At 43.9% G+C, this 288,358-nt stretch overlaps 5 protein-coding genes across 9 annotated transcripts; 2 read left to right on the top strand and 3 right to left on the bottom strand.

Moving 5' to 3' along the window:
- Window positions 1–7,506: 7,506 nt before the first annotated feature.
- Window positions 7,507–39,358, bottom strand: LOC122929718. The gene is made up of 5 exons (XM_044283381.1): window positions 39,188–39,358; window positions 26,024–26,156; window positions 15,342–15,530; window positions 11,143–11,310; window positions 7,507–8,169 (listed from the first exon to the last, which is right to left on the bottom strand). The coding sequence occupies exons 1-5, from the start codon at window positions 39,332–39,334 to the stop codon at window positions 7,712–7,714; spliced, it is 1,095 nt and encodes a 364-aa protein (XP_044139316.1). The 5' UTR covers window positions 39,335–39,358; the 3' UTR covers window positions 7,507–7,711.
- Window positions 39,359–52,974: 13,616 nt separating this feature from the next.
- ACSBG1 (acyl-CoA synthetase bubblegum family member 1) lies at window positions 52,975–157,247 on the top strand. Of its 3 annotated transcripts, none has more exons than XM_044283378.1 (14): window positions 52,975–53,086; window positions 72,185–72,256; window positions 79,716–79,936; window positions 81,914–82,002; window positions 95,511–95,631; window positions 101,835–101,915; window positions 107,194–107,343; window positions 123,293–123,469; window positions 131,315–131,496; window positions 133,532–133,765; window positions 146,281–146,498; window positions 156,206–156,345; window positions 156,421–156,667; window positions 156,841–157,247. In XM_044283378.1, the coding sequence occupies exons 2-14, from the start codon at window positions 72,202–72,204 to the stop codon at window positions 156,927–156,929; spliced, it is 2,004 nt and encodes a 667-aa protein (XP_044139313.1). In that variant the 5' UTR covers window positions 52,975–53,086; window positions 72,185–72,201; the 3' UTR covers window positions 156,930–157,247. The 3 variants fall into 3 exon arrangements, with proteins under 3 accessions (XP_044139313.1, XP_044139314.1, XP_044139315.1); XM_044283379.1 differs by lacking the exon at window positions 52,975–53,086 and adding an exon at window positions 53,956–54,020; XM_044283380.1 differs by lacking the exon at window positions 52,975–53,086 and having other exon boundaries at window positions 79,716–79,823; window positions 156,841–157,246.
- A 650-nt stretch (window positions 157,248–157,897) lies between these two features.
- IDH3A (isocitrate dehydrogenase (NAD(+)) 3 catalytic subunit alpha) lies at window positions 157,898–183,021 on the bottom strand. 2 transcript variants are annotated; one of them, XM_044283376.1, is made up of 11 exons: window positions 182,928–183,021; window positions 180,890–180,952; window positions 179,092–179,175; window positions 175,166–175,280; window positions 174,891–175,078; window positions 172,440–172,573; window positions 171,083–171,185; window positions 170,911–170,975; window positions 160,914–160,998; window positions 159,832–159,984; window positions 157,898–159,283 (listed from the first exon to the last, which is right to left on the bottom strand). In XM_044283376.1, exons 1-11 carry the CDS (start codon window positions 182,958–182,960, stop codon window positions 159,200–159,202), a joined length of 1,107 nt encoding a protein of 368 aa, XP_044139311.1. In that variant the 5' UTR covers window positions 182,961–183,021; the 3' UTR covers window positions 157,898–159,199. The 2 variants fall into 2 exon arrangements, with proteins under 2 accessions (XP_044139311.1, XP_044139312.1); XM_044283377.1 differs by lacking the exons at window positions 179,092–179,175; window positions 180,890–180,952; window positions 182,928–183,021 and adding an exon at window positions 178,877–178,922.
- Window positions 183,022–199,455: 16,434 nt separating this feature from the next.
- On the top strand, window positions 199,456–237,148 carry CIB2 (calcium and integrin binding family member 2). Of its 2 annotated transcripts, XM_044283374.1 has the most exons (6): window positions 199,456–199,770; window positions 215,074–215,108; window positions 221,887–221,998; window positions 227,446–227,593; window positions 231,363–231,558; window positions 235,975–237,148. In XM_044283374.1, the coding sequence occupies exons 1-6, from the start codon at window positions 199,720–199,722 to the stop codon at window positions 235,994–235,996; spliced, it is 564 nt and encodes a 187-aa protein (XP_044139309.1). In that variant the 5' UTR covers window positions 199,456–199,719; the 3' UTR covers window positions 235,997–237,148. The 2 variants fall into 2 exon arrangements, with proteins under 2 accessions (XP_044139309.1, XP_044139310.1); XM_044283375.1 differs by lacking the exons at window positions 199,456–199,770; window positions 215,074–215,108 and adding an exon at window positions 219,414–219,477.
- A 2,432-nt stretch (window positions 237,149–239,580) lies between these two features.
- On the bottom strand, window positions 239,581–272,735 carry SH2D7 (SH2 domain containing 7). The gene is made up of 6 exons (XM_044283373.1): window positions 272,614–272,735; window positions 256,611–256,700; window positions 248,783–248,948; window positions 247,710–247,838; window positions 245,208–245,903; window positions 239,581–240,794 (listed from the first exon to the last, which is right to left on the bottom strand). The coding sequence occupies exons 1-6, from the start codon at window positions 272,724–272,726 to the stop codon at window positions 240,750–240,752; spliced, it is 1,239 nt and encodes a 412-aa protein (XP_044139308.1). The 5' UTR covers window positions 272,727–272,735; the 3' UTR covers window positions 239,581–240,749.
- Between the last annotated feature and the right edge of the window lie 15,623 nt (window positions 272,736–288,358).

Raw genomic sequence — 288,358 nt, 5'->3', positions numbered from 1 at the left:
TTTTGAAAATTTCTGAAAAATTTCAAGATTTACTTCTAAACTTCTAAGCCTTGTAACATCCCCCAAAAATTAAATATCATTCCCAAAATGATGCAAACATGAAGTAGACATATGGGGAATGTAAAGTAATAACTATTTTGGAGGTATTACTATGTATTATAGAAGTAGAGAAATTGAAACTTGGAAATTTTCAATTTTTTAAAAATTTTGGGTAAATTTGGTATTTTTTTATAAATAAAAATGATTTTTTTTTACTTCATTTTACCAGTGTCATGAAGTACAATATGTGACGAAAAAACTATCTCAGAATGGCCTGGATAAGTCAAAGGGTTTTAAAGTTATCAGCACTTAAAGTGACACTGGTCAGATTTGCAAAACATTCTGTTTAATCGTTATTTTCAATTAATTGAGTGCTCAAAATATGTTTTGTCTCACTCTCATTTCTTCTTGTTGCATGTTGAAGCTCTACTTGGAACCTTGTTAAGATCCAACCATGTAAAATGTGATTTTTTGCCATTTTTCAAGTGGTCTTAAACTTTTGATCAGGACTGTATGTGTTTGCAGACATGAACTTTTGAAAGTTTCTGTAGATTACGGTATATCCATTCATAGCAAATTATTAAATAACCCTTGTGTGAAGAATTGGACTTTTATGTTTACAATAGATTTCTATTAGCAGAGCAATGTAAAAAAAATATCCATAATTTTATATAAAACCAGAATACATTTAAGAAGACCGTTCCACACACTATATTTAACATTTTGGATAGAATGAACATATTTTCACATTTACTTATAAAATCAAACATACTGTATTTTCAATGTATTTCTTTATATAAAGCACTTGTAAAATGCATTTAACAAAGTAAAGTAACAATATTAATTATCCACTAAATCCTTTTCTATAAATATAGAGGAGCATCTGGACATTGCCACCTTTTAGGCCTCGATCACATTTCCATGTTCGTTTGATAACTGTGAAAAATTCAGTCTGTGTTTCATCCGTGAAGATAGTCCACAGGAGAAAAATAAAAAAATGGAGACAGCACATCCAAACCAAGTGGAATTTATTCCAGATGCTACGTTTCGGCTGGAGAACCTTTGTCAAGCATGCTTGACAAAGGCTCTCCAGCCGAAATGTAGTATCTGGAATAAATTCCACTTGATTTGGATGTGCTGTCTCCATTTTTTTATTTTTCTCCTGTGGACTATACTTGCCCGTATGCGGCTGCCACACGGCAGGTGCCCGTGCTTAGCGGACCGCAATTAGCGGTCCATGGCATGGGCTTCACACAGTCGTGTGAACAAACCCTTACGCTACATGCACACAACCATATGTGTTTTGCGGTCTGCAAATTACGGATGAAATTCCGTATGGCATCCGTTTTTTGCGGATCAATTGTAATAATGCCTATCCGCAAACTAGAAAAAATAGGACATGCACAATTTTTTTTGCGGGGCAACTGAACGGACATACGGATGCGTATAGCACACTGTGTGATGTCCGCATTTTTTGCAGACCCATTGAAAACAGATCGGACACGGAAACAAACAACGTTCGTGTGCATGTAGCCTTAGGCCTCATGCACACAAACGTATTTTGTTTCCGTGTCTCTTCCGTTTTTTTTGCGGATGGGATGTGGACCCATTCATTTCAATGGGTCCGCCAAAAATGCGGACAGCACACCATCTGCTATCCGCATCCAAATGTCCGTTCCATAGCCCCGCAAAAAAAATAACATGTCCGATTTTCGTCCGTTTTAGGCATTGTTACAATGGATCCGCAAAAAACAAAACAGATGGCATACGGATGTCATCTGTTTTTTTTTGCAGATCCGCAATTTGCGGGCCACAAAACACATACGTCGTGTGAATGTAATCTATTTTAAATCCTTGAAAACCCCTTTAGGAGTCGTAGGTCATGATAGTAATATAAACACTGGGGGGGGGGAGAGATTTATCAAACTGATGTAAATGAAAATTGGCCTAGGGCTCATGCATACGACCGTATGTATTTTGTGGTCTGCAAAACACGGATCCGCAAAAAATATGGATGACGTCCGTGTGCATTCTGTATTTTGTGGAATGGAACAGCTGGTTCCTAATAGAACAGGGCTATCCTTGTCCGTAATGCGGACAAGAATAGGACATGCTCTATCTTTTTTGCGGGGCTGCGGAACATAAGTAGAGATGCGGACAGTACACTGTGTGCTGTCTGCATCTTTTGTGGCCCTATTAAAATGAATGGGTCCGCACCTGTTGCGCAAAATTGCGGATCAGATACGGAAAGCAACATACGTCTGAATGAACACTTAGTGTGACACATTAGAGGGATTATACAGGAAATTTAGGGCTCATGCAGACACACGTATTTTCTTTCCATGTCCGTTCCATTTTTTTGCAGACCGTATGCGGAACCATTCATTTCAATGGGTCTGCAAAAAAAAACGGAAGATACTCTGTGTGAATTCTGTTTACGTATTTCCATTCTGCAAAAGGATAGAACATGTCCTATTATTGTCCATGTTACGGACAAGGATAGTAATGTTCTATTAGGGGCCAGCTGTTCTGTTCTGCAAAATACGGAATGCAAAATGCGGATCCATTTTTTGCGGACCACAAAAAACATACGGTTGTGTGCATGAACCCTTGCACGTTTTGCACGCCCGTGATAAAAACCTGAATGTGGTACCCAGACCCAAACTTCTTCACTGAAGTTCAGGTTTGGGTTAGGTGTTGTGTAGATGTAATTATTTTCCCTTATAACATGGTTATAAGGGAAAATAATAGCATTCTTTAATACAGAATGCTTAGTAGAAGGTCAATTGAGGGTTAACTCACCTGATCCACTTGATCGCGTAGTTGCCAATCTCTTCTTACTTCTTTAATCATGAGCTGTTATGATCTCAGTGACGTCACCACAGGTCCTTTGACAGGTCCTGAAGAAAGAACAGGAGACCGGCAGCTACGCGATCAAGAGGAGGAGGTGAGTTAATTTATTTTTAATTTTTTAACCCTCAATTGACCTTCTACTAAGCATTCTGTATTAAAGAATGCTATTATAAGGGAAAATAATACAGTGAATAGACTGTCATCTTAGCAACCATGCGTGAAAATCGCACCGCATCCGCACTTGCTTGCGGATGCTTGCGATTTTCACTCAGCCCCATTCGCTTCTATGGGGCCTGAGTTGCATGATAAACGCACTTTATAGAGCATGCATTCTCAAACTACAGCCCTCCAGATGTTGTAAAACTTCAACTCCCACAATGCCCTGCTGTAGGCTGATACCTGTAGGCTGTTCGGGCATGCTGGGAGTTGTAGTTTTGCAACAGCTGGAGGGCCGCAGTTTGAGGATGCCTGATATAGAGCATGCTGCGATTTTCATGCAACGCATAAGTGATGCGTGAAAATCACTGCTCATGTGCACAGCCCCATAGAAGTGAATGGGTCCAGATTCAGTGCGGGTGCAATGCATTCACCTCACGCATTGCACCCGTGCAGAACTCAGCCTTAGGCCTCATGCACACGACCGTTGTGTGCATCCGTGTCCGTTGTTCCGTTTTCCGTGATTTTCTGCGGACCCATTGACTTTCAATGGGTCCGTTGAAAACTCGGAAAATGCACCGTTTGTCATCCGCGTCCGTGATCTGTGTTTCCTGTCCGTCAAAAAAATACGACCTGTCCTATTTTTTTGACGGACAACGGTTCGCGGAACTATTCAAGTCAATGGGTCCGTGAAAAAACACGGAGGCACACAAGATTGTCATCCGCGTCCATGATCCGTGTTAGTTTTTTTCCTATCATTTTCAAGGCAAACTTGACTTTTTTTTTCACTTTTCTGATCTGGTGATCCTCCAAAAATCAAGGAAGACACACGGAATAAAAAACGGACACGGATCACGGAACAACGGAACCCCGTTTTGCGGACCGTGAAAAAAATACTGTCGTGTGCATGAGGCCTTAGGCCCCTTTCACACTAGCGAGTATTCCGCGCGGGTGCGATGTGTGAGTTGAACGCATTGCACCCGCACTGAATCCTGACCCATTCATTTCTATGGGGCTGTTCACATGAGCGGTGATTTTCACGCATCACTTATGCGTTGCGTGAAAATCGCAGCATGCTCCTCTTTGTGCGTTGCGGTGCGATAATCCACGCAACGCAGGCCCCATAGAAGTGAATGGGGTTGCGTGAAAATCGCAAACATCCGCAAGCAAGTGCGGATGCGGTGCGATTTTCACGCATGGGTTCTAGGTGACAGTTTATTCACTGTATTATTTTCCCTTATAACATGGTTATACTGGAAAATAATAGCATTCTGACTACAGAATGCATAGTATAATAGTGCTGGAAGGGTTAAAAAAATAAAAAAGTTAACTCACCTTATCCTCTTGTTCGTGTAGTTCGTTCCCTGTCTGTTCTTTGCTAGCTGTGGGCTTGGGCTAAAGGACCTTTGATGACGTCAGATCACATGCTCCATCACCATGTTATATTCACTATTAGCACTATTATACTATGCATTCTGTAGTCAGAATGCTATTATTTTCCCTTATAACCATGTTATAAGGGAAAATAATACAATCTTCAGAACATCAATCCCAAACCCGAACTTCTGTGAAGAAGTTTGGGTTTGGGTACCAAACATGTGCGATTTTTCTCACGCGAGTGCAAAACGCATGACAATGTTTTGCACTCGCGCGGGAAAATTGCGCATTTTCCCGCAACGCACCCGGCTCTTATCCGGGCAAAAAACATGACGCCCGTGTGAAAGTTCACACTTCAGTTATTCGGTCAGTTATTTCCATTAGTTATTGTGATCTAAAACCAGTAGTAAAGCCTACACAGAGATAAGGTATACGAAAAAGTCTGCACCTGTTCTGTTTAGAGCCGCACCTGGTTTTGGCTCACAATCACTGATGGAAATCACTGAACAAATAACTTAGGTGTGAGCTCGGCCTTAGTTGTCCATAGCAACCAATCATATTTCACCTTTCATTTTCCAGAGGAGTTCTGAAAAATGAAAGGTGGAATCTCATTGGTTTCTATGGGCAACTAAGCCAGTTTTCATTTACACCAGTTTTAGTAAGTCTACCTAACTGCTTTAAAGATCTTCACATTGGAGTCCATTCAGACAACCATAAGGGCTCCATGCCCGTATTGTGGTCCGCATACAGTGGATCCACAATATATGGGCACCGTGTGCACACTGTGCCTTGGAGCGAAGGCACAGATCAAAAGCGCTTCTGAAGGTATTCAGGTCTATGCCTCAGAACTGCAAAAGTTAGGACATGTCCTATCTTTTGCGGTATATTGTGGACCCATTCAAGTCAATGGGTCCGCACCCGCAAACAGAGTACATACAGCTGGTGCCCGTGCATTGTGGTCTGCAGCACGGGAACAGAGCACTTACATTCGTCTGAATGGATCCTTAGGCCTCATGCACACGGACGTTTTTTTTCACGGTCCGCAAAACGGGGTTCCGTTGGTCCGTGATCCGTGACCGTTTTTCCGTCCGTGGGTCTTCCTTGATTTTTGGAGGATCCACGGACATGAAAAAAAAGTCATTTTGGTGTCCGCCTGGCCGTGCGGAGCCAAACGGATCCGTCCTGAATTACAATGCAAGTCAATGGGGACGGATCCGTTTGATGTTGACACAATATGGTGCCATTTCAAACGGATCCGTCCCCATTGACTTTCAATGTAAAGTCTGGAGTTCTGTTATACCATCGGATTGGAGTTTTCTCCAATCCGATGGTATATTTTAACTTGTAGCGTCCCCGTCACCATGGGAACGCCTCTATGTTAGAATATACTGTCGGATATGAGCTACATCGTGAAACTCATTTCCGACAGTATATTCTAACACAGAGGCGTTCCCATGGTGATGGAGACGCTTCAGGTTAGAATATACAAAAAAACTGTGTACATGACTGCCCCCTGCTGCCTGGCAGGTGCTGCCAGGCAGCAGGGGGCAGACCCCCCCCCCCCTGTTTTTAACTCATTGGTGGCCAGTGGGCCCCCCCTCCCCTGTTGTTAACTCGTTGGTGGCCAGTGTGCGCACCCCCCTCCCTCCCTCCCTCTATTGTTTTAATACATTGGGGCCAGTGTGCGCGCGCCCCCCAACCCCCCCTCTATTATTTTAATACATTGGGGCCAGTGTGCGCGCGCCCCCCCAACCCCCCCTCCCTCCCCCCATTGTAATCATCATCGGTGGCAGCGGAGTAGAAGATTTTCATACTTACCTGGCTGCTGGCTGCTGCGATGTCTGCGTCCGGCCGGGAGCTCCTCCTACTGGTAAGTGACAGCAATGCGCCGCACAGACCTGTCACTTACCAGTAGGAGGAGCTCCCGGCCGGACGCAGACATCGCAGCAGCAAGAAGCAGGTAAGTATGAAAATCTTCTACTCCGCTGCCACCGATGATGATTACAATAGAGGGAGGGAGGGGGGGGGGGGGGGTGCGCACACTGGCCCCAATGTATTAAAACAATAGAGGGAGGGAGGGAGGGGGGTGCGCACACTGGCCACCAACGAGTTAACAACAGGGGAGGGGGGGGGGGGCCGCACAATGATATTCAAACTGGGGAGGGGGGGGGGGGGGGTCTGCCCCCTGCTGCCTGGCAGCCCTGATCTCTTACAGGGGGATATGATGGGGTTAATTGTACTATCATATCCCCCTGTAAGAGATCGGGTGCTGCCAGGCAGCAGGGGGCAGTCTTGTACAAAGTTTGCAGTGTATTCTAACTAGAAGCGTCCCCATCACCATGGGAACGCTTCTGTGTTAGAATATACTGTCGGAAATGAGTTTTCACGAAGTGAAAACTTAGATCAGAAAAAGCTTTTATGCAGACGGATCTTCGGATCCGTCTGTATGAAACTAAAACCTACGGCCACGGATCACGGACACGGATGCCAATCTTGTGTGCATCCGTGTTCTTTCACGGACCCATTGACTTGAATGGGCCCGTGAACCGTTGGCCGTGAAAAAAATAGGACAGGTCATATTTTTTTCACGGCCAGGAAACACGGCTCACGGATGCGGCTGCCAAACGGTGCATTTTCCGATTTTTCCACGGACCCATTGAAAGTCAATGGGTCCGTGAAAAAAACCGGAAAACGGCACAACGGCCACGGATGCACACAACGGTCGTGTGCATGAGGCCTTAGTCTTAGGCCTCATGCACACGACAGTGTTTTTTCACTGTCAGTGATTTGGCTTCAGTGGTCCGTGTCCGATTTTGATTCAGTTGTGTTCCCTTGTGTCTTCCTTTTTTTTGACAGGGGGAAAAAAAGGAAGGTTAATGAAAAATTTAATTTTATTGCACCAAGGTCTTGTAGAAAAAAACGGACACGGACGACATACCAGTTGTACATCTGTTTTTTTTTTACGGACCCATTGCCTTGAATTGGTCCGTCCTCCGTTTTCCACTGACAAGAATAGGACAGGTTATTTTTTTGACGGACTGGAATCACGGATCACGGACGCGGAGAAAAAACGGAGGACTATCAGTTTTTTTTCACAGCTCCATAGAAATGAATGGGACCTCCTCTAAACTGTGAAAAATGACGGAACGGACGCGGATGCACACAACGGTCGTGTGCATGAGGCCTAAGGTTTATTTGTAAGCAATTCGGACGTTTCCACATTATTATATACTTAAAACCAGTATCTTCCATGATACCTTGGTTGTTTGCCATGGATAGTGGGTGACTATTTTAGAATATTAGGTCTCCATCCATCCCGAAACTTTAAGAGCTTTACGATATGGAATTCATTCATGCCCAAGCAGCTCTTCATCATGTCTGGCTTAAGGTCGTACACCAGCTGGCCATCCACCTGCGCTGTTTCAAAGGCTTCCACGTACTGATTCATGTTCAGTAATTTCAGGCATTGACAAACCTGGCTGACATTCAGATTATAGAGATCCTTTGGGACATCGTTGACGGATGAGAATTCGCTTGCAGAAGAAATTTCCGTTTTTGCGGCATCTTGAGACTGATTCCCAACAACCGGCTGTGACTGCATTTGGGGAACCACATATTTTCCTTTGTTCTCCAGAGGTGTTTTGCTGTTGTTGTCCACTTCACTGATGTCAATGTATATCGGTTCTATGGTGCTGTAGCTGGGCTTTTGTGGAGAAATATCTTTCTTATCTAGCATATATATTTCTGTGCATGAGGAAAGGAGATGACAATGTAAAATGCACATACATTATACATATTGGGGCACATTTACTAAGCTCACTTTCTTCTCCGTCATTTTCTGCCCTTTTTTCCCATCATATTTAGGGTTTTATTTATTATTTGGCGCACAGCTGTTCTTAAATCAGCCGTATTTTAAGCCTGATAGTACTTAGCAATTGAGGTGCAAGACCATTATACCTAAATGTATTATTGTGGCGCATGCCGCTAAGTGTCTCTGTGGTCCAGGTTGTTTTTGGCACATCCATTACCCATATAAAGGCAGCCTCTGTGTGGGACAAATATTTTTTCCCTTCTTTCCTGCAGGGACCGTAGGAGACCCGTGCCCGTATTGTGGCCCGCAAACAGCGGGTCCGCAATATATGGACCCCGGCCGTGTGCGCACTGTATCAGGGATGCAGACCCATTCACTTAAATGGGTCCGCATTCCGGGAGATATGGTGCGGAACGAAGGCACAGATCGAAAGCCCACGGAAGCACTACGGAGTGCTTCCATGGGTTTTCTGTCCGTGCCTCCGCCCCACACAAAAGTGCATGCACTAGTTTTTTGCGGTTCAGATCAGGGACACCATTCAATTGAATGGTTCTGCGACCGCAGATGGCGGGTACGCGGTTGGTGCCTGTGCATTGCATACCACAAAAGTTTATTAGACAAAAAGCTGTTCGGAAAAGGTCAAAGATGACATTGTAGAACACATCTATGCCAAAAAATCACAATTGCGCCACAAAATCATACACATGTTGGCAAAAAATACGCCACCCCCAGAGTGTCGTAGTTTTAAGCCACTTTGTATGCCAAAAAAGGACGGACAAATGTTAAATGTGTCCTCAAGAAAATGGCGCAACAAAACAGGTGTAACAATGTTAATAAATTGTGCAGACACAAAAAAACAAGGGTATCAAGAAGAGAATACGACTAAAAAGTGGTGCAGACACTTTAGTAAATGTGCCTCATTGTGAAATCCGCTTCAAAAATGCATTTACCAACGACATAGTTACAGAGGTTGAAAAACAACAATTATCTTTAAACATCAAGCCATGTAAGGCCCCTTTCGGATGAGCGAGTGTCACGCTCCAGACTCGCAGTGCGAGTATGCAGCAGCTCCTGTCCTGACCTCCCAGCACTGCCGGGGTCCCATAGCATTATATTGATTTATGATGCTATGTAACCCTTAGGCCTCTTTCACACGGGCGTCGCATGTGAGGGCCGGGTAGGATGCGGGTGCGTCGTGGGAAAATTTGTGATTTTTCAGAGTGAGTGCAAAGCATTTTAATGCGTTCTGCACGCGCGTGAGAAAAATCGGCATGTTTGGTACCAAGACCCGAACCTGAACTTCTTCACAGAAGTTCGGGTTTGGGTTAGGTGTTGTGTAGATTTTATTATTTTCTCTTTATAACATGGTTATAAGGAAAAATAATAGCATTCTTAATACAGAATGCTTAGTAAAATAGGGATGGAGGGGTTAAACATTTTTTACATTATTAAACTTACCTCATTCACTTGTTTGCACTGCCCTCATCTTCATTCTTCTTCTTTGGTGACATCACTGCGCTCATCACATGGTCCATCACCATGGTGATGGATCATGTGATTGACCATGTGATGAGCGCAGTGACGTCATCAAAGGTCCTTTTCCTCCCAGGTCGTCAAAGAAGAAGAAAGAAGACGAGCCGGGCTGCGCGAACAAGTGGATGAGGTGAGTTTAATTATTTATTTAACTTATTTAATTTATTTAATTATTTTTTAACCCCCTCCCTCCCTATTTTACTAAGTATTCTGTATTAAGAATGCTATTATTTTCCCTTATAACCATGTTATAAGGGAAAATAATAAAGATTGGGTCCCCATCCCGATCGTCACCTAGCAACCATGCGTGAAAATTTCACAGCATTTTCACGCAGCCCTATTCACTTCTATGGGGCCTGCGTTGCGTGAAAAGCGCACAATATAGAGCATGCTGCAATTTTCACGCAATGCACAAGTGATGCGTGAAAATCACCGCTCATGTACACAGCCCCATAGAAATTAATGGGTCCGGATTCAGTGCGGGTGCAATGCATTCACCTCACGCATTGCACCCGATCGGAAAACTCACCTGTGTCAAAGGGGCCTTACAGTTCTGGAATGTACTGGATAACACTGACATAATGCTGTCAGTGTTATCCAATACATTCCAGAATAATACAATTTGCAGACCGAACGTACACGGTAGTGTGCATGAGGTCGAACTGTGAAATTTCTATATAATTGGATCGATTTATCATTCAATATAAATTGCTGTGTGTAAATGAACAATTGGTCACAGTGAACTTTGTCTCTTCTGCTAGAAAACAGATCTGATGCCATTAAAATTTGACTGCCTTTCACTATTGTGATCCTAAGGCCTCTTTCACACGGGCATGTGCGCCCCGTGGTCATGCTGTGGTGTGCAAAATGCGTGCCGCAATGCATGAGCACAGTCCGTGGGGCAGCCGCAGTGGATCACGGACCCATTCACTTGAATGGGTCTGCTATCTGGCCGTTCCGCAAAAAGATAGGACATGTCCTATCTTTTTGCAGAACAGAAGTACGGGACGAAGCCCCACGGAAGCACTCCGTAGTGCTTTCGTAGGGTTCCGTTCCGTGCTTCCGTTCCGCACCATTCCGCAACTCCGGATTTGCGGACCCATTGAAGTGAATGGGCCCGCATTCGTGATGCGGAATGCCCACGGAACGGCACCCGTGTATTGCGGATCTGTGCCCACAGTTGGCTCCCTCCCTGCCATATTAAATTTGATGGCATAAAAGGGCTTAAAGTGATAAATGTTGGTGCAAAACAGGGCTTGCACAAACATTTGTGACCTATTCTGGAGCAGTAACAACACATTGCTGGCTCAGGAGCTGCACTGTGCCCTCCCACCCCCCAATGAAATTCACCCAGTTCCCCAAATACCACCTACCCTCAAAAGTAACATTTGCAGTGGCTTGGCTTTTCACTTGTTTAGTCAACATGTCACACATATTTTTCCAATGTTTATCGTCTCCATTCCGTAATCCCACAGCCACCACCAATTTCAGCTCAGTCATGTACATCGGAATCATTATCTGCTCTTTAGTAAATATTTTACCTTTAAAAATATAAAAAGAAACAATATATTATTGTATGGCCTTCAAGAGAACTATTATTACAACAGGTTTTACCACTTTGTCCAGGATTCGTAAAATCTACACAAAGATCCATAAGGTTGGCAGACATTCTGATAACAGGACCAAGGTTGTTCTAAATAGGCTGCATTTTTATTAAAGGGGTTATCCGGTAAATTACATGTATATTGATGGACTATCCTCAGGATTAGTGTTGAGCGAACTTCTGTTTTCAAGTTCGGCGTACAATGTTCGGGTTATCTAAGAACTCCGTTATGGATTCCGCTACCACGGACCATAACTTAGAACTTATGGTCCGTGGTAACGGAATCCATTAAGGAATTCTTAGATAACCCGAACCTTGTACGTCGAACTTGAAAGCACAAGTTCGCTCAACACTAATCCTGAGGATAGGTCTTCACTATCACATCGGCAGGGGTCCTGGGTGTCAGTCACCCGCCAATCTGATATTGAAGACCTATCCTGAGGTCCGGTGCTCAGTGAGCGCTATGGCCTCTTCCTAGGCTATGTGATGTCACCATAATCCCTGTAATGTGTTTGTCACTGTCACACTAAGGCCAATTTTACACGGGCGAGATTTCCGCGCCAGTGCAATGTGTGAGGTGAATGCATTGCACCTGCATTAAATCCGGACCCATTCACTTCAATGGGGCTGTGCACATGAGCGGCGATTTTCACTCATCACTTGTGCGTTGTGTGAAAATCGCAGCATGTTCTATATTCTGCGTTTTGACGCAGCGCAGGCCCCATAGAAATGAATGGGGCTGCGTGAAAATCACGAGCATCCGCAAGAAAGGGCGGATGCGGTGCAATTTTCACGCATGGTTGCTAAGAGATGATAGGGATGAGCAACCCCGGACCCCATTAAAGTGTATTCACTGTATTATTTTCCCTGATAACATGATTATAAGGGAAATTAATATAATTCTTAATACAGAATGCTTACTAAAATGTCGATTGAGTGGTTAAAAAAATATATAATTAACTCGCCTTATCGACTTGATCGCGCAGCCGGCATCGTCTTATTTCTTCTTCTTTCAGAACCTGCAAAAGGACCTTTGATGACGTAATGGTGCTCACCACGTGGTGACGTCAGCGCAGGTCCTGCTGAATGAAGATAGAAGAATCTTCATCAAAAGTCCTTTTGCAAGTCCTGAAAGAAGAAGAAAGAAGACTATGCCGGCTGCGCGATCAAGTGGAAAAGGTGAGTTAATTATTATTATTTTTTAACCCCTCAATCTACATTTTAGTAAGCATTATGTACCATGTTATAAGGAAAAATAATAAAATATACAGAACACCTAACCCAAACTTCAGTGAAGAAGTCCGGGTTCGGGTCTGGGTACCACATACAGTTTTTTATCATGCGCGTGCAAAATGCATCGCACCTGCGAGATAAAAACTGAACAACGCAATCGCAGTAAAAACTGACTGCAATTGTGTGCGCACTCGCGCGGGTTTCCCGCAATGCATCTGGAGCAAATCCGGGACGCCCGTCTGAAAGAGGCCTAAGGGCTCATTCAGACGGCTGTATGTTGCTTTCCGTATTTGATCCGCAATTTAGCGGATTAGATGCGGATCCATTCACTTCTATGGAGCCTAAAAGATGTAGACAGCTCTCTGTATGCTGTCTGCATCTTTTCTTTTATTCTACTGCACTGGGAAAAAAATAACACATGTCCTATACTTCTCAGTGAAAATTGGGACGTGGCCCCATTGAAGTCTATGGGTCCGCAAAAATGCGTAATGCAATCCATTTTTATGCCGACATGCTAAACTGACTGCAAAAAAACGGATCCTAATTTTTGCGGAAAGCAAAAAACATACGGCCGTATGAATGAGTCCTAATAATGGGTTAACAGCCCTCTTTTGTGTCCTCCCAGCTCGTCACTTTGTCTTACCACTGACCCTTGTACTTGTAGATGACTGTATGAAATGCTGACTGCCATCTGCTGGTGAAGTGTAAGCATTACCTGCTGCAGTCCAATCAGGAAGGGTTTCATCTCCACACTACTGCAGGCTGGACCAGTAATATCCTGCTGTGCCCATCTTTGTATAGTTTGCGTGTGAGAGAGAGAGAATGAGTATTGTATGCCAGGCGACACTGGTCTCTAGGAAAAATACACATCTTTCACTTGGCCTAGGCTCAGCTAGAAGCGAATGGGGCTGAGCAGCGACGCCAAGCACTGCGGCGGTATGCGGCAGGGAGAAGGCAGCAGCACTCACAGGACCCTTCTTAAAAAATTGCTGGTACCCTTCTGTTAAAGAAAGAAAAACCCACAATGGTCACTGAAATAACTTGAAACTGACAAAAGTAATACATTTTTTTTTTTTTAAATGGTGAAAATCAACTAATGAAATCAGACATTGCTTTTGAATTGTGGTTCAACAAAATTTTTAAAAAACAAACTCGTGAAACTGGCCTTGACAAAAATGGTGGCCCTAGAAGAGATTAAAAATAATTTCACCATAGGGACATGTTAAACTATGTGTCCTGTAATCAGCACCACTGGTGTCTTCAAACTTGTCTGTCAGTCTGCCTAGTTAGAGGGCGAAAAGAAGTCACTGGGGCACATTTACTAAAGTGTCTGTGCCACTTTTTGTCATATTCTCTCATTGATACCCTTGTTTTTTTTGTGTCTGCACAATTTCACCAGTTTTTTTTTGTGTGTTTTGTGACGCTTGCGCTATTTTCTGAGTCGCAGGTCATGAATCTTCCAATAGGATAATGACCCAAAACACACAGCTAAAGACATCCAAGAGTGGCTAAGAGAAAAACATTGGACTACTCTGAAGTGGTCTTCTATTAGCCCTGATCTATATCCTATTGAATATCTGTAGAAGGAGCTGAAACATGCCGTCTGGAGAAGGCACCATTCAATCCTGAGACAGCTAGAGCTGTGTGTTCACGAGGAGTGGGCCAAAATACCTGGGGACAGGTGCAGCAGTCTCAGTGAGAGTTAGGGCTCATGCACACGAACGTATTTTCTTTCCTTGTCCATTCCTTTTTTTTTGCGGACCGTATGCGGAACCATTAATTTCAATGGGTCCGAAAAAAAAATCCTGAAGTTTCTCCATCTGCATTCCATTTCCGTATGTCCTTATTACCGTTACGCAAAAAAATTGAACTATTATTGTCCACATTACGAACAAGAATAGGACTGTTCTATTAGGGGCCAGTTGTTCCGTTCTGCAAAATACAGAATGCACGCGGATGTCATCCGTATTTTTTGCAGATCCGTTTTTTGCAGCCCACAAAATACATATGGTCGTGTGCATGAGCCCTTACAGAAATCACTTGATTGCAGTGATTGCCTAAAAAGGCTGTGCAACAAAATATTAAGTTAAGGGTTTGTTGTATAAATTATTCTGTTGAACCAGAATTCAAAAGCAATGTCTGATTTTCATTAGTTGATTTTTCAGTACATTTTTATTATTTTGTCATTTTCGAGTTATTTCAGTGACCGTTGTGGGTTTTTCTTTCTTTAACGGAAGGGTACCAACAATATAGACTATGTAAGTGTGGCAGTTTTCATGACTGTGGTTTCCCAAGTGTTTAATACTGATGACTAGGGATGAGCGACCCGACTTCGGTTCCTTTACAGTACAAATAAATTTATAAAGTTATTAGTCCCGAGAGACTTTGCAAAGTAATAACTTCGGCTCATCGGAGCCAATACATTCTAATACTGTACGGAGAGTATGGAGCTCGCTTGTACAGTATTGAAACAAAGTTTTATGCATGAAGCATCCGAAGTGGATTCGCTCATCCCTATTGATGACCTATCCTGAGTATAGGTCATCATTAATAAACTTTCAGACAACCCCTTTAATGCATGAACATATGCACTTTGTCAACACTGAACATTCATTCCATGTAAATTTACATCAATAAGTGAATGTTTAAAAGCTCTCCAAATGCAAATCACCTACATTGATTCTACCTAATATCTCATTGTAGCCCCATTAAATGATACTTGTTGACTTTAGTTACCATTGTCAATGGGATGTCCCACCACGAAGTTTTCCTCATATGTGTCTAGCAGGGTCAGCTCACTAAAGTGTTCATCTTGTGACTTCTGATCTCCTTTTTGCTTATAGGATAAAGCAGAAATAGAGCGGACAGTAATGGGGAGGCTGTATCTAGACAGTATGTATTCCAAAGTCAAAGGTAACCTTAACGCTGTAGAGCAAAATAAAGCACATGAATAAATAATAAATAAATGTATATACTGGAAATGAATTCTATTTGTGGTTGAAATAAGGAACATATTATGTCTATTTTCACTCATCACGAGACATTTTTTTCCTTTTATAGTCCCTTTTTCTACAAATCTGCCAACACTATGATGAGGTACTATGATAGGCCATGAAGGCTATACAGCCATGAGTGATTCCTCGTGGCTTTCACATCACAAACCCACTGCTCTAGACCTTAAAGAGCATTTGTCACCATCAACTCTATCAAACCAGACATACTGGGGCACATTTACTAAGGGACTTGCAACTATTTTAGGTGTAAAATAGTCACAAGTCTCCTTTTTGAACTGTTGATGTGACAATATTTAGTCGCACAGCCAGTTTTATTTAATGTTCGCCAGTTGGACGGGACGGAGGCAGAGTGTGGGCATGTCGGGAACCATGACGGGGCCGGGACTCCAGACCTGGCAAATTTATTAACAATTATGCCTGGACACAAATGTTAACAAAAAAAACTACGCCAACCAGTGGCTGCTAGCATAGTTTTTAAGCCAGGCATAATCCCTTCTGTTACCGAGACAGTTATTATACACTGTGGCCAACAGAGAGTTACCGGGGCCCACCAAAGGAATGGGCAATGGTAAAAATTTTGCTGTACCTGGCACAAGTAGCAGCAGAAGAAAGGGGTTGGTAGCAGCCGCAGCAACAGGCCAGAGCTGCCACTGTCATCCAGTGGTCATGTTTTGACCAATAATGCAGCTGTGCTGGAATGGTTAACTCTCTCTTCAACATCATCTCAAGTGACAACAGATACATACACATACAGCCTGGAATTGGTTGGTTCCTCTGACACCACGCTTAATTGGCATGGCACAGAAACTGCCTCTATGCCCTCTCCTGTCCTGAACCTGCCTCTTGCTTTTTCAGCTTTTTTTTTAGCCAAGTAATGGTAGCCTCTGGCTTTGCTACGCTTTTCAGTGACAATGAGCTTTGTGAGGACAGTCAGCAGTTACAGGCCAGTCCAGACTTGGAGGAGAGGTCCGATGATGGGTGGGAGCACATGTTGCAAGAGGTCAAGGACGTGCAAAAGAGACAGGTGAGGGTGAGACAAGTGACGACCAAGCACTTTTAGATGATGATGTAGCCGATCGCACGTGGGAGCTGGGTGAAGAGTGGACATCATCATCAGGGGCGATGATGGCAGCCTGCCCGTGGGACAGCAGGGTGGAAGCGTGCCCATGAGCCAGCAAGGTGGAAGGGTGCCTGGGAGAAAGCATGGTGGTAGCAGTGGGAGATCTGTAGACAAACATAGGAGGGGTACACCGTCTGCTACTCAAGAGGCTACCTGTGAGGAACACACTAGCAGTGCACGGGTTCATAAAAGCAACGGCAGTCAGGCATCATGCAGTGGTGGGGGGAAAATGGCATACTCAGCACTGTGGGAATTTTTCACCAAGTCCCTGGGGGGTGTTAGCGTGGTGGTATGCAGGATGTGTGGGCAGAAGGCTAAATGTTGGCAAGACAGCCTGATACAGCCTAATGCAGCAACTGCTGCATCTCCCACTGGCCTGCACCCCCCTCAAGCAGTCAGGGCTTGTCGTCCGAAGAAGGAAGCTGTAGTTCCCTCCCAAGGACTTCAATGTCATCTATTGCTCCTGATGCTCCTCCTCATCACTTGTTTCGCCAGCAATTGATCACCCAAGCGACTGCAAAAAGACAACGGTACGCGGACACTCATCCAACAGTGCAGAAGCTGAACGTGCACCTGGCCAAGTTCCTGGTACTACAGTCCCTCTGTTTGCGTGAAGTTGATTCTGCACATTTCAGAGAACTGATGGCTTGTGCCCACTCAAGGTGGAGAGTCCCAAGCCGACATTACTTTTCCAAAAAAGATGTACCAGCCCTGCACCTGTACATGTGGGCCAGCGTTTGAGCCTTTCTGTTTCTGACGTATAGAGTTGTAACTGTGGTCAAGGAAAATATATGTCACGATACTAGTGGAATACTGCTGGAATCCAATGGCATGGACAAGGCCTGTACACAGGAAACACTGGAGTCTTGAATAGGAGGTTGCAGGACTGAAGGATGCAGCAGAGCCAGACAGGCGAAGCCGTTACCGGTAGCAACGGTACAGGACTGAAAGATGCAGCGGAGCCGTTACCGGTAGCAACGGTGCAGGACTGAAGAATGCAGCAGAGCCAAGGTCAGACGAGCAATGGGTCAGGGCAGGTGGCACAGGAGCGTAGTCAAACAATCCGGGTTGGCAACAAGAGGTAGCAGGGTCTTTAACAAAGTAGCAGGGTAAACCGCAAGTAGGAGGAACAAACCAGAGAGCTAGTTCCAAGCAAGGGGACTGCACGAGCAGAAGCTAAACACAATACTTAAGCAATTAGTAACAGGCTTGAGAGGTTTAAATGTGAAACAGGAAGTAAGATGGCACCCAGCTGAGACACAATCCACCATCTTAACTGAGGGAGAACTTGAGGGCAAGACAACCTGAACTAAACAGACGTAGCAGGATGATTCCAGACATTACTCCCACCTCAACAGCGGCCTCTGGACGGGACCTGACTTGGTCTCCCAGGATGTCTTTGATGGAACTGTTAGAACGGGGAGCATTAATATTTTCCACCAGTTCCCAAGAATTCTCTTCAGACCCATAACCCTGCCACTTAATGAGGTATTGTAGATGGTTCCGGAAAATTCTAGAGTCCAGGATTTTCTCTATAACAAATTGTTCTTGCCCATCTATCTCCACAGCATCGGCAGGAGGACGGATACGTTCCGGAAAAGGATTGGGTATGGCAGGCTTAAGTAGGGACACATGAAAAAACAGGATGAATCTTCATAGATCGTGGAAGCTTGAACCGAACAGCTACTGGACTAATTATCTCGATGATCTTATAAGGCCCAATAAATTTTTGGTGAAGGAACCTTAAGTTTCAAATTCCTAGTGGAAAGTCATACTTTATCGCCTATTTTAAACATTGGTGCTGGTCTACGAAATTTATCTGCCGCCTTCTTGTAATTTACTTGAGCCCTCTCTAATGCTCCTTTTTAGTAGCTCTAAATTTTGCTGTAATGCAGAGATGCTTTCCGCGACTGCTGGAATAGGTGAAACAGTGGGGAATTTGGGAAGAATATTTGGATGATACCCTAAATTTGTAAAGAAAGGAGTTTGCTTGGTGGAAGCATTTTGGGAGTTATTGTAAGAGAACTCAGCCACAGGAAGCAAATCGACCCAATCATCTTGTAAATGGCAGATATAGCATCGAAGATACTGTTCCAGAGTCTGATTTGTGCGTTCATTTTATCCATTAGATTGTGGGTGAAAGGTGGTTGATAGATTAATATCAATCTCAAGTGCTGTGCAAAAACTACGCCAAAATTTTGATGTAAACTGCACCCCACGTTCCGAGATTACTTCATCAGGGACTCCATGAAAACGAAACACATTCTGAACTACAAGGTCAGCAGTATCTTTAGCAGAGGGTAGGGCGGTACATGGAATGAAATGTGCAGCCTTGGTAAGCTGGTCAACTACTACCAAAATTGTGTTTTTTCCTTTAGAGGTAGGTAGATCTACGATAAAGTCCATTGAAATAGAACCCAAGGGACAATAGGGGACCAACAAAGGCTGTAATAAACCAATGGGTGAAGAACATGGAGTCTTACATCTAGCACAAACATCACATGACATGACATATTTCTTTACATCCTGTTGATAACTGGGCCACCAAAAGAAACGGGATAAAAATTCCTGTGTCTTCTGCACTCCTTTGTGACCCGCAATCTTAGAATCGTGGACTAATTTTAGAATTTTCAGTCTTATTGTTTCGGGTATATATAGCTGCTGCCCATAGGTCCACACCTTGTTCTTAAGCACCAAATGCACATCATCAGGTGGTCGAGACATCTCTTTAAGCAAGTCCTTTTTCTGAATTACTACTAAAAAAAATTGACTTAGGAACAATGGTTTTGGGTGGAATCGTAGAAGTGGAATCATTGGAAAAGATTCTGGATAGGGCATCTGCCTTGCCGTTACGGGAACCAGGCCTGTATGAGATTATAAAGTTGAATTGATTGAGAAAAAGACTCCAACGAGCTTGGCGAGGGGATAGACATTTGGCAGATCTAACGAATTCCAAATTACGATGATCAGTCAAAACTATTATTTGCTGTGAGGTTCCTTGAAGATGATGTCTCCATTCCTTAAAAGCTGCAATGATAGCTAACAGTTCTTTATTCCCCACATCATAATTCGACAGCCCACCTCTTGAACTCCATTGCATACTCTGTGACAGGGCTTCTGCACTGGCGCAATGCTAGTAATGCTGCTTCAGCTGTAGAACCTCGATTGGGATCATCAAACATTTGACTCATGGCATCTATAAAGTCCTCTAAGTGATTTAGCCGGGCATCTTGAGTCTCAATCAATGGACTAGCCCAGGCAATGGCTTTATGTGTCAGCAGCATAATAATACATAATACTTTAGATCTATCAGTAGGAAACTGAGTTGAATTTGCATCAAAATATAGCCTACATTGATTAAGGAACCCACGGAACTTGTCACGGTCTCCGCCAAATCTGAATGGTGGTAACTTAGGGGTCATTGCAGGCACTATAGCGGGTGGTAAAGAAACTTGATTCTCCAAGTGGACTATCCGGTCGGATAATACAATGGCAGGGACAAGGCTTGTACACAGGAAACACTGGAGTCTTGAATAGGAGGTTGCAGGACTGAAGGATGTAGCAGAGCCAAGCAAGCGGAGCCGTAACCGGTAGCAACGGTGCAGGACTGAAGGATGCAGCAGAGCCAGACAGGCGAAGCCGTTACCGGTAGCAATGGTGCAGGACTGAAGGATGCAGCAGAGCCGAAGTCAGACGAGCAATGGGTCAGGGCAGGTGGCACAGGAGTGTAGTCAAACAATCCGGGTCGGCAACAAGAGGTAGCAGGGTAAACCGCAAGTAGGAGGAACAAACCAGAGAGCTAGTTTCAGGCAAGAGGACTGCACGAGCAGAAGCTAAACACAATGCTCAAGCAATTAGTAACAGGCTTGAGAGGTTTAAATGTGAAACAGGAAGTAAGATGGCACCCAGCTGAGACACAATCCACCATCTTAACTGAGGGAGAACTTGAGGGCAAGACGATCTGAACTAAACAGACGTAGCAGGATGATTCCTGGCAATATACAGTCCTGATCAAAAGTTTAAGACCAATTGAAAAATGGCAAAAACTCTTATTTAGCATGGCTGGATCTTAACAAGGTTCCAAGTAGAGGTTCAACATGCAACAAGAAGAAATGGGGGTGAGACTAAACATTTTTTGAGCATTCAATTTAATAAAAACAACGAAAAAACTGAAACAGGCTGTTTTTCAGCTGATCAAAAGTTTAGGACCACACCTCCAAAAAAAAACTAAACCCCCCCCAAAACAGAAATCCAACTTCCAAACATGAACTCAGTAATGAGTAGCTCCGCCGTTATTGTTTATCACTTAAAAAATTTGTTTCAGCATGCTTGATGCAAGCGTTTCCACGAGGTGAGTGGGAACATTTCTCCAAGTGGTGAAGACGGCCGCACGAAGGCCATCTACTGTCTGGAACTGTTGTCCATTTTTGTAAACTTCCCTTGCCAATCATCCCCAAAGGTTCTCAATTGGATTTAGATCAGGGGAACACGCAGGATGGGCCAAAAGAGTGATGTTATTCTCCTGGAAGAAGTCCCTTGTCCTGCGGGCATTGTGTACTGTAGCGTTGTCCTGTTGAAAAACCCAGTCGTTATGACACAGACGAGGGCCCTCAGTCATGAGGAATGCTCTCTGCAACATCTGGACATAGCCAGCGGCCGTTTGACGCCCCTGCACTTCCTGAAGCTCCATTATTCCACTGAAGGAAAAAGCACCCCAGACTATTATGGCGCCCCCTCCACTGTGGCGCGTAGAAAACATCTCAGGTGGAATCTGCTTGTTATGCCAGTAACTGTCACGGCTGAGGATGGGGAAAACCCTCAGCCGTGCGATGCCAGAAGATGTAAACCACTGCTCGGCCAGGATGAGAGAATTAGGGAGCAGGTCACCTCCTAACGCTTCCCTAATCCGACCCTAACTCCTAGCTGCATGAGCCGACCTTGAAGGTAGGAGGGCCCATGCTCAGGAACCTCGGATCCCTACTCACCCTCCGCCGGTCCCTGAACTAGGAGTGAAGGGTAAGACGACCTGTTCCTTCTGGACACAGAGGAACAGGAGTCTCACTGGCCAAGCTGCAGGGAAAAGGGGAACACAAACAGTCCTATGGATATGGCAGGTGAACTGCACTAGTTCCAGCCACTTGCCACAGCCTTGCTGACTGGATCCCTGTGCTGGCAAGCTGAAGTCCACACAATACAAAATGAACTCACACACACACATCCACACACAGGAACCCAGATCCATAGCTGCACCAAATAACAAAGCAAAACATCACATAAACATAAAACAGAGTGCATAAATACACACACACAACTCAGGTTTAACCGCATGCACTTGACAGTAAGCAACCTAGCACCAGCTCCGGCTGCTATACTGCCAAGTACAATCACATGTTGCCAGCGGCAACCACAAGTGAGGCAACAAACTAGCGGCCCGCACCTGTGGCTGAACAACAATACCCAAACCGCAGGCAACAGCATGCGGACACAGGAGTCACGACCATGACCATGGCCGTGACAGTAACGTTGGAAACCATCAGGACCATCAAGGTTACATTTTTTCTCATCAGAGAATAAAACTTTGTTCCACCTTTGAATGTCCCATGTTTGGTGCTCTCTTGCAAAGTCCAAACGAGCAGTTCTGTGGCGTTCAAGGAGACGAGGTCTTTGAAGATGTTTTTTGTTTTTGAAGCCCCTCAGTCTCAGATGCCGTCTGATGGTTATGAGGCTGCAGTCAGCACCAGTAAGGGCCTTAATTTGGGTCGAGGATTGTCCAGTGTCTTGACGGGCAGCCAATTGGATCCTCCGGCTCAGTGCTGATGAATTTTTTTTTGGGTCTTTCACTTGACTTTTTTGTTTCATAACCCTCAGGATCATTTAAGAATTTAAGAAATTCCAAATGACTGTCTTACTGCGTCCCACCTCAGCAGTGATGGCGCACTATGAGAGACTCTGCTTATGCAATTCAACAACCCGACCACGTTCAAAAAGGGAGAGTTTTTTGCCTTTGCCATCACAACGTGTGACTACCTGACAGAAAATGACAATGAATCCACATCTTTGCACAGATTTGGCCTTTTAAAGGCATGTGGTCCTAAACTTTTGATCAGCTGAAAAACAGCCCGTTTCAGTTTATTCATTGTTTTCATTAAATTGAATTTTCAAAAAATGTTTTGTCTCACTCCCATTTCTTCTTGTTGCCTGTTGAAGCTCTACTTGGAACCTTGTTAAGATCCAGCCATGCTAAATATGATTTTTTGCCATTTTTCAAGTCGTCTTAAACTTTTAATCAGGACTATATGTCGTTCACAGCCAACTGGGTAAATTTGGTTCTGGCACAAGCACACCAGCAACTTGGCCAGGTGATGGCAATGCCGCCACCGTGTAGTAATTGTGGGATTTCTGCGCCAATGTCATCCTCTTCCTCCTTAGCTTCCACCTTGTCCTCAGCCTCCACTGTAGGCACAGTTCAGAGTGGTCCACCAGCATACCACCGATGCAAAGCTAGGCATTGCCAAGCGGTTCTGCACCTGGTTATCCTGGATGAACTGAGTCACACTGGGGAGGAACTGCTCTGCGTCATTAACCAAGAAATCTGTCTGTCTCCTCGCCAACTAGAGATAGGAACCATAGTTACTATTAACGGAAAGAACATTTTGTCTGTGTTAGGTCAGAGAGGGCTGACCCCTGCACCCTGCATGGCACATTGCATGATTGGCGAGGGGACAGAAGAGGTGGTGCCTACATCTCATAGCCACCTAAGCACTTATGAGGATGAACTGGCAGAGCAGAAGGACATAAACACCCAGGGATTTTATACACAACTAGGTAGTTTATCTGCCCAAACAACAGAAGAGGAGCAGGAGGAGCATGAAAAGCTGGAGGGCGACGGCGAAGATGACCCCTAAAGACCGTGGCAGTAAGCAGTGGAGATGGGGGTAGGAAGGTCCTCTGAGTCCCTTGCACAAATGACCAGATGCATGCTTGCTTATATAGTGACAGACGCATTTTTAGGATTCTGCAGAGGGATGACTACTTGCTATCCACATTATTAGACCCTTGCTACCAGTCAAAAATGGGTGCATTTTTTAGACCTTCTGAGAGGGATGCAAAAATGTATTACTATAGAGACATGCTGTGAGCTGGTTGGTTGCTGCCTACGTGTGCCATCATCCATCCTCAGGAAGGTCTTACTGTGGAGACCCTTTGCGCTCATGCTCCACTTCCATGACTGAGCAGTAGCAGTACCAGCTCCATAAGCAACAACTTGAGGAGTCCGGAGTCTCTGACAAGTAGTTTTCTTCAGCCGCCTTCTTAAGAAACCACCAAGCAGCAGCAGCAGTTGGACATGCAGCAGAACCTTAGTCAGCAGGTGGTGGCATACTTGGACTGCACCCTGTCACCCATGATCCAAGATCTCCTGGACTACTGGGCATGCAAACTTCTAGTGTGGCTGCAACTGGCCAAGTTTGCCATGGACATGCTTTCCTGACCAGCCAGTAGTGTAGCATCAGAGCAGGTGTTCAGTGTGGCCGGGGGCATAGTTACCCCTAACCGCCTTTCCTGCCAAATTGTTGAGAGACTAACCTTCATAAAGATGAATCAGGCCTGGATCAACCAGAATTTCGACCAGGACACCGGTGTCTGATGCAACAGAATAGATCATTCTGCCACTAATGATGATACAGTAGTGTGCTGGCACACTGAAATATTGTGCAAAATGGGATGTTACTTCTGGCCACGTGCTGCTGCCACCATTGTGATGCTGCCACCCGCCTGCTGCCTCTACTGCCATTTCTACAAAGGGGCTTCTTGGCCTACTGATATATACATGTTACATTTGCATACCACTAGCTACTACTGTGATCTGCCACCATATTGTGCTGTATGCCACTGCTGCTGCCCCCTCCCCACTGTGTCATGGAGCCACTATTCTCACTGTTGCTGCCACTGCTGCTGCCCCCTCCCCACTGTGTCATGGGGCCACTATTCTCACTGTTGCTGCCACTGCTGCTGTCCCTTCCCCACTGTGTCATGGGGCCCACTATTCTCACTGTTACTGCTGCTGCTGCCCCCCTCCTCACTCTGTCATAAGGCACCATTTTCACTGTTACTGCCACTGCTGTGACCCCCCATCTCCACTCTGTCATGGTGCCACTATTGTCCATGTTTGGCCATGCTTAATCACTATTCATTTTTCCGTTCTTCTGGTCCATCAGAAGAACAGGAAAAAAAAAAAGGATCCTATATTTTGAGCATCGGTAAGACCTCTTTCACACGTTCAGTATTTGTTCTGTACTTGTAAAGCAAAAGCTGGAATGGGTCCAAAACAGAAGAGATGCAAATATGTCCATTATATTTTATCTCTGTTTTGGACCCACTCCTGGTTTTAGCTTACAAATACTGATGAAATACTGATGCAAAATACTGATCAAATATTGACTGTGTGATAGAGGCCTTACAGATGCTTAAAATACAGGATCCATTTTAATTTTAATTTTTTTGGGGGGTGGGGGTGGTTTTTGTTCTGACAGATCAGAAGAGCTGAAAATAAACAGTGATGTGAACACAGCCTTACTGCTGCCACCCTCCCCACTCTGTCATGGGGCAACTACTTGACTCTTGGTGCACTACACAGTTACAGATGTAGCAGGGTTAGCACTCAAACTCTTAACTCAAATTTCTTAAATCATCGTGTTATCTTGAAACAAAAACCATTGAAAAGCAATTGAAGGTGTTTGCTTAGTTCAGATCTCATCTCAGAAAGCATGAGTGTTAACTCTACTACACCCGTACTTCACTCATCTCTAAGTGTAATAATGGGAATCGTGGACTTTTCCTAAATTTTTTCCTGTATAGCACAGCCTCATTTGCGTTTTGTGACTACACTGCATATTTATTTTAGATCTGTGATATTTATTTTATGATTTTATATAGCGCTACTATATTCCTCAGCGCTTTACAGACTTTAGCAGCACGCTGTCCCCAGGGGAACTCACAATCTAAGGTCCCTATCAGTATGTCTTTGGCGTGTGGAAGAGAACCCCGAGGAAACCCACACAAACAAACACAGGGAGAACATACAAACTCCATGATGATGTTGTCCTTGGTCGGACTTGAATCCAGGACCCCAGCACTGAAAGGTACCAGTGTTGTGATTCTTGGCTGCACAATGGTCACGTCTCCACTATATCATGGCAGCCACACGTGGCCGTACCATAACAATCCATTTGTCGCAGAAATGCACCCTCCATTATTTACCGTTAGAAGGAAATATTGTAACTTACCTTTCACAGGACCACTGTCTTGTGCCACAAGGAATTTCAGCCTGGCCATTTTAGTCGGCAATGAGAAAAGTTTCCCACTCTTGGTTTCAGCAGCTACTCTTTGCTGCATGCAATAAGAGTAGACTCTGATAACCTGCAAAAATGAAAAATTCACTTTGTTAAGTATTATAAAGCTAAGTATTAGTGAATTCAGCATTCGGCATGTTTAAACCAAGCTGGGTGTACCCAGGGGGTATGAACTGTGGCCACTTTAGATAAAAGTCATCTGAACTTACCAACTTCTGAAGGATCAGTAAACTATCCAATGTGTATAGAGTTCTCCCGACTCTCCCCTGGCAGCAGACGCTGGGTGAAAGAAGGATTAGGCATGTTCATTTCAACATGGCGATGCTTTGTTCCAGAGATAAGCCACCGCCACGGGTGTCTAGCAGTGGCTAATTTCCCTCCTTCATAGTGGAGTATGAAGGAATATATCTCCTGGATGACTGGGCCGTATAGTGTCATGGCTATCATGGCACATTTCTGATGTTTAACCCTTTCATGCTGCAAACATTTTCACAAATTTGCTATAGTTAAATGATAGTAAACTGAATTATATGTTTTGAAAGTATTCACTTTACACATTGTAAAAACCTCAGCCAGCACTTTATACTGATGGGTGCCTTTATGAAATTTTGCATAAAGGCATACAAATGGTCCAAAGTGTGCGCAGTTTATACATGGCAGTTATTTTTTATTTATTTTTTGAAGAAGAAGAAGATGGAGAACCGCACTCTACTTTGTGTTCTGGTGCCGATCAAGGGCTGCGGGCAGCCAATATACACAAAGTAAAATGGAGGCACACAATTTCCGGTATTTGCAATTTCAAAGGGAAATTTATTTATTCAAATCATGTAGTAGTTTCATCCGTTTGCCCAATATATATCTTAATATGAACCGTATTCTTAAACCGGACGTTTCGGTCGCGCAGGACCTTCATCTGCGGTTTTATCTGTTCCTACTACATGATTTGAATGAATAAATTCCCCTTTGAAATTGCAAATACTGAGAATTGTGTGCCTCCATTATACATGGCAGTTATGCCTACATGCTAATATCTTCACAAATTTAATATAGCATAAACCGTAAAGGAGTTTACTAGGCTCCACATACACCACGCAACAAAAAAAAAAACTTTCATCTGCTACTGGGCAAAAACCATTTGTCTTATACTAAATCAAGTGTGCGGATTACAAAGCCGAAGTCAGAATTGTAACAGGTCACAACATTTTGCTATGCATAAGTATGCCTAAATGAATTAAGCACTTGGAAAGCATTGAATAATCTAGTTGTTCAATCACTTTTATTAGAGAAGTAATCACAAATAGGTAGGACACCATGTCCAGAAACATTGCAGCATATATGACAGAATAAAAATGCAATCAAGCTACACAATGAGAATCATAAGACATGTGCGGAATAACATCCCACAATTTTAGAAATAATTAACTCACTTTTCATATACAAAAAATAAATAAAAAAAGGACAAGACAACAACAACACGAGACACACAAGGGTGAGTACACAAACATGGAGGGTATCCTATCGTGAGACCCCAAAATAATCATTCCAGAGCGTCTGATGAGGTATTTGCCTGAACTAACCATTCATGGAACCCTTGGGACCCTTTAAATAGGAGCCATGGCATCCAAATTTTTAGGTACTTCTGGTCCCAACCTTTATCCTCTGCTGTCAGCTCCTCCATCCTATGTATATTTTCAAACGTCTCCAACCATTCTCCAACCTGTGGGGCATCTCGATATTTCCAGTGCCTCGGCACCACCAAACGGGCCGCTTGAACAAAAAATCTCAGGAGGCCCGGCTTAGCTAAACGAATAGGGCCTGGAACCATTGAGAGCAAAGCACTCTCTAGTGTCCAACGGGTCGTGGAACCTGACATCTTATTATATAGCTCATTCAGTGCAGTCCAAACAGGGACAATTTTGGGGCAATGCCACCAAATATGAGACATCGTACCAACTGCCCCCTCACATCTCCAACACATATTCAAGCAAGTCGGGTAACACCTCCAACACATATTTGAGCAAGTCGGGTAAAAGGAGTGTAGGACATCAGGAGTCCTATACCATCTGGAGAGGATCTTAAAATTTTTCTCCTGCAGCCCGCAACATATGGAGGACTTGTGAGGCAGCGTGAATGCCTTATCTCATTGTTCTGCAGAGAATTCCCTGCCTAGTTCTTTCTCCCATGCCCGTACATAAGGCAAGAAGGAGGGAGGTCCACCCCCCTCCTGGAGCAGCCCGTAGACCAGAGACACCAGATGAGAAGGCGGAGATTTTTGAGTACACAGCACCTCAAAGGATGTTAGATCTCGAGATAAAGAAGCGATCGGACCCAGAGAAGAAATGAAATTTTTGACCCCATTATAATGTATCCAGGCCCCCCTTTCCGTACGTCCCGGGAAAGAATCCGAAGGACAAACATATGTCTTCGTTAATAGTTGAGCATTAAATAATTTTGAACAGAACGAGTTTTACTCTAAAAATTACCTGATCTACATAAAAGTTTGCGTAGTAAACAGTGTATGAAAATGTAATATAATAACAAAATTTCAAAAAGTCTTGTTTTTTCAGTTTAAAAGTCTTACTTGAGCAAGGTCCAGTACTGTTAAAAGTGCTTCAGGCATCTGCTTTTGCGTTTGTGAACGGTCATATTTTCCCGTTGCAAAAACCAGCAGTAGTCCCCCTTCATGTTGGGATTCCAGCAGCCTTGATACCTGTTCTCTATTGTAGAAATATCTTTATGGAACCGCTCTCCATGTTGTCATTTACATGTCCCAAATTGGGTGGGAAAAAGTAAAGATGGGAATGTAAGAAATGTACTGTCAATGACATTCGGCAGCCAAGTTGTTAATATGCTGTAAGCATGTTGTCTACTAATTCAGCATAGTTTGCAGCTCGTATGTTCCCAAGGAAGTTCTGCACTACTAGCACAAATGCATCCCAAGCTACAAGACGCACTCGCTTTGTCAGATTCTTGCGCTAATCCTAAGTAGTGTATTTGCCACATATGTAGAAGAAATTGTCTGGATCGTTAACACATTTGCATTTATCCATCTTAAGTTTCAAAACTGATAGCACTATAACAGATCACTTTATCTAAATCTGTCCTTGCCTTATATACTTACTGTAGACATCAGCCTGAGTGCATCCGGACTGGTCTGGACATGTCCATTGGAATATCTCCAATATAATGCATTAATATTATAACTGAATAGGCTTTGCATGTACTTAACCCTTTAAGGACATCCGCCGTATATGTACGGCCAAAGTCCGGTCCCCAAACATGGCGCCCGCTGGCACGTGCGGCAGGCGCCATAGCTGCCGGGTTTCCGCTATTTTAAATAGCAGAGACCAGCGGCACATGTATGCGATCAGCCATACATTTTCCCTTTCAGATGCCGTGGTCAAATGTGACCACGGCATCTGGGCAGTCCGGAAGCGGAAGTCGCGCACTTCTGCTCCGGTAACAACGTTGCCCGGCTGAGATCAGGGAACCTGTTACATTGATCTAATAGGCTGAAGCCTAAAGCAGGCTTCGGTGCCTATTAGATGACTATACCAATACAGGCTACTAGGTGGCAGCATTGCATTGGTATAATGCAAATAAAGTGTTCAATGGTGTCTATATAGACATCAATGAACACAATAGGCAATCTAATGATTGCCAATTATTGTCACCCAAGGTGACTTAAAAAAAGTAAAAAAAAAAGGTAAAAAACATTTTTGGGCAAATATAAATAAAAAATAAAACTAAACTAAAAGGTCAAATCACCCCACTTGCCTTGAAATAAAAAAAAATAATACTTAAACAATAAAAAAATAAACATCATGGGCATCGCCGCATGTGAAAATGCCCATACTATTAAAATATAACAATATTAATGGAATATGGAAAATGGCATAACGGGGGAAAAAAATGGCCAATTTGCCATTTTTTGTCACTTCAACTACCCAATAATTTTTTTATAAAAAGTGATCAAAAAGTCGCACACACTTCAAATTGGTATCACTGAAAGGAACAGATCGTCCTGCAAAAAATGAGCCCTCACACAGCCCCATACACATAATTACCAAAAAATTCCCTCAAAGGTTTTAATTTTTTTTCAGTATTAAAACACAAGAAAAATTATACAAATAAAGATAACAGGTCACTTTTACCGCATAGTGTACAGTGTAAAAAAATAAATATAAAAACTTTTATCAGAATTGCGTTTTTTCCCAATTCTACCCCATTTGGATTTTTTTTCAGGCTTCCTACTACATGGTATGCAACTGTAAATGGTGCCATTAGAAAGTACAACTTGTCCCGCAAAACATAAGCCCCCATAAGGCTATGTGAATGGAAAAATAAAAAAGTTAGGACTATGGGAATGCGGGGAGTGAAAAATCGAAAACGCAAAAATTGAAAATCCCAGGGTCCTTAAGGGGTTAAAATCTAGACGTGTCAGGCAAATTCTGCATTCATATTTGGAATCAGCGCGCTCATTTTAGTATAAATCACATGTTTTTTTCTCAGTAGCAAAATCATTGTTGCGTGGTGTTATTAATAACTTATCCTCATGCTAGGTAATTAATATTAGATCATTGGTGGCCTGACCCGACACCCCCACGATCAGCTGTTCCCTACTGCCTCCAGTGCTGGAATTGGCATTGTGAACCAAGCCCAACTCCATTGAAAGTGTGGTGGCCATGCCAGGATACTGCGGCTCAGCGCCAATTGAACCCTGGCTATGACACCTAGAATTGTGGGCGTGTTATCATTCTAGCCTCAGCAAAGTGTTAATGCCTTTGATACCATGCACCATACATGTACAGCGGACTTTGTCTCTTTAATGATGTTAGTTGGTGACTTCAGATGACTTTTATCTAGTGTGGCCTCCGTTCACACCCCGCGGGCACACCCAGCTTGGTTTAAACATGCTGAATGCTGTTGTTTCAGACATCAGAAATCCAGGGCTAAAGTCTGTGATCGGTGATAATGCTGATTGCAGACATTTAACCCCTCAGAGGCCATGGTCAGATGACAATGGCATGTGAGAGGTAAAAAACCTGGCAGCACTGCACTCCTGGGACCGGAACACCTTAGCCTTACTGAAGGTGTTTCTTAGTAGTAATAGGCCTGAGTCTCTACAGGGCTACTTGGCCTATTACAGGTATATTCCAATGCATGTCTGCAGGTGAAAGCACTACATTCATTAATGTATTAAATAACATAAGGCCTCCTGCACATGAACATGTGCTTCCCGTAGCCGTATTACGGACCGCATTTGCGGATCTGCAATACACGGGCACCGTTCCGTGTGCATTTCGCATCACGGATGCGGACCCATTCACTTCAATGGGTCCGCAAATCCGGAGATGCGAAATGATGCGGAACGGAAGCACGGAACGGAACCCTACGAAAGCACTACGGAGCACTTCCGTTCTCTGCAAAAAGATAGAACATGTCCAATCTTTTTACGGAACGGCCAGATCGCGGACCCATTAAAGTGAATGGGTCCGCGATCCGCTACGGCTGCCCCACGGATGATGTTCGTGCATTGCGGGCCGCAGCACGGCCTTAGGCCTCATGCACACGGCAGTTGGGCGGCCATGGCCGTATTGCGGTCCGCAAACGGCGAGTCGGCAATCCACGGCCGCCAACCACTTGAATGGGTCCGCACTTCCGGAACATGCGGAACGGAGTCACGGAACGGAACACCGGAAGCACTACAGAGTGCTTCCGTGGTGTTTCTTTTTGTGGTTCCGCAGCGCAAACAAATATGACATGTCATATTTTTTTGCCGTGCGAACATACCACGGACCCATTCAAGTTGAATGTGTCCGGCCCGCTGCATGGATGTTGCCCGTGCATTGGAGACCGCAATTGCGGTCCCCAATGCACGGAACGGCCGCACATCCGAGCCGCCGTTTTGGCCGCTTGGATGCGGACCCATTCACTTAAATGGGGCTGCAAAAGATGCGGACAGCACTCCGTGTGCTGTACGCATCCGTTGCTCCGTTCAGTGGCCCCGCAAAATAAAATAGAACATGTCCTATTCTTGTCCGTTTTGTGGACAAGAATAGGCATTTCTACAATGGGCCACCCGTTCCGTTCCGCAAATTGCGGAGGGCACACGAGCGGCTTCCGTTTTTTGCAAAAAACGGCACGGTCGTGTGCATGAGGCCTAATAGAGGCAAAGACAATATGATTATAGCAAGATCATCTCCCCTAGTGGGGCTAAAAAAATAAATAAATAAAAAATGTTTTTAAAAAAATATAAAAATTCTAAGCATCTCCTTTTCCCCCAAATTAAAATAAACAATAAAAAATAAACATCATAGGCATCACTGCATCCCAAAATGCCTGTACTATTAAAATGGGACGACAAATGGCTAATAGGGACAAATAATCTAAAATCAAAAGGGCTGATTTGCTGTTTTTTCATCGCTTTACCTCTACCACAAAAATATTTTATAAAAAGTAATCAAAAATTCATACACATCCCATAGGAAATGTCATAAAAACCAAACCCACAAACCCATAAAACTGTGGCAGAATTTAGTTGTTGTTTTTTATTTCACTCATTTGGAATCTTTTCAAGCTTCCAATTACATTGTATGCAACCAATGGTGCCATTAGAGAGTACAACTTGTTCTGCAAAACACAATCCTTCATACATGTCTGTGAACGGAAGGGGGAATTTATCACTATCACGTGTTTGTTAGTTTTAAGATTGGAGTTGCTATGCTTCTTTGCACCTAGTTTATGACCGTAGCGCATGTTCACATCATATGTCATGCCGACTCATCTCTTTCACAAAATGTGCTTCTTATGGACTCAATCCCGGTGTCCTATCGGCGTGCCCGACGTCTCGCTTCACACATCTAATCCCTGTATTTCCCATGTACTGTATATGGAGATGATTGATTTGGTCACAACCTTACTTTGCTCTCTATCTCCACTGGTGTTAGGCCCCTTTCACACGGGCAAGATTTCCGCGCTGTTGCAATGCGTGAGGTGAACGCATTGCACCGCACCGAATCCGGACCCACTCATTTCTATGGGGCTGTGCCCCATAGAAGTGAGTAGGGCTGCGTGAAAATCGTAAGCATCCACAAGCAAGTGCGGATGCGGTGCGATTTTCACGCACGGTTGCTAGGAGACGATCAGGATGGAGACCCGATCATTATTATATTATATTATATGCTTATAAGGGAAAATAATAGCATTCTTAATACAGAATGCATAGTACAATAGGGCTGGAGGGGTTAAAAAAAACCCCAAAAAATTATTTAACTCACCTTAATCCACTTGTTCGCGCAGCCTGGCTTCTCTTCTGTCTTCTTCTTTGCTGTGCACAGGAAAAGGTCCTGTGGTGACATCACTGCGCTCATCACATGGTCTGTCACATGATCCATCACATGGTAAAAAATGTGATGAGCGCAGTGACGTCATTAAAGGTCCTATTCCTCAAAGATGAAGACAGAAGAGAAGCCGGGCTGCGCGAACAAGTGGATGAGGTGAGTTAAATTTTATTTTATTTTTTTAACCCCTCCAGCCCTATTGTACTATGCATTCTGTATTAAGAATGCTATTATTTTCCCTTATAACCATGTTATAGGGGGAAAATAATAAAATCTACACAACACCTAACCCAAACGTTCGGGTTTGGGTACCAAACATGCCGATTTTTGTCACGTGCGTGCAAAATGCATTACAATGTTTTGCACTAGCGTGAAAAAATTGCACATTTTCCCGCGACGCACCCGAAAGAGGCCTAAGGGGTACTGTCATGCGTCCTTGCTCTCTTTTTGTTTGGTGGGGCAGGGATGTACATTGGTGCTCTAATTTCCATATATTATTATTTTCATTTTCTATTATTTGTTTTTGGGTAATAATCTATATACTTCTATATAGATTACTATCCTGTGTAGATCTTTTGGTCTGTCTTATGACACACATTGAATTTGCTTCTCACCAGGTTGGCTATGGGTTTAGGTATCAGAGACTTTCTGACCATATATGCTAAGCAGGAACCGGCTTAGCTACTATCTCAATAGGAGATCTCTTTGAAACATAGAGTATTTTATTTGAATTATTTGCCTAATTTGTAGTGTTTTACTTCCAGGTCACCGGTATCAACTCACTTCTGGGTCGCTGGTATTTATACCACCAGGAGCATGCCAGTTTACTTATACCCAATGAAGGCGACCCCTGCTGCCAAAAGGTGTCATATTTTTATTCACTGCACTTTTATTATATTTAATACATTTTTAAAGTTTCATCCAGTTCAGTGCCCCGTGAATCCTTTTCTCTAGCATCCTGATTACAATCTGGTCTTATGATTTCCTTAGTAAGTGTTATGATGTCACTATTGTGTCTTATGACATCATTTGGAAGTATTTTGATGTCACTATCATATTGTTTATCATAAGCCTTATGACGTCACAATTATGTTTTATGATGTCACAATCATGGGTGCTGTCATATTCAAGTCTCATGATGTCATCATCATGTCACATTAATGCTTTCTAATCAATTCATAGTCACATGACTTATGATGTCACTATAGTGAATTATAATGTGATAGTCATTTATTATGATATTCATCTTTTAATATCATAATCAAGATTTCTGATGTTGTGAGGGAAGGCATAAGGGCACCCATTATCTAGATGTGTTCATTATAACAAAATCTTACAATCATTTTGTAGTTATGTCCTAATCATGTCTTAGTATTTCATAATCAAGTATTATGATGTCACTAAGTTTTATTATGTCATAGTACTTTTTTTGATGGCATGGTCATTTATTATGTCATAGATATAATGTTGCAGTCATTTATTATATGACATTACAATTATGTCTCATGATGCCATATTCATGTCTTATGATATCTATTAGGTCAAGTCTAATGATGTCATATTCAAGCTGTCTGGTTCCATGATCAATGTCAATCCTTATGATGTCACAGTCTTGCCTTTTGATTTCATAATCATTTCTTGGTATATTCCAATCAAGTCTTATGATGTTACTGTCAGGTGTAATCATGTTATCATAATAATATATTACGGTGTCAAAATCTGTCTTACACAAATGTCTTACAATGTCAGTCATGTCTTGAATAAAGAGTCCTGCAGTAATTCCTGGCAGAAGGACAGCTTTGCTATGTGAGCTACTCAAACATACTTGTTTACAACACAGTTACTTTCTCAAACTGTCTCACGGTGTTCATTCTTTCTGTCTTCATTTAAAGGGGCTGTGCAGCATTTAAACATGGCCGCTTTCTTCCAAAAACAGCATCACACCTATCCATTTTGCATCTGTTATTACAACTCGGCTCCATTGATGTTAATTTGGAAGAGTCATTCACCGATCCATTGCAAAAAAACAAGCACTACTATATTTTGGCGCTCCAAAACCCAGTCACGGCAAACTTGAGTGTCAAACTTCTTTTATTCCAGTCATTTAGTCTCATCTACCTCAACCCATTCCCCTTTCTCTCCGCCCCCCCCCCCCTTCTCTGCATACCAGCGGTCACATGTCCCAATCCAAGACATGTGACCTCATTATGCGATCATATGACCTAGGTCCTTAAAGGGAACCTGTCATCTGGATTTTGTGTATAGAGCTGAGGACATGGGCTGCTAGATGGCCGCTAGCACATCCGCAATACCCAGTCCCCATAGCTCTGTGTGCTTTTATTGTGTAAAAAAAAACTGATTTGATACATATGCAAATTACCCTGAGATGAGTCAGAGCTTGAAAATATGACTCTTCTCTGTTCACACAAGTAAGATATTACACTTTTATGTTAATTTGCATAACAGACGGGAAGTACAAAATTAAAAGTGTAATTGATATGTTTAGGGTAACACATTGAACATTTAGAAACGCTCAGTGAGGGTAGCATAGTAGAGGTGACAGGTTCCCTTTAACCCAGACCGAAGGTCCTTTTAAATGCCCCAAAAATTTATATATTGTTAATAAAACATATAGCTACAAGATTTGAATACAATTACACATTAAAACATTTTTAATTGAGCAAATGCATTTTAAACTGTATGCTTTGAATCATTGTCCATGAAAAAACTAGGGGTGTTTCCTGAATACCAACCCCACCCCCTCATGCGGTTTTCTGGCGTTTTTTTTACACTATATATACCCCCTTATGTACCTTAAGTTTGTATCCAGTTATCCAACCTGAGGAAGGGGATCTTAATTCCCCGAAACGCGTTGTTTTTAAAAAATAACCTTTTTATTGGAATAAAAGAAGGTTGAGACTCAAGTTTGCCGTGACTAGGTTTTGGAGCGCCGAAAAGCAGAATCTCTCTTTCCCTTCATGCAACGACCAGTGTAGAGGGACCGGACATCCTTCTACATTGGATCCTCATCCTGCGCCTGCACACCCAAAAGGCAATCAAGCCTTGTTTGATATGACTTCAGTAAAGTTGTGCCTACTATAGCACAACCCTAAAAGGTGAGCCTCTAATCACAAAGCATTTCTGTCCTGTCCATAAACTAGGACATACTACCGTATTGTGCGCTATTTTCTTGAGCCCTAGGCATGTCCACTCCGCATTGAATCTACTATATTTTGTGTCACTCCTATTACCCCCCCTATTGTAGCTCTTGTGAGCGGGGCTGTCATACCTATCTTTTGAATTGTCGATTGCTGTGTAATGTGTACATTTGTTCACATACCGTATGTACCCTATGATTTGTAAAGTGCTGTGGAATATGTTGGCACAATATAAGTAATGATTTTTATTAATGATAATAATGCTGAGAGATGTAATGTGAGGACCAGTGGCGGATTATAATTGGGGCATTTGGGTCTGTGGCCCCGGGCCCGGCATCACGGGGGGGCCCAACGCCGACCCAAACGCCCACAAACAGGAGAACATAGTTCCCTGCCCTGCCGCCGTCCGCCGATCACCGCCAGAGGCTTCAGGCCTAGTAGGCCTGAAGCCTATGCGGTAGTAAAATCCCGACACAGGAGGGCGTGATGACATCATCGCGCCATGCCTGTGCCCGGACGCAGCACACTGACGTGTGTGCAGCGTGCCTGGCGCCTGCACCATTTACGAGTGAGCGCCGACTGGGACACAGGTAAGTATTAGCTTTTATTTTTTTATTTTTTGTGTGCCAACTTTGGGGCACATTACTGAAGGGACAGTGGGGTGCAAACTACTAGTGTGGGGGACAATTAATACTGTGGGGGCAAATTAGTCTGGTGGAAATTACTATATGGGGGCAGTGTGGTGGAAATTACTATATGGGGGCAGTGTGGTGGAAATTACTATATGGGGCAGTGTGGTGGAAATTACTATATGGGGCAGTGTGGGGGAAATTACTATGTGGGGCAGTGTGGGGGAAATTACTATGTGGGGCAGTGTGGGGGAAATTACTGTATGGGGCAGTGTGGTAGAAATTACTATATGGGGCAGTGTGGTGGAAATTACTATATGGGGCAGTGTGGGGGAAATTACTGTATGGGGCAGTGTGGTAGAAATTACTGTATGGGGCAGTGTGGGGGAAATTACTATATGGGAGCAGTGTGGTGGAAATTACAGTATGGGGATAGTGTGGGGGAAATAACGATATGGGGCAGTGTGGGGGTGTTTCTATTAGGGGACATTATTTTTGGGGACACTATACAGCCATTATTACCTGGAGCACAATATAAGATGTTATTATTACACGGGGTACTCTAGGGGACATTATAATTGCTGTAGACGCTTTAGGGACCTTTGGGGTAATTTATCAAACTGATGTAAAGTAGAACTGGGTTAGTTACCCATTGCAACAGATTTCACCTTTCATTTCTGATAGCTCCTTTGGAAAATGAAAGGTGGAATCTGATTGGTTGCTATGTTGTACTTTACACCAGTTTGATAAATGACCCCAATTATGAGAACTCTAACATGTCTGTGTAACAAAATCTGTAGAGACGAGATGCGGCTGAAAGAATTAGTCATGGCGGTCTGGGTCAAACGGAGGAGAAGAGGAAAGAGAAGGTTTATATAACAGGGGATGTCACTGGATGTAACAGGTATGTGGTGCTGTATTCCCCTATATGTAGAGCTGGCCCACTACTGTGACCTACGTCTCATCTTCTCATTCAAGTCTTTTTTTATCACAATCATATGTATTTTTTAAATTTGACAACAATTTTTTTTTATTTGTCACCTGCAGTCCTATGTAACAGCCTAGATAACAGTGATAACTTTCTGTGTACAGATAATGTAGTAGATGTTCCATGCAGTCCTATGTAACACCCCACATAACACAATAGTTCACTGTGTTATGTGGGGTGTTACATAGGACTGCAGGTAACATCTATGACATCTGTAGTCAGAGAATTATGAGATGGTAGGGGTCAGACTCTTGGCACCCCTAATCAGCTGTTTGAGGAGACCGCGATGTCTCAGTGAGCGCCGCAGCCTATTTGCTCCTTACCAAGCTCAGCTCTGTCCATTTGATAGCCCTGCGCTTAGTATTACAGCTCAGACCCAATCACTCAGATGGGACAAAGCTGCACCTAGACCATGTGAACGATGTCATATGGCCTAGGAAGAGACTTTGGCGCTTACGAAGAACCGTAGCCTCTTCATACAGAAAATAAATAAGAATAAAATGGAGGGGGGGGGGGGAGTGAATTGGGAAGACAGCCCGGGCCTATCATGCACTTAATCCGCCCCTAGTGAGGACCTTCTGATTGTCTACTAGTCATAGCTGATGACCGGTTAAACATGTTTTTGGGCATGTTGCCTACGAGGCAAAAGACATGCAAGTAAAATGTGCATTTAAAATAACATTAATATACTGTACATTTCTTAAAAATATAAGCCAAAATTGCTGTCAATTGTCAAAGTAACATATACAATAAAGGGGATTACTACATGTAATATAAGGGCAAGTCTAATAATACTACTACTATAGCAATTGCAATAATTCTATAGTTTTCTTTTTAGCACACAAAACTTTACAATTAGGGGAAGCAGAAAACAAAAATGTTCAAATCATTATACACAAATACGGTATGAACAAAAACATCTACTGATAATGAAACAGAAGGTGAAAGAACCCTGCCTGGTTCAGCTAAAGTTGTCTCACCATGCTGGAGCTGACACTGTCTATCTCCTGCTTCCCAAGGAAGCCCTCTGTGATCTTGATTATGTTGGGAAAAGCATTACGGAAGGTTGACACATATCCTTGAAGACTAAATTCAGTCGTAGTCCACTTAACATCAGCGGGGTCCATTTTTCCAGGTTGCTGTAATGTATGCACAGGTCATGCTCTGTGAAAAAAATGCGAGCAGGAAGTCTTAAAAAAAAAAATATATAAAACCTGCAAATAGGCGGAGTTCTCTTTGTTTTAACCCCTTTCTGTCTTGAGACTGAAACAGCACATAACATTGTTTTATCTTTAGAAAATCGGAATTCAGAAATGATTTTATAAAATCTTTAGCTATTAACTCTTTCAGGGAACCTGCTATAGAGATAGACAAGTGCAGAACAAATCTGGTTCCTATTGGTTCCTGTTTATATTATGTCTAGGTCCATGAAACAGAAATGACTCTCTTAGATTAGAGATCCATCTATATAAAGTCACTTCAAATGTAGAATTATTCCAATTCACCGGTTCTGATCTATTTTACTGCTGAAAGAGTGCGGCTGCATTTGTGTTGGTTTGTTTATGAGTTGTAATTACAGTAGATTCGCTCCTAACAAGCTTTATTCACTTTGACAAAAGGTGCTAAGGCTAAGTTCAAATAAAATTTGAGCTCTTCTTTAACCCTAACCAAATGTTTGCTTATACAGTTCCTCTCAGTGTATTGCTGGGATGGCACGGGCAGCAGGAGCGGGCACCGCAAACTACACACAGAGCATCGACTCAAGGAGCATATTATCCTTCCTCGCCGCCCGCCTGGCTGAAGAATGGTCATCTGCCCTGCTGACAGCAAGTGCAGTGGCACTAGTGAGTGCAGCCCCCGGCCCAGACTGAAGGACTGCTCCTGACCAGGGAGGGAGGGGGGCTTATAGACACACTGTCCTCTATGAGCCTCCCACCCCCGAGTCCTCTATGAGCCCCCCAACCCCTAATGTCCCCCTCATTCCCCCATAATCCCCAGTGGGGGAAGAATAGGAGGAAAGCACACTGTCCTGAGCATTTTGGGGGGCATTAGGGGTGGGAGGGGCTTGTAGAGGACTCGGGGTGGGGAGGCTCATAGAGGACAGTGTACCGGGCATTTGGGGGGCATTAGGGGTTGGATAACCCCTCTAACTCCTTGCTGCTGATGCTGAGTGTGCACACTCAGCATCAGCAGCAAGGAGTTAAAGGGGTTTGAGCAGTGGCATACTGCAACCATTTCGGGTAAGAGAAGTGATGACAAAATGGCGCTGGTAGCAAAGGGGTTCAATATGTGGGGGATGGCCTACGTCTGGCTTTAGCACAGTGGACACAGGCAGGAGGAGCGATGTGTATGCGGGCTTCTGCCCTGCACTCGTTCAGCTGTGCTCGCATACATATCGCGCCCTGTGTCCACTGTCCTGTGCCCAATCTGCTAAAGCCTGACACAGCCCATCTATGCCTGGCTTTACCAAAGCAGACAGTCAGGAGTAGTTATGTGATCATATTTATTGTATGTATGTGTGTTTCTGTCCCTGTGTCTGTGTTTGTGTCACCATCACCATGCCCACAGTGTTCCTATGTCTTGACGCAGCTGCATCAGGACGTTCTGTGCGGGCAAGAGAAAGAAGAAGGAAGAGGAGGCAGAGATGCCAGCATGGAGTCCGTGGGAGAGGCACAGGGAGGCACACTAAGGACACAGGTAACACTACCACATGGTCTACACTAGTGTTATCTGTGGTTTTACATAGGACTGCAGGTAACTACCACATTATCAGCACTAGTGCTATCTGTGGTTTTACATAGGACTGCAGGTAACACTACTACATTTTCGGTAATCAGAGAGCCATCACTGTGTTATTTGTGGTGTTACAAAGGACTACAGGTGACATCTACTACATTATCTGTATTCAGAGAGTTATCACTGTGTTATTTGTAATGTTACATAGGACTGCAGATAAAACTTTTATGGAATATCCACAGGAACCCCATAGATTCAGATACCACAGGGCTTTGTTTCTACGGCATTCCCTTTGCCGCAAAACTGACCTGTGCCCTTCATTCTCTGGGTCAGTATGAATACTTACGAACGTAATTTGATGTATTATTTTGGCCAAATAAGGCCAATTTGTTATATGTATTATTTATGATCACATGCATTGTTCGTTCACTGTATATTCACTGTATTATGTTCAATTGATGTTAATCTATTTTTGATTGATGCCCTTATTTAAAGTGTGTCTGTAACACATGTGCACTGTGCTTGATAAAGACAGCAACAAGCTGTTGAAACGTCGCCTGATTTTGGGTCCAATAAACCTTCCACTTTTGAATTGATCTGGAGTGCTGCTGGCTATTTTTCATTTCTACTACATTGGACCAAGGTGCTGGTCCACACTGGCCGGACGTGCACCCCCTGCTTATACAGTGTGCTGCTTCCTCACTTTCTTCAAATTACTTACGAACGTATGTATACATTTCTTTATTGGCAAATGGGGGTGTGGCAGGGGAGGAGCCAGGACAGGAGGTGGGATGGGCCAGGGGTAGGTGGTGGGCCCAATTCAGATTCTTGCTATGTGGCCCAATCATTTCTATGTACGCCCCTGCATATGACGTAATAGTACATCATAGTGGGAGTTGACTTCCCGTAATTTGATGTACTATTACATCATGCTGATCAGGCAAGCACCGCTCCGGTGCCCCCCCGATCAATGCGGGGGCCCAACAGTCACTGATAGCCAGGCCCCTGCTGTATCCACCAGCATCTCTGTAAAAGCTGATGCCTGCAGATTAACACTTTCTAGCGCTGACTGCAGCATAGAAGGTGTTTGTGGTGGATGAGGATCTCCATCGGGTCCCCGCGCTGTGGTGACGGGGACCCAATGGGTGCCTGAGAAATTCAGCCCCAGGCATATTATGTATTGTCGCATTCGTAATGACCAGCTCTATAAATATATCACATAATCTACCCCGTCAGATAAACACCATAAAAAAAAACTGCCAAAAAAAGCAATTTTTTTGTCACTTTACATCACAAAAAGTGGAGCAACAAGCGATCAAAAAGGCGTATGCCTCCCAAAATAGTACCAATCAAACCGTCACTTCATCTAGCAAAAAATTAGAATAATCGGCCAAAAAATTTAAAACTATGGCTCTCAGAATATGGAGACACTAAAACATAATTTTTTTCATTTCAAAAATGCTTTTATTGTGTGAAAATAAAAAAAGAAATAAAAAAGTAGACATATTAGGTAGCGCCACATCTGTAACGACCAGCTGTAAAAAAATATCACATGACTTAACCCCTCAAGTAAACACCGTAAACAAAATAAAGACTGTGCCAAAAAAGCTATTTTTTGTCACCTTACAGCACAAAAGGTATAATACCAAGCGATCAAAACGTCATATGCCCCCCAAAACAGTGCCAATCAAATCGTCACCTCATCCTGCAAAAAATGATCCCCTACATAAAACAATCACTCAAAAAAAAAATATATATATGGCTCCCAGAATATGGAGACAATAAAAAAATGAATTATCTTTCAAAACTGCTTTATTATGTAAAACTGAAACAAATAAAGTAGACATATTTGTTATCATCGCGTCCCTAACAACCTACATGATCTAACCTATCAGATGAACATTGTAAAAAAAACAAAAAATAAAAACTGTGCCAGAACAGCAATTTTTTTGTTACCTTGCCTCACAAAAAGCGTAATATAGATCGATCAAAAATCATATGTACCCCAAAATATCAATAAAACTCTCACCTTATCCCGTAGTTTCCAAAATGGAGTCACTTTTTGGCAGTTTCTACTGTAGGGGTGCATCAGTGAGGCTTCAAATGGGACATGGTGTCTAAAAATCAGTCCAGCAAAATCTGCCTTCCAAAAAATATGCAGCGTTCCTTTTCTTATGTGCCTTGCCGTGTGCCCATACAGCAGTTTACGACCACATATAGGGTGTTTCTGTAAACCGCAGAATCAGGGTAATAAATATTGAGTTTTGTTTGGCTGTGGAATTTTCCTTTAATTCATGTGGACTACCTAAAGGGTTAACTTTGTAAAATCAGTTTTGAATAACTTGAGGGGTGTTGTTTCAAAAATGGGGTCATTTATTGTTGGTTTCTACTATGTAATCCCTACAAAGTGACTTCAGAACTGAACTGGTCCTTAAAAAGTGGGTTTTGGAAATTCTTAAAAATTTTAAGAATTGCTTCTAAAACTCTAAGCCTTCTAATGTCCAAAAAAATTTAATTACATTTTCAAAATGATGTTAACATAAAGCAGACATATGGAGAATGTTAAGTTATAAATATTGTAGGGATTTCCCAAATGGTAGCCTTCAGATAAATACACAGTAGCTTTTTAGTGGTGGAAATCAAAGTAATAAATGTCTTTTATTGTTGGCACACCACAATTCAACAGGCGGTAGTGGTCAGCTTACTTTAGCTGACACTTAAAGAAAAACAATTCGGTCTTGAATCTGAACAATCACATAGAAAGTTTTAGGGCACAATACCGTACTCGCCGCGGAGTGGATTGGAACCTTGCTTTGTCCTTTGTCTCTCTGCAGAGACCCTCTGGTTTTCACTCGGCTCCAAAAACACACAGCTACACAGAGCTCCATCAGCCAGGTAATCAACATCCCTGACCCTGCTGGCTGACTTTTTGTAAGCCCGTCAAAACCCGGCCTGGACCATGGGGAACAGCCGTTTTTGAGTTTTTCGCGGAACATACAAACATACATACATACACACATATATACATACATATATATGTCCTTTTTTATATATTTATAGATATAAAGAAGGACGTATGTATGTATGTATGTGTGTGTGTGTGTGTGTTCAGTAATCACTCTTAAAAGCAACCATCGATTTCAACAAAACTTGGTATACACAACCCTTGCTACCTTGAAAAAAATATTGTGGGGGTCACAGCTCTCTAGCATGTACCGTTCCTGAGATATTCCCAAAAAATGCTAATACATCACATGACATACATTAGCCAATAGAAGCCTGCAGGTCTTTCTCTTCATATCCCAACTGCCATACACATGGTCACATGTCCCTTATCAGCCAATAGAAGCTTGCAGGTCCTTAGTCTCCACATACACACAGTATAACCTAGCCATTTTTCTTCACTGCTGCAGGTCAGCTTTAAAGGGGCATGGCGCTATGGATGACACTGTTAGGCCCCTTTCACACGGGCGAGTTTTCCGTGCGGGTGCGATCCGTGCGGCGAACGTATGGCACCCGCACTAAATCCTGACCCGTTCATTTCTATGGGGCTGTGCACATGAGCGATGTTTTTAACGCATCACTTGTGCGTTCAGTTGAAATCGCAGCATGCTCTATATTTTCCGATTTTGACGTGACGCAGGCCCCATAGAAGTGAATGGGGTGTGTGAAAATCGGATGGCATCCGCAAGCAAGTACGGATGCCGTGCGATTTGCACGCATGGTTGCTAGGAGACCATCGGGATGGAGACCCGATCATTATTATTTTCCCTTATAACATGGTTATAAGGGAAAATAATAGCATTCTGAATACAGAATGCATAGTAAACCAGCGCTAGAGGGGTTACAAAAAATAAAAAATAATTTAACTCACCTTAGTCCACTTGCTCGCGAAGCTGGCATCTCCTTGTGTCTCCGCTGCTGATGAACAGGACCTGGGGTGAGCTACTCCATTAAATAGAGCTTAAGGACCTTCGATGACGTCACTCCGGTCATCACATGGTCTTTTACCATGGTGAATCACCATGGTAAAAGATCATGTGACGTACCATGTGATGACCGGAGTGACGTCATCGAAGGTCCTTAACCTGTATTTAATGGAGCAGCTCATCCCAGGTCCTGTTCATCAGCAGCGGAGACACAAGGAGATGCCGGGCTTCGCGATCGAGTGGACTAAGGTGAGTTAAATTTTTTTTTATTTTTTTTTAACCCCTCTAGCGCTGGTTTACTATGCGTTCTGTATTCAGAATGCTATTATTTTCCCTTATAACCATGTTATAAGGGAAAATAATACAATCTTCAGAACATCAATCCCAAGCCCGAACTTCTATGAAGAAGTTCGGGTTTGGGTACCAAACATGCGCGATTTTTCTCACGCGAGTGCAACGCATGACAATGTTTTGCACTTGCGCAGAAAAAATCGCGCATTTTCCCGCAACGCACCCGGCTCTTATCCGGGCAAAAAAACTCACGCCCGTGTGAAAGAGGCCTTAAGGGAGCGGAGTGCTGTGGAGGTCACAGTTCAGAGACAGGTAGGGTGGCCATTCAGGGCATCCTAAAAATAAGGACTTAAAAACCCCAGGTCCCGCTAAGCCACGCCCCCTCCCACTCCGCAGCCGACGGGGATTGAAAAAATGAAGGTAAAAATCAACTTCTGTCAGCTGCAGTGGATCAAGGGAGGGGGACTTTCTCCCTGCAGCTCATGCTCAGATAGCACAGTGCTGCTGTCTCAGAGTGAGCTGTTCAAACTAACATCCCTGTGTCCGTCCAGACCCTGCGCCGGACGGAGGACAGGGAGTCTGAAAGCCAGACTGTCCGGCCTAAAACCGGACCTCTGGCCACCATAGGGGCAGGCTGCTGTGGAGGTCACAGTTAAGGGGACCGTCTGGTATGGAGCTCAGTATTAAGGGGCAGATTGCTGTAGAGGCCACTGTTAAGGGAAATCACTGTAAGGGTCCATTCACACATCTGTGTGTGTTTTGCGGATTTACGGGTCCGCAAAACACGGACACCGGCAATGTGAGTTCCACATTTTGCAGACCGCACATCGCCGGCACTTAATAGAAAATGCCTATTCTTGTCCGCAATTGCAGACAAGAATAGGACATGTTCTATTTTTTTCGGGATCGGAATTGCAGACCAGGAAGTGCGGGTCCGCATTTCCGGATCTGGGCAGCACATCGTGTGGCCCCATAGAAATGAATGCGCCCACAATTCCATTCTGCAAAATGCGGAACGGAATTGCGGACGTGTGAATGGAGCCTTAAGGAGATGGGGTACTGTGGAGGTCACTAATGAAGGGGCAACTGCTGTGGAGGTCACTGTTAAAGGGGAAGGCTGCTGTGAAGGTCACTGTTAAGGGGGCAGGATGCTGTCGAGGTCACTGTTAAAAGGGCGTGATGCTGTCGAGGTCACTGATAAGGGGACGGGCATTGTGGAGGTCTCTGTTAAGGGGGACACGGAACTGTGGAGGTAACAGTTAAGGGGACAATCCGCTATGGAGGTCAGTGTAACGAGGCGGGGTGCTGTAGAGGTCACTGTTAAGGGGGCGGGCAGGCACTGTGGAGGTCTCTGGTAAGGGGCCAGGGAACTGTGGAGGTCACAGTTAAGGGGACGGTCCGCTATGGAGGTCAGTGTTAAGGGGCGGGGTGCTGTAGAGGTCACTGTTAAGGGGGATACTGTCGATATCTTTTAATGACATACACAAACATTAAATAGATGAAATATACCTGTGCGAAGCCGGGTTCTTCTGTTAGGATATGAGATAACATACTGTATGTAGCAATGTACTTGAAATATGGGAAGAGGAGGGAGACTTCGACACCAGACTCTGCCACAACCATACTTTCAAAGAAGATCCTGTACAAATGTAAAATTCTGTAATTGTTCTTCCACAGTGGAGGGTCCAAATAAAGTGACCAACTGTTAACTTGGTCTATGGATAATGCTATATAATAAGAGGGTAAATTTGGAATATTTAAGCCTCCAGAACAAAAGGGCGATTACCTCTGGGTTTGTGCCCCAAATGAAATTAAGCAAACATTAACTAACTGGTTTGGCATTGGGCTAAACTCTAAGGGCATTATGCTGGCACTCCCCTGGTATTCAACTTTTAACCCCTGTACAGGTATCTGGACTTCACTGCAGGGGGGTAACCAGACCGCTACCTCCTGAGATAGTTCCAGTATAGGTGACAGCTGACCCACTGAGGTCAGGGACTCTGGTGTGTTACCACCAAGAGCTTAGAATAACATGAACAAAAGATGTACCAAAACCGCAGGTATAGTTTGAACAGTCACTTAGGCTAATTCTGGTTTTGAAGTTCAGGCAGAACACTGGAAGTGTAGATGAATGCAGACACAGGATAGACTGGCAGGCAGGATAGTAGTGCAGTGTTTGGCAGGAATACAGACTAAGCAGACAGACTGGGTAAACTAAACACAAACAAAACTAAGCTTGACTAGAAAGCACAGGAATACACAGGCAGGATGGGGCAGGCTAGGAGTAGACCAGGAACACAAACAGGATATAACACAGTATAAATGCAGATAAATTCCACCTTCAGCACTATACTTCATAACACCTTTGCTAGTCACCAGGGAACCTAAAGCTCAGGCAGCCTCCAGCAGGAGAGAGTGAATTAAATACCTAAGGATCAGTGTCGGACTGGGGTACCTAGGGTCCACCAGTGTAACTGATTCTAGGGGCCCACCTTAGGGCTCCTGCACACAAACTTATTTTTTTTCCATGTCCGTACCGTTCCCTTCACTTCAAAATGACTCTGTGTGCATGCTGTGTTTGTATGTCTGCATGGCCATTCTGGAAAATGATAGAACATGTCCTATTATCGTCCACATTACAGACAAGGATAGGACTGTTCTATTAGAGGCCGGCTGTTCTGTTCTGCATAATGTGGGATGCACACACCCGGTATCCATGTTTTGCAATTTACGGACAGTGATAACAGAAATATTAAAGATGAAGTATGGTAGCAGAAATTCACAGCAAAATGCACATACATGTGGCAGAATTTACACATACAGTCATGTGAAAAAATTAGGGCACCCTTTGAAAGCATGTGGTTTTTTGTAACATTTTTAATAAAAGGTTATTTCATCTCCGTTTCAACAATACAGAGAGATTAAAGTAATCCAACTAAACAAAGAAAACTGAAGAAAAGTCTTTTCAAGATCTTCTGTAAATGTCATTCTACAAAAATGCCTATTCTAACTGAGGAAAAAGATAGGACACCCTCACATGTATTCCCTCTTAAATTGGCTCAGATCTCACACAGGTATATCACACCAGGTGCACATAATTAGTAGATCGTTACTCTGCATGTTGAATGAGGCTTGCCCTATTTAAACCTCAGACATTTAGTTTGGTGTGCTCCTGACTGTTGAAGTGAGAGTGAGCACCATGGTGAGAGCAAAAGAGCTGTCAGAGGACTTCAGAAAAAAGATTGTAGCAGCCTATGAGTCTGGGAAGGGATTTAAAAAGATCTCAAAAGATTTTGAAATCAGCCATTCCACTGTCCGGAAGATAGTCTACAAGTGGAGGGCTTTCAAAACAACTGCCAACATGCCCAGGACTGGTCGCCCCAGCAAGTTCACCCCAAGAGCAGACCGCAAGATGCTAAAAGAGGTCTCCAAAAACCCTAAAGTGTCATCTCGAGAACTACAGCAGGCTCTGGCTACTGTTGATGTAGAAGTACATGCCTCTACAATCAGAAAGAGACTGTACAAGTTTAACTTGCATGGGAGGTGTGCAAGGAGGAAACCTTTGCTTTCCAAGAGAAACATCGAGGCCAGACTGACATTTGCCAGAGATAAAGTTGACAAAGACCAGGACTTCTGGAATAATGTTCTTTGGACAGATGAGTCCAAAATTGAATTATTTGGACACAACAGCAGAGGACATGTTTGGCGTAAACCAAACACAGCATTCCAAGAAAAGAACCTCATACCAACTGTGAAGCATGGAGGTGGAAGTGTCATGGTTTGGGGCTGCTTTGCTGCAGCAGGACCTGGTCAGCTCACCATCATAGAATCCACGATGAATTCTACTGTGTATCAGAAGGTGCTTGAAGAACATGTGAGACCATCAGTTAGAAAATTAAAGCTGAAGCGGAACTGGACCATGCAACATGACAATGACCCAAAACATACTAGTAAATCAACCAAAGATTGGCTGAAAAAGAAGAAATGGAGAGTCCTGGAATGGCCAAGTCAAAGTCCAGATTTGAATCCCATTGAGATGCTGTGGGGTGACTTGAAAAGGGCTGTACGTGCAAGAAACCCCTCAAACATCTCACAGCTGAAAAAGTTCTGCATTGAGGAGTGGGGTAAAATTTCCTCAGACCGATGTCGAAGACTGGTAGATGGCTACAAGAACCGTCTCACTGCAGTTATTTCAGCCAAAGGAGGTAACACTCGCTATTAGGGGCAAGGGTGTCCTATCTTTTTCCTCAGTTAGAATAGGCATTTTTGTAGAATGACATTTACAGAAGATCTTGAAAAGACTTTTCTTCAGTTTTCTTTGTTTAGTTGGATTACTTTAATCTCTCTGTATTGTTGAAACGGAGATGAAATAACCTTTTATTAAAAATGTTACAAAAAACCACATGCTTTCAAAGGGTGTCCTAATTTTTTCACATGACTGTATATGGATATCCTGCACTTAGGTCAGTCAGACACAAGACACATGCGCAGCGTCCCACTAGCTTATGTGGGAACTGCAAAAGCTTTTTGTCGTATTCTGTAATATCATGCTGCATTGTATTACCATGTGAAATCCCTTGTTACCAGGCTGTCAGGTGCATTACATACATCCACCACTAGATGGGGGTAGCACCACAGTATAAATAGTGTAGTTCAGGCCTAGTTAGGGGGTTGTTCAGAGTTGGAAGTGTGAAGGAGATGGAGTGAGGAGCTAAGGGGGAAGGAGAGGTCCCCTCTACCCTCAGCTCTCTCTGGAGCTCCACGTCCCAAAGAAGCCATCGTACACCTCAGTATCAAAGCCAGGAAGACAGGCAGAGGAAAGTCTACATTCTACCATTCACTCTTCAGGAGTAACAAGTGAACTTCTGGTCAAGTTTATTATTGGATAAAGACAAAGGAAAGACAAAGCCATTATTCTGGGCTCTAGGTGCCTTTGTATCTAGGTGAAGGACTTATTAGCTTCTGGCAGCCTCACCGTTATTCTAAGGACAGATACAACAGAAAACTTATCATTTGTGTAGAAGATCAAGACTGGAACTACCTCAACTGGGACTGAAGTAAGGCAAAGAGCTGTTTCTCAGTGAGTACATAACTACCCTAGCCTGACACATTACCACCAGCACAGCCTGTTACTGGGATTCATCACATCCTACTTGCATGTATACCAGAGACTGTTTTATTGCTGGATGTAAACTGTTATCCGGAACCTGGTTATAATAAAGTTTACCGTTGGATTTAAACCTGCCTCATTCTTCTAACTCCACACCACTACTACTCTCAACATTTTGCACCACCAAGGTGCTCGCGTCACGAGAATACCTAAGTCAGGGGCCCAGCCACACAAGCACTCAGAACCCATTCACCATCAAGGGAGCCTCAATCACCACCTGGCCTGTGTCCCCTGTAATAGAGTGTGCCCTGGAGAATTCAGTGATGTTCTCTCCTTTACTGCACTGCTGGCCCCGGGAGGCGACTGCTAAACCGTAAGTAACTGATGAACTGTATGTACATTCCGGCCCACCGTGCACCTCACGTGTTCTACCCCTGCGGACTGGCACGCTGCAAGTAAAAATTGGCGTCACAAACAGGATCAATATCCTCTGTGCCTTATAGAACAGGATCAATATCCTCTGTGCCTTAGGTGAATGAGCCCCAATTGTTTGACTGTTTGTACTGGGCTAAAGAACTGTTTAAACTGCTTAAAACTGCAAGGATACACTGTGCCAATCTACTGCTTTGAAATCGCACTTTTTCTACTGTGTGTAATCGCACAGTCGGAGGAGATTACCGGCAACTCAGAAAGCTCATTTGTTTTTCACCTGTCGTGTCATAGCTGTTGGACCTTTTCACATTCCCTATTCTTAAAGGTTTACTTTGGGTGTAAAAATAAAATAAAATCTGGCACAAAATATGTGTCAAACTAAAATTGAAATGCTTCCCTGTTAAGGGACCTGTGTCCACTCTTCTAGTTATCCTCTAACCACAGGATCAGGGATAACTAAGTGATCCGTGGGGGTCTGAACGCTGGAGCCCCCACGGATCCCTCTTCTTTATTTAGTGGCAGGTTGAGCATATCCCCTGCCTCTCAATCCATTCTCTATGGGGTCGCTGGAGATGGCAGAGTACAGCGCTGGCTATTTCCAGTGGTATCAAAGAGAATAACTGGAGCAGCAGGGCGTATGTGTGGCCTGCCACACTATCAAAAAGGGGGAACAGGACCCGTTCCTAGAATCAGTGGGGGTCTGAAACAAATGCGGTCACCGGGAGCAGGCAGTTCCGAGAACAGCCCGATGAAGGCCCCCGGCTCCTGTTCTCGGAACCGCCTGCTCCCGGTGACCGCATTTGTTTCAGACCGGCTCGCGGCGCAGGCACAGATAAGGGCTTACCTGTGCCTCGCCGGACTTGTGAGTTAAGATGGCAGCCCGCATGTGTTCGCGGGCGAACACGGCGAAATGGCCATCACTGCTAATCATAGAAACTAGAGCCTTCATCACTAAAATGAAATGGTAACAACAGACAGCCTTACCAGTGCCGTTTTCTAATTAAGAAAGACCTGCTATATAAATAATTGCAGACTTTATAAAATCAGTCAGACCATATTTAATTAAGACTTGGTCTAAGAAGCGACAGGAATGCATCTGGCGCTCTCATCCTACGCACCCTATCCAGTGGATCCAATAGACTGCTAGTGCAGCATCAGACAGTTGTCTCCCTTTAACAAGACCTACTTGATCCCAGTGTATGAGACCTGGTCGATGTCTTTGATTCTAATTTTGCTATAAATTCTGGGCTTGCTATTTAGTAGTCAGGCAGATCTGAAATGACTCTGGCAATGCAAACCTGCAGCCTCAACTTTACATAGTATATGAGTCTTTCATTTCTCCATAAATGATTACAATTGATTACAATCTGACTGTTGTTCAAAAGTCACGAAGCTAAACTGAGAGGTTTATATAGCCTAACAGTGATGGCTAGTTCGCATGCGAACATATGCAGGCTGCCATCTTTTTTCACAAGTCCGGCGAGGCACAGGTAAGTCCTTTCCTGTGCCTGCGCCGCAAGCCGGTCTGAAAACAAATGCGGTCACCGGGAGCAGGCAGTTCTGAGAACCACCCGATGAAGGCCCCCGGCGGCTGTTCTCGGAACTGCCTGCTCCCGCTGACCGCACTTGTTTTCAGACCGGCTCGTGCACAGGCACAGGTAAGGGCTTACCTGTGCCTCGCTGGACTTGTGAAAAAACATGGCAGCCCGCATATGTTTGCGGGCGAACAATGCGAACTGGCCATCACTATAGCCTAACGCTTTACACAGTAGAGGTTAAAGTTTACTTGTCCTCAGTAACTCTTCAGCTAAATGACAAGGTCTACCAAGTACAAAATTCTCATTATTTACCGGTATCTGACGAAAACAGCAGAAAATTATACAATATTTATCATTCTCCCGTAAAAGAATCCTGATAAATAGTTTCCTTTTTTAATAATGGCAACAATTAATGCTTTAGGACTATTGGCTGCTGTTCAGGGAAGGTCTTTGGGAAAAGCCTCAACTTCTCACAAAGATCTGCTTGTTCACTGCTCTAAATCTCATCCTAATTCCACTGTCTCCTTTATCCTTCCACACAATGACTTATAGAGAGGCAGTGATTTCCACAACTTGGAAAATATCACTGATTGGCCAATGTGCCGAGAAAGGTCGGATTTGCATGTAAAAGAGCTTAATTCTCATTGAAATTCCTCCCAAGTCCAAAACAAGAACTTTGAAGGCATCAAACCGTATGCTTGAAGAGTTTAACCAACTTCCCATGGGAGGAACACACTTAGTCTAGTCCGGTATCTTATGGAATAAAAAAGGAGAATCAATGTGCGGACAGTTTTCCTGCTGAGGATCGCCTTGCAAATTTGAAAGTAATTTTTTGTCTCACAGGTAAATATTGCACTTTGTGTCACAATCTCCATTGCTATATGAGAAGGAGACATTGTAGATGTCATGTATAGAACTTGATGGGGAAGCATTATTTCTCAGCTCATGCTTGTGTAGGTATCTCAAGTGTGGAAACTCATGCATATCATTTATATATGCCTAACAGCTGAACTCTTAGCATTATTCTCAGTATTGGCAACCAGTAAGATGTTGTACGGTATATAACAGGAACATGGATTGCATCTTGTAGGTCATCCAGAGTCAGTACTGGTAATTTTGTATATATGTATGGTGCAGCGTTGTGGTGCACAGTATGTTAGCACGCTACTAGAACTCTTCATAATTCACAATTAAGCCTCATTCACACGTCCGTGTCTGTGCTCAAATCCGTGAGCAGGTGATGCATCCGTGAGGCTGTTCGTGAAGGATCCGTGTTGGGTTTTTGCTGTCCGTGTTACACCCGTGTTTCACTGACACTGAACAGCTGAAAAATAATTTTCAAAGAACCTCTTCTTAATGATCCGTGAAACATGGTTTTCACGGACCCATAGACTATAATGGGCGTGATGGATCAAAATAGAGCATGCATCCGTGCTAAAAAAAAACAAAAAAAAAATAAACAGACCCACGGACCGTGCTAAAACACTGATGTCTGAATACACACTTTAAAATGAATGGGAACGTGCTGTCCGTGGAGAACACGTACAGTGCACGTCCGTTAAACACTGACGTGTGAATGAGGCTTAACTTTTCTCCTTTCTCTGGGCCTCTCGGCGCACTGAGAGTTATTGCCAAAACACACAGTTGTATGGTAAATGACCTGAACATTTCATCAGTCACCAAAGTTGAATGATCCTTGATCCTGAAAATTTTCTAATATCAGTTGCGACAAAAGAAAATTGATATCATTTGGAAGAATTTGCTGCAGGAAAATAATGTAAGTGGTTCTTTGAGGAGTTTACCAAAAAGGTAAAGGATATAATAGCAAAAAAAATGTGTTACGGTGGCCATAACCATCAGAAAGAAGTTGGTTCATGGTTTTACTGAACTGGTCATACTCGTTCAGTAAAACCAGGTGATGGATGAAAGATCTTCGAAGTGGCATAGGGAAAGATAAATGCACCGTATTGAAGGAGGAATATAGGTTTTTTAAAATATTTTTTTTAATATCTGATTCAAATTTCATAAAAACAGAGGCGACGAGTCATCTGAAGTGTAAGTCACATGGGGAAAAGATGGTGAAGTACAGATGCAGTATGCCATGTAACGGTATAGTAATATAGCACCTGTTACACAGTATATGGGTAATGTAAGGGAATATAGCACCTGCTGTGTATAGTATGTGTATAATGTAAGGGCAGAATAATGTAGCATTTGCCATATAGTAGGTGTATAATGTAATGGGATATAATGTAACACCTGCTATATAGTATGTCTATAATATAATGGAAAGCAATGTATCACCTGCTATATAGTATGTCTATAATGTAATGGGATATAATGTAACACATGCCATAAGTCATATATATATAATGTAATGGGAGGGCAATGTAACACCTGCTATATGATGGTAATTTATCACCTTCCGTATAGTATTTGCTTAATATCACAGGATAGGAGTATAGCAATTGTCATATAGAATGTGTATAATGTAGTGGGAATGTAGCACCTGCCATTTCGTGCTCATTAATGATATACCCGGGGTTGTTAGAGATATATAAAGGAATGGTCTGGTGGACTGTGGTCTGAATCCGGACCATGGTTGCCAGCTGTCTGCACCCCTGCGTGCCCCACTTTCAATTCTGTGTCCTCAGGATGCAGATACAGTTGAATGCAATGATGAAGCAGGGGACTGACCGCTACCTGCTTCACCGTTCCCCTCCGTCAGTGGTTCAGCGCAAGCAGAAGTGATGCAGTGACATCATTGCGCCTGCCACCCTGAGCCACAGACAGCACAGAGGAGAGTACACTGCCCTCACTGCATCCAGGGCCGGACTGGCCCACCGGGATACCGGAAATTTCCCGGTAGGCCGCCGGCCCTGGGGCCGCTTTAAGATGTGTCTGCACCTTTTCGGCGGCCGGCAGGCCGAATCTGAAAGCTCTGTAGTGGTGGCCGGTGGGTGGAGCTGAGCAGGCCGGCAGCCGGCCTCCGTGGGAGCGGCACTGCTCCCTCCGACCACCTGGTGTCACTGTGAGCAGCAGCCCGTGATCCTCCTGGCTGGCTGTCCTGTGTGTGGCTGCCCCTCTCTGACTTCCTGCAAGTGGCCTCACCTCCAGATTCAATATGCCGGGCCCAGGCCGCAGACCGGAAGCAGAGCCCGACCCCTGTGTCTGCCGCCCGCCGTCATGACCGATGCAAACAGCCCTGAGAGGACTTGAGGAGCCGCAAATACTGGGGGTAAGAAGGGGCCAGGCTGTGCCTACATGTGACTGTGCAGGCTGTCAGGGTTATGTAGTGTATATTATTTACATACAGTCCTATAAATTTTAAGACTGTATGTACACTAATATACACTACATAACCCTGACAGCCTGCACAGTCACATGTGGGTACATCCCTGGCATCCAATATACCCGTATTTTTCGCCGTATAAGACGTATAAGATAAAAGTGGGGGGAAAATAGCAGTGCGTCTTATACGGCGAATGCAGCTTATTTAGCGATTTGCGCATGACGTATGACTCACGCTGCCAGCGCCTGTCCTCCCGGCCTGCCTCCTCCCTCCTCTCGGCGAGGGCTTGTAGTTGTAAGTACTCCGCTCATTATGCGATTATGCACATAACTATTTACTATTAGACATACGATTATACAGTGAGCGGGGCCCGTGTAGTAGAATAGGCACTGCACGGGCCCCGCTGTCATTATAAAGCCAGATGCCGGCCCCCAGCCCTGTATTGAGGGTCATTCACTGCAGGGACACTTATGGAGGGGATCTGTGGATGACACATAGCATAAGATGCTATATATATGTCATCCACAGATCCCCCCCATAACTGTCATACACAGAGACCCCAATAAGAGCCACCCACAGATCCCCCATAAGTGTCACCCACAGATCCCCCATAAGTGTCACCCACAGATCCCCCATAAGTGTCACCCACAGATCCCCCATAACAGTGCGTCACCCACAGATCCCCCATAACAGTGCGTCACCCACAGATCCCCCATAACAGTGCGTCACTCACTTATCCCCCATAACAGTGCGTCACCCACAGATCCCCCATAACAGTGCGTCACCCACAGATCCCCCCATAACAGTGTCCGTCACCCACAGATCCCCAGTAATAGTGCCATCCACAGACCACAATTAGTTCAAAACCCACCAAAAGCACACCTTTTGGTTCAAAATATTTTTTTTCTTATTTTCCTCCTCAAAAACCTAGGTGCGTCTTATAGGCCGGTGCGTCTTATACGGCGAAAAATATGGTATATCACAGAGAGCTATACTGTGCAGTATAGCTTATAATGCACAGTATAGCTCTCTGTGATATGTATTGGATGCCAGGGCTGTGCCCACATGTGACTGTGCAGGCTGCCAGGGTTATGTAGTGTATACTATTAGTTTACATACAGTCTCCAGTTTACAGTAATATCCAGGAGTGGCATCGGCTGGGCAAATCAGCTTCTAGGATCTGGGCTCCATGGACATTCTGTACCCTCACATGCTTCTTTATGCATCACAGCAAGGAGATTGGGGCAGTTGACAGCAGGGCTCTGGCTGGAGGTAGCACTTTGTGAAAGGTTGTCACACAGGTTGTCAGGGGCTGGGAGTGGAGAACATCTTGGTGTGTAACCTGGTGTCACTGTGCTGTACAAAGGACCTGCTGGGCATGGTGCCTCCACAGAGGGCAGGGAATCAGATTGACTGAGGAGGGCTTGTACTTTGGAGAAGAATATGTGGCTTCATGTGACAGAGCAGAGGAATCGCACAGAAGAGTGTGTGGATGAGGATACGTCGTGTCTCCAGGAGCTCTGCCCCTGACATCTCCAAGTGACAGACCCTGCTGGACCCCCCAGGCACCCTGCACACATTATAAATGCACAGTATAGCTTTCCCTGGTATGTATTGGATGTCAGGGCCATGCCCACATGTGGCGAGTGGCGGTGCATTATACACAGCAGCACGGTGTCCGGTACTCACAAAGACGTGGTAGACAAATGCCCAGCCCCGGGGTCTCTCCAGCACGTTGCACAGGTAGTTATGCAGCCTCCGGTACTTCACGTTCCTCCGGCAGCTCTGGCTGCTGTTGTACGACAGCGGCTTCCCCAATAAGCTCATGCGAGCTCCCTGCTTCCCCCGGCGGCTCTCCTGCAAGCCCCCTCCCGGTCCCACACCGCTGCCCCTGCCAGTGTCACCGGTGCCCAGGAGAAGCAGCCTATCCCCTCTACTGGAGTTCAACAGCACCCTGTTGCCCCGACTCCACATCTTTCGTGCCGTAGTAACGGTCCCTGCCCCTGCCTTTACCTCCAGAGCTGCTTTTTATCCAGAGCCCAGAGCCTCCCACATCACCTCCACTATGGTTGCGGGACATGGCATCACCGGCGTGGGCACAGAGGGCTCTGGGTGCATGCACAGAGCAGACCTGGGGACAGGGTGGCAGCGCTTCCTGGCTTCAGACTGTCAGATCTGATCACAAGTTGGCACCAGCCATACATACAGGAAGGCTCTGTGTGCAGGGTGCCAGGGGTGTCCAGCAGTGTCTGTCACTTGGAGATGTCAGGGGCAGAGCTCCTGGAGACACGACGTATCCTCATCCACACACTCTTCTGTGCGATTCCTCTGCTCTGTCACATGAAGGCTTTGAAGCCACATATTCTTCTCCAAAGTACAAGCCCTCCTCAGTCAATCTGATTCCCTGCCCTCTGTGGAGGCACCATGCCCAGCAGATCCTTTGTACAGCACAGTGACACCAGGTTACACACCAAGATGTTCTCCACTCCCAGCCCCTGACAACCTGTGTGACAACTTTTCACAAAGTGCTACCTCCAGCCAGAGCCCTGCTGTCAACTGCCCCAATCTCCTTGCTGTGATGTATAAAGAAGCATGTGAGGGTTACAGAGTGCCCATGGAGCCCACATCCTAGAAGCGGATCTGCCCAGCCGATGCCACTCCTGGAGAGTCCCTTGCTGCTCTCTGTACAGGAGGGGACAGTGATCACACAGCTCTCTGCATCCAGCAGGCTGCTCAGCCTCCACACAGGCAGCTCCCAGCAGTCTACTGTGCCTTCCTACATAGAAGCCTGGAGGTCACTTCCAGGCAGCTGAAACTCCATGCATGATGGACAGAGTGGCTGTGAGAAGCTTGAAGCCCACCACCTCCAGGCAGCTGCACTTCAACAACTTTTCCAGGAGAACCCAGCAACTCTGTGACAGCAGGAAGGGGGTGCCAGTCACTCACTTGTCCCTGTGCAGCCTGCAGCTCCAGTCCTTCTCCTGGTGCTGCTGCTGACATACATTCAAGGGGGACAGAAGGGGAAGGGGGTGAGGAAGAGGAGGACAGAGGGGGAAGGCCAGGTACTTACAGGAGAACTATATCTGAGTATAAATTAAAGGGGTTGTTCGGGTTCAGAGCTGAACCCGGACATCCCTCCATTTTCACCCAGGCAGGCCTTCTGACTTGAGCATCGGAGCAGTTCATGCTCCGATGCTCTCCTTTGCCCTGCGCTAAATCGCTCAGGGCAAAGGCATTTTTTGAAGATCTGGTGACGTGCCGGGGCTCTCCATGGGGCTGCCAGGAACCCCAGTGACGTCAACGGCACTGATGGCTGGGATTTAGCGCTGCCCTAGCCAGTAAAACGGTAATATGAACAATGGGGTTCTACAAAAGAGCTATCGTGGGGCAAAGTTCATATTCCTGTTTACACACGTGTTTTAAAATGAATGCTTTCCCCTTTTATAAACAAGTAAACGCAACGCCGTGGGGCTGGTGTGCAGCTTTTTCCAGGGCTGGTTTTTATCCCCAGTCCTGACTGCATCACGCCTAATTGTGCTGAACCACTGATGATGAATGGCGAAGCAGGGAATTGATGGTGAGTATTTCAACTGTAAGGAGTATGACCATCACTTCATTGGGGGCACTTTTGTTGAGGGACACTTAAAAGGGGTTGTCTCACTTTAGCGGCATTTATTATGTAGGGGAAGTTAATACAAGCCACTTACTAATGTATTGTGTAGTATTGTGATTGTCCATATTGATTCCTTCGCTGGCATCAGTGGTGGTCGTGCTTGCACACCATAGGAAAAAGAGTCTTCCTCTCTGGTGACCGGGACCATGGGAGCGCACATAGGCTAGTGCTTTTACCTATATTGTGCAAGCACGACCACCACTGATGGATTGCAGGGTGGTCTGTAACCATGGAAACGAGCAGTGTATAATGTGATAGAAAAATGAATCAAGCCAGCAAAGGAGGCAATATGGACAATCACAATATATTAGTAAGTGCCTTGTAGTAACTTTCTCTACATGATAAATGCAACTTACTGAAGTGAGACAACCCCTTTAAGGGGGCATCACTGTATGGGTGCCACTTAAGGATATTATTATTTTTTTCCGAGGGTGCACGTAGGGTGGCCTTATTCTGTGTCGGAGCACTTAAGGGATCATCCTGCTGTGACTTGAGTCCCCTGGTCTGTGAGATAACAGAAAACAATCACCCATATACTCTAATGCACGTACCATATAGTAAGTAAATAATTTACATGTAGCACATGCCTTAGGCCACTTTCACATATTCAGTATTTGGTCAGTATTTTTCATCAGTGTTTGTAAACCAAAATCAGGAGTGGAGCCTACAGAGAAAATGTATAGTGGGTAGATAGTCACCTTATCTGTGTTCTGGACCCACTCCTGGTTTGGACTTACAAATAAAAATACTGACTAAATACTGATCATATGAAAGTGACCAAATACTGTAGTGCACACACATTTCTGTGTCAGACCAGGATTTTCTTGACATTTACTGCTCCTGGAAGAAGACATCACATCCAGATGTTTTCGTGGACTTTCTCAGTGACCATGGCAGTCCTACAAAAGGGGATTGGAAATGGGGTTACGTGACTCATTGCGGCTGATCTTTATGTTGCCGGCCATTTCTTCTGGAAGATAACTATAGTTGGGACACTTCCCTCCGCTGAATCTTACTGAGAACATGTACCAACTAATGAACATGGTGAATGCTATACCGCTACATACTGTACACTCTACTTATGCCGGGTTCACACAGGGCATTTATATAGCACAAAGGACAAATGCTGGATAGAGTATTGCACTAGGCGGGTGTTACATTGTGATTAGGATTTCTGAATTACAATTCCAGCTGTGATGCTGCACTGTTTGTATTGCAACATGTAGCATCTTTTATTCCTTGTGATTTTTTTTCACCTAGTGACCTTAAAGGGGTTGTCTCCCTTCAGCAAATGGCATTTATTATGTATAGGAAGTTAATACAAGCCACTTACTAATGTATTGTGATTGTCCATTTTGCTTGCCTTTCTGGCTGGATTCATTTTTCCATCACATAATACACAGCTTGTTTCTATGGTTACAGACCACCCTGCAATCCATCACTGGTGGTCGTGCTTGCACACCATAGGAAAATGCACGGGCCTGTGTGAGCTCCCACTGTCACAGCCATCAGAAAAGGGCTGATGCTTTTTCCTATGATGGATTGCAGGGTGGTCGTAACCATGGAAACAGGCTGTGTATAATGTGATGGAAAAATGAATCCAGCCAGAAAGGCAAGCAATATGGACAATCACAATACATTAGTAAGTGTCTTGTATTAACTTTCTCTACATGATAAATGCAACTTACTGAAGTGAGACAACCCCTTTAAGGGGGCATCACTGTATGGGTGCCACTTAAGGATATTATTATTTTTTTCCGAGGGTGCACGTAGGGTGGCCTTATTCTGTGTCGGAGCACTTAAGGGATCATCCTGCTGTGACTTGAGTCCCCTGGTCTGTGAGATAACAGAAAACAATCACCCATATACTCTAATGCACGTACCATATAGTAAGTAAATAATTTACATGTAGCACATGCCTTAGGCCACTTTCACATATTCAGTATTTGGTCAGTATTTTTCATCAGTGTTTGTAAACCAAAATCAGGAGTGGAGCCTACAGAGAAAATGTATAGTGGGTAGATAGTCACCTTATCTGTGTTCTGGACCCACTCCTGGTTTGGACTTACAAATAAAAATACTGACTAAATACTGATCATATGAAAGTGACCAAATACTGTAGTGCACACACATTTCTGTGTCAGACCAGGATTTTCTTGACATTTACTGCTCCTGGAAGAAGACATCACATCCAGATGTTTTCGTGGACTTTCTCAGTGACCATGGCAGTCCTACAAAAGGGGATTGGAAATGGGGTTACGTGACTCATTGCGGCTGATCTTTATGTTGCCGGCCATTTCTTCTGGAAGATAACTATAGTTGGGACACTTCCCTCCGCTGAATCTTACTGAGAACATGTACCAACTAATGAACATGGTGAATGCTATACCGCTACATACTGTACACTCTACTTATGCCGGGTTCACACAGGGCATTTATATAGCACAAAGGACAAATGCTGGATAGAGTATTGCACTAGGCGGGTGTTACATTGTGATTAGGATTTCTGAATTACAATTCCAGCTGTGATGCTGCACTGTTTGTATTGCAACATGTAGCATCTTTTATTCCTTGTGATTTTTTTTCACCTAGTGACCTTAAAGGGGTTGTCTCCCTTCAGCAAATGGCATTTATTATGTATAGGAAGTTAATACAAGCCACTTACTAATGTATTGTGATTGTCCATTTTGCTTGCCTTTCTGGCTGGATTCATTTTTCCATCACATAATACACAGCTTGTTTCTATGGTTACAGACCACCCTGCAATCCATCACTGGTGGTCGTGCTTGCACACCATAGGAAAATGCACGGGCCTGTGTGAGCTCCCACTGTCACAGCCATCAGAAAAGGGCTGATGCTTTTTCCTATGATGGATTGCAGGGTGGTCGTAACCATGGAAACAGGCTGTGTATAATGTGATGGAAAAATGAATCCAGCCAGAAAGGCAAGCAATATGGACAATCACAATACATTAGTAAGTGTCTTGTATTAACTTTCTCTACAGGATAAATGCCATTTACTGAAGTGAGACAACCCCTTTAATGACGAAGGTCGGAAACACAAGGCACAACTCAAAGTATGTTTCTTGCATGTGGGATCACTTTAATGTTCTGCTTCTTAAAAAAAAAAACACAAACAAACCACTAGTAAAGCAATAGCCACATGTATTTTACAGGGGTATTCCTATCTGACGAAGCAATGGCATATTGCTAGGGTGCAGCATCACAACCTGCAGTACTTTTTATGCGCTGCACATGCCCATTATGCGCTGCACATGCCCAGTGCACCCATTTTTTCTTTCCAAGTAAACATGTGGCTCGGCTGCAGTTCTTTGGAGGGCAGCACTGTAAAAGAGCCGTAGCACCCTGTGCATGTTTCATTGTGACCACTGTGAGGGTCCTAATACCCATCTGCTTGGCTTGGACCCTCTAGTACTATAAAAACAGATTGTTTTGAGTATCTGTGTATAATTGTAGATAGCTGAGATGTGATTCCAGTTTAGAGTAGATAGTCCAGAAAGGCCGGACGCTGGAGGTAGGCCCTGCATGGAGGGTTTTGGGCTCCGGGGCCGAGGAGTGGCTAGGAAGGGTTAAGGTAGTGAGGTGGGCGGGGTGGCGCGGGGAGGGCAGAAGTTTCAAGAGGGGGCGGAGTAAGCGGACCGGCGCCATTTTGGGAGAAGAGGAGCAGGAGAGTGGACATCTCCCTCCCACCCGCCCTGTTTTTTAGGTGTCTGTGGGGGATGATGATGGTGGTGAGTGATGTCGCGGCAGTCGTGGCAGGGGAAGGTCATAGAAGCTGGTGGTCTTGGACGGTGTGGAAAATGGGAGGGCCCCCAGGAGGGGGGGTTGGACTCTCATAGTTGGGGCATTTTTGGTTCGTTCAGAGAGGCGTCCATCAGTTGGTGTCTCTGAGCTGGAGTTTTGCGGCTGGAGGCAAGATGGAAGTGCCGGGTTGGCGTGTTTTCTACATATATGTGAAATTTGGGGCTTCTATGACCTCCCTCGTCAGGGATAGAAAAATAGGCCAGCACTACTCACTATTATTATAGCGGATCCAGTACGTGGTGGTGCCTGTAGCATTAAATCCTGGTCCTGGGATTTCCGTAATAGACAATGTTGAATAAGCCACGGCACTCCAGAGGGATTCCAATCAATTTCTTTATTACACCTTGTGTAGCAACGTTTCAACCTGATGGTCTTTGTCAAGCTCCCATTACACAAATGACACAGTGAACATTAAATACAGTCCCCTGGCTCCGCATTGGTTACTGCTGAGCCCTACCCATTAACCCCCTCATTACTTCTTACAGACATTTACATATTGCCCACTCCATAATCCCTAATAACATACTTTCATCCTTTGCTCCCTTGCTTTACCATGCTGCAGGAGACGCCGTCCCATCCTCTTCACTACGGGTGCATATCGATGTTCTCACATTACAACACGAGGCATCCGCGTCTCTGTGTATAATCTGCGCATGCGCGAAAATTCTTCCGCCCTTCTCTGCGCATTTCCATCAGATCATGCCCCACTTCCTGGTCATGTGATCTCGTCGCTCCGATGACGCGCTATCACATGATCATACTCCGTTCCATTCAAACTCTAATCTAAATGCCATCAAATGCTAAGGCCCCATGATACCATATATTTTTGACACAGTTATGTAAGATTATTAATGAGGCCCCTAATTACACGCTGCGGGTTGTCTGGTATCCACCACACTCTAATCGACATTCAGTCAGGCCATTAATTATGCCATTCTAATTCTTTACTTATCTTATGGAGGCTGCCACTATCTGGGCCACTAATACATTTATTTAATTTCTATTGTATTGCCCTGTCTTCAGAGTGAATATCATGGTATTTCAGAGGCTGTACATATAGGTTTGCCACCATTCATCCAGTGACTGGTGTATAGGGTAAGCGTTCATGGGGTGATTAACGCCTCCCTCGTCAGGGGGTATGGAAAAAGTTATTGTTATATTTATATTATATTTATATATGTTATGTATGTATTTATTTATTTATTAATAAACGGCTGCTGTGGCCGATTTAATCCAACTCAGATTGTGTGTAGTCATTTAAGGGGCAAGAGATGGTTGGGGGGTAAGGGGGAGTTTATATGTGGGGAAAGTAGGCCCCGGGGAATGCACAAGAACCTATTCATGTATGGTGCTGAAATGAAACTGGCAGCAGGCCTGCGGTCTACATGTGGCTACTGTCCTTCCATTACGTTCTCGATGCACATTTATGAAGACTGATGGACCCGTCTACCATGCAATGAACTGCACAGCATTCTATACAAGTGTTCCTTTATTATTGATATCTGCAGCAAATTTGCAGCATTCCAGCACTGAAATTCGCAGCAAAATCTGCATGATTTGATGATGATTTTGCTGCTGATTTCAGCCACAGATGCTGTAGATTTCTGGCCAGAAAATCAGCAGTGGACTTGCCATGTGGGGCTGTACTGTACCCTAAGGGTCAAAATGTTTTTGACTATATTCCTTGCTGGGAACAAATAAGGAACACTTATTACGGTGTTTGGAGGCTTTTGGGGACCAGCTCCCTGTGCATCCATTTAAAGGGCATCTGTCAGCATATTTGTGCCTATGAAACTGGCTGGCCTGTTACATGTGCTCCTGGCAGCTGAAGGCATCTGTGTTGGTCCTATGTCTCATTGCTGAGAAAAATGTTTTAATATATGCAAATGAGTCTCTAGGAGCAACAGAGGCGTTACCATTACACCTAGAGCAGTGGTGGCGAACATATGCAAGGGTGCCAGAGGCGGCACTCAAAGCCTTCTCTGTGTGCACCCGCACCCTGGAAGATGTCTACGGTGTACCAATATGCCTTAGACTTCTCCTGCCATTCATCAGTGCAGGCTATTATAGCTAAATGATAAAGTACATGGAAGATATACTATATTGGACTGTAGTATTCAGATTAAATGGCCATGTTGGCACTTTGCAAAAAGTAAGTGGGTTTTGGGTTGCAGTTTGGGCACTCAGTCTGTAAAAGGTTCGCCATCACTGATCTAGAGACTCCCCATTGGCCGCTTTCACATGAGCATATTGAAATCCGTCAGTATTCTGGCTCTAGAATACACATGAATTACTGATGATATACCATCAGTATTGCTTCAGGATTTCATCAGGATTCCTTCCTCCCTGCATTTTTGATGCACTCCCATAGACTGTAATGGGCATATTTGAAAACAAATAGGGATAAAAATTCAGACATGCTGCGGATTTCAAATACTGACGGAAATGATACGCCCATGTGAATAGCTCCATTCATTAACATTAGCAGTAGATTCCTGTACATAAAATCTGGGCCATATATTGCAAATGTAAGGGCCTTTCTCTGTAAATGCTCCCCCTGCACTTAGATTGACAGGACCAGGTGTGATGATGTTTTCACTTCCTGGCTCTTTCAGTCAAAGTGGAGAGGGCGCGGCAGTTTCAGAAAGAGAGCAGAGTCTCTAGGTGTAACGTCCCCTTTGCTCCTAGAGATTCATTTACATATACTGTAACAAAGCATCATATTTCTCAGCCATGCGGGCACATATGAACATGGGACCAACACAGATGCCTTCAGCTGCCAAATGCACATGTAGCAGGTCAGCCAGTGTCATAGGTACAAATCTGCTGACAGATGCCCTTTAATCTTCCAAAGACTGTTGCTGCCCTACTGCCAGGATTCCAGGAAATCATCTGGAAGGCTGGTGAAATAACAGATGTTGTAACAGCAGCTGCTGTGCGCCTCTGTTCCCCTGGTGATCTGCGGCCGGTACTTCCCATTTCACCGCTGCAGTCCCGGTGTCACGGCTTGGATGTAGTTTGCCATGACACTTCCGCCGCGCATGCTGGTTGCCTATGGCAATGTGTTGTATTGCTTGCATGGGCGTTTCCCCTCTAAGGCTGTTGCCCTTCGTTTCTGGTGTGCACAGGGTTAAGGTGTGAGCAAGGTGGAGCTGGGTGTGGTCTCAGGTTTTGTCACGGAATGTGTACAGGTAACAAGGCAAAACAACATGCATAAATGACTCGCTGGATCCAACAGCTAAGGAACAAAAGGGAGACCCCTGTAGAAGACCTGGCACTTTCCCTGGCTGCTTAGCCTATGCATAGATCCGAATGGTGGAGGTATGCATATCCACGTACCTTGACTATATAACCCCTGAGCACCCTATAATAGTGAGGGGACACGACCACCGGCTCCCTACACCAGACACGGAGGGAGTCAGGGTCACCAGGGATCCAGCAAACAGAAAATAACAGATAACAGTTCAACACTTAACTTTGTAGAGGAGAGGAGAACCAGATGGGCATGCACACATACTCCAGGAAGAAATATAAGCCGCCCAGAAAAGCCTTCTGGGGAAGAATTTAAAGGGAAGCAATTGGTCCAACACATGACAGCTGAGAGAGGCTAAGGAGAGGAGGAGCTGAATACCACAACACAGAAACTCAAAGAGGAGGTTCTGAAAGGCCTCTGTCAGAGCTTCTCAGCTGTCTGGTTGTGACAGGTTTCTTCGTATACTGTTGCTGTGGGACTGAGATCATTGTTATGTCTGCCTGGTATGAGAAGGAGCTTGCTCCTCTCTTGGATGCTTCTGAGGGCCATGCATGCAATACAACACGTTGCCATAGGCAACCAGCATGCATGGCGGAAGTGTCATGGCAAACTACATCCAAGCCGTGAAACCTGGGCTCTGTCTGTGTGGGTGCTGTTGTTCTGGATCCGCTCGACAGTTTTCTCTCAGCCCTGGCTACAGCACGCTTGCTGTGTGTTCCTGCTGCACTTCCTTAACGGCCGGCGCACATCACTTCCTGGGCTTTGTGGCTTAGGTCATGTGCATATATAAGTGGCTTAGCCCACTTGGTAGATGCCTCAGTGTCAAGGTCCTTGCGCTCTGCTAAGACACCTGATAAACACCCTGCCTGCTAGCCTTGACTCTCCTGTTGCCGATCTGGATTGCCTGACCTGTACCTGTGCTGCCTGCCCTGACCTTTTGCCTGTCTGACTATGCCTCTGCCACATCCTTCAGTCCTGCACTGTTGCTCCTGGTAATGACTCCGCCTGCCTGACTACGCCTGTATTCTGGTACCTTTCCCTGGTACCTCCTGGTCCGCCTGACCCAGCTGCCTCATGTGCCTATCCTCCTCAAGGGTAGGGTTTAGCATGAATATTCGAATCGCAAATTTTAATCGCGAATATCGCCAGTTTAAGGAATTTGCTAATATTTAGAATATAGTGCTATATAATCGTATTCGCGAATAGTGTTGAATATTCTAATCGTGAATTTATCGGGAAATTATTGTGAATATATTACCTTGCCGATTTTCGCAATCAAGTAAACAATGACTGGAGATCACGAACTCTCGAATTTGCGAATTTATGGCGAATATTCGGCCCAAAATTTGCGAAATATCATGAATTTGAATATTGCCTATGCCGCTCAAGAGGTAGCGACCTGGTGTTCCCCTCGGGAAAGTCTATCCCCACCACCAGCGTTACTGTGAAGAATCGAAGGGTTCACTTAGACAACGCCTTTAGAGGAGGTAGGACACATGACACAGTGGGTTCACACCAGCTGATTCGTAACAGATGTGAATATGCTGTTGCTGTATCCTTAACCCCTTAAGGACCTGCGCCGTACATGTACGGTGAAGATGTCCGTGACTTAAGGACCAGCACCGTACATGTACGGTGCTGTGATCTGGCGGTTGCAGGAGATGCGCCCGCCCGATCGGCGGCAGTGGTCCAGCAGTCACTGATAGCTGGACCCCTGTTACATGCGCCGACGGTGTGAAAGCACCGATGCCAGTGCATTAACCCTTGATGTGCCATGGTCAGCGCTGAACACGGCACATGCGATGTGTGGAGTGAGGGAGAGAGCAGCCATCGGGTCCCTGCGCTGCTGTGACAGGGACCCGATGGCAGGCAAGGCAGCCCTTCCGGGAGAGCCTGTGAGATCCAGCCCCCTGGATCTCACAGGAAGCAGGCTGTAAGTGTATTACTCTGGTAATACACTTACAGCCAATACATCACAATACAGAAGTATTGTGATGCATTGTAAAGGGGATCAGACCCCCAAAAGTAGAAGTCCCAGAGTGGCACAAAAAATAGTGTAAAAAAAGTTTTAAAAAATAAAGTTTTACAAAAAAATTTAAAGTTTCAAGTTAAAAAGAAAGAAATAGGGAAAAACAAAAAGTAGACATATTAGGTATCGCTGCGTCCGTATAAGCTGGCTCTATAAAAATATCCCATGACCTAACCCCTTAAATGAACACCATCAAAATATAAAATAAAAGCTGTGCTAAAAAAAAACTTTTTTTGTCACCTTACATCACTAAAAGTGCAACACCCAGCGATCAAAAAGGCATATGCCCCCCAAAATAGTACCAAGTTAACCGTCACCTCATCCTGCAAAAAATGATACCATGCCTAAGACAATCGCCCCCCAAAAAAAAAACTATGGCTCTCAGACTATGGCGACACTAAAACATGATTTTTTTTTTTTTTTGTTTCAAAAACTATATTATTGTGTAAAACCTAAATAAATAAAAAAAGTATATATAGACATATTAGGTATTTCCACGTCCGTAACGACCGGCTGTATAAAAATATCACATGACCTAACCCCTCAGGTGAACACCGTAAAAAAAAAAAAAAATGGTGTCAAAAGCCATTTTATGTCACTTTACATCACAAAAAGTGTAATGACACCCACCCCAATATACTACCAATCAAACCGTCATCTTGACCCACAAAAAAATGATACCAGACCTAAGAAAATCGCCCAAAGAATAAATAAATAAATATGGCTCTCAGAATATGGACACACTAACACATTATTTTTCTTTGTTTCAAAAATGCTTCTATTGTATAAAACTTAAATTAAAAAAAGTATACATATTAGGTATTTCCGCATCCGGAACAACCTGCTGTATAAAAATATCACATGAACTAACCCATCAGGTGTACACTGTAAAAAAAGAAAAATTCAAAATTGTGTCAAAAAAGCCATCAGCCGTTGTCACGGATGGTGTACAGAAAACTAGAAGACACAAAATGAAGATCCGACTGACTGGATCCAAAACTAAGGAACCAAAGTGAAAGCCCTGCAACAGACCTGGCTCTCTCCCTAACTGCTCAGCCTATGCAAAAATCTCAATGGTAGATGATCGCATATCCTCGTTCCTCGACTGTATAACACCTGAACACCCTATAATAGTGAGGGGACACGACCACCGGCTCCCTACACTTGATACGGAGGGAGTCAGGGTCACCTGGGATCAAGCAAACAGGAAAACACAAATGAAAGAACAAAACTTATCTGTAGAAGACTTAGTAGTAGCATCCAGCATGCACACACTCCAGGAAGTAGTATAAACCACAAAGTGATGCAGTATGGGAAGGGATTTAAAGGGATGAAATCAGTGCAACTACATGACAGCTGAGAGAGGCTAACGAGATGACAAAACCAAAGCAAAACAAAAGAACCTCAAGCAGCAGGTTCTGAAGAGCTGTCTGTCAGAGCTTCTCAGATGTCTGGTGGTGACAGCCGTCACCTTACATCACAAAAAGTGTAATACCAAGTGATCAAAAAGTCATATGCACCCTAAAATAGTACCAATCAAACCGTCATCTAATACCGAAAAAAAATTAGCCTCTACATAAGACAGTTGCCCAAAAAATAAAAAAAATATGGCTTTCAGAATATATTGACACTAAAAAATCTTTTTTTTTTTTAAATGCTTTATTATGTAAAACTCATATTTGGTATTGTCGCATCCGTTACAACCTGCTCTATAAAAGTACCACATGATCTAACCTGTCAGATGAACATTGTAAATAACCAAAAAAAAAAACTGTGCCAAAACATCTATTTTTTTGTTACCTTGCCTCACAAAAAGTGTAATATAGAGCAACCAAAAATCATATGTACCCTAAAATAGTACCAAAAACTGACACCTTATCCCGTAGTTTCCAAAATGGGGTCACATTTTTGAAGTTTCTACTCTAGGGGTGCATCAGGGGGGCTTCAAATGGGACATGGTGTCAAAAAAGAAGTTCAACAAAATCTGCCTTCCAAAAACCATATGGCGTCCCTTTCCTTCTGCACCCTGCCGCGTGCCCGTACAGCAGTTTACGATCACAAATGAGGTGTTTCTGTAAGCTACAGAATCAGGGCAATAAATATTGAGTTTTTTTTGGCTGTTAACCCTTTCTTTGTTACTGGAAACAATGGATTAAAATTGAAAATCTGCCAAAAAAGTGAAATTTAATCTCCATTTTCCATTAATTCTCGTGGAACACCTAAAGGGTAAACAAAGTTTGTAAAATCAGTTTTGAATACCTTGAGGGGTGTCGTTTCTAAAATGGAGTCATTTTGGGATGGTTTTTATTATGTAAGCCTCGCAAAGTGACTTTAGACCTGAACTGGTTTTCTGAACAATTTCAAGATTTGCTTCTAAACTTCTAAGCCTTCTAATGTCCCCAAAAAATAAAGTGGCATTCACAACATGATCCAAACATGAAGTAGACATATGGGGAATGTAAAGTAATAACTATATTTGGAGGTATTACTATGTATTATAAAAGTAGAGAAATTGCAATTTTTTAAAAAAAATGTGGTTCATTTGGTAATTTTTCATTAAAAAAAAGAAATGTTTTTACTGAATTTTACCACTGTCATGAAGTACAATAGGTGAAGACAAAACATTCTCAGAATGGCCTAGGATAAGTAAAAGCGTTTTAAAGTTATCCCCACATAAAGTGACACATGTCAGATTTGCAAAAAATGGCCTGATCCTTAGGGTGAAATATGGCAGGGTCCTTAAGGGGTTAACTTGCTTTGCTAGGCAAACCGAGTCACTAGGTATTAAAAAAAAACTGCCCATGCACTTTTACCTTTTTTTCTAAAATTTCTACCATCCTTTATTTCTAAGATATAATCTGCAGGAATAGTATTTAGGAAGATATAACTCTAGAAGTGAAGTGTGGTATGACTTCTATTAAAATCTTACTCACTTTCTAGTCGCACATAGAGAGAAGCACCCTTTATTGCTTATTCATGGTGGAGAAAGAGTTAATGCCAAGACCTTTGGTAAGACATAAACAAGGCGCCAGCTGACATTCAGTTTTGTACATCTTGTTGGGAACTGATAAGGTTCTTTCCCACAGAAGAAGGCATCAGAAGGAGGGGGTGCGGGAAGACCACATACAGTGAAATAGTCTTTTAATTTGAATTCTTGGGCTTTGAAACATATTATGTCCTATATACTTACATTTTTGTATGATGCATAACACACGTAAAGATATATATATATATATATATATATATATATATATATATACACAATAACCAATGAGATTATGAAATCATCAATATAATCAGTATATTTCATTACTTCCTTCAAATGGCTGACTGCTGTATAATGTGGGGGTATACGGAGGGTATAAAACTGCTATTTTGACCAGTGCCCAATGAATCTCAATCTAGGGAAAAGGTGCCAGGGACCTTCTGGTTGCAGGTACTCCCCAGATATCTATGAGTACTGCCTAGACAGAGCAGAATTGACACTGACAGATGCTGAGTATTTGGTAATTTTACTTGATCTTATATTCAGTTGTACCTTACTTAATAGCATTTCTAGATTATTGGAATCTCATCATGTTTACTTGTACAGTATAGTGATCATTGTCTCCTTAAATGAATGTTGCTAATGACTTATATACACCTCTGCAGGTTAATTTCTGATTGACTGAATTTCTATAACTAGTGTGCTGGCGTGTGTCTAATGGCAGGAATGAGCTGGTGATGTATAGGACTATTACATTATAAATATTTGCTTTTATGTTTATGATATTTGCTTTTGTGTTTGATAACCTGAAGCATTGGAAAGGAATGTGTCCTTCAACTGTTGGGCAAGTGGTAATTGTAACTGTTTCATGTTGTAATCTGCAGATTGGATCTCAAAGTCCATGGATTCTCCAGTTGCTGAACCATTTCTGGAAGTTCCTAGCACTTATCTGAAAGGTGAACAATTAAAGAAAGTAGTAGTGGGAATAGAAAGGTTTAGGGTACGGCCACACGTAGCAAGTTTTCTTCGCAGCAAGTTTAAATTTCAAACATTTCACCCACTTTGCCACTACTGTAAATGCTGCAGATTTTCACAAGAAATTCTACTGTGATAATGTGCAGCAATTACATCATGAACAGCCATACACTAAAACGGATCTATTTCAGCAAACACTTGCAGTCTCTATAATATAGCAATGCTGGAGCATCTTCATTATATCTATGTTGCCTATTCCCCTGTTATTCCTTCGAGAAATGTATGAATACATTGACATCTGTGTTCTGTGTGTTGCCATTCCACATGCCAAAGCCAGGAGGTCTGCACAGTCTACCACTGTCAGTACTGATTGGACAATGTCACATTGTGTAGGCTCACACCATCAACTGGTGACACCCAGTTTTCAAATTATTCATACATTTCTAGGATGTATGTACACGACTGTTGGCTTTTTTGTGGTATGAAAATTGCGGATCCGCATTTTGCGAAACGTAAAAGCTATCCCCTAATAGAACAGTACTATCCTTGTCCGTAACGCGGACAAGAATAATACATGCTTTATCATTTTGCTGATGGCACAGAACAATGTTTCCTTATGGTTTTATTCTCACTTCAAACAAAACTACTGCAGCACAGAATTTGCAGCAATATGGAGGTTTTGATGGATGCTATATTTCAAAAATGTACAACACAGATTGGTAGTATACATAAAGCTTTGTAATGCATTTAAAATGATTATTTCACCTCCTTAAAGCCTATTAAGTGCAGTACTACATGAATACTGAATCCCAATTGCTAAGTTGTATGTCCATATGCAGTTCCCAGGTTTGAGGTGAACCCAATGCAACTCGTTGGCTCCCCCGGACATCGTTGAGGTGTCACCACGTGTTGCTGCTGTCCGAGAGGGACGGTAAGGCGTGGTGAACCCCAAAAGGAAAAAAAGTCAGGAGAGTCAGGGTCTGCAGTAAACCAGTGTGCTTCTTTATTGGAGGAACTCCAGTGCAAAACAATACAGGGGAGGTATAGGGCTGACTTCTCCAGTCTCCTCTCAGGCAGAAGGGTTTGATGCTGAAGAAAGGTCTGAACTAGCTGTCCCTCTCTCTGTCTCAGAAAGCTGGTACCATGGCTGGAGGCCCATGGCCTCTTGCTCAGTAGTCCAGCTGGCTCCTTAGTCACAGGGCTGATGATCCATGGTCTGTAATTCAACATCCCCATCTCAGCGTGTTCTTCTAGTCACCCATGCATGAGTCTTTTCTTCTATGCACTGATCCCTAACTGCAGAACACTAGGGACTCTGACTGCTCTCCTTCTATACAGTCGCTAAGGCTACTTTCACACTTGCGTTCGGAGCGAATCCGTCTGGTGTCTGCACAGATGGATCCGCACCTATAATGCAAACGCTTAGATCCGTTCAGAACGGATCCGTTTGCATTAGGCCTCATGCACACGACAGTATTTTTTCACGGTCCGCAAAAACGGGGTCCGTAGGTCCGTGATCCGTGACCGTTTTTTCATCCGTGGGTCTTCCTTGATTTTTGGAGGATCCACGGACATGAAAAAAAAGTCGTTTTGGTGTCCGCCTGGCCGTGCGGAGCCAAACGGATCCGTCCTGAATTACAATGCAAGTCAATGGGGACGGATCCATTTGACGTTGACACAATATGGTGCCATTTCAAACGGATCCATCCCCATTGACTTTCAATGTAAAGTCTGGAGTCCCTTTTATACCATCGGATCAGAGTTTTCTCCAATTTGATGGTATATTTTAACTTGAAGCGTCCCCATCACCATGGGAACTCCTCTATGTTAGAATATACTGTCGGATATGAGTTAGAGCGTGAAAACTCATTTCCGACAGAATATTCTAACACAGAGGCGTTCCCATGGTGATGGGGACGCTTCTAGTTAGAATATACTACAAACTGTGTACATGACTGCCCCCTGCTGCCTGGCAGCACCTGATCTCTTACAGGGGGCCGTGATCAGCATATCCCCCTGTGATCAGCATATCCCCCTGTAAGAGATCAGGGCTGCCAGGCAGCAGGGGGCAGACCCCCCCCCTCCCCAGTTTGAATATCATTGGTGGCCAGTGCGGCCCCCCCCTCCCTCCCTCTATTGTAATAAATCGTTGGTGGCACAGTGTGCGCCCCCCATCGCCCCCCCTTCCTCCCTCTATTGTAATAAATCGTTGGTGGCACAGTGTGCGCCCCCCATCGGCCCCCCCTTTCTCCCTCTATTGTAATAAATCGTTGGTGGCACAGTGTGGGGGGCGCACACTGTGCCACCAATGATTTATTACAATAGAGGGAGGAAGGGGGGGCGATGGGGGGGCGCACACTGTGCCACCAACGATTTATTACAATAGAGGGAGGAAGGGGGGGCGGGGGGGGCGCACTGGCCACCAATGATATTCAAACTGGGGAGGGGGGGGAGTCTGCCCCCTGCTGCCTGGCAGCCCTGAGCTCTTACAGGGGGAAATGATAGTACAATTAACCCCTTCAGGTGCCGCACCTGAAGGGGTTAATTGTAGGATCACGGTCCCCTGTAAGAGATCGGGTGCTGCCAGGCAGCAGGGGGCAGTCATGTACACAGTTTGTAGTGTATTCTAACTAGAAGCGTCCCCATCACCATGGGAACGCCTCTGTGTTAGAATATACTGTCGGATCTGAGTTTTCACGAAGTGAAAACTTAGATCTGAAAAAGCTTTTATGCAGACGGATCTTTGGATCCGTCTGTATGAAAGTAACCTACGGCCACGGATCACGGACAGGGATGCCAATCTTGTGTGCATCCGTGTTCTTTCACGGACCCTTTGACTTGAATGGGTCTGTGAACCGTTGTCTGTCAAAAAAATAGGACAGGTCCTATTTTTTTGACGGACAGGATACACGGATCACAGTCTCGGCTGCAAAACGGTGCGTTTTCCGATTTTTCCACGGACCCATTGAAAGTCAATGGCTCCACGAAAAAAAAAAACGGTAAGCGGCACAACGGCCACGGATGCACACAACGGTCGTGTGCATGAGGCCTTACCATGAACAAAAAAAATAAAATAATTTTTTTTTATTTTTTTTTATTTTTTTTTATGTTCATGAGAGTGCAAACGGATCCGTTTTGACTTTACATTGAAAGTCAATGGGGGACGGATCCGTTTGAAAATTGAGCCATACTGTGTCAACTTCAAACGGATCCGTCCCCATTGACTTACATTGTAAGTCTGGACGGATCCGTTTGCCTCCGCACGGCCAGGCGGACACCCGAACGCTGCAAGCAGTGTTCGGGTGTCCGCCTGCTGAGCGGAGCGGAGGACAAACGCTGCCAGACTGATGCATTCTGAGCGGATCCGCATCCACTCAGAATGCATTAGGGCTGGACGGATCCGTTCGGGGCCGCTTGTGAGAGCCTTCAAACGGAACTCACAAGCGGAGCCCCGAACGCAAGTGTGAAAGTAGCCTAACTGAACTAGAACCTTGTATTGGGTAGGGTGGAATGGGGAAACACAACCCAAACAAATACAATGTTACAATTCTGGGCTCTCATAGGACTTGGATTAGACCTTCACTAATAATGGCAATGACACAGCAGTTTTTCCAGACAAAATCAAGTCTTCAGACATAATAACATAACTAAACCAGACATTCAAAAGGTCAGTCTGTCTGGTTTTGGTGGTAAACAAGTCTGGCCTTTTCCCTTCAAAACATAATTTTACACAGTTGCCATACGGTTTAAAGAAAAGTATCAGCTTCTCATTATTAGCTAGAAAGTCCCAAAGTCTCTTAAAATTCATTAATCCAAATGAACAGGATATATATCACAACAAATATATAAAATGCATTTAAACAATATTAAATAGTATAGGTCAGTGTATGTTAACCGTTTAAAGTAAAATGAGGAGTTCATGGCTTTGCATAGGGTAAATAGGCAAATGTCCAGACTTCAAAGTACCCCTTGTTTCAGGGCACCATACATATTAACACTAATTTTCCTGCCGTACACTAAAAAAATGTTGCTAGAATACATTGAGAGGACTCAGGAGTCCTCTCCATTATGTGTGCACGATCAGAAGTTCTCTCAATGGATTCCAGCACCAGTTTGCAGTGGGGGAACTGGGATGAGAATGAACCTATAATTTAACGATTGGGGTTCTGCAGGATCAACATTATTCATATAGTACTGCACTAATAGGGCTTGGGGTGCTGACAGATTCTTTTTAAATCCCATACCTTTCACAAACCGACCAAAAATATAGGATATTGCTACATTTTAATTTTATTATGCACCCCATATTTACAAAAAAATAAATAATTAAAAGCATGAGAAGAATTAATGGAATTTTCAAGTTGTATGTAAATAAAGTCAATGGGGTCTTCCAGGAGTAGAATATTGATGATCTATTCTTAGGATAGGTCATCAATGTCTGACCTATCCTGAGGGCAAGCTATCAATATTCTACTCCGGAAAACCAATTTAATTCACTATATAAAAAAAGATATGTGAGAATTTTGATACTTCAGTTTTTAGAATCTCTATTCTTGTTTATTTCCAGAGGTTAAGGCCCTGTTATGATTTCTTAACCCCTTCCTAACATCCATCATACTATTATGGTGCAGCGGGAAGTGACTTCCCAAAAACCGGCATAACAGTATGGTGCACTGATTGGGCAAGCACAGAAGCTGTGTGTACAGGAGCCCAGATTTTACTGGCAGCCGGGCCCCTGCTTTATCCACTGGCATCTTTGAAAGCTGATGCCGGTAGATTAAACCCTTATATGCCACGATCAATGCTGACTGTGGCATATAGGAGGTTCGCAGAGGGAGAGAGCTTCCTATATCTCTCCATTGGCTCTCATTCGCCCCCTTCCCCCCCAATCTGCAACGACACAGGGCCCATGGTTGCCATGGCCTTAGAGCCTGCCAGCTATGGAGACTTATGAAGGTCGCATAGGTGAACTGTCAGTGTAATACAATGCAATGCAATACATTGAAACAAGTCCTAAAAGTTGAAGTTTCATAGTGGGACAAAAATAAAAAGGAGCAGTGTTTTATAGAAATAAAAAATCTAAGTTTCAAGTAAAAAAAAGTGCCCCTTTTCCCTCAAGTGAATTTCAATAAAAAAATAAAAATTTATAAATAAATAAAAATAGACATATTAGGTATCATCGCATCCGAAATGACCAGCTTCATAGAAATATTACATGATCTACCCCATCAGTTGAACACTGTAAAAAAAATTTAATAAAAACAATTCCAAAACAGCCCTTTGTTGGACACCTTGCCTCACAAAAAGCATAATATCGAGGGATCAAAAAGTACTATGTACCGCGAAATAGTACCAATGAAAACGTCAGCTGAAAAAACAAGTCCCCACATAAGACAATCGCCAGAAAAATAAATATGGCTTTCGAAAAATGGCAACACAAAAACATGATTTTTTTCCAAAGTGCTTTCACTTTGTAGAACTAAAAAAATAGACATATTAGGTATTGCTGTGTCCACACATCCATAATAGTACCATGAACCTAAAAAAACAAGCCCTCACAGAAGACCATTGCCAGAAAAATTAAAATAATATGGCTTTCACACAATGGCAATGCAAAAACATGACTTTTTTAAAATGCTTTGTGTAGAAGTGGTAAAAAGTAAAAAAAAAACTGTATAAGGCCTCCTGCACACGACCGTAGGTGTCCCGTTGCCGTATTGCGGACCGAATTTGCGGATCCGCAATACACGGGCAACTTCAATGGGTTCGCATATCCGAAGATGTGGAATGGTCGGAACGGAAGCATGGAACAGAACCCTACGGAAGCACTACGGAGTGCTTCCGTGGGGTTTCACCACATACTTCCGTTCCGCAAAAAGATAGGACATGTTCTATCTTTTTGCGGAACGGGCGGATTGCGGACCCATTAAAGTGATCCGCTGCGGCTGCCCCACGGTTGGTGTTCGTGTTTTGCGGGCTGCAGCACGGCCACAGGGCACACATGTTCATGCGCAGGAGGCCTAAAACTGATATCTCTGTAATCATACCGACCAGCAGAATAAACATGTCATTTTTCCTGGATGGTCTATGCTGCAATAGCAATACCCAGAAAACAGTGGCAGAATTGTCTTATGTACCCCAAAATAGAACCAATGATAGTGGTAACTCATCCCCAAAAAAATAAGCCCTTACACACCTCCGTTGAGAGAAAAATAAACATATGATTGGCAGAAAATGGCTGTACCCTAGATGCTGTTCAAAAGCATGGCCCCCATAAATTAACCCATCAAAATCTGTGCTGCAAAAAAACCCAAACGTTGTTCTTTCTCTTCAGATTCGTGTTATGTACCCAAACAGCAGTTTACGTCCAAATGTATGGCTTTTCAGAATGTGGTACATCCTGTCTAACAATTTGAAGGGTGTGTCTTACATGGCACCAGCAGGGCACACACAGCATGTTGGCTGCTGAAATGGCCAATTGTGTAAATATCTGTGTAAACATTGCAATTTTCACTTTTCACCATCTGCTATGAATTACATTTAGCAAAAAAAAACAAAAAAACGTGGGGTCAAAATGCCCACTATACCACTTGGTAAATTCTGTGAGTTTGAGGCTTCTAAAATGATACAATTTCTTAGTCTTAGGCCCCCTTCACACGGGCGTCGCTGGTGTGGGCCAGATGCGTTCAGGGTGCAATTCGGGAAACCCGTGCAAGTAGTCACGCAATTGCAGTCAGTTTTGTCTGCGATTACGTTCCAATGTTCAGTTTTTTCCGCACGAGTGCAATGCATTTTGCACGCGCGTAAGAAAAAACGGAATGTGGTACCCAGACCCGAACCCGGACTTCTTCACTGAAGTTCGGGTTTGGGTTAGGTGTTCTGTAGATTTTATTATTTTCCATTATAGCATGGTTATAATCGAAAATAATAGAATTCTTTAATACAGAATGCTAAGTATAATGTCAATTGAGGGTTAAAAAAATAATAAAAACATTGCCTCATCCACTTGATCGCACAGCCGGGATCGTCTTCTTTCTTCTTCTTTCAGGACCTGCAAAAGGACCTTTGACGTAATCGCGCAGGTCCTGCTGAATGAAGATAGAAGGATCTGGTGAGCGCGATTACGTCATCAAAGGTCCGAATCGAAGGTGCTCCAATTGGCTTGAAAATGTGTACGACACTCTGAGGTCTCCTACGACTCATATCATTCTCTCTTGTTTCTGACTTTGAAAAAAAAAAGTATCAATTTAAGTTGTATAAGTTCATTATGTAAAATTTTTGCTCCCACTTTATATGTACATGTGCATATTTAGTGTTTCTTCAGTGAATAATGTATTTTTTATTTTTAACTAGGAACATTCTAACAGTGCATTTACCATACTATTGTTCTCTTATGTATTGTTAATTTTTTTTGTTTCAATATAACATTTCATTTTGCAGAAGAGAAATTATGGACCACATTTTCTGATGGGTCAGTTCGCTTGCGGATTGACTCTTCCTGTCCTCAGACTCCTGTGACTGTACATGAAATGTTTTTGGAATGCATGGGTAAATATGGCTCTCTAAAAGCACTTTCAAGTAAGATGGATGGTAAATGGGAACATATTACATTCAAGGAGTATTATCATCTATGTCGTCAATCTGCCAAGGCCTTCCTGAAGGTGAGATGGTTATTATACATACATACACTACTGGAAAACAAACATAGAACATTTGGAAAATCTAATGCGATGGAGCTGAGATTGGCAAAGTATAAATTGACAGTGGTGCTTGGACAATGATCACACAACCAAGGTGGTGCACCCTTTATTTTGGGTTCTGCAGCAGGGTATACATTTAGGCAGGGTCACATTAATACTGGGTGTTATCTCCCCTTGCGGTTGCCACTCTGGCATGGTAACATTGATAGAGATGCTGAATATCCTCCTGTGGTGTGTCAGTCTAAACTCTTTAAACTTTGGTTGTTGACTGCTTGAGCATGTGAGATACATCGCCCCATCCAGTCCCAGATGTTCTTCATGTGGGAGAAATCTGGCAACTGAGCTGGCTAGGGGAACTGCTGAATACCCTGTTATGTAGAATATGTTGTATGGTGCGGGCAGTGTGGTGGGCATGTTATCTTGTTGGACTATCAGGTCACCTGAATCAAAAAAGCAGGAGGTCTGGTTCCATGATGTCTTGGACATACTAAAGGTTAGTCAAAGTTCACGCCATGAATGCCAGATGGGAATGACCATAGTACCTAATGGCACCCAATACCATGACACTTGGTGTCCTACGGACCCCGTTTTTGCGGACCGTGTAAAAAAACGTTCGTGTGCAGGAGGCCTAAGAACGGCCAACACACAGAAGGCACTTAAATTTTGATTCATGTCACCAAGGCAGCAATTGACAATTGTATTCAGGCAGAAGTCAGAGCAGGGTGCGTGCTTTCTTAACGGTTTTTAGGCAGGGGGTTAAGGCAAGTATCAGAGAGCAGTGGTCAGAAACAAGCCAAACTGTGCAGAGGTCCAGAGGGTGTAGATAACACCGGATCCTCCATTTACAATAGGTGATATCAAAGCTTATCTATACAGAGGATATCAGGCCATTGTAATTCTTCCAAATAATGTGATGGATACCGAAACGTTCCTGTATAGAACAGGAAGTCATCAGGATTTTAATTTTTTTTCTTCAAAAAATATAGATAGTGACATGGAAAACTAAAACAAAAACCATCAATACTTCTAAAAATATAGGCTTAACCTAAACGGTTTTAGTCTGGCCAAAACCCATTATTTATGCTGGAAAGTGGCCAGATCATCGCCGGACCTCATTGCGGTCAATGAGGATCTGGCAAACAGCCTGCCAGATCTCCTAACAGAGATGTGAACGAGGCCTAATACATTTAAGATTAGACAGAAATATAGCTACATGCCAGGGGCGCTATGGTTTCTTTCATCACCCCACACCATAATCTTACCAGTTACAGTCTTTATTAAATGGCATTTACCGTAGATATTCCCAAACTTTAGTTGCAGGCTCCTAGGTATAGTCCATCTGTGTTCACGATGTCAATAAACTGAACTCATGAACTGAACATGCACACTGTCTGTATTCATGTGATCCTGTCCTAAAATGTCTTCTGCCTTGGTAGAGAGATGTTCTCTCTGGCTTATTACCGGTGATGTTAGAAGTGGCTGAGCATGTGGTATCTACAATGACAGAAGTAAAGCAAATACTAAAGGAAATGAGTTTCCATTAGCATTACACATAGGCTACATGCACACGACCGTATGTGTTTTGCGGTCCGCAAATTGCAGAGCCGCAAAAAAAACGGATGACGTTTTGTATGGCATCCTTTTTTTTTTTTTTTTGCGGATCCGTTTTTTTTGCGGATCCATTGTAATAATGCCTATCCTTGTCCGCAAACTAGAAAAAAATAGGACATGCACAATTTATTTTTTTTGCAGGGCAACTAAATGAATGGGTCCACATCCTATCCGCAAAAAAACTGAATGGACACGGAGACAAACAACATTCGTGTGCATGAGGCCATGTATAACCTACAATAGCCTTTGGCGTTTAGAGCCCGTTATGTATTAACCCATTGTATACAGTATTCTGTCTTCTTAGAATTTTTATATTTTTTTTTTCAGCTGGGATTACAACGATTTTATAGTGTCGGTATTCTTGGCTTTAATTCGCCAGAATGGTTTCTTTCAGCTGTGGGAACAGTGTTTGCTGGGTAAGTACAATTCTTGACTTCAAGTATGTATTAGGAGAGTAGGAGAGAAGGCACAGCACAGCAGGCACCTCTGGGCAGAAACTTGCAGTTTGTTGGGGGCACCAAGCAGATGATTGAAAGTAGTATCAGGTATAGAGTTGGAGTAGGCATGTATTGGTTCAAGCAGCATGCACCGTACTGTATTTAGGGTTGAGAAATGTTGCAAAAGCAAGTAGTCAAAAAAGGTCTAAGTAGCAAACTCTGTAGAGACAAGTTATTGCTCCAAGAAGCAAACAGGTACAATCAGTCATGGCCTTTGTGATATTTTTTTTTAATTGTGCTTATGAGAGCAGCTGAACAGCATTCTATTCATTTCTGGTCTGGTCTGCAATGTTTGCCTCCTGGCCACCTGCAGACATCTTCATGTGCGGCTGGGCTGGACAGTGCAGGAACTTGTAGACCTATCTATGGCAGCTACTTGGGAGCAGGACAACTTGGAGGCGGGCAGCAGCATTAGAGCATATAGCCACTGCATTCCATCATGACACTTTAAAAATATTTCATCTGAGTATGGTTTTATTATTCAGCAGCCTGATGGTTCCCCTGCGGTGCAGTCAGGATCCCTGTATAGCACTTAAAAGGTGAATACCAGGGCACTACCAGGATAACACCGTTAGTAGGCAAAACCACATAAGCTGTACAAGTAAGGCTACTTTCACACTTGCGGCAGAGTGATCCGGCAAGCAGTTCCGCCGCCGCAACTGCCAGCTGGATCCGGCAAAACGTATGCCAACTGATGGCATTAGTAAGATTGATCGGGATCCTAATCAGTCTTAAAAATGCATTGGAATGCCGGATTTGTCTTTCCGGTGTCATCTATTTATTTATTTTAACCTTCTTTTTTTTCGGTCTGTGCATGCGCAGACAGGAAGGACGGATCTGGCATTCCGGTATTTTGAGTGCCATTCCAGCACTAATACATTCCTATGGAAAAAAATGCCAGATCAGGCATTCAGGCAAGTCTTCAGTTTTTTTCGCCGGAGATAAAACCGTAGCATGCTACGGTTTTCTCTTTTGCCTGATCAGTCAAATTATTGAACTGAAGACATCCTGATGCATCCTGAACAGATTACTCTCCATTCAGAATGCATGGGGATATGCCTGATCAGTTCTTTTCCAGTATAGAGCCCCTGTGATGGAACTCTATGCCAGAAAAGAAAAACGCTAGTGTGAAAGTACCCTTACTGTTCCAATTGTACCTGTGTTTTTGGTGCATTTTCTGTGCCTAGAGCCTCTGATGCTTGCACCAGTGTCCTTGACCTCAGCATGTCAGCCCCAGAATAACGCCCTTCGGATTTAGCCCAAAATCAAACCAGTTACAGTTAGTTGGCACAGTGAGTCCACACTTGCTGATCGGTGACAATACTAAGGATGTGCTGCCTGACAACCCCACTAAAAATACTATGCAATGTATGTCAACTAGACATGACTCAGATGATCAGATTACTTCTGCTTGTAATATCATTATTATTAATATTATTATTATTATTTTCTTACAGTTGCTACAATGAAAATGTGTTCTGCTTGATGTCATTGGAATAGCAGTAGCCGTTTATCCCCACCCATGACCTGACAGTTTACTTCTAATTATGTATTTCTGGCTATGTGCTACAGATTTTAGACAGTCAAGGAACAATTTAGAACATGTTTTTTACAGACTTTCAGCACCAAATGAGTGTGAGGGCACAATCATTGGCAGTACATTCAGGCCAACTGTGACCATTACAACTCTTTCAGAAAACTGTTGACTGAAATCTATAGTGTTTGGCCAGCTTATAGATGCTGTTTTTGTATTATTTTCAATGGACGTCAAAGGTAAAAGAATGTCTATACAGAGACTAAGAAGAATACCACAGCACTCAGAGCTTTGAATTGCAGTATTACTTTTAATTATTCCGATTTGTTATATTAACTAGTGATGACCGGCAGAGGCAATATTCGAATTTGCGAAATTTCGCAAATATTTGGTAGAATATTCGTCATATATTATAGAATTCGCGAATCCGAGATTATTTTCTTGATCGTGAAAAATCAGCAATGTAATATTCGTGTAATGCGCTCGAAATAAAGGCGTGGGTCACTATAGCTACATTTTTCAAGCTGCTAGAAGTTTCTTGAGACTGGAGAAAATGGTTGGCACGGCAGAACAATACAATAGCTTTATATGCAGATAGACTGCTCCAATATATTCACAAAATGATGCGAATATTTTGGCGCAATACGTGCAACTTCACATTTTAACAGGTCTGACTACTTATTAGTGATTGCACGAAGTATTGTTGTGAACTTGTGACATCACAGCACTATGTATGTAGCATGTATGTATGGACAGCAGACTATCACTATCTAACCTACACTGACTATCTCCCACTAACTATCTGTAATATATATATATATATATATATATATATACTAGGAAAAATGAGCGGCACTCCAGAAGTAAAAGTGGTGAACCCTTTATTCACACCAGTGGTGCAACGTTTCGGCTCAGATCGCGAGCCTTTCTCTGCTTGAAGAAGGCTCGCGATCTGAGCCGAAACGTTGCACCACTGGTGTGAATAAAGGGTTCACCACTTTTACTTCTGGAGTGCCGCTCATTTTTTCTAGAATATTCATCAGGGAAGTCAGTCCACTCCCTTTGGGACGTGCACCCGTTTTCTCCTTTGGGAGCCAGTGCCGCCATTTTTCTTCGTTTAGATATATATATATATATATATATATATATATGCTAACTAACTATCTAATGTAATGACACAGGAAAGCAGAGAGCACAGCAATGACACTGCTGTCTCTCTCAGATCTTCAAAATACTGCATACAAGGGCTCTTGGGGAGGTTCTTATATAGTAAGGGGCAGGCAACTTTCCTATTGGTTGCTAGGGATGTTGAAACTTAAGAGTTTATTTGAACTGTTTTAAGAATAAGCCCCTACCAAACAAACAAGACAAACGACAATTAACAGTGTGGGATCCACATTAGTGAATCACCGTTGTACGAATCCGCTGGTAATATTGCAGTACCGCGGGACCGAACAAAAAAGCAGCACCATATGCAGTCTTTTGGTGGGGTACCGCAGACTAATAAAGATGCCAGAGGCAAATAAAAGGGTGGATCTTACCGGTGGTGCCAGTTGGGACCTTATAGTCCAAAATCCTGGAGGATGAGGGGCTTCTCGGGTCTGAAAAACACGTCCTCTTTTTGATTTCACCTGGTGCCAGGGGCTGCAGGGAGAAACTATCCCTGTTTTTGCCCTACTTGGCCTGTAAATCCCTAGGTGCCTCCTAACACGGGGTCCTTTCCCCGCAAGGGGTGGCCTCGTCCGGAACCTAACCCTAATAAGTGAACCCTAATTGGCCCTATAGGGACAGCGTAAATTGGCCCCAAGGGTGATGATGGCTAGTAGGGTAGAAAGATATCTAAATTCTGATAGATTTATTCTGCGTCCCTACGCGTTTCATCTAATAGAGAATAAATCAGAACTACAAAAAAATGTGCCTCCACTTCATAGAGATAGAATGAAGACCCCCCGACTCATCAGGGGACAGGGGTCATGGGTGGAGGATTAGGTCTATACCCTTGTCCTATTGTGATAAATAATGGGAAAGGGTCAGCCAAAAAAGAATTGCGCAGACCTGACTAGACCAGTGTGGTCCCAAATCAGTCCGGATACCTGTGGTGTAATAGCAAAACAAAATCCATTCAGATATTGAACCCACCAGAAACAGATGTATTTATAGCATAAAAACAGGAAGGTGTACTTACTATTAAGGTCATGGAAACCGTGTGGCTGGTGCCATGAGAAGCGGGAGTGTGGTCTGACGCCCGCATGTGATGTCAGCGTCTGTCTGCGCTGATAAATGCGCCAGTACGTTTAAATGGAAGAGGGGTATGTGGTGCGCCTGCGCGAGGAGTGCGGCCGTCGTCATGTGACTAAGGCATATGTCAGCTGACGTCGCGGTCCGCCTCCTAGCCAGCGCATGCGCACATATGCGATGTGCTTGGTGTGCAGCTCAGATGCCGCGACTGCTGTGACGTAATGGTTGGCGTCACCATCAGGGAGGTCCTACCAGTCCGGACGCGGCGTCGGCTGTATAATGAGGTGGGAGGAGTGTCCATATGGTACGATCGGCTCCTACTACTGCACCTATAAATATTGGTAGTGATAATACAGGTCACTAGCAACATGGGACCTAATAAAGCGAGAACATTAAATAACAGGCGTACCCACTGGGACCCAGACAAGGTCCAGTGGCCACTTGGAGCCTAAAGACAGTTGGGACAAAATGACCGGCACCTTGACAGGTGTCGTCATCAGAAGGATATAATCAACTGAGATATAATGATCATATTTAAGACGAATGAGCATACACACACTCTATGTAGAGTGATATGCTAATACTGGTAGCACTGTTGAGTGCTTGATGCGTGGTCAGTGCATTTGAAGAGCCGTTAGACATATGTGATTCCAATGATGCAATGAGGGAACCCCTGCTATTTAGCAGATAATGGCGTACACATATTTGTATGTGTAGGAGACTGGGGATGGTTACAAGAAGCACCCAAATTGTAGCTGGTCATTCAATCCATTGGGGTTGGTGGTATTCAACTTGAATATCCACCAACACTCCCTTTGGAGAATCTTCTTGTCCCAGTCTCCTCCACGTGGTGGCTTTCTAATTGCTTCCAACCCTACAAACGTGACACCTGACGACCTTCCATCGTGCACGGATTGAATGTGTCTAGCTATTGGGGTGTCCCTATTGTTGCGTATGTCACCCAGGTGCTCACCTATGCGTACCCGCAGTTCCCTACGGGAAGAGACTGGTGAATGAACTCAATATCAACACCATAAATCTTAGATTTACATCAGAGATTGTACACAATCATTTACCGTTCTTAGACATTTGCATCTCAAGAGATACTCAAGGGAACCTACAGACCACCATCTTCCGTAATGAGACATCCACTAATTCACTCCTTAGGTGGGACAGCTGCCATCCCGTCCCACTAAAACGTGGTATTCCAGTGGGCCAATACCTCAGATTGAGACGCAATTGCTCGGAACCACGCGAATTTACCAAACAGGCACACGAGCTAAGAGAGCGCTTCCGAGCACGGGGGTACCCGGACAACACACTTAGAAAGGCCTATCAAAGGGCACGACAGGAGCCACGGACCACACTTCTACATCCCACTGGGGGCCCCAAAATGGATCCACAACAACAACAAAAAGTTACGGATCATTGGAACATTTGACTCTGCGGCTAGACAGGTTAAAGAGATCTTGGCACGCAATTGGGACACCCTCCTGATGGATCCGGACCTGAAGGATGTTGTGAGTCCTTATCCATCAGTAACCTTCAGGAGAGGAACCAATTTAAGGGATCAATTTGTGCACAGCCACTATAACCCCCCTAAAAAGAAGACGTGGCTGGACAAACCTTTGAATGGCTGTTTCAAATGTGGGCGGTGCAGCTTTTGCAAGTATGTCACCCAGGCAAAAACGGTTGCGGTTGGTCCTACGGATCCCGCTCACCATATACGAGATTTTATCAACTGCCGCACCGCAGGAGTTGTTTACCTACTTACCTGCGAGTGCGGCATTAGATATGTCGGCAAAACCCGTAGGGAACTGCGGGTACGCATAGGTGAGCACCTGGGTGACATACGCAACAATAGGGACACCCCAATAGCTAGACACATTCAATCCGTGCACGATGGAAGGTCGTCAGGTGTCACGTTTGTAGGGTTGGAAGCAATTAGAAAGCCACCACGTGGAGGAGACTGGGACAAGAAGATTCTCCAAAGGGAGTGTTGGTGGATATTCAAGTTGAATACCACCAACCCCAATGGATTGAATGACCAGCTACAATTTGGGTGCTTCTTGTAACCATCCCCAGTCTCCTACACATACAAATATGTGTACGCCATTATCTGCTAAATAGCAGGGGTTCCCTCATTGCATCATTGGAATCACATATGTCTAACGGCTCTTCAAATGCACTGACCACGCATCAAGCACTCAACAGTGCTACCAGTATTAGCATATCACTCTACATAGAGTGTGTGTATGCTCATTCGTCTTAAATATGATCATTATATCTCGGTTGATTATATCCTTCTGATGACGACACCTGTCAAGGTGCCGGTCATTTTGTCCCAACTGTCTTTAGGCTCCAAGTGGCCACTGGACCTTGTCTGGGTCCCAGTGGGTACGCCTGTTATTTAATGTTCTCCCTTTATTAGGTCCCATGTTGCTAGTGACCTGTATTATCACTACCAATATTTATAGGTGCAGTAGTAGGAGCCGATCGTACCATATGGACACTCCTCCCACCTCATTATACAGCCGACGCCGCGTCCGGACTGGTAGGACCTCCCTGATGGTGACGCCAACCATTACGTCACAGCAGTCGCGGCATCTGAGCTGCACACCAAGCACATCGCATATGTGCGCATGCGCTGGCTAGGAGGCGGACCGCGACGTCAGCTGACATATGCCTTAGTCACATGACGACGGCCGCACTCCTCGCGCAGGCGCACCACATACCCCTCTTCCATTTAAACGTACTGGCGCATTTATCAGCGCAGACAGACGCTGACATCACATGCGGGCGTCAGACCACACTCCCGCTTCTCATGGCACCAGCCACACGGTTTCCATGACCTTAATAGTAAGTACACCTCCCTGTTTTTATGCTATAAATACATCTGTTTCTGGTGGGTTCAATATCTGAATGGATTTTGTTTTGCTATTACACCACAGGTATCCGGACTGATTTGGGACCACACTGGTCTAGTCAGGTCTGCGCAATTCTTTTTTGGCTGACCCTTTCCCATTATTTATCACAATAGGACAAGGGTATAGACCTAATCCTCCACCCATGACCCCTGTCCCCTGATGAGTCGGGGGGTCTTCATTCTATCTCTATGAAGTGGAGGCACATTTTTTTGTAGTTCTGATTTATTCTCTATTAGATGAAACGCGTAGGGACGCAGAATAAATCTATCAGAATTTAGATATCTTTCTACCCTACTAGCCATCATCACCCTTGGGGCCAATTTACGCTGTCCCTATAGGGCCAATTAGGGTTCACTTATTAGGGTTAGGTTCCAGACGAGGCCACCCCTTGCGGGGAAAGGACCCCGTGTTAGGAGGCACCTAGGGATTTACAGGCCAAGTAGGGCAAAAACAGGGATAGTTTCTCCCTGCAGCCCCTGGCACCAGGTGAAATCAAAAAGAGGACGTGTTTTTCAGACCCGAGAAGCCCCTCATCCTCCAGGATTTTGGACTATAAGGTCCCAACTGGCACCACCGGTAAGATCCACCCTTTTATTTGCCTCTGGCATCTTTATTAGTCTGCGGTACCCCACCAAAAGACTGCATATGGTGCTGCTTTTTTGTTCGGTCCCGCGGTACTGCAATATTACCAGCGGATTCGTACAACGGTGATTCACTAATGTGGATCCCACACTGTTAATTGTCGTTTGTCTTGTTTGTTTGGTAGGGGCTTATTCTTAAAACAGTTCAAATAAACTCTTAAGTTTTAAAACGTTACTGCCCCTCACTCGTTCTATACATTCTTTGTTACAGAGCAGTATACCTTGGGAGAGTGCTCATACACTATCTCCCTCTAGGGACCACCCTTTTATTTTGCTAGGGATGTTGCTAAGCTGTGACAAAGACATTGCAGCCTTCTCATTGGCCCACAAGCAAGAAGGGAGGTTACTGTTGGAAAAAAAAAATCTAGAACATTCAAAATTACGAATATATATCACTATATTCTAAATATTCACGAATTCTCAAAGTGCTGATATTCGCGGATAATATTCGCTATTCGAATATTCGAGCCCAACACTAATATTGACATGGTCAACATTTCGGTCCATCCAGGACCTTGTTCACAGCCATATGTCTTGAAAGTACAAGGAACGGGGATGGCCGTGAACAAGGTCCTGGATGGACCGAAACGTTGGCCATGTCAATATAATGAATTGGATGGATTAAAAGTAATATTGCATTTCAAAGCTCTGACTGCCATTATATTCTTCTCATACATTTTGGGGTTTGTTACCCTACCACTGAGCACCAGCATATTCATACGCATCTTGGAGAACCAAGCATCATCTCTTTTCCTATACAGAGAATAAAACATCATGCCATTAAAAAGCAATACAAGATAAGAATAGTACTTTCTGAATGAATTGCCTAGAGCACGGGTGTCAAACACAAGGCCCGTGGGCCGAATCCGGCCCGCCAGACCTCGTCATGTGGCCCGCGTAGCCGCCGCCGGCCGCCAGCCTTCACTTTTTATTATCACTTCCTGCAGGCAGCCCCCGCTCTTCCCGGCTCCTGTATCGGGTGTATCAGCTGTGAGGGAGGAGGGGCTGGGGGCCAGCATCTGCTTTTATAATGACAGCGGGGCCCGTGCAGTGACTATTCTACTACACGGGGCCCGCTCACTGTATAATCGTATCTCTAATAGTTAATGGTTACCGTATGTATATAATCGCATAAGGAGCGCTGTGTATTACCGGTACTTACAACTACAATCGCTCGCCGAGAGGAGGGAGGAGGCAGGCCGGGAGGACAGGCGCTGGCAGCGTGAGTCATACGTCATGCGCCCACGCCGCCTGCTTCATTCATAAAGTGGGCGACGCAGGCACGTGACGTATGACTCACACTGCCAGCGCCCATCCTCCCAGCCTGCCTCCTCCCTCCTCTCGGCGAGCGCTTGTAGTTGTAAGTACCGGTAATACACAGCGCTCCTTATGCGATTATATACATACGGTAACCATTAACTATTAGAGATACGATTATACAGTGAGCGGGCCCCGTGTAGTAGAATAGTCACTGCACGGGCCCCGCTGTCATTATAAAAGCAGATGCCGGCCCCTAGCCCGTGTACTGAGGGTCATTCACTACAGGGACACTTATGGAGGGGATCTGTGGATGACACATAGCATAAGATGCTATACTGTATATGTGTCATCCACAGATCCCCCCCATAACTGTCATACACAGAGACCCCAATAAGAGCCACCCACAGATCCCCCATAAGTGTCACCCACAGATCCCCCATAAGTGTCACCCACAGACCCCCCATAAGTGTCACCCACAGATCCCCCATAACAGTGCGTCACCCACAGATCCCCCATAACAGTGCCATCCACAGATCCCCCATAACAGTGCCACCCACAGACCACAATTAGTTCAAAACCCACCAAAAGCACACCTTTTGGTTCAAATTTTTCTTTTCTTATTTTCCTCCTCAAAAACCTAGGTGCGTCTTATGGGCCGGTGCATCTTATAGGGCGAAAAATACGGTAACCCTTACAGTTCTGGAATGTGTTGGATAACACTGACAGCATTATGTCAGTGTTATCCAACACATTCCAGAACTGTAAGGGTTACATAGCATCATAAATCAGTATAATGCTATGTGACCCCAGTCAGCGCTTGCAGGTCAAGCTTTCAGAGCTAGTTATTACTTACATTATTACAAAAAACAGTAATAATTGAATGCAGTGACAATAATTTATGATAATAAAGAGTGGACACATAGTCCTACAGATACAACCGGCCTTTGAGGGTGACCAAACTGCTGATGCGGCCCCCGATGAATTTGAGTTTGCCACCCCTGGCCTAGAGTAATAGGTGAATTACACCTAAGTAAAAGAGTTGTTTCATGAAGACAACCCAGTCCATATGCCCTACTAGGCCATATGGAAATCCTTCAATCAGTTTCCTCCCCTGTGAGCCAAAATGGACTGTCACTCTGTAGGAGGGGCTGCCTCTCTGGATGGATGTCATATAATGCTACACACTACAGGGGGATATGCCTGGCTGGCATCCCCCACAAAATCAGCAGATTGCCAGAGGGTTCTGGAAGCCGGAGCAATCGGTTGATTGGCCAAGCGGCTGATGAGAAAACCCATTTAAATTTTTATTCCACATCACTTTTGAAATGGACCGAGCGGGAGATTGAGATATCATATTTCTGGGGACAAGTGGGGGGATTTTAACCAGTATTTTTTAAACAGACCTAATTATTAGCATCATAAACAATGACAATACTGAAAGGGAATTTGATGGGTCAGGACCTGGTATAGTCAATAAAAGGAATAGTGAAACTTCTCACACATATTTTCATATCAATGAATTCTGGAAAACAGATTTGAGCTGAATTCTCAGGTATTACCTACTTAGCAGCACATCTCCGGGCATATTATAAACTCATGTAATTATAACCCTCAGACTTACAATATACACAAAATTGTAGCCAATCAATGAAGACTATTGAGTTGTGCAATTGACATCCTCCCGTAAAATGTATTCTGTTATTAGATATGTGTACAGCTTGTATAGATGTATACAGCTTAGGTCTTTCTAGTTTTTTCCTCAATTCCTTTAGTTTCTGCTTTTCTTTGCACTCATTTGTATTGGGTGATCTATCAGAATGAGCCATTAGCACATGGAATGCAGAATGTCTGGTTATTTGAGGAATGTACGTCTGTACATATTTATGGTAACTTGAAAATTCTTTCATCTATCTCCGGGAATTTTACTGCATTCCTAATAGTTGTAGTTTTTGTAGAGCGCCTCTTTTATATGAAGTCAGGTCAAGGTAAATATACACTAGTTATCATTAAAGGCAGTGTAGGCCTCGGCTGCCTTAGGACCACCGGTAAAATTCCTTTTGGGGGCCCACTGTACAGCTGCACGCAAATATTACCTGCTCACACAGCAGCAGACGGAAGCAAGTTGCTATAAGATGATTGATAATCAGACGCATATGAAGTTATGGTAGGACTCGACTGCATATAAGTTCTAAGGTGGAGCCGTTTCTGTTAGCCTTTAGGGACATAGCCAGTGACATTATCTTAATGGCATATATTGTCTTGAGCAAGAGGATCTAACATTACTGCCACAGCTATGTTATAAATCAATGCTAATGTTAACAGTGCCTAACGCTGGGTTGACACTGCTTGTTTTGGTGCATTTGTTTTATTTTTTTAGTTTTTCGATTACATTTTTAAAAGGCAAAAGCTGTTTAGGCAAAACAAGTGACACGTATTTTAATATGACTCTGTCAACTCTTTTTCACCTATTAAACGTGTTCTCCAGGAATGCTAAAATGGCTGCAAGCAACTGGTGCTAGAATGTTGCAGGGCTGGGGTTGAGGGGCGAGGCCTCGCTACACCCTACGCTCTGGCACTTGCATATACTACACATTGGTGAGAGTTCCTGTCAGGCTGCTCAGCCATGATGGCATATCATAGGCAGGATCACATCATTACCATTATTGTAGAGCAGTGTAAAGTGTAGTGAGACCTCGCCCCCTCACCTCACAGCTCTGCATGTGGTAGCGACCTGTCCTGCTCATATTCTAGGTCTGGTTGCTTGCAGCCATTTTAAGGAATTCCTGGAGCTATCCTTTAGGCCTCATGCACACGACCGTTGTGTGCATCCGTGGCCGTTGTGCCGTTTTCCGCTTTTTTTTTGCGGACCCATTGACTCTCAATGGGTCCGTGGAAAAATCTGAAAATGCACCGTTTGGCAGCCGCATCCGTGATCCGTGTTTCCTGGCCGTGAAAAAAATAGGACCTGTCCTATTTTTTTCACGGCCAACGGTTCACGGACCCATTCAAGTCAATGGGTCCGTGAAAATTCACGGATGCACACAAGATTGTCATCCGCGTCCATGATTCGTGTCCGTGATCCGTGTCCGTTTTTTCCTATAATTTCAATGGCAAACTTGACTTAGATTTTTTTTTCATTTTTCATGTCCGTGGATCCTCCAAAAAACAAGGAAGACCCACGGACGAAAAAACGGTCACGGATCACGGACCTACGGACCCCGTTTTTGCGGACCTTAAAAAAAAACGGTTGTGTGCATGTGGCCTAAGGCTTCATTCATTCACACGACCGTATATTTGGCCCACACTCTGCATGCGATCTGCATTTTTTGTAGATTGAATGTGGACCTATTAATTTCAATGGGGCCGCAAAAAATGTAGACAGCACACTGTATGCTGTCTGCATTCGTATGTCCATTCCATAGTCCAGCAAAAAAAAATCATTTTGCAGACAAGAATAGGCATTGTTACAATGGATCCGCAAAAAAATGGATGCAACACGGACATGACTTGAATGTCATCCATATATATTGTGCGGATCCGCGCTCTGAAGACTGCAAAATACATATGCTCATGTCAATGGGGCCTTAAAGTATTGCCAATGGACTGTAGGTAACATTAACAGCAAGTAGAGCAGGGCTACTCAACTAGTGGACCGCAGTTGCCAACTGTCTGGATCATTGCATGTCCCACTTTCAACTGTATCTGCCTCCCCAGGGTGATGTCATTGGGCCTGCTGTCTGACCCACAGTGGAGCAAGCCTGTTCTGCTCTGTTGATTGGGGCAATGTGGCATAGGTAGATATTTAAATTGGAGGCTATACAGGGCATCACTAAGTGGAGGGTACCTAAGGGGGCATCACTCTCTGAGGAGGGCACTTAAGGGGGCATCACTCTCTGAGGAGGGCACTTAAGGGGGCATCACTGTGTGTGGGGCCACATAAAAGGACATCTTATTGTGTAGGGGCACTTAGGGGGCCTCATTCTGTGTTTGTGGGAACTTAAGGGATAATCCTGCTGTGAGGGGGGCATTTAAGGGGCATCTTCTGTGAGGGGGCATTTAGGGGCATAACACTGAATTGTGCAGGGGACACTAATGGGGATTTATACTGTGTCGGGGTCACTAAAGGAGCATGATAGTGTGTGTGGGCACCAAGGGATCACCCTACCGTGAAGGGGGAACTTAGGGACATCATACTGTGTGAGGAGACACTAAGCGGGCCTCATACTATCCAAGGTGCACTAACGGTCACCAGTTGGGCAGTCCACAGCAATTCATGTTTCCGGCATTGGCACTATAGAATATACTGTGCATGCGTCACAAACGTGCATAGTACAGGACACCTGGAGTACGCTTAGTCTGTATGAGAGTTCAGACCAGAGATGTGTGATGTTGAGAGATGAGCGAAATGTCAATCTAGAGCAAAGGTGGAGGAGTGGGTAGATGAGGAGAGGAGGGCATGGGCACATGCTACACTATGGAACACCTAACTGGGCACTTGATACTTTATTTGTATATCGAATCAAACTTCTTCATCTGGGACAATGGGACAGATATTCTGTCCTTGTTGCTTATGTCACCTGCAGTCGTCCGCTGGGAGTAGTTTACTAGGTGATAATAAACTGACACTCTCCCTTTAATATAATAAGTCTTTACTGCTCATGCACACAGCAAAGCTCTTTGTAGGGTCTGTCATATGGCCATGAATACGGTCATACATTTGAGAAAAACTGTAATTTAGCTTTGTTTAAACATAGCGCTAGTTCCTGAACAATGCCTCATGTAGGTATAAAATATGATCTTTTTTTTTTTTTTCACTTTTTATTTTAGGGGAATTACAACTGGAATTTATACAACCAACTCCCCGGAAGCATGCTACTATGTTGCAAATGACTGTAGAGCAAACATTATTGTGGTTGAAAATCACAAACAGTTGGAGAAGATTTTACAGGTAAGTGTTATTTTTTCCCCATTTCCTCCTCCTATCAGGTTCAGCAGGTTTGTTACTCAATGGGAGGGGGGGACTCTGTACTTGGCCACACGTGTATGGTAGTTTAAGATAATTTATTGTCACACAAATTGTGTGTATATAAAATATTGTAAAAAATTATGCAAACAGCAAAAAACAATAAAAACGTCAAAAAGCTATAAAACAGCAGAATGTCTGTATATCATTGATTGGATGTCACAATATCAAATATCAGGTATAGATCTTCCACATTTAAATAGCTGATAAATAACAGGCCTAAAACTTCCACATTTGAATTGCTATTTCATGGGAAGACTGGTGAGCCACTAGCACTTCGGTGTTTTTGTTTCTGAGCCTTGTTACTCAATCTGTTATCAGTGGCATCTCAAGTAGTGATTCGTCTTATATTCATCGAAATCGAATATTCGTCATTATGCTATTTATCGCGAATAATATGCGATTTAATTAATCACATATTGCGATTTTGTGTATTTTACGAATATTCGCCATATTGCTATATATTCTTGTTTTAGAATATGACGAATATTCTAAAAAACGAAGTTATTGCAATATAGCGAATATTCGTAAAATACACATATAGACTGCAATTTCACTAATGTAGTGCTATAATCTTTTTTTTTGGGTCTCTTTCTGAATAAGAAAAAGACAAAAAAAAAAAGATTATAGCGCTACATTAGTGAAATTTCAGTCTGTATGTGTAATTTACAAATATTCGCTATGTTGCTAAATATTCTTGTCTTACAATATGATGAATGTTCTAAAAAACGAATATATAGCACTATATCACATATATTCATTATTTAGAATATTCTTTTTTTCCCCCCCAATTAGTACAGTTATTGCCCTTCGGCATACTCCTCCCTGACAAGCGTCCCCATCACCTTGGGAACGCCTGGTGGTTAGAATATACCATTGGATCTGAGTTTTCACGATCTAACTCAGATCCGATGGTATATTCTAACCACCAGGCGTTCCCATGGTGATGGGGACGCTTGAAGTTAGAATATACCGCCAAGGCGCTGTGATCCGCGCAATTAACCCCTCAGGTGCGGGTTAATTGCGCGGATCACAGCGCACTGTGCTCCCTTCCTCCCCACCTCCCTAGTATTAAAATAATTGGTGGCCAGTGCATCCCCCCTCCCCAGTATTAAAATAATTGGTGGCCAGATCCGATAGTATATTCTAACCACCAGGCGTTCCCATGGTGACAGGGACGCTTGTCGGGGAGGAGTATGCCGAAGGGCAATAACTGTACTAATTGGGGAAAAAAAGAATAATATTCTATAAAACGAATATATGTGATATAGTGCTATATATTAGTTTTTTTGAATATTCGTCAATGACGAATATCCTAAAAAACAAATATATTCGATATAGTGCTATATATTAGTTTTTTTAGAATATTCGTAATTTTTTACTATCTAAACTCTTGATTCCTCCCTGCTTCTTGCTTGTGGGCCAATGAGTCATTGGCCCACAAGCATTTTAAGCAGGAAGGAATCATGTGTTCAGATGGAGAAAATGACGAATATTCGATATAACAAATATATAGCACTATATTCGCAATATTCACGAATTATCGAAGTTTGCTATATTCGCAATTAATATTCACTATGCGAATATTCACGCTCAACACTAATCTCAAGTACACACTTCACTTTCAAAAACAGAAACTGTATAGAATAAGGACATGTCTAGGAGACTCTGCCAGTTCATTAGGATCCGATGACATCCCTAAGGCTACATGCACACGACCGTATGTGTTTTGCGGTCCGCAAATTGCGGATCCGCCAAAAAAACTAATGACGTTCCGTATGGCATCCGTTTTTTTTGAGGATCCATTGTAATAATGCCTATCTTTGTCCGCAAACTAGAAAAAAAATAGGACATTTTTTCTTTTTTTGGGCGGAGCAACGGAACGGACATACTGATGCAGACAGCACACGGTGTGCTGTCCGCGTTTTTTGAGGACCAATTGAAATGAATGGGTCCGCATCCTATCCGCAAAAAAACTGATCGGACACGGAAACAAAATACGGTCGTGTGCATGAGGCCTAAAGCATAGAAACAGAAATTCAGAATACTGGCAACATCACCACAAATGCAGCTTTATTTTTTTGTACCATTATTTGCCTCTTTCTGAAGACTATGGGCCAGATTTATCATTACTCTGACAGCTCACTCCACCTTCACATATGGCTAAAGTCAGATTTAGCTCAGTCAGATTTATGACTGGCCCTTTAAGACTGTAATAAATGTGGTTTGACGGTAGAAGTTTATCCGTCAGTAAGCAGCTTTACAAAAGTCGCAAGTTTTTACGAAAAAGTCACGTATTCTATTAAAACTCTCATAAGATAAGCATGGTCCTCACTGGAGTGAAATTGCAAATTCTTTTGTGACTTTTTAAATAGTCGCAATAGTAAATCTGTCTAGAGATTCATTTACATAAAAAAAACACACCCACTTTCAGAAAACTGGCGAGCATAGTGCAGAGCAGAAAAAAGTCACAAATTTGTGCGCAGTTTTAGCGATTGCGCTAAAATTTGCAACTTTTTCACTCCATTATTCTGACTTGAGCTAATGATAAATCTGGCCCTATGAATTTATCTTTTTCAGACCAGCTGTAGTTCTGATCAGCACTGGCTTTCCAAATTCATCTAATATAGCATATCCCCTGATGGCCAGCCTGTATGCTATATGTATGGAGGTTGGGAGAGGTAGTTGACGGCTGAGCCAATCTGTGAGCTATACAGTATGTATGGAGGTTGGGGAGGTAGTTGACGGCTGAGCCAATCTGTATGCTATATGTATGGAGGTTGGGAGAGGTAGTTGACGGCTGAGCCAATCTGTGAGCTATATGTATGGAGGTTGGGGAGGTAGTTGACGGCTGAGCCAATCTGTGAGCTATATGTATGGAGGTTGGGGAGGTAGTTGACGGCTGAGCCAGCCTGTATGCTATATGTATGGAGGTTGGGGAGGTAGTTGACGGCTGAGCCAATCTGTATGCTATATGTATGGAGGATGGGAGAGGTAGTTGACGGCTGAGCCAGCCTGTATGCATATGTATGGAGGTTGGGAGAGGTAGTTGATGGCTGATCCAGCCTGTAAGCTATATGTATGGAGTTGGGAGAGGTAGTTGACGGCTGAGCCAGCCTGTATGCTATATGTATGGAGGTTGGGAGAGGTAGTTGACGGCTTAGCTAGCCTGTGAGCTATATATATGGAGGTTGGGAGAGGTAGTTGACGGCTGAGCCAGCCTGTATGCTATATGTACGGAGGTTGGGAGAGGTAGTGGACGGCTGAGCCAGCCTGTGAGCAATTTGTATAGAGGTTGGGAGAGGTAGTTGACGGCTGAGCCAGCCTATATGCTATATATATGGAGGTTGGGAGAGGTAGTTGACGGCTGAGCCAGCCTATATGCTATATGTATGGAGGTTGGGAGAGGTAGTGGACAGCTGAGCCAGCCTGTGAGCAATTTGAATAGAGGTTGGGAGAGGTAGTTGACGGCTGAGCCAGCCTGTATGCTTATATGTATGGAGGTTGGGAGAAGTAGTTGATGGCTGAGCCAGCCTATATGCTATATGTATGGAGGTTGGGAGAGGTAGTTGACGGCTGAGGCAGCCTGTGAGCTATATGTATGGAGGTTGGGAGAGGTAGTTGATGGCTGATCCAGCCTGTGAGCTATATGTATGGAGGTTGGGAGAGGTAGTTGACGGCTAAGCCAGCCTGTGAGCTATATATATGGAGGTTGGGAGAGGTAGTTGACGGCTGAGCCAGCCTGTATGCTATATGTATGGAGGTTGGGAGAGGTAGTTGACGGCTGAGCCAGCTTGTATACTATATGTATGGAGGTTGGGAGAGGTAGTTGACGGCTGAGCCAGCCTGTGAGCTATATGTATGGAGGTTGGGAGAGGTAGTTATGGCTTAGCCAGCCTGTATGCTATATGTATGGAGGTTGGGAGAGGTAGTTGACAACTGAGCCAGCTTGTATACTATATGTATGGAGGTTGGGAGAGATAGTTGATGGTTGAGTCAGCCTGTGAGCTATATGTATGGAGGTTGGGAGAGGTAGTTGATGGCTGATCCAGCCTGTGAGCTATATGTATGGAGGTTGGGAGAGGTAGTTGACGGCTGAGCCAGCCTGTGAGCTATATATATGGAGGTTGGGAGAGGTAGTTGACGGCTGAGCCAGCCTGTATGCTATATGTATGGAGGTTGGGAGAGGTAGTTGACGGCTGAGCCAGCTTGTATACTATATGTATGGAGGTTGGGAGAGGTAGTTGACGGCTGAGCCAGCCTGTGAGCTATATGTATGGAGGTTGGGAGAGGTAGTTATGGCTTAGCCAGCCTGTATGCTATATGTATGGAGGTTGGGAGAGGTAGTTGACGACTGAGCCAGCTTGTATACTATATGTATGGAGGTTGGGAGAGGTAGTTGACGACTGAGCCAGCTTGTATACTATATGTATGGAGGTTGGGAGAGGTAGTTGACGGTTGAGTCAGCCTGTGAGCTATATGTATGGAGGTTGGGAGAGGTAGTTGATGGCTGATCCAGCCTGTGAGCTATATGTATGGAGGTTGGGAGAGGTAGTTGACGGCTAAGCCAGCCTGTGTGCTATATGTATGGAGGTTGGGAGAGGTAGTTGACGGCTGAGCTAGCCTGTGAGCTATACGTATGGAGGTTGGGAGAGGTAGTTATGGCTTAGCCAGCCTGTATGCTATATGTATGGAGGTTGGGAGAGGTAGTTGATGGCTGATCCAGCCTGTGAGCTATATGTATGGAGGTTGGGAGAGGTAGTTGACGGCTGAGCCAGCCTGCGAGCTATATGTATGGAGGTTGGGAGAGGTAGTTGACGGCTGAGCCAGCCTGTGAGCTATATGTATGGAGGTTGGGAGAGGTAGTTGATGGCTGATCCAGCCTGTGAGTTATATGTATGGAGGTTGGGAGAGGTAGTTGACGACTTAGCCAGCCTGTGAGCTATATGTATGGAGGTTGGGAGAGGTAGTTGACGGCTGAGCCAATCTGTAAGCTATATGTATGGAGGTTGGGAGAGGTAGTTGACGACTGAGGCAGCCTATGAGCTATACGTATGGAGGTTGGGAAGGTAGTTGACGGCTGAGCCTGCCTGTATGCTATATGTATGGAGGTTGGGAGAGATAGTTGACGACTGAGGCAGCCTGTATGCTATATGTATGGAGGTTGGGAGAGGTAGTTGACGGTTGAGTCAGCCTGTGAGCTATATGTATGGAGGTTGGGAGAGGTAGTTGACGGCTTAGGCAGCCTTTGTGCTATATGTATGGAGGTTGGGAGAGGTAGTTGACGGCTGAGCCAGCTTGTATACTATATGTATGGAGGTTGGGAGAGGTAGTTGACGGCTGAGCCAGTCTTAGTTGACAATAGGTTAATGAATCGTATGTGGTTTGTGTGGTGTTTCCATTACTTATTCATATCTGATTTACAGAAAGGTTCAGGAACATAAGCAATTAATTTAAGAAAGGCACCTACACAGAAGATACAAAATACAATAATATCTACATTTATGTAAGACAACAATACACATTATTGTTAAAGGGGTTATCTGAGTGTTTAATACTGATGACCTATACAGGATAGGTCATCAATATCTGACTGCCAACACCCCTGCTCCCTGAGCACCAGAGCCTCTAGGCCACTGACGTCACGTTCATTGGTCACACGGTCTATACGCAGCTCAGTTTCATTCAAGGGAATAGGGCAGAACTGCAATACCAAGTACAGCCGCTAACCAATGGACATCTCTGAGCTTGGTAAACTGCAAGAAGGCCATGGAGCTGATTGGCGGGGGTGCTCATCATTGGACCCCCACTGATCACATATTGATGACCAACCCCTTTAATATGGGTCTCTACACAAATAGGGGCATGTGCTTAGCTATATTAAGAGAGCTGATGGATTTGGGAAAACCGATATAGAAATTTGCAGTATATCAAAAATATCTTGTAGTAATGGTGTTAATATCAAAGAGGATAAAGACAAAATTGAGAAGTTTACTGTACCACTTGTATATAAAGTTTCATATATCTTTGAGTATATACAGTATATGTGTGTATGTAGTTAAGTGTTTCAGTCCATTGTGTGGCTTGTCATATTCATGTGAGTATAACCCAAATGATTTTATTCACAGATATGGGAAAAGTTGCCACATCTCAAAGCTGTTGTACAATATAAAGGCAGTTTACAAGTCAAGCGTTCAGCGCTATACACGGTAGGTTATAAACGTATGTTACACCAGGGACATCAAGTTCATACAGTTGGTTGGCAGCCGACACCAGCAACATAGTTCTGTTTGTTTCGGGCCACATTCACACCAACGCTGTAGTTTTCATTGTTCTGCTCCATTAGGGCTCATACACACGACCCTGTGTGACATCTGTTTTTTGCAGATCCATTGTAACAGTGTTTGTCCTTGTCAGCAAAACGGACAAGAATAGGACATGTCCTATTTTTTTGCAGAACGGACTTGTGGACATATGGATACGGAATGCACATGGAGTCATTTCTGTTTTGCTTTGTGGACCTATTGAAATGAATGGTTCCACATACGGGCCGAAAAAAAAAAAAATACATTCTTGTGCATGAGCCCTTAGAGGAAAAGAATAATAAGGAAGTGCTGGATTCGGCACATAAGTGACCTGAATGGAGCCAAGCAGATCCCACTGACATAATAAGGTCACTTTGTTTTTTGTTTTTAGCACATGGTCTAGACATGTCCGACATGTAGGGCTTTTCTCTCTGCTGTTTTTGATGGAATCTGAGATGGAGGCCCCAGATGGAGACTCCACCACGGGTGTGAACAAACCCTTAGCTGTACTCGCTATCATCATTATTTTTTTTATTTTTTTCTTCAAGATTTCACATTAGTAGTACAAAATCAGAGCAGCTGAACTTGCATTTTTTCTTTAAAAAGTTTTGCTGACTGGCTTTCTCAATTAAAATGTCTTGTGCAAGAAATCTCCAACATAAATAATTGTGACTGGTCATGGAGCTAAGAAGGTGATTTCATTTACATGACTGAAGCTATTGGGTACGATTAAACTGCCTCGGGAGAGGTGTTAGAACAGCATGCCAGAGATTTCTAGTACAAGACGTTCTTCAAATTGAGAAAACTATATATATACTAGCAGAAGGACCCGGCTTTGCACAGGTATATTTCATCTGTTTCATTGAATGTTTGTGTGTGTTGTTAAACGATATTGACAGCATCCCCCATAACAGTGACCTCTACAGCACTCCACCCCCTTAACAGTGACCTGCACAGCCCCCCACCCCTTAAAGAGGTTATCCCACTTTGCGTTTTTATACTTACCTGCTGCCACCGCGCGTTCACTTCATCTTGATTGAAGTCTTCTCCCGGCCAGGCCGCGCGCTGGACTGAACGCGCACACCGCCGCGCATGTGCCATGGTTACTTATTTCTGGCCAGTATAGTACAGAGCCGGCGTGCGCGTTCGCAGCTCTGTACTATTCTGTCCGGGAAGAAGTCACCGTCGCACATGCGCGGCAGTGTGCGCGTTCAGGACAGGGAGCGGCCCGGCCGGGAGAAAAGAAGGAGTCTTCTGGGCAGGCGCGACCATCGGGATTTTGGAGAAGAGGTCGTAACCAGGGGAGACCGAGTCACAACAATAAGGTAAGTGGGGATGAATTTTATCCTAATCGGTTGGAATTTGTTAATAAAGTATATTTACAAAAATGATCACTGTCAAATCATTAACAGATTTAACAGTGATCATTATGATGGGATAACCCCTTTAACACTGACCACCACCCCAGTGCACTGCCTCCTTAAAATGGGACCTCTACAGCAGCCCACCCCTTAACTTTGACCTTCACAACAGCCTGTCCTTTAACAGTGAGCTCCACAGCACCCCACCCTCTTGACAGTGACTTCCACAAGGGCCACACCCTTAACAGTGACCTCTACAGAACCTGCCCCTTAACACCGACCATAGGTTACAGTCCCCTTAACTGTGACCTCCACCATTCCCAGCCCCCTTAACAGAGACCTCCAGCGACTGCCCCTTTAACAGTGACTGCCACAGTACCCCGCTCCTTTAAGGCCTCTTTCACACAGGCGAGTTTTCTGCAGCGGGTGCAATGCGTGAGGTGAACGTATTGCACCCGCACTGAATCCGGACCCATTCATTTCTATGGGGCTGTGCACATGAGCGGTGATTTTCACTCATCACTTGTGCTTTGCATAAAAATCGCAGCATGTTCTATATTGTGCATTTTTCACGCAACGCAGGCCCTATAGAAGTGAATGGGGCTGCGTGAAAATCGCAAGCATCCACAAGCAAGTGCGGATGCGGTGCGATTTTCACGCATGGTTGCTAAGGAGATGATCGGGATGGAGACCTGATCTTTATTATTTTCCATTATAACATGGTTATAAGGGAAAATAATAGCATTCTTAATACAGAATGCATAGTACAATAGGGCTGGAAAGGTTAAAAAATAATAAAAAATTTAACTCATCCCACCCGCGTAGCGGATCTCTTCTTATTTCTTCTTTCTTCAGGACCTGGGTTAAGGACCTTTGATGACGTCACTGCGCTCATCACATGGTCATCACATGATCCATTACATGGTCCATCACCATGGTGATGGACCATGTGATGAGCGCAGTGACATCATCAAAGGTCCTTTACCCAGGTCCTGAAGAAAGAAGAGGAGATCCGCTACACGACCAAATGGATGGGGTGAGTTAATTTTTTTAAATTATTTTTAACCCCCTGGACATTTTATTGAGCATTCTGTATTAAGAATGCTATTATTTTAACCATGTTATAAGGGAAAATAATAAAATCTACAGAACACCTAACCCAAACCCGAACTTCTGTGAAGAAGTCCGGGTTTGGGTCTGGGTACGAAACTTGCAGATTTTTCTCACGTGCATGCAAAACGCATTAAACGTTTTGCACTCGTGGGGAAAAAAATTGTGCATTTTCCCGCAATGCACCCGCATCTTTTCCCGCACGTCACCCGCAACACCCATGTGAACCCAGCCTAACAGTGACCTCCACAGTCCCCTGCTCCCTTAACAGTGACCCCCACAGTGCCTGCCCCTTTAACAGTGACCTCCACAGCAGCCTGCCCCTTAACAGTAACATTAACAGTGACCTCCACAGCGGCCGCCCCTTTATTAGTTACCTCCACAGTACCCCATCTTCTTAACAGTGATTTCTACAATAACCCGCCCTCTTAAGTTACCTCCACAGCAGCTGCCCCTTTAATAGTGGCCTCCACAATCCCCCGCCCCTTAACAGTGACCTCCACAGAGCTCTGTTCCTTTAAAATGGGACCTCTACAACACCACACCCCCTTAACAGTGACCTCTATAGCACCCCACCCCTTAACACTGTTCTCCGTAGTGGACCATCACCTTAACTGTGACTTCCACCGTTCCCTGCCCCTTAACAGAGACTTCCACAGTACCCCACTGCCTTAAAAGTGACCCCCACAGCGGCTGTCCCTTTAAAAGTGACCTCCACAGTCCCCTGCCTCCTTAACAGTAGTCTCCACAGTTCCCGCCCCTTTAACAGTAGCCTCCACAGCATCCTGCCCCCTTAACAGTGATCTCCACAGCGGCCGCCCATTTATTAGTGACCTCCACAGTACCTCATCTCCTTAACATTGATTTCCACAACACCCCACCACCTTAACATTGGCCTCTACAGCAATATGCCCCTTAAAACTGACCTACATAGTGGACCGTCTCCTTAACTGTGACCTCCATAGCAGCCTCCCACTTGAACTGTGACCTCCATAGCACTCTGCTCCCTTAACAGTGTCATCCACAGCACCCTGCTCCTTTAGAGCTGACCTACAGCAGTGAAGAAAAAGGACTGGGTTGTTATGGAAACCTGGTGTAAAACTGTGTGTATGTGGAGACTAAGGGCCTGCGAGCTTCTATTGGCTGATAACATTTTTTGGGGAATATCTCAGGAACAGTACGTGATAAAGAGCAGAGACCGGGTCTAAAACCTTCCTGGACACCTGATGTACCTGTGTGCCAAATTTCGTGACTGTAAATGCGACAGTGCGGATTCCTTTAGCGGACATACATACACACACACACTCAGCTTTATATATTAGATATATATATTACAGCAAAGCAGCATAACTAATTTGACATTTGTGGTTCTCTAAATAGCCTTTCCAAAAGTAATATTATAAGCCATACTTCTGAGATTTAGTTGAAAGGGCCACTTTCCGGTTACAGTTGACCAATGTGTAAAATGACTATATGACATTTACTAATATAGCCATTGTTGAAATTCTGCACCATTTTGTATATTTCATAAGGGATGCCCCTTGTTTGCCACATCTTTTGTTCTGTCTGCACAGAGGTCCTGTCCATAAGATGGAAGCTGATGGAGAGTCATGTGACCAGGAAAACCACCTCCATGTCTCTTGCATTCCTGCATTTGCACAGTTAGGAGTTTAGTGTAGTTCCAGTGAGTTTGAATGAAGGTCACGTGACCCTCCATCAACGGCCATCTTATGGACAGGACCTCTGCGCAGACAGCACAGAAGATTAAGCATGGCTTATGATTTATAGCAAATTGCACAGAATATCTTCAAAAGCTATATTAGTAAGTCATCTTACATACACATTGGTAACAAATAGCCAGAAAGTGGCCAAACTCTTAAAGAGGGTAAGGCTACTTTCACACTCTCGTTTGCGCTCCCCTGTATAACGGATATGTTTTGCAGCCCATAGACTTCTATTATGACGGAATAAATAACAAAATGCCTCCGTTATGCATTTTGTCATAGAATTGCGTTAAAGTTCGTGTTAACGGAATCCATAACGCAATTCACCTTTTACCAGTAAACAATGCATGAACGAATTTCAAAATATGAAATTCGCTCATCTCTAATGATTATATTCAACTCCTTAAGATATAGGGTAATAATAGCTCTCTTCCTCCCTCCATATTTGACATATTTTTTTTCGGGTGTACAGGAATCAGTGGTCAGTGATTCGGTACAGCTACTTTACAGTGTCTCTGATGTTTTGTCCTACGTTTTATGCTTTTAATCATGTATTTTTTATTATCTATTCAATAAATTGAGGATATATTTATTACACTCTTTTGGGCCTTGTGGCTTTCTGCTCCTTTGTGAGTAATTTTTGTAGGTTTGGACATGCCCACATAATTGATGTCTGAGGTTTTTGTGTTTGTTTTTCAAGCCCACGAGAGATCAGATTCAGTTGCTCACCGATCCATAAACAGACGAAGTAGGCCGCAGTCCAGTGTAAATGATGCAGTTTATTCACTCGTAGTTCATACAGCAATATTTCAGCTGCTCAGTGCCTGAAAATGACTGCATTGAGCAGCTGAAACGTTGCTGTGTGAACTACGGGTGAATAAACTGCATCATTTACACTGGACGGCGGCCTACTTCGTCTATGTTAGGATCTATGTAGATAGACATACAACCCACAGTAATTTTGATTTTTTTTACATAAAATTCCAGTGGAAAGAATTTATGGAGCTGGGCAATGATATCAGTGATGAGCACCTGGATGATGTCATACAATCCCAGAAGCCCAACCAATGCTGTGTCCTTATCTATACCTCCGGGACTACTGGAAACCCAAAAGGAGTGATGCTAAGTCATGATAATGTAAGTAAACCTATCAGAATGACATTAGTAGACTGTACACAGTTTCCAGGGGTGCACCTAGCCTTTCTGCTGCCTGAGGCGAGGCGAAACCTGAAACAGCGCCCCCCCCCCCCCCCTCCCTAATGCCAATTTCTTCACATCCGGGCCATTTTCCCCCTTTCCAACCAGGCCTAATTTTGCAAATCTGACACGTGTCACTTTATGTGGTAATAACTTTGGAACGCTTTTACTTGTCCAAGCGATTCTGAGATTGTTTTCTCGTGACACATTCTACTTCATGACAGTCGTAAATTTATTTGTAAAATAATCCCAAATTTACCAAAAATGTTGAAAGATTAGCAATTTTAAAAATTTCGATTTCTCTAGCTGGCGAATGCGCATTAATTATTGTGATGCTGTATAAGCAGTGCGCATGCGCCGGCCGACGGACTGAGTGCACAGGCGCCGGATCTCGGCAAAACAACAAGTTAGTAGATAGGCGGTCAGAGGGAAAGGATAGGCGGGCGGAGGGAAGGAAGGGGCGGGGGGAAGTGAAGAAAAGGCTGAGCTAGCAGGGCACCTACGAGGGTAACGCCGCCCCTGGGCACTTGGGATCCCTCATTTGCATATGTTACAAAGATGTTTTTTGACGGTTTTAGAAGTCCAGGATTGATGCTAAAAGTAACGTTTTTATTAACTGTAAGCATGCTAGAAAGCTATGGGAAGGGTTACAAACGTGAAATGATGATGACAGACTCCCTTTAACATTCCCCATATGTCTACTTTATGTTGGCATCATTTTGTAAATGTCTTTTTTTTTTTTTTTTTAGGATGTTAGAAGGCTTAGAAGTTTAGAAGCAATTCTTAAAATTTGAAAGAAAATTTCCAAAACCCACTTTTTAAGGACCAGTTCAGGTCTGAAGTCACTTTGTGGGGCTTACATAGTGGAAACCCCCCATAAAGGACCCATTGTAGAAACTACACCCCTCAAGTTACTTAAAACTGATTTTACAAACTTTGCTAACCCTCTATGTATTCCACAATAATTAAAGGAAAATGGAGATGACATTTCTAAATTTCACTTTTTTGGCAGATTTTCCATTTTAATCAATTTTTTTTCTTTAACAAATCGAGGGTTAGCAGCCAAACAAAACTCAATATTTATTACCCTGATTCTGCGGTTTACAGAAACACCCCACATGTGGTCGTAAACTGCTGTGAGGGCACATGGCAGGGTGCAGAAGAAAAGGAGCGCCGTATGGTTTTTGGAAGGCAGATTTTGCTGAACAGTTTTTTTTTTGTTTGTTTGTTTTTTTTATTTAAAAAAGACAAATCAATGACAGAAAAGAAAAATTGAAACATATACAGTACAGACCAAAAGTTTGGACACACCTTCTCATTCAAAGAGTTTTCTTTATTTTCATGACTATGAAAATTGTAGATTCACACTGAAGGCATCAAAACTATGAATTAACACATGTGGGATTATATACATAACAAAAAAGTGTGAAACAACTGAAAATATGTCATATTCTAGGTTCTTCAAAGTAGCCACCTTTTGCTTTGATTACTGCTTTGCACACTCTTGGCATTCTCTTGATGAGCTTCAAGAGGTAGTCACCTGAAATGGTCTTCCAACAGTCTTGAAGGAGTTCCCAGAGATGCTTAGCACTTGTTGGCCCTTTTGCCTTCACTCTGCGGTCCAGCTAACCCCAAACCATCTCGATTGGGTTCAGGTCTGGTGACTGTGGAGGCCAGGTCATCGGGTGAAGCACCCCATCACTCTCCTTCATGGTCAAATAGCCCTTACACAGCCTGGAGGTGTGTTTGGGCTCATTGTCCTGTTGAAAAATAAATGTTGGTCCAACTAAACGCAAACCGGATGGAATAGCATGCCGCTGCAAGATGCTGTGGTAGCCATGCTGGTTCAGTATGCATTCAATTTTGAATAAATCCCCAACAGTGTCACCAGCAAAGCACCCCCACACCCTCACACCTCCTCCTCCATGCTTCACGGTGGGAACCAGGCATGTAGAGTTCATCCGTTCACCTTTTCTGCGTCGCACAAAGACACGGTGGTTGGAACCAAAGATCTCAAATTTGGACTCATCAGACCAAAGCACAGATTTCCACTGGTCTAATGTCCATTCCTTGTGTTCTTTAGCCCAAACAAGTCTCTTCTGCTTGTTGCCTGTCCTTAGCAGTGGTTTCCTAGCAGATATTGTACCATGAAGGCCTGATTCACACAGTCTCCTCTTAACAGTTGTTCTAGAGATGTGTCTGCTGCTAGAACTCTGTGTGGCATTGACCTGGTCTCTAATCTGAGCTGCTGTTAACCTGCGATTTCTGAGGCTGGTGACTCGGATGAACTTATCCTCCGCAGCAGAGGTGACTCTTGGTCTTTCTTTCCTGGGGCGGTCCGCATGTGAGACAGTTTCTTTGTAGCGCTTGATGGTTTTTGTGACTGCACTTGGGGACACTTTCAAAGTTTTCCCAATTTTTCGGACTGACTGACCTTCATTTCTTAAAGTAATGATGGCCACTCGTTTTTCTTTACTTAGCTGCTTTTTTCTTGCCATAATACAAATTCTAACAGTCTATTCAGTAGGACTATCAGCTGTGTATCCACCTGACTTCTCCACAACGCAACTGATGGTCCCAACCCCATTTATAAGGCAAGAAATCCCACTTATTAAACATGACAGGGCACACCTGTGAAGTGAAAACCATTTCAGGTGACTACCTCTTGAAGCTCATCAAGAGAATGCCAAGAGTGTGCAAAGCAGTAATCAAAGCAAAAGGTGGCTACTTTCAAGAACCTATAATATGACATATTTTCAGTTGTTTCACACTTTTTTGTTATGTATACAATTCCACATGTGTTAATTCATAGTTTTGATGCCTTCAGCTCGAATCTATGATTTTCATAGTCATGAAAATAAAGAAAACTCTTTGAATGAGGTGTGTCCAAACTTTTGGTCTGTACTGTATATCTATTTTTATAGGCCTCCGCACAGACCAAACAATAAATTGTACAAAAAAAATGCCGTGCAGAGAGACTGTTTCCAAATAATTAAAATGTAACAATAGATTCACTTTTTCCATCCCACCCTCCTCCCACCCCATCCCATCCCATCCCATCCCATCGCGCTGTCTCGAGGGTCACGGGACCGACACGTCAACCAGACCTACTAATCATAAAAGGTCGGACACGCAACAACTATCTAGCTTCCGGGTGCAGATCGTCATCCTCAGATACAAAATCCAATAAACCCAAGTTTCTGCTGAATACCTTGGGTAGCACATCACTCATAGTTCTTAACCCTGCTAATTAAATGCTTCCACTCTTCTATATCAGGGGAATTCTCAGACCCCCAATGTCTCGCTATTACCACTCTAGCAAGTAATAGTGCCTTCAGACAAAAAAGCCCTTAGATAGAGGGAGAGAGGCGCCTAGAACAGGTACAGGAATATCAATTGATGGCTTGGCAGCAGACCGACCACCAAGCACATCAAAGACCTTACACCAGAAGATCTGTATGATAGGGCAAGACCATATCAAATGTAAAAAATCTGCCTGTTCACCATTACACTTCGGGCAGATCTTAGTAAGATTTGTATTAATTTAAGATAACATTGCCGGAGTATAGTAGAGGCGATACAGAATTTGAAACTGAATAAGCCTATGGGTACTAGATAGAGAGGAGGTTTTAATGTTTTGATATATAGTCTCCCAATTAAGTTTATTATTAGACCCAATCTCACGTTCCCAATTATTCTCACTTGTAAATTTTAAAGTTGCGCCTAATCCTTTCCTTATCTTCCTATACATTTGTGCAATTGACACCTTCTTAATATTAAAGCAAAAATCCATACATTCATGTGCAGTAACTGTGAAATTATTTTTATTCTTAGTGTTTGAAAAGGCGTGTTTTAGTTGTGCATATCTAAAATAAACCAATCAATCAATGGAAGGATGTTTAACTTATTAAATTCAAGGCTAGATGAGCTAATCCTAATACCCAGGTATTCTACAGAATCTGTTGGGGAAAGGATCCTGAACTGGTTTTTAGATACCATGTCCCATTTGAAGCCCCCCTCCCGATGCACCCTTACAGTAAAAAATCCCCAAAAGTGACCCCATTTTGGAAACTTGGGGATAAGGTGCCTGTTTTCTTGGTACTATTTTGGGGTACATATGATTTTTAATTGCTCTATATTGTGTTTTTTTTGTGAGGCAAGGTAACCAAAAAATGGCTGTTTTGGCACTGTTTTTATTTTTCACAACATTCATCTGGCAGGGTAGATCATGTGCTATTTTTGTAGAGCAGGTTGTTACGGATGCAATGATATCAAATATGTCTACATTCTTTGTTTGTTTTATTTTTTCATAATAAAGCTTTATTTTTTATTATGTTTTTGTGTCTCTATTTTCTGAATGTCATTTTTTTTATTATTTTTTTGCCGATCATCTTGTGCAGGGGCTAGTTTTTTTACAGGAAGAATTGACGTTTTTACCGGTACCATTTTTAGGTACATATGGGCCAAGGTGACAAAAAAATTGGTTGTTTTAGCACAGTTTTTATTTATTTATTTTTACAGCGTTCACTTGAGGGGTTAGGTCCTGTGACATTTTCATAGAGCTGATCGTTACGGACGCAGCAATACCTGATATGTATAATTTTTCTTATTTATTTAAGTTTTACACAATAATAGCATTTTTAAAACAAAAAAATTATGTTTTAGTGTCTCCATAGTCTGAGAGCCATAGCTTTTTATATTTTTGGACCGCACTTTATATGATGTTAGGTGACAAAAAATGGCTTTTTTTGGCACTGTTTTTATTTTTTATGGTGTTCACTTGAGGTGTTAGGTCATGTGATATTTTTATAGAGCTGGTTGTTACAGACACTGTGATACCTAATATGTATATTTTTTTTATTTATTTCACTTTAACACAATAATACAATTTTTGAAACAAAAAAAATATGTTTTAATGTCTCCATGTTCTGAGAGCTATATATTTATTTATTTTTTGAGCAATTTTCTTATGTAGGGGCTAATTTTTTGCGGGATGAGGTGACGATTTTATTGGTACCATACGCCTTTTTGATCACTTGGAGTTGCACTTTTTGTGATGTAAGGTGACAAAAATTGCTTTTTTTGACACAGTTTAAATCTGTTTTTTATGGTGTTTATCGACGAGGTGGATCATGTAATACCCGTATATTTATAGAGCCAGTCGTTACGGACGCGGCAATACCAAATATGTCTATTTTATTTTTTCTATTTTTAACTTTTTTTTATTACTTAATTTTTTTTTCAAAACACTTTATTTTTTTTATTTTACACTTTGCGTCCCCCATAAGGTCATACAAGACCTCTGGGGGACATTTAACTTCATAATTTTTTTTTTCACTATTGATTTCTCCTGTGTATACAGCGATCTAGAAGGCAGGGAAACCTGGGAACTGTCGCTGCCTTCCTTCTGGGGTGCCCTGCTGTCACTGACAGAGGGCCCTCAACTCGGCAGCTACACGATTAGCGTGCAGCTGCCATCTCTGAATGGACATTCCAAAACGTCCATTCAGAGATAAACATCCACCCACAGGACGTTGATATCCTATGGGCGGATGTGAAGTGGTTAAGCCAACCCCTTCCCTTCAGCCCATGGCCCTTTAGCTGCCCTCTCCCCCCTCTTGCCCCTACCAGGTGCTGCCTAAGGTGAGCACCTCACTTGGCCTTATTGGTGGTGCACCTCTGACAGTTTCCTTTTCTGCCTGAGAATTGCACATCAAAATTACTGTGAGGTTCTCTGTCAGCTCTACAGAGAAGGTCTAAGAATGATTACACGTCTCACCAACAACAGATATTAGTGAGACATATTACTGTGTACAGGATGTCTGGTATTTAAGACATCTTATCATATATTTTCAATGAAATATGTATTATGAAATGTCAGCCGGCCTCACAACTGTCCTTCATTTAGAGACATAATATACACATTTGGCCAAGTTGAAGGTGCATACTTAGGATAGCTAAGGAAAATTATCCATGTAAGGGCAAATTTAGTCTTTAGCCTTTCCCTTTTATACATGAAAAAGATGACATGCAGGGCACTGACACATTTCAACCTAGTTTTAGCACCTAGGGCTCCTATACATAGCAGAACCCCAAGGAACCTGAACGGCAGTGCACAGTGGCAGCACAGCTCCCTATACAGACTCCGTGCACTGCTGTACAGGTGTTGTTGGGGGCTGAATGTATAGAGGCATTCTCCCCTGGAAGCAAGGGTGTAGCTAAAGGCTCATGGGCCCTGGTGCAAGAGTTCAGCTTAGGCCCCTCTTCTCTCAGTGCTTTGTGGCCAGGGTCAGGGAAGCACATAGTTTTCGTGCTTCCTGAGGCAAAAATTTAAACGGCACCCTTCATGCCAAATTCTTGACCTAACCCCTTCCCTCCAGCCAGAGGTGTAGCTTGACCTGCATGCACTTTCTATAATACCGGTGTCTTCTTATGTAGCACAAGGGTCTTTGGGCCCCCTCAGGCTCCTAGGTCCAGTAGTGATTGCTACCTCTGCACTCCCTATAGATATGTCCCTGTCTGGAAGCACCACTTAGAGACAAGAATAGGTACTACAGAGGACAATGCATATTTTTGGCAGCTCCATTATGGCTTTGAACAAAACAAAGCCAAAATATAGTCACGTGCATGGACTTTTTTTATTAAAGGAGAAAAATCAGGTCGTATGGGGATAGGCAGATAAAATAGTACCATGGAACAGTGCAAAAGCACATGGCCAGTTGGTTCTTCACTTTTGTGCAGAGTTTCCTTCAAATAATGTAGAGCAATGGAAAGGGCATAAGTAAATGGTTCTGAATTGTAAGATGTTACCAATAGTCACTGGAACAAACACTAATACTGTTTACTTTCATCTACCATCAAGTTTGCTCAGCTATTTTGTGAATGAAGCTGATGGAGTACTACAGTCCTGTCAATCCATTGCAGTCTCAGCTAACAACAATAACCTCTCATTTAGGGTCTTTTCACAGTGTAGGCTTGCTGTACGTGCTGGACAACCTCCCAGACGATATGTTTAACCCCTTAAGGACACAGCCTTTTTACACCTTAGGACCAGGCCATTTTTTGCAAATCTGACCAGTGTCACTTTAAGTGCTGATAACTTTAAAACGCTTTGACTTATCCAGGCCGTTCTGACATTGTTTTTTCATCACATATTGTACTTCATGACACTAGTAAAATTAAGTCAAAAAAATATTTTTTTTTGCACCAAAAAATACCAAATTTATCAAAAATTTTGAAAAATTAGCAAATTTCAAAGTTTCAGTTTCTCTACTTCTGTAATACATAGTAATACCCCCAAAAATTGTGATGACTTTACATTCCCCATATGTCTACTTCATGTGTGAATTATTTTGGGAATGATATTTTATTTTTTGGGGATGTTATAAGGCTTAGAAGTTTAGGAGCAAATCTTGAAATTTTTCTGAAATTTACAAAAACTAAATTTTTAGGGACCATTTCAGGTCTGAAGTCGCTTTGCGAGGCTTACATAATAGAAACCACCCAAAAATGACCCCATCTAAGAAACTACACCCCTCAAGGTATTCAAAACTGATTTTACATATGTCGTTAACCCTTTAGGTGTTGCACAAGAGTTATTGGCAAATGGGGATGAAATTAGAAAATTTCATTTTTCTGTCTAATATTTCATTTTTACCCATTTTTTCCACTAACAAATCAAGGGTTAACAGCCAAACAAGACTGTATCTTTATTGCCCTGACTCTGCCGTTTACAGAAACACCCAATATGTGGCCGCAAACTACTGTACGGCCACACAGCGGGGCGTAGAGTGAAAGGTGCGCCGTGTGGTTTTTGGAGGGCTGATTTTTATGGACTGGTTTATTTACACCATGTCCCATTTGAAGCCCCCTGATGCACCCCTGGAGTAGAAACTCCCTAAAAGTGACCCCATCTAAGAAACTACACCCCTCAAGGTATTCAAAACTGGTTTTACATACGTCGTTAACCCTTTAGATGTTGCACAAGAGTTATTGGCAAATGGGGATGAAATTTGAAAATTCTATTTTTTTGCCTTATTTTCCATTTTAACCCATGTTTTCCACTAACAAAGCAAGGGTTAACAGCCAAACAAGACTGTATCTTTATTACCCTGACTCTGCCGTTTACAGAAACACCCAATATGTGGCTGTACACTACTGTACGGCCACACAGCGGGGCGTAGAGTGAAAGGTGCGCCGTTTGGTTTTTGGAGGGCTGATTTTTATGGACCGGTTTATTTACACCGTGTCCTGTTTCAACCCCCCTGATGCACCCCTGGAGTCGAAACTCCCTAAAAGTGACCCCATCTAAGAAACTACACCCCTCAAGGTATTCAAAACTGGTTTTACATACGTCGTTAACCCTTTAGGTGTTGCACAAGAGTTATTGGCAAATGGGGATGAAATTGGAAAATTTCATTTTTTTGCCTTATTTTCCATTTTAACCCATGTTTTCTACTAACAAAGCAAGGGTTAACAGCCAAACAAGACTGTATCTTTATTACCCTGACTCTGCCGTTTACAGAAACACCCAATATGTGGCCGTACACTACTGTACGGCCACACAGCGGGGCGTAGAGTGAAAGGTGCGCCGTTTGGTTTTTGGAGGGCTGATTTTTATGGACCGGTTTATTTACACCGTGTCCTGTTTCAACCCCCCTGATGCACCCCTGGAGTCGAAACTCCCTAAAAGTGACCCCATTTTGGAAACTACGGGATAAGGTGGCATTTTTTGGGGGAGTATTTTTAGGGCAAATATAATTTTTGGTTGCTCTATATTACATTTTTGTGAGGCAAGGTTACCAAAAATAGAAATTCTGATATTTCATCTCCATTTGCCATTAACTGTTGAGGAACACCTAAAGGGTTAATAAAGTTTGTATAATCATTTTTGAATACCTTGAGGGGTGTAGTTTCTTAGATGGGGTCAATTTTAGGGAGTTTTTACTCTAGGGGGGCATCAGGGGGGCTTCAAAAGGGATATGGTGTCAATAAAAAAGGCCATCAAAATCGGCCTTCCAGAAACCATGTCGGTCCTTTCCTTTTGCGGCCTCCCTTTTACGGATACAGCAGTTTACGACCACAAATGTGGCGTTTCTGTAAACTGCAGTATCAGGGTAATAAATTTTAACTTTTGTTTGGTTGTTAACCCTTGTTTTGTTACCGGAAAAAACGGACTGAAATGGAAAAGTGCCAAAAATAGCGGTTTTGGCACCGTTTTTTTTATTTATTTTTTAACCGTGTTAATCTGGGTAGTTAGGTCATGGGATATTGTTATAGAGGAGATTCTTACGGACGCGGCAATATCTAATAAGTCTACTTTTTTTTTACAATTATTTAGGTTTTTGACTATATTATCTTTTTTGATACAACATTTTTTTTTGGGTATCTCTAAAGTCTAAGTGTCATTTTTTTTATTTTCTTTTAGCCAATTATCTTATGTGGGGGCTCATTTTTTGCGGGATGAGCGGACGGTTTTATTGGCACTATTTTGGGGGTATTTTTATAGAGGAGATTCTTACGGACGCGGCGATACCTAATAAGTCAACTTTTTTTTACAATTATTTAGGTTTTAGACTATATTATCCTTTTTGATACCCTAAAAAAAAATTTGTATCTCTAAAGTCTAAGAGTCATTTTCTATTTTTTTTTTATCTGATTATCTTATGTGGGGGCTCATTTTTTGCGGGATGAGATGACGGTTTTATTGGCACTAATTTGGGGGCTATATGACTTTTTGATCGCTTGCTATTAAACTTTTTATTATGTAAGGTGACAAAAAAAAACTTTTTTTGCACCTTTTTTTTTTTTTTCTGGACCATGTTAATCTGGGGGGTTAGGTAATGGGGCATTTTTATAGAGGAGATTATTACCGACGCGGCAATACCTATGTCTACTTTTAATAAATTATTTTAGTTTTTTTGGGTGTCTCAAGTCTGAGAACCATTTTTTTTTATCCGATGTCAGTGCTAAATTGGGATATAAATTTAGTACTCCATGGAAGTGTGATACTCCCTGAAGCAACCGTCAATGCAGAGGCCCGGATGATCGGGGCAAGTGTCGCACTGAGTAGTCGTGTCCTTCCGTATCCCCCTCCTGCGACACACTCTGCACTTTTTTTGGGTTCGTCCCTTCTTTCCAGTATGGGGGACCACACCTGGAAAGTGTTGGCCAGGGACGATCCGGGCACCTACAGTTCCCGAGGTACTCCGGCCTGCTCTTTCCCGGTCCGAAAAGATCAGGGCCTTGAGGACTGCCTCATAGAACTGGAGGAATGTCCCTGTGCTGCCAGCGCTTCGGGATAGTACAAAAGAGTTGTACATGGCAACCTGCACCAAGTAGACCGCAACTTTTTTGTACCATGCCCGGGTTTTGCGCATGGCGTTATATGGCTTGAGGACTTGATCAGAGAGATCAACTCCTCCCATATACCGATTGTAAGCGACGATACAATCGGGCTTGAGGACCGTTGCCGCGGTACCTCGCACAGGGACAGGGGTGATGCCGTTACCATGAATTGTGGACAGCATAAGGACATCCCTCTTGTCCTTATACCTGACCAGCAACAGGTTTCCAGTGGTAAGGGCACGGGTCTCACCCCTGGGGATAGGTACCTGGAGGGGGTGGGCAGGGAGGCCGCGTTGATTTTTCCGCACGGTCCCACAAGCGGACGTGGATCTGGCGGCAAGGGACTGGAACAAGGGGATACTGGTATAAAAGTTATCCACGTAAAGGTGGTAACCCTTATCCAGCAGTGGGTACATAAGGTCCCACACAAGTTTCCCGGTAACACCCAGAGTGGGGGGACATTCTGGGGGTTGAATCCGGGAATCTCGCCCCTCGTATACACGAAATTTGTAAGTGTACCCTGAGGTACTCTCACAAATTTTGTATAGCTTCACGCCATACCTCGCCCGCTTGGAGGGCACATACTGGCGGAAAATGAGTCTCCCCTTGAACGCAATGAGAGACTCATCAACCGCGACCTCTCTTCCAGGTACATAGGCCTCCATGAATTTGGCCCCAAAGTGATCGATGACCGGCCGTATCTTGTACAGACGGTCATGGGCAGGATCACCTCGGGGGGGACATGCTGCATTATCGGAATAATGCAGACATTTCCGGATGGCCTCAAACCGGGAGCGTGTCATGGCTGTACTGTAAAGTGGGGCCTGGTATAGGACGTCCCCACTCCAGTACAGCCTGACACTGGGTTTTTTGACCAGGCCCATATGCAGCACGAGGCCCCAAAATGTCCTCATTTCGGCTGCACTGACCGGCGTCCAGCCACCGGGCCTGGCCAAAAAGGAGCCCGGGTGTTGAGCGACGAACTGTTGGGCGTACAGATTCGTCTGCTCCACCATCAGATTTACCAGTGGGTCACTGAAAAAATGACAAAAAAAGTCATATTCAGTGTAGCCCACTGTGGAAATCTGGATTCCTGATTGGCCTACAAAATCAGGAATCACAGGCTCGTATCGCTCTGGGCTACACCAGACAAGTTCACCGGCAGGGGGCTCCGGTGGATTTAACTGGTGGGCCGGGAAACCAGTACGAGCCCCAGAGCTGCTCGTACTAGTGTGGGCCACAGGGTCCCTAACATGGCGGTCCCCTTGCTCCGCCTGGCGGCGTCTCCGCCGCCTTGGGGGCTCATCATCATCGCTAGATGATGAGGAGGATGCGGATGACAACAGGAATGTGGGGTCATCCTCATCCTCACTGGGACTCTCGGAGTCAGAGGCAATCTGGGCGTATGCCTCCTCGGCCGAGAACGTCCGGCGGGCCATAGGGGAGTGTGTGTCTGCGTGTATATGTGCGTGTGTGTAACTCTTTATTTTGTGTGCGTGTGTGTGGGGGCACGGGTGTTCACGAACTCACCCTAAAACTAACAGAAAAAAAATAAAATAAACTAACTAAAAAAAGGGCAAAAAATGTGGGGAAAAAAATTCAAAACCGCTGATCAACCGTCCGAAGTTGATCAGCGGTGGGGTGTGCGATGCGCTAACAGTGGCCGGACACTAAGTGCCGGCCACAGTCAGCGTACACGAAAAAAAAAAAAATGCACCCCAAAAAAGGTGGGGGGGGGGGGCAGGGGGTGGGGGGGCAAGTGGCAGCACCCCTGGGGGGTCTAGGGTCACACAGCTGTGCTGTGGACCCCAGACACCCTAACTAGGGTGATGCAATCAAAGTTCAAAAACTAACTTTCCCTTTTTTTTTCCCTGCCTAAACCAAACTTTCCCTAGCTGTCCCTATGTACCTGATGGGGTCCTGGGGGGCACAGATCGGGTCCTGGGGGGCACAGATCGGGTCCTGGGGGGCACAGATCGGGTGCAGCAGACACGTGCAGGCAGCTCCTCTCTCCTCCGGCTCCGGAACACAAAAGGAGGAGGAGAGGAGCGCCTGCCTCTTTTGAATCTGCCGCCGGACCGCCCACAGACCAATCAGAAAGCGATCCTGAGTGGTGATGTCACCATCACCACTCAGGATCGCTGGATGGTGATTGGTGGAGTGAAATCACACCACCATCACCATCCTGTTCCGGGTTATCGGGACTTCAGAGACCCGAATAACCCGGAAACGCAGAAAACCGCAGGTCTGAATTGACCTGCGGTTTTCTGCGATCGCATACATGGGGGGGTCACCGGACCCCCCGGCGCATTTGCTCCAAGTGCCTGCTCAATGATTTGAGCAGGCACGGTGTTCCGATCACCGCCCGCCGTGCGGCGGTGATCGAAAATGCACAGGGCGTACATGTACGCCCTGTGTCCTTAAGTACCAGGGCACAAGGGCGTACCTGTACGCCCTATGTCCTTAAGAGGTTAACAAACCCATAGGATCCTATTGTCCAGACAGACTAGTATTTTGGCCTCTGTTCAGTGTTATACACCAGGGTTTCCATATTTTTATTGTATGTAATAGCGCAGAAGACTGCATTATTCCATACAGAGCTATCTATTGTATGTTTTTGTAAAATAGAACCATACACCGACTAGGAAAAGGGTAACAATGTATTTGAACTTTTGACATTTAGGCTGCATATCTCATCATCCACTACAGCTTCGAACTTGAGAGTACCATCATTTTATAGACAATCATCTTGGCTATCTCATACATAAATTGGACTTGCAACTTTTTTTTTGCATATGATTAGTTATGCAGATTCTTGTCATGTAACTGCATCGTTACTGTTTTGCTCCCGGTGGTGGAATAATCTTTTTCTTCTTGTATACTACAAATTACAACCTGTTCTCACATTGCCTAATAGCTCAGTGTGTTATAAAGGTTATTGGTTCGTATCCAGGAGCAGTCATGAAGATGATTTCCCAAGAAAAGGGAAACAGCATCATCCAGCTCATTGATAAAGCCATCAAAATTGCCAAACTGCATCATGTGAGTGCCATGACAGTTGGAAGAATCTAAAATGAAGTCCGTCCATCCATTCCAAAGCGGTGACGTCCAGGCAAAATATTCGAGTCAACAAGTCGGCTAATCACAAGGTCTATCAGTTCTAGCGCGACAAACATGGCAGTGGAAGTGGCTTGTATGCTTCGGAATAGTAAGATCACATACGTCCATGCAAGCACTGTACAACACACATTACACTAGACTGGAATTGTGGCCCAAAAAAAGGTGAAGAAGCCTCAACTTTAATATAGTCATAAGAAGCATTGGCTCGAATTTGCAAAAAAGTACAAACAATGAAAGATTGGAAACTGGTAATTTTGGGGCAATGTGACGAAAGTCAGTAGACTGGGCTCTGATGGGTGCAAATGGGTCTGGAAGAAACAAGGGATAAGAGGGCTAATGGATCGAGAAATTGAAGGAACTGTCAAGTTCAGTGGAGGAAGCCTAATGATATGGGGTCGTTTCACAGGCAAAGGTGTTAGATATTTGACCAGGATCGATGGTGGTCTCAATGCTGAGCTGTATGTGAATATTCTACAAGATGAGTTAGTCTGTACACTCGAGTACTATGGGTATGAAAAGGATGACTTAGTGTTCCAGCTCCATAACTAATCTTATGCTAAATCAGTGGTTCTCAACCTTTCTAAAGCCGTGACCCCTTAATACAGTTCCTCATGTTGGGGTGACCCCCAACCATTAAATTTTTTTCCTTGTTACGTCATAACTAATTTTGCTACTGTTATGAATTGTAATGTAAATATCTAATATGCAGGATGTATTTTTATTGCTACATATTGAACATGATTAAAGCAGAGTAATTAATCACAAAGACAAAATGTCATCATCATGTTCCAGCCAGTATTAAGCCCCCCCCCCCATCATCATCATGTGCCAGCCAGTATTAAGTCCCCCCCCCCATTATCATCATGTGCCAGCCAGTATTAAGTCCCCCCCATTATCATCATGTGCCAGCCAGTATTAAGTCCCCCTCCATTATCATCATGTGCCAGCCAGTATTAAGTCCCCCCCCATCATCATCATCATCATGTGCCAGTATTGTAATAAAATAAAAAAAAACACTTATACTTACCTCAGTGTCAGTGTCATGGTCTTACCTTCTTTCTGTTCTCCTTCGTTTGACATGTCCTGGCGGCCATCTTGGTTTCTGGGTTTCTTGTAGCCTCCCACCCTGCGGCTTCTCCTTCCCACTGGGAGGAGCTGGATGCCTAGCTCATATATATAGGAGGTCTGTGGCTTCAGTTCCCTGCTTGGTCCTCCTGTGTTCACATGCTTCTAAGACTGCTGCTGCTTCTGGTTCCTGATCCTGGCTTCGTCTGACTACCCTGCTGGTTCCTGATCCTGGCTTCGTCTGACTACCCTGCTGGTTCCTGATCCTGGCTTCGTCTGACTACCCTTCTGGTTCCTGATCCTGGCTTCGTCTGACTACCCTGCTGGTTCCTGATCCTGGCTTTGTCTGACTACCCTGCTGGTTCCTGATCCTGGCTTCGTCTGACTACCCTGCTGGTTCCTGATCCTGGCTTCGTCTGACTACCCTTCTGGTTCCTGACCTCTGGCTTCGCAAGACCCTGCTTCGGTTTAGCCATCCGCTTGGACTTTTGCCTTACAGCTTGATTTAATAAAGCCATCTTATTTTCACTTATCTCTTATTGTACGTCTGGTTCATGGTTCCATGACAGTCAGCGATGCAATGCAGGCCTCTTCTGGCCTGTGTCCCACGCTGTAAGGCTCAGGCGGCGTGATGACGTCATCGCGCGGCCTGCGCCAGCCTCTGATAGGCTGCCGGCCTAGTTCGCCGGAAGCCTATCAGAGGAAGGGGAGGGGACACACCTCTCCCTCCACTGCACCGCCGCAGCACAGGCAGATTACAAGGGAGATGAGCGCAATGGAAGCGCTCATCTCCCTGTGCTTGACTGTGGCGACGGCTCACTTGGGGGGCGAGAACGGGGGCATTTTAGTTGGGGGGGGCACATGGGGGGGCACAGCATGATGTAGGGGGGGCCGTGGCCCCCTCTGGCCCCCCCCCCCGGCGACGCCACTGCTCACGAGGTAGGGTAGTATAACGCTACACGGGCGCCCCAAAATAGGAAGCCTCAGGCAACCCCCCGGAAAAGGCAGATCGACCCCCAAAGGGGTCGCGACCCCTAGGTTGAGAACCGCTGTGCTAAATAGTTGCAAGTACAGTTTATGAGATAGCCAAGATGATTGTCTTTAAAATTATGGTAGTCTCACATTTGAAGCTGTAGTGAATGGTGAGATATGGAGCCTGAAAGTTAAAAGTCCAAAACATTGTTACCTTTTTGCTTGTCAGTGTATATGTGATGGATATCTGAGGCATAAACCTTGTACGGAAGCAATGTGAAAAGAGCCTATAACTTGTAGAGGATATTTAACAATGCACTTTTCTTCTAAAACAAGATGGCAATATGATAATGCTGTTTTAAAGCTGCATTACTCTTACCCACAGATCACTTGGACAGCTGCTCATGCCAGTCGTGCTGGAGACATGCAGCCAGCAGAAATCCGACAAGAGTCTATTGTCAGTTACCTACCACTTAGTCATATTGCTGCTCAAATATTTGACCTGTGGACAGGAATCAAGTGGGGAGAACATGTGTACTTTGCAAATCCAGATGCTCTAAAAGTATGTATAACATTCCATAAAACTATTCACAGAACAAAAAGTTCAATAGTTGAAAATGCAAAATACGGTGGTCCTTTGGGTCACCATAATATCACAAACTTAGTTATCAGCTGTAAAATAATATGTAAGTTGTTGGTGCTAATTATTACCTTATTTTGTCACCGGCTCCCCAGGAAGTCCATGCTTGGTGGGCTGATTTCCATTATGTTTGCATTACAGCAAAATTTTATTATAAAGATTACGAAACATCCAGTGAGAAAAAAAATCAGGTAAATACTATATATATATATATATATATATATATATATATATATATTTGTGGTCATGGCTACGGCTAAGAGATATCCGAAGAACCCTAGGGAGATAAACAACGGGAACAACCTAACCCAGCTAGGCGTGTCTTAGCTGACCTGACTAAATGGCTTGTTGTGTGCCCTAAGCCATGATTGTGGGTAGGCCTATAAGTGGGCATACCCTGTGGAAATGATAAGATAAGGGAGGGAGGGTGGGGCACCTGAAAACACACACCTGTGAGTGAGGGTGTGGCTCGTACAGTCATGTGAAAAAATTAGGACACCCTTTGAAAGCATGTGGTTTTTTGTAACATTTTTAATAAAAGGTTATTTCATCTCCGTTTCAACAATACAGAGAGATTAAAGTAATCCAACTAAACAAAGAAAACTGAAGAAAAGTCTTTTCAAGATCTTCTGTAAATGTCATTCTATAAAAATGCCTATTCTAACTGAGGAAAAAGATAGGACACCCTCACATGTATTCCCTCTTAAATTGGCTCAGATCTCACACAGGTATATCACACCAGGTGCACATAATTAGTAGATCGTTACTCTGCATGTTGAATGAGGCTTGCCCTATTTAAACCTCAGACATTTAGTTTGGTGTGCTCCTGACTGTTGAAGTGAGAGTGAGCACCATGGTGAGAGCAAAAGAGCTGTCAGAGGACTTCAGAAAAAAGATTGTAGCAGCCTATGAGTCTGGGAAGGGATTTAAAAAGATCTCAAAAGATTTTGAAATCAGCCATTCCACTGTCCGGAAGATAGTCTACAAGTGGAGGGCTTTCAAAACAACTGCCAACATGCCCAGGACTGGTCGCCCCAGCAAGTTCACCCCAAGAGCAGACCGCAAGATGCTAAAAGAGGTCTCCAAAAACCCTAAAGTGTCATCTCGAGAACTACAGCAGGCTCTGGCTACTGTTGATGTAGAAGTACATGCCTCTACAATCAGAAAGAGACTGTACAAGTTTAACTTGCATGGGAGGTGTGCAAGGAGGAAACCTTTGCTTTCCAAGAGAAACATCGAGGCCAGACTGACATTTGCCAGAGATAAAGTTGACAAAGACCAGGACTTCTGGAATAATGTTCTTTGGACAGATGAGTCCAAAATTGAATTATTTGGACACAACAGCAGAGGACATGTTTGGCGTAAACCAAACACAGCATTCCAAGAAAAGAACCTCATACCAACTGTGAAGCATGGAGGTGGAAGTGTCATGGTTTGGGGCTGCTTTGCTGCAGCAGGACCTGGTCAGCTCACCATCATAGAATCCACGATGAATTCTACTGTGTATCAGAAGGTGCTTGAAGAACATGTGAGACCATCAGTTAGAAAATTAAAGCTGAAGCGGAACTGGACCATGCAACATGACAATGACCCAAAACATACTAGTAAATCAACCAAAGATTGGCTGAAAAAGAAGAAATGGAGAGTCCTGGAATGGCCAAGTCAAAGTCCAGATTTGAATCCCATTGAGATGCTGTGGGGTGACTTGAAAAGGGCTGTACGTGCAAGAAACCCCTCAAACATCTCACAGCTGAAAAAGTTCTGCATTGAGGAGTGGGGTAAAATTTCCTCAGACCGATGTCGAAGACTGGTAGATGGCTACAAGAACCGTCTCACTGCAGTTATTTCAGCCAAAGGAGGTAACACTCGCTATTAGGGGCAAGGGTGTCCTATCTTTTTCCTCAGTTAGAATAGGCATTTTTGTAGAATGACATTTACAGAAGATCTTGAAAAGACTTTTCTTCAGTTTTCTTTGTTTAGTTGGATTACTTTAATCTCTCTGTATTGTTGAAACGGAGATGAAATAACCTTTTATTAAAAATGTTACAAAAAACCACATGCTTTCAAAGGGTGTCCTAATTTTTTCACATGACTGTATATGAAGAGCCTCCGCCCCTCCTACAAATGCAGGCTGACTAATCAGCCTTACCAACTTGTGGTCATGGCTATGGCCAAGAGATATCCGAAGAACCCTAAGGAGAGAAACAACGGGAACAACCTAACCCAGCTAGGCGTGTCTTAGCTTACCTGACTAAATGGCTTGTTGTGTGCCCTAAGTGGACAAAAATCAAGCCAAGTAGGGTAGAAAAGGAATTTGAATGGCATGTGCAAACTAATTCCCAAGCCAACTGCAAGCCGTCCGGGATCTAGAGCGAAAATGAGGGGTATATGAGGCAAGACCAGTAGGAGACCTACAACCCATCTTGTGGATGACAAGGCCAGAGACATGATGCTCAATATTGCGGATACTGCCCCAAAGCGGAATGGAAGACCGGGAATACGTTGTGAAATGGATCATAAAAACCAACTGAAACTTGTAAAGTTTGGTTCTAGTGCGAGTACTGACAATGCCCTAGCCTCAGGAGATCAAGGGACCGAAACCTAACTGCCTAGACTATGCAGGAATGAGGGCCAAAAAGAACCATGTAAATATGAAGAGAATCCTTGAATAGTTTCCCAGACAACAGCTATCCGTGCGTTGTTCTACTGTGCGCCCCTGAGAATTGTTTTTACGCCTGAGACGTAAAGACCGACATACTATCTGAATCCTCTACCGTGATGAAATGCTGGACCTTGTCCAAAATCCGATTCAACGTGGTTGTAGGGAGTCCGAGGTCAGTGCGGCAAGAAGCTACGAAGCCATAATATACAAGATTCTGTCTATGCCCTCCCATGAGTGAGGGAATGCAATGCAATGAAGCTACTGGCGAAAATGAATTCCTGGTCATGGTAAAAAGGCAAAGACTTTGCGCGGGGACCTGGTTGACAAGATATGATCGACTACGATCAGAGACTGAAATGCTAGAGGGAATTGCCCTACTTGTTCTTCCTCTGGCAGGACCTGAACGAAAGCATGAACAATTAAAGAAAGATGAAATATCTGCGTAAGACATGACAATGATGCTGTAGGGCGAACCGGACCAGTTTGCGGTCAAAACATAAAGTGAGCAATCAACATGGATTATTAGGAAATTAGGGAAGCAGGTATGTATGCGATACATAGGGGCCAAATCAGCCCAGATGCACAGATGGACAACCAACCAGGCAATCAGCCCAGCCGGACTGAAAACAGTCGTCGAGCCCCCGAAGCCATGGGGCCGAAGCTGTTGTCGGGCCCCCGAAGCCATGGAGCCGAAGCTGTCGTCGGGGCCCCGAAGCCATGGGCCGAAGCTGTCATCGGGCCCCTGAAGCCATGGGGCCGAAGCTGTCGTCGGGCCCCCGAAGCCATGAGGCCAAAGCTGTCATCGGGCCCCCGAAGCCATGGGGCCGAAGCTGTCATCGGGCCCCCGAAGCCATGGGGCCGAAGCTGTGGTCGGGCCCCCGAAGCCATGGGGCCGAAGCTGTCGTCGGGCCCCCGAAGCCATGGGGCCGAAGCTGTCGTCAGGCCTCCGAAGCCATGGGGCCGAAGCTGTCGTCGGGCCCCCGAAGCCATGGGGCCGAAGCTGTCGTCGGGCCCCCGAAGCCATGGGGCCAATTTTTTTTTTTTTTTTTTTTGAATTATAACTATAAAAAGTGACCTGAATAAGGTGCAGGTGAAATTAAACCATGAGCCTGACCAATGTGGCAGTCGATACCTACGATAAACTACGTAGCCTGAATAACATGCAAGGTGAAATATCTTTAGGAATGAGACCTGACCGACGTGGAAGGTGACCCCAATATGAGTTCAACTGCATGACATAAAAAGACGAAGGGAAACATGACAGAAAATGGAGATAATAATGGACATTAACAAAAATTAAACCTGAATAACATAAGCTGGCAAGCAGGTAAAGATATGAGTAATTCAAAAGCATAGCTGCACAGGTGGACAGACAACCATTGGTCAGACCCCTGAAGCCATGGAGCCGAAGCAACCACCAGGGGCCCATGGGGCCGGACAGCTGCCAGGATGCGAACCTTAGAATTAAGGACGGCTGGGGAAAAGATTGGGGCTTAACACAATGGGTTTAGTAATCAACCGGGACTCGATAACCTAGAAAGACAAAGTACAGCTTCTTAATGAAATGAGGCTGAAATGAACCGCAAGTACTAATCTGTAAAATATAAATGAACAAAAGAAAACTTCTGAAAGGTGTGCCATTAAAAATAGTATCAGATGGCTGTATGACCTACCAATGTCAATGACAATTGTGAAATCCTCTAAGCCAAGAGCCACTCCAGCGAGCCCCTTATGGCGGGAGCCATGCGTGAGAGCCCCTTATGGCGGGACAAGTATCAGATGACCGTGCGAACTACGAATGACGATGCCAGTAGTGAGGTCCTATAAGCGAAGAGCCACTTGTGCGAGCATCTTATGATTTTTTTTTTTTTTTTTAAATAAACCACTTATGCAGCACCAGAATGCCTTGGGGACTCGCATAACCATGACCCCCTCCAACAGCAAACCTGGGACACTAACCAGCCTACAACCATGTCGACCCTTAACAAACAAAACATGAAAAACGGTCATGGGGCCCCCGAAGCCAGAGGGATGACGTTGCGGTGACGATAAGTAATTAAAACGTAAGCTGGACCTGATGGCATATGAAACGACTTGAATGATTGGATTGGCTAGAAGGTGGCCTAAGGAACATGACTGCAAACAGGCGTTAAAAATATAGACATTAGTAATCCGAAGCACGTGCATACATAAAAACACTAACCACCGCGAACCATAAACGTAAACATGAAATGCCTGGGGCATTGCAGGTTCGCTAAGAGAAGTCTCTTATCATGACAAACAAATGAACAGTTTGTGAAAACATAGCAGGACACTTCCTGGCCCACTGACCTCCGCTGAGGTGCTGTTTGGTAATCTGGGGCAGGAGACCAATCTGAGTGAATACAAACCAGAAGTAAAAGGAGACCAGTCTGAGTGATTATGAACCAGGATTAAACAGAAAGTAGGCCTATGGAATGTAACAGACCACCGAGGAAGGCAACGCAAGCCTGAAAAGAACGCAGTTATGTTTGTCAGGAGAGCGGTACAAGAGCAGTGGGTGCAGACTGCCTCTGTGAGATTGAGCAACACCATGATGTAGCAATGAACAGGAGAATGCAGCTTTGAGTGGGAGCAGAGTACAACACATGATGTAACAACAAATGGGTGAATACAGCTTTGGATGTGAGTGGTACCTAAAAAACATGGTATAGGCGCAGCTCTGAGTATGGGTAGCGCATTTAAAGCATGGTATAAAGCAGACGTATAAATGCAACCTGAAAGTGAGCAGAGTATTGACGTGATGCGAAAGCAGACACGTGGACGCAGCTCTAGTAGTGAAAGGAGTATAGGACAAGATGTGAAAAGCAGACATGCAGATGCAGCTTTGGATGTGAACGGAATATTAACTTGATGTGACAGCAGACATGGAAAGCGGCTTTGGTGAGTGGGGTATACGACCTGGTGTAGCAGTAGAAGTGTGAACACAACTTTGGGTATAAGCAGAGCATGAAATTTGGTATAAACGCAGCTCTGGTTGTGAGTGGAGCAAGGTGGGAACACCAGGGTGGTGCGTCCAGAGCATGAAAACGGAGTAACAGTAGCAGCTATGGCTGTAAGCCGAGTATACAACATGTAATAACGGCATGTAATACGGATATGGCTGTCGGCTGGGGATGGAATGAGACAGCCAACAGGTGAACGCAGCTTGAATGTGAGACCAATCTGAGTGAATACGAACCAAGAGTAGAAAAGTGCAGGACAGTAAGGACGTGCGGATGCAGCATAAGACATGAAATAAAAGCCGAAAGTGTAAATGCCGCTCAGGATAACAGCAGAGCATGAAAGTGTGAGATTGTGGATAAGCTCTGCCTGTATATTTATGTTTAAATTGTATTGGAGCTGTCATTTGGCATTCCGGGCACTAGAGGTCACTGTTTTGCAGCACGGTCAGCACACTCTGGGATCTGCATATGCAAAGCATATGAACACTCATGCTTCTGTGTGAACCAGGAAGTGTTGATCTGACATGGTGGAAGGATTGTGCTGTGAGGGACTGAATCCGATTCCATCCTGGCTTGCGGATGTCCGGCAGTGAATGGACACTCAAAGGAAGTAGAGTATCTGCTATCCCATGTCTGGATCCAGCTCTTTGAAAGAGAGGTTGTCCCAGGAAGACCAGTTCCAGTGTATGGACAGAAAACCTTAGCATCAAGTAAGGCCCCACGGTTGCTGAGAGCTTGGTGGCCATCCCGGGTAAGCGGCATCCTAGGGCCCAGAACGGACGCAGGTCAGTACACCTGATTACCAATTGTACTTTGCTGTTTGGTGCCTAAAGTAGCCTAGGCCTTGTGTTAGATAGGGTTATAGCTTTGTTAGGCCTTACTGTACTGGACTGCAGCGCAGTAATTGACTTGCAGGCTCTGCTGCGTCTGCCACCGGTTAGGTGCGTCCTCTATAGCGGCACAGTACGACTTGTAGGCTCTGCTGTGTACGCCAACGGGCTAGGCCTGTCCCTTCGGACAGGGATGGTGACTGTGGGCCTGGGTTATTACTTATACTGGAACCCACCCCGGTACACGGCTTACAAAAGTGAAATACATAAAGTCTAAAGATGGTGGTAGCGGGGTGGGGGAGACACATGGCAAGGAACAGCTACAGCAAGAGGCCTAAACAATAAACGCTGCGTCCGATCTCCAAACATGACGTCACGTGCAGCCCGGGTAACTCTTTCTTTACAGCAAACCGGCTGAAGTAACGTTTCATACGAGATGAACGAAGCAAAGTGAAACTTGTAAGATTTATATGAACTAACTCCTTTTACCAACAAACAAAGTTGAAAGAAAATAGAAGTATTTAGGCCCAACGAGCAAATCTGAGGTAGCAGATTCTGAGGCAAAGCCTCCCGTTCGCTAGCAAAGTCGATTCCAACCGGCCAGGAGAGATGGTCCCAGCCCAACCTACCTACGTAGTATGGCGCGTGCATGCTACGGTAGCAGAGAGCAAAATAACAAGCTCCATTCTGGTTCCATGCTGCAAAGAAAGACTCCTACCACCAGAGAAGCTAGTTTCCCAATGACACCCAGCGGCAGCTGTGCACCTGAAAACACACACCTGCGAGTGAGGGTGTGGCCCCTCCCACAAATGCAGGCTGACTAATCAGCCTTACCAACATATACTGAGGGAAATTAGCCTCAATAATTGGGGAACCCAGATACCTGCTTTGAAGTTTGTGTTGCTTCAATTTTCATGCAGATCAATTGTGTAAAGTAGCAGAAGTCCATCTAAGTGAGGCAGATAGACAAGGATTTTCAGTTTCTCTGAGGGATTAGATAGATAGAGAGAGAGAAAGACAGACAGAGATACATACACTACTACAGTGTCTAGTAAATGTTCACGCTAACCCAGTTCTGGATTCACAGCTACACTACTCACTACTGCATGTTTAGGTGGGGGATAGGAGGGAAAGCTGTTGGCTAAACAAGAACATATTACATGTAACGGCCTTTTTCTCTGCTGCCCTAAATATCAATGTTACCATATTTCTCTGACTAAAATAATATATGCTAATGACTCTCAACGCTCACCTATTTTATTATGGTAATTGTACTGTGTTGTTATAAAAGGGCAGCCTGGTGGACACGCTGAAGGAGGCACAACCCACCTCTCACATGGGAGTTCCAAGAGTCTGGGAGAAGATCATGGAACGTATTAAAGAGGTGTCCGTGCAAGCAGGAATAGTCAGGAGAAAGATGCTTTCCTGGGCAATGTCTGTCAGTCTGGAAAGAAACCTGAATCCATCAAGGAAGTATGAAAAGAATAAATAAAACCAGCTTTTTTTAAGCTTATGTTTTGAAACAATAGATAAGATCTACGTGCTTTTTCAAAGTACACCTACAGTCATATAAATCTTCTTGTGGTAACGTGCTTCAGGATATTGTTAAAAAATAGCTATCATATAATTATAAAAAAATAAAAATAAGAATCACTTTTTTTAAAATCATGTGTTTCATAGATTAGGCACTGTATTCAACCATAAGGGACCAGCAGTAAAATATATTCTCAGGGCTCACTGTATAGCTACATGCAAATATTATCTGACCCCTGTTTGCACATCACTAAAACTGTAGATTAGCAGGATTAACCTGCTGCCTAGCCTGTGCCTAGGGCTGGACTGAGCCTATCAGTAGCATGGTGAATTCCTCTTGCTTTGGGCTAGAGCTTTCTTAAGGGCCCTTTATACGGGCTGAGAACTGAAAAGGTTATCATCGCTAACGAGCCTTCATAGTAACGCTCTTTAGCGACGATCTGGCGGTGTAACTGTACTGTCGATTACCCGATGAACGAGCGGAACGCACTACAAAAGATCCTTGTTATCCGGTGGCAGATCATGCTGTGTAAACATGATCTGATGCTGGGAAACAACAAGACAGTATGGAGAAGAGCGATGACATTAGCGATCGCTCCTCCCCATACTCCGGAGGAGCTAAAGGAGATCGGTGCATGTAAATGCATCGGTCTCCTCTGCTAGCGATCTGCAGATTGCTTTCTTCCCGACAATCTACTTGTACATTGTCCTGTTTAAAGCTACCCTTAGTTACGTAAGCCTGGAATACATGCTCACACGGCAGCAAGATGCTGCAAATATGATTGATTATGGGGTCTCCTCAACGATATTTTGAGAAGGGAGGTCCCTGGGAACTGGTGCTTAGAAGCCATCTCAGCCACCCAATGTATTTGTTAAATAATGGATGCATGGGTTAGCTAGGTAGAGTAAGTGTTCTGTGCCATGTGCCACTTGTGTAGGGGGTGGGGGAATGGAAGCCCACTCTTGGTCAGGGGCCTAATGGGGGTTTAACCTGTTTCCCTGTGGACTAGTCTAAGCCTGATAATATGAAAAGTGATAAATTAAGAAAGGGGAACTATGGATTTCTAAGACTCCTGGGTGACTGTGTGACTAAACAATAGCATCATAGCACTAAAAAGGGTTTTCCGAGATTTTTATACTGATGACCTATCCTTTGCATAGGTCATCATTATCTGCTCGGTGGGGGTCCGACTCCTGTGAGCGCTACGGCCTTCTTACTACTAACACAGCAAGCGGCTGTGCTTGGTATGGCACTCAGCCCCATTCACTTCAAAGGGGCTGAGCTGCGCCTAGGTCATGTGACTAATGAACGTGCCGTCACTGACTTCGGGAAAAATGAGAGAATGCCGCAACTCTACTGCGAGCACCGCTGCTTTCTCAAAAACCCAATTGGCGTCATCCGCATTAAAATCTCGGAAAACAGCTTTAAACCTAGGTACTATACCTTAGCCTCTTCTAAAATTGATTCTAGAGAAAGAAACAGCCAGAAGTATACAGTTGGGTCTTAATTTTTATCATATACCTATTTAAAGGGTTTATTTCCGATTTTTTTTTTTTTTATACTAATGATCAATCCTCAGGATAGGTAATTAGTGTATGATCGGCAGGGGTCCACCACCCGGCACCCCACTGATCAACTGTTTGACGAGCCTCCTCACAGCTCACCAAGCCCAGCACTGTTCATTGTATAGCGTCTGTGCTTGGTATCGCAGCACAGCCCCTTTCACTTCAATGGGGCTGAGCTGCTCCTAGGCCACGTGACACATGAACATGTCATCACTCGGCCTAGGAAAAGTAGAGAAGAGGCTGCAGCACTCACATGAACGCCATTGTCTTCTCAAACAGCTGATCGGCGGGGGTGTCTGGTGTCAGACCCCCACCGATCAGATGCTGATGACCTATCCTGAGGATAAATCATCAGTAATCAAAATCTCGGAAAAAACCTTTAACTGGTTGGGTTGTCTTGTCTTTTCAGTGGTGAACTGAAGCTGTTTCTCCCAGCCGTAGCTGATTTCTTGGTCTTGTCCAAAATTCGCAAGATGTTGGGTTTTTCCCACTGCTTGAAACATTTCTCAGGTGCGGCACCAATCTCTGCAGAAACACTGGATTTTTTCCTGGGACTCAATATTATTCTATATGAAGCCTATGGCATGAGTGAGACATCAGGACCCCATGTTATGTCTGGCCCTCACACCTATCGCTTCCAGTGGTAAGAAGGCTATTTCTGAACTTTTTATTGTTATCATGAAGTAATAAAAATGGCAGACCTTCAGTATATTGTATTTGCTTACACTATTTGTCATGCAATACAATCTATATCAAACTGGTTTTGCAGAAGGCTGTTTTTACTCCAATTGGTTAAAGTTTAACTACACCCGCCACAATTAATGTCCTTACTTTGGTAGTCAATAGGCAATCAATACCCCCTAAGGAGAAAGTGAAAACAGAATTTTAGAAATCTTTGCTAATTTATTAAAGGAAAGCATTATTTTCGAAACGCATAGGATCCAGCCTTTCGTAGCCTCTGATGTCACATAGCTCTTGTGTCCAGTGCGATATTGACAGGAGCACAACCACCGTCCGGGGCAGACCTCTAAATAAGCATAGACCTAACCCATTGGATGTACATAACAGACTGGCAGCCATGTATGGAAGATTGGCAACCTACAGACACATCCATACGAGAAAGCATCTAGCGACAATGTAAATACGTTGATTTATATTCATGGTCTGTCATAGCGGGGGAGAACCTTTTGCGGTGTGACGCATACTAAGGTAGATAGTGCAGTAAGATATATTTTATTGTTCTGATATTATTAATAGTGAGCAGCAATAGTGGTACTGCTACATTACTGCCAGGGGCGGATTAAGTGCATGATGGGCCGTGGGCTGTCTACCCAACTCGGGCCCCTCCCTGCATTTTAGTTTAGTTTTTTTTTCTATATTAAGAGGCTGTGGTGCTTCGTGAGTGCCACAGTCTCTTCCTAGGCCATATGATATCACATTTATCATTACATGGCCTAGGTGAAGCTCAGTTCCATCCGAATGATTGAGGCTGAGCTGCAATAGCAAGCACAGTGCTATCAAATGACAGCGCTGAGCAAAGAGGCTGCGGCGCTTACTGGAACATCAAGGTCTCCTCGAACAGCTTATTGGCTAGGGTGCCAGGAGTCGGACCCCCACCAAACTCATATTGATGACCTATCCTGAGGATAGGTTATCAATATATAAATCACAGAGAACCCTTTTACCTTATGCTATATGTAGTGTTACATAGGACTGCAAAAATACCCAGTAGCCATTGGCTCCTAAACTGAAAAATTTAGTTGCCAAATTTAAAATACATACCGTATTTTTCACCCAGGTTTAGAGGAGGAAAATAATAAAAAAAAAAAAATTTTTAACCTAAAAGTGGGCTAAAACATGTGCTGTAGATGGGTGCATACCTATGGATGAAGGGGGTTATAGTTATATAATATAAACACTGTCCAGTGTACCGTAATTCACCTGTGTTATAACCCCCTTGCAGTAAATTGGTGTGTCCCTATAGATGAGGGGGCTTATGGTCACATTTAATATACACAGGTCAATTATGGTACAATCCCTGGACAGTGTTAATATTAAATGTGACTATAGCCCTCCTCATCCATAGAAATTCACCCATGCACTGCTGCACATGGGTGTAGTCACATTTAATGCAAACACTTAGGCTAATAATAGTACAGCTCCTGGACAGTGTTTATATTAAATGTGACTATAACCCCCGTCACCTAAAGAGTGCACCCAAGTACTGCAGTATATGGGTGTATTCCTATAGATGAGGAGAGGTTATAGCCATATGTAATACCTATTTGTCCAGGTCGGCCCCCCACACTTACTACTAGAGGGCGCCGCCTCACAATATTAATACTAGAGGTGCGTCTCTAGATAACAGCCTGCAATGTGACGGCCATATTTCTGGCACGTTCGGTTTATAAGATACATTGACTTCTTCTCCCCATTTTGGGGGGGAAAAGTGTGTCTTATAAAGCGAAAAATACGGTAAATTATAATAAAAAAAGACTTGGAGGAGAAAATGAGACACAGCTCACAGTAGTGATCCAGCTCTACATATAATAGAATACAGCACCACATACCTCTTACATCCAGTGACATTTCCTGTCATGTAGACCTTCTCTTTCCTCTTCTCCTCCGTTTGACCCAGAACGCCATGACAAATTCTTTCAGCCGCATCTCGTCTCTACAGAGTTTGTTACACAGACATGTTAGCTTTCTCATAATTGGGGTCCTTTATCAAACTGGTGTAAAGTACAACTGGCTTAGTTGCCCATAGCAACCAATCAGATTCCACCTTTCATTTTTAAAAGGAGCTGTCTAAAATTAAAAATGGAATCTGGTTGCTATGGGAAACTAAGACAGTTCTATGTTACACCAGTTTGATAAATGTCCCTATAGTGTCTACAGCAGTTATTATGTCCCCTAGAATGCCCCCAGTAATAATAACATCCTATATTGTGCTCCAGGTAATAATGCCTGTATAGTGTCCCTGAAAAATAATGTCCACTAATATGGCCTTGTAATAGAAATGCCCCTATAGTTCCTACCCAATAGCAACATCCCCCACACTACCCCCTATATAGTAGTTTTCCCCCACACGGCGCCCACAGTATTAATTTCTTGGTTAAGTTGGTTAAGGGTCTAGCAATTACTGAAACATTTTTGATAAATTTACGATAATAATTAGAGAACCCAAGGAAGCGCTGTAATGCTTTAAGGGAAGATGGCCTTACCCAGTCTTGAATAGCCTGTACCTTACCAGAATCCATCTTAAACGAGTGTGGAGTAAGGATATAACCTAGATATAGAATTTCTTGTACCCCAAAAACAAATTTTTCGAATTTTACAGATAATAGATTTTTTCTTAGAATTTCAAGCACTTGTTTGATATGAATAACATTTGAATGTCAAGTTGGGGGAAAAATCTAAATACCATCAAGATATACAATCATAAGGTTACAGATAAATTCTCAGAATTTGTCATTCATAAAATTTTGAAAGACTGCAGGAGCATTACTGAGCCCAAAAGGCATGACAGTGTATTCAAAGTTCCCCTCCGGAGTATTAAAAGCAGTCTTCCATTCGTCCCCTTCTTTGATACGGATCAAATTATATGCTCCTTTTAAATCAAGTTTGGAGAACCATGATGCCCCCAGAACCTGATTGAACAGATCGGGGATCAATGGGAGAGAGTATTGATTTTTAATGGTGATTTTGTTAAATTCACGATAATCAATACACGGTCTGAGGTCTCCATCCTTTTATTTTATTTTTTACAAAAAAGAACCCCGCCCCCATAGGAGACACAGAGGGTCTGATGTGTCCTTTATTTAGACTCTCCTTGATATACTCCCTCATAGAATTGCGCTCTGGCCCAGATAAATTATATATATGACCCTTAGGGAGCTTGGAAACCATCACTAAATCAATAGCACAGTCATAAGATCTATGGGGGGGCAGACTCCCCAGGTCAGATGAGGCGAACACATCAGCAAATTCCTTTATATATGAAGATAATATCTTAGATTCAGCAGAGATACCCACCTATAAAATGGGTAAACAAGAGTTACATTTGGGACCCCATTTTTCAACCTCACCTCTGGTCCAATTAATGACAGGGTTGTGCAATTGGAGCCAGGGCATACCTAAAACCATTTCAGTGGGCAAATTTTCAAAGATCAACAAGGAGCAATTCTCAGTGTGGGTGACCCCTATAGTCAGGGTTATTTCAGGTGTACAATACTTAACAGTGCCCCACAGCAACAGGGTAGAGTCAATGGCTACAATGTAAATAGGATTAGGAAGGGCCAACATAGGTATTCCCACCTGAAAAGCAAACTTAAGATCAATAAAGTTAGAGGCCGACCCAGAATCAACAAAGGCACTACCTGACCCCTTGTTTAAACCAAATGAAATAGTAAACGGTACCAATAACTTCGGCTTTACCACCCCAGGGAATACCTTATCTTTAGATCCCTCTGGTTTGTGTGATCTTCCGGAAGGAGGGACCTAGGGAAATTGCCGGATCCAATGATCGGAGTCGCCACAATAAAAACATGTACCACGGCGACGACATTGATCTCTTCTGGTCAAACCGAGCTGCATAGGTTCTTCAGTACAAGGCTCTGACTTTTTCCCCTCAGGATTGGTCTCTGGTTTGGACATAACCTGTGGAAAAGGCAAATGCTCCCGTTGTCTCTCCCTAATGCGTCTGTCCAGTCTGACAGCAAGAGTCATGGTTTGCTCCAAGGTACCAGGAGAAGGATAACATACAAGCTTGTCTTTGAGAGTCTCAGACAGACCAGACCTAAACTGACTTTTAAGAGCAGGTTAATTCCAACCAGAGGGAACGCACTATTTACGAAATTGAGTACAGTAGTCTTCTACCAGTTGGTAACCCTGCACAAGAGATTTTAACTGACTTTCTGCTACAGACTCTGTCAGGTTCATCATACAAAACCCAGAGGGCTTGAAAAAACGCATCAACAGACCTAAGACACAGAGTAGGGGGGTAACGAAAATGCCCAGTCTTGGGGGTCGCCTTGTAACATAATAATTCCCACTTTTTGTTGAGCAGAACCAGAAGAGTGAGGGCTCAAACGGAAATGCAGTTTGCAGCTCTCCCTAAAGGCCAAAAAACAATTGCGATCCCCCGAGAACCTATCAGGAAGCTTAACATGAGGTTCCGCCTGTAGTGCGGATGACGAAGAAGCAGAGATGTTTTGGACAGTTTACTGTGCTTGGAACATCTCCCCTAACTCCTGGACAATATGAGCCAGGTTTTGGACATGATCCGTGAGAGTTTGCAACGGATCCATGATACAGTAATTCGGTCACGAGAAGGGTAAGGTGCAAACTGACTCCACCAACTCCTCTGTCCCTGCCTACTTGCACTTACCCGTCCTAGGGAACGGAGCGCAACTGGGCGGCAATCCCTAACCTGCGTAAATGCGGAGGGACAAACAAACATACAAACAAAAAGAGGTAGAATAGCAAGGTCAAATCAGGAGGTCAAGGTGGTACAAAGGAAAAGGCAGAAGCAGCGTCAATGAACAAACCGAATGTCAATACTAGGAGAAGCAATTCAGACAAAAGGAGCAAGCAAAAGACAAAGTCAAGTAACTAGCCGAAGTTCAAATACCAAGTCAAAATGCTAACAGAATATTCACAAGGTATAGGACCTTAATCACAGGCAACCTGTGGCCAGCAGGCTGCCTGTTAAATAGGGGAGAGAGGGAGTCATGCAACGTGGCCAGCGTCACATGACTCATCCCTCCGCATCCTGCTGAGCGCCGAGTGCCCAGTTCGGCGCTCAGACTTTTCACCGAAACTACGGGAGCGGAGGACGCCGAACACGCTAAGGAGGCATGCGCAGCCGGGTCCTCTCCGCCCCCCGTTGCCCTGGAGACGGAGCATGTCCTTGCTCCGAAGCTATCGCAGGGCGCCGGCGACACCGAAGGGAAGGAGCATGAAGCCGGCGCCCTGTGACTGAGTACTAAAATTCTGTTTTTAGTTTGTCAATTTAGGGGGATTGAGTGCAGATTGATGGGAAAAACTTGATGATTTTTTTTTTATATATTTTGGCACAAGGCCATAACTTAAAATGTGAAAGAGTTTGAAGACTCTCCGAATGCACTATACATCCCTGGGTAAACAGTCAGTCTAAAACTGAGACAAAATATGTGAATGTAACCTCTCCTGTGTTTCTGTATGCCTCTAGTTTTATATGGAGGTATGTAAATCCATCAGAAAAATGCAGCATGTTATATGTATGGAGCTATTCTTCCCTAAAAGAAGAGGGCTATGGGGCTCCGTGCTACTAAAGATGTCGTTACACATTAGTCTAAACATGCGACATGGGGAAGGGAGACATCCCACCCCTGAAGAAGCTGCTGGACAGCAATACACATGGGTGTCTCCTATCTCCAAGGCACATGTTCTGTGAGACTTTTTATTTTATTTTATTGGAATGTCCTTCTCTTTTATCATTATGTTTTATATATAATTCACTTTTTCTGAACACTTTTGTCCTCATTTTACCCTACTCAGAGCTTGTGCTAGTCATTGTAGCGGATTGGTGCATCATATGTTTCAGATTTATTGATATCTGAGAATCTGGTTTCACTCTGACACGTTTAGTTTAAAGGGAACCCGTCATCAACTTTATGCTGCCCATACTAACGGCAGAATAAAGTAGACACAGGTGACTTGATTTCAGTGGTCTGTCATTCATAAGTTAAAAGTAAGTGGTTGCCGAGAACCAACTTTACGATCATTGCAGTCTAGGCCTGGAAAAGAGTCACGGCCACATGAGAAGAGTCATGGTTATTCATTAATTTCTGCTCTCCCTGCCCGCCCACCACCACAAGATTGACAGTTTTCTACTTAGTTTTCTTCCTTTCTAGGAGAGAACTGCCAATCATCAGCAGACGGGTGAGAGAGCAGGAGATTAGGTAGATTTTACTCTTCTCAAGGCCTGTGCTGCAATGATTATGATGCTGGTTCTCAGCAACCACTTACTTTTAGCTCATGAGTGACACACCGCTGAAATTAGCATTTCTGTCACTAATTTATGCTGCCCTCAGTGAGGTCAGCATAAAGTTGATGACAGGTTCCCTTTAAGACTGGCATATGAAACACAACTCTTTTTTTTTAATCAGATCATTTTTATTGTACTAAAATACAACAATGTAACATTGTTATAAATGTAAGCATATCATGTCCTATATTGTGACATATAAATTAACACCACTGATGATTATGATACAGCAGGCAACCATATAATGACAGTGTAACCACAACATACCCTTCCCACCCAACCCACCCCTCCCAACTCCCACTTCAGCACTTAATGGACTTCACCTTTTTTAATCAGCTCTATACCTCCAACGCCCCCACAATTTCTCAAATTTTTGCGGACATCCTCTCTTCTTAAATACCATTTTCTCAAGAAACACCACTCTTAATAAATATGCTCCTATGTGTTGTCTCACCTTTCTCTCATAGCCAGCATTAACTTTTTAGCCATGTGAGCTACAGTGGTCTCTGGGATCAAACCAGACAGGCTAGCCTCCCCTTCCCAAGCAATTTAATAAGCCCTGGGCACCCATACCCCTGTTGCTGTTGTCCATCCTTGGAGCCTTTTTGGTATGTACTAACCTCATATACCAGGAAAAACAACAAGACCCATAGTTTTGGAGATGCTCTGACCCTGTCATTTAGCCATCACAGCAGTCAAGGCTTTATAAAAACTGGGTCAGATTTACTAATCCTATAGGTGGCATAAATTTGAGCTGTCTAGACCTGCACCAGTTAAATAAACCACAGGAGCTTAGGCTGGATGATCAATCTGGAGCAGGGATAGGCACTTTTCTCTGACTATACCAACAACTGATTGTTTTAATTTAAAACAGAATTTTTACGCCAGGATTGTGGCACAATTTTGGGACTAAATGTTGTCTATCAGGCCACTCTTGGTGCTCTGAAAGTTTAATCTATGTCATTTTTAAAAGACCTTTTTGGCACCGACAGATCTGTAAAGCAAAGGGGTGTTTTAAAGGGAACCTGTCACCATGTATGAGTTATTCTGCAGGCAATAGATCAGGAGGAGCTGAGCAGATTGATATCTAGTTTTATACAGGGGTGCACCTAGTCTTTCTGCTGACTGAGGTGAAAACAAATGGTGCCCCCCCCCCCCCCCCCATGCCAATTTATTAATTTCTTGGCACCCCAGGCCAGTTTTCACCTTCCTGCCCAGGCCATTTTTTTGCAAATCTGACATGTGTCCCTTTATGTGGTAATAACTTTGGAACACTTTTACTTATCCAAGCCATTCTGAGATTGTTTTCTCGTGGCACATTGTACTTCGTGATATTCATAAATTTAAATCAATATATTTCAGCTTTAGTTATGAAAATATCCCAAATTTATCAAAAATTTTGGAAAATTTATCATTTGAAAAATTTCGATTTCTCTGCTTTTTAAACAGAAAGTGATACAGATATTTCTTTCAAAATAGAAAGTGATGTCATTTTTTTTTTTTTAGGACATTAGAAGGCTTAGGATTTTAGAAGCAATTCTTAAAATTTTTAAGAAAATTTCTAAAACCCACTTTCTAAGGACTAGTTCAGGTCTGAAGTCACTTTGTGGGGCTTACATAGTGAAAACCCTCCATAAATGACCCCATTGTAGAAACTACACCCCTTAAGCTACTCAAAACTGATTTTACAAACTTTATTAACCCTTTAGGTGTTCCACAAGAATTAAAGGAAAATAGAGATGAAATTTCAAAATTTAAACTTTTTAGGCAGGTTTTCCATTTTAATCCATTTTTTTTCTTTTTTGCCAAACAAAACTCAATATTTATTACGCTGATTCTGCAGTTTACAGGAACACCCCACATGTGGTCGCAAACTGATGTAAGTGCGCACTGCAGAGCGCAGAAGAAAAGGAACGCTATATGGTTTTTGGCAGGCAGATTTTGCTGGACTGGTTTTTAGATGCCATGTCCCATTTTAAGCCCCCCTGTTGTACCCTTTACAGTAGAAACTCCCAAAAAGTGATCCCATTTTGGAAACTAGGGTGCCAGTTTTATTGGTACTATTTTGGGATACATATGATTTTTAATTGCTCTATATTACATTTTTTGTGAGGCAAGGTAACCCAAAAATTGCTGTTTTGGCCCCATTTTTATTTTTTACAAGATTCATCTGACAGGGTAGATCATGTGCTATTGTTATAGAGCAGGTTGTTACGGACACAATGATATCAAATATGTCTACTTTCTTTGTTTGTTTCACTTTTACATAATAAAGCATTTTTGAAAAAAAATAATGTTTTTACATAGAAACATAGAATGTGTTGGCAGATAAGAACCATTTGGCCCATCTAGTCTGCCCAATATACTGAATACTATGAATAGTCCCTGGCCCTATCTTATATGAAGGATGGCCTTATGCCTATCCCATGCATGCTTAAACTCCTTCACTGTATTTGCAGCTACCACTTCTGCAGGAAGGCTATTCCATGCATCCACTACTCTCTCAGTAAAGTAATACTTCCTGATATTACTTTTAAACCTTTGCCCCTCTAATTTAAAACTATGTCCTCTTGTAGCAGTTTTTCTTCTTTTAAATATTCTCTCTATTTTTACCTTGTTGATTCCCTTTATGTATTCAAAAGTTTCTATCATATCCCCTCTGTCTCGTCTTTCTTCCAAGCTATACATGTTAAGGTCCTTTAATCTTTCCTGGTAAGTTTTATCCTGCAATCCATGTACCAGTTTAGTAGCTTTCAACAGAGAATAATTCAACATCTTCTTCCTGCTCATGCAAACCTGTAGTAGAGTGTACACCTAGCAACATAGACAGGTTAGGGTCTACACCCTGTACTCTTTGGCTCAGCATATAGATCTCAGATCCTTCTGGCAGCGATTCATTTCTTTATACAGTGTGAAGAGTTGCCCGGATTGCACATCTAATGGCTGTGCCTTTAGTAAAACAAGCTGCAGTTGTTCCTGCATTGTGACGTTGCTCTCCATGAGGTCCTGGTTTTGCGTGGCCAAATCCATTACAGCTGCTTTCAGCTGCTTCCGTGCAGCTTCTTTTTGTTGAGATTCCTCCTTCAAAGCTTGTCCTGTATCACTTTTTGTAAGCAATCTTGCTCTTAATGCAGAGCTGCCACTTCTTGTTGCAATTTATCTTCTATGAGACGTTTTTCTTTTTTTTTCCAGTCCGCCATTTCTAACTTCTTTATTTCCCTCTGTAATCTTTCAATGGTCTCCAAATACTCCTGCTCTTTAAACTTCAGATCTGCAAGCAGGGCTTCACTTTCTTTGCAGTTTCCTCTGGATTCCCTCAGCTTTTTCTCTAGGTCACTCACTGTCTCCTGCAGGAGGCAGTTCTGCTCTTGACGCTGGGTTCACACCTGAGCGTTCTGAAAGGAGCGCTCTGTATGCGCGATTGTACCGGCGTTTGCAATCGCGAATACAGAGACAAGCGAACGCCCATTGTCGCGCATTCCCGAAAGTCTATGTATGGGAACGCGCGACGAGAAGCCCCAAAGAAGCTCATGTACTTCTTGGGGCGTCGGGTGTTTTACGTACGCGCTGTAAAACGCCCAGGTGAGAACCATGCAAGCATTGGTTTCTCCTTGTTGAGCGTTTTACAGTGCGTAGGAACGCGCTGTAAAACGCTCAGGTGTGAACCCAGCCTAAAGTTCCTTCATCTGCAGGACTTGTTTTTGGTGGTCCTGTGCAGTGGGAAGATCAGCCATGTATCTCTCCAGCGTCTCTATCCTCTGCTGCTTTTCTTTATTCTGTTCTGTTTCTTTTTGACATTTCTTCTTCAATGAATTAATATGCCGTTCTCTCCCTTTTTTACGCGCTCGTCTTGCTTTTTCATTTCCTCTGAGTGTTTTTGTGCCAACTCCTTCATTGCCTCTCTAAAGCCTCTGCTCTCAGCCTCCATGGCACACAGTTTCTTCTCCAGTTCTGCCTTCTCTCGGCTAGTTGAATCAGACTTCTCAGAAAACTGTGCTCTTAAGAATGTAACCTCTCACTGCAGGTCCTGTATCCTCATCATGCACATATCACTGTATGGACTAGACTGGCTTAACAGTGTGTGTCTCCATTTTCTGAAAGCCATTTTGTTTTCTGCCGATCATCTTGTGCAGGGGCTCGTTTTTTGCAGAAAGAGTTGACGTTTTCATTGGTACCATTTTTGGGTACATATGATTTGTTGATCATTCATTATTACACTTTACGGGGCAAGGTGACCCAAAAATTGGTAATTTTGGCACAGTTTTTATTTATTTATTTTTCCAGCGTGCACCTGAGGGGTTAGTTAATGTGAAATTTTTATAGAGCAGATCGTTACGGACGTGGCAAAACCTAATATGTATACTTTTTCTTATTTATTTATTTAAGTTTTACACAATAACAGCATTTTTTTAAACCCAAAAAATTGTGTTTTAGTATAGCCATAGTCTGAGAGCCATAGCTTTTTTATTTTTTGACTGATTGTCTTAGGTAAGGTCTCCTTTTTTGCAGGATGAGGTGACTGGTACTATTTTGGAGGGCATAAGCCTTTTTGATTGATTGGTGTTGCAATTTTTGTGATGTAAGGTGACAAAAAAATGGCTTTTTAGGCACTGTTTTTAATTTTTATTTTTTACGGTGTTCACCTGAGGGGTTAGGTCATGTGGTATTTTTATAGAGCAGGTTGTTACGGATGCAGCAATACATAATATGTCTCCTTTTTTTATTTTCATTTCCCTTTAGCACAATAATAGCAGTTTTGAAGCAAAAAATAAAATATCATATTTTAGTATCTCATGTTCTGAGAGCTATAGTTTTTTTTATATTTTTTGAGCGATTTTCTTATGTAGGGGACATATGCCTTTCTGATCGCTTGGTGTTGCACTTTTTGTGATGTAAGGTGAGAAAAAGTCCTTTTTTTGACCGTTTCTTTTTTTTATGGTGTTTATCGGACAGGATGTATCATGGGATTTATTTATAGAGCTGGTCGTTATGGACGTGGCAATACCTAATATGTGTGTGCTTTCTTTTTTTTTCAATTTTTTATTATAAAATCAGGGAAAAAGGGGCGTTTTTCATTTTTTACTTGAAACTTAATTTTTTTTAAATAAAAAACACTTTTTTACTTTATTTTAGCTTTATTTCTCTGTATACACAGTCATAAAGGAAAAAATTTCAATCACTGATGGGACCACCTCTTTTCCTATTAACCTATATATCAATCTGCTCAGCTACTCTTGCTCTACCTCTCAGACACCATGTTTAATGTGACAGGTTCCCTTTAAATTGTGTATGCAAGCCCAACATGCAACTGTGATTAGCTTATTGGGTAAAAACAAGCTGAGGCTCCGTCCACAAAATCCAAACCATTTATCTCAGTTTTGGTGAATTTTTTTTGGGCAGATTTCCTGTTTATGTTAACAACCCCATTGACGTCTATGAGGAAACCACTAAATATATATAAGGTGCAGAATCACACAAATAACGAATATGCTCCGGGTATTAAAATCCGCACAACAGGTCAATTTCTGCACAGAAAATATACACAAAGGGAGACATTTATCAAGACTCTTTACGTCATGTGCGCTACTGGAGGATGTGACAAGTTTATGTTGAGGCACAGACCTCTCGTGAATTTGTTGCATCCTCCAGCAGGCCATGCAACACACTTAAATCTACGACAGCCTCCTAGCTTCCTTGGGTTTCTATCTTTATGCTAGAAAACTGGTGTGAATAAAGACAGATGTGTATGTGCTTCTGGCCCACCATATTTCACGCTACTTCTAAAAACTGTCATGAGGACCAAAAAGTCACAAAGTACGCTGCAAATACAGCATGCAATGTCATTAGTTACTTTTTAATGCCAGATTCCTGGTGTAAAAGCCATCGTTAGTGCCACCCAAAGTATATATGAAATTTGTCAAATCTCATTTACTTTGCGGGTACTGTGAAACCGCACATAATTCATAGGTAGCCGTAGGACTAGGCACTTGTACAACCAATGATTATTTATTTCCACTTCTGCTTCAAATTCACTAATACCAGCAGTAATACTTAGCCAACAGAAAGATTTTTTTGGGCCCTTCTTACATTTCTCTTTTAATTCTGCACATAAGATGCTATTGTTACAGTTGCGGCAAGGCTGTCCCTGGATGCCAAATGAAGCTTGTGAACAAGGACCCAGATGGAAATGGAGAAATCTGTTTCTGGGGGAGGACGGTTTTCATGGGCTACTTGAATATGGAGAATAAGACTAGAGAAGTTTTTGATGAGGATGGTTGGTTACATTCAGGAGACATTGGGAAGATGGATTCTGAAGGCTTTCTGCAAGTAACAGGCAGAATCAAAGGTACATTGGAAGTTGAAAAAAGTTGAGCAGCAAAATTTAAATGGCATGTGCCATCAGAAGATGACCTGTTTAATTCTAAATTCTTGAAATTTTCCATGTAAAAAAGTACTTAAAGGGGGAATCTGGCAGGTTAATGTTCTGAAAAGTAGCAAATAAAATGAGCATTACTTGTCTTTCTGTTTCCTCCACCACTGCCTTTTCTATTTCTACCCAGTTCTCACTGGTCTTCAATTCCTTTTAAAAATGATTTCATCCATTGGACAATCCCTTTAGGTCCTCAGGATAGGCCATCAATGGCTAATCGGTAGGGGTCCAGCACCCCCACAAACTCACTGATCAGCTGTTCTGTGTAGCTCTGACTAGTGTTGAGCGCGAATATTCGAATGTCGAATTTTTTTCGCGAATATCGGCACTTCGCTAATTCGCGAATATTTCGAATATAGTGATATAAATTCGATATTTCGAATATTCGTGTTTTTTTTTTTTTATTGTTATATTTTTTTCTTTCCCACTTCCCTAAAGTTGTTCTTACCTGTCCTTTGGATTCCTGGCTTCCTAGCTGCTCCAGTCAGTGCCCGTTGCCGCTTCTGTCGACTTCCATGCTCATGGAGCGTCCCCATCACCATGGGAACGTCTCCATATACTAGAATGTACTGTCGGATTTGAGAATTACGTTGAAATCGCAATTCGATTATTTCAAGTTATAATAATCGAATTTCGATTTTAACTTAAAGGCTACTCTCCTATTGAAATAGCAATGCAAATAATTCAAGTTATTAAAATCGAATTTCGATTTTAACTTAGCACTGCTATATTCCATATTCGTTAATTCTAGCCTAATATGGAATATAGCAGTGCTAAGTTAAAATCAAAATTCGATTATTATAACTTGAATTAATCGAATTGCGATTTCAACTTGGACCTGGTTTACTATGGTTGGCTTGGTAGAATTAGCGAATATGACGAATATATTCGTCATATTCCATAAAACGAAGATAACGAATGTATTCTGCATCTTCGTTTTTGCTACCTATTCATCAACTTCGCTAATTCTAGCAATCATATAGGAAAGTTTACTATAGAGACAGCCAAGTTTCATTCGCTATGCGATTATATAACTGCTTTTTTTTTTATAAATAGTATAATTATAATAATTATCAGGTATTATAATTATTCTATTTATTAAAAAAAAAAGCAAAGTAATATAATCGCATAGTGAATTAAACTTAGCTGTCTCTATAGTCAACTTTCCTATATGATTGCTAGAATTAGCGAAGTTGACGAATAGGTAGCTAAAACGAAGATGCAGAATACTTTGTTATCTTCGTTTTGTGGAATATAACGAATATATTCGTCATATTCACTAATTCTACCAAGCCATTGAAGCCAACCATATAGTAAACCAGGTCCAAGTTGAAATCGCCATGCGATTAATATAACTCGAAGTAATCGCATGGCGATTTTAACTTAGTAATGCTATATTCCATGCTCATGGAGCGTCCCCATCACCATGGGAACGACTCCATATACTAGAATGTACTGTCGGATTTGAGAATTACGTTGAAAACGCAATTCGATTATTTCAAGTTATAATAATCGAATTTCGATTCTAACTTAAAGGCTACTCTCCTATTGAAATAGCAATGCGAATAATTCAAGTTATAAAAATCGAATTTCGATTTTAACTTAGCACTGCTATATTCTATATTAGGCTAGAATTAACTAATATGGAATATAGCAGTGCTAAGTTAAAATCGAAATTCGATTTTTATAACTTGAATTAATCGCATTGCTATTTCAATAGGAGAGTAGCCTTTAAGTTAAAATCGAAATTCGATTATTATAACTTGAAATAATCGAATTGAGATTTCAACGTAATTCTCAAATCCGACAGTACATTCTAGTATATGGAGTCGTTCCCATGGTGATGGGGACGCTCCATGAGCATGGAATATAGCATTACTAAGTTAAAATCGCCATGCGATTACTTCGAGTTATATTAATCGCATGGCGATTTCAACTTGGACCTGGTTTACTATATGGTTGGCTTCAATGGCTTGGTAGAATTAGCGAATATGACGAATATATTCGTTATATTCCACAAAACGAAGATAACGAAGTATTCTGCATCTTCGTTTTAGCTACCTATTCGTCAATTTCGCTAATTCTAGCAATCATATAGGAAAGTTGACTATAGAGACAGCTAAGTTTAATTCGCTATGCGATTATATTACTTAGCTTTTTTTTAAAATAAATTGAATAATTATAATACCTGATAATTATTATAATTATACTATTTATAAAAAAAAAAGCAGTCATATAATCGCATAGCGAATTAAACTTAGCTGTCTCTATAGTAAACTTTCCTATATGATTGCTAGAATTAGCGAAGTTGATGAATAGGTAGCTAAAACGAAGATGCAGAATACATTCGTTATCTTCGTTTTGTGGAATATAACGAATATATTCATCATATTCGCTAATTCTACCAAGCCAACCATAGTAAACCAGGTCCAAGTTGAAATCGCAATTCGATTAATTCAAGTTATAATAATCGAATTTCGATTTTAACTTAGCACTGCTATATTCCATATTCGTTAATTCTAGCCTAATATGGAATATAGCAGTGCTAAGTTAAAATCGAAATTCGATTTTTATAACTTGAATTAATCGCATTGCTATTTCAATAGGAGAGTAGCCTTTAAGTTAAAATCGAAATGCGATTATTTAAATCGCATATTAATCGCGATAACAAGAATAATTACGAATATTCGATTTCGACGAATATAAAACGAATATTCTATTGAATATTCGCGAATTTCGTCGAAATCGAATATGGCACCTGCCGCTCATCACTAGCTCTGACACCAGAAGTCAGCACTGGAATTACTCTGCACTGTTGACATTGTAGTGGATGAAACTTTTCACTGCAGCTCCGCAGTGACCGTCGCTGTCCACTCCAATGTTGATGGTGCTCTGCAGCTGCAGCACAGATGGTACACACAACAGCTGATCATCAGTGTGTGAGGTGTTGAACCCACGCCAATCAGCTAGGTATGGGCTATCCTCAGGCAAAATGGCCACTAGAGATGAGCGCATTTTTTAAAAATTTGTTTCACCGGTTCACTGAATTTTGGGGAAAAATTTGGTTTTATCCGAATATATTTGCTGCGAATTGCATAAAAAAACTGCTATTTCCTGGCTGCCGAGAGCCTTTATAGCGGTGTAGAACACTGTGCCTTGAAGTAACACACATAGGGAGTCTGCTGTGATAGTGAAATAATACAGAGAGAGTCAGTATGACATGCAGAGGACAGGCGTCACTCTTACAATCACTGCACACTTCACTTATTTGGGCAGTCACGGGGCCAAAACTGACCAAATAACTCAAGTATCAACTCAACCTTACAGGTCGATGTTAACGCCAAGAAGAAGCGCACTCCTTTTACACCATCGTCAGCTGATTCCACATAGATGTCTACAGAACCTGTTCTATTAAACACTTATACAAGTAGAGGCCCCCCCCTCCCGACAGAGTGTAGAGGGTGTCAGCAGTAAGTTTGTGTTGACGTCACTGATTAATTTGCCCTTCCTCTGATCTGTCAGAACAATAACCCACAAAAAACGGATCCTGTCTGTGGAGCATACGCCTTCACTCGGTCAGCATTTGCTCAATAATCCATCAGTATTGCTAATACCCCAGAAAAAAACGTGAATATAATATTTACGTCTTCTGTATTTTGTACCCACTACTGCTTTTGGCTACTAAATCATAAGTCAATTCTGATGGGACCTTACAGGCCTTACAGCTGCTATAGAAATGTATAGGAGAAAAAAAGATAGGAGATGGTTACACAAAAGTTCCAGGGGTTGAGAAAACCCTGGAGAGATTGCGCAACCTAGGTGATGGATCGCCTACAGTGATGGACTAAATCAAAGAGTAGTAGTAAATTAGGCCAAAAAGGTGGTCTCCAGATAGAAGGGATGGCAGCTAAAAAATTGTGTTAGGAAAGCTTAATACTTGATCATCAGGATGTAAGAGACAGACGAAAAAGAGGACAGTGAAAGGGTGGCAAAGGTCTAGGCTAGACGTTTACCCACTGTCACGTTGGTATAGGGAAGATGGGATGGGGAAGAGAAAGGGGAGAAGAGGAGCAGGTGCACGGGTGTAGCGCCAATGCCTAAATAATCAGTGGTCCCGTGATGATGGTAGCGGGCAATGACAGGTGGTGAAAATTAAACCGTGGGTGCCCAGTCAGATGGGAAATTATATATAAACCTATAGGGGCAAGTACCCAAATTACACGCATATGAATAGAAGATGAGTTGGATATATGCGGTGAAGTGGTAGTCCCTTTTGCTTAGAGACGCACTCAGGGGATTAGAAATGGTGATCCCTTTGTTGGGATAATAGAAGTAGAAGCTTATCAAGACAAGAAGGTCTCAGAGAAATAAAAGGTAATTAATAAGTAAATAAAATAAATATCAACTCACTTCGCTGGGGGGTTGTCTCCAGGATAAAGCTTAAGACACCTGGGACGTTAAACCCCCCCCCCCCCCCGCCCAGGATCGCATGTAGCATGGTGGAGATTCACAGCAGCACACAACATCCAGGGCTTCTGGGAAATCTTTTTTATTCCGTAATATGTGGCTCGACACGTTTCGGGGGCTACTTGTAGTAATACACCCTTCTTCAGGAGAAGATAATGTTTAACCCTTTCAGGACCAAGCCATTTTTCACCTTTCTGCCCAAGCTATTTTTAGCAAATCTTTTATGTGGTAATAACTTTAAAACTATTTTACTTATCCAGGCCATTCTGAGATTGTTTTCTCGTCACATATTGTACTTCATGATAGTGGTAAAATTGAGTAAAAAAAAAATTTCATTTTTATTTATAAAAAAAATACTAAATGTACCAACTATTGCAAATTTCAATTTTTCTACTTTCATAATAGATAGTAATAACTACAAAAATAGTTACTACTTGCTACTACTCACTGATGGAGATATCATGTAGATTTTACCGCAACTGCAGCTCTGACCGCTGAATAAATTTTGTTTTTCGACCGAAACACTTCAATAAAGATTTTACCACATATAACCGCCGCCGACGTGAACGGAGAATGTATTTGTCTTTTTGTACTGAAATAGGCCACTAAACGCTTTCAAGACATATAACTGCTGCTGACGTGAACTGAGAATGTAACATGTACAGCCGCTCTGGCTGACTGCTACCGCCGCTACTTCCGTGAACCTCTGCACCACTACTTCCGGGGTAGGTAGGCTGCTGCAAAGCAGGTACTCTACCCCGGGCACGTTTAGCTCCCGACATCCCACTGCTGCCACCCTGCTGACTCCCAGCCATGCTTTCAACACATATAACCACCAACATGAACTGAGAATAGATTTTTCTTTTTGTACTGAAATAAGCCAGTAACAGCTTTTAGCAGAAATAAATGCACCAGTGAAGTGCGTATATTTTATTTTCTGTACTGAAATAAGCCACAAATAAGTGCGTATTTATTTTTCTTTCTATACTAAAATAGGCCACTAAACCCTTTTGCCACAAATAACTGCACCAGTGAAGTGCGTATTTTTTTCTTTCTGTACGCTTTCAACACATATAACTGCAGAAGTGAACTGCGTATATATTTTTGTTGTTTGAAAAGATATAAGCCGCTAAAAGTTTTTCAACATAGCACTTGCATCCCAAGAACAAATTGCTGGAATGACAGAGCTGTATAATGGCTAGTTGGATCCCCAAATAATCTTTTCCTGCACTTGTAAATCGCTTTTCCAACAGTGTCCCTATCGCCTTCTGAAGTCTCTCCCTGCACTAAGATGCTGTGAAATGATTCCTCCCTATCCTTTCCCTCCACTTATAAATCGTTTTTTTCAGGGGTTTTTTCACAATCGGGTTCTTTCAATTGCTGTCCGTAGCACCTTCTCACATCTGTCCCTGCACCTCTGAACGCTTGAACATGTCAGAAAAGAGGATGGCTGCTATATTTATAGGGCTGTGACATCACAGGGATGGCTGGCTGCTGATTGGCGGAATGCATGGCATTATGGGTCAGCCCTCCTTCCCAGAGTTCCTTGCCCCATGTCCTCACATGTGCAGCCATTGTAGCCTCCATTTTAGTAAAAATTGCGATTTGTTACCACGAAGCGCAAGGAAATTCGCATTCGTTGCAAATCAAATTTTTCCTGAAATTTTTATTGAATTCCACTTTGTCTGATTCGATTCGCTTATCTCTATAGGCCACCTTCATAATCATACACAGAAAATCAGAAATTAGTCTTACCGGTAATTCAATTTCCTTGAATTTACCATGACAGCATACTAGGAGATTGACCCATAACCTCTGTAGGAGCAGGAACAGAGTTTAACTTGCCCCCTCTCACCAGTGTTTTCAAAATTACTACAGTAAACTAGGCAACGGAAAATTTGAGTAACTTCATACTCATGCATGCAGGACCTTTTTTCCATCTAAAATAATGGATCTCAGAAAGACATGGCTCAAACAGATGCCAAAATGTGCACAACTGGTGCTCAGGTTCCATTTTTTCTTTATTTTTGTTTTGTTTAGTTCTTTTGAAGGATCAGAACTGAAAAATGTCATGTGAACTCAACACCTTAGGCTACTTTCACACTAGCGTTCGGAGCGGGTCCGTCTGATGTTTCATCAGACGGATCCGCTCCTATAATGCAGACGTTTGCATCCGTTCAGAACGGATCAGTCTGCATTATAACTTAGAAAAATTTCTAAGTGTGAAAGTAGCCTGAGCGGATCCGTTCAGACTTTATATTGAAAGTCAATGGGGGACGGATCCGCTTGAAGATTGAGCCATATGGTGTCATCTTCAAGCGGATCCGTCCCCATTGACTTCCATTATAAGTCGGAACGGATCCGCTCGCCTCCGCACGGCCAGGCGGACAGCTGAACGCTGCTTGCAGCGTTCAGGTGTCCGCTCACTGAGCAGAGCGGAGGCTGAGCGCTGGCAGACGGATGCATTCTCAGTGGATCCGCCTCCACTGAGAATGCATTAGGGCTGGACGGATGCGTTCAGGGCCGCTTGTGAGCCCCTTCAAACGGAGCTCACGAGCGGACACCTGAACGCAGGTGTGAAAGTAGCCTAAGTTGGACACTGCAGGTTAGGCTAAGGCCCCTTTCACACAAGCGAGTTTTCCACGTGGGTGCAATGCGTGATGTGAACGCATAGCACCCGCATCTGAATCTTGACCCGATCATTTCAATGGGTCTGTTTACATAGGCGTTTCTTTTCACGCATCAGTTCTGCGCTGCGTGAAAAACGCAGCATGTTTTATATTGTTTTTCACGCAGCCTTGGACCCATAGAAGTGAATGGGGCTTTAGTGAAAAACACATTGCATCCGCAAGCAAGTGCGGATAGAATGCGTTTTTCACTGATGGTTGCTAAGAGAGGTTGTTTGTAATCCTTCAGTTTTATCACGAGCATGAAAAACGCATCAAAACGCATTGCATTGAAAAAACTGACTGAACTTGCTTGCAAAATGGTGTGAGTTTTACTGAACGCACCCTGAACACATCCAGAGCGAATCAGTCATGCTTGTGTGAAAGAGGCCTAACACTGGACCAAGTAGCTGCTTTGCAAATTTGATCCAAAAGAGGTACCCGCTATTTCTGCCCAAGAACAAGCTATTGCTCTGGTGGAATGCGTTTTAATTTTTTGTGGGCAAGAAAGACATTGACTAGCATAAAACTCTGAAATAGTGGCTTTAATCTACCTAGCAATGGATACTTTTGATAATCTCTTTCCGGGCCATAACAGGGGAAAGAAGCAAGTCTTCAGTAACTAGTATTGTAGAATAGTCCTTCTAACATCTAGGGAATGGAATTTTTCTTTCTTTGAGTTTTTAGTGTTACAAAGAGTAAAACTCTCTCTTTCTATGAAAAACTAACCATTTTTTGGTAAAAAAAAAAACTTTGTTTAGTTTTAGTACTACTCTATCTTCTGATATAGAAAGATAAGGTTCTCTGGATAAGAGAGCCTGAATCTCTCCTAGCCTTCTATGTAATGACTATGAGGAAAGCGGTTTTGTAAGATAAGTGCTTAAGGGACGTTTCTAGTATTGGTTCAAATGGAGACTTTGTTAGCATTTTAAGAACTGTATTTAAGTCCCACTGAGGGACACAAGGTTTAATAGATAGTCTCAGTCTGGATGCTGCCTTCATAAATTTCTTTACCCACTTATGATCTGCCAAGTTGGTGTGATATAATGGACCAAGTGCTTAAATTTGGACCTTCAGTGTGCTGGGTTTTAGGCCCAAATCCAATCCTGGTTATAAAAAGGCCAAATTTTTTTTGTCTAACCAGGTTTTGACCGATTTGGGAATTGTTCTAGACCAACTACAGAATTTTTCCACATTTTTAGGTATATGGTATATTAGGTATATTTTTAGGTATATATCTTCACCACCCTGACAGTGTCAGGGAGGACTCTCTGCCCTTACCACTGTAAGGACAGAAAACACTGGTGGGATGTGGCTATTTAAACTCGCTCTCTTCCTGCCCCCACAGAGGTCAAGGGTCAAAATAAAATTAAATACATATACAATTATAAAATAAAACACATTAGAAATAATGAATGTGTGAGTACCCAGCTTTAATTAGTTAAAAATATATAGGTGATCCATTCCCTTAAGCTTTTCTGTATTATGACACATTGTTGTTGTTTTTTAAGAAGTGTCCCAAATGCCCTAAAAATGCCTGCATGTCATCTTTTAGCTTAGCGAAGCAGGCACAGGCAGGAGCCCGCTCCGCTTAGCTAATCAGTACCCTGTAACAATGTGCCATGCCAGCATTTAGCCAACCTCATGGGGCACAGGCAGGAGCAGCAATGTGTGCTCCTGCCTGTACACTGTTCACTGTGGCCCTATTGATACAATGCAGAGTCCGTGTGCAAGAATAGTGAATTTAAAGCACGGTTGAAATTAGATCTTTAGGTGGAAATTTCTTTAGTAAAAAGTCAAAATCAATTAATAAAAGTATATTAGAAAAATTATTAGGGCATTTGGGAAGTAAAAAAAAATAAAAAATAAATCATGTTAGATAAAAGTTTACTCTTTAAAGAGGACCTTTCATCAGTTTAGCAAAAGTCTAATCGGGGTGTTACCTTTATAGGGTGGCCCGTTTTCCAAAAGACCCCCCGTTTGTCCACTGTGGCCCCCCCATTGATTTTGGCGCCTTGTATTATAATGAGGAGTATCGGAACAATGAGGAGGAGACTGAGTCTCTCAGTGGGCATCTCCTTCTCCCAGGCTGTAGCGTTGTCCAATGGCAGCGCAGAGCATCACAGCCAAGGAGCTCCGTGTTCCGATGCTACTGTTTAGTGGAGTAAATACCAGAGGGCACAGCGGGCAAACGGAGCAGAGCCCAGGAATAATAGTAAGCACTATAGGATCCCTGCTTTATGCCCTACCTAACGTGCTACTTAACTTATAAAGTCTGGACCCATGAAAGGTCCTCTTTAATCTCCCTGTACACAAGCAGGTTAAGGTTATGTTTGGCTAGTTTTGAATCTGGATTTAGCTTAAAAACAAACAAAAAAAAAAAAAAAAAACTGCATCAAAACCTTAATAAACCCTATACTTGTATGGGTATCTTTAAACTGGCAGGTTCTCAAATATTGCCCATTGTTATGTTATCTTTTGTATAAGCAGAGCTGATCATCACTGCTGGTGGAGAGAACATTCCTCCCATCCCCATTGAAGATGCTGTAAAAAGACATCTATCAATTGTCAGCAATGCAGTGCTTATTGGAGATCGAAGAAAATTTCTGTCCATGCTTCTTACCCTCAAGGTATTTTATTCAACAGGTAGCAGCTACACACCTATATCTGCAACACGTAATACAATTTTTTATATTTCTGTCCAGAGCATTGTGGACCCAGATACTTTGGAACCATTGGATAAACTTACCCCAGAAGCAATAGAGTTTTGTCATGAAGCTGGCAGTAAGGCAACAACAGTATCTGCTATTGTTGGCCTGAAAGACAAGGCTGTGTACAGAGCTCTTCAGGGAGGCATTGACAAGGTCAACAGCGAAGCGGTGTCAAATGCTCAGCGTATTCAGAAATGGACAGTCCTCTCCAAGGACTTCTCAATAGCGGGAGGTGAACTGGGTGAGATGCTAGTACCTTATTTCTTATAGTATCTGGGAGTCTCCCATTGGTCATCCTCCTAATCTGCACCGCCTTGACTTGGATTAAGACATGTATCAGATCTTTATACACACAGGTCATCATATTACACTATGCTTACATGTTTTTTTTTTATTTCCATCAACTGTTTTTAGGGCCAACTATGAAGATAAAGCGACATGCCGTCTTAGACAAGTACACTACAGATGTAGAAGCTTTCTATTCACAAGAACATCAAAAATGAAGTTCCAGTACCAAGCCAAAATGCTGTCCAGTCTTTGAATTATCCTAAGAAGAGTGCAGTGAAAATAAACTATCTATAAGAATCAACAACCTTCTTCAGGTCTGACAAATAAATATTTTATATAAAGCTACAGATCTATCTTTGGACAACTTCACAAGAATAAAAGTGCATTATCTGAAGTTAAAATGTATCTACAATAATGTAATATAGACATACGTTAAATAAGAATTTATACATCCTGCCCTACATCGCTACCTTAGTCTGCATGGAAATTTACATTCCTACAAATAAACTTATGAACTAACTGGGTCGCAACTATTTTAATCTTTTTAGTGCAGGACCGAGTGCATGTTGGACAAATTGTAATTGAGGTCTCGGGCTACTTTCACATCTGCGTTTTTGCTGGATCTGTCAGGGGATCAGCAAAAACACATCCGGTATATAATACAACCATCTGCATCCATTCAGAACGGATCCGGTTGTATTATCTCCCAAATAAACAAGACAAATCCGGCACTAAATCCATTGTAAGTCGATGGGTGCTGGATCCGTTAATTTGTGTCTGAAAAAACGGATCCAGGACCAACGACTTATGTGTTTCAAGCCAGATCAGTCTTGCTCCGTATCCCATGACGCACTGAAAATGCTGCTTGCAGCGTTTTTGTGTGCATCATGGAAATGGAACGGAATGCCTTCTGGTGCACTCCATTTCGTGTTGTCTCCATTGACAATGTATTGGGACAAAACTGAAGCATTTTCCTCTGGTTTTGAGATCCTTTGACGGATCTCAATTCAGGAAAGAAAAATGCAGATGTGAAAGTAGCATAAAATGTGCTGAATGCTCCTACAGATGGGATTTTCAACCTATATAATCAGTGATCTATATACTGTGGAAGTTAATATTAGTAAGTCACATCTTGACTCTCATAAGAAACTGTAATCAGAAATAAACAATATAAAAGCCAAACGATTTTTGGAACACCTTGCACATTTAATGAATTTGCATAAAAAAAACTGCAATATAAACACAAAGCAGCGCACAGTTCACAAGTAAAGGATGAGATCCCCAAAACTGTATAATAAATAAAGCTTCAAAAATGAAAAGTTTAAGGCAAGACAAGACATTCATAAAGGTAGGTTCCTTATTGGACTGTGCTTTTCCCACACTGAACGATGTGCTGCAGCACCCTCTGGTGGTTGATCGAGCCACTGTTCTTGAACAAGGAGTGTACAATCTGATACAGGATGATACTAACAAGAGCTATAAAGACCAAAGCAATTCAGTTGCTTCCAGATGCAGACATACAAATCCAGTGAGCTGCCCCTTCCTGGAGGCCTGACTTTTTGGCAGACCTTTATACCTGTAAGGAGGTACAAAGGCAGTTAAAAACCCACTGCCCATATAGTTTTAACTGGGACAGAGGAGGAAAAAAAGGGATGTATACATAATGCAAACGGTCAGTTGCAAACTTTTTCACAGTAACACTTCCATTGAACATATGGAGGAACACAGACTCACTGCTCCTTGTCCATCTGGAAATCTTCCATTCCTTTATGCGAATACAAACGATGGATACATGAGCACACAGACTTTATGATCTCCTCCATTTAATACACCATTTCACAGTACTCGGACTCCTTATTCATATACAAGTATCGCTATGAAAGGGCCTGCAAGTGTCTGTTTGCATTGGTATAGTGGAGCAGGATGAAGCATTCACAGGCTGCAGTTACCGAGCTATAGGACACATAATGTAATGTTATAGGAGATTGGAGTGGTAATTTGAAAGAAATGTTGGTAAGATAGAGCAATATGTGATATGCATTGCAGAAAATATAAGATGGAGAGATATTACAGCAGTAGTGAATAATAGACCTCTCTCTATGTGGAGTTACATATGCAATTTACATCACGTAAAGGGCACAGCCTTAACTGGTGAAGACATACCATCAACAGTATACTAGACCAGACTTGGAGTCCTTCTTTAATATAAAAGCAGTGTCAGATATCAGTATAAACTCAGTCTCTTCTCATTTGTAGATTTGACTATAAAAGCCATCAATACAATTTGCAGTAGTAAATTCCAATCGGGTTTAGTATTCTCTTTCCTTCACTCCATTCAGATCACCAGCACATTTGACCCACATCTTTGTATTTTGCTCACTATGAATGAAGCGATAAGGTGTCGACGAAAGAAATCAGTATCAGCAGAAAAGGGATGTGCGTGTGACTTCAGCTGGCTACGCCGCATTCAGGAGCCAGCAGAGACTTAGTCGCTGTCTCGTATTCTGCGACAAATCTCTTCCGTAAAATCTGAGCACTTTGCATTTCCACCCAAGTCCTTTGTCAGAGTCTATGAGAAAGGAAAAAAGCAAAATACAAAGAGGAAAGGTATTTAGTAAATGTAAAAAACATTTACCTTAATATAACGGACATGAGACAGTGGCACTGAAATAAAAGTATCTATTTATAAAACAATTCTGGAGCCTCTATTCTTATGTCTCTATGTTGTGCCATTCCTTCATTATTTCTACTAGAAGTTATAAATGAATTGCTAGCAGTCTGCAGTAGTGGTACAGAGGGGTGTTACCAGTTTCGGGGTGTGTGCCTGCACAGTCTGCTAGCAATTCATTCATAACTTCTAGTAGAAATAAAGGAATGGCACAACATACAGACATAGGAATAGAGGCTCCAGAATTGTTAATACATGGGGAATGCATGAAGCTATTAAAACAGGCATGTCAGGGGTGGTGACAGGTCCTCTTTAAGTCAAACACTGAAATAATAAAGGCATGGCATATAACCCATGTGGTACCCTAGGCTGAGACCTTAGCTTATAGATACCTCTAGTTAAAACACCACTGTCTCTTCACATTTATACCAGCTACCATGCTCTCTTACCTTGCCAGCTTTTATGGTTTCGAAGCAGGCATTCTCTATCTTGCGTGCATGATCCTGCAGCCCCATGTGCCGCAGCATGAGGACAGCACTTAACAGCAGAGCAGTAGGGTTAGCCAGGTCTTTACCTGCAATATCTGGCGCAGTGCCATGGACCTAAAAATGAAAGAACTCCATTTGTAGTCAAGTGATACACAAGTGATATTCTTTAGCTTGATGAACTTCTATACTGTAAAGGCAGACTTCGGTGTATGCAGAAGGCCTATAGACGGGCTGTACAGATGTGCATGTATAAACAATACACACCATTCATACAGCAGTGATCTGAGACACAAGAACCACAGGTGGGAGAGAATGTATCAAGTGTGGCATTTCATGCTCTAATATTCATAAAAAATAATAATAATAATAATAATAATAATAATAATAATAATGTTGGAGAATACTGCAGTTCGTGTGCCAAAAAAGCTGGTGTGATATAAACCTCCCTAAATATTTTGTGCAAGTAACACTTAAAGGGGTTGTCTCACTTTAGCAACTGCATTATGTAGAAAAAGTTAATACAAGGCACTTACTAATGTATTGTGATTGGCCATATTGCCTCCTTTGCTGGCTTCATTAATTTTCCATCACATCATACACTGCTCGTTTCCAGGGGTTATGACCACCCTGCAATCCAGCAGTGGTGGCCGTGCTTGCACATTTCCGCCTTTTTCTATAGCGTGCAAGCATGGCCACCAGTACTGGATTGCTGGGTGGTCGTAACCCCATGTTAACGAGCAGTGTATGTGATGGAAAAATGAATCCAGGCAGCAAAGGAGACAATATAATGTATTGTGGACAATCACAATACATTAGTAAGTTCCTTGTATTAACTTTCTCTACATGATAAATGCCACTTGCTGAAGTGACACAACCCCTTTAATAATAACCCTTTATGCCAGAAGACTGGAACAAAGTCAAGGATAAACTCTCCCAATTGATTACAATAAAATGTTTATTACCATGTTGCCCCCCTTATACAATGACCCCTGATAAATAAGGGACCATGAATACAACATATTAAATGTTTAAGGCTTATTTACCGACTCAAAGATTGCCACACCATTAGCTCCAATGTTTCCACTTGGTGTTACCCCGAGACCACCGATCAGTCCAGCACATAGATCACTGTGCAGAGAAAGAAAATGAAAAACATTATAGAAACTTGTGCATGGCAATAATTTATTTACTTAGAGGGGTATTCCCTTCTGTGACATTTATGGCATATTGATAAGATATACCAATACAAAATGTCTCACAGGTGCAGGTCGCGCTGCTATCACAAGGGGGTGAATGGAGATCATCCCGGGCTTTGTCCATTCACTGCTATGGGACTTCTGAAAGTAGAGTGCTCCCTTGACTACTTTCAGAAGTTCCATAGCTCTGTGCATGTGTGGTGTGCTCTCCATTTTCACCAACGCCCCATTCTTAAGACAGGAGTGAGTCCCAGAGGTGACATATCACCTACCAGACATTTATGGCATAGGCTATCCATATGCCATACATGACCAGATGACACTTCTTAATGTTGGATTGGCATCACAGGAGTCTGGTTTGTTAGTTGCAGCTCTGTGATACATTTATCAGCATTTAAAGAGGACCTGTCACCTTTCCTGACATGTCTGTTTTAATAACTTCATGCAATCCCCATGCAATAACAATTCTGGAGCATCTATTCTTATGGCTCTATGTTGTGCCATTCCTTTATTATTTGCACTAGAAGTTATGAATGAATTGCTACTAGCCTTCAGTAAGAGTACAGAGGGGAGGTAACCAGTTTTGGGGGGGGGGGGGGGGGGGGGGAGATTCCCCTGCACAGTCTGATTGGATAGAGTCAGACTGTACAAGTACAACCCCCAACTGGTTACCACCCCTCTGTACCCTTACTGCAGACTGCTAGAAATTCATTCATAACTTCTAGTAGGAATAATAAAGGAATGGCAGAACATACAGCCATAGGAATAGATGCTCCAGAAATGTTATTATACAGTGAATGCATGAAGCTATTAAAAAATAGGCATGTCAGGAGCGGTGAAAGGTCTTCTTTAAAGGCTAAGGATACCTTCGGAGGCATTTTTCTTTTATTTTTGCTTTCTAATCGGACTAAATCATTTTTCCAATCGGTCTCTATTAAAAATGGTTAACATTTTGTCCTATATAGCCTCCAGCTTCCCTGTATCTGCAGGCTGTTTCTTTTGTTTCTCAGTAAAACCTGGCAGAGAGATGCTCTGTCGGCTAGCTTTGTAATAGCCTTCATCTCCAGTAACCTAAGAGCTAAATAACTCATTTAAAAGGGGTTGTCCCACAAATAATATGCTACAGTTTTCAAACCAGAACCTGGATCTGAATATTTTTGCAATTGTATGCAATTAAACATTTAGTATAGCCACTGAGTTAAGTGAAATCTACCTGTATAGCGCCACTCGCCGTTTGCTCAAATTTCTCTGTCCTGCTAACTGAGATGGAAGCACATGCTCCGTTCCATCCCTCAAATGCCATCAGCTGCAGCAGAAAAGACACGCCCCCTGAGCTGCGGCAGAAAAAAGACACGCCCCTTAGCTTCCAGCTTGATATAAATATAGCAGAGCAATGAATGGAGAGATCTCTGGATCCATGTGAGTAAAGTTGCAACGGGAATCAAAGTATCGAAACTTTTAGAACCCCAGATCGATCCGATACCGGGTTTTACTATTTAACAGCTACCCGACTGCCTAACGCAGGGATGCGTCCTGCGGGCGGTCGTGTTGTTCCTCTTCGACGCGTCATCTCGCAAGACGTGAGATGACGCGCTAAGCCGGCCCACACATGCGCAGTGCGGGCCGGGAAAAGTCGCAGCATAAGTTCGTCACCAGCCTACCAGCCAATGATCTGTGCTGGCAGGTTGGTGACTTTGGTTAGTTTAGGCCCCTTTGGTAGGTAGTTAGCGTCGGTTAGCGCCCAGCCCACCGCACCGCAGTCACTGATTCGCTGATTAGCGTATCGCTAATCAGAATTGGTACTTTTATAGTATCTGTAAGTGATCAGAACTGATCACAGTCACATCTATAAATACTATTAGTGTCACCTTAGCTCGCCCTCCACCCAAAACGCAGCGTTTGCCCGATCAGGCCTGATCAGTCGCCCACACGTGCGTTCACCCACGCCCGCCCCGCCGCAGTGACAACATTTTTTATTTTTTTATCACTGCGCAATCACTACACTAGCGCTGCGGCGATAAAGAAATCAGTTTTGATTTTTTTTTTTTTTCAATCGCAGTGGCTTCCTGTACTTCGCTAGCCTCTCATTTGTAAGACAGGCTTGCTTTTTTTCTTGGGTAGTCTCAGGGAATTTAGTTGACCAAATGGCAAGTAAGGGGTATTCTTCTGAAGAGGCCTACAGGCTTCTGACCCAGTCGGATGAGGAATGGGAACCCTCATCTGACGAATCCAGCGGGTCAGAATATGAACCTTTAGAAAGCAGTGGCAGTCTGACCCAAAGATCGGACGATGAGGTTGAGGTCCCCGATACCACCAGGCATACTCGGCCCGTGTTGCTAGACCACAGGTTGTGCAGGATCCGCTTCAAGGGCAGCAGAGTGGGGCTGGCGCTGTCAGATTACGTGGTGAGGCATACAACAGCAGCGCAGCCCATCCTGGACCTAGTACCAGCACTGCCGTAGAACATGAAGTGGCGAGCACCAGAAGGGCAGTTGAAGCTGGTACGGTGGCACTTGCAGTAGTTACCCCGTCGCAGCCACCGCACAGACAGTCCCTGAGGTGCTGGCAAACCCTGATTGGCAGCCCCCATCTTCAGCCGCACCAGTAGTTCCCCCTTTTACCACCCAGTCTGGAGTTAAGGTTGAGACAGCTCAGATCAGATTGGCACTGGGGGGTTTTGAGCTGTTCTTTACTGCGGAGCTCTTTGACTTAGTCGTGGCAGAAACAAACCGGTATGCCACTCAATTTATAGCCGCCAACCCCGGTAAGCTTTTATGCCCAGTCTTTCCGGTGGAAACCCGTCCAAGTTTCCGAATTTAAAACTTTTCTGGGCCTTCTCAACATGGGCCTGACAAAAAAAGCATGAATTGCGGTCATATTGGTCCACGAACCCAATTCATCACATGCCTATGTTCTCTGCTACCATGTCCAGGACACGATTTGAGACCATTCTGCGTTTCCTGCACTTTAGTGACAATAGCACCTCTCGTCCCAAAGGCCACCCAGATTTTGACCGACTCCACAAAATTCGGCCCCTCATAGACCACTTCAACACCAAATTTGCAGATTTGTATACCCCTGAGCAAAACATCTGCATAGACGAGTCCCTGATACATTTTACCGGGCGCCTTGGCTTCAAACAATACATCCCAAGCAAGCGCGCCAAATTGTATAAGCTCTGTGAAAGGGCCACAGGCTATATGCACATATTTTGTGTCTATGAGGGTAAAGATCAGACCCTGGAGCCGGTCGGTTGCCCTGACTACCTGGGGAGCAGTGGGAAGACTTGGAAGGACTTGGAGTCACCTTTATTTGGCAAGGGGTACCATCTTTATGTGGACAATTTCTACACAAGTGTGTCCCTCTTTAGGCATTTGTTTATAGAACAGATAGGCTGCTGTGGCACTGTGCGACCTAGTCGCCGGGGCTTCCCCCAACGGCTCGTTACCACCTGTCTTGCAAGGGGGGGAGAGGGCTGCCTTGTGTAACGAAGAACTGCTCGCGGTGAAATGGAGAGACAAGAGTGACGTTTACATGCTCTCCTCCATTCACGCAGACACGACAATCCAAATTGAACGAGCAACTGGAGTCATTGAAAAGTCCCACGACTATAATTTGCTCATGGGAGGGGTGGACTTCAATGACCAGATGTTGGCTCCTTATTTACTCTCCCGCAGGACCAGATGCTGGTATAAGAAGGTGTCTGTATACCCAATTCAATTGGCGATGTACAATAGTTTTTTGTTTCGTTTTGTTTCAATAATTTTTTTGGCACAAGTTAGCGGAAAATTATATATATATTTTTTTTTCCTTTTTCTTACAAAGTCTCAATCAATTGCACTAATCATAAACAAAATGAGTTACAAACTGGTACAGAAGGAGAGAGGGCCCTGCCCGAGAGGGCTTACAATCTACATGGTATGGGAGAAGGACACAGTAGGTGCGGGTTAAGTTGGTCATGGCGGTATAGAGGCAGCAGGGTCACTGGTTGTAGGCTTGTCTGAAGAGGTGGGTTTTCAGGTTTCTTTTGAAGGATTCCACTGTAGGTGAGAGTCTGATATGTTGGGGTAGCGAGTTCCAGAGTATGGGGGATGCACGGGAGAAATCCTGGAGTCGATTGTGGGAAGAGGCAATAAGAGGAGAGAAGGAGGTCTTGTGAGGATCGGAGAGTGCATGTGGGGGTGTATCGGGAAAGTAGCTCAGAGATGTAGGGAGGGGACAGGTTATGGACGGCCTTGTATGTATTTGTAAGTACTTTTAAGTTAATTCGTTGGGCAATGGGGAGCCAGTGAAGGGATTGGCAAAGGGGAGAGGCAGAGGAATAATAGGGTGAGAGGTGGATTAGTCAGGCAGCAGAGTTGAGGATAGATTGGAGGAGTGCGAGAGTGCTGGATGGAAGGCCACAGAGGAGAATGTTGCAGTAGTCTAGGCGGGAGATAATGAGGGCATGTACAAGTATTTTCGCAGATTCAAAGTTAAGGAAAGCGCGGATGCGGGAGATGTTTTTGAGTTGGAGGCGGCAGGTGGTGGAAAGGGCTTGGATGTGCGGTCGGAAGGAAAGGGCAGAATCCAAGGTCACTCCAAGGCAGCGTGCTTTGTTGACTGGGGAGAGTGTGCACCCATTGATCATGATAGACAGGTCTGTTGGGGGGGTTGAACAAGATGGGGGAAAGATTATGAATTCTGTCTTATCCATGTTAAGTTTAAAAAAGCGAGAGGCGAAGAAGGATGATATAGAAGATAGACATTGTGGGATTCTTGATAGTAAGGTGGTGATGTCTGGACGTCTGGTCTGTGAGGTATGATGTGATCCAGAAGAGGACCAGGTCAGTAATGCCAAGAGATGAGAGGGTTTGCAACAGAAGGGAGTGGTCAACAGTGTCGAAGGCAGAGGGAGCAGGAGGAGAGATGGGAGGACAGTTCTGAATGGACATGTTTAAGTAGCTTTGAGGCATATGGAAGAAGCGATATGGGGTGATAACTGGACAAGAAAGATGGGTCAAGTGAAGGCTTTTCGAGGATGGGTGTAATGGTAGCATGTTTAAAGGGAACCCGTCATCAGGATTTTGTGTATAGAGCTGAGGACATGGGTTGCTAGATGGCCGCTAACACATCCGCAATACCCAGTCCCCATAGCCCTGTGTGCTTTTCTTGTGTCAAAAAAACGATTTGATTCATATGCAAATGAACCTGAGATGAGTCCTGTCCCTCACTCATCCCAGGGACAGGACTCATCTTAGGTTAATTTGCATATGTGTCAAATAGTTTTATTTTACACAATAAAAGCACACAGAGCTATGGGGACTGGGTATTGCGGATCTAGCAACCCATGTCCTCAGCTCTATACACAAAATCCCGATGACGGGTTCTCTTTAAAAGCAGAGGGGAAGACACCAGTGTTTAGTGATAGGTTGAAGAGATGAGTTAGGGCTGGGATAAACACTGCGGTGTAGAGGGTCTGTGGGGACTGTGTAGTAAAGCTTTCTCTGATGTGGACTATCTTTTGTTTGAAATATTTGGCAAAGTCCTCAGCTGAGAAGATAGGAGAGGGTGGGGGCACTGGGGGACGGAGAAGGGAGTTAAAGTGCTAAAAAGTTGTTTAGGCCTGTGTGACAGGGAAGATATGAGAGATGAGAAGTAGGCCTGTTTTGCATCAGCGAGTGAGGATTTGAATATGAGGAGGGATTGCTTGTATGCGGTGAAATGATCTTTAGAATGGGATTTCTTCCATCGCCGCTCAGCAGCCCTGGAAGCTTGTCTGAGTTTTTTGGTCAGGTTGGTGTACCAGGGTTGTCTGTTGATTTTCCGGATTTTGTTGTGTGTGAGGGGGGGCAACAGTGTCCAGAGCTGTACTTAATGTGGTGTTATATAGGGTGGTAGCAGCTTCTGGGTCTTGGAGGCAACAGATGGTAGAGAGTGGGAGAAGAGAGTCAGAAAGCAAGCAAAAGTAGAGAATATGAGACTTTGTAAGAAAAAAATAAAATAAAAAATTTCCGCTAACTTGTGACAAAAAATAAAAACTTCAATGAACTCACTATGCCCATCAGCGAATACCTTAGGGTGTCTACTTTCCGAAATGGGGTCATTTGTGGAGTGTTTCTACTGTCTGGGTATTGTAGAACCTCAGGAAACATGACAGGTGCTCAGAAAGTCAAAGTGCGTAAATTGATTTTTTTTGCACCATAGTTTGTTAACGCTATAACTTTTACCCAAACCAATAAATATACACTTATTGCATTTTTTTTTTTTAGCAAAATGTCAGCAGCAATGAAATACCACCAAATGAAAGCTCTATTAGCGAGAAGAAAAGGAGGTAAAATTAATTTGGGTGGTAAGTTGCATGACCGAGCGATAAACGGTGAAAGTAGTGTAGTGCAGAAGTGTAAAAAGTGGTCTGGTCATTAAAGAGGACCTTTCACTACTCTACAAATGAAAAACTAACTATACCTGTGGGCAGAGCGGCGCCCAGGGGTCCCCCTGCACTTACTAGTAAGTCTGGGCGCCGCTCCGTTCGCCCGGTATAGGCTCCGGTGTCTGCGCTCCCTCTGACTGATTTCTTGTAGGAGGCGTGTCCCTTGCTGCACTGCTGGCCAATCGCAGCGCACAGCTCATAGCCTGGCTATGAGCTGTGCGCTGCGATTGGCCAGCAGTGCAGCAAGACACGCCTCCTACAAGAAATCAGTCAGAGGGAGCGCAGACACCGGAGCCTATACCGGGCGAACGGAGCGGCGCCCAGACTTACTAGTAAGTGCAGAGGGACCCCTGGGCGCCGCTCTGCCCACAGGTATAGTTAGTTTTTCGTTTGTAGAGTAGTGAAAGGTCCTCTTTAAGGGGGTTTAAGCTAGGGGGGCTGAGGTGGTTAACAATACTAGGCACACGCCACTCTCAGCACGCGACATGTTCTACTCAGCAGCACAGTGGAGAAGGAGGGAGTCTCTCCCTCCCCACTGTGTCGCTGCTGCCTCTGCCAACAGTGGGAACATTGTACTAAAGGGGCTGTGGCCACTGCACCACCAATCAATGTAATTAACACATTAATTTAAGCGTAGGCTGTGGGTGCCGGCGGCATTATCACATACCCGGCACCTGGCCTCAATAATAGGGCAGGGCAATCTGCAAAACTGCGACACCTGAGGGGTTAATTGACAGGGATCACAGCACCCCGTTATAGAGGCTAGGTGCCGGGTATGTAATACACAATGCTGACATAATATCTTAGACCAGGAATGGTTAAGTGTTTTCTTGCATACAGCACACTCTTTTCCTCTGGTCTTTGTGGTAGCTTTCCTAGGGCCCTCTTTGAAATTCTAAAAATAAAATAAGAGAACAAGCCCCTATTAGAACCTGACAGAGGAAAATAAAAGTTGGGGATTGACCCCCTTACCCCAACCAGGAGTACCTGTCTGGAGTCATGATCCTCCTGGACATCAGCGTGCTGACTACTCTCATCCTCCATGATAGTAGACAGGAATAGAGCGTCTTCCATAAGGGATTCACCGATGCTTGTAGGCTGGCTAGGCTCCTTCTGACCGCGCGCTGAAGGGTTTTAAACACCCTAGGTCTGGTCCCTGCCATTGCTTCCATGCGGCCTCAGTAGGAGATGTCCCTCCCCTACTTCCAGAACGCTCTTTCCACGTACATTCCAAATACCGTAAGTTGCGCGGCGCAACTTCTGGTTCGCACGCAGGACAAACTCTAACCCCACCCCCTCGCCTCTGTAAGCTGTCCAGGCAGGGGGGCAGGCAGAGAAAGGTCCCAGACCTCCTGAACACCACCGGGAGGATCCAGTGTGTCAGCATCACCTCGCGGTTAGGCTGGGACTGCCCAGGAACACTGGACCGACAAAGCATCCAGGACCCAGAGGTAAAGGCCTCAGACTTTGCAGGCGTCTCCTAGTTGAGACTTACGCCGCACCAGGTAACCCCTATGAAGATGTGACTCAGCCTGCAGAACAAATTTAGCTCTCCACCCAAAAAAAAAAAAAAAAAAAAAAAAAAAAAAAAAAAAAAAAACACACCCTATCCATAGGACAGGAAACAGGAACTGGTGGAATAGGGGCAGATCCCCTCCTTAGGAGCTCTCCACGAAAGTTTCTGTTTCCTGTCCTGGATGGAGGCGGTCTCTCAAGGGTGCTGCCATGGGCGTAAGGGAAATAAGAAAAACAAAAACAGCAGGTGGCACTATACAAACACATTTCAGTGAATAACTCAGTGGCTATACTAAATTTTTTATTACATGCAATTACAAAAGTGTTCAGCTCTAGGTGCTGGTTTGAAAAACTTTGAATATTGTTTTTGTGGCACAACCCCTGTGAATGAACTAGTTCGAAAGTACAAACAGCACCAAAACCCATCCCTACAATACTATAGATAAAAACAGTTCAAATGAAATAAACCAGAGTTACACAAGACATCAGCTGAACCATGTCCAAACAAGAGAATACTTGTGCTGGACTCCGAATGGAACAGAAGGTATGTGACATCATATGTGCAATCTGCTAGCAATACTAGGCATTTCCTTTGAAAATGACATATTTCAGTCGTATGGTGTAAGATAACATTTAGGCCTCCTTCACAATCATGAGGATAGGTCATCAATATATTATTGAAGGAATAACCCCTATAAAAACTGTCCTAAACTGCACTGTGAATATGAGACCTAAGGGTACACCGACATGGCGCAGTAAGGGTACAGCACAGAACACTGTGCGTTTTACCACAATTGCAGCTTTCAATAACCGAAGCAAAAAAAAAAATATCATCTCCCCTGCACCAGAAAGGTGGCTTTAAAATAGACACAACCTGTGTGTTTGTGACTTTTAAACTGCAACTTAAAAAAATTAAAAAAATCATAAGTGCCTCCGTTTACGCTGTCCTTGGCACTTTTCCAAAAGGAGGCGTGAAAAGTGTGGAAAAAGGGCACGGTCAACAGCAGAGACAAAGTTATCTGCATTTATGCCAGTTTTCTGCTGCAAATGAAGCCAGAAATCTACGGTAGCTGAGGGGTCATAGATTTCTGTTTAGGTGCGGACTGCCAGAGGATGTGCCTAGTTTATGATGAGGGCTGCACCTTATCATAAATTAGGTGCATCTTTCGGCAACCGAGGGGATATCAAGACCAGCAAAGAAAGCAACAGTCTTGATAAATCTCCCTCAAAGTGTTTACATGCTATGTTATAAGGGGCCAAATCGTGGATTTGACAAACACGAATACCAGTCATGTGCATCCTGCATTTTGCCCTTCCGCACTATGTAACAAATGCCTATGCTTGTCCGCAAATGGACAATAGTACATGTTTTCATAATTTTTTTTTATGGGGCAGCGGAATACACACCACTGACAGCACACATCTTTTGCAACCACATTGAAACAAATTGGTCTGCATCTTTTGCAGATCGGATGTAGACCGAAAATACAGCCACGTGAATGCACCCTTAGGGTCTATTCACACGTCCGTTGTTTCTTTCCAGATCCGTTCAGTTTTTTGCGGAACAGACAATGTGTGCTGTCTGTTTCCGTTGTTCCGTATGTCCGAAAGAATATAAAACTTGTCCTATTATCATCCGCAAAATCGGATCCTGGTACAATACAAAGTCAGTGGATCTTCAAAAAACGGATGACATACGGATTACATTTTCAGGAACAACGGATCCGCAAAAAACGGACCACAATTCGGGTTATAGAAAAATACTGACGTGTGAATGGACCCTTACTCTGTACCCATAGCTATGTCTACACCTGGCCTCAATGTGAAACACTATGACTGTAAGTGATGTGCTGCTCAAAATGAGTCTATACAGGTATAGACTGGACCATATTTAGAAGACACAAGTTAACAACAAACCTCAAGATGTCTCCATACAAATTTGGCATCACTAGAACATCAAACTGTATAGGATCCTGAACCATCTAAAGGGGGAGAAATAAAAAAGGAACAATTACACTTGCATCAGTGCTGCAGTCAGCATTATCTCTGAATGAATATGGTACTGGGCATTTATAGCTTCAGAACTTACATTGAGACACACTGTATCCAAGTACATTTCATTAAACTTAATGTCTTTGTAATTTTCCGCAACTTCTCTGCACTTCTTCAAGAAAAGCCCATCAGACATCCTCCTGAAAACAAAGACCATGAAGGTGTCAAACACTGGAGAGGCAAACAGAATTCAGGACCTCAGACATTTTAGGCACTGCCGTCACGTCTTTATATGCCTACTGTTAGAGGTATGTGCCAGGAGTATGCCTCCAAGGTATGCCACTGTATTACCATATGTTGACTAATGACTCCCAATGTGGAAAAAAAAACTATAACATGCGGTATATAGGTTTTTTACTACATCTCTCCATTTAAAAAAGCTCAGGAGACTACTGCTAGTCAGTGAAAAAAATTGTATTCTAACATATACCACTAGCTTATGTCAAAAGGATACTCTCTTGACATGTGCTAGGAGCAGGTCTGCACAACGCAAAAAAGTGGATCACTTTACATAGTGCAGGGGATCCATTATGCGTCAGTTGGAAAGCACGACCCCAGTGTGAACAGGGCCTTTAGAGCAGTTTGTACAGATCAGTTCGGCCGATACTCTAATGTGTATGGTGAGGCACTGACTATCCCAACATCTGATGTTGGGGAGCAAAGGATTGGGTGAAATTTATATTTCTGGCCAATCCTTTTCTTCTCCCAGGAGAGAAGCAGCCACCAGAAGTGTCTGGCAGTGGCTTTTCCCCTCTCCCTATTAAATATACAAGCACAGTCGGCTGAGCTGAACATGTAAGCGTATTGGGAAGATGGGAGAGATAGTTGTTGGCGACAGCTACTGAATGTGTATGCCCAGCTTTAGGCCTCATGCATGATGCATATGTATTCTGCGGTCTGCAAAATATAGATACCATCTGTGTTGCATCTGTATTTTTTGTGGACCCACTGACGTCAATGGGATCCCGGTACACATTTTGCACCCAAGTACAGAATATGTTAAATGTCACTGTGGAACAGACATACGGATGAGGAAAGAACACTGATCATCTGTCTATTCTGCAAAAGGAATATGTCTGCAAAATGTGGAGCACGGATGTACTGAAGTTCATTACGAATGTAATAAAGTAAAAACAAAAATAAATAAATAAAAAAAAGTGGACGGCACACGGACCGCATCCATATCTTGTGGATCTAAAACGGATGTGGTCATGTACATGGGGGCTTAGTGCTTTAAAATCTTTTTAATCACTGTATGAATGAGAAGCCAAACAGCCTGGACTCTAAGCTGAAGAGCTGGTCTATTCTCAGAGTATAAACCAAGGAAAGCCTCTCATATCAAGCACAAGTGTAAAGGGTTTTCCTCATTTTTCTTTGGGTGAACAGAAACTCACATAATATTGGCTTTGTGCACTGCCGTCACAGTACTTCTCTGGTTGTTTCGTGCATACTCGAAGGCAAACTCTGCAATTCTGCGGCTGGCATCCTCAGTGATCAGCTTGATGCTCTGCACTACTCCATCCACAATCTGAAAGACACCAATTAGATAAAAATACACCTCAAAAGTACTCGAAGGAATGAACAAACTGCGATACAGGCAATGGGCTCTCTTACTTACATACCAATTACTCCTAATAGTACTGGTGTGCGCAGACTGACCAACACAAAGCTAGAGAATACGCTGTCAGAGAAGGAATGTATAAATTATAGTGAGCACTCAATATCTGTGGTCATATATCAGGTCTAATAATATAACTAATTTATTAGGTCATAAAATTACGCATACAATAGATGGGATAGAGATAGACAATATAAAATATATGGTACCTTAAAAATTATAAATAAAATATAGAGAAACACAATTTGTTATACTGATAAGAGCAAATATATCACTAGAAATTGGTCACTAAAATTGGTATTGTGTCCTTATAGAAGCTGCGACTTTGTTCTTATGAGTGTTGCAACATTGTTCCCAACGTTAATGTCTCAGTTATATCACTGATTTGTGCGATATATCCGTGAGTATAATTATCCAGAGGTACTCACTGTTTGGGGTCCGGCTCGTGTATAACTGTCCGTGGTGGCGTCCCACCGTGGGTCAGTGCACTCACCCGGTGTGGTGTTGTGGAATATCTTCCGATGTTCACGGTCCGCGGTGTCGTTACGGTAATCCTGCTCCCCAAGAGACCGCTGTGCGTCCCACGTGTAGCTGGCGTCCTGCGTTTTTTGCTGGCACTGCACGTGATCAGGGCGCCGGGGAGGTCTTTACCCGGTGTAAAGTTGTGGGATATCTCCCGATATTCAAAGTCCGCAATGTGATTATGGTAATCCTGCTCCCAAGTAGCCGCTGTGTGTCCCACGTGTGGCTGGCGTCCTGCGCTTTTTGCCGGCACTCCACGTGATCAGGGCGCCGGGGAAGTCTCTACCTGTGATTGGTTCAAGACTCCTGTGATGGATTAGGAATAATTTCGATCACCGTCTATGCGGTCGTGTCTGTAACTACGTGTGCTGATCAGCTCCGATGGGTTAAGGTGTCCAGTCCTCTATAAGGGTCCCAACCGCTATACGCGTTTCAAGGTCTCTGACCTCTTCCTCAGTAGCTACTGAGGAAGAGGTCAGAGACCTTGAAACGCGTATAGCGGTTGGGACCCTTATAGAGGACTGGACACCTTAACCCATCGGAGCTGATCAGCACACGTAGTTACAGACACGACCGCATAGACGGTGATCGAAATTATTCCTAATCCATCACAGGAGTCTTGAACCAATCACAGGTAGAGACTTCCCCGGCGCCCTGATCACGTGGAGTGCCGGCAAAAAGCGCAGGACGCCAGCCACACGTGGGACACACAGCGGCTACTTGGGAGCAGGATTACCATAATCACATTGCGGACTTTGAATATCGGGAGATATCCCACAACTTTACACCGGGTAAAGACCTCCCCGGCGCCCTGATCACGTGCAGTGCCAGCAAAAAACGCAGGACGCCAGCTACACGTGGGACGCACAGCGGTCTCTTGGGGAGCAGGATTACCGTAACGACACCGCGGACCGTGAACATCGGAAGATATTCCACAACACCACACCGGGTGAGTGCACTGACCCACGGTGGGACGCCACCACGGACAGTTATACACGAGCCGGACCCCAAACAGTGAGTACCTCTGGATAATTATACTCACGGATATATCGCACAAATCAGTGATATAACTGAGACATTAACGTTGGGAACAATGTTGCAACACTCATAAGAACAAAGTCGCAGCTTCTATAAGGACACAATACCAATTTTAGTGACCAATTTCTAGTGATATATTTGCTCTTATCAGTATAACAAATTGTGTTTCTCTATATTTTATTATTTATAATTTTTAAGGTACCATATATTTTATATTGTCTATCTCTATCCCATCTATTGTATGCGTAATTTTATGACCTAATAAATTAGTTATATTATTAGACCTGATATATGACCACAGATATTGAGTGCTCACTATAATTTATACATTTCTTTACTGTTAACTCCTTATGTGGTTAGGGTGAACCACATCATAGTTAGAGCACCTAACCTGGTAATCAGAAGGGTGAGCCACTATAAACTCATACTATTCAGAGAAGGAATGTGTTCATATAATTACATATATATTTAAAGGTACGTGGTCTTATGGATACCAGGAACACTCAAGTACCTCAATAAAGAATAACAGGACATGGACATTCTTTCAGACCTCACAATAACAGATGTATAGATCTGCAATGAAAGTATTGATTACTATAAAGAGTATTACTATTGTAAGGGAGCATGCAACTACACCTCCCATATATTACAATCCATGGTGACCCACCACATGCTCAATCCCACTGTATTCTCCTTCAGTGTTCTCACGTATGGTAACCAAGTCCACATCAGTGTAAGGCGTTTTGAAACCCTCAATGGAGACACATGGGCGCACATTAGCGTAAAGGTCAAATGTTTTCCGTAGTAACAGGTTCATGGATGGATGTCCAGCAGCAATTGGGGTCTTCAAAGGTCCTGATGAGCACATGAGAGTCAGTAAATCATGCTGTTTAATATAATGCATGAACTTGTCATCAAAATTATTTAAGAACTGCAAGCTACCTTTAAGCCCCATCTTATTTTTATCCATGGATTCTTTGGCTTCTGGAGGGATCATCCACTTGCCACCAGGTCCCTTAATAGCGGTAACATTCCTCTCTTCCCACTGGATAGGTGCCTGGAATAACAGCGACATAAACACTGAACGTATCCCTATATGTTCCCATTAGTCGTGGTAATAAAAGCACAATAACAAAGCTTTTCAAACACCAAGTATAATTATACATGATATAATTAAAGGGGTTTTCTGAGATTGTGATACTGATTACCTATCCCCAGGATAGGTCATCAATATCAGATCAGTGGAGGTCTGAAACCCAAGACCACCGGCCTCATCGTCGCAGCCTACCGCCGTCCATTAGATAGCAATTGTGCATGGTATCGAAGCTCAGCCCCATTCACTCAAAGCATATTTTCACTGTTTTATGGGAAAGAAATAGCAAATAGGCTATATTCATAATTTGCTCTACAACAATCTTCTAATCACCAGTGGAGCTACTCAATGAAATGAAGATCTTTCCAAATGCAGACAACGTGACCTTTTTGAACATAAGGACACACATCTCTGCAATGAGAGAATGCCGACACCAGCATAAACAGGCCAACAGGAGGTAACAGGAGCCCAACCCAAGTGCTGTGCACATGTAGCAGAATAAGCATGTTTTCAGTATAAATATATGTTTATATATAGACCTTTTACAGTGTTTACATACCAAAAAAAACTACATTTTTGAAACAGTACAACACTTAACAAGTTTATCCGCCTTTGAGATATTAGTGACCTATAGATCACAAATATAAGATAGCTGGGGTTAAGACGACTGGCACCGCACTGAACCACCATCTGGACCATCACCTGCACCTCAAACATAACAGTGGACACAGCAGGAAGCAGAAGGTTTCACCCACTGTGTAGTGGTCATGCCGAGTTACATAAACGTAAAAAGGTTTTCCCATCTCAGACAATGGGGGCATATTGCTAGGATATGCCCCACATTGTCTGATAGATGCAAGTTCGGAGCCCTGAAAGTGGTGGAGGGCGCACTGAGTAGGCGCCTCAATTCATTTGTATTGGGCCGCTGAAAACAGCCGAGCGCTCTTATTCACTTCTATGGGGAGAGCGTTTGGTGGTGGCCGGACCCAGGGAAACCCAGGGTCCTGCAGCCACCACCTACCCGCTCTGGATATAGGTGCGGGACCCAGGGGTGGGAACCACATCTATCAGACAATGGGGACATACCCTTGCGATATGCCCCCATTGTCTCATATGGGAATACCCCTTTAAATGGGAGCGGAGCTGCAGTACGCTGGCATGGTCATTACACACTAGACGGAGCCTTCTGCTTCCAGCCCTGTCCACTGTAATGCTTCTGGCACTGGCAGCTACCGCAAATGGCTGATCATTTGGGGTGCCAGGTGTCAGACCTATCCGGAGGATAAATCTTCAGTATCTAAAAGGTGGGCAACCCCTTAAATAACATGTAGATATGCTTTATTAGAACACTGATATTAGGACGAGATGTCCATGCTCAGAACTCCCGATGAGCCACTAAAATTAACTGCTCTTGTCCTGGAGAACTTAATGCAAGCAAGTACTACATGCTCGCCTAAAATGAGATCCCACATACAGTTTTCCTTAACAACGTCTGCAGATTTGTGGGTTTAGCTTTAATCTGAGGAGTTGGGCAGAGAAACTTCTCTCAATACTGTTAAATGTACATATCACTGCAGTCTGGAACAGACTCAGCATCCCACTATTCGGGACTCACTTGGATCCAGAGAAGAAGCAGAGATGTGGGTATTGACACACAAATCGGTACTTTGTTGTGTATGCCCTCTGCCTATGGTCTATGATAGTTAAGGCGGTCATACACATAGAAGAATGGCAGCTGAAACTGCTAACCATCTAAGGCTGTGTTCACATCACATTTCTGTCCAACAAATATATTCTGCAGGATGGAAAAGTGCAGTGTGTAATGTTTGTGTGTCTTTTTCCCCCCCATCATATATGTTAAACCTTGGATAAAAACATGATGTGAGCAGCCACTAATGCATATGGTGGTGTCCCAGCTATCCCCCCAGTCAGACATGTTGGATTCCAACATCCCCAATCCTTTGTTCTCAAGGGAGTTAAAAGGGTTGTCCAAGTTATTTTTATTGATGACCTATCCTCAGGATAGTTCATCAATATCAGATTGGCAGGGGTCCGACACTCGGCACAGCCGCCAATCAGCTGGTTGAAGAGAAGGCCGAGCTCCATGTGAGAGCAGCCCTCCCTTCATTGTTTACCCGCTCGCCTTAGCAACAGCAGCAGTGTAATTACACCTAAGCTGCCCATTCACTTCTATAGGATGGCTCATTCCTATACAAGTCTATAGAAAGGAGCCATCCCATAGAAGTGGATGGGACAGCTTCTTGTAATTACACAAGCAGGGGTCTGGCACCCTCGCCGATCAGCTGTATGAAGAATAGGCGCTCGCCGTGCCAACGCTGCCCTCTCTACATTGTTTACCCGCTCGCCGTAGCAACAGCATGCAGTGTAATTACACCTAAGCCGCCCATTCACTTCTATAGGATGGCTCATTCCTATACAAGTCTATAGAAAGGAGCCATAGAAGTGGATGGGACAACTTCTTGTAATTACACTGCTCACCACTGCAGTTGCAACCGTGAGCGGGTAAACAATGAACAGAAGGCAGCACTGGCACAACGAGCGCCTATTCTTCATACAGCTGATCGGCAAGGGTGCCAGATGTCAGACCCCTGACAATCTGATATTGAGGACCTATCCTGAGGATAGGTCAAAAATAAAAATAACTTGGCCAGGTTTAAGCCAGTACCAGGCATGTCTGTCAGCAGCATGTTCCCCTCTCTCTAAAGTGAAGAGGAGTCAGCAGAAATAGCTGCTGGCCAAATGTGCATCCAGCAGACAATGATCTAAAGTGTACCTTTAGGCTCTTCCACTGCCCTATGTCTTATTTATCTGTTGCAATAGAGTATTTTAATTAGGAGCTAGGTGGCATTTTTACTCCCATTTTCCATTATAGTCTAAGTATTTCGGATTTTCTACTGAAATGCACTGAACCCATAAGCATTATAACATGAAGTCCAAGCTAAGGCCTCTTTCACACGAGCGTGACGGATTGGCTCCGGGTGCGTTTAGTGAAACTCGCACCATTTTGCAAACAAGTTCAGTCAGTTTTGTCTGCGATTGCGTTCAGTTTTTTCCACGCGGGTGCAATGGGTTTTAATTCGTTTTTCAGACGCGTGATTAAAAAAAAAAAAAAAAAAAAACTGAAGGTTTACAAACAACATCTCCTAGCATCCATCAGTGAAAAACACATTGCACCCACACTTGCTTCCGAGTGAAATGCGTTATTCACTGAAGCCCCATTCACTTCTATGGGGCCAGGGCTGCGTTAAAAATGCAGAATATAGAACATGCTGCGATTTTCACCCTGTACACAGCCCCATAGAAATGAATGGGTCAGAATTCAGTGCGGGTGCTATGCGTTCACGTCACGCATTGCACCCGCACAGAAAACTCGCTCGTGTGAAAGGGGCCCAATAGCCCTACTTAAAAATAATAATAATCTTGTCCCCTTTTTAATCATCTCTATATGGATCACGTGAATTAAAAGGTGAACAAGCAGGCATCCATACACAATTTTTCTGTTCTTTTACAAGCATTAGGAAAGCGTTGGTGACACTCACTTTGGCTGCCTCGAAAATCTTCATTACTGCAGAAGAAATCTCAGGTCCTATCGTGTGAAAGGGGCCCAATAGCCCTACTTAAAAATAATAATAATCTTGTCCCCTTTTTAATCATCTCTATATGGATCACGTGAATTAAAAGGTGAACAAGCAGGCATCCATACACAATTTTTCTGTTCTTTTACAAGCATTAGGAAAGCGTTGGTGACACTCACTTTGGCTGCCTCGAAAATCTTCATTACTGCAGAAGAAATCTCAGGTCCTATCCCATCTCCTGGTATAAGTGTGACCGTCTGCACCTGTGAAGAAGATAATCCTTTAACCCGCTGAGATATTGGTAGAACATATTACTAAGACATTAATTAAATGTCCATTCACTTGAACAAACAAAGCCGTCCCATAGAAGTGAATGGGGACGCCATAGTTGTAATTACAATTACACTGCTCAGCCCTACAATAGCTGTGGTGAGCAGGTAAACAGAACAAAGGAGGCACCGCTCGTATGAACGCTTGCTGCCTTCTCTTCAAACAGCTGATCAACAGGGGTTCCGGGAGATAGACCCTCGCCGATCTGATATTGATGACCTGTCCTGAGGATAGGTCAACAATAGTAAAAAGTGGACAACCCCTTTAAGGAAGGACCAACTGTGACGAAACCAACCTCGCCACTAGGTGGTGGAGAAGCCTGGCTACCAGCCTCTTGCCCCAGGAATATGGGCCCTCTCATCAGCCAGGCTTCCTTTGTTCACAAAGGACTTTTACTAACTTTTGAACCCCTGGTCTAATTCGTGCCATTTTGGGATATGTTAAATGTCTATGTGTACTGTAAAGAGTGGGACATTGTATATTTGAGTAGTGATGTTGTGCATTGACGATTTCCCTTTGTCCTGAGATAATTCAATTACCCTTGGTTGTCTCCAGGACAGAAGACACTGTGTATTCTCCTGCCTGTGATACAATTGCATCAACCCATTGTGTGGGGTAATTGTATCACAGGCAGAGGGGAGTGTGGGAGTGTCTGAGTGTATTGTATGTGTTTATTGGTTGTTTTTACAAAACCGTGTGGGTGGTAACCTTGTTGGAAAATGTGTATAAGTCAATACTTGTGTGTTCAATAAAGAGTTCCTGTTTTACCCTTCATCATGTTGAGGCTGGTGTTTGGGTAAATGATCGACACTGGGGATTGCTATACGCTGAAGATTTGCTATACTCCCCTGGCATAACTACTAGCTCTTGTAAGAGCTTGTTCCAGTTACTTGTTCCTGCTCTCTGGATTTAAGAGAGGTTCACCCACTGGAGCCTGGAGCCTTGCCGTAGGTCCAGGGTGGGTAGGAGACGGCGAGACCTCAACCAAGCTTCGGCGGTTCGTGGGGTCTGCTGCGCTTACGGTGTCAAGTGGAGTGCTTGGAGTCCTCGGGAAGCACTAGGAGCATCTATCGACGGAGGTACCGGGGTGCCAGGAGATTCGTTACACCAACTCCATGCTGAATAACACAAGTAGTAATACTCCCCTTACCAATCCCCTGCTGCTCCCACACTAACACTTTTCTGATCCACCACTGGTCTCTTCATCACCACAGCGGTGACCTGACTGATGTCAAGACATCATCTCTACAGACACCGAGTGGTCACTTGTCATGGTGCAACATTATGGTTGCAGCCAGGTAAACAAAGACGACGGGGAACCCGAGAAGCGTTGGCAAAAGAGGTGCAGGACTGGTACAGCGAGAATGACTCTTCTCGTTATTGTGGTATTTATAATACCATGGTATTTATTTCCTCATGGGGTTAGAAAACTCCTTTAATGGCTTGCACTATAGCTATCCACAATTATAATGTTTAAGGGGGTTATCTGATACTTTAGTATTGTTTGAGGTAACAGTAAGGAGACACCCCACTCTTTCACTTGACATATGAAGATGACAATGATTCATAAACCGAAATGTAATCAGTTATTATTCTCATAGGTCCAGGAGCAGAACTGAGGAGCCACAATGCAATATATCTACTCACATGACCAGAGAAGGCCCTGACTCCAGGCTGGGGAGTGTTGATGGCGCCTGCCAAGCGACTGACCTGGAAAAATACATAACACCATATTTTCAAGGAAATGAAAGGGCTGTTTTATGCTTTCCACATTATTTTACTACTGTTATTCCATACATATAAGTAGGTTCATTTGAAAATATACATTAAAGAGGCATCATTACCAGTGCCTATACATTACATACAGGGGGAGGAAGTGGCGTCATTACCAGTGCCGATGCATTATATACAGGGGGAGGAAGTGGCGTCATTACCAGTGCCGATGCATTATATACAGGGGGAGGAAGTGGCGTCATTACCAGTGCCTATGCATTATATACAGGGGGAGGAAGTGGCGTCATTACCAGTGCCTATGCATTATATACAGGGGGAGGAAGTGGCGTCATTACCAGTGCCTATGCATTATATACAGGGGGAGGAAGAGGCATCATTACCAGTGCCTATGCATTATATACAGGGGGAGGAAGTAGTGTCATTACCCGTGCCTATACATTACATACAGGGGGAAGAAGTGGCGTCATTACCAGTGCCGATGCATTATATACAGGGGGAGGAAGTGGTGTCATTACCAGTGCCTATGCATTATATACAGGGGGGAGGATACGTTGTCATTACCAGTGCCTATACATTATATACAGGGGGGAGGAAGCGGTGTCATTACCAGTGCCTATACATTACATACAGGGGGAGGAAGCGGAGTCATTACCAGTGCCTATACATTATATACAGGGGGGAGGAAGCGGTGACATTACCAGTGCCTATACATTATATACAGGGGGGAGGAAGCTGTGTCATTACCAGTGCCTATACATTATATACAGGGGGGAGGAAGCTGTGTCATTACCAGTGCCTATACATTACATACAGGGGGAGGAAGCGGTGTCATTACCAGTGCCTATACATTATATACAGGGGGGAGGAAGTGGCATCATTACCAGTGCCTATGCATTATATACAGGGGGAGGAAGTGGCATCATTACCAGTGCCTATGCATTATATACAGGGGGAGGAAGTGGCATCATTACCAGTGCCTATACATTATATACAGGGGGAGGAAGTGACATCATTACCAGTGCCTATGCATTATATACAGGGTGGGAGTGGCATTACTAATGCCTATACATTACATACAGAGGACAGGAAGCAGCATCATTACCAGTGCCTATGCATTATATACAGGGGGAGGAAGTGACATCATTACCAGTGCCTATGCATTATATACAGGGGGAGGAAGTGGTGTCATTACCAGTGCCTATGCATTATATACAGGGTGGGAGTGGCATTACTAATGCCTATACATTACATACAGAGGACAGGAAGCAGCATCATTACCAGTGCCTATGCATTATATACAGGATGAGGTTGGCATTACTAATGCCTATACATTATCTACAGGGCACAGTAAGTGGCATCATTACCAGTGCCTACACATTATCCATAGGGGGTGAATTTGCCTGTCAATGGCACGGACAGTGAAGATCTGCCACTGTCACACTATGCCTGTATGGACTGTCTCTCTGCAGATATCTACTTTATGACAGCAGCAGGACGCAGTCTCTTCTTCCACTAGGACTGCACTGTCTGCAGCATGGCATAGGGATGGGGGGCAGGTAGTGGAGCTCCCCTGAGGAAAGCCCTGCAGCATGGCATAGGGATGGGGGGGGGGGGGGGCAGGTAGTGGAGCTCCCCTGAGGAAAGCTAAGATTTCACAATCTAATGGCAGCAGTGCATGTACTGCTCCTCAAGGGCACGCAGACTGGCACAGCACCAGGCACGTTCCAGACAGTACAGCTGCAGAGTGCATGTAGCAGGCGCTGTGCCCACTTCTGCCCGCCCACCATGCCCACAGAGCACTGACCACCTGCGGACCCCCAGTAACCTTGTCCTCTGCTCTGCGGACTCGCACGGCGGTGCACACCGCTACCATTACCCCCGGCAGGTCTCACCCCTGCAGCCTCTCTGGGCAGGCACCAGTACCACAGCCACGGCCTCCACTACTACTTACCAGTGACCTCCAGAGGATGCCTGCCATGTTCATGCGGGACTGTGAGGGGGAGGAGCAAGAAAGTGCCGTTCCTAAGACACGCCCATACGTTACCGGAAGAGGCTTCAGCGCGCCGGAAGCTCGAGTTGCTTGGGAACGAAGCTGTTAGTCCTAGTACCAGGATGTGCTGGTTTCTTTGTGCAGTGCACATTTATTACGGGGAGGGTCACTGCTGGAGGCAGGCGGTATAACCTTACACAGCCTTCCTTCTAGCAGATGAGCCCTGCATGGCGCTGCCCTTCTATCAGGGTTCCCTGGTTAGGAGATACTATGATTAGCACCAAGGTGTCTCCACAAGTTGTGCACCATGCTTATGAAGTGTGCATCAGTATCCTGGTAAGGGTGTGTTCACACATGGCAGATACGCTGCAGATCTCCCATCAAAGTACCACCCAAATGATGAGACTTGATAGAATCACTTCCATGTGCTGCAGAAACTGCCCTGCGGTGCGGATTTTTAGGGTAGATCTACAGCAGAATAAATTAGCGGATTTGCAATGAATTTCACCCTGTGCATTCATAAGGGTTAAATGGAATTTTTTATGCATTTTCTAGATACGTTTTCTTAAAATCTGATCCACAGTCCTGGTACTGTGAAACACTGCAGATTTTCTGCATGCAGATCCGCAGCGACCAATCTGCATGTACCGCCCGGAATCCCACCCCATGTGACTACGCTGAAAGAGCATTAATATACGGTGCAAGGTACAAAAATGTATCTGCAAGAAGCCCAGTATTAAACGCCAGCATGCTGTCAGACGTCCAATGGGATCCTGGGGTGATGAAATACTGGTTCCATAGAACTGAGGGAGGCCTGGTATGTGCCCACATTCTGTAAAATGTGTCCATCTGAAAGTGATGTTAATCCAATGAATTTGCAGAGTATTGTTCCACGTTACGTCTGTTTCAGGTAAAGCTATTGGGGGTCATGACCCCCATTGAGTTCCAATGTTCTTCTCCATTATACATTGAAAATAAGGGAAGTTCTTGATGTGTCACATAACTGACCCGAACAGGCCCTATTGACTATAATGGGGTGCATTTGGCTATGTTAGCTGAGAAAACAGTCCTGTATGTCCAGCTTTTCTCTGCGCTGTTTCCCAAACTGAGCCTCTGACACAGATGTGAACAAGTCCTTACATCTGCAGCATTTCACCTGGTGCTATATTATCAGATTTTCTGAATTATCAAATGCTCAGATGGAGTCACATTAATGTGATGTTCAGTGCAAGTTGTAGTAAAAGCAAAGCACAAATCGACTCCAATAGGGAAACAATCCCATTGTGGTTTTAACAAGCGTTGTTCTGTATCCCCGGCCTAATCAAACATCCAATAATGGTAAACCATAGGCATGTATGATGCTTTTAGTTCTGGTCATTAGAGTCTATATTAGGCCTCATGCACACAGCCGTGTCCGTGTTTCAGTCCGCACACCACAGAAACACAAAATACAGATACCGTCCGGGTGCGTTCTGTATTTTTCTCACTCCCATCACTAGAAATGACTATTATCACGTGTGCATGGCTCCATAGAAGTGAATAGGTCAATGTAAAAAAATACAGATAGCACATGGATGGAAAATACGGTTGTGTGCATGAAGTCTTACACTTGTCTAAAAAAAACGTAAAAGTAATTTCACTGTGACTTTAGTTTCTTCATCCACCTCACCACTTGCTCCTCAGAGGTTGGAGAGGAATACACATTTCCAAATTAGTATTGACGCTGAGCCGTTTCCAAAACTGAAAATGGGCATAGTGAATTAATCATTATCCTTGTATCTACAAAGAGCTGGCACACTGTGAGGATTGGCACATGGCTGTATGTTACGTTGCACTGGAGTTGTGTTGACCTCTATGATAAGGAAGGTCTCAAAGTCCTAACACAGTACAGCTGACGGCATGACCCGGGAATCTCAGAACAGTCCAATCGCGTCACACACATTTATAATGTAATTAAAATATTGCAAGAGAATCGATGTACAGTGTGTATATATATATATATGTACAGCAGGCTGGTTTTCCAGCCTGCATTTGTGGGAGGGGCATAGGGTACTTAACCTTCCCTCGCTGCTCCGTCAGACGCCGGCATCGCGTGGTGCGCATTCTCGTGTTCGGTGACGTCATCCGGGTGCGACTTCCGGTTTCCGGCCTTCCCTGTGCAGACGAGCAGCGGCGGCGTCCTTCATCTCCTCTGGTAAGCTACTTGGGCCCAGTTCCGTACTGCCGCCCGTCGGTACGCCCGGCCGGCCGGCCCCAGTCTCATGACCCCCTCCCCCTCCGTTTCACCTCGCTCACCGGAGGGCCCGCTTCTTCAAACATTTTGTTCCTCATCACTGCGCGGTACACCCATCCTGCAACCCCCTGCTGTTTTTCCGCCCGGCCCCTCCCACGTCCGGCACCCTCGTCAGGCTCGAGTGCGCCATCCTCGGTTCAAATGGCCACCGCAGCCGGGCGTCGGGGGGGCCGCGGGCAGCAGCGGGGGTTTTGTCGCCGTCCCCGCAGCAGGGCCTGTCCTAGCAACCAGCAGAAACTGGTGTCATGTTGCATTTTCCCATCATGAATTGCTTGTTGCACATGACGCAATCTGACCTGGCGGCAGCATGCTGCGGGAACGCGCACCGGCAACACCAGCTCCTCCTCCTGGCCCGGGGCGGCCTACAGGGGGCGCTGTGCGGTCCAACACGGCACAAGGGACTGTGGAAACAGGCGCCTATTGCTTCCACCCTGCACGTTTTTCAATTTGCACACCTTTGCCAGGAACAACTTCCCTGACGGGCCAGGCAGTCTCCGGCAGGGTCAGTGACCACCAGAGCACGCCATCACTCCTCAGAGGTGCACCCCGGTTTCCGGTGTCGGAGCTGTGGTAGGGGGAGCTTGCCCAGGACGGTCCAGCAGGGCAAGTCAGGCCCCCCTTCCTGGCTCCTGGCACGCTGCATGGCACAGGCGTGTTTTTTTCACCCTCACCAGCCCCCCCCCACCCGTCCATTGCTCCTGGCAAAAAAAAAAAAAAAAGTTTTCTGTCACCCTGTTCCGTCAAGGTCCTCTTTACGTCCTGTCACCTGATCCGTTCAGGTTCTCTTCATGTCCTGTCACCTGATTCGTTCAGGTTCTCTTCATGTCCTGTCACCTGATTCGTTCAGGTTCTCTTCATGTCCTGTCACCTGATTCGTTCAGGTTCTCTTCGTGTCCTGTCACCTGATTCGTTCAGGTTCTCTTCGTGTCCTGTCACCTGATTCGTTCAGGTTCTCTTCGTGTCCTGTCACCTGATCCGTTCAGGGTCTCTTCGTGTTCTGTCACCTGATCCGGTCGGGTTCTCTTCAGGTCCGGTCACCTGAGCCATTCAGGTTCACCTCGTTGTCCCGCCTCCAGATACGTTCTTGTTCTCTCTCGTGTCCTGTCTCCATGTTTCTCAGGTTCTGTTCGGGTCCTGTCACCTGATACGTTCAGGTTCGTTTCGTGTCCTGTCACCTGATGCGTTCAGGTTCGTTTCGTGTCCTGCCACCTGACACGTTCAGGTTCGTTTCGTGTCCTGCCACCTGACACGTTCAGGTTCGTTTCGTGTCCTGCCACCTGACACGTTCAGGTTCGTTTCGTGTCCTGCCACCTGACACGTTCAGGTTCGTTTCGTGTCCTGCCACCTGACACGTTCAGGTTCGTTTCATGTCCTGCCGCCTGTCACGTTCAGGTCCGTTCGTGCCTTCTCACCTGACACTTCAGGTTCATTTCATGTCCTGTCACCTTTTGAGGTTCAGTTTTTCTCGTGTCCTGTCACCTGTTTTTCCAGCTTCCTCTTCATGTTCTGTTACCCTTCATGTCCGGGCGCCCGATACGGTCAGATTTCGTCATGTCCCCTTGCTTGTTAGGCTCAGTTTTGTCTCCTTCACGATCCGCACGGATGTTCAGGGCCGGTCGCCTGACTCTCCCACTGTCACTCAATGTTGTTCAGTCGTCCCGTCAGGTCCTTCACCTGTCCTTGTCCATCCTGGTCAACTCCCTCTCCACTGTCCTGTCACGCTTTTTCGGCTTCAACCTGCCATCACGGTCAGTTCAGGCTCTTCACCTCTCTCACTTGGGTCCCGTTGGCTCTCCGTCGCCGTCATGCGCGGGTCATGTCGCCTCGCTGGCGGCCACCATGGTAAAATTCCACGTTGACACCCAGCCGAGGCCTCGTCACCAGGGGCATCTCGGCTTTCGGTCTCGTTTTTCGGGACCCAGCAACCAGCTCCCGGGATACCCCGGGGTCTCCAGTCCGATTTTTCGGCACAATCCATCACTCTCGTTAACTCCTGGCCCGCTCAGGTTGTCATTTTTCTTCCCTCATGCAGGTCTCGTTCTTCCTGATCATCATCTGCGTAAGTTCCGTTTTCAGAAATGTTGTTCGGCGTACCTCTTCACGCAGGTACCTGTTAAATTCTGCCTCACTTACACGTCCCAGGTTGCGGTTGCGAGGTCTCACCCTCTTCGTGAATTTTCCCGGGCTTGTGATTGCTCCCAGGTCCCCCTTTTTTCCACCCCAATTCCTCTTGACTCCAGGTAAGAAAAAAAAAAAAATAATAATAATAATAATTTTCCGTGGGGTTATTTGCATGGGTTTTGTCATTTCAATTGAGATCCTCCCAACAGGGTCCAGCTCTAACGAGGGCCATCCTTCCCGATACCATGTCCCACGTGTCTGACATTGAAGACTCGATGTCTATCCCGGAGTCGGCAATCTCCGAGGCAGCCAGCCGTGCTTCATACAGGCACTGGACCATCCCCAAGTTGATCACCGAACTCAAAAAGAAGGGGATCCGTTACTCCGCATCAGCTCGAAAGGCAGAGCTATACCGCCTGCTCTTTCCTGAAACGCCCAGGGCCCTTGAACCACCCAGAACTTCCGAAGACCTGGTCTCCATGTCGACCATCCAGCTATCATTGACCCAGCTCCACGCAACCATAAACAATCTGGCATCCTCGATTTCGGACATCGACGCACGACTCCAGGTCATCGAGAACAAGGATTCCGCATCTCCTCCCCCGGCGGAGCCCGAAGCCATTCCTTCCACTTCCCGGACCAACCCACCAGGTACAAGTCTTGGCACTCCCGACATCGCCCCCGCTTTCTTTGTACCAGAGAATATCAGGCGGGATATCCTAGCAGGAAAGGACATCAACTTGGCCGCTATCCTGATCTCGACCCATGACACAGTCGAAAATCGGACAATTGCCTGCGGAGACGTATCGGTGGTGCTGAGATCTAAAGACGTCCGACTTAACAGGAAACTCACCATTCCCGAGTTCATGCTGACCTTCAGTCTGTACCGTGACATCGTGTGCTCCGTTCATCCCCATCGCAGGGAAGAATTAGATACCTACCTATACCGGATCACCGAGCTAGGTTACAAGTACGGCGGGTCTGCTTTCTACGAGTATCACCGGTCGTTTTCCGCAAAAGCTGCAGCAGCGTTCCTCCAGTACCAGCATGTCACCAACTGGGCCGTCCTGGATATGGAACTCTTTTGCAGGCATTTTGCCGGCCAGAAAGCCCCGGCTTGTGCCAGCTGCCAGTCTGTCCTCCATGCTTCCGACTGGTGCCCCCACATCTCCAATCCAACTTCTGCCAGACCAACGACCAGCTCCAGTGCGCCAAGGTCCAACCCCCTTACGGACAAACTCGGGCGACCTATCACCTTTTTAGGGAAGAACCAAGTTTGCAACAATTTTAATCTGGGGTTCTGCAGTTATGACAAATGTAAAGCATTACACATCTGCTCTATTTGCTTTAGGGCCCATCCGCAGTCCTCCTGTTCCCAGCGCACGGCCAAGCGCTCATGACTAGGCGGGGTCAACATTGACCTATTACTCTCCCTCCTCCAACGGCACCACGATCCCAGTTTCGTCCTGTTCCTCAAGCAGGGTTTCTCCGAAGGTTTCCACACAGGGTTAGTCACCCTCCCACAGGTCACCCATGAATGCCCCAACCTTCTGTCTTCTCTCACGGACCCCGTGGCAGTGGACGAGTTGTTGGAGGCCGAATTGCAGAAGGGCTTCATGATCGGGCCGTTCGCTCAGTCTCCCTTCCTGGTGTATCGGGTCAGCCCCATAGGTCTGGTCACCAAAAAAACCTCAAATAAAAAGAGATTAATATACGACCTGTCTGCTCCTCATGCATCCAGCACCCCCAGCCTAAATTCCCTGGTCCCTTCAGACGAATTTTCAATGCAATACTCCTCCTTGGATGAGGCCATAGAGCTCATCTTACAGGTCGGGGCAGGAGCCTGGTTGTCAAAGGCTGACATTTCTGATGCCTTCAAGCTGCTGCCAATCCTGCCTCACCTGTGGAGGTTCTATGGCATCAAATGGAGGGGTAAGTATTATTTCGCCACCCGCTTGACGTTCGGGTCAAAGAGCAGCCCCTGGCTCTTTGACCAGTTCGCCCAAGCTCTCCACTGGATCCTGGTGAATCACGTCCACTGTCCAAGGGTGATCCATTACTTGGATGATTTCTTGCTCATCGAGCAGGCGGTGCACGCCCCGGACAGGCGGGACAGCCTACTCGATCTGTTCAGCCGCCTGAACGTCCCCGTGGCTTCGGCAAAGGTCGAGGGACCGTCCAGGGTGATCACCTTCCTAGGAATCACCCTGGACACCGTCAAGATGGAGGCCAGCCTTCCCCTGGACAAATTAGTCAGACTCAGGGACTCTGTGGCCAGGCTCGTGGGTACCCGCACGGTGTCAAAATTGGAGCTCCAATCTTTGTTGGGGTCCTTCAATTTTGCCGCCAGGATCATGCCCCAGGGCAGATCCTTCACCTCTGGCCTGCTCAGACTCCTCCCAACAGCCTCGGATCAGCATGCCCTCGTCCACCTCGGACGCGATGCGTTGGCGGACCTGGCCATGTGGTCAGTCTTTTTGTCCAGCTGGAATGGCATCTCCCTCTTTGTTCCTCAGTGGAACGATGCCTCCCCCTTGGTGTTTTCTGACGCTGCTGCTTCCCTCGGTTTCGGAGCCATCTGCGGGGACCAATGGTTTGCGGGTCCTTGGCCCACGCAGGTCTCTTCTGACCAGGAGGCTGCCAAGTCCTCCCCCTTACTCGAGGTATACCCCATCGTAGCGGCTGCTCACGTCTGGGGGCAGTCATGGAGGGACAAGCCGGTGTGCTGCATGACAGACAACCAAGCAGTGGTCGACATCCTCGCCAGGGGCAGATCCAGCTCCCCCAAGGTCATGCGTCTAGTTCGCAAGCTCACCTGGCTGTCCTTACAACACAACTTCCGTATCATCTGCAGGCACATCGAAGGCAAGAAAAACACCGCAGCCGATGCCCTGTCCCGCCTAAACTTTAGTTTGTTTTTTCAGATCATGCCGGGAGCACGGAAAGTCGGGATCACCCCCCCGGGGTTCGAAGACTTGATAATGGACTAGATAAGTACGTCTCCGCAGCCCATGGTCTCATCCGCAGGTCACTCTCAGCCAACACTGCCTGGAACTATTTGACGGGGTGGAACACCTTCAGACGGTTCTCACTTCTTCACCCCAGGGGGGACAGGGACAAAGTCTCCTTCGTCCTGGCCTTCCTGGCTTACTGCCACAAGGAGCTACGACTATCCCACAATACCATCAGACTCTACCTGGCAGGGATCCAGCATCACCACATGGTCAGTCACCCCAGTCACTCCTCCTTTTTTTCCTCGCAGGCGGTTAAGGCGGTCCTGAGGGGCATCCAGAAGCTCTCTCCTCCATCCGCTCCCACCAGGCAACCGGTCACAGGGGACATTTTCCAAAAAATTTCGGCCGCCCTAGATGGTAGTCCCTTTCAAAAGCCTGGTCCTCAAAGCTGCCCTCTATCTCAGCTTCTACGGGTTCCTCAGGCCTGGGGAGTTCTGCTGCACCTCGGCACGGAACTTAGGGCCAGCAATCGGTCAGCTCCACCGCAGTCTCGACCATTTCATTTTCTTCCTTCCTTCCTCCAAGACCTCCCAAGTCGGTCCGCCAGTGCAGATCGAGTATTTTAATTCATTCAACCCTTGGTGTCCCGTGACCGTTTTCAACCAGCTGCTCTCCGCTCTACGTGACAGAACTCCTGACAGCCCCTTACTGCCTTTTCCCGTGCTCTCACTGACTTCTGCGCAGTTCATCAAACACATCCGCTCCTTAGCCTCGGGGCTAGGTTTTCACGCGGCCTCAATATCCGGGCACTCTTTCCGAATCGGAGCCGCATCCGCTGCTTCCAAACACGGCGTGCCCGCTCACGTCATACGGAAGATGGGACGGTGGCAGTCTTCGTGCTTTTCCCGTTACGTCCCCCATCCACGGGCCGAGATCGCCAGGGCCTTCTCCAGTCTGGTTCTGTAAATTCTCCTCCAATAAACTGCCTAAATTCCTGTTTTGCCCCCTTTTTCTGGCTCACCCGCGTTACATGGCTAAAGGCACACCACTAGCCAAGTTAGGTTCCATCTCCAGTTCTCCACCTTCGGCCAGCGCTCCCCCGGAGCCTTGACCACAAGTACAGCAGGCTGTTTTCCAGCCTGCATTTGTGGGAGGGGCATAGGGTACTTAACCTTCCCTCGCTGCTCCGTCAGACGCCGGCATCGCGTGGTGCCCCACCCTACCCTCCCTCATCTCCAGTCTTGCTCCAAGCTCAGACTCCCTGGGTTAGCCCCCTTTTTCTGGCTCACCCGCGTTACATGGCTAAAGGCACACCACTAGCCAAGTTAGGTTCCATCTCCAGTTCTCCACCTTCGGCCAGCGCTCCCCCGGAGCCTTGACCACAAATATATATATATATAAAAATATATATACACATATATACACTAGCTGAAGGACCCGGCTTCGCACAGGTATATTTCATCTAGTTAATTTAATGTTTGTGTGTGTTGTTAAAAGATATCAACAGTATCCCCCATAACAGTGACCTCTACAGCACCCCGTCCCCTTAACAGTAACCTCCACAGCCCCCCCACCCCTTAACACTGACCCTCCGACAGTGCCCCGTCCCTTAAAATTGGACCTCCTCAGCAGCCCACCCCCTTAACTTTGACCTTTACAGCAGCCTTCCCCTTTAACAGTGAGTTTTACAGCACACCACCCCCTTGAGAGTGACCTCCACAGGGGCGAGCCCCCTTAACAGTGGCCTTTACAGCAATCTGCCCCCTGAACACTGACCTCTATAGCAGACGGTCCCCTTAAAGGGGTTGTCCAGGTTCAGAGCTGAACCTGGACATCCTCCATTTTCACCCCGGCAGCCCCCCTGACATGAGCATCGGAGCAGTTCATGCTCCGATGCTCTCCTTTGCCCTGCGCTAAATCGCGCAGGGCAAAGGCATTTTTCTGAGTTCCGGTGACGTACCGGGGCTCTCTATGGGGCTGACAGGAACCCCGGTGACGTCACCGGCACTGATGGGCGGGATTTGGCTCTGCCCTAGCCAGTAAAACGGCTAGGGCAGAGCTAAAGCCCGCCCCTCAGAGCCGGTGACGTCACCGAACACACTGCTGGGCGGAAGTTACCGCCCGGCAGTGTGTTATTGTAAACACAAGAGCCTGTGCCCTGCGCGATCTAGCGCAGGGCACGGGAGCGCATCGGAGCATGAGATGCTCCGATGCTAGGCTCAGGAGGGCTGCAGGGGTGAAAATAAGGGTATGTCCGGGTTCAGCTCTGAACCCGGACAACCCCTTTAACTGTGACCTCCACAGCAGCCTGCCCCTAGGGTGGTCAGAGGTCCAGTTTTAGGCCGGACAGTCCGGCTTTCAGACTCCCTGTCCTCCGTCTGGTGCAGGGCCTGGACGGACACAAGGATGTCCTTTTTAACAGCTCACTCTCAGACAGCAGCACTGTGCTGCCTGAGTGTGAGCTGCAGGGAGAAAGTCACCGAGCCTCCCACCCCTGCAGCTGACAGAAGTTGATTTTTACCTTCATTTTTTCAATCCCCGTCGGCTGAGGAGTGGTGGCGTAGCCTAACTGGGTCAGGGGTGGGGCTTAGCTGGACCTGGGGGCGGGATTTTTAAGTTCGTCTTTTGAGGGTGGACACATTGTGGCAGGGGGCGTGTCTGGGCTGCTTCCTGCAAGAGTGACGCCCCTCTGGGCACCTTACTGGCTCATTTGCATACCAAATAAACTGGATTTTCAGAGGATAAAAACATCTATTGCTCGAACAAAGGCACATCTTGAAATAAGGTACTAAGTGCTATTAGGCCATGGCTTTACTTCAATAGCAATTATCCTGGTGACAGATGCTCCTTTAAAGCTCACCTATAGAAGTGAAGAAAAATGGCTGGGTTGTTATGGAAACCTGGAGTAAAACTGTATGTGGAGACTAACGGCCTGCGAGCTTCTATTGGCTGATACGGATCATGTGACCAAGCTTCTATTGGCTAATGAATTTTTGGGGAATATCTCAGGAACGGTACGTCCTAGAGGGCTGAGACCTGGTGTAAAACCTTCCCGGACACCTGATGTACCTGTGTGCCAAATTTTGTGATTGTAAATGCGACGGTGCGGATTCTTTTAGCAGACATACACACACACACACACACACACACACATACTCAGCTTTATATATTTTATATATATACAGTACAGACCAAAAGTTTGGACACACCTTCTCATTCAAAGAGTTTTCTTTATTTTCATGACTATGAAAATTGTAGATTCACACTGAAGGCATCAAAACTATGAATTAACACATGTGGAATTATATACATAACAAAAAAGTGTGAAACAACTGAAAATATGTCATATTCTAGGTTCTTCAAAGTAGCCACCTTTTGCTTTGATTACTGCTTTGCACACTCTTGGCATTCTCTTGATGAGCTTCAAGAGGTAGTCACCTGAAATGGTCTTCCAACAGTCTTGAAGGAGTTCCCAGAGATGCTTAGCACTTGTTGGCCCGTTTGCCTTCACTCTGCGGTCCAACTCACCCCAAACCATCTCGATTGGGTTCAGGTCCGGTAACTGTGGAGGCCAGGTCATCTGGCGCAGCACCCCATCACTCTCCTTCCTGGTCAAATAGCCCTTACACAGCCTGGAGGTGTGTTTGGGGTCACTGTCCTGTTGAAAAATAAATGATGGTCCAACTAAACGCAAACCGGATAGAATAGCATACCGCTGCAAGATGCTGTGGTTGCCATGCTGGTTCAGTATGCCTTAAATTTTGAATAAATCCCCAACAGTGTCACCAGCAAAGCACCCCCACACCATCACACCTCCTCCTCCATGCTTCACGGTGGGAACCAGGGATGTAGAGTCCATCCGTTCACCTTTTCTGCGTCGCACAAAGACACGGTGGTTGGAACCAAAGATCTCAAATTTGGACTCATCAGACCAAAGCACAGATTTCCACTGGTCTAATGTCCATTCCTTGTGTTCTTTAGCCCAAACATTTCCCAGAAGGAGCTGTTGGAATGGAATGAAATGTGTGAATGTAATGATAATATACTGTATGTAAGTGGTTACAATAGTAGAGCTAAAGGCTCTAGGACCCTGTTGTGCCGCCTTTAGCTTGGATATAAGATAAGATACGGTTGGGCATGGAGGCATACACGTTTTACATGGTATCCGGAGGCACATTTGCCCACAGACGTTCCATCAGGAACTGTAGATCCTGCACATTTGTAGGTTGCTGAAGCTGGTGTCCCAGAAATGCTCGATTGGTGATAAATCTGGTGACCAAGGAAGTGCTGCAATCTAAGGGTCCATTCACACGTCTGTGTGTGTTTTGTGGATCCGCAAAATACGGACATCGGCGATGTGCGTTCCCCATTTTGCGGCCCGCACATTGCCGGCACTTAATAGAAAATGCCTATTCTTGTCCGCAATTGCAGACAAGAATAGGACATGTTCTATTTTTTTTCGGGATCGAATTGCGGACCCGGAAGTGCGGGTCCGCAATTCCGGATCCGGGCAGCACATCGTGCTGCCCCATAGAAATGAATGGGTCCGCAATTCCGTTCCGCAAAATGCAGAACTAAATTGTGGACGTGTGAATGGACCCTTAAGGAGACCTTCTTGGGAAACACTTGCTGTGTGTGGGCGAGCATTATCCTGCTGAAAGATGCCAGTTGGAAGCCCTGCCATGAGAGACAACACATGGCATGTCCTGCACATATCACTGAGCCGCTGGTGTCCCTCATATCACTCCTAGGGGTGACCCACTGTCGTATACGATGGCTTCTCAGATCAGCACACCAGCAGTTGGGGTAGTGTGTCAAACCACAGCAAAAGCAGGATTGAAGTGCCCACCATGAGGCCTAGATAATAAAACCTGACCGTTGTGGGATCCCAAACAGAAGCTGGATTCATTTCTAAAGACCATACAGTTTGTAGCAGTCCAGGTTTCTCCTTTACGACACTACTGCTAACAAAGGCAGCGGTGGCTGGCTGTCAATGACCCCAAATGTCCTTTTGTTAAGCTGCAGGAAATGGTCTGGCCAGAGAAAGGGGTGTATAATGTTGGTCCAACTGTGTCTGGATTGTGGACAATGAAACTGTGGGAGCTGCTCGTGCTTATCCGCGGATTGAATGATTTTCTCTAGCAGTGGTTTCTCTGGGCTGTCTAGAGCCTGTTTGCCGTGGGTGCATGTCGTCATGTAACCTCTGTTGGTGGGGAATTCATTGAAACTGGCATTCTGCTTCTCTCAGTCCAATAATGCGGTCCCTCTCAAAGTCTGTCAACTGGGCAAAATGTCTTCTAGTCCATCACTTTATGGTCCCAGAGGTCAGATCCCCACCCATCCCTTCCTAGGGATATGCCATCATTTTATAGTCCCCACCAATCCTAAGAATAAGGGGATTCAGCACTGGTTTACCCTATAGCTATGCCATCACTTTATGGTCCCAGAGATCCCCAACCGATTGTGAGAATAAAGACGATGCAGTGCTGGTGTAACCTAGCCATATGCTATCAATTCATCAGATAAGAAAACCCCTTGACCCCTTCACCAGCATAACCCCTTACCATACGGCTTGTTAGGACATATGGATGTCGTGAAGTCAGCTCTACTGTTTCACTTCTAGGCATTGTTCTTTAGAGGTATCATTTATTCATGAGTCCTGCCCATTGCAATCACCCTTAGGATTGTATGATATAACAGACAGCTTCGCATAGGATATAGAAGAGTAGTGTTACAGGCCAGATGAGACACGACACACAACAGCATTATAGCCAGGGGTGGGATTAAAATTTTTAACAACAGGTTCCCTACTCAACGGCAGATACGCGGCATCACGACACATGTTTGCATATACATACACCATATATATGCAACACACATAAATACACCATATATACACTACACACACATACCACAAAACTTTTGAAAAGCCTAAGGAACTAAAATATCAGTGTCACACAAAGTGTTTTTCACAGAGCTGGCCCACACCTCTTATACACATTTGTACCTAGCACTAAATACATATTTGCAGACATATTATATTCTGTGCTATCCAGAAAACAGCGCCACATACCTCTTACATCCAGTGACTTCTCCTCTGATGCAGACCTTCTCTTTCTTCATCTTCTCCTTTGAAAGCAGACCACCATGATGATTTTTCACCCATCTCTCGTCTCTGCAGTTTGACAAAAGACATCTTAGGTTCCTACTTTTCCATCCTCCTCCTACCTTCTTAACAACTCACCTGCCACCTTCAATAATAAAAATGTGTACTAGTTTAAAAATGCTCCCGTTCTGTGTGCCAGTACAAAAAAAATCCCTCAGTGCCCCCAGTTGAGCTAATGTCCCCATAGTGCCCTATAATGTGTGCAAGTATAAAACACCCCTATATAATGCCCCTGGTAAATGCCCACATAGTGCTCCTCTCCTCTTCCTCATAGTGCCCCCATAAAGTGGCAGTATAATATTCCCCCATAGTGTCACCCAGAATGTGCCAGTATAAATGCCCCTTCTTAGAGCCCCCATATTGTGCCTATATAATATGCCCCCATAGTGTTCTTCACCCCTCCAACACCATAGTGTCCCCATAATGTGCCAGTATAAGATGCCCCCACAGTGTCCCCCATGATGTGCCAGTATAGCCCCATAGTGTCCCCCATGTGCCAGCAATGCCCCCAGTAGATACCTCCATAGTGTCCCCCATGTTCCAGCAATGCCCCCAGTAGATGCCACCATGTGCCAGCAATGTATGTCCCCAGTAGATGCCCCCATAGTGTCCCCAAGGATGTGCCAGCAATGCCCCAGTAGATACTTCCATAGTGTCCCCCATCTGCCAGCCATGCCCCCAGTAGATACCCCCATAGTGTCCCCATGATGTGCCAGTAATGCCCCCATAGTGCCCCCCATGATGTGCCAGTAATACCCCCATAGTATCACCCATGTGCCAGCAATGCCCCCCATAGTGCCCCCCATATACCAGCAATGCCCCAATAGATGCCCCCATAGTTCCCCATGTGCCAGCAATGCCCCCATAGTGTCCCCATGTGCCAGCAAGGTCCCCAGTAGATGTCCCCCATAGTGTCCCCAAAAATGTGCCAGTAGATGCCACCATAGAGTCCCCCATGTGCCAGCAATGCCCCAGTAGATACCCCCAGTGTCCCCCATGTGCCAGCTATGCCCCCAGTAGATACCCCCAAAGTGTCCCCCATGATGTGCCAGTAATGCCCCCATAGTGTCCCCCATGATGTGCCAGTAATGCCCCCATAGTGTCCCCCATGTGCCAGGAATTCCCCCAGTAAATGCCCCCATAGTGTCCCCCATATGCCAGCAATGCCGCCAATAGATGCCCCCCATAGTGTCCCCAAGGATGTGCCAGTAGATGCCCCCATAGTGTCCCCCATGTGCCAGCAATGCCCCAGTAGATACCCTCATAGTGTCCCCCAAGTGCCAGCTATGCCCCCAGTAGATACCCCCATAGTGTCCCCTATGATGTGCCAGTAATGCCCCCAGTAGTTTCCCCCATAGTGTCCCCCATGATGTTCCAGTAATGCGCCCATAGTGTCCCCCCATGTGCCAGCAATGCCCCCCCGTAGTGTTTTGCGGACCGGAATTTACGGATCCGCAAAACATGGATACCGGCTCATGTGTGTTCCGCAATTTGAGGACCGCACATGGCCGACACTGTGATAGAAAATGCCTATTTTTGCAGACAATAATAGGACATGCTCTATCTTTTTTGCAGGGTCACGGAACAGAACTACAGATGCAGACAGCACATGGTCTGCTGGCTGCATCTTTTGCGGCCCCATTGAAATGAATGGGTCCGCACCTGTTGTGCAAAATTGCAGAAAAGATACGGACCATTCATACAGTCGTGCTTTGATTTTTCCTGAACGCAGAAATGATGTGTGAAAAACATGCACAGACCCATTAAAATAAATGTTTCAGGATTGAGTCCGGATGCTATGCGTTTGCTTCACGCATCGCACCCGGCTGGAAAACTTGCTTGTGTGAAAGAGGCCTAATGGAATATCCTAACACATCTGTTCTGCAGTATGACAGAACATGTTCCATACTTATCCACAAAATGCGGACCACGGACCAATGCAACACGGACCGCATCCAAATTTTGCAGATTGTGTGCATAAGCCCTAAGGCCTTTTTCACACGAACGATACAGATTGGCTCAGGGTGCGTTTTTGCAAGCAAGTTTAATCCGTTTTGTCTGTATTTGTGTTCAGTTCTTCGTTTTTTTCCACGCGTGATAAAAAACTGTACACAGACTCATTGAAATGAATAGGTCAGGATTCAGTTCGGGTGCTATGCGTCCACTTCACGCATCGCACCCGCACGGAAAACTCGTTCTTGTGCACGGGCCCTAAGGCCTCATGCACGCGACCGTTGTGTGTTTTGCTGTCTGCAAACTGCGGATCTGCAAAACACGGATGGCGTCCGTGTGCATTACACAGTTAATTAATATAACTGCCTATTCTTGTCCGCAAAACGGACGAGAATAGGACAGGTTATATTTTTTTACGGACCACGGAACGGAGCAACGGATGCAGACAGCACACGGAGTGCTGTCCGTGTCTTTTGCGGCCCCATTGAAGTGAATGGGTCCGCATCCAAGCCGCAAAAAATGCGGACCAAAACAACGGTCGTGTGCATGAGGTCTCATCCTTCTACAACCCACAATATGCCTGATTATCTAGTTATTTAGTGCACTGCATGTATTGCTATTAGAGGGGGCTCTGTGTACATAACAATTGCCCCTCTATGTAACAGTATTGATTTTGGAGTCAATGAAACTCATGGCCTGAAGTCATTCCGCCAATGTGTCGGTTAATTGAGCAGAAATATTGTGTATCAGCCATTTCTGCTCCTCTGTTTATTGATTAACACAACGTATACTAAGGCCCTAATGTTCTACAATACGTTTCTTTATCTGGCCCTTTATAGCTATATTATTATTGTTACCAATTACATTCACTCCCAAGCACAGCAGTTCCCTATTTGTCAGCTGCTTTCTTAGCGCCCCCTGGTGGCCTCCTGTAGGTCTGCAGAGATGTGTCAGTTCAGAGGGAGTGTCTTGTTCCTATCGATGCTCAGAGAAGAAGCTGGTGGAACAGGCACAGGAGATCAGGAGGAGAGGAGCTGCAAGCCTTCAATGAAACCACTTTAACCCTTCCACAGCAGACCGAGGACACTTCTAGGGATGGTTCCTGAGGCCCTGCTGCACATTGCTGCTTAGAAGAAACTGCCTTATGCAGCCAATGCCCCTTATTGCCCCTTCTGCCTCAGTGTAAATGCCAATGCCTACACTAGGCAGCCCTCCTACTCCTCCCTGTGTGATGCATTTCAGGAGACCAAGGATCCCTCATCTATCATGGGAAATAAGCAAACTATATTTACTGATGAACAGTTAGATGCCTACCAGGTAAGCGTGATGCATCTAATATAGCATCTCATAGATGAGACCAGCTCTAGCTTTGCTCATAGAGCATCTGCTTTTATCCAAATGATTGTGTGTGTGTATATGTATATATATATCTCATTTAATTATTCTTTTACAGTACATCATGTGTTCTATTTATTGTATACATCATTTTACCTTCATCAATATATCATTTTCTGCTTGTAAATAGTGTGGTAAGCGTTCAGATTTTGCATGAACTATGTCCAAACTTCATTAAGTTGCTGTGATGAGCAGACAGACAGGAAATGGTATCTTACTGTTGTGTGACTCACATAGAATGATCACTTAGGAGATGGCAGAATGGCATCAGTAACAGTGTAGGAAGGCCACGTTGAGGGGATGACATCATTAGGCTACGTTCACACAACAGATTTTAAAGATTAGCCTCCAAAAATTTGCACAGAATCCGTCCCGATTTTAAAAGCGTGCTTTTAGGCGCGTTTTTGGCACATTTTTGATGCAAAACTCCACGCCATGGAATGTACATATTAGCGGAAGATTCAGCGCAGATTCCGTGCCAGATAGGGCATGCATCTTCTTTTATCAACCACACCAGAAAAAAATCAAGTGCTGCGTCCCATTGAAATTAATGGGAGGCTGCTTGGAGTCATTTTTTGCCACTGATTCTGATGTTGAAAATGTACCAAAATCTGCACCAAAAGACTCTGTGTGAAAGGGCCCTTAGGCTACTTTCACATATGCGTTTTTGCCTGATCCCACTGAGCAAAAACGCTTCCGTTAGTCATCCGTTATGAACTGATGAACTGTATTATCTCTCTCTAAAATATCCATGACGGATAGTGATGAGCGGCATAGGCAATATTCAAATTCACGATATTTTGCAAATTTTTAGCTAAATATTCACAATTGCAAAAATCGGCAATGTGCAGGTATTGCGCACGCAATTTCCTTATCTATAGCAAACAATCACACAAAGGCTATGTGCTAAAAGCCGGGTATGTGCAAACCAACAACCTATCCATAAGACAGGTACAGTCAGCATACCTTACAATGGCAGCCTTGTGCACTATGAAACATTCAAGACCAGCTCTCATCTGACTGAAAGCCAGTAAGCCTCAAAGTTGCTTGACTTTTGTCGGATGGCCTGGGGGACCTTGTTTTTCAGCTGAAACACTATTTACATGTCTTTTCCATATGCCCATGTTTATGCAACTACGTTTACATGACAAAACAGTATAGGAAGGTTATTGAATATAAATGTTAGGACAATTAGAAAAATTTTATGCAGCCCTCCTCTCCTAAGCAGTGAGAGAAGAAATAGCTGGCATCCCCCAAAAAATTAAGCCATCTGACAAAAGTCAAGCAATTGTGAGGCTTACTGGCTTTCAGTCACATGAGAGCTGGTCTTGAATATCTTATTGCACACAAGGCTGCCATTGTAAGGTATGCTGACTGTACCTGTCTCATGGATAGGTTGTTGGCTTGCAAATACCCAGCTTTTGGCATACATTCTTTGTATGATTTTCTGTTATATGTTGTCTATTGTATGTTATGGGTAATGATTTATTTAAAAAAAACAATATAGCATCTATAGAAAGAAATTATTAATGATAGGTAGGAAAATACTTATAATAAAAGTTTATTAACGATACGTAAAATAATAACTGTAAATGAAAAAGGTATGGATAATAGATAGCATAATAAGGATAAAGAGAAGCTATATACAATAAGTGAAAAAATATTATAAATTCATCTAGTGATAAAAAAAATCTAGAATATTTGCGATTACGAAGATATAACACTACAGTATATTCTAGATCTTCACGAAATCCCGAAGTGTCGATATTCGCGATAATAATTCGTGAATAGAATATTCACACTCAACACTAATGACGGATCCACCATTCAAACCACTGTAAGTCAATGCTGCTTGCAGCGTTTTTTTGTCCGGTATGGGGACGCAACCAAATGGAACGGAATGCATTCTGGTGCACTCCATTCCCTTCAGTTTAGTTTTGTCCTCATTGACAATGAATCCTATGACGGATCTCAATATTGGAAAGTAAAAACACAGATGTTAAAGTAACCTTAGAGTGTGGCCACATAGCACAGTTGCGTGGCACTTGCGACACTACTGCCCTGAGTAGAGTACCGCATGGCCAAACAGTGGGCTCAAACTAAACTAATAAGACCGCTCTGTTTAGTCGGTCTGTACTGTTAATGGCTGTGCGGTATGGAAGGTGCCATGCAGCCATTGACATTAAAGACAGACTAAACAGTGCGGTCTCATTAGTTTAATTAGAGCCCACTGCTGCCTGTACGGTCACACGGTACTCAAGCTCAGCCATGTCGCAAGCACCACACTGTGTGGTCGTAGCCTAACGGTGCCTTGTGTCGACCACAGCGACGGCAAAAAGATTGCAAGCCGGAAAAAAGACCTTCTCAAGGTGTGAGCTTGTAGACCGGGTTATACCAGCACTGTGGATAAAGTTTGAATGACGGGACTTGTGTGGAGCATCGAATATGTAGACTACGGATACCAGGGAATGGTAAAGAAGACTGAGACATTTGTGTGAGAAATGGGACATTTTAATTATTAAGCACTGATTAGGGATAATTAATATTGAATAACTATTCCATGAACAGCCCCTTTTAATGGCCCTATTAGGGCATCTTGAGCTGATTGAGTGTGTATCTGTATCTTGTCCTAAATCAGGAATGTCCTCCACCATCCAGAGCAGAGATTTCCTGCATCCCTTTGCTCCCGCATCTATTGAAATCTATGGCTACCCATTGATATTATTTCTTTAAAATGCAATGAAGATTTACATTGTAGTTTTACTGGCTGCTGATCACTGGAGGTCAGGGTTGTCAACTGTCCAGAAACTTCTGCAACTTTTTTCCTGTGTCTGCGAAGAAAATAGATGATTTTGAGGCTGGTGGTGCCATGATTACCGTGATTATTTTTGTGGATGGTGGTACCTGACTAGATTATTTTGGTGGTAATTATCATCATTTTACTGGTCACAATAAATGCTGGTAATGAGGTGTTATCAGTATATAGAGCTATAGACATGCATTACTTGTAGTCTTTATTATTCATTATGGTTTTCTAATTTGTTCGTTAAAAATATTGAATGTCCGTGATTTGGGGATCAGTTGTCCACAAAAAAGAAAAATTCTGGTTGACAACCCTGCTGGGGGTCCCAACAGTTGTGTCCCTCACTATCAGTTCAACCCCTTGGAAACGGCAGTTTTGCAGTGGAGTTGTTCAAATTAGACACCCACTTAAACTTGGCTTGCCACGTGACTCGCTATCCAGGGCGGCTGAAGCCTAAGCGGCCATACAACGTGTATCACAGTAGCAAATAATACTTATATTCTGCCTTTTTATTATATGACTTTATTATCATGCTCATCTTTATATTAAAATAGTTTTTATTACAGGTACAGGGTGGAAAATTGTCACCGAACTTGGCTAAGTTTCAGTGATTGGGTTATTGAACCTAGCATTACAATTGATTGGGATTTGGAGCTGATAACTGATTATATTCTGACTGTCAAGACACAATTCATGACCTACTCAGGACCAGTGATGGTCAGTTCGTAGTGTTCGCCAGCGAACACATGCGGGCTGCCATCTTTAGTAAGGTAGACTCACCCATCCAGCGATGCACAGGTAAAGCCCTTACCTGTTCTGGGAGCCGGTCTGAAATCAAATGCAGTCACCGGGAGCAGGCAGTTCCGAGAACAGCCGCCGGGGGCCTTCATCGGGCTGTTCTCATCCAAGTGTCCGATGAAATTCATGAACTTTTTATAGCGTTTATATAGTTACATTTACTCTTTTATGCTGTCTAATTTATTGATGATCATATCATAAAACACATATTCGTTCTATTAGAGACCATGTTTTTTCTTATACCTTATGTTATTGCATGTTCCTGTCCTGTATCTTTCCTTACAGCTAGACACCCATACAGTGTGATTTTGAGGGTTGTTATTAAACCACGTGGACAAAGTGGGATTCTTGATTACAGATAGGACATGTTAGAGCCACAATGCTCTGCCATGTATATACCGAGTGCCATCTTATCCTTAGCACAGGCCTGAATTATTCATCCCAGAGACTCTAGAGAACAAGCCTGGAACTCTAGACATGAATGATAACATATCCTCCAGAACATTCTGACGGCCTCTGTCCCCCTCCCCCTCCGGTGATTAACCCCGTGGCTGCTGGTGACCTATGTTAAATAACACTACACATAGCACAGTAATATCTGTTGTAGTAATGAAATCATTTAAGCATGCACTGCTGCAAAGGAGTGTTAGGCAGATTACAGCCATCGGAACTTGGCCTTTTTCAGATTCTAGTACATACATTTGCATTTTTTTTGTTTTTCTGTGATCATAAAGCAATATATTTATTGCAATGCTTTACACAAAGTGCACCCGTATTTTTCTCTATCAGTGGACTCACAATTTAATTTTCCTCTATCACACAGACGGTGTAGGACCAATTTCATATTAAACCAATGAACCTTCTTGGTACTGTGGGGTCCAAAACTCTGTGATCATTACTGAAAATGAAAATAAGTGCTGATAGTACTGAATGTGTCACGGTCCCTCAAGTGACAGAGGTTAGAAGATCTGAGAGACTGGCTGCACGTTAGGTTATTTGACATCTGTTTTCACTTGTTGCAGTGCTGTTGTTGGTAATGACCACACCTTTTGTCTCAAGTGTAGCTTGTGGTCATTACTGCTCCTCTATTTAGTCTGGACTCACACTTCATACCATGCGGTTGATATTATCTGCCTGGAGTTGGAAGAGCTGGTGTGTGGTCCTCACCTGAGTTCCTGCTCTTCCATTTTCTATTAAAGATAAGTGTACTTTGTATTTTGTTGTTTCCATTTGCTCATTGTTTACGAGGCCTCAGGGAGACGATGTTTCGTTCATCTGGGAAGGAACCAGTAGTCTCAGACCCTGTCACTAATCCTAGGGATTTTCAGGGTTTCTGGGGCCTAGGTTTACGGTGTATGAATATTCCCACCTTTAGGGTCTATTCATACTGACAGGAGTTAGGGCTAGGTGTAGGGTTTCCTTAGGTGGTCACCATTTCCCTTTCCCTAGCCTTGATGCCTAGTTCCTGGTCATTTTCCTTCTGTTGTCATTCTGGTGTTCCTCCCCTCCCCATACACTGTGACAGAATGCTAGGCTTTCTAATTCTTCAACAGTCCCCATAAATGCTTATGTACTTGCATCTCTCATGCACACAACTGTATTTTGGATCTGTGTCTGCTCCGCATTTCTTGCAGATCGCACATGGACCTATTAATTTCAATAGGTCCACAGAAATATGGACAGCACATGGATGTGGGTCTGTTCTGCGGATAAGAATAGTCATTTCTATAAGGAAATTGCGGCATGCACACGGGCAGTATCCGTATTTTGCAGATCTGTGGTTTGCAGACCACAAAAAGTATACTGTTGCGTGCATCAGGCTAAAATAGAGAGGTCAGGAGAGGTTACAGATCCTCTTTAACTGGAGATTTTCGTGCTGATTTAGTTGCAGATTTGCCTTGGAAGCGCTTCAGATTTTAGCCTAAATCCTCATAAAAATTCTCATGTAAAACAGGCAGATTTTGTGGAGGATTTTTCTGTAGCATAAAATTATAGGTTGCACTCACACGCTGCAGATTTCAGTTTTATTTATTTGAATTTAAAGCCCCATTCAGGTAATTGGAACTGATTTTAAGTCACGGAAAATCCGCAGCATAGAAGGCACAGGTCTATGCTTCCCGATAGTCGTCTGCTCGCTAAATGGGGGTGAAGCGTTGCATTTACATACAGCGATCATCTCCACAGTATGAGGAAGAGGGATCGCTACTGCTATCGCTCATCCTCATACATATTCATTACTCCTAGGCAGTAGATCGCTATTTAGACAGCACGATCTACTGCCCGGGGTGATTGAGGTGTTTTACTCGGGTGATCTGCGGCACTTTTAGATGGGCCGATTATCAGGAACGAGCGTTTGTAGGATAATCAGCCCGATAATCAGGCCGTGTAAATCCACCTTAAAGGCTATGTATACCTTCAGGGGCATTTTTTATTATTGTATTTTACTCATTTTGGGCAAATATTTTTTTTTTTATTGGTCTTTATTAAAAATATTGAGCAGTTCTGTCACAAAGGGCTAACTGTTTTTCTAGCTGTGTGACTGGTACTTTCACGTTGTGCTGGTCATCTAATAACCCTTATCTTATTACTAAGAAGTCATAAACACTTATTTAAATAAGCCACATTCTTATTTTCACATCTGTGTTTTTGATGGATGCGGCAGAGGATCAGCAAAAACACATCCGTTCAATAATACAATCGTCTGTGTTAAAGGAAATATTAATTATTGATATTTTGGGTTAATCTCAATAATTAATATTCATAAATAGGCATAAGTCGTCTAGTGATGACTCCTCCTATTTATACCTTAAAAGAAACTATCTCTGTTGCCTTACCTATTTACTGAACTTTATGCGACTATTGCTGCTACTACAGCGGCGACTATAAACGACTATACACTGCGTTATGAACAATAACACGTTTACAGTCTACTAATACGCTATAGCTATATAGATATATATATACAGTATATCAATGGTTATAAATATATAGACGCACACCACAGTACAGTAATACAACACAGCAATATAATATTACACCTAACTACACTACAGAGTACAATAATTTACAGAATTCCACCCCACAAATCTAACTATATAGCACACTTACATACACACAAATATCAGCAGCCTACCCTCCTGGCACTATATTGTCCCTATGGGGATAACAGTTGGGATTAGCCCAGTAAAGGGTTAATACTGGGCTATTTCAGGGGAACAGAGGTGTAGGGGTAAATGAGCAGGGTATAATGCAGGGCAGGGGATTGGTGGCAATGGGATATAGAATACAGGGGCTATTGCAGGGGGATTAGGGGTTGTGGAGGTTAATGCAGGCAGGTAGAGGGCTAGACAGGGATTATCAGGGGTTAATTAGGAGTTAGGATGTTGGTGGTATAGGGAGGAAAAGGGGTTAATGCAGGATTGAATAAGGGGTTAAATGCATTGGTGGTATAATGGGGATGAGGATACTCAGCAAAGAATGCTCGTTGTCCAGGGGTTAATTCCCGCTTGTATATGCTCGTCTCTCTGGGGGATGATCCTCTATTGTATCGGGCTGCACGGCTCAACTGAAGAGCGCAGTGCCGCCGGACTAATTTAATCCGGCGGTGCTCGCTTTGATCCTCCCGCCTGTGAAGTGCCTGCATATCCCAGGTGCTGTAATTACCGCAGCGGGGATATGCAACAAATATATTCCCTATCTCTGTTATGTTAACTATCTCCAGCCCTCCAACCAGATCTCATTGATCCCTTGCCTTTTGAAGTCACCAGAAACTGTACATAATTGTCCAGCCATCTGGGGAAATTTCCACCTCCTGCAGGAACTGGAATGCAGGAGGAGGCTGGAGGGGGGGGGGGGGGGGGGCGCCGTGACTGGGGGGCAAAGATTTGGCCACATTTAAGCATATACAGTATATCCATATAGATGCTTGGGGCACATCAATATTGTATGTATATATATACTTAGTATAAACTTGGGCATAAATGGCATAAATGGGCAGCTATAAGCCCACATACCTATATATACATATATATATATATATATATTTATATATATATATATACATTATATACATAGACATGCATGCTGACAAGGGGAATACACACGTCTCTATAAATATACACACCACCTGGACAGACCCATGTAAAATGGCTAATATATATGCATATATATGAGGGCACATATACATATATATTTAAATCTAGCACTTCCCTCTACAGCCTGCATCCGTTCAGAACGGATCCGGCACTAAAACCATTGTAAGTCAATTGGCACCGGATCAGTTTTTTTTTTTTTGTGTTAGAAAAAACAGATGCGACACCATTGACTTACATTGTGTTTAACGCCAGATCCGTCTTGCTCTGTATTGCTTCATGCACAAGGCCGTATCAAATTTTGCGGTCTGCAAATTGCGGATCTTCAAAACATGGATACCTGCCATGTGCATCCCCCAGTATGTCTCAAATGCTTATTCCTGACTGCAAAACAAACAAGAATAGGAGATTTTCAATTTTTTTTGCGGGGCCACGGAATGGACATACAGATGCGGAAAGCACACTTTTGCAACCCCATTGACATAAATTGGTCTGCATCTGATCATTAAAGTATGCGGATGGGATGTGGACCGAAACTATGCCTGTGTACATGAGGCCTTAACCAGAACTATGCTATAGCTCTGGTTGGTACAGAGCCATGAAAGGACATGGTACTCAATGCAGCCTGTAGGCCAGTACATGGAGCAGAGGACCAAAATAAAGAACATATGCATAAGGCCTCATGCACACGACCATAAAATACGGATGACATCCGTGTGCATTCAATATTTTACGGAACAGCTGGCCCCTAATAGAACAGTCCTATCCTTGTCCGTAATGCGGACAAATAATAGGACATGTTCTATTTTTTTGCAGAACGGAAATACAGACATACGAAAACAGAATGCACACGGAGTACCTTACGTTTTTTCCCGTTTAAGCACATGGAGCAGGGCACTACCCAATTCTGCACATGCCCCATGCCAGTGGGCATGAGTCCTAAACCTAAGGCGTTTCATTTGGTTTGCTAATTGTTATTATAAAGAAAAAAATATATATTTATTAAAAAAGAGGATAAAATAGTCTGTTTTTCACATTAAGATTTTTAATTATTTTTCTTAATAGTACCTTGTGCAACTAAAATATTTTTTTTATTATGTTGCCTTTCCTTAATAGTCATTTTGATTTATGAGATGTACAGGTTATGGTGGCAGGGTTAGAAGCAGTGGTGTTTGCATGTGGTGGTGGGTTTTATTATATATTTTATTTGAATTTATCTTTATTTTGTAATTCCTTTTTTTTACAATTTGTGCCCTCTATAAGGTCTTACAAGACCTTTGGGGGACATTTAACATTACATTTTCTTAATTTTTTTTATTTCTGATTTCTCCTGTAACTGGGGCTGACACATTAGATGAGAATATGAGAATACTTACCCAAATTATTTTAGCTTTTAGCTCACCTCCTGTTATGAAGGCCCCGGTTGCCTGTCTATGGTTTACTCATGTTACCACTTTCTTAGCCGTGTATCCTCTTCTGTGCACGCACTTGACTGCTTCAGCTACTGTCCAGTACCTGCGCAGAAGATGCAGCCGTGGACGGCTAAGAAAGTGGAAAGTGGTGGTGGGACAAAACCATGTGGCCAGTGGTATTTTGATTCCCATGGACGAGGCAGCTGCCGCGCAGCGTTTATTACACAGCCCATAGTCGGTCAGCTGGTCGGCTTCTGAGCAGCAGCTCCGCTAAACTAAAAGCATACTGTGAGTATATTGTGCCACAGCATGCTCTGTACGGCCTTTTAGGTAATATTATTATACAGTGTCCAACCTGATTAAGATTACATAAGTGGTCATTTTTAGCGACTTGCTTTTGTGACCTTTAGACCTGCACATGACCGGATTCGTTTTGCGGTCCATGTACATCCCGCTCATTGTAGAAATGCCTATTCTTGTCCGCAAAACAGATAAGAATAGGACATGTTCTATCATTTGCAGCACGGCCGCACAGATGCGGACATCACGTAGAAGAAATACGTGTCCTGTCCACATATTTAGAGGCCCCATAAAAATGAATGGGTCCAGTGGGACCAAAAATACAGTCGTGTGCATGAGACCTTAGGGTGAGCCTCTTGGTTCACAACTGTTTTTTGACTTGTTGCTGTACCACCGCATATGGGACATGTACCAAATCTTGTACATGTACAATTATGTACAAAATCCTAAACAGAATACCTCCCTTACCACACCTTTATTAATAAATAAACCATTTTAGAAAATTGGAAGAGCAGTCAAATTTTTGGCAGAATTTCCCTTTTTTTTATTGTATAAGGGTGGTCTGGTCACACCCAGCTTTTTGTGGCAGTTTTTGATGCAATTTTTGACACAAAGCCAGACGTAAATCCAGCAGAAAGGCGAAGTAGAAGTCCTTCCTTTATATTTCTCATTCCCTTGCAAACCACTTCTGGTGTTGGCATCAAAACTGCAAAAAAAAATGTTGCATGAAAAACCTATCATTCCAGGGTGTTAGACCTGCCAATTATAATCCAAGAATGAAGAATAATGCACCCTCTGTGATATGGCTATGTAGAGCCTACAGCAATGCTTCAGCTCTGAGAAATGTTCCCATAAGCAATTATTTGGATTCAGACTTTTTTTTTTTTTTTTCATTTCTGACCACTTCCATGGAGATTCACCGGTGGACCATGTCCACTCCGTCAGCACAATCAAGTAAGCTGTTCAAATCTAAGGTATTTTTTGACCCGCTCACTTAACTTTTGCCGCGGCAGCACATTCAGTGTCTTCTGAGGATGATGACTTCTCGGTGGGACCGTGCTGTGATTAATGCACTGCTGCCTCTAAGGTCACCGGGAGTTCTTGCTGCACTGCATGCATTTAATTTCTCAGTTCTTGGAAAAGGCCATTACAGAGAAGGGGATTTGGAAAGAAATTAGCAATAAATCTATATTTCGGCATTCACAAATCCCTTCTTCCTTCCTGCCTGTTTAAGGTGCAGTGCAGTGAGCCGGAGCTCTTGTCCCCAAATGCACTTTCTGTATGCATCTGTGATAAACCTCTTTATGATCAGTTTTTTTTTTAGGCTGGGTTCACACCTGAGCGTTTTACAGCGCGTTCCCACGCGCTGTAAAACGCTCAACAAGGAGAAACCAATGATTCCCTATGGGAATGGTTCACACTTGGGCGTTTTACAGCGCGTACGATCGCGCTGTAAAACGCCCGACGCTCCAAAAAGTACATGAGCGACTTTTGGGGCGTTTGTGGCCATAGGACACTGTAGTGAATCACACAAACGCGCGTCAAACGCGCGTTTACTATTACAAAAACGCGCATAAAAATGCGCGTCTAAAACGCGCGTAAAACGCGCGTTTGCGCAACGCTCAAGTGTGAACCCAGCCTTAAAGATATGAGATAGGGGATAACTTCCTCCAACCCTTTAAAGAGCACCTATCAGCAGGATTAACCCTATTAAAAAGACATACTGCCTAGTAGGGTTGATCCTGCTAATTAAAATGATGATCGGTTGCAGCATTTTAGATTTTCATTCTTTAGGCAAACAGGGGCTTTGGTGCACTGAGGGGTGTGACCAGAACTGGAAAGCTGGGGAGCCAAGGTGCACTGAGGGGTGTGACCAGAACTGGAAAGCTGGGGAGCCGAGGTGCACTGAGGGATGTGACCAGAACTGGGGAGCTGAGGTGCACTGAGGGGTGTGACCAGAACTGGAAAGCTGGGGAGCCGAGGTGCACTGAGGGGTGTGACCAGAACTGGAAAGCTGGGGAGCCGAGGTGCACTGAGGGGTGTGACCAGAACTGGAAAGCTGGGGAGCCGAGGTGCACTGAGGGGTGTGACCAGAACTGGAAAGCTGGGGAGCCGAGGTGCACTGAGGGGTGTGACCAGAACTGGAAAGCTGGGGAGCCGAGGTGCACTGAGGGGTGTGACCAGAACTGGAAAGCTGGGGAGCCGAGGTGCACTGAGGGGTGTGACCAGAACTGGAAAGCTGGGGAGCCGAGGTGCACTGAGGGGTGTGACCAGAACTGGAAAGCTGGGGAGCCGAGGTGCACTGAGGGGTGTGACCAGAACTGGAAAGCTGGGGAGCCGAGGTGCACTGAGGGGTGTGACCAGAACTGGAAAGCTGGGGAGCTGATGTGCACTGAGTGGTGTGACCAGAACTGGAAAGCTGGGGAGGCGAGGTGCACTGAGGGATGTGACCAAAGCTGGGAAGCCGAGGTGCACTGAGGGGTGTGACCAGAACGGGAAAGCTGGGGAGCTGAGGTGCACTGAGTGGTGTGACCAGAACTGGAAAGCTGGGGAGCTGAGGTGCACTGAGGGGTGTGACCAGAACTGGAAAGCTGGGGAGCCGAGGTGCACTGAGGGGTGTAACCAGAACTGGAAAGCTGGGGAGCCAAGGTGCACTGAGGGGTGTGGCCAGAACTGGAAAGCTGGGGAGCTGAGGTGCACTGAGTGGTGTGACCAGAACTGGAAAGCTGGGGAGCTGAGGTGCACTGAGGGGTGTGACCAGAACTGGAAAGCTGGGGAGCCGAGGTGCACTGAGGGGTGTAACCAGAACTGGAAAGCTGGGGAGCTGAGGTGCACTGAGGGGTGTGACCAGAACTGGACAGCTGGGGAGCCGAGGTGCACTGAGGGGTGTAACCAGAACTGGAAAGCTGGGGAGCCGAGGTGCTCTGAGGGGTGTGACCAGAACGAGAAAGCTGGGGAGCCGAGGTGCACTGAGGGGTGTAACCAGAACTGGAAAGCTGGGGAGCTGAGGTGCACTGAGGGGTGTGACCAGAACGGGAAAGCTGGGGAGCCGAGGTGCACTGAGGGGTGTGACCAGAACTGGACAGCTGGGGAGCCGAGGTGCACTGAGGGGTGTAACCAGAACTGGAAAGCTGGGGAGCTGAGGTGCACTGAGGGGTGTGACCAGAACGGGAAAGCTGGGGAGCCGAGGTGCACTGAGGGGTGTGACCAGAACTGGACAGCTGGGGAGCCGAGGTGCACTGAGGGGTGTAACCAGAACTGGAAAGCTGGGGAGCTGAGGTGCACTGAGGGGTGTGACCAGAACTGGAAAGCTGGGGAGTCAAGGTGCACTGAGGGATGTGACCAGAACTGGAAAGCTGGGGAGCCAAGGTGCACTGAGGGGTGTGACCAGAACTGGAAAGCTGGGGAGCCAAGGTGCACTGAGGGGTGTGACCAGAACTGGAAAGCTGGGGAGCCGAGGTGCACTGAGGGGTGTGACCAGAACTGGAAAGCTGGGGAGCCAAGGTGCACTGAGGGGTGTGACCAGAACTGGAAAGCTGGGGAGCCAAGGTGCACTGAGGGGTGTGACCAGAACTGGAAAGCTGGATAGCCAAGGTGCACTGAGGGGTGTGACCAGAACTGGAAAGCTGGGGAGCCGAGGTGCACTGAGGGGTGTGACCAGAACTGGAAAGCTGGGGAGCCAAGGTGCACTGAGGGATGTGACCAGAACTGGAAAGCTGGGGAGCCAAGGTGCACTGAGGGATGTGACCAGAACTGGAAAGCTGGGGAGCCGAGGTGCACTGAGGGGTGTGACCAGAACTGGAAATCTGGGGAGCCGAGGTGCACTGAGGGGTGTGACCAGAACTGGAAAGCTGGGGAGCCGAGGTGCACTGAGGGGTGTGACCAGAACTGGGGAGCCGAAGGTGCACTGAGGGGTGTGACCAGAACTGGAAAGCTGGGGAGCCGAGGTGCACTGAGGGGTGTGACCAGAACTGGAAAGCTGGGGAGCCGAGGTGCACTGATTGGCTGGGCTCCACCCCTTGGTGCACTGAAGCCCTAAACTAAAAAATATGAAAAGGAAGTCACCAGGTAAATGTTCCGTTTGTTCCCCAGTTAGGGCTTGTTCACACGACCATGCTGTTTTTTTAATTCGGTCCGCAAATTGCGGATCCGCAAAAAACGAATGCCGCCCGTGTGCCTTCCGCAATTTGCGGAACGGACCAGGAGGCCCATTATAAAAATGCCTATTCTTGTCTGCAAAACGGACAAGAATAGGACAGGACTCATAATTTTGTGGGGCCACGGAACGGAGCAACCGATGCGGACAGCGCACAGAATGCTGTCCGCATCTTTTGAGGACCCATTGAAATGAATGGGACCGTATGCGGAACGCATAAAACGCCCCGTATATGGGCCGCAAAATACGTTCGTGTGAACAAGCTCTTATTTTTTTCTTGAACCCGTGGGGTGTGCATCTGTGTTTGCACTTGTCTTTATATATATAGGATATCATGATGCATATTATTATTACTTTTATTACTATGATTATTAATATTTGAGCAGCGGATGTATGTAGCTGTAGGCATTATCTGAACACAGTGAGCAATAGGCGCAGTATTAGGCTACTTTCACACTCGCGTTTGGTGCGGATCCGTCATGGATCTGCACAGACGGATCCGTTCAGATAATACAACCGTCTGCATCCGTTCAGAACAGATCCGTTTGTATTAACTTTAACATAGCCAAGACAGATACATCTTGAGCACCATTGAAAGTCAATGGAGGACGGATCCGCTTGTGCCAGATTGTGTCATAGAAAACGGATCCGTCCCCATTGACTTACATTGTGTGCCAGGACGGATCCATTTGGCTCAGTTTCGTCAGACGGACAACGCCTCCAAAGCGGAATGGAAACTGATCGGAGGCAGAATGGAGGCAAACTGATGCATTCTGAGCGGATCCTCTTCCATTCAGAATGCATTAAGGCTAAACTTATCCGTTTTGGACCGCTTGTGAGAGCCCTGAACGGATCTCGCCAACGGAAAGCCAAAACGCCAGTGTGAAAGTAGCCTTATTTGCATGATATATGTTGGTATTTTATAGGCATTGTATGGCATTATTATTTTACTGCTTTATGACAATATTTGGCAAGTGCAGTAGTCTGCCGTTAAGCCACACTCACGTTTTCATGTGTTCTGCTACTGTTCAACTGTTTGTCCACAGTAAATCATGTGGCATGATGCTTGGTTCTGGAGTGATGTGGCAAGATTAACTAATCTTTTCTTTTAGTAAAAATATTCCTCAGTAATGTGTAACCTTTAGCGGAAGGATGTATGAAGTATCAGTCTTAAAGGGCATATTTGTACCTATGACACTGGCTGACGTGCTACATGTGCACTTGGCAGCTGAAGACATCTGTGTTGGTCCCATGTTCATATGTGCCCGCATTGCTGAGAAAAAGGAAGTTTTAGTATATGCAAATGAGCCTCTAGGAGCAACGGGGGTGTTGCTGTTACACCTAGAGGCTCTGATCTCTCTGCATCTGCCGTCCTCTCTGATTGTCACGGACAGGTGTGATGATGTTCCTACTGCCTGGTCCTGTCAATCAAAGTGCAGAGGGCGGAGCAGTTGCAGAGAGAGCAGAGCCGCCCACGGTGCTCCTAGATGCTCATTTGCATATATTAAAACATAATTTCTCTCAGCAATGTGGGCGCATATGAACATGGGACCAACACAGATGCCAAGTGCACATGATGCAGGTCAGTCAGTTGCCCTTTAAAACAATTTATTTACTGTAGTTTTTTGTAATTTAATACAATTTTTTTTCTATTTACTCTTTTAGGACTGCACTTTTTTCACACGCAAAGAGATCCTCCGGTAAGTAATGACCACATATTCACAGAAGTCATAGGGCACTATAGCAGAACTCAGAATGAGCTCCTCCAAATGCGCTATACCTTTAAATGAATGCCGATTATAAAAGTTAAATTCTGTGCTGATTAATTTCATAATATGTACATATAGGGAAGCCCTGCTATTCTGACTTTATATTATTCTGGCCATATGCAGACAACACGGGGGAATCTAACTGCATGTAGATTTATACAGGTAGATACATCTTTTTGCAATGAGCTTTCCGTAGTGGAGACTACAGGTAGCAATAATGGCACACAAGTAGCCTCCAAAACTAACAGTCTACCATGACTAAAATTTCACAGGTAATTAACCGTATTTGACATTTGGAGAAAAGATCAGGAAAAACATTTCAGATTCATGGGAAGAAAGTCATAAATTCTAAGGTGAACAGCTTACAAAGGTTCAGCCAAACCATAGAAGCACACCAGGGGATGCTAAAAGTCCTATGGAGAAAGAGAGTCCGAGCACAGGTTGGCTATCTGCTGGTTCTTAATGTGGAATGAGAACCTAATATTGATAGCCTATATCAATATCCGATCATTGGGGGTCTGACACCCTGCACCACCGCTGATCAGCTGTGCAGAGTAGCACCAGCCTGGAAGTCAGTGCCAGAATTACACTGTCCACCATAGGCGTGCGCACGGGGTGTGCCGGGTGTGCCTGGGCACACCCTAATCAAGCCTGCTGGCCAGCGAATACTAAAGAAGCGCTTCCATTTTGGACCAGGAAGCGGTGAACGCTATGTACTTACCGCTTCCTGGTCCTCGGCAGCCAACAGCAGGAGGAAGAGGATCGTGGGTGGCGAGGAGCAGAGAGGTAAGTGTTTTTTTATTTTATAAAAAATGAGGCTGCTGGGGGCATAATGGAGGCTAATGAGAGGCATAATGGGGGCTAATGAGAGGCATAATGGGGGCTAATGAGGCCTATGGCGACTAATGAGGCATAATGGGGGCTAATGAGAGGCATAATGGGGGCTAATGAGGCATAAGGGCTGATAATGCAGGCTAATGAGAGGCATATGGGGGCTAATGAGAGGCATATGGGGGCTAATGAGGCATAAGGGCTGATGATGGGGGCTAATGAGGCATAATGGGGCTAATAAGAGGCATAATGGGGCAAATGAGGCATAATGGGGGCTAATGAGAGGCATAATGGGGCTAATGAGGCATAAGGGCTGATAATGCAGGCTAATGAGAGGCATATGGGGGCTAATGAGGCATATGGGGCTAATGAGGCATAAGGGCTGATGATGGGGGCTAATGAGGCATAATGGGGCTAATAAGAGGCATAATGGGGCAAATGAGGCATAATGGGGGCTAATTAGAGGCATAATGGGGGCTAATGAGGCATAAGGGGCTGATAATGGGGGTTAATGGCATAAGGGCTATATATATATATATATATATATATATACACATGACTTCAATGGAAGCTGCACTGCAGACACCAGCTCTGGTAACCAAATCCGGTGCCGGCCAAACTACTGTGAAACAGATGATCGTTGGTTGTGCAGGGTGTCAGATCCTTGCCGAACTGATATTGATAGACTCTCCCGAAGATCGGCCATCAATATTAAAATCCTGGAATACCCCTTTAGGAAAATCTTGCTTTCCCATGTGCACTGCACTAAGCGAATATCACGGAAGAACCTGTCAGGGGGTCCTTCTGACCTAGAGGGGATAGATGAGGGTAAACAAGCACCAGGGTTATATATACCAGAGTATCTGTGGTGGAGGGAACCAATGCAGCGGTCTACATTCTTTGTAAGTCTCTGGGTGCAGCTGATTCAAAATGGAGACAATGGAGATTAATCAGAGATCATCAAGGCAGGCATAATGGGAATAAAATATGGGGGGTTCAGCCCACGCAACCCAGTATGCAGGTGCACATTGCTATGGCGAAATACAGATACAAACGCAAAAACCCAAATGCAATCGCACTCTGCAAACCAGCACTCTGCTCTGCCTCTATGCTGGATGTTGAATGAGGCATTGGTGTACATTTTGGCCAAAGCGTAATAAGCCACTCACCATGTCAAGGTCGCCTTCATTAGTGGTCCCTAACACTAGTTCCTACCTGCGCTCCCTGGACTTTGTGTGGCTGTCATGGCCCATAACAGGTAGGAACTAGTGTTAGGGACCACTCATGAAGGCGACCTTGACGTGGTGAGTGGCTTATTACACTTTGGCCAAAATGTACACCAATGCCTCATTCAACATCCAGCATAGAGGCAGGGCAGAGTGCTGGTTGCAGAGTGCCATTGCATTTGTGTTTTTGCGTTTATAATCGGAATAAGCCTTTGCTTTAAGGTACATCCAGGGATGTCTTTATGGTCAGACTGCTATTCCTGTCCAATTCTGTGCTTACATGAGGCTGAGTCCTCTGCGTCTACAGAAAGTTCCACTTTCTTGATCTCAGTCTTGCAAAGAATCACATATGTACTACACTGCCTGTCCAAAAAAAAAAGTTGCCAACTGGATTTAACTAAGCAAATAGGTATGAGCCTCCTATTGGATAATTACTGCATGGGTGATTATCTTTCAGCTGGCAATAAGTTATTTAACCCCAACTGGTGCAATGAGTTGCTTCTCATTTCTTAACCTCCTTGGTATTCCCGAGCGTGACTCGGGGTTAATTTTCGCTGCCAGGAGCGGTAACCCCGAGTCACGCTCGGGGTAACATTGCAGAGTCCCCCCTCACCTTCTGCCGGCGATCCGGCGATGTCCTCCGCTGTGAGCGCCGGCCGGCATCTGACTTCCTGGTTCCGTTCCCTGCGAGCAGCAGCTGCGCATGGGGGCGGAACTGGGTGGAAAATTCAAATAAATATAAACACTAAAAGTGACACACACCCACATAAAATATGTTATACATTGTAATCTGAGAGGATTTCACTGTATAGCCTCAGATCTGACATTTGATTACTGTACAATGCCCCTTGCCTGCCATTTTACTGTCATTTGTGCCCATAAAATAAATTTATAACATGGCATCAAAAAAGCGCAACTTTACTTCAAAAGCGGTTTTGGACCAGTTGAGTGACGGCGACAGTGATACGGAGGTGCTCGCAGAACTGAGCGATAGTGAGTCGTGGGGAGATTTGTCGTCTGACACTGACACTGATCTGGCAAGTGACAACGGCGATGATCCTACACCTGACCTCAGCCATGTGAGCACTTGGTGCCCTATTGACTGCGATACCGAACAGGTAGCGCCCCCCAAGATTCCTGTTCACTGGGATGAAGGTAGATGTTGAGCGTGACAACCCTCTGGCATACCTGCAATTATTCCTCACTGAGAAGGTAATTGAAAAAATTGTCACGGAGACAAATCGCTACCAAGAGCAGCAATCCGCTACGCTGCATGCCACCTTTTCCAGAAGCAGAAAGTGGGAACCGGTGACCAAAGAGGACATGTGGCAGTTTCTGGGACTCATCATTCTTCAGGGGGTGATGGGAAAACCACTCCAGAAATGGTACTGGACCACCAATAAGTTACTGGCACCGTGATGTCAGAATACCGGTTTTCCCTCATCATGAAGTATTTCCACTTCACGAACAATGAAGAATTTGATGAGGCCACGCATCCTGCGCCCAAACTGAAAAAAAATCTGGGAGGTATGGCAAATTATTGTGACCAATTTCCAGCGGGGGCTGTCAAACTTCTGAGTGTGTTTTAATTAACACCCCATCCACCCAGGAGGGTCTATCAAGGGAAGTATACCTGCTCCCTGACACTTGGTTCTGGCAACTTCGGTCTGCCGCTCTCCTCACCCCGCTCCAGTTCATGGATGTAAACGTTCACCACGGACTGAGTCACATGTGCCCCTGCACCCAGTGGTGTGTAAACCAAGCAGCACTTGACCAGTGAGTGATTTGCTTCCATCGACAGGTCCCTCTAGGTGTATCTGGGGGGGGGAGATGTGTATTTTAAAACGTGCTTGAAAGCAACACCAAGAAGGACAAGCCATAAAGTTATAAAACTCAAACAAGTAGCAGGTGTCACTAAGATCTGCAGATCAGATTTTCTGTTACCCAGCTCTATTCTGTGCCATGTAGGAGGTGCAAAAAAGCCAGACTGAAAAGTTTTTTAGCCACATGAAACTTCAAGAATCAGATCAAGTCATGTAGGATGATTCTGTGATGCCTTCTGTTTGTCGAAATGCCAGTTATCACCACTTGTCCCAAACTGAGAGGGACAGAATCCTTGAACTGAGAGATCTGGTTTATCACTCCAGCAGATCACTACATGCCTAGGCCAAGATGTCAGCACTGTTCAAGTTACATGTCCTGGTGGTTCGGAGAACAAAGATGAACTAGAATGACAGCAAGAGGTACATAGAGGGGAACTTCTGCATGGACGGATTGTCTGATTAGAAGCATGGCGTGTAGTGATTCATTCTGTACTGCAAGTGAAATTGGACATCACATCCCAAGCTTAGGGTGGCAAACGGTGTATACACAAACCATCAGAAGGCATTTGCATGACATTGGGCTATGAGCCAGATGTCCAGCTACAGGTGTTCCACTGACCTCATGCCACTGCTCTCAAAGGCCATCATTGTGCAAAGCAAGAAGGCAATGGGGGTTGGAATGGAGGTTTATCCTCTTCAGCGGTGAGTCCTGCTTTTGTCTCGAATGGAATGATAGCTGGAGATTTGTCCTGAGACCATGTGGGCAACACCATGAAGAGACCTTCACAAGGGAACATCACACAGGTCCTATTTCCGGGATTATGGTGAGGGTTGGCATAATGTACAGTAGCAGACGCCTCTGGTATTGATTTCAGGTACACTAACAGCTTGGTGTTACATTGATTTTGTTGTGGAACCATTGGTATGGTTATTTTTCCAAAGTGTCCAAGCAGACGTTTTTGAACAGGACAACACCTCGCCACATATTGCTTGTGCTACTGTGAGCAGCTTGCTCAAATGCATTCAGCGTGGTAGAACATTCCTCAGAAAACCAGGTATAACGTCATACTAGTATGCTAAGGGGTTTTCCCGGGATTTTAATATTGATGACCTATCCTCAAGATAGGTCGTCAATATCAGACACTCAGCACCAATGGCGATCAGCTTGTTGAAGAGAAGGCCGAGCTCTGTGCGGGCGCAGTCTTCCCCTCATTGGTTACCTGCTCACCGTTGACATCATAGTGGTGAGCAGGTGTAATTACATGCCGTCCCATTTACTTCTCTGAGATGGCTGGTTCCTATACAGCGCAGACTTCTCTTCAACAAGCTGATCGGCGGGGGTGCTGGATGTCCAACCGCCACCGGTCTGATATTGATGACCTATCCCAAGGATAGGCCAGCAATATTAAAATCCCAGAAAACCTCTTTGAAGAGGACCTTTCACCAGGATACATGTATAGAAATAGTTATATTACCTAACAGTGCGGCCCCCGGTGATGTATTTCCGCGTATTATTTTTTCAAAGGACCCCCCCCTTTCGTCCGCTGTGGTCTCCGGTAGTTCTGGAGCCTCATATGCTAATACGGCGATTTGGTTCAACTAGGCAGTGACTTGAATTTGTCCTGGGCATGGTTATCTTCTCCCTGGCTAAGAGCGCATCCAATCAGAGCGCCGCGCTCTTAGCCAGGGAGAAGGAGCTCAAGTTCGAGATTTGCGAGAACTTGAGATTTTACACATCCTGAACCGTGCACCATCTTGTCCTCGACGGAGAGCATGAGGACTCCAAGATGGCGCACGGCTCGGGATGTGTAAAAGCTCAAGTTCTCACGAATCTTGCGAGAACTTGAGCTTCTTCTCCCTGGCTAAGAGCACTGCGCTCTGTATGGATGCGCTCTTAGCCAGGGAGAAGATAACCGCTCCAAGGACAAATTCAAGTCACCGCCTAGTTGAACCGAATCGCCTCATTAGCATTTGAGGCGCCAGAACTACCGGAGACCACAGTGGACGAAAGAACGGGTTTCTAAAAAATAATAAGCGGAAATACATCACTGGGGGCCGCACTGTTAGGTAATATAACTATTTCTATACATGTATCCTGGTGAAAGGTCCTCTTTAAGTGCATGTATATCTGCGGGTGCCACTCATACTCGATACAGAATAAATCGAGATGTTTGGAATATTTTGTTTCTACCTTTTTTATCATTTGCATATCATTAACATGTCCATCGATCCTGTGATTTGAATAGCATCAATCCACAATTTTTCCTTCTTGGTGTTGCAATTTCAGCTTTGAGGAGTGTATGTGTGTATATATATATATATATATATATATATATATTTATAATGTAAAATGTATATTTATAATCTAAAAGGAGTCAATTATAATTGTAGGAAAATCAGGATTCATGTGACTAGAAAATACTGTAGCCATCACAAAAATCTAATGCAGATAACATTCCTCTGTGCGGGCATATCATATTTCTACCAGGTCACTGCTACCTTGACACCGGACAAGGACACATTCTCAAATCTGCTGGATGACAATGAAATTAATAGACAGCAATTCTTTGTTATTGACATCTACGGGATGGGAGGCTGCTGCAGAAGGCATCTGACATAGCTTCCATTATGTAAGATAAATAGTCCTATTAGGGTGATACAAAGGAACATACAGTAGTTTATAGCATATTGCTCCGTGTCTGGACATCACTTTCTGGAATTTTGAATTCTTCTTTAGGTTATAACTATTTGCAAATAATTAAATGATGGTGTATGAATTAGCTAATATATTTTAACATTTCAGAGCAGATGTTGATGGGTTTCTTGCAGGTTACACGGAAGGTTCTATGAACTGGCTCCTAGTATGGTTCCAATGGATTATACAGATGACCCGGATGTCAAACTACCCATGCAACTTATCATTAATATGCCTGAACTGATGGTGAGATTTAGCCACTGAAACATGATTGAATGTCATAAAAAGGGAGAAAAAGAATGTTGAATTGCTGTGATTTACACAATTTAAAGGGGTTTCCAAGTATTTAATACTGATGACCTACCCTGAGGTTCTCAAGATAGGTTATCAATATCTGCTTGGTGGGTGTTCGATGTCCGGTACCCCCCTCTTACCAGCTGTTTGAAGAGGCTACAGCGCTCCTCGCATGTGTTCAAGCACAGTGCCATACATTGGATAGCGGCTGTACTTGGTATTGCATCTCTGTCCCATTCACTTGAATTGGAGTGCTCTGTGCCTAGGCCATGTGACCGATGAACATGGCATCACTGGCCTAGGAAGAGGTCTCCTCAAACAGCTTATCTGCAGGGGTCCCGGGTGTTGGACTCCCACCATTCAGATACTGGTAACCTATCTTGAGGATTAGTCATCAGTATTAAACACTCAGACAACCCGTTTAAGGAACTATAGTTAAAATCCATATAATTCATCGATGACCGTGATTGCATGCCATGGATATGTTTTGCTTACCATTAACACAAAGTGTCATCTTATAATGATTTTGGTATGTTCATTTTACTATTATGTATGGATAACTGTCGCTCTAACATGAGACAGAATTATTGATTAGATCAGCGATGGCCAATCTGCGGCCCTGCAGCTGTTGTAAAACTACAATTCCCACCATGCCCTGCTGTAGGTTGATAGCTGTAGTCTGGGCATGCTGGGAGTTGTAGTTTTGCAACAGCTGGAGAGCTGCAGGTTAGCCATCACTGGACTAGAGGAAGACCATGCTGTGCCATAACAAGCTTTCTGAGAATGTCTGCCATTACTAAGATCAGCTGAAAAGCCAATATTTAATCAATCAGAAAATGAAGGAAAGTAAAATAGATGTTAATAATAGTATCCTTTGTTTGGTCAGTCATGCAAGTGAAGGAAAGACAAATGCCACACATATGCATTTTAAGGATTGCTTTGTTAACACATGGAAACACGGACACGTAGAAACATAAATACCAGTGCTCCACCCTTTATGGTGTGAACCACTAATGGTTCCTGGAACGGTACCATGGACCATTGCAAAGTAAATAGTAAAAAGTTGAAGGATATATTATTCATTTGAAATTTGGATATGAGTGGCTCTACTTTGTGTGGGGAATTCTGGCTGGGTGCACGGTCAAATGTAAACCCCCATTTACTTAATAAATGCTGAAAAAAATGGAATGACCGACACTCACAATATACTAGAGTCACGCAGAAGATGCTAATGTCAGATTTAACATTTATTCACATCTATAACACACATAAAACATCTAAATTGGCCAATATGACTAAATTACAATAAAACATTACAATATAAAATACTGGACCACCTGAATCTACAATCGTAAGGTCTTGATGGCTAAATAAGTTACAATATACTGATGTTCAAAATAATCGCGGGTTTGTTGCAAAAGTTCGTAATCAGACTCTGATGGAGTAATAAATCAGATAGAAAAGCTGCTTCGAAAAAATATTTTCGAATGAATAAATATTTTCGAATGGAAAAAGGAGATGTATTGGGTATAGGGGTGCACAATGGCTGAATGCTTCCTCAGTTCTTACTTATATTCACACTCGAACTGTATTGCGGCGATAATTCAGATGAAGGGTGAATTCAATATGGTCGCTTGGTTCACTGCGATAATTTAAATGGAAGGTAAATTCAATCTAGCCACTTGGTTCGCAGTTTTTTCAGATAAAAATCGGTATAGGATCTTATATCTATGCACAATCTAACTCCTATGGAGTAATATTTTCGGATAGAGAGTACTTTCGATATGACTGCTTGAATAAAGCCAGCACAAATATCTAACTTACATAGAATGTGTCGGCAGATAAGAACCATTTGGCCCATCTAGTCTGCCCAATATACTAAATACTATGGATAGCCCCTGGCCCTATCTTATATGAAGGATGGCCTTATGCCTATCCCATGCATGCTTAAACTCCTTCACTGTATTTGCAGCTGCCACTTCTGCAGGAAGGCTATTCCATGCATCCACTACTCTCTCAGTAAAGTAATACTTCCTGATATTACTTTTAAACCTTTGCCCCGCTAATTTAAACGCTGGGCAACTTGATGTTCGGTTCAAGTGCTGTTGTGAGTCAGTATTGTGAGAGTTGGTATAGTACTCACGGTTTTGCAGTCCTGACTCTCAGTCCGTTTTGGCGCTGAATTCAAATCGCCTCCTGTTGCTGATATACAGGGAGTGCAGAATTATTAGGCAAGTTGTATTTTTGAGGATTAATTTTATTATTGAACAACAACCATGTTCTCAATGAACCCAAAAAACTCATTAATATCAAAGCTGAATATTTTTGGAAGTAGTTTTTAGTTTGTTTTTAGTTTTAGCTATTTTAGGGGGATATCTGTGTGTGCAGGTGACTATTACTGTGCATAATTATTAGGCAACTTAACAAAAAACAAATATATACCCATTTCAATTATTTATTTTTACCAGTGAAACCAATATAACATCTCAACATTCACAAATATACATTTCTGACATTCAAAAACAAAACAAAAACAAATCAGTGACCAATATAGCCACCTTTCTTTGCAAGGACACTCAAAAGCCTGCCATCCATGGATTCTGTCAGTGTTTTGAGCTGTTCACCATCAACATTGCGTGCAGCAGCAACCACAGCCTCCCAGACACTGTTCAGAGAGGTGTACTGTTTTCCCTCCTTGTAAATCTCACATTTGATGATGGACCACAGGTTCTCAATGGGGTTCAGATCAGGTGAACAAGGAGGCCATGTCATTAGATTTTCTTCTTTTAAACCCTTTCTTGCCAGCCACGCTGTGGAGTACTTGGACGCGTGTGATGGATCATTGTCCTGCATGAAAATCATGTTTTTCTTGAAGGATGCAGACTTCTTCCTATACCACTGCTTGAAGAAGGTGTCTTCCAGAAACTGGCAGTAGGACTGGGAGTTGAGCTTGACTCCATCCTCAACCCGAAAAGGCCCCACAAGCTCATCTTTGATGATAACAGCCCAAACCAGAACTCCACCTCCACCTTGCTGGCGTCTGAGTCGGACTGGAGCTCTCTGCCCTTTACCAATCCAGCCACGGGCCCATCCATCTGGCCCATCAAGACTCACTCTCATTTCATCAGTCCATAAAACCTTAGAAAAATCAGTCTTGAGATATTTCTTGGCCCAGTCTTGACGTTTCAGCTTGTGTGTCTTGTTCAGTGGTGGTCGTCTTTCAGCCTTTCTTACCTTGGCCATGTCTCTGAGTATTGCACACCTTGTGCTTTTGGGCACTCCAGTGATGTTGCAGCTCTGAAATATGGCCAAACTGGTGGCAAGTGGCATCTTGGCAGCTGCACGCTTGACTTTTCTCAGTTCATGGGCAGTTATTTTGCGCCTTGTTTTTTCCACACGCTTCTTGCGACCCTGTTGACTATTTTGAATAAAACGCTTGATTGTTCGATGATCACGCTTCAGAAGCTTTGCAATTTTAAGAGTGCTGCATCCCTCTGCAAGATATCTCACTATTTTTGACTTTTCTGAGCCTGTCAAGTCCTTCTTTCGACCCATTTTGCCAAAGGAAAGGAAGTTGCCTAATAATTATGCACACCTGATATAGGGTGTTGATGTCATTAGACCACACCCCTTCTCATTACACAGATGCACATCACCTAATATGCTTAATTGGTAGTAGGCTTTCGAGCCTATACAGCTTGGAGTAAGACAACATGCATAAAGAGGATGATGTGGTCAAAATACTCATTTGCCTAATAATTCTGCACTCCCTGTATAGCTTGATCCTTTCCCACGAATCTGGGTACTGCCTAATGCACAATTTATTAAAGAGGACCTGTCGCCTCTCCTGACAAGTCTATTGTAGTAACTACCGGTACTTGTATTCCCTATGTAATAACAATTTTGAAATATTCATTCTTATGACTATGTTGTATCATTCCTCTTATTATTCCTGCTAACAGTTTACTAATGAATTGCTAGCAGTCTGCTGCAAATGTCTATCTGAGTATTACCAGTTGATAGTTTGTCCCTTTACAGTCAGACTGTGCAGGGACATACCCCCAACTGGTAACATCCTTCTGGACCTTCATTGTAAACTGCTAGTAATCCATTCCTAACTTCTAACAGGAATAATAAAGGAATGGCACAACATAGCATCACAAGAATGGATGCTCCAGAATTCTTATTAGACAGGGAATGCAAGTAATTACTAAAACTGAGATGCCAGGAGAGGTGACAGGTCCTTATAGTATTTGGCGTGAAATATATCAGGAAGAATAATGGAGGAGAGACCATATTAGTAATGGTATTAACTAATACTGAGAGGAAGGCTAAAAGATCACTTTCAAACCAGTTAAAAAAAAATTAAACTACATGACAGAGGATAGGTTATCAATATGAGATTGGTGGGGGTGTCCGACTCCAGGCACCCCACCAATCAGCTGTCTCCTCACAGCAGCTTAGTCCCAATTACTTGAATGGGACTGAGCTGCGCCTAGTCTATGTGACTGATATACAGTGAAGTCATTGGCCTCGTATGAGGCCTAAGTGCTCATGGAGCGTCGAGGCCACTTTAAACAGCTGATCAGTGGGGGTCCGCCTCCGATCCGATCTCATATTGATGACCTATCCTGAGGCCATAAATATCAAAATCCCAGATAACCGCTTTAAAATGTTCTTGTAGGTCTCTGACTCTTATAAGGAATGTCGTTCAAGCTATGACTATACAAGAAAAGTCAAAAATGTCCAAAGAAGGCCAAAAAACAGTGATGGTCAGTTCGCAGTGTTCGCCAGCGAACACATTCAGGCTGCCATCTTTAGTAAGGTAGACTCACCCGTCCGGCAATGCACAGGTAAGCCCTTACCTGTACCTGTGCCTGTGCCGGGAGCCAGTCTGAAATCAAATGCAGTCACCGGGAGCAGGCAGTCCGAGAACAGCCCGATGAAGGCCCCCGGTGGCTGTTCTCGGAACTGCCTGCTCCCGGTGACTGCATTTGATTTCAGACCGGCTCCCGTCACAGGTAAGGGCTTACCTGTGCATCGCCGGACGGGTGAGTCTACCTTACTAAAGATGGCAGCCCGCATGTGTTCGCTGGCGAACACTGCGAACTGACCATCACTGCCAAAAACTATAAACAGATAAAAGTAAAACTGCCTTTCCAATTGTAAAAATGTTGTATGCTCCATTTTTTTTTTAAACAAAGTCTTAATAGACCTCCCATAGATGTGCATGACGCATCAGACGCAATATGTACAAAAGTAGAAGCATCCCACCAAAGGCCCCTTACAGCAGCACAGAGAGGCCATGTAACTGCTGCATGAGATCTTTAAACAAAAGTGACACCAATCTGTGTCATTCATTAGCGAGATACCTAACTGACCTTTTCTTTTCATTCCAGGAAAATCCTTTCAGGGAGAGAATTGTGCAGTCTTTTTCTGAAGATGGGGAAGGGAACCTTAGCTTCAATGACTTTGTGGATATGTTCTCTGTGATGAGCGAGATGGCTCCCCGTGAGCTGAAAGCAATCTATGCCTTTAAGATCTATGGTAATATATAGGTAGCATGTATTAACCACTTCCAGACCAGGCCATTCACCCCCTTCCTGACCAGGCCTAATTTTGCAAATCTGACATGTCACTTTATGTGGTAATAACTTTGGAACGCTTTTACTTATCCAAGCCATTCAGAGATTGTTTTCTTGTGGCACATTGTACTTCATGTTAGTGGTAAATTTGAGTCAATATGTTTTACCTTTATTTATAAAAGAAATCCAAAAGTTAATGAAAATTAGTTTTCTAAATTTGAATCTCTCTGCTTTTAAGACAGATAGTGATGCCTCATAAAATATGTATGAATTAACATTCCCCATGTGTCTACTTTATTTTGGCATAATTTTAGTAATGTCATTTTATTTTTTTAGGACGCTAGAAGGTTTAGAATTTGAGAAGCAATTTTAGAAATTTTTAAGAAAATTTCCAAAGTCAACTTTTTAAGGACCAGTTCAGTTCTGAAGTCACTTTGTGAGGCTTACATAATAGAACCAACCCATTAATTACCCCATTTTAGAAATGACACCCTTCAAACTATTCAAAACTGGTTTTAGAAATGTTGTTAACCCTTTAACCCCACAGGAAATAAAGCAAAATAGAGGTGAAATTTCAAAATGTAACTTTTTTTTGCAGATTTTCCATTTTAATAATTTTTTTCCTGTAACACATCAAGGGTTAACAACAAAACAAACCTCAATATTTATAACCTTGATTCTGCAGTTTGTAGAAACACCCCATATGATGTCGTATACTGCTGTTTGGGCACACGACATGGCACAGAAGGAGCGCCATATGGTTTTTGGAAGGCAGATTTTGCTGGAATGGTCTTTGGGCACCATGTTGCATTTGAAGAGGCCCTGAGGTGTCACCACAGTGAAAACCCCCAAAAAGTGACCACATTTTGTAAACTACACAAACTTTCTTTTTCACAAAAGATAACAGGAGAATATCCCCCCCCCCCCCCCCCAATTTGCTACCTACTTTCTCCTGAATAATGTAACAGCCCAATTGTGGTCGTAAACTGTTATGTGGGGACACGCCAGGGCTCAGAAGGGAAGGAGCAGCATCTGGATTTTCTAACATGGAATTTTCAGTCATAGTTTTTAAGAGCAATAACTTTTTTAATTTTTTGTTGAATGAGCTGCGTGAGGGCTTATTTTGTGCGAGACAAGCTGTACGTTTTTATTGGCACCAGTCACAATCAAAGCTGTTTGGTGTAATTTTTATATATATTTTACACCGTTCACTTGATAGTGTAGATCATGTGATATTTTTTTTATAGATCTGGTAATTACAGACTTAACAATACCAAATATGTCTATTTTTTTTGTCATGTTTTTGTGTTGGCATTTTCTTTGAACCATATTTTTTTCATTTTAGTTTTTTTGCGGGTGAGGCGACATTTTCTATTGCTAACATTTGGGGGTACATACAACTACATTATGCCTCAGCTGCGGTTGACACAACAACCACAACCGCGGGAAACTGTATGCGGCTCCCAAGGAGTCACGGCCATAACCGTGGCCGTGACAAGCGATGCCTGATCTGTATACATAATGCTCATTGAGTTACTGACAGGCCCCCCTCGGGGGGGGCAGCTGCGATCTCTGAATGGACGTTCCATAATGTCTATTCAGAGATAAACTGACCACTCAAGGACGTTAAGACTAGGTCTACACGACGACATGTGTCGCGCAACAATAAGTCGAGCGACACATAGGGCACAACTACTGTACACTGCAAGATGTGTTGCGCGACAATAATCAATCTATTCTTCTTATTTAACCACTTCCCGACCGCCCATTGACTATAAGGCTAAGTCTACATGACGACATTTGTAGCGCGACAATTTTTATAATGGTGTTGCAATGCGACATACTGCGATGCAAAAGTCTCCGAAAAATCCATCTTGAATGTTTTTTTTTGCGACTGTTGTGTCGCAGCATGTCGCATGTCCCAGTGCGACACCATAGATTACCATTATAAAAATTGTCGCGCGACAAATGTCGTCGTGTAGACTTAGCCTTATAGTCAATGGGCTGTCGGGAATTGGTTAAATAAGAAGAATAGATTGATGATGGCAATAATAGCAGGCAAGAGAACAAGTGCAATTTTGGTGCAAAATTCTGGTGCAAAGTAAGCCAACGAATCCATGGTATAAAGTTAAACTAGAGAACCTATAGGTGCACCAGATTTATTAACCAGCATCAACCACTGTGATAAATGAGGCGCATCTATAAACTGACTAGTCTGAGCTTACACAGTTTAAACATTAGTATTGGATTAGTAAATCTGCCTCAGTGTGGCAAAAACAGTCAATGAATATGTGAAGCAAGTCACTGGAAAGGATATTGGGTACTATATGCAGTATAGGGGGTCAATGACATCTCTACAAAAGCACAAATGATTGAAGACAGAGCAAGTGTGAGATATCTGGACAGTCTTTTATGTCTCCAAACAATACAATCAAGGCTGTTGGTTGAGCTTGTTGTTTGCTACATCATAGCAAGCTGGGTATTTATCAAATTAGATACATCTATTTTTGACAAAAAAAGTCCTGATTTTTGTCTATTGTGGGTTTTTTGTGACATTTGGTGAGCCTCGCCACTTTTCACAGTGGTCTATGTTTAAGGGACAAAAATGAGATTAGATCTGGCTTATGGCACATTCACTATGTGCGACTTTTGCAAACGTCACATCTCCCCGCCAGGCAACCTCCTGTTGTACTTGTAAACCACGCCACATATATGATTAAGGTGTGCCATTTCATAAATTTGGCGTAGACACACAAATCAAATACAGACTTGAAAATTACACAAAAACAACCGCAAATTATAAATGTCCTCCACAGTCCTTGCAAACAATATAACTGGCTCTGGTTGAATGGTACAATGAACTTCTCTCTGGAACTGATTTCTCTGTGGAATCGATTATAATCAGTCCTGTTTTCTGAAAGAGTTATACATATAAAAAGGTTAAGTCCTGAATCATTTTCTTAACAAAAGTCCTGCTTATAGATCTACAGTAAGTTTCTAGCATAAAAATAGTGTTTTCTTTGCTATTTGCGTCCACGTATCCTCCATGTTGCTGCTGGAGGCTGGCTCTGGCCTCCTTCCCTTTCTGTCATGTATAGTCCATACAAGCATACTGTATACTGTCTCCCGGCTGACCTAATGGAGGCCTCTAGCTGCCCCGGTGTCATTGAAGTATACATACTTACCTGTCTCTCTCTGCAAGATGGCAGTGACTGCTTCCTCTGGCTGCTCTTAAGTTCCTTCTATTCTCTGCAGGTGCTTAACGGAAAATGGACACATGCGCAGATGCATGGGATTCTGCTGTCTGTATCTGCGCATGTGCCGAATGTGTCCATTTGCCGTTCAGTATTTGCACAGAAGGTAATTAAGAGCAGCTAGAGGAGGAGGTCGCCACCATGTTGCAGGCCACTGATGCAGAGGGTGACAGGTAAGTGTATTTTTCCTTGCATGGAGCATGCATTACATTGGAAACTGGCCAAGAGCAGATCACTGTGCAGAGACCTGGTTGCGGGGACATTGACAGTGCATGAACAGCAGCAGTCTGCCTAGTAGATGGGCGTGCACATTGCTATGCACTTTGAACACCAGGTGGTGCCATACTGTGTAAGTAAATGTCATAACTCTGCACTGTTTCTTTTTTATGATCTGTACAGTGAATCTGAGGGGCAGCCCTCTCCTTATGCAGTGATGCCTAACAATGTTGACGATTAGTTTTTTTCCTTCTGTCTTAGATTTCAATACAGATAACTTTATTTGTAAATCTGATCTGGAGAAAACTCTCAATAAGCTGACACGAGAAGAACTTGAAGAGGAAGAGGTGACACTGGTCTGTGAAAAGGTTATCGAGGAGGCAGATATGGATGGTGATGGAAAACTGGCATTTGCAGACTTTGAGAATATGATCTCCAAAGCACCAGATTTTCTCAGGTATTTGAACCTCTGTGTAGAAGAACAACAAAATAATGGTCCAGATTTACTAATGTGTGTCTGCACCTCAACCCTGTCCAAAAAAGTGGTGCAATATGTCACTACTACTGTAGGTTTTCTGCAGTTTTTAAAGGCTGGGTCAAACAGGGGGCGGGGGCGGGGGGAATGTTGTGGCCTAAAATCTGACGCCATATTTATTATACAATCAGAGCCACTGTGATAAATCTGGTACATTTTAAAACTCCCTCTCAAAATGACTATATATATATATATATATATATATATATATATATTTATATATATATACACACACACACAGTCAGGTCCATGAATATTGGGACATCGATACAATTCTAAAATTTTTGGCTCTATACACCACCACAATGGATTTGAAATGAAACAAACAAGATGTGCTTTATCTGCAGACCGTCAGCTTTAATTTGAGGGTATTTACATCTAAATCAGGTGAACGGTGTAGGAATTACAACAGTTTGCATATGTGCCTCCCACTTGTTAAGGAACCAAAAGTAATGGGACAGAATAGTAATCATAAATCAAACGTTCACTTTTTAATACTTGGTTTTTAAATCCTTTGCAGTCAATTACAGCCTGAAGTCTGGAACACATAGGCATCACCATACGCTGGGTTTCATCCCTGGTGATGCTCTGCCAGGCCTCTACTGCAACTGTCTTCAGTTCCTGCTTGTTCTTGGGGCATTTTCCTTTCACTTTTGTCTTCAGCAAGTGAAATGCATGCTCAATTGGATTCAGGTCAGGGGATTGACTTGACCATTGCATAACATTCCACTTCTTTCCCTTAAAAAACTCTTTGGTTGCTTTTGCAGTATGCTTTGGGTCATTGTCCATCTGCACTGTGAAGTGCCGTCCAATGAGTTCTGAAGCATTTGGCTGAATATGAGCAGATAATAGCCTGAAACACTTCAGAATTCATCCTGCTGCTTTTGTCAGCAGTCACATCATCAATAAATACAAGAGAACCAGTTCCATTGGCAGCCATACATGCCCACGCCATGACACTACCACCACCATGCTTCACTGATTAGGTGGTATGCTTAGGATCATGAGCAGTTCCCTTCCTTCTCTATACTCTTCTCTTCCCATCACTCTGGTACAAGTTGATCTTGGTCTCATCTGTCCATAGGATGTTGTTCCAGAACTGTGAAGGCTTTTTTAGATGTCGTTTGGCAAACTCTAATCTGGCCTTCCTGTTTTTGAGGCTCACCAATGGTTTACATCTTGTGGTGAACCCTCTGTATTTACTCTAGTGGAGTCTTCTCTTGATTGTTGACTTTGACACACATACACCTACCTCCTGGAGAGTGTTCCTGATCTGCCCAACTGTTGTGAAGGGTGTTTTCTTCACCACAGTTGTTTTCCATGGTCTTCCGGGTCTTTTGGTGTTGCTGAGCTCACCGGTGCGTTCCTTCTTTTTAATAATGTTCCAGTTGTTTTGGCCACGCCTAATGTTTTTGCTATCTCTCTGATGGGTTTGTTTTGTTTTTTTCAGCCTAATGGTGGCTTGCTTCACTGATAGTGACAGTTCTTTGGATCTCCTCATGAGAGTTGACAGCAACAGATTCCAAATGCAAATAGCACACTTGAAATGAACTCTGAACCTTTTATCTGTTCATTGTAATTGGGATAATGAGATAACACACACCTGGCAATGGAATAGCTGAGAAGCCAATTGTCCCATTACTTTCGATCCCTTAACAAGTGGGAGGCACATATGCAAACTGTTGTAATTCCTACACCGTTCACCTGATTTGGAGAAATACCCTCAAATTAAAGCTGACAGCCTGCAGTTAAAGCACATCTTGTTCGTTTCATTTCAAATCCATTGTGATGGTGTATAGAGCCAAAGATGTTAGAATTGTGTCAATGTCCCAATATATATGGACCTGACTGTATATACACACACAGTGAGGAACAGAAGTATTTGAACACCCTGAGATTTTGCAATCATGGAGGGGTCTGAAATTCACATTGTAGGTGCATTCCCACTCAGAGACAGAATAAAATAAAACAATCAGGAAATTACATTGTATGATTTTTTAAGAATTTTTTTGTCTTGCACTGCTGAACATAAGTATTTGAACACCTGAGAAACAGCAAGAATTCTGGCTCGCAAAGACCTGTTACTGTGCCTTTAAAAAGTCCACCTCTACTCCACTCAATCTAACTTAGGAGCACCTGTCTGAGCTCTTTAAAGACACCTGTCCACCCCACAGTCAGACAGACGCCAACTACTAACATGGGCAAGACCAAAGAGCTGTCAAAAGACACCAGAGACAAAATTGTGGACCTCCACAAGGCTGGAAAGGGCTACGGGGCAATTGCCAAGCAGCTTAGTGAAAATAGATCAACTGTTTGAACAATTGTTAGAAAATGGAAGAGGCTAAAGACGACTGTCAGTCTCCATCGGACTAGGGCTCCATGCAAGATCTCACCTCGTGGGGTATCACTGATTATAAGAAAGGTGAGGAATTAGACCAGAACTACAAGGGAGGAGCTGGTCAATTACATGAAGAGAGCTGGGACCGCCGTTATGGTTTCGAATCATGCATTGCATGGAAGGTTCCCCTGCTCAAGTCATCACATGTCCAGGCCCGTCTGAAGTTTGCCAATGACCATCTGGATGATCCAGAGGAGGCATGGGAGAAAGTCATGTGGTCAGATGAGACCAAAGTAGAAGTTTTTGGTCTAAACTTCACTCGTCGTGTTTGTAGGAAAAAGAAGGATGAGTTGCATCCCAAGAACACCATCCCTACTATGAAGCATGGGGGTGGTAACATCATGCTTTGAGGGTACTTTTCTGCGAAGGACAGGATGACTGCACTGTATTAAGGAGAGGATGAATGTGGCCATTTATTGTGAGATTTTGAGCAACAACCTCCTTCCCTCAGTCAGAGCATTGAAGATGGGTCGTGGCTGGGTCTTTCAACATGACAACGACCCAAAGCACAACTCCATGTTGCTCAGCGACAGCCCCGAAACCTGACAGATCTAGAGGAGATCTGTATGGAGGAGTTGGCCAAAATCCCTGTTGCAGTGTGTGCAAACCTGGTCAAGAACTACAGGAAACGTTTGACCTCTGTAATTGCAAACAAAGGCTTCTGTACCAAATATTAACACTGATTTTATTAGGTGTTCAAATACTTATGTTCAGCAGTGCAAGACAAATAAATTCTTTAAAAATCATACAATGGGATTTCCTGTTTTTTTTTTATTTTTTATTCTGTCTTTTAGAGTGGGAATGCACCTACAATGTGAATTTCAGCTCCCTCTATGATTTCTAAGTGGGAGAACTTGCAAAATCGCAGGGGGTTCAAATACTTCTGTTCCTCACTGTATATATATATATATATATATATCTCCCATATCCCTATAACTGTACACAGTGATGTCAGGTTATCATTTTAATTATTTTCCTTGTATTCAGAATGTTACCTCTTTTTTTATCGTACTGAATAACTGTATTTTCGCTTTATAACATGCACCTGATTATAAGATGCACCTAAGTTTTAGAGGAGGAAAATCAGAAAATATTTTTCATCAGACCTCAGATCAGACCTCCAATCTTTATCAGACCTCGGTTCAGACACCCTCAAGTTAGAACCCCAAGCTTTATCAGACCTTAGATCAGACCCCCATTTAGACCCCCAATCTTTATCAGACCTCAGATCAGACCCCCAATCAGATGTCAAAAACCTTCAGACCTCAGATCAGACCCCCCCCAATTGGACCCCTATTTTTTATTAGATATCTGATCAGCCCCCTCATTCTTTAGCAGACCCACAAACTTTATCAGACCTCAGATTAGACCCCCAGTCCTCATCAGACCTCAGATTAGACATAAAATAAATACAGTAAGTGAACTCACCTCTCCTTCTTCGGATCATGTGCTCTTCCTGCTTTCACTGCTCCCTGGTCTTCTTCTGGGCCCCTCGCTGCACTGTGACCACAGCATCAGGTCATAGTGCTGCCTATGTGACACTGTACTCAGTCAGGACAGTGCAGTGCGGGGCCCAGGAAAAGACCAGGAAGCAATGTGTTTAGCAATCTCTAGCAGCGCAGCAGTCACCGCTACCTGCACTTCCAGCATACTGATGACCGCTTCCATAATAAAAACGTTCATTAGTATTTGCTTTATAAGACGCACTGCCATTTTTCGACCACTTTTGGGGGGGAAAGTGCGTATAGTAAAGCGAAAAATACAGTACTTTTATTTCCTAAAAATAAAAGGTTCAGAGGTTCTTTAAACTTTCCCATTAGTTTAGATTGTTAGAGTACAAGTTACTTGCAATGACCACTTTTGCTATTCCGTTTGCAGGATTACCTTTTTTAATTATTAGTATTTGCTGTTACTCATTTACCCCTTTCTTTTTCTTTTAGTACCTTTCATATAAGAATATGAATATGTTATGATTAAATGGAATCAATGGATCTCAGGCATCCACAGGACCCAGGCTCTCTAAACTGCAAAAAATATCATGGCTGTCTTTTCACAGGAAGCCAGTGTCACAACAGGAAGTTCAGTCTTCTTAAAAATTGAATGATGAATTTGCCTGCATTTTTTGTATTGTGGAACTTTTGTTATTGTTAAAGCAAAAAAGCAACAAAAAAAATAAAGGATTTTGTAGAGAATGTCACTACTCCAGAAAAAGGATGAAAGCTGACTATGCGGGGCCTTAAGACACGGATGTTCATACAGAACTGCATAATATATTACATAAACCATCCACCTGTTCAACATTATTTTAATGACTATTTTATACTCCTGTTAGTTTAAATATATACATCTACTCTCAATTACATGGAATACAAAGGGCTTATACCTGGTGGAGAAAAGAACTGTGATGAAGATTACAACAAAATGCCACTTTGAAGTGTCATTGACTGGCATTCATGATGTCTCAGGAATGGTAGAGGATAGAGGTACGCTACTAAAGAATGTATTGCTAGAGAAAAAGAGTGGAAAAAAGTAATAAACATTGTTAATATAGAGATATAATGGGGCTAAACAACATTATATTTTGTGAAATTAGAACCTGGGGAGATATGGTGGCCTAATGTAGTCACTTATATGTAATGAAAACCAGTATTGAATACCCTGAAGACTCCATTGGTGTTCCCAACAATTTCAGATATCCTCTGTCTGTCAAAATGCAGTGAATGGATATTTCCAAGTGGACGCATGAACTTGCTTTTAGTTTTTAGTAAAAAAATTCACGGAGCTTCATTCTATGACGGAAGAAAGGACATTTATAAGGGCTAGCTTGACAGCAAGGACAGTTCTTCTAATCCATGCAGTCTATGAAAATGGAAGGTCACAAAATAACAAAGGCCTCTTCAGTGACAAATCGGTGAACTTCTAATGAACATTGCTGGATGTGGGAGCCGTACGTAGAGGTATTAGGGATTCTCCTGGAGTTAACATGGTGCCTTTTATAATCATTGTGAGTTTCCGTGCATTTAAAGCAATGGATAACATTTGTTTCTTTGTTCTGAAAAGAATTGTATTCACTTAAATACATGAAATATGACTTGTAAGTAAAGAAAAATCTGTTGCAGAGTCCATGATTGCTGCTCTTTTTCTTCATCATACATTTGATCTGGAAAAACTCCTGAAATTGGTTTTTCCATAAGCTTGATTGGTTTTAGAATTAGGGGTGATGGCTTACCTGATTAGTGGGGATCTGAATGCCGATCCTCCACTGATCAGAGTGAAGGGGCCACAGTGCTAAGCAAGCATTCCACTGCTTCACAGCTCTTCTTCCGTAGACACCGTGCAAAGAACTGTAACACTGCTCTATCCACTTGAATGTATGTATTGTAGTTTCTTGTACAGTAAGCCGTCAGGAGCGAAGCTGTGAAGGAAAAGAGCCAAAGGGACCTTATGGCCTTTTATGCTGGCCGAGCATCGCCCAGAGGATCACCAACAAGCGTTTGTAGGAACGCTCGCTAGCGACTATCTGGCGGATTATCTGGTGCCGCCAACTACCCTATGAATGAGCAAAATGCTCATTCATCAGATAATATGATCATTTGTGCTGTCCCCCAAATCGTTTGCCAGCAGCAGATTGTAGTGTCTAATCAAGCTCGGCTGCCAGAAAACAATGATTCAGTATGATGAGCGATGGCATTAGCCATTACTCCTTCCCATAGTGTGAAGGAGATGGCAGCATGTAAATACAGTGTTTTCCTCTGACGAGCAGGCACTTGCCGGGAAGTAACGGTTCCTTCCTGACACTCGTCTGCTAAATCTAGCCCTGTAAAGGGACCTTAGAGGGGTTGTCTGGGTTCAGTTCTGAACCCGGACATAACTCCTTCTTCACTCAGGCACTAAACCGCGTAGGAAAAGGGCTTTTTCATTAGATCCGGTGACGTACCAAGTCTCTGCTAGGCGGAGGGTTCTGCCGAGCAGTGTTCCAGGTGACGTCACTGGCAGCTAGGATTTAGCGCTGCCCTAGCCTGTAAAACAGCTAGGGCAGGGAACACTTCTCAACTCAGAGGGGCTGCCTGGGTAAAGAAGGGGATATGTCCGGGTTCAGCTCTGAGGTTAGAGCTATACTTTTAATAGCTGTCAGCCGATGGATGGCTTGATTGCCAGCTCTTTCTCACAACTTCTCCTCCTCCACCCATACAAATATGTGCTTGGCCAAGCATACATGTATTCTCAATGGGGAAAGGGAAGAGAGCTGCTACTAATCTCCTCTGAGAACTAAAGGATCAGGCATGCAGAAATCTATAAACCCAGTCTTTTTATCCCATGGCATCTGTCATTGGGGGAAGTTGGGACACCATATACACATTAGTTGGTCCCGCTGACACTAATGACCATGGCCAGCTTTAGCCTCCCTTCTCCTATTCCTTTCATTGGAGTCATGCTGTACTTGAACTATTTTTTATCAGTGACCACTTTTTTATTTGTCCATCATGGAATTTTTTTGAGGTGTAGTTCACGGCAGAAAGTAACTGGCTCCTGATTGAGTTTCCTGGGATATAACTACATAAATATGTATTATTAAAGTGTTAACTGCATTTTTATTTGTTTAATGTATAGAGGCAGTGATACTGAACACTTTTTGTAATATACTTTAATTACTGAAATTATACATTTTTATTAGAAAAAATGCTGTAAAGTGGCCCATTTTGAGCCTTAGCAACGCTCCTCTGTCTTCTGTTTACATAACACGGTCAGTGTGGAGCGAGTCTCCACAGTTATGTAAACAGAAGACAGAGGAGCGTTGCTAAGGCTCAAAATGGGCCACTTTACAGCTATTTTTAGAATAGAACTTTCTAGAGTTTCCGGTTGTATTTACTGGTTATGGTTGTTTTTTGGTATTTATGTTATGGATGAGGGAAATGACCACTGGTTGAATGCTCACTTCTCCTTTGCACATGGTCTTGCTAAAATTGTTTAGTTCCATTGTAATATAGCTTCTTGCATATTACAGTTCATACAAGCATTATACCTTATAATGGTGATAAAGCAGATATGTCAGCTTAATATGCCTTCCTATAGAAGGGCAGCATATTACAGCTACAAGTCCATACTCATAGTACCCAAAGCAACAAAAAAGTTGGTGATTGACAAGCTTGTCAGAGTCTGCAGAGAAGTAAAGGGGGAGCGACATCCTCATGAACACATTCATGGGGCAGCATATTAAACTGACAGAATCCGCTAGTGGCGGTCTACTAACTTTCTGCATCACTAGATGATCCTTTCATAAATGCAAGTTGATAACCGATATGTTTGGTAGTAAAGTTATACACATTTGTGAAGTCTTTCTTATTGTGTTGTCCCCCTGTGTCTCAGCTGGGGATTTACACAACTATACACATTGACTTACTCACTGAATATAATAAAAACCCATAACCTTATAATGTACATTTGCCCATTTTTAAAGTTCAATGCAAACACTTATGACGTCCATTCTTGGTACTTTAATGAAATAACCAAAATGTTAAAGCAGTGTCATAATGAGCTGAGCAAGATATTCAATAAATGACAGTAATAAATCAAGCCTATCTCAAAGCATAATATGTAAGACTTAGACATCATGGGTATGATGCACCTGACATATCTATAAGACCCCAGCACTTTCATACCAAATATGCTTCTACAGTCACTACCGAGTACAGTACAGTACCAAGTGGAAATGTTCTGGAGACAATATGCAGGTAGTTAAAGGGATTATGCAGGACTTCAATACTGATGATCTATCCTCAGGATAAGTCATCAATATCTGATTGTGAGGAGTCAGACTCCCAACACCCTCACCAATCATCTGTTTGACGAGACCGTGGTGCTCTGGTGAGCATTGTTGCTCTTTCTAGGCCTGTGACGTAACGTTCATCGGTTACATGGGCTTGGACTGCAATACCAAAGACAGCTGCTATGCAAAAAAAACAGCACGGTGCTTGGTTAGCTGTAAGGATGCCACGACTTCTTTAAACATCTTATCCATTGGGTGACAGGAGATGAACCCCCACAGATCAGATATTGATGAACTCCCAGAAAACTCAGTTAATAAGGCATATCTTCTCTGTGTTTACACTGTAACAACATGCACCATAAACTACAGCAATATGCACAGCAACACTTTTTTCCACACGTCTAATCATTTCCATCATAGGAGCAGAACTGCAAAAATGATGGAAGTGCCAATACATCAGATTTAGATGATGGACATCAATGCTGCCGGACAGACCCCTCTGACGATAATGGGGTTTGTTGGGTTTTCATTATGATACTGGTAATTTCTCTGCTCTTTTGTTTTCTTGAGTGAAGTTCCTAACTGTGCATATTTTAAATATTCATCTCCAGAACTTCAAAAGTAAAATGTAAAAAACAAACATGTAGGAGTGTGCAGGGTCAGACTGGAGTTTTTGGGCCCACCAGAGGAAATTATTCTCAGTGTCCAAACCTCATATCATTAATACAGTCTAATAAATTTTGATTCAAAGAAATAGACCCTAGTGGCAAGTTATTGGCTCCAAAGGCAGCTTCAAATGCTTTTTTTTTTATTATCTAGGAGCTTAGAGGCCCACTAAGGTTTCAGAGCCTGGGCCCATGGAGGAATCTCTGGTACTCTGGTGGGCCACTTCGATGCTGGGGCTGGATCCTCTATCCTCAAAACTTTTTTTTATTTCAGATGAAGGTGTTATTTTTTCTTGTCCCCAAAAAGGAATCTTTTTTGCTTTTCAACCTGTGCCAAAAATAAAGAAAAATTATATAAGTATGGCTGGTTTTGTCACACTGATGAACTTGATCTAATTTTTACCTCCTGAGTTTCCTTGTATAATGAAATATTTTTAATGATTGCATGATTATATGTAACTAGTCTTTTCTTTTGAGGTCACTAGCGGCTAGTTTTATAAGTAGATCATATTGTCACCCTCCACAACATACATTGCGGTCTAGTTCTGTATTTATTCACTTGACCTTCATTAATATATACAACATTTTTAAAATGCATGACTTTTGAGGTAGCAAAGTGCTTGAGTCACAGAGGAGATACAAATTTGAGGCTAAATATTTACTGTTTGAATATGGTACATCCTAGGGAGCTGAACAGTGAGCGGGTCTTCAAGTGTTTCATTTGATGGACTGGTATCAGGCGGTAACTGGTTTGGTTTGATAATGAGTTCCATTTTAGTGGGTTACTGTCTGAACACCTTGGATCTTAGCCTCCTTGGCTACCTTCCAGAGTACTGTATATGAACCCTGTGCTATGTCACACTGTATTGGTTTGGTTGGCGTCTTTGCTGTCCAATTGATACAAAGAAACACAACAATATGTTCTGGTTCTTTGGCTGAATTCTTAGATATTTTTTTTTCAACTTTATTGTATTTATATGTATTTCTAGATGTCACCTGAGGCCATGTCCCTTTGCTCAACATGAACTGGGATCGGGGGTGGCATTTTAGTTTCTGTGATAATATTAAGGGGATGCATTGTTAAAGCGAACCTTTCACCAGGATTTCACATAATAAACTATTTCCAGTACCTTATAGCTCTCCTGCTCTCTCACCCGTCTGCTGATGATTGGCAGTTCTCTCCTAGAGAGAAAGGAGAAAACTAGGTAGAAGCCTGTCAGTCATCAGCAGGTGGGCAGGAGAGCAGGAATTCATGGATAACCAGGACTCTTCTCAGGTGGCCGGGACTCTTTTCCAGGCCCAGTCTGCAATGATTGTGATGTTGGTTCTCGGCAACCACTTACTTTTAACTTATAAACGACAGACCGCTGAAATCAACTCACCTGTCTCTACTTTATTCTGCCGTTAGTATGGGCAGCATGAAGTTGATGACAGGTTCCCTTAAAAAAAAAAAAAGTTCTGGCCACCTGTTGGAAGGCATTTTTCCTATAAGTCAATGTAGTTGTTAAGCTTTCCCTAATAAAATATAGTAGATACCATAGGGAAACACAGTGAGACTAATATGTTGTAAGTGCACTTTTGTTGTAAAGACTGATTACCTACAAAATCTGAGTTTTTGTGATACATATTTGCGCATTCCTTTTTGAAAGTCATATGACCAATGTTGATGTACATTTGGTTTCATTCTCACTACCATGCCTGTATCCTGATTGACTTGTGGTCTTGTTTATATGTTTGGTGTGGCGGTGGTGACTATACTAGGGATTGCTCAGAATAAACCAGGCTAGGTTTCTGATACGGGATCACTTGTATCAGGGTATGTATTCAATTCTAGATGGGGAATAACTAGTGAAAGTACAGGACAAAATCTCTTTCCCTCTGCTTTTCTTCTCTGTTTTGTGTTGGTTCACATTCTGATATACAGTATATATATATATATATATACACACACACACATACAGTGCTGCCCATAATTATTCATACCACTGGCAAATTTTGACTTAAAGTTACTTTTATTAAACCAGCAAGTAAGTTTTTGACGGGAAGTGACATAGGTGTCTCCCAAAAGATAATAAGACGATGTACAAACATTTCTCAGCTTTTATTGACATTTGAGCAAAAAATTCAAGATGTTCCACACTGTGGAAAATCTCAGAGGACGTGGTCGGAAGCCAGAAGTGACACCTGTGCTGGCCAGGAGGATAGTTAGAGAGGTGAAAAAGAATCCAAGGATCACCACCAGGGCCATCCTGGTGAATCTGGGCTCTGCTGGTGGCAATGTCTCACGGCAGACAATCCAACGGACACTGCACACTGCTGGGTTCCAAGGATACAGACCAAGGAGGACACCACTTCTCCAGATAAGGCACACAAAAGCTTTCTTGGCCTTTGCAAAAGCTCATCTGGACAAAGAAGAAGACTTCTGCTCTTCTGTGTTATGGTCAGATGAAACAAAAATTGAATTGTTTGGTCACAATGACGTTTTCTTCATTTGGTGTAAAAAAGAAGCCTTCAACCCAAAGAACACCATCCCCACTGTCAAACATGGTGGAGGGAACCTAATGCTTTGGGGGTGTTTTTTAGCCAATGGACCAGGGAACCTAATCACAGTAAACGGCACCATGAAAAAAGAGCAATACATGAGGATTCTCAACGACAACATCAGGCAGTCTGCAGAGAAACTTGGCCTTGGGCACCAGTGGACATTTCAGCATGACAATGATCCAAAACACACAGCAAAAGTGGTGAAGAAATGGTTAGCAGACAACAACATTAACGTTTTGGAGTGGCCTAGCCATAGTCCAGACTTGAATCCAATTGAGAATCTGTGGAGGGAGCTAAAGATCAGGGTGATGGCAAGAAGACCCTCCAACCTGAAAGATTTGGGGCTCATTGCTAAAGATAAATGGGCAAAAATACCTATGGAGACATGCCAAAAGCTGGACTGCAATTATAGGAAGCGTTTGATTTCTGTAATAGCCAATAAAGGCTTTTCTATTGATTATTGAGAAGGGTATGAATAATTTTGGACTGGACACTTTTTGCTCAAATGTAAATAAAAGCAGAGAAATGTTTTTTTTTTTTCCACAATAGTGCCTCTTGTACATAGTCTTATTATCTTTTGGGAGACACCTATGTCATTTCCCGTCCAAAATTGGTTGAATAAAAGTAACTTTAAGTCAAAATTTGCCAGGGGTATGAATAATTATGGGCAGCACTGTGTGTATAATATATATGTATATATATATATATATATATATATATATATATATATACACACACACACAGTACAGACCAAAAGTTTGGACACACCTTCTCATTCAAAGAGTTTTCTTTATTTTCATGACTATGAAAATTGTAGATTCACACTGAAGGCATCAAAAGCAAAAATCAAAGCAAAAGGTGGCTACTTTGAAGAACCTAGAATATGACATATTTTCAGTTGTTTCACACTTTTTTGTTATGTATATAATTCCACATGTGTTAATTCATAGTTTTGATGCCTTCAGTGTGAATCTACAATTTTCATAGTCATGAAAATAAAGAAAACTCTTTGAATGAGAAGGCGTGTCCAAACTTTTGGTCTGTACTGTATATATGAAAAAATATATATATATAAAGAATAGGCAGCACTCCAGGAAATAAATGACTAAACAATCACCTTTTGTTCACCCATGTGGGTAGCGCTGCCCACATGGGTGAATAAAAGGTGATTGTTTACCACTTATTGAACCCCCTGTGCTCCCTCATTTCTCTCTCTCTCTCTCTCTCTCTCTCTCTCTCTCTCTCTCTATATATATATATATATAAAATGAAGGTTAAAGGGGTTGCACTAAATTCAAGACCTCGATGGTGATCATACTTACCTGATTCTTGGTGCTGGGTCCCTGGCCTCTGCTGCTTGTCTGTGGTCTCTCCATGTAAACTTCCATTTTGACAGTGATTGGCTGCATCAGCGATCTGCTTCTGTTGCATCACATGACCATTTGACCTGGCACAAGGGGAGCAGAGGCCAGTGATTGGCTGCAGTGGCTTTAAAACGTCAGTTTACATGGAGAGGCACCAGACAAGCAGCGGAGGCCAACAATGAACAAGCTGAGACCCGGCACTGGGAATCAGGTAAGTATGATCACAAACATCGGTCCCGCCAGTCTGAGAGGTCTTGAAATTAGTGCACAACCCCTTTAATCTTTATAATATATACTGTACATCAAAAAGTGAACCAACTTTAAAGGGGTTCTGCAGTTTTTCTTTCTGATGATCTATCCTCTGTATATCATCTGGCCTGAGTGCAGCTAAGATCCATTCAAGTGAACAGGGTTTATACGCTCCCAGGCCAGTGATACTAGTCATGACATCACTGGGCCTGCGGTAAACATAGAGAAGACCGCGACACTACTGGCGTGCCGCTACCTTCTGAACAGCTGATCAGCGGGGGTCCCAGGTGTCGGACCCCCACCAATCAGATGCTTATGATCTATCCAGAGGATAGATCAACAAAAAGAAAAAACTGCAGAACCCCTTTAAGTTTTAATGGTACTGTAGTTTCCATGTGACGAAGCATGCATAATATTTTGAGACTTCCAGTGTGTAGCATATTAAGTGCCTACTGATGGTGGATAGGTTAATTCTGTGACATGGGAATTTTGCCACCATCCGTGAAGCTTCTGAGGTATATAAGGTATATATAAACCCAGTGTTAGTTCTTAGCAAAAAAAGAAATACTCAAGAAAATACATACCTTAGCAGCATTCTGTTTTCTCACAGGTAGTTTGGTGAAATCGGTTGAGATAGTTTCATACAGATTGTCTTGTGCAGTGCTTACATGGGTCACTTTCTTGTTAATTTCTCTAGACGTTACCTCCTTGGATATCCGTGTGGAAATATGATCAACAGTGTTTGTAGCTTGCATAGAGTAGTTTGATATCTTGTCCACTGTATGGTATTCATTTTTGTAGTGGGGGTCTCTAAATGGTATTTGTGCATAGATGTCTTCACCTTCAGAGAGGGATATATCAGCTGGAAACAAAAATGAGCTGCCGGGACTTTCAGCCCCAGTATGTATGAATTGACCACTTAATGTTTTACTGTTAGCTGTCTGAATAGATGTTGCAAACCTCATCTCCAGAATCTCACATCCTGAAAGCTCATTCAAGCTGGACATTAGCTTGGATTTTCTAGTGTCCACTTCTTGTGATGAGCCTTGCAGGTGGCCCAGGGCAGAAGGTAAACTATTATCAAATTTAACCTCAGAATAAAGCACATTTTGGGGATTGGTCTTTACGATATCCTTCTGAGCGGAATAATAAACATCTGGGTTATTACTTGGAGAATATGTTTTTCCGTTTGTCTCTTTTTTAGGCTTTGCGTAGATTTGCTCATCATCATCGTCTGTATTTAGTGACCGATTTCTCTCTGGTAATGGTGGTGCGATGTCCTAGAAGAATTTTATACAATATATTTTTGGTTAGTGTTTATATTTCTACATGTACTGATTAGAATACAATCAACTATTTTATGGAACCTAACTTTATATGGTTTTGCTTCATAGATGCATTTTTTTTTATTCCCACCCCATGTAGCAGTATCTCTGAAGAGATGTATACCTGCTCTCTGTTGCTCCGTTCTGGCTCTGTAGCTCTCAGGTTATCTTCACTGCACTTCTGGAACCTGCCTATCAGCTTCCACATGGACAGGTTCACGTGCTGCTGTGAGCAATGACTAGCCTCAGCAGTGACATGTCCCCAAGAGGCACATGACCATGCAGCGGCAGACTGCTTGGGAGCACGTCACCACTGAAACCAGTCATTGGCTACAGTGGCGCACATGAACCCAGCCATATGGAAATTCCCAGTGAAGACAGTCTGGGAGCCACAAAGGGGCTTCACAACCCCTTTAAGCAAATTTTAACTTTTTGTAACTAATAAACTTTCTTAGTCGCGTATTACAATGAATATTTAAGTGTGTCTTAAATAGGCCATCACTAGCTGATTGGCAACGGTCCAACACCCCACAACTCTGCCGATCATCTGTTCTGTGTAGCTCCATCGTCAACATTGCAGCAGACAAGGCTCATCACAGCAGCGCCACTGATTGGCAAGCGCTATCCACTACAATGTACACACTGCTGTGTAGTAACAGAGATACACAGAACAGATGATCGGCAGGGGTGCTGCTAATTAGAATAGGCCAATCAGCTAGTGATGGTCTATCCTGAGAATAGGCTATTACTTAAACAAGGCCAGACAGCCCGTTTAAGCATCTACAACTGCGTCTACAACTCTTTTGGTTAAATATTTTCATTAATTCTAATCTTCCTCTCCAACTAACTTCAGTAACTTTGGACATAAAAAATACTGTTTAAAAATAGATATTCACTTCAATTAAAATATAAGTATTGGAAAGTTGTCCAAACAGCAGCCACAAAGCCATTGAATATTCTGCCACCACTGTTTGGGGGCTGTATGTATTGTATACATTTGGTCATTGCTTTAACATTTTATAGAAATATGTGGTTATTGCTTAAAAGGTACCTATTATTTTAACAAACGTCTTACATGTTAGAAAGCGCAAGTGTGAAAGTAGCCTATTTTCGCTATTGAGATCTGTCTGATTCCATTCCGTTTGCGTCCCCATCGCAGACAGAATAACGCTGCAAGCAGCGTTTTCCTGTCTGCGATGTGGTGCGGAACAAGACGGATCCATCATGACACACAATGTAAGTTAATGGGGACTAATCAGTTTTTTCGGACACAATAGAAAACTGATCTGTCCCCCATTGACTTTCAATGGTATTCATGGCGGATCAGTCTTGGCTTTGTTAAAGATAATACAACCAGATCCGTTCATAACGGATGCAGACGGTTGTATTATGACAGGAGCGTTTTTGCTGATCCATCACGGATCCAGCAAAAACGCTGGTGTGAAAATAGCCTTATAGTGACGTTTCTGAAGGTTTGATTTGCGGGAGTCTGGGCGCTAAGAGTGCTCAGCTGACCGCTGTGCCACTTTGCTTTTTTGTCGGCTGTGCTTGGCTTTTGAAGTGAACGGTGTACAGGTTCATAACAAATCCACAGACCTTCTATGAATCTGTACATCGCTCACTCTGTGCTCCAAGGAGAGTCAGGCAGAACCAAGCAGAAACAAGGCGACACAGAGCTCAGGTGATTGGTGGGGGTAGTAAATAAAATGCTGTCATTGGAAGAGTCTATGTGATTAATACTATGGTATATATGAAACATACCTGTGCATTAGCCACAGTTTTCTTCTTTTGTCCATGTGGGTTTTTCTTAGGATTGTCTGCGTTATGTCGGGATTTTTCGACCTTTGAATTTGGTCCCTGAATGTTGTCGTACTTGTTATTTTCTGAAAACTGTAGAATAAATGATTTAATACATTCATAATCATTGTGATTAACAAAAGTGTCAAAATAAATAATAACATAAATAATATGATAATAAAATGTATGATCTGTAACCACAAAGTACAGAGGAATATAAATAGAGATAATGAACCTGTAGCTTTTGAAACTGGATGAAGGTACTTATCTGACTGTAGACAAACATGTTAGGAACTTATTTAAAGGTTTCTGTACAGATGACATGTTGCTAGCATGTAGCATGAATATGTGATCAAAATTTGCAACTTTTGTAAACCAGAAAACTGCCATACAAACGGGATACATTCCCCCTGTATGTCCAGCATAATAGTCATGACCAGCATATCAATTTGAAAAACTTGCTGGTGCTGTTAAAAAAAATAGGAGTACAATACATTTCACCTTTCATTTATTTTGGTAATATCTGCACTTTTGACTGATAGATCTGAAGTCCCCATACAAATCAATCAGATTAATTTTGGATCTACACAGTATCTTTGTGACAAGATGGAACCATAAAAACAAGAAGTGCTTTCATAGCTACGGTCCATTCACACGTCCATAGTTCTGGGTCCGCATCCGTTCTGCAATTTTGCGGGTCAGATGTGTACCCATTCATTTCAATGGGGTAGCAAAAGATGCGGACAGCACACCGTGTTCTGTCTGCATCCATGGTTCAGTTTCGCTGCCCTGCAAAAAAGATAGAGCATGTCCTATTCTTGTTCGCCATCGCAGACAAGAATAGGCATTTCCATTATAGGGCTAGCCATGTGCGTTCTGCATTTTGCCGGTATCCATGTTTTGCGGATCTGCAAAACACTTACAGACGTGTGAATGGACCCTAACACTGATATTTCCACACATCTCTAATGTACAGTTAAAAGGGGGGAAAGGGTGTTAGGCTGTTTTTGATAGTTCCCCTTTAAGTCAGAGCATACCTTAATAAAATTTAGCGACAGCTTCTCTCCAAATGGTTCAATAGGTGTATTTTGGTAATAAGCTATCAAACCAGGCAAACTATCATGGGAATATGAATCCCCCGATACGACCAATTCTCCATTTGACAACTGGTTTATAACAAAGTGTCGGCATCTGTCTTTCCCCCTGTAAAAATAAATAAATACAGTGGACCACAGTCACTAATGTCAGTGCACTTAGATTTTGGCATAAATTGCACCTCTAGTTTCTTCAGCTAGTCCAAAAAAGTGGCATGGCTTAACCACCTCAGCTCCCCTAGCTTAAACACCCTTAATGACCAGACCACTTTTTACAATTCTGTACTACACTACTTTCACCGTTTATTGCTCGGTCATACAACTTACCACCCAAATGAATTTTACTTCCTTTTCTTCTCACTAATAGAGCTTTCATTTGGTGGTATTTCATTGCTGCTGACATTTTAACTTTTTTTGTTATTAATCGAAATTTACTGATTTTTTTGCCAAAAAATGACATTTTTCACTTTCAGTTGTAAATAAATAAAAAAATAATACATTTCTATATAAATTTTTCTCTAAATTTATTGTTCTACATGTCTTTGATAAAAAAATGTTTGGGTAAAAGTTATAGCGTTTACAAACTATGGTACAAAAATGTGAATTTCCGCATTGTGAAGCAGCTCTGACTTTCTGAGCACCTGTCATGTTTCCTGAGGTTCTACAATGTCCAGACAGTAGAAAACCCCCACAAATGACCCCATTTCAGAACGTAGACACCCTAAGGTATTCACTGATGGGCATAGTGAGTTCATAGAACTTTTTATTTTTTGTCGCAAGTTAGTGGAAAATGCTGATTTTTATTTTTTTTCTTACAAAGTCTCATATTCCACTAACTTGTGACAAAAAATGAAAACTTCCATGAACTCACTATGCCCATCACGAAATACCTTGGGGTGTCTTCTTTCCAAAATGGGGTCACTTGTTGGGTAGTTATACTGCCTTGGCATTTTAGGGGCCCTAATGCGTGAGAAGTAGTTTGAAATTCAAATGTGTAAAAAATGTCCTGTGAAATCCTAAAGGTGCTCTTTAGAATTTGTGCCCCTTTGCCCACCTAGGCTGCAAAAAAGTGTCACACATGTGGTATCGCCGTACTCAGGAGAAGTTGGGCAATGTGTTTTTGGGTGTCTTTTTACATATACCCATGCTGGGTGAGAGAAATATCTCTCTAAAATGACAACTTTGTATAAAAAAATGTGAAAAGTTGACTTTTAGAGAGATATTTCTCTCACCCAGCATGGGTATATGTAAAAATATACCCCAAAACATGTTGCCCTACTTCTTCTGAGTACGGCGATACCACATGTGTGACACTTTTTTGCAGCCTAGGTGGGCAAAGGGGCACAAATTCTAAAGAGCACCTTTACGATTTTACAGGGCATTTTTTTTACACATTTGGATTTCAAACTACTTCTCACGCATTAGGGCCCCTAAAATGCCAAGGCAGTATAACTACCCCACAAGTGACCCCATTTTGGAAAGAAGACACCCTAAGGTATTCGCTAATGGGCATAGTGAGTTCATAGAAGTTTTTATTTTTTGTCACAAGTTAGCGGAAAATTAGTTTTTTTTTGTTTTTTTCTTACAAAGTCTCATATTCCACTAACTTGTGACAAAAAAGAAAAACTTCCATGAACTCACTATGCCCATCACGAAATACCTTGGGGTGTCTTTTTTCCACAATGGGGTCACTTGTGGGGTAGTTATACTGCCCTGGCATTTTAGGGGCCCTAATGCGTGAGAAGTAGTTTGGAATCCAAATTCGTAAAAATGCCCTGTGAAATCCTGAAAGTACTCATTGGAAATTGGGCCCCTTTGCGCATCTTGGCTAGAAGTCTGGAATCCAAATATCTAATAATGCCCTCCTAAAAGGAATTTGTGCCCCTTTGTGCCCCTAGGCTGCAAAAAAAGTATCACACATGTGGTATCGCCGTACTCAGGAGATGTTGGGCAATGTGTTTTGGGGTGTCTTTTTACATATACTCATGCTGGGTGAGAGAAATATCTCTCTAAAAGTCAACTTTTCACATTTTTTTATACAAAGTTGTCATTTTAGAGAGATATTTCTCTCACCCAGCATGGGTATATGTAAAAAGACACCCCAAAACACATTGCCCAACTTCTCCTGAGTACGGCGATACCACATGTGTGACACTTTTTTGCAGCCAAGATGCGCAAAGGGGCCCAATTTCCAATGAGTACTTTCAGGATTTCACAGGGCATTTTTACGAATTTGGATTCCAAACTACTTCTCACGCATCAGGGCCCCTAAAATGGCAGGGCAGTATAACTACCCCACAAGTGACCCCATTTTGGAAAGAAGATACCCTAAGGTATTCGCCGATGGGCATAGTGAGTTCATAGAAGTTTTTATTTTTTTTCACAAGTTAGCGGAAAATGATGATTTTTTTTTCTTATAAAGTCTCATATTCCACTAACTTGTGACAAAAAATTAAAACTTCCATGAACTCACTATGCCCATCAGCAAATACCTTAGGGTGTCTTCTTTCCACAATGGGGTCACTTGTGGGGTAGTTATACTGCCCTGGCATTTTAGGGGCCCTTATGCGTGAGAAGTAGTTTGAAATCCAAATGTGTAAAAAATGCCCTGTGAAATCCTAAAGGTGCTCTTTAGAATTTGTGCCCCTTTGCCCACCTAGGCTGCAAAAAAATTTCACACATGTGGTATCGCCGTACTCAGAAGAAGTAGGGCAACGTGTTTTGGGGTGTATTTTTACATATACCCATGCTGGGTGAGAGAAATATCTCTAAAAGTCAACTTTTCCCATTTTTTTATACAAAGTTGTCATTTGACACAGATATTTTTCTCACCCAGCATGGGTATATGTAAAAAGACACCTCAAAACACATTGCTCAACTTCTCCTGAGTACAGCGATACCACATGTGTGACACTTTTTTGCAGCCTAGGGGCACAAAGGGGCACAAATTCCTTTTAGGAGGGCATTATTAGATATTTGGATTCCAGACTTCTTCTCACGCTTTAGGGCCCCTAAAATGCCAGGGCAGAATAAATACCCCACATGTGACCCCATTTTGGAAAGAAGACACCCCAAGGTATTTCATGATGGGCATTGTGAGTTCATGGAAGTTTTAATTTTTTGTCACAAGTTAGTGGAATATGAGACTTTGTAAGAAAAACTAAAAAAAAAACATCATTTTCCGCTAATTTGTCACAAAAAATAAAATCTTCTATGAACTCACTATGCCCGTCAGCGAAGACCTTAGGGTGTCTTCTTTCCAAAATGGGGTCATTTGTGGGGTGTTTGTACTGCCCTGGCATTTAAGGGTCTCCGCAATCATTACATGTATGGCCAGCATTAGGAGTTTCTGCTATTCTCCTTATATTGAGCATACGGGTAATGAGATTTCTTTTTTTCCGTTCAGCCTCTGGGCTGAAAGAAAAACTGAATGGCACAGATTTCTTCATTCGCATCGATCAATGTGGATGAAAAAATCTCTGCCAAAAAAAAGAGGGGAAAGGCGCCTGCCAGGACATAGGAGCTCCGCCCAACATCCATACCCACTTAGCTCGTATGCCCTGGCAAACCCGATTTCTCCATTCACATCAATCGATGTGGATGAATAAATCATTGACTGGTTTTTTTTTGCTTTTTTTATATACAAAGTTTTTGCCAAAGCATATGAACACCACCGCCCCCTCAGCTCATAAGCATCGGCAAACATATCTTTTTTACTGCAGAGGAGAAATCTCGTCTTGCAGCGCCGCATACACCGACTGTTGTGTAATCTGATAGCAGCGCAATGCTTCTGTCAGAATGCACATCAGTGCTGCAGCTGGTCGATCGGTTGGTCCACCTAGAAGGTAAAAAAAAAAAAAAAAACAGGCCGCAACGCAATAAATTTATTAACATGAACTTTATAATAACATTTGAACAGAACATTAACTTTTATGAACTTTGGAAACAGAACATTAACTTTTTTGCTTACCGGTGATTTTTTTTTTTTTTTTTTTTACCTTTATAGGACAAACCTCTCCTTCCCCATGGGACAATGTGCAAAGCGCAAATCGCCCAGAGATTTGGCTAAGTACATTATGCACTTTGTCCCAGGTGAAAGGAGAGGTTTGCAGCAGCTCTGTGTGAATGGGCCCTAATAGCCCTGTGTGCCTGTCCTGTGAGATGCAATCCCTATGCTAAGTGTACTTGTGTGTGGTACTTCCGGAAACACTCCCCTAAGCATAGGGCAGGGTAGTCAGGGCAGTCAGGACAGAAATAGCGGGTGTCACGCCTTATTCCACTCCTGCTACAGACACAAAAAAAATTTCGGGGTGGCGGTTGGTTTGAGGTACCGGCAACGACACTGGGGAAATGTCGCTCGTGTAGGCGGCTCACTACACTGGTAGTTGGATACAGGAGGTTCTCGATGATCTCTTCCTGAAATTTGAGGAAGGATCTTGTTCTCCCAGCCTTACTGTAGAGAACAAAACTATTATATACAGCCAATTGAATCAAATATACAGATACCTTCTTATACTGGTTCTGCGGGAAAGTAAATAGGGAGCCAACATCTGGTCATTGAAGTCCCCCCCCTCCCATGAGCGAATTATAGTCGTGGACACAGAGGGGCTTTTCAATGACTGGTTGCTCGTTCAATTTGGATTGTCGTGTCTGCGTGAATGGAGGAGAGCATGTAAACGTCACGTTTGTCTCTCCATTTCACCGCGAGCAGTTCTTTGTTACAAAAGGCAGCCCTCTCCCCCCTTGCAAGACGAGTGGTAACGAGCCGATGGGGGAAGCCCCGGCGACTAGGTCGCGCGGTGCCACAGTAGCCAATCTGTTCTAGGAACAAATGCCTGAAGAGAGGCACACTTGTGTAGAAATTTTCCACATAAAGATGGTACCCCTTGCCAAATAAAGGTGACACCAAGTCCCAGACTGTCTTCCCACTGCTCCCCAGGTAGTCAGGGCAACCGACCGGCTCCAGGGTCTGATCTTTACCCTCATTGATCCGAAATTTGTGGGTATAGCCTGTGGCCCTTTCACAGAGCTTATACAATTTGACCCCATACCGGGCGCGCTTGCTTGGGATGTATTGTTTGAAGCCAAGGCGCCCGGTAACCTGTATAAGGGACTCGTCTACGCAGATGTTTTGCTCAGGGGTATACAAATCTGCAAATTTGGTGTTAAAGTGGTCTATGTGGGGCCGGTCATAAGCTGGGTGGCCTCTGGGACGGGAGGTGCTGTTGTTGCTAAAGTGCAGGAAACGCAGGATGGTCTCAAATCGTGTCCTGGACATGGCAGCAGAGAACATGGGTATGTGATGAATTGGGTTTGTGGACCAATATGACCGCAATTCATGCTTTTTTGTTAGGCCCATGTTGAGGAGAAGGTCCAGAAAAGTTTTAATTTCGGAAACTTGGACGGGTTTCCACCGGAAAGACTGGGCATAATAGCTTCCTGGGTTGGCGGCTATAAATTTTGTGGCATATCGATTTGTTTCTGCCACAACTAAGTCCAAGAGCTCCGCAGTCAAGAACAGCTAAAAAAAAAACAGTGTCGAACCGATCTGGGCTGTCTCAACCCGAACTCCAGACTGGGCGGTGAAAGGGGGAACTACTGGTGCGGTTGAAGTTGGGGGCTGCCAATCAGGGTTTGCCAACACCTCAGGGACTCTAGGGGCTCTACGGGCCTGTCTGTGCGGTGGCTGCGACAGGGGAACTACTGCACGTGCCACCGTACCAGCTTCAACTGCCCTTCTGGTGCTCGCCACTTCACCATGTTCTACGGCAGTGCTGGAACTAGGTCCAGGATGGGCTGCGCTGCTGGTGTATGCCTCACCACTTAATCCGACAGCACCAGCCCCACTCTGCTGCCCTTGAAGCGGATCCTGCGCAACCTGTGGTCTAGCGACACGGGGCCGGGTACGCCTGGTGGTATCAGGGACCTCAACCTCTTCGTCCAAACTTTGGGTCAGACTGCCACTGCTTTCTACAGGTTCATATTCTGACCCGCTGGATTTGTCAGATGAGGGTTCCCATTCCTCATCCGACTGGGTCAGAAGCCTGTAGGCCTCTTCAGAAGAATACCCCTTATTTGCCATTTGGACTACTAAATTTAGGGGGTATTCCCTGAGACTACCCAAGAAAAAAAGCAAGACTGTCTTACAAATGGGAAGCTAGCGAAGTACCGGAGGCCGCTGCAATTGATAAAAAATATAATGTGTTAGATGGCTTCTGATTCGATTTTTTTAAAATCATCAGCCTGCCAGCGACGATCATTGGCTGGCAGGCTGATGACGAAATTGTCCTTTAACTTTTGCCGGCCCGCGATGCGCATGCGCGGGCCGGCTATGACCGAAATCTTGTGTCTCGCGAGATGACACACCGGCGCGTCCAGGAGGAATTACAGGGCCGCCACAAAGACGCATCCCTGCGTGCGGTGGTCCTGAGGAGGTTAATAGAGAAGGGTGTGGCATTGTGGGAGAAGGGGAGTGGCCTACAATGCAATGTTTTGTGCCACCGTTTTGGCGTAAAATCTTTTACAAATTAAGCCAACCAATAGATGGTATAGAGTCAGAAAAAAGTGTCTGCCCCTACACCACATTTATCATCCAGCCTGAGCCCCTGTGATAAATCCGGTGCAGGTCTAGACAGCCGGTCCAAGCTTACACCATCTATAGGTTTAGTAAATCTGTCGTAATGTATTTTTTCTTAAAGTGTACATCTATGCTCATACACAGGCATGTCTAAATTCTTTCATACTGCTAGTGCCATAGGCCGTGTACTGAACATGAAGGGCTCTTTCTGTAGAACAGGCTCTCCATGTCCACTGGAGCAGCTGTTTTTCTTCTAACATTAGTGCTTCTATATTCACTCAACCAGAAGGACAAGATGCAATGAGATCTTTTCAAATCCACCTCCTGTCTAATCAGATGTTTCTCCATCCCATCCTCCATGCTTCACACTGCCTGTTATAGACTAACATACATATAGTGAATATGCTAGGAATACAGTCCATAGTGAGACAGGAGTGATCCTTACATGGCCCATGAGGGCTTTTTGTCAAGGCTCTGGTATAGAGCTGAAACCTAGCATTGTACATGGGTGAATAAACCATTATTTGCATAGGACTTTTTGGCATGCTGCAACTTCTCTTAGATTTATTGTCTGTGACCCATCATGATAAAAAAATACATAATGACAATGACAAACATTTGTAATGTGCTTTTCTCACAAAGAGACATAAATCAAGATAGATAGACAGACAGACAGACAGATAGATAGATAGATAGAATGTAATTGTCCTCTTTTTTGGCTGGAGAGTCTACTGCACAGATATGTCAACTATGCTCTATTCTTTGAAATCTGGGTCCCTAGTGTATAGAGGTTATTATTGTATTAGGGTGGTTTGGCCTGTCAGCCTGAGTGTCTCCTATACCACAGATAATACCATTCTCTAAACCATTAGCAACCAAGAATGGAATTATATTACAGTAATCCTGTGGGTGCAGGAAGTGTGCAAGAGCAAAACAAGCAGAAAAACTGCACATAAATCAATGTCAAATGTGTTAAACTGGGAGCATTTACTGAAATGCTTTCCAAGTATATAACAAAATTGGTGCTGCCTTACAGCTTATATAGAGAGTGGGAAAGAGAGCGAGAAACAGAGGGAGAGAGAGAGCAAGAGACAGAGAGAAAGAGAGGTGAAACATACAGTATAGCAATCATTGCCACTGATCTTCTGAGATGATTACCTCTAAACCATCTGTAATGTGAAAAATGAAACTTACTTGTATGACAGAACGTAGCCAAAAGTTCTCGGGCTTAATCTGATAATGAAATGTCCTATCTCCTTGTTTTTCAGAAGCTCTTCACAGTCTCTGAAATGAAATTCAGCATTAATGATGTTCAAACATAGATAAAAAATAAATGAATCAATTATTACACAATGTAGATGGAATACAAACGACGTTGTGTGTTGCCAGACCTATATACACTTTCACAGAATATCAGATAAGTAGTTGGGCCCCAGTGAATAATATATCACTGGCTGAGGAGACGCTAAAAAACACTATAATAAACTTTATTCAGAAATACTTTTTAAAAGCGGTGTTACACCCAATTCCGGCATGTACTCGTGACCAACCCCTCACAAGAGAGATGTTCCCTGGAGCTGTAATACCATCCGGGTGCCCCTGGAAAAAACAATCGCGGACAGACTCAATGCCCAGAAGGAGGTTTAGATAAACCTACAATGTGATTCAAGAAGTTATGATGATGTTGCCAGGACCCCACTGTATGTGTCCTTAGCAAACACCCTGGTATTCGAGGTGGACATGGACAATCAAGAAGGTATACTGTAGGCAAGAAACAGAGGACCTGGGCGCTCACAGAGTGGTATTCAGTGTGCACTGTGTGTATACATTTGGTAGGATACAGAGCTTAGTGATTGTCCACGCTCTCTGTTCCTCCTACAGAGACACACCGCTCATTAACCCACACCTGCATATCCATATTGCTTGTCCATGCCTGACAGGTAGACGACCACTAACTGAGTAACTCTGCATGCGCTGTACAGATTTCAAATATTGTCTCATGAGGAGCCTATGCTGTGTGATATTCTAAGAGAGCACTCGAGGCCACAACTGGTCGTGTGGAGCGGTATCCAGTGCTTATATGGCCGTGATGCGCCTGCTTCCAGCTGGCCTTAATATGAGAGGAAACTCCACCCATAGGCGGGGCTGGAGGCTCGGCGGCCACCATTGGAAAGGGGGAGCAGGACATGCCAACCAGTAGCTCCTCCTCAGTCACTTGGCTAGTTACATTCCTTATAGTGCGATATATGAGAATATAATGGTGTTACTTACTTTCATTCAGCCGTTTCTTATAAAAACAAAGTTTTATAATATGTAAATCAGGTCTCTACCAGCAAGTAGGGCGTCTACTTGCTGGTAGCCACCGCAAAAAAACGCCCCCTCGTCGTGTTGATTTGTAGGGCCAGCCGCGATCTCCTCCTCCGGGCGGCCCTGTCAGCATTTTAAAAATCGCGCGCCTCTGTTCATTCGGCGCAGGCGCTCTGAGATGAGGAGGCTCGTCTCCTCAGAACTCCCTCAGTGCGCCTGCGCCGATGACATCACCGAAAGAGAAAACGTCCTCGGCGCAGGCGCACTGAGGGAGTTATGAGGAGACGAGCCTTCTCATCTCAGAGCGCCTGCGCCGAATGAACAGAGGCGCGCGATTTTTAAAATGCTGACAGGGCCGGCCGGAGGAGGAGATCGCGGCTGGCCCTGTCAATCAACACGACGAGGGGGCGGTTTTTTGCGGCGGCCGCTACCAGCAAGTAGACGCCCTACTTGCTGGTAGAGACCTGATTTACATATTATAAAACTTCGTTTTTATAAGAAACGTCTGAATGAAAGTAAGTAACACCATTATATTTTCATATATCGCACTATAAGGAATGTAACTAGCCCAAAAAAAAAAAAGACTTTAGTGGGGTGACAGAAGCCCTTTAAGTATAAGACAGAACATGGGTTAGGACAGTGGTGGGATCATAAGCATTGATATGCCAAGGCTAAGCTGGTCGCAAACATGACATAATGTTGATGACACTGAACCAGGGTGCCGGGGTAGGATGACCCCTGTAACGTTGCATAATGTGGGTTGATGACATTGTGGTCAACAATTCGCAGCTCCTACGTGTGTATAAATGGCTTATGTGGGGTTGTCAGTGGGCAGAGGAACTGCCACAAGACAGTATCCCTCTTCTCCTGTATATAGGTGGAACGCTTGTATATGGGCTATCACATCCTGGTCCATGAGGTGCAGCTCGTGTGTATGGCTTAACCTCTGTGTGTGGGGGTGTGGGTTGGCAAGAAACCACCACTAGGAGATGCCCCCTCAGCTCCTATGTATAAACGGAGCGCATGGGTAGGGGATAGGGGGCATGCCACCCAAACAGGGTGCTGTGCCACCAAAAGTGGTATTTACATACATTGTCCCCGATTAGAGGTTAGAGGAAGGTGCGGCTGATGAGCCCATCCCCTGAACCAAAAATACTCACACATCCTGGAATGTCATAGCATTGCAACCTTGTGTTATCCAATGGTTAGATGGGGAGCTGCATGGATTGCCATGTGAAATCCTATATGAAACATGTGTAGCAAATCTGGTGATGGAGACCATTGGGTTGTGTGGTGTGTAACTGGGCTTCTTTTTAGAGCATGACTATCAAATTTGCCTCCTCTTGGAGGGCGTCTGATCTGTTCAATGCCCTGAAACCTTAGGACCCTTGGGTCCCCATTGTGGCAAGAAATTACGTGAAGTGCAATGGGGTGGATCCGTATTATTGTGGATTTTCCATAGTTTTTTGCCAATTCCCAGATGGTCTTTCTGACATATTTGGTCCCGCATGCACGTAAACCAGAATGGTGCTCTTACACTTAATGAATGAGTGTAAGTCATAGGTTTTGCCCGACCCAATGAAATCACAGGCTATGCAATTTCCACATCTAAAAGAAAAATCTGTGTACTAGGCGGTTACAAAAATTACGTCTTCGCCTGAAAGTGATAGCGGAGCATGTCTGACCAAATGGCCAATGTCTGGGTCTGCTTGTAAAATGCCCCAGTATCTCTTGAGGCTATTCCTCACCTCTTTGTGAGTAGCATCAAAGTTCCCAATGATGAGGGCAGGGCCTGACTCTTCGGGTCTGGGCTTTGGATTTAGGAGCTGTTCCCTATTAATAGAGAACGAGTGTTGATATGCGGTTTTTAGGATCTGTCTAGGATAGCCCTGTTTTTTTTAAATCTTTTTCTCAGATCCTCTGCTGCTTTCTGGAAGTCGGGTAATGTGAAGCAATTCTGTCGGATCCACAAGAACTGACTTTTTGGACACCCCTCTTAAGAGTGTGTGGGTGCCAGCTATACCACCTGATTAGACTGTTGGCAGTCGGTTTGTGAAACATATCCACACAATTCTCCTATCCCCTGCTTTGCTGATCCGTAAGTCCACAAAAGTGATGCAGTTGTCATGGATTTCTGCGGTGAAGAACAGGTCCAGGTCATTACAATTGAGGGCATTGACAAAGAATTTCCTATGATCTCCCCTTCATGAGGTCAGAATGTTGTCAATATAACAAAGCCATAGGTTAATGGGTGTTTGCTAAGGACACATACAGTGGGGTCCTGGCAACATCTCCAGTACTTCTAGGAGCACATTGTAGGTTTATCTAGACCGCCGTCTGGGCATTGAGTCTGTCCTCGATTGGTTCTTTCATCGGCATCCAAATAGTATTACAGCTCCAGAGGACATCTGTCTTGTGAGGGACTTGTCACAAGTACATGCGTGAATTGGATGTTACTCCACTTTTAAAAGTTTTTTCTAAATAAAGTTTATTATTTTGTTTTTAGAAGACCTATATACACCATTTATGTCTCAAGAATATGGTACATAACACAATATATCAAATAAAGTAAAATCTGGTTGTTGTATGGATCAGTACAAGAAAATGTAGACTAGCACATTCATGGTCACAGGTGTATATCCATCAAGCGAGCATGCAGAAAGCTAATAACAGAATAGCTGCACAACATTTCACATACAAACAATAGAACTGAGAAATGGGGATCATTCTAAATTAAAATGGTATTATAAAAAGTCACAAAAGTTCCAAACTGTGGTGTCACAATGGTTTTACCGCTGCGGGTCCCAGGAGTGAAGTGGGCTCAATTCCCAGTATCAGTATGCGTTTTTTTCGGGTCAGCGCGATTTTCCACTCCTCCCTCAAAAAGATCTTCCAATTATGCAAGCACTAGTGGGATGCCGTATACTCCAAATATTCCTCTCTCCACTACAGCTCCTGTAGGAAAAGCGCACCAATAGTGTAGCACAGTAAATGCTTCTCACCTGCACCTTTCCCTATTATACTCACAGCGGCAAATGGAAATCAGGCACCTCAGACACAATAGACACCACAATTCCTCTGATGTTCTTTTTCCTTAATTGTTCTATATAACATAAAATCTCCAATAGTGAAGAGCCGCTATTCAGTAGATAAAACCTTTTTTAATAATACACGCAAATGTAGGTAGACACACAAGCGAATAAAACAAATAGCAGCCTATTGCTCCTGCCCAATTGTGGTGTCTATTGTGTCTGATTGTGCCTGATTTCCACCTGCCCCTGTGAGTATAATAGGGAAAGGTGCAGGTGAGAAGCATTTACTGTGCTACACTATTGGTGCGCTTTTCCTACAGGAGCTGGAGTGGAAAGAGGAATATTTGGAGTATACGGCATCCCACTAGTGCTTGCATAATTGGAAGATCTTTTTGAGGGAGGAGGAATTAGTGGAAAATTGTGCGGACCCGAAAAAAATGCATAAAATGGTATTATACTTACTATAAATGAAAAAAAATAGAAGCTCTTTGCGCACATTTTTTGATCAAACATGTGTCGGGCCCATCTACCAGGTGTCAAGGTGGCTTCCGCAGACGGGTAGGAACCAGGTTCTAAGCAGAGTATAAATGGGGCTTCTGAGCAGAGTATAAGTGTAGCTGGTTCCTACACTGCCCTGAATATTGTAGGCTTAGGTCAGTCCAAGAGAGGCGGCATATTAGTGTTAGGTACCCATCTGCGGAAGCCACCTTGATGCCTGGTAGATGGGCCCAACACACATTTGATAAAAAATGTGCGCAAAGAGCTTCTATTTTTTCATTTATAGTAGGTATAATATCGTTTTAATTTAGAAGGATCCCCATTTCTCATTTCTATTGTTTGTATGTGAAATGTTGTGCAGCCATACTGTTATTAGCTTGTTGTATGGATCAGTAAGACAGCACCCATAGTCTGTGACTGGCCTATACTGTAAGTGGCATGCTTCATCTCACACTTCTAGTAGAGAATGGTTTGGTGGCACACAGAGTGTCTCACGGCTTTGCTATGTTCATGACTAGAGTTGAGCGAACACCTGGATGTTCGGGTTCGAGAAGTTCGGCCGAACTTCCCGGAAATGTTCGGGTTCGGGATCCGAACCCGATCCGAACTTCGTCCCGAACCCGAACCCCATTGAAGTCAATGGGGACCCGAACTTTTCGGCACTAAAACGGCTGTAAAACAGCCCAGGAAAGGGCTAGAGGGCTGCAAAAGGCAGCAACATGTAGGTAAATCCCCTGCAAACAAATGTGGATAGGGAAATGAATTAAAATAAAAATTAAATAAATAAAAATTAACCAAAATCAATTGGAGAGAGGTCCCATAGCAGAGAATCTGGCTTCCCGTCACCCACCACTGGAACAGTCCATTCTCAGATATTTAGGCCCCGGCACCCAGGCAGAGGAGAGAGGTCCCGTAACAGAGAATCTGGCTTCATGTCAGCAGAGAATCAGTCTTCATATCATAGCAGAGAATCAGGCTTCACGTCACCCACCACTGCAACAGTCCATTTTCATAAATTTAGGCCCAGCACCCAGGCAGAGGAGAGAGGTCCCGTAACAGACAATCTGGCTTCATGTCAGCAGAGAATTAGTCTGCATGTCATAGCAGAGAATGAGGCTTCACGTCAGCCACCACTGCAACAGTCCATTGGCATATATTTAGGCCCTGGCACCCAGACAGAGGAGAGGTTCATTCAACTTTGGGTAGCCTCGCAATATAATGGTAAAATGAAAATAAAAATAGGATTGAATGAGGAAGTGCCCTGGAGTCCAATAATATATGGTTAAGGGGAGGTAGTTAATGTCTAATCTGGACAAGGGACGGACAGGTCCTGTGGGATCCATGCCTGGTTCATTTTTATGAACGTCAGCTTGTCCACATTGGCTGTAGACAGGCGGCTGCGTTTGTCTGTAATGACGCCCCCTGCCGTGCTGAATACACGTTCAGACAAAACGCTGGCTGCCGGGCAGGCCAGCACCTCCAAGGCATAAAAGGCTAGCTCTGGCCACGTGGACAATTTAGAGACCCAGAAGTTGAATGGGGCCGAACCATCAGTCAGTACGTGGAGGGGTGTGCACACGTACTGTTCCACCATGTTAGTGAAATGTTGCCTCCTGCTAACACGTTGCGTATCAGGTGGTGGTGCAGTTAGCTGTGGCGTGTTGACAAAAGTTTTCCACATCTCTGCCATGCTAACCCTGCCCTCAGAGGAGCTGGCCGTGACACAGCTGCCTTGGCGACCTCTTGCTCCTCCTCTGCCTTGGCCTTGGGCTTCCACTTGTTCCCCTGTGACATTTGGGAATGCTCTCAGTAGCGCGTCTACCAACGTGCGCTTGTACTCGCGCATCTTCCTATCACGCTCCAGTGCAGGAAGTAAGGTGGGCACATTGTCTTTGTAGCGTGGATCCAGCAGGGTGGCAACCCAGTAGTCCGCACAGGTTAAAATGTGGGCAACTCTGCTGTCGTTGCGCAGGCACTGCAGCATGTAGTCGCTCATGTGTGCCAGGCTGCCCAGGGGTAAGGACAAGCTGTCCTCTGTGGGAGGCGTATCGTCATCGTCCTGCCTTTCCCCCCAGCCACGCACCAGTGATGGACCCGAGCTGCGTTGGGTGCCACCCCGCTGTGACCATGCTTCATCCTCATCCTCCTCCACCTCCTCCTCATCCTCGTCCTCCTCGTCCTCCAGAAGTGGGCCCTGGCTGGCCACATTTATACCTGGCCTCTGCTGTTGCCAAAAACCTCCCTCTGAGTCACTTCGAAGAGACTGGCCTGAAAGTGCTAAAAATGACCCCTCTTCCTCCTCCTCCTCCTCCTCCTGGGCCACCTCCTCTTCCATCATCGCCCTAAGTGTTTTCTCAAGGAGACATAGAAGTGGTATTGTAACGCTGATAACGGTGTCATCGCCACTGGCCATGTTGGTGGAGTACTCGAAACAGCGCAACAGGGCACACAGGTCTCGCATGGAGGCCCAGTCATTGGTGGTGAAGTGGTGCTGTTCTGTAGTGCGACTGACCCGTGCGTGCTGCAGCTGAAACTCCACTATGGCCTGCTGCTGCTCGCACAGTCTGTCCAGCATGTGCAAGGTGGAGTTCCACCTGGTGGGCACGTCGCATATGAGGCGGTGAGCGGGAAGGCCGAAGTTACGCTGTAGCGCAGACAGGCGAGCAGCAGCAGGATGTGAACGCCGGAAGCGCGAACAGGCGGCCCGCACTTTATGCAGCAGCTCTGACATGTCGGGGTAGTTGTGAATGAACTTCTGCACCACCAAATTCAGCACATGAGCCAAGCAAGGGATGTGCGTCAAATTGGCTAGTCCCAGAGCTGCAACGAGATTTCGCCCATTATCACACACCACCAGGCCGGGCTTGAGGCTCACCGGCAGCAACCACTCGTCGGTCTGTTGTTCAATACCCCGCCACAACTCCTGTGCGGTGTGGGGCCTGTCCCCCAAACATATGAGTTTCAGAATGGCCTGCTGACGTTTACCCCGGGCTGTGCTGAAGTTGGTGGTGAAGGTGTGTGGCTGACTGGATGAGCAGGTGGAAGAAGAGGAGGAGGAAGCCGAGAAGGAGGAGGTGGCAACAGGAGGCAAAGAATGTTGCCCTGCGATCCTTGGCGGCGGAAGGACGTGCGCCAAACTGCTCTCCGCCTGGGGCCCAGCTGCCACTACATTTACCCAGTGTGCAGTTAGGGAGATATAGCATCCCTGGCCGTGCTTACTGGTCCACGTATCTGTGGTTAGGTGGACCTTGCCACAGATGGCGTTGCGCAGTGCACACTTGATTTTATCGGATACTTGGTTGTGCAGGGAAGGCACGGCTCTCTTGGAGAAGTAGTGGTGGCTGGGAACAACATACTGTGGGACAGCAAGCGACATGAGCTGTTTGAAGCTGTCTGTGTCCACCAGCCTAAATGACAGCATTTCATAGGCCAGTAGTTTAGAAATGCTGGCATTCAGGGCCAGGGATCGAGGGTGGCTAGTTGGGAATTTACGCTTTCTCTCAAATGTTTGTGAGATGGAGAGCTGAACGCTGCCGTGTGACATGGTTGAGACGCTTGGTGACGGAGGTGGTGGTGGTGGTGTTGGTGGTACATCCCCTGTTTGCTGGGCGGCAGGTGCCAACGTTCCTCCAGAGGCGGAGGAAGAGGCTGAGGCGGCAGCAGCAGAAGAGGCCGAGGCGGCAGCAGCAGAAGAGGTAGCAGGGGGAGCCTGAGTGACTTCCTTGGTTTTAAGGTGTTTACTCCACTGCAGTTCATGCTTTGCATGCAGGTGCCTGGTCATGCAGGTTGTGCTCAGGTTCAGAACGTTAATGCCTCGCTTAAGGCTCTGATGGCACAGCGTGCAAACCACTCGGGTCTTGTCGTCAGCACATTGTTTGAAGAAGTGCCATGCCAGGGAACTCCTTGAAGCTGCCTTTGGGGTGCTCGGTCCCAGATGGCGGCGGGCAGTAGCAGGCGGAGTCTCTTGGCGGCGGGTGTTCTGCTTTTGCCCACTGCTCCCTCTTTTGCTACGCTGTTGGCTCGGTCTCACCACTGCCTCTTCCTCCGAACTGTGAAAGTCAGTGGCACGACCTTCATTCCATGTGGGGTCTAGGACCTCATCATCCCCTGCATCGTCTTCCACCCAGTCTTGATCCCTGACCTCCTGTTCAGTCTGCACACTGCAGAAAGACGCAGCAGTTGGCACCTGTGTTTCGTCATCATCAGAGACATGCTGAGGTGGTATTCCCATGTCCTCATCATCAGGAAACATAAGTGGTTGTGCGTCAGTGCATTCTATATCTTTCACCGCTGGGGAAGGGCTAGGTGGATGCCCTTGGGAAACCCTGCCAGCGGAGTCTTCAAACAGCATAAGAGACTGCTGCATAACTTGAGGCTGAGACAGTTTCCCTGGTATGCATGGGGGTGATGTGACAGACTGATGGGGTTGGTTTTCAGGCGCCATCTGTGCGCTTTCTGCAGAAGACTGGGTGGGAGATAATGTGAACGTGCTGGATCCACTGTCGGCCACCCAATTGACTAATGCCTGTACCTGCTCAGGCCTTACCATCCTTAGAACGGCATTGGGCCCCACCATATATCGCTGTAAATTCTGGCGGCTACTGGGACCTGAGGTAGTTGGTACACTAGGACGTGTGGATGTGGCAGAACGGCCACGTCCTCTCCCAGCACCAGAGGGTCCACTAACACCACCACGACCATGTCCATGTCCGCGTCCCTTACTAGATGTTTTTCTCATTGTTATGGTTCACCACAACAACAAAAATATTATTTGGCCCAATGTATTGTATTCAAATTCAGCGGGATATAAATTTGAGGCCTAGTATTTAGGCGCTGGGTGACCGGTATGGATTTACTAACAGAATTAGACTTGGAAATGCACAGTAGCGTGTGTGTGAAGTTATTCTGAATGACCCTATGTGCACCTTGAATATTATATACCCTTTTAGGGATAGATTTCAAATAGCTCTGATATAGCAGGAACCACTAAATTATGAAATTGCTAAATTGGGAATTGTACTTCAACCCAGAACAAAAAATGTGCTTTGACGGACACTAAATAACTTTCCCAGCCACAACAGTACAGCGGTAACGAGAGATTTAGCGGGATATAAATTTGAGGCCTAGTATTTAGGCGCTGGGTGACCGGTATGGATTTAGCGACAGAATTAGACTTGGAAATGCACAGTAGCGTGTGTGTGAAGTTATTCTGAATGACCCTATGTGCACCTTGAATATTATATACCCTTTTAGGGATAGATTTCAAATAGCTCTGATATAGCAGGAACCACTAAATTATGAAATTGCTAAATTGGGAATTGTACTTCAACCCAGAACAAAAAATGTGCTTTGACGGACACTAAATAACTTTCCCAGCCACAACAGTACAGCGGTAACGAGAGATTTAGCGGGATATAAATTTGAGGCCTAGTATTTAGGCGCTGGGTGACCGGTATGGATTTAGCGACAGAATTAGACTTGGAAATGCACAGTAGCGTGTGTGTGAAGTTATTCTGAATGACCCTATGTGCACCTTGAATATTATATACCCTTTTAGGGATAGATTTCAAATAGCTCTGATATAGCAGGAACCACTAAATTATGAAATTGCTAAATTGGGAATTGTACTTCAACCCAGAACAAAAAATGTGCTTTGACGGACACTAAATAACTTTCCCAGCCACAACAGTACAGCGGTAACGAGAGATTTAGCGGGATATAAATTTGAGGCCTAGTATTTAGGCGCTGGGTGACCGGTATGGATTTAGCGACAGAATTAGACTTGGAAATGCACAGTAGCGTGTGTGTGAAGTTATTCTGAATGACCCTATGTGCACCTTGAATATTATATACCCTTTTAGGGATAGATTTCAAATAGCTCTGATATAGCAGGAACCACTAAATTATGAAATTGCTAAATTGGGAATTGTACTTCAACCCAGAACAAAAAATGTGCTTTGACGGACACTAAATAACTTTCCCAGCCACAACAGTACAGCGGTAACGAGAGATTTAGCGGGATATAAATTTGAGGCCTAGTATTTAGGCGCTGGGTGACCGGTATGGATTTAGCGACAGAATTAGACTTGGAAATGCACAGTAGCGTGTGTGTGAAGTTATTCTGAATGACCCTATGTGCACCTTGAATATTATATACCCTTTTAGGGATAGATTTCAAATAGCTCTGATATAGCAGGAACCACTAAATTATGAAATTGCTAAATTGGGAATTGTACTTCAACCCAGAACAAAAAATGTGCTTTGACGGACACTAAATAACTTTCCCAGCCACAACAGTACAGCGGTAACGAGAGATTTAGCGGGATATAAATTTGAGGCCTAGTATTTAGGCGCTGGGTGACCGGTATGGATTTAGCGACAGAATTAGACTTGGAAATGCACAGTAGCGTGTGTGTGAAGTTATTCTGAATGACCCTATGTGCACCTTGAATATTATATACCCTTTTAGGGATAGATTTCAAATAGCTCTGATATAGCAGGAACCACTAAATTATGAAATTGCTAAATTGGGAATTGTACTTCAACCCAGAACAAAAAATGTGCTTTGACGGACACTAAATAACTTTCCCAGCCACAACAGGACAGCGGTAACGAGAGATTTAGCGGGATATAAATTTGAGGCCTAGTATTTAGGCGCTGGGTGACCGGTATGGATTTAGTGACAGAATTAGACTGGGATATGGCCAAAAAATAACCACACTATTGCTGGTTAAATGCACTTGGTGACGGGCGCAGCTTGCCCCTGATGTAGTATATGGCCAAAAAATGAACAGACTATTGCTGGTTAAATGCACTTGGTGTCACAGCTTGACGAACCACACTACTGAGGGTTAAATGCACTTGGTGACGGGCGCAGCTTGCCCCTGATGTAGTATATGGCCAAAAAATGAACAGACTATTGCTGGTTAAATGCACTTGGTGACGGGCGCAGCTTGCCCCTGATTTAGTATATGGCCAAAAAATGAACAGACTATTGCTGGTTAAATGCACTTGGTGTGATAGCTTGACCAACCACACTACTGAGGGTTAAATGCACTTGGTGACGGGCGCAGCTTGCCCCTGATGTAGTATACGGCCAAAAAATGAACAGACTATTGCTGGTTAAATGCACTTGGTGTCACAGCTTGACGAACCACACTACTGAGGGTTAAATGCACTTGGTGACGGGCGCAGCTTGCCCCTGATGTAGTATATGGCCAAAAAATAAACAGACTATTGCTGGTTAAATGCACTTGGTGTGACAGCTTCACCCTGATGTAGGCTTTAGCCAAAAAACAACCACACCATTGAGGGTTAAATGCACTTGGTGACAGGCGCAGCTTGCCCCTGATTTAGTATATGGCCAAAAAATGAACAGACTATTGCTGGTTAAATGCACTTGGTGTGACAGCTTCACCCTGATGTAGGCTTTAGCCAAAAAACAACCACACCATTGAGGGTTAAATGCACTTGGTCGCAGCTTGGATGCACTTGGTCGCAGCACCGCACAAGATACAAAATGGCCGCCGATCACCCCAGAAAAAAGTGACTGACAAACGGTCTGGGCAGCCTAAAAACAGTGAGTGAGCATTTGAATTTCAGCAGCTCAATGATGCACAGCTGCAGATCGATCGATTAATCAAGTGAAGTCCTTTGGAGGAGTTAATCTGCCTAATCTCGCCCTACTGTCGCATCCGCAACCTCTCCCTACGCTAATCAGAGCAGAGTGACGGGCGGCGCTATGTGACTCCAGCTTAAATAGAGGCTGGGTCACATGGTGCTCTGGCCAATCACAGCCATGCCAATAGTAGGCATGGCTGTGACGGCCTCTTGGGGCAAGTAGTATGACGCTTGTTGATTGGCTGCTTTGCAGCCTTTCAAAAAGCGCCAAGAAAGCGTCACAAAAGCGCCAAGAAAGCGACGAACACCGAACCCGAACCCGGACTTTTACGAAAATGTCCGGGTTCGGGTCCGTGTCACGGACACCCCAAAATTCGGTACGAACCCGAACTATACAGTTCGAGTTCGCTCATCCCTATTCATGACCTCTTAGAGTAAACCTTTACTGCAATACAACAATTGGCTTCTACATGTCGGTTTTCAACACATGTAAAAATGGGTCACAAAACACAAAACAAAATGACTGGGTCTATATGCATGGACATGGGAAAAGTCTTAAAAACTCCAGAGCACAGGTCCTGAACTATGCAGTATCTAGGCATAGTGTTCTGCTGGGCTCAAATCCAATAACCAGGGCAGCTGCAATACCTCTGACAACCTCAATGATCCTGTAACAGAGTCAGCCATAGTACCCCAGAACAGCGACAATTACAAAAAAGAGATCAACATTACCCCCATACTAATGCTTGTAACAATAATAGTCACAGTGCTGTTCTAAGAGCGCAGCTTTAGTGCCCTCATAGCAAGGTCGGTCACAGTGACCCCATAGCAGTACCTGTTAGAGTATCCCCATTTAGAAAGCATATAAAGGAACATGAGCCATACTAGTCAGTATGCCTGTGAGCGGCTGCTCTGCTCTATCTGACCTTTGTCTATGTCCTTGAATTCTATTCTGTATAATCAGTGACCAAAGGGCTTCTCAGAGGAAATCTCTAATTGTCGGTTGTGGGATTTCCTCTTCTATCAGATGTCCTCCTGGCTGTTTTGTGATGTTGGTGTTTATGCTCTTGGTCAGCAATAATCAGCATCACTTTGCATCTGGCAGACACAGTCAACTCCTGGGGCCGTCTGGGGTACTGGTCCAGGATCAGGGTACATATCATGGGGTTCACGTTAATTGATTATGTGTGATTGGAATCTTCAGTTTCTTTACCTGGAAAAAAGTTTCTTTGCATGGGAAAAAAACAGCAATACCTCCATTGTCTTTTTACTTTGCACATTTTACTCTCAGGGTCAGTACGATTACAGCGATACCAAATACATATTGTTTTTATTTTTTAAGTTTTACTACTTTGCACAAAAAAAACTTTAAAAAAAAAACATCCCAAGAACCATAACTTTTTTATTTTTCTTCGGAGCTGTGGGAGGCCTTGATTTATGCGGTATGGTTTGCTATTTTCATTGGTATCATTTTGGGATACATATGACATTCTGATTGCTTTTTATTCCATTATTTCTGGTAAAAAACAGCAATTCGCCATGTGTGATAAATTACTTGATAATCATATAGTTCGGGTCATTATGAATGCGGCAATACCCTTTTCAAATTTTTCCATTGAAAAACATTTTTTTTCAATGGAAAAAGGTATGTTTTTTAAATTGGATTTTCCTAAATATTTTTTTTTACACTTATCAGTCCCACAAGCGGACTTTGACATGTGATCCTTTGATTGCTTCCATAATACTGTGTACTATATATGTAGTACAGTGTATTATATTGTCAATAGTACACTGAAAGGCAGCCTATTAAGCTGCACCAAAGGCATGCACAGAGGGCAGACCTAGGGGCCTTCACTGGACCCACTGCTGTCATGTACAGACAACGGCACCCTGTGATCTCATTTGCAGCAGTACCAATGGCTTACAGAGGGAGCCCCTTCCCTCTGAAACCACCTAGATGCTATGGTCAATATTGACTGCGGTATCTAAACGGTTAAAAGGCCAGGGTCAGCACTTTTGATGATCTGAACCTTATGAGCAAAAGCATGGCTGTCATAAGACAGATGAACTCTGGTTTTTCGCTGCACAAGAAACTCAAGCAGAGTTTAGGCTAGGCCCCTGTAAGGCCTCATGCACACGACCGTATTTTATTTCCGTGTCTGTTCCGTTTTTTTTGGCGGATAGAATGCGGACCCATTCATTTCAATGTGTCCGCAAAAAACGTGTGCTGTCCGCATCAGTATGTCCGTTTCTCTGCAAAAAAAATAGTGCATGTCCTATTTTTTTCTAGTTTGCAGACAAGGATAGGCATTATTACAATGGATCCGCAAAAAAAACAGATCCGCAAAAAAACCGGATGCCATACGGACCGCAAAACACATACGGTCGTATGCATGTAGCCTAAAAAGGAGTATTAGTGGTCACTAAGTGGATTTTTACGCAGAAACATTAGAAATACACATACAGTTAACAGATACATAGTCTGCTATATAAATAATGTATGCCAAAAGTGCATACATTTTCTCTAGTTTGCTTTCCTGTAATTTTTTTTTTAAACTGGATGCAAAAGCGCAAATGTCCGTGCTAATCCATCAAGCAGAAAAACGGATGCATCACTTTCCAGCACAATCCGGCAAAAAAAAAGTAATACGCGGATCCCAAAACCAGATTGCAATAGTATCCGTTTTTCCATGTGTTTAATGATCCGTATTCTTTTTTGCTTTTGCTTTTTTCTTCCCACTGAAACACCCCGATCCAAAAAAGGGCAACGATCCAACCAATAACAGGTCACACAATCCACCCCTTTTTTTTGCCATCTTTGCAAAAAAAAAAAAAAAATGGCCAATTCAATAATCATAACAAGCATTCAGGCACTGACCATACTGTCTATGTGAGGCCCTCTCGCAAACCTTCAAAGTTGTAGTACAATCACAGAACAAGAAACACATGGCATGCCTGGAAAACGGGAACGTCCCTGAAACGTCGCACAAGTGCTCGATGCGCTTCAGTCTACCTGTGTGTTTTACTTTGTTTATGGACTAAATTGTCTATGAATTGAAAGCCACTGACCTGGAACTTTATTAGCTAACATTATGGAAGCCCAAATGTAACTATACCTTCACAGTTATGATTGGAAGGAAGCCATTATGCTAACTTTTTTGAAAACTAACAACAAATGTGAATACTTAAAAAAAAATGGTATACATAGTCCTGTCTGTCACAAAAAATTAGGACTGTATGTATGCATAATCATTAAAAGGTTTCTAGTGTTGTAGGGAATTCTTTTGACATGCAATTGGGCCTACAGCTCGTGTTCATTGCCAATGGTGGATATGACCATTTTGGATATCTGTTTTTGTAAAACTGTAGCTGTTGAGTAAATAATGTACATTGCAAAAATTATTGTACTGACAGATACTTGAACCATAAAGTAATGTAAAGTTTACTATAACCATGTAAATATAATAAAACACATACCCTATAGGTCTACAGTATTCTACTAAGTTATACCTCATTCACACGTCAGTGTTCGGTCAGTGATTTCCATCAGTGATTGTGAGCCAAAACCAGGTGCGGGTCTAAACACTGAACAGAAGCAGATCTTTCCCTTATATCTTATGTCCGTGGAGGCTCCAGTCCTGGTTTTGGCTCACCATCACTGACCAAAACACTGACGTGTGAATGAGGTTTTAAATATGGTTCCAATATTTCCATCCTAATCCCTCTCTCTGTGCACTTACCTACTTGACATAATTCCATGAAACCAGTCAGGAAGACCATCATCTGAACCCTGCATCACTGGCATTTCCATTGGTCTCCTACTTAATGTCCCTTTCTTGTCATTTTTTGACATTCCTGGATGGGTTCCTTGTTCTGTGTTAGGATCTCTACACTGGTAGCATCTCCTGTATATATACAGGTATGGGTATGCATGATTTGCCTATTTGACTTCTCCATCTAGTGAGAGAAAATCATCAATGCATCTATTGTTTTAGAAACAGAACATGAATCTATTCCTATTCTCTTACATTGAGTCCTATTCAACAACAGTTAAAAACATTATATGAAAGTTTATAAGCACATAGTGTTTTTCATGCATGCAAATAGTTACAACATTTTTTAAAAGTATACAGGGAGTGCAGAATTATTAGGCAAGTTGTATTTTTGAGGATTAATTTTATTATTGAACAACAACCATGTTCTCAATGAACCCAAAAAACTCATTAATATCAAAGCTGAATATTTTTGGAAGTAGTTTTTAGTTTGTTTTTAGTTTTAGCTATTTTAGGGGGATATCTGTGTGTGCAGGTGACTATTACTGTACATAATTATTAGGCAACTTAACAAAAAACAAATATATACCCATTTCAATTATTTATTTTTACCAGTGAAACCAATATAACATCTCAACATTCACAAATATACATTTCTGACATTCAAAAACAAAACAAAAACAAATAAGTGACCAATATAGCCACCTTTCTTTGCAAGGACACTCAAAAGCCTGCCATCCATGGATTCTGTCAGTGTTTTGATCTGTTCACCATCAACATTGCGTGCAGCAGCAACCACAGCCTCCCAGACACTGTTCAGAGAGGTGTACTGTTTTCCCTCCTTGTAAATCTCACATTTGATGATGGACCACAGGTTCTCAATGGGGTTCAGATCTGGTGAACAAGGAGGCCATGTCATTAGATTTTCTTCTTTTATACCCTTTCTTGCCAGCCACGTTGTGGAGTACTTGGACGCGTGTGATGGAGCATTGTCCTGCATGAAAATCATGTTTTTCTTACCTTGCAGACTTCTTCCTGTACCACTGCTTGAAGAAGGTGTCTTCCAGAAACTGGCAGTAGGACTGGGAGTTGAGCTTGACTCCATCCTCAACCCAAAAAGGCCCCACAAGCTCATCTTTGATGATACCAGCCCAAACCAGTACTCCACCTCCACCTTGCTGGCGTCTGAGTCGGACTGGAGCTCTCTGCCCTTTACCAATCCAGCCATCTGGCCCATCAAGACTCACTCTCATTTCATCAGTCCATAAAACCTTAGAAAAATCAGTCTTGAGATATTTCTTGGCCCAGTCTTGACGTTTCAGCTTGTGTGTCTTGTTCAGTGGTGGTCGTCTTTCAGCCTTTCTTACCTTGGCCATGTCTCTGAGTATTGCACACCTTGTGCTTTTGGGCACTCCAGTGATGTTGCAGCTCTGAAATATGGCCAAACTGGTGGCAAGTGGCATCTTGGCAGCTGCACGCTTGACTTTTCTCAGTTCATGGGCAGTTATTTTGCGCCTTGGTTTTTCCACACGCTTCTTGCGACCCTGTTGACTATTTTGAATGAAACGCTTGATTGTTCGATGATCACGCTTCAGAAGCTTTGCAATTTTAAGAGTGCTGCATCCCTCTGCAAGATATCTCACTATTTTTGACTTTTGTCAAAAGTCCTTCTTTTGACCCATTTTGCCAAAGGAAAGGAAGTTGCCTAATAATTATGTACACCTGATATAGGGTATTGATGTTATTAGACCACACGCCTTCTCATTACAGAGATGAACATCACTTAATATGCTTAATTGGTAGTAGGCTTTCGAGCCTATACAGCTTGGAGTAAGACAACATGCATAAAGAGGATGATGTGGTCAAAATACTCATTTGCCTAATAATTCTGCACGTAGTGTTTAACATAGCCTTGGCTGGAAAATATAAACATCTTTTTGGATACTTTGGGACTATTGTAACGTTTAAAAATCCAGTGGGAGAGATTTACCAAGTTAAATGTTCCAGAATTCTTGGTCAGTGTGACAATCAGTTACACTGATTGTGTGCACCAACCGTTTCAGGGGAGCCACCATGCCGCTAACTCCCGTGGTTGACAGCTGACCCACTGGGGTCAGAGACACTAAGGCAAAGTGCAAAGAGATCAGGTAAAACTCATAGTCCGTAACAGGCCAATGTGGGGCAGGCAGAATTTGTGCAAAACCAAGAGCAGGGCAGGCAGAGGGTCAGTACGGTGATCGGCACAGGTCAGGTCAGGTGACAGGGGGGCAGAATCCAGTAATGAAGTGAAAGTCGGTACATGGGCAGACAAGCAGACTATAGCACCTTTTCAAGCTACTAAACCTATTGTTGATTCAGTCAATGAGACAAACAGCACATATAGCAGAGCTGATTAAAACTTTGAAAGCAGGTGCACACAGAACCAAAGGAGGGTTTACCAATACTGCAAAATGAGGTGAAGTTCAATGAAGAATGTGTCCAATAGACACACAGGATACAGGTGCCCAGACCCACTGCCAGAGCACCGGAACTGCGACAGACACAGGGTGAGTGGAGCTTTGCCTAAAGTACCAGGGCAGCAGTGGGCACAGGCATAACAATCACTTTTAAAAGCTGGTCTTTCACTTTTTGGTGCCTCCCTAGACAAATCGGTGCAACACAGAGACTGGTATGCAGATTACCGAGAAGGGAGTATATTGAAATGCAAAGTAGTCCTACCAATGGCTGGTATAAAAGTGGTATATATATAGAGAAATATGTCTAACATGTCTTATGATCTACAAAGAAAAGGGGGTCAGTCAGCACCTCCCAATGCGCAGGTGCACGCTGCCATGGCTGAAAACAGAAAAAAAGCGAAATGCAACAGCACCCTGCAAACCAGGTAAAGTACAATAATGCCATAGTCACAAAAATTATTATAGTGCTAATGCTATGCTTATTTATAAAGTGAGATGCTTGGCAAATGCATTTTGTACAAAACCATCTGAGCCCGTCTGCCGAACGTCAAGGCGATCTCTGTTAGACGGGTCCTAACACAAAATACTACCTGTTACCTTTGCAATACTGCAAAATGAGGTGAAGTTCAATGAAGAATGTGTCCAATAGACACACAGGTGCCCAGACCCACTGCCAGAGCACCTGAACTGCGACAGACACAGGGTGAGTGGAGCTTTGCCTAAAGTACCAGGGCAGCAGTGGGCACAGGCATAACAATCACTTTTAAAAGCTGGTCTTTCACTTTTTGGTGCCTCACTAGACAAATCGGTGCAACACAGAGACTGGTATGCAGATTACAGAGAAGGGAGTAGATTGAAATGCAAAATGTTGGCACAAAGTAGGCCTACCAATAGCTGGTATAAAACTGGTATATATAGAGAGAAATATGTCTAACATGTCTTATGATCTACAAAGAAAAGGGGGTTAGTCAGCACCTCCCAATGCGCAGGTGCACGCTGCCATGGCTGAAATCAGAAAAAAAGCAGAATGCAGCAGCACCCTGCAAACCAGGTAAAGTACAATAATGCCATAGTCACAAAAATTATTATAGTGCTAATGCTATGCTTATTTATAAAGTGAGATGCTTGGCAAATGCATTTGTACAAAACCATCTGAGCCCGTCTGCCGAACGTCAAGGCGATCTCTGTTAGACGGGTCCTAACACTAAATACTACCTGTTATGCGCCAAAATGGCCGCCATAAAGTTCCGGAAGTGTTGGATTCACATGGATGCTGGGTCCGCTCTGCCTTTTACCATTTTTGGTGCCAAAATTGCCTCCATTACTTACAAGGGATGGAGTTACCAACATGAATGCCGAGCCCACTAGCCATTAGGTGAATTATGGGAATTTGTCTCATGTGTCCACCCCTATGTCACATGTAGAACACAAAATAAAGTGGATGGGACTAGAGATGAGCAAATGGATCCTTACGAATTGATTTGTCTCATTATGTAGAGTTCTACACCTGCGAGGGGGGGTTCCCCAAAGCTGAAGACGCTTCCCCTGCCCCTTGTTTGACAAGGCCGGACAGCTCGGTGGGCTCTGCCAATCTCAAGCCTGCGCCAGCTCAAGTGCAGAGGCTCTGCTTCTGCATCCAGAGCAGCGACTGTTCATGCGCTGCTGCCTGGAAGTGTACCGGTACATGCACAGTCCCTGCTCCGGTATCGTAGACAGAGCCTCTGCACTTCTCCCGCTACTCCGAGGAGTGGTGCAGGCACAAGGATTGTCAATCATGCAGCAGATCTTATACTTCCTTGTCTGCCCAACAATTACAACCCTTGTTCTCAGACATCATTTATTGATACCTTATCCTTTAAGTCAGTTAATAAGTAACAAATACAGGAGCTCTTCTCATTCAACCCAGTGGGAATTGTACAAGGGTGGATGAACTGACTACATGTGCAGCTTTATTTTGGGGCTTTTTATGCTGGCCATTTGCACCATGTACACGAGCTTGTAAAAGTGGAGTGGAAAGTAGCCATTGCTGGTTGCTTGGCCTGGATTTAAACATATTTATGGATACTGGGGGAGATTTATCAAAACTGGTATAAAGGAAAACTGGATTAATTGCCCATAGCAGATTCCATGGGTTCCTATGGGCAACTAAGCCAGTTTTCCTTTACAACAGGTTTGATAAATCTCCGCCACTGACTAAAAATGTTGCAACATTTTTGCTCAGTCTTACTCCAGTAGGTGGGGGGGGAGTAACAGGTCTAGGCATATTTAACATGGACCTGTAACCCACCTGATATGTCCGTTTTAGTAAGTACTTGCATTCCGCAATGTAATAACAATTCTAGGAGCCGCTCCTATCTCAAGAATGGGGCCCTTAAGTGTATGGAGAGCAAGCCGCACATGTGTGGCCACCCCTCCATTCACACTGTCTAGTCTCCTGACCAGTTCAGCAGGTGCAATAGCATCACCGCATTGCACCTGCTGCTGGGGAGAGCAGTGGCCCGTGGAGCAGACAGCTCCCTGCTTCACCATTCAACTGTATCTATGCCTTGAAGACCCAGATACAGTTAAAATCGGAATATACAAGGCATTTTGGTGCAATAGGCAGATTAGGCAAACGGTGTCCCCTTTGTAAAAATAATTAAAAACGACCTTACTTGCTAAGGCTACGTTCATATCTTTGATCCGGCAGACTTATAGGATCTGGTGCTGTACTCGGCTGTTTCTGGATGGTGTGACTGTGTGCATTTCTGACCATTTCAGGTCAGCTCCAAATGGTTTGGGGCCTCAGTTCTCATGATCACTGTGGGTCCCAGCGATCTAATATTTATCCTTAATCCTGTGGACTTAATATAACCAGAATACCCCTTTAAATTTGAGCAATTTTAGTAATTGATCTAGTAAGGTGTGGTAAAATCACAGCTAGATTCTTTATCTAAGGCCTCCTGCATGCGATTCGTTTACTGGCCGTTTTTTGCATTCCGTATATGGTCCGTATACGGAACCATTCATTTCAATGGTCCCGCAAAAAAAAACTGAATGTACTCCGTATGCATTCTGTTTCCGTATTTCCGTTCCGTTTAAAGATAGAACATGTTCTATTATTGCCCGCAAATCACGTTCCGTGGCTCCATTCAAGTCAATGGGTCAGCAAAAAAACAGAACACATACGGAAATGCATCCGTATGTCTTCCGTTTCCGTTCCATTTTTTGTGGAACCATCGATTGAAAATGTTATGCCCAGCCCAATTTTATCAATGTAATTACTGTATACTGTATATGCCATACGGAAAGACGGAACGGAAAGACAAAACAGAAACGGAAACATAAAATGTAACAACGGATCCGTGAAAAACAGACCGCAAAACACTGAAAAAGCCATACGGTCGTGTGTAGGAGGCCTAAGGCTAGTTTCACAATTGCGGCTGTCCTCTCCGGCAGGCTGTTCTGGCATAAGGTAGAATGCAGGGAATCGACCGGACAAAAAACGTGTTTTTGTCCAATCGATTCCTGGCATATTTGCCGGGTAGTCGCCAGCTCTCTGCTGGACCCCATTACAGTCACTGAGGTCTGGAGGGCAGGCGGCAGAATCTGGCAATGCTGTATCCAGAGAACTGCAACAGGCTGTTCTCTGCCGGAACAGCCTGCCATAGAGGACAGCCACAGATGTGAAATCAGCCTGAAGCGTCATCTTTTTTTGCATGATCTTTGTAAATTTAAATAAAGAAAAACTAGGTATGCACTCCTTCTAGTTTTGCATATAGAATCACTAATTTAATATAAAGAAATATAAAATTACAGAATATAAAATAAAATAAAAAATAAAAAAATTCATAGTCACTTCATTCCCAATTATGACACATGAAACATTAGTGGCTATATATTAATTCCAACACAAAAGAGATGAATGAATATGATTATCTATGTCCAATTCCCACAATACACAGAGTGTAAAGAATCCGATGGGATTGGAGGAAGCTGCAACAATACTATCTCTCAATATTTGGTGGTATTAACATAGACGCATAAATACAGATAACCAATAGGGTATAGGAGATGCCGCAAATTAGAAGACTCAGTGCACAATCAAGTATTTACTAACATTCATCAACATCATCCCACAACATTCCATAAAGGCATAGACTGGCTATAGTAGGTAGTGCTGAGTTAGATAGCAAGTCCAGCTTGCGTGTTGTGCCTGGTTTGTAAAACAAAGTTCATTGTTGCCAACAATGTTAGTTTCCTGCTTACCCCCCTCCCAAAATACCATACATTATTGTATATAATATTGTACAATTAACCCCTTGGTGACAGACAATACACCTTTTTACAGTAGTCACTAAGGGGCCTTCGGCTAGGTTGTTGCCTTTTTATGGAGGCCTAGTCTAACTGCTGCGCGGTTCTACTGTGCAACAATGAGCAGGAGCTTGGCTGTGGCAAGGAATCCAGGCTCCTGCTCTAATGCCCCGGATTGGCAGAAGCGCTGATCCTGGCTGTTTAACTCCTTAGATGCCACCGTCAATAACGACCACTGCATCTAAGCGGTTCCAAGAGAGGGAGTTCCCTATGTTAGGCATTGGTACCCCCACAAATGAGATTGTGGGGTGCTGATGGCTTAGCATGGCAGCTGGGGGCCTAATGAAGATCCCCATACCTGCATGATAGTGCCTGTCAGTATAGTACTTGCCCATCTGCAATCCCACATCAGGGCTGAGTACTAGGCCATTGCGTCGTCTTCAGGCTGCTTCCAGGGCCTGGTCTTGTTGCGCAGCATCACAGATCAGACACCAATCACAGCTGGACCTTGTGACCCAAGCGCCATGATGTCATCGCTGGGTAGCGTGGGTTGCAGCAAAGTTACCTGAGATTGATGACGTCAGTGACGGATCACATGATCCACTGGGCCAATCGGATTCTGCCCTGGGCCTGCTCATCCAGGAAGCGGGGTATTTAAATTGTTTGGTGTTATCTCTTGACCTTCACTAACATTCATCCGACTTCTTTCTGAAAAGTAGTCCTGCAAAAAGTCCTCACACAGCTCCGTATAAAAAATAAAGAAGTTTTGAGATGTGGCAATGCAAAAACATTCTTTTATTTAAAGATATTTTATTGTGTAACAGTAGTGAAACATAAAAAAAAAAAAAATGTATTTGGTATCGCTGTAATCGGACTGATCCAGAGAGTAAAGTTTGTTATTTATGCGGGAAAATAAACACCTCAAAATGTATTAAAGGGGTTATCCCACTTAGCGTTTTTATACTTACCTGCTGCCACCGCGCGTTCACTCCCTGGATTCTGGCTGGGGCGGGCTTCATCTTGATTGAAGTCTTCTCCCGGCCGTGCCGTGCGCTGGACTGAATGTGCACGCCGCCGCGCATGCGCAATGGTGACTTATTCCTACAGAGCAGGCGTGCGCGTTCGCAGCTCTGTACTATTCTGGCTGGGAAGAAGTCACTGTCGCGCATGCGCGGCAGCGTGCGCATTCAGAACAGCGAGCGGACCGGCCGGGAGAAAAGAAGGAGTCTTCTGGGCAAGCGCGACCTTCTGGCTTTTGGAGAAGAGCAGTGGTCGTAACCAGGGGAGACCGAGTCACAACAATCAGGTAAGTGGGTATGAATTTTATCCTAATCGGTGGGGATTTGTTAATAAAGTATATTTACAAAAATGATCACTGTCAAATCATTAACAGATTTAACTAGTGATCATTATGATGGGATAACCCCTTTAAGTAAAACCTCAGTGGCAGTTTTGTAGTTTTTTCCCACACCCCCTGAAAGTTAATAAGTTAGGCCCCTTTCACACGAGTGAGTTTTCCATGTGGGTGCAACGTATGACATGAACACATAGCACCCGCATCAGTTCTGCTTGAAAAACGCAGCATGTTCTATATTCTGCGGGGTTTTTTTACGCAGCCCTGGTCCATAGAAGTAAATGGGACATCAGTGAAAAACGCATCGCATCCGGAAGCAAGTGCGGATGCAATGTGTTTTTTACTGATGGTTGCTAAGAGATGTTGTTTGTAAACCTTCAGCTTTTTATCACACGCGTGAAAAACGCATGAAAACACACCCGCGCGAAAAAAACTGAACAACTGAACGCAATCGCATATAAAAGTGACTAAACTTGCTTGCAAAATGGTGTGAATTTCACTAAACGCAGCATCCGGAGCCAATCCGTCACGCACGTGTGAAAGAGGCCTTAATCAGTAAGTTACATCTACCATAAAATGGGGCAATTAAAAACTAAAACTTGTCGTGCAAAAAAACAAGCCCTCATATGGCTACATAGACTGAAAAATAAAAAAGTTATAGCTCTTGGAAGGCGACAATGAAAAAAAAATTGCTTGCTCCTAAAGGCCCAAAAACAGACTGGTCACTAAGGGGTTAAGTGGAAAAATGAAATAGACAGTAATAGCAATTAGAAGCCTTTGTAACTGTTGAAATAATGGAAAAATAACTAAATTTACATCAGTCATGTAAATTCTCACTCTATACTTAGGTGCACATTACATCACTTGCAAATATTATGGAAAGATGCAGATTTGCAAGTCAAATAAAAAGCACACATTTCTAGTTCAATGTTTCACCCTGCCAATAGTCAAAGTGTTATCTCTACAGCATTTTTGTATATTTATTTTATTTAAAGGTGTATTCCAGTTGTAACAAGCTATCCCCTATCAACAGGTTTGGGATAACTATTAAACCTCATTCACACATCAGTGTTCGGTCAGTGATTTCCATCAGTGATTGTGAGCCAAAACCAGGACTGGAGCCTCCACAGACATCAGGTATAAGGGAAAGATCTGCATCTGTTCTGTGTTTACAGCGCACCTGGTTTTGGCTCAAAATCACTGATGGAAATCACTGACTGTGTGAATTAGGTGACATGCACACGACCGTTGTGTGTTTTGCGGTCCGCAAATTGCGGATCCGCAAAACACGGAAGGCAATTTGCGTAATGGCACGGACAGCCATTGATATAACTGACTATTCTTGTCTGCAAAACGGACAAGAATAGGACAGGTTATATTTTTTTGCGGACCACGGAACGGAGCAACGGATGCGGACAGAACAACGGTCGTGTGCATGAGGCCTAAGGGCCTAGATTGGTAAAAGGCCGACTTTTGGGATCGCAACCGATTATGAGAATGGGGACCCTGTAACCCTCAGCAATCCCATGAGTGGTGCCAGAGTCTTCATAGGGTAAGAGGTCTCTGTTGAGATCTGTAGGGGTCCCAGCAGTCAGACCCCTACCGATATAATAGTTAACTTGTTGCAACCGGAATATAGCAAAGAAAGAGAATAAAAAAGGACAATAGTCAGAGACAGGGGCGTTGCTAGGGTCTCAAAAGATCCGGGGCCCAAGCCCCAATACATATGTGCCATATTCTCAAAGTATCTGCCCTAAACACACAAGCTCGTCCTAGGACTAAAGACATATTTTACTTGCTGCATGGACACTAACAAACATACAGCACTATATACCTCTCACATCCAGTACCTCCCAGGTGATGTCTCCTCTGATTTTGATGTTTTTCTTCCCCATCTTCTCCATTCGGGCCAGACAACTTCTTTCAACCGCATCTTGTCTCTGCTGAATTTACCAAACAGTCATTTTAGGTTTCTCAATTTTCTAATATCATCATCCTCCCCACCCTGCTACCCCAACAGTATTATCCTGGTGCTGCCCAGAATACTGTGCCTACTGTGCTCCCCAATGCCCCTAAATACTATACCACATAAATTATACTGCTATACAGATTAGTCCACCTATGGTAATAAATAAATCCTACTTATAGCAATAATTCCCTCCCAGAATGCCCTTCTTAGTAATACTGACCCCTACAATGCCCCTAATAATGATACTACTCCCCAAAAGTGCCCCTGTTAGTGATAGTGCCCTCCATATTGTGCCCAAAAATAATGGCCACCATAGTGCACCCAGCAGTAATAAGGCTCTCTATAATATTAATAAGGCCCCCCTGTAGTACTTATCCACCATTATAGTGTCCCCAGTAGTTATAATGTTGGGGTCACCACAGTAGGGCATCTCTGCACGATGCGCGTGAGTGAGAGATTGTACAAGTGTGCAGTAAAACTACAAGAATACAAATAACATGTGTAAGTATTAAGCATAGCGTAGCATGTACTATAACAGTACATTAACACTGAGGCACATGGTAAAGTGGCTGCCTGTACATGAGATTGCATGTCTAGGCATGTCTGCTGGGCAGAACATATAATGTCCCCTATAAGACCCCTAGTGGTTACTGTCTAATGCCCCCTACAGTGCCCCTGTAGTTATAGTGCTCCCCTGTAGTGCCCCAGTAGTTTAATGCCCTCCTGTGGTGCCGCCAATAGGTATAATACCCTCTTGTGCTGCCCTAGCAGTAAGGAGGCCCTCCTGTGGTGCCTCTATAGGAATAATGCCCTACTGCAGTGCCCCAGTACTAATAATGCCCTCCTGTGGTGCCCCCAATAGGTATAATATCTTTCTGTAGTGCACCAGTAGTAATAAGGCTGTCCTGTAGTGCCCCCAATAGGTATAATACTTTCCTGTAGTGTCCCGGTAGTAATAAGGCCCTCCTGTGGTGCCCCAAATAGGTATAATATCCTCCTGTAGTGCCCCAGTAGTAATAATACCCTCCTGTAGTACCACCAATAGGTACAGTATAATATGTTGTATACCTAATTTCATGTATATGTGGTAGATTCTATATACGTAAGACCATCAGGAATATGAATGAAAGATTTAGGGAACATCTAAATTCTATCCACACAGGGAAAGGCTGCCCACGGCTAATAGAACATGTGAGATCAGAACACAATAGTGACAATAAGGTTTCGAGGTTTGCTGGGATTGAGTCAGTATGTAATTCACCACAAGGAGGTGATAGACATCGAGAGCTCTTGAGAAGAGAGGCAAGATAGATACTGAGATCTGAAGCTATGGGCCCATTAGGCCTAAATGACAGAAATGACTTAGGAGTATTTCTATGGATAGTGCTTTATCTGTGACCTCTCTGTTTTTGATTTTATGTTATGTTACAACATTTATTTTTATGCATAGCACCGAACCTCTGGTGACATCACTAGTATGTGCCGCGCAAAGGCTCTGTTGTATAAAGATGACATCTGTACGTCAGAATGTCAGTGGCCTGAGGAAGCGCTGAGGCACGAAACGGCCATCGCCACGAGTTACTGCCTGGGGTATGCTGATCCACCCCATGCCTGTACTAAGAAATAAAGAAACCCATATTTTTGGCGAGTGCCGCTCATGCGTTTTTCTTCTGTGGGATACATCTACTACATTATCTGCACTCAGAGTTATCGCTGTGTTATCTGGAGTGTTACAAAGGACTGCAGGTGACATCTACTACATTATCTGTACTCAGAGAGTACCTCTGTTACATAGGACTGCAGGTAGGTCAAAAGGGTCATGTCCAGAGATTAGGGGGGAAGGGGTGCATTACTTGCTGGCAACCCACGCTATACCACATGTTTGGACACCATAAAACTAGTGACAGATTCCCTTTCATTATTGACATTGGGCTAATATTCCCTGGTAAATCTGGGGTTTACCTGGTTCCCAGAAGAGTAAAGGGTACGGCCACACAGTCAGATATGTAATCTCCTCTTTTTTGAATTCACTCCTGGTTTTGTTCTTCCAAAATGGCATCCAGAAATCTGTTACCTGTACCTGATGCCTGAGCCCCTGTGATATACCGCATTTTCCCTCCATAAGACACATTTTTCCCCCAAAGCGGGGGGAAAATGCCCCTGCGTCTTATGGGGTGAATACTAATGAGAGCTTCCATTATGTACCAGAGGACCAGGAAGCGGTGAAGGCTCTGTACTCACCGCTTCCTGGTCCTCGGCTGTGCAGTGGCTGCGCTCAGCATGAGGGCGCGCTGTGACCTCACGCTGTGCGTGCCAGTTCACAGCACAGTCGACAGCAGGAGGAAGAAGATTGCTGGCAGTGAGGAGTGGCAGCGTCCAGGAGCAGGAGAGGTAAGTGTTTTTTTATTTTATAAAATATGAGGCTGCTTGGGACTGATCTGATATGGGGGGGGGGGGTTGCAATGGGGGTGATGAGAGGCATAATGGATGATAATGGGGATGATGAAAGGCATAAGGCTGATAATGGGGGCTGATAAGAGGCATAAGAACTGATATGGGGGCTAATGAGAGGCATAAGGGATGATAATTGGGGCTGATGAGAGGCATAAGGCTGATAATTGGGGGTGATAAAAGGCATAAGGAATGATATGGGGGCTAATGAGAGGCATAAGGCTGATAATGGGGGCTGATATGAGGCATAAGGACTGATATGGGGGCTGATGAGAGGCATGGGGCTTATATGGGGGTGATGAGAGGCATAGCGGCTGATATAGGGGGCTGATGAGAGGCATAGAAGCTGAGGAAAGGCATGGGGCTCTTATCTGAGGTCTGATTGGGGGTCATTTACATTCGGCTCTGAGCTGACGTCTGATTGAGGGTCTGATCTGAGGTGTTATTGGGGTCTTAAAGGGACTCTGTCACCAGTTTCTAACCCCCCCTTTTAAAACTATTTTTCTCTCCATGGTGCCCTTGTGATTACAAAGCTGTTGTTATAAGATAAATCCGCCGTCTAGTTTTGATAAAAATAGCTTTTATCTAACCTGTCAATCTTCTGGATAAGGTGCCCAGGGCGTTTCTGAAGGTCTGAATCTGCCGCTCGCCGCCGCCGCCGTTGGTGCCCAGCTCCTCCCCTGATCCTTTCAGCGCCACCTGAATGTAAAGAAATCCGCCTCCGGCTCTCCTCAGTGCCCCCTCCTCCTTTTCAAAGATCCCGCGCGTGCGCACAGGCCTGTGCCTGATGCGCCCGTGCGGACTTTTAGATTCTGCCTCGTTGAGCGAAGTGCGCACCGCTCAACGAGGCAGAATCTAAAAGTCCGCACGGGCGCATCAGGCACAGGCCTGTGCGCACGCGCGGGATCTTTGAAAAGGAGGAGGGAGCACTGAGGAGAGCCGGAGGCGGATTTCTTTACATTCAGGCGGCGCTGAAAGGATCAGGGGAGGAGCTGGGCACCAACGGCGGCGGCGGCGAGCGGCAGATTCAGACCTTCAGAAACGCCCTGGGCACCTTATCCAGAAGATTGACAGGTTAGATAAAAGCTATTTTTATCAAAACTAGACGGCGGATTTATCTTATAACAACAGCTTTGTAATCACAAGGGCACCATGGAGAGAACAATAGTTTTAAAAGGGGGGGTTAGAAACTGGTGACAGAGTCCCTTTAACTCCTTAAGGACCGGCTCATTTTTACCTTACAGACCAGGCCATTTTTTGCAAATCTGACCAGTGTCACTTTATGTGGTGATAACTTTTAAATGCTTTGACTTATCCAGGCCATTCTGAGATTGTTTTTTCGTCACATATTGTACTTCATGACACTGGTAAAATGTCGTTTCAATTTCTCTACTTCTATAATACATAGTAATACTTACAAAAATAGTTAGTACTTTACATTCCCCATATGTCTACTTCATGTTTGGATCATTTTGGGAATGACATTTTATTTTTTGGGGATGTTACAAGGCTTAGAAGCAAATCTTGAAATGTTTCAGAAATGTTCAAAAACCCACTTTTCAAGGACCAGTTCAGGTCTGAACCACCCACAAATGACCCCATTCTAGAAACTACACCCCTCAAAGTATTCAAAACTGATTTTACAAACTTTGTTAACCCTTTAGGTGTTCCACAAGAAATAATGCAAAATAGAGATACAATTTCAAAATAATATTTTTTTTCCAGTTGCAAAGCAAGGATTAACAGCCAAACAAAACTCAATATTTATGGCTCTGATTCTGTAGTTTACAGAAACACCCCATATGTGGTCGTAAACCGCTGTACGGGCACACGGCAGGGCGCAGAAGTAAAGGAAAGCCATATGGTTTTTGGAAGGCAGATTTTGCTGGACTGTTTTTTTGACACCATGTCCCATTTGAAGCCGCCCTGATGCACCGATAGACTAGAAACTCCAAAAAAGTGATCCAATTTTAGAAACTACGGGATAGGGTGGCAGTTTTGTTGGTACTAATTTAGGGTACATATGATTTTTGGTTGCTCTATATTAAACTTTTCATGAGACAAGGTAACAAGAAATAGCTATTTTGGCACCGTTTTTATTTTTTTTGTTATTTACAACATTCATCTGACAGGTTAGATCATGTGGTATTTTTATAGACCAGGTTGTCACGGACGTGGCGATACCTAATATGTATACTTTTTTTTATTTATGTAAGTTTTACACAATGATTTCATTTAAAAAAAAAATTAAAATCATGTTTTAGTGTTTCCATATTCTGAGAGCCATAGTTTTTTCAATTTTTGGGCGATTATCTTGGCTAGGGTTTGATTGGCACTATTTTGGGGTGCGTATGAATTTTTGATCGCTTGCTATTACACTTTTTGTGATGTAAGGTGACAAAAAATGGCTTTTTTTACACCGTTTTAATTTAACTTTTTTTACAGTATTCACCTGAGGGGTTAGATCATGTGATATATGGACACGGCGATACCTAATATGTATACTTTTTTTAAATTTATGTAAGATTTACACAATGATTTAATTTTTTTAAATGGCTTTTTTTACACCATTTATTTTTATTTTTTACGGTATTCACCTGAGGGGTTAGGTCATGTGATATTTTTATAGAGCAGGTTTTTACGGACGCGGCGATACCTAATATGTATATATTTTTCTTTATTTATGTAAGTTTAACACAATAATATCATTTTTGAAACAAAAAAAAATCATGTTTTAGTGTCTCTATATTCTGAGAGCCAAAGTTTTCTTTCAGTTTTTGGGTGATTATCTTAGTTAGGGTCTCATTTTTTGCGGGATGAGATGACAGTTTGATTGGCACTATTTTCGGGTGCATATGACTTTTTGATTGCTTGCCATAACCCTTTTTGTGACAAAAAAATAGTTTATTTAGCACAGTTTTTATTTTTTATTTTTTACGGTGTTAATCTAAGGGGTTAGGTCATGTGATATTTTTATAGAGCCGGTCCATCCGGACGTGGTGATACCTAATATGTATACTTTTTTTTATTTATGTAAGTTTTACGCAATAACAGCTTTTTTAAAACAAAAAAAATTATGTTTTAGTGTCTCCATATTCTGAGCCATATTTTGTTAAATTTTTTTGGGCGATTCTCTCAGGTAGGGGCTAATTTTTTGCGGGATGAGGTGACGGTTAGATTGGTACTATT

The sequence above is a fragment of the Bufo gargarizans genome, chromosome 2 (genome assembly GCF_014858855.1).
Source record: "Bufo gargarizans isolate SCDJY-AF-19 chromosome 2, ASM1485885v1, whole genome shotgun sequence".
Classification (NCBI taxonomy): domain Eukaryota; kingdom Metazoa; phylum Chordata; class Amphibia; order Anura; family Bufonidae; genus Bufo; species Bufo gargarizans.
Note: the sequence above shows the minus strand (reverse complement) of the source record. Positions and strands in the feature narration are given on the sequence as shown.

Bases quoted from the DNA above. Each gene is read 5' to 3' on its own strand.
- LOC122929718 (XM_044283381.1), bottom strand. From the start codon at position 39,334: ATGGACCCCGCTGATGTTAAGTGGACTACGACTGAATTTAGTCTTCAA. The intron at 15,531-26,023 runs GTAAGTTACAAT...TTTGCTCTACAG, and splicing joins AGACAGTGGTCCTGTGAAAG to CGTTAAGGTTACCTTTGACT. The intron at 8,170-11,142 runs GTAGGTGGTATT...CCTCATGCACAG, and splicing joins TGCAAATGTTACTTTTGAGG to AAATATATATGCTAGATAAG.
- ACSBG1 (XM_044283378.1), top strand. From the start codon at position 72,202: ATGGATTCTCCAGTTGCTGAACCATTTCTGGAAGTTCCTAGCACTTAT. The intron at 107,344-123,292 runs GTAAGTAAACCT...TCTTACCCACAG, and splicing joins TGATGCTAAGTCATGATAAT to ATCACTTGGACAGCTGCTCA. The intron at 156,668-156,840 runs GTGAGATGCTAG...AACTGTTTTTAG, and splicing joins AATAGCGGGAGGTGAACTGG to GGCCAACTATGAAGATAAAG.
- IDH3A (XM_044283376.1), bottom strand. From the start codon at position 182,960: ATGAACATGGCAGGCATCCTCTGGAGGTCACTG. The intron at 180,953-182,927 runs GTAAGTAGTAGT...GTATTTTTCCAG, and splicing joins GCATCCTCTGGAGGTCACTG to GTCAGTCGCTTGGCAGGCGC. The intron at 175,281-179,091 runs GTGAGTGTCACC...CTGTTATTCCAG, and splicing joins AGATTTTCGAGGCAGCCAAA to GCACCTATCCAGTGGGAAGA.
- CIB2 (XM_044283374.1), top strand. From the start codon at position 199,720: ATGGGAAATAAGCAAACTATATTTACTGATGAACAGTTAGATGCCTAC. The intron at 215,109-221,886 runs GTAAGTAATGAC...GGTTTCTTGCAG, and splicing joins ACACGCAAAGAGATCCTCCG to GTTACACGGAAGGTTCTATG. The intron at 227,594-231,362 runs GTAATATATAGG...CTTCTGTCTTAG, and splicing joins CTATGCCTTTAAGATCTATG to ATTTCAATACAGATAACTTT.
- SH2D7 (XM_044283373.1), bottom strand. From the start codon at position 272,726: ATGTCAAAAAATGACAAGAAAGGGACATTAAGTAGGAGACCAATGGAA. The intron at 248,949-256,610 runs GTAAGTTTCATT...TTATTTTTACAG, and splicing joins GGCTACGTTCTGTCATACAA to GGGGAAAGACAGATGCCGAC. The intron at 240,795-245,207 runs GTATGTATTTTC...TTTTTGGCACAG, and splicing joins GAAAACAGAATGCTGCTAAG to GTTGAAAAGCAAAAAAGATT.